The 288,358-nt window shown below is 40.3% G+C and overlaps 9 protein-coding genes and 1 pseudogene across 13 annotated transcripts in view; 6 read left to right on the top strand and 4 right to left on the bottom strand.

Moving 5' to 3' along the window:
• Positions 1-58,658: 58,658 nt before the first annotated feature.
• On the top strand, positions 58,659-84,635 carry CRACD (capping protein inhibiting regulator of actin dynamics; the record flags this gene model as incomplete). Its single annotated transcript, XM_084234088.1, has 8 exons — positions 58,659-58,793; positions 66,391-66,555; positions 68,998-69,066; positions 71,119-71,301; positions 71,926-74,686; positions 80,864-81,054; positions 82,090-82,252; positions 84,475-84,635. Exons 1-8 carry the CDS (start codon positions 58,674-58,676, stop codon positions 84,633-84,635), a joined length of 3,813 nt encoding a protein of 1,270 aa, XP_084090214.1. The 5' UTR covers positions 58,659-58,673.
• Positions 84,636-87,935: 3,300 nt separating this feature from the next.
• Positions 87,936-89,845, bottom strand: LOC311170628 (pleiotropic regulator 1-like; annotated as a pseudogene). Its single transcript has 3 exons — positions 89,798-89,845; positions 88,112-89,580; positions 87,936-88,004 (listed from the first exon to the last, which is right to left on the bottom strand). The product of its transcript is annotated as a pleiotropic regulator 1-like (transcript).
• A 246-nt stretch (positions 89,846-90,091) lies between these two features.
• On the bottom strand, positions 90,092-110,489 carry AASDH (aminoadipate-semialdehyde dehydrogenase; the record flags this gene model as incomplete). 2 transcript variants are annotated; one of them, XM_084234086.1, is made up of 14 exons in its annotated part: positions 90,092-90,481; positions 91,750-91,881; positions 92,363-92,485; positions 94,168-94,331; positions 96,377-97,157; positions 98,505-98,620; positions 99,272-99,464; positions 99,886-100,058; positions 100,809-100,915; positions 101,248-101,489; positions 102,891-103,083; positions 104,188-104,507; positions 108,993-109,113; positions 110,260-110,489. In XM_084234086.1, the coding sequence occupies 14 exons, from the start codon at positions 110,487-110,489 to the stop codon at positions 90,092-90,094; spliced, it is 3,285 nt and encodes a 1,094-aa protein (XP_084090212.1). The 2 variants fall into 2 exon arrangements, with proteins under 2 accessions (XP_084090212.1, XP_084090213.1); XM_084234087.1 differs by lacking the exons at positions 91,750-91,881; positions 92,363-92,485; positions 94,168-94,331 and having other exon boundaries at positions 90,459-90,481.
• A 7,025-nt stretch (positions 110,490-117,514) lies between these two features.
• Positions 117,515-149,900, bottom strand: PPAT (phosphoribosyl pyrophosphate amidotransferase; the record flags this gene model as incomplete). The annotated part of the gene is made up of 11 exons (XM_084233739.1): positions 117,515-117,711; positions 118,739-118,859; positions 119,847-120,068; positions 121,113-121,240; positions 121,921-122,072; positions 123,216-123,288; positions 124,695-124,840; positions 124,923-125,035; positions 127,106-127,312; positions 127,965-128,031; positions 149,773-149,900. 11 exons carry the CDS (start codon positions 149,898-149,900, stop codon positions 117,515-117,517), a joined length of 1,554 nt encoding a protein of 517 aa, XP_084089865.1.
• Positions 128,178-149,395, top strand: LOC311171213 (zinc finger and SCAN domain-containing protein 20-like; the record flags this gene model as incomplete). The annotated part of the gene is made up of 6 exons (XM_084233870.1): positions 128,178-128,205; positions 129,827-130,267; positions 136,412-136,846; positions 137,380-137,469; positions 147,069-147,205; positions 149,276-149,395. 6 exons carry the CDS (start codon positions 128,178-128,180, stop codon positions 149,393-149,395), a joined length of 1,251 nt encoding a protein of 416 aa, XP_084089996.1.
• Positions 149,901-150,694: 794 nt separating the features above from the next.
• PAICS (phosphoribosylaminoimidazole carboxylase and phosphoribosylaminoimidazolesuccinocarboxamide synthase) lies at positions 150,695-174,525 on the top strand (the record flags this gene model as incomplete). The annotated part of the gene is made up of 11 exons (XM_084233009.1): positions 150,695-150,710; positions 154,951-155,148; positions 160,603-160,781; positions 161,937-162,116; positions 162,217-162,330; positions 162,970-163,053; positions 164,486-164,666; positions 166,331-166,489; positions 169,915-170,073; positions 172,189-172,211; positions 174,391-174,525. 11 exons carry the CDS (start codon positions 150,695-150,697, stop codon positions 174,523-174,525), a joined length of 1,428 nt encoding a protein of 475 aa, XP_084089135.1.
• Positions 174,526-174,662: 137 nt separating this feature from the next.
• SRP72 (signal recognition particle 72) lies at positions 174,663-200,750 on the top strand (the record flags this gene model as incomplete). 2 transcript variants are annotated; one of them, XM_084233300.1, is made up of 19 exons in its annotated part: positions 174,663-174,771; positions 177,144-177,264; positions 179,167-179,290; positions 181,502-181,645; positions 181,725-181,836; positions 183,347-183,378; positions 184,643-184,767; positions 184,872-184,929; positions 186,162-186,293; positions 187,105-187,233; positions 187,946-188,018; positions 189,369-189,433; positions 190,762-190,857; positions 191,688-191,791; positions 191,927-192,004; positions 193,291-193,428; positions 196,072-196,109; positions 199,845-200,004; positions 200,573-200,750. In XM_084233300.1, 19 exons carry the CDS (start codon positions 174,663-174,665, stop codon positions 200,748-200,750), a joined length of 2,016 nt encoding a protein of 671 aa, XP_084089426.1. The 2 variants fall into 2 exon arrangements, with proteins under 2 accessions (XP_084089426.1, XP_084089427.1); XM_084233301.1 differs by lacking the exons at positions 184,643-184,767; positions 184,872-184,929.
• A 4,467-nt stretch (positions 200,751-205,217) lies between these two features.
• Positions 205,218-210,542, top strand: ARL9 (ARF like GTPase 9; the record flags this gene model as incomplete). The annotated part of the gene is made up of 4 exons (XM_084233008.1): positions 205,218-205,265; positions 207,802-207,964; positions 209,533-209,708; positions 210,327-210,542. The coding sequence occupies 4 exons, from the start codon at positions 205,218-205,220 to the stop codon at positions 210,540-210,542; spliced, it is 603 nt and encodes a 200-aa protein (XP_084089134.1).
• A 6,157-nt stretch (positions 210,543-216,699) lies between these two features.
• Positions 216,700-252,603, top strand: SPMAP2L (sperm microtubule associated protein 2 like; the record flags this gene model as incomplete). The annotated part of the gene is made up of 9 exons (XM_084233007.1): positions 216,700-217,237; positions 229,435-229,465; positions 235,192-235,257; positions 236,921-237,049; positions 241,570-241,707; positions 243,190-243,304; positions 247,845-247,976; positions 250,861-251,036; positions 252,300-252,603. The coding sequence occupies 9 exons, from the start codon at positions 216,700-216,702 to the stop codon at positions 252,412-252,414; spliced, it is 1,440 nt and encodes a 479-aa protein (XP_084089133.1). The 3' UTR covers positions 252,415-252,603.
• Positions 252,604-282,902: 30,299 nt separating this feature from the next.
• The window catches only part of HOPX (HOP homeobox), a gene marked incomplete at both ends in the record, with an annotated part of 9,317 nt that continues 3,861 nt past the window's right edge, over positions 282,903-288,358 (bottom strand). For both annotated transcript variants that reach the window (XM_084234026.1, XM_084234025.1), the window contains one exon: positions 282,903-282,980. In XM_084234026.1, coding sequence (XP_084090152.1) covers positions 282,903-282,980 — 78 coding nt within the window. The remainder of the gene's footprint in view (positions 282,981-288,358) is intronic.

Genomic DNA, 288,358 nt, shown 5'->3' with positions numbered 1-288,358 from the left:
AATTATTCTGAAGTGGAATATCTCTTGGATTTATTTTCTGTGGCAAGCTAAGCTACCTACCATCTCTTAATATTCAGAGATAGTCCCTCTGTTAACCTGAAGTTGATTGATGCCAGCATTGGCTGGTGGTTCTTGGAGACCCATTGCTCATCAGATGTATTCGTTTTGTAGAGGAGGCCACCAAGTACCACAGAATGGGTGGCTTAAACAACTGAAACTGATTATCCCACAGTTCTAGAAGCTAGAAGTGCAAATCAAGCTGTGAGAGGCAGTTGATAGAAGTGCAAATCAAGCTTTTGCCTCCTGAGGATTCTAAGAGACAATCTGTTTTATGCCTCTCCCCTAGCTTTCTGGAGCCTCAGGTGTTCCTTGGCATGTGCGTAATGTTCTGTACATTGTCTTGTCTCTGTCCAAATTTCCCTTTCTCATAAGGACACCAGTTGTGATGATTTGTTTCACTTGATGACTTCCGTGACGACCTGTCTCCTAACCAGCTCACATCATATGTACTGGGGGTTAGGACTCCAACATCACTCTTATAGGGGAATATTATTTGACCCCTAATAAATGTCTCCTTGAACATGCTGGCATTTTCTTATAATGACTACAAACAATTTATACCCTAAAAGTCTTTGGATAGTTTCAGGAAGACTCTCACAGGAATTATTTATCCTATGGTGAACAGGAATTATTTATCCTATGGTGATATTGTTCCTTTCGTTTATTTTTGGCTATAACAGAGAAATTAAATCTACCAGGATTTTCTTGATACTTTGCCAAGTAGGTTCAATGGAGCCTGGTCTGTCTGTTGACATTCATTGTCCTGAATACAGAGTACTGAAATCAAGATGTTGTGAAAGAATGGATAAGAGAAAGTCACCTAAGAGCTCTCAGATAGAGGAATTGAAGGTGAATTCACCTAACTGAAGATGAGTAACATTAGTCTCCCCAATAATACCCCCCACACATACACACACACACACACACACACACTTCTAGTCCCTGTTGCAAAAGGGAGGCCTAGAAATGGTTGGGTGTCAGAAAATACAAGTCTTAAGCCTCAGGCCATCCCCCTGGTCTAAACCTATTCCTGGAAGGAGATTAGGCAAATTGCTTTTTATTTTTGGTCTTTCCTCAGAATGGTAATTTTTTGAATAAAGACATCTTGATTGAATACTCCTTTGTATTTCTTTCTCCTCTTGGTCACCTTCTTTTTTCTCTGGCGTCCATTTCTCTCCGCTTCCCTACATCCTTTTCTTCTTACCTCATTTATTCCTCTCTCCTCTCTTCCATCTTTCTCTTGCCCCAGGCATCCCATATTCTTTGTACATTTAAATTTGAGTCTTGGGGTAAATTCTTGGAAGGGAAAAATCTTATAGTTGGACTTACCATACTTTATAAGGTAGAAATATTTAAACTTTCTTTTTGTTCCTCTTTGTGAAACTGAGACAGGCATTTTTGGTTAGTGCCAGGGAGCACCGCATCAAGATCCACCTCATGTCTTGGACCCTTAGGAAGTAATTCAAGATCCGAAATTAATTGTTGTAAAACTACATTCTTTGAGAGATTACTGTCTAATGCAAGGAAATCCATATTTTTAGCCAGAACTCATTCTTGGAAGCAACAGTGTAACACTCTTATTGTAAGGCAAACGAGATCATGTGAAATAAGTGTTCTGACTGTTCATGAACCTTTTCCTTATCTACTCAGACATTGTTCAGTGTCATCAGAAAATATAGTAAACATGTGAGTGGAGTCCTGAAAGCAAAATTTTGGGCCTTAGCACATAATCGTGAATGAACAAAATGGCCAATACGAAGTTATAAGTAGCCTTCTTATCCACATACAATCTTGTCCAAGAATATTGGACTTTCTACCAAGACTGGACTCTTGTAAGGACAGAAACCATGTCTTAATCATCTTTGAACTGAAGACTATGACTGACCTGCAAGAGGTATATTATAAATAAGTATGGTACATATGTAAATATTTGATGATTTGATGTAGTAAACTAGACCAGACTGCTATGGCTTGAATGTTTGTGTCTCTTCCCCACCTCCAAATTCATATAACGAAATGCTAATGCCCTATGTGATGGTATAGGAGGTGAAGCCTTGGAGAGGGATTAGATCATGAGGACAAAGCCTTCATGAACAGATTAATGCCTTTATAAGAGACTCTAGAGAGGACCCTTGCCCCTTCACTACGTGAAGGGTACAGTGTGAAGTCTGCAGCCCAAAGAGAAGTCCTCACCTGACCATGGGATTTCAGCCTTCAGAACTGTGAGGAATATATTCCCATTGTTAAGAAGCCACCTACCAAGTCTTGGAATAATTTGAGTCAGCACAATCTGTGAGATTGTGCTGAGTCTTGAAGGCTAGATGGAATTTGGTAAATGACAGGAAGAGGGACTTACTAGATGAAGGTATCAGTCTGAGCAAGTAACTAGTGTGTGTTCAAGAAAAGCAAACAAGAAACTTAGAAGGAACTAGAGAGCCCCACTGAGGCTGTGGAGCTTATCACATGAATGATAGGAACATCTGATGATATTTTATGTGGTTTACTAGAAAGTAAGTTGCAATGAAAGAATGATGGACTTAAAACCACAAGTTCAAGGTTCTTGTTTCAACCTTGCCACTTACTATGAGAACTTAGAGTCATCACTGCACAATCCTTGAACCAATTTGGCTTATCTGTCAGATAGCAACTACATATCAGAGACTCATGAGGGTAAAATGAGAAAATAGATGTGAAAAAATTTTCAGAAGCCCTCAAAAATATTCTCAGAAATTGCAGTGATATTATGCCAGCTCGATGAGTATGCTTACAGGTCTGAGCAAACTGAACTGCAGCAAGAGAAATGAGACATTAGAGGCCAGATTGTTTCAATATCATGAAGCTACACAGAAGAGAATTTGTACTACGCTGTGTGTGGATAACCAGCGGAGAAATACTCAACACAAAAAAAATCCACAAAAATGTGTCATTCAGCACATACCATGATGCTTGGTTCCTGATGCAAATGCCACCAGATCGTCATCATTATAAACATCAATTCTGAAAGTGCTTGTACGCCACCTTCTCACAAGGGAAGCTCTGTCTTTCATGAACTCAGGGATGAGGCACACACCAGAATTCGGAGCTCATTTTTTATCACTGTGGCTTCTCTTGATGTCTCTGCTCTGTGATTTGTTTTCTTTCTTTCTTTTTTTTTTTAATGTGTGTGTGTGTAGAAGAACTGGGGTGTAGACCAGAGGTACAGAGGGTGAGAGGATTCACCAAAGACAGAATAGGGATCAGAACTGGCAGATCTACTGAAATACACTGCTGAGGGGAGCAGTGGGTGAGAGGTCTGCTGAGCCATACGTGGGTCAGCTCCCTGGCTGGGGATCAAACTCAGGCCACAGCAGTGACAGCACTGAAACTTAACTTATAGGCCACCAGGGAGGCCCTGTGATTTCTTTTTTGAATATCTTACTCTGTCTCTCCAGAACTCAGTTACTTATAATATGGAAAAAAACAACTAAGAGGGTATAACTTTGAGCCATTACTACTTAGCAGTAAAAATATCTTTTGAAAAAGAAAAGAATATGCCCTTGTGTTTGCTCCCCTCTCTGTGGACTTAGTACTATTATTTCTTCGTGTCTTTTTATCTTCCCTTTAAAGTCTGAAAATAGGCTGCTTTCCTTCCTATCTGTTCACCACATTAATTGCTGTGGGCAGAAAGAACTTTCTTTAGTGAAGGTCTTCTTCCTGTGTTTGGTTTTAAACCCATTATATACCCCAGATTATTTAACTTCTTAATCTTCCTCTTATTGGTATTGAGAGATGTCCTTAGTATTACTCAGGTGGTTAGATATGGAGACTGAACTGATCCTTGGCTAATGTTATAAAGACATGCATATTTTTTGCATACATTAACCTTGTGTTGTAATCTGGCCTTTTCCAATTGAATAATGGGTGCATATCCACTGCTTGATTAAAAAAGATGTTCTGAGCACTGTGATCTCTGTGTGTTGGTATGTTGAAAATCAGACTTGAAAGCATTGATGTGTTGGAAAACACTTGACTTCTCATCAGAAGATATGGTTCTGCAGCTAATTCATTTAATGGCCTTGTTTTAGGTTGTTTCGGGGTTTCTGATAGAAAATAAAAGGATTGAATTGGATCAGTGGTTTTCATACAGCATCTCTTAAAGATTCTGGACACTTAGGACCTGACTGCTTTAGATGGCTAAGAGGTAGGACTCTGACTCCCAAGTATCTTGCAGGTGCTTCAAGTTTCTTGTTTCTATATACTAGGTTTCCATATAAAATTTCAAACAAAGTCTTCCAGAATTAAAAGTGTTTGAAAGCAAGTGAGCCAAATGAGTCTTAATATCTCTAGGGATTTTCTGTGAGCGTAAAACTCTGCAACAAGAAATAAGAACATGTATAAGCATGGGCTAGATGTGTAATATCGGATTCTGTATCAGTCATTCAATAGACATTCACCAAATTCTTTGCAAATGGCGCACAGACCTCTCCTGCTGCCCGCTGCTCCCCTCAGCAGTGTACTTCGTCAGTCTGCCTGCTCTGCTCTCCCCTCTGGCTCTGGTGAATTCTTTCATCCTCCCGCGCTTTTGACTGTACCCAGTGCTTGTATAAATAAATAAATAAATAAATAAATAAACAAACAAATAAATAAATAAATAAATAAAAAGTATATGAAATTGGTTGGTAGTCCTAGAAAATGCAGAAGAAAAAAAAAAAGAGCAGCCAACTCTTACACTTCTGATTTATTTTCCTTCTATGTTGTTCCTTCCTGTATACTGTGATATTTTATCATAGTTACACATAAACACACACAGTTTTATGTTTTGACTTTCCATTTAGAGCATAGATATTTCCATTAGGGCATAGATATTTTCCTAAGGGCAAAATCCAGTATATATTGTACAATTATATGTAATTGGCATATAGCATGGTGCCTGGACAATCATAGATGCTCAGAAAATATTAACTATCAAATTATTTATTAAATGAATACCATGACAATGTAAAAGTTCTGTTTCTACCCTTTCTGTGACACTAACACTCATTGCCTGTCTTCTATAGATGAATGTATGTTTACCATAGTATCCATCAACTCCACTCCTAAATGAATCCCCATCAGAAACACATACATATACACACCAAAAGCCAGGTTTAGAATGTGATAGGGACAGTAGTAATAACAGACCTAAACTAAAAATTACCCCGATGGCTCTCAATGTATGTTGAGAGATAAATGCAGGTACTCAAGTGCTCGATGAGTGAATGAATGGATGGTATGTGTGGGGACATCTGTGAATAGGGGGGCTGTGTGGGCTCCTGATGGTCATTCTGGCATTTTCTTTATGATAGTCTGCTAAGTGGATGCCTTCTTCCTGAGTTCTTTTTATAGAGGAGAAAACCACAAAGTCTTGTATTTTAAATTACATTAAGAATAATTCTGTAGGCCTCCCCAGTGGCGCAGCGGTTGAGTGCTGGGTTGTGAAGCTGCCTGCAGCCTCTGCAGCGCCGGTTCAATCCCCAGCTGCTCCCCGGCCACTGGAGGAGGGTCCCACATGGCGCGCAGACCTCTCCTGCCGCCCGCTGCTCCCCTCAGCAGTGTACTTCGGTCCTTCTGCCTGCTCTGCTCCCCGCTCTGGCTCTGGTGAATTCTCTCACCCTCCCGCGCTTCTGACTGTACCCAGTGCTTGCATGTATAAATAAATAAATAAATCTTTAAAAAAAAAAAAAAGAATAATTCTGTAGCAACTGCAGAAGAAATTGTATCTGAATAAGTAAAATATTTCCTATTTCGCTCATAACTAATCTTGTTGAACATCTTCTCATGTGCTTAATTACTATCTATATAGCTACTTTGGTTAAATGTTTAATTCTTTTTCCCATTTATTCATTGGGTGATTTGTTTTCTTATTAGTTGTGAGGTTTTTTTTAATATATATATATATATATACTTCCGACACAAGTTCTTTATCAGAAATGTGATTTGGGCATATTTTCTTCCAGTCTGTGACTTATTTTTTTCTTATAACAGCATCTTTTGAAGAACAATTTTTAATTTTGATGAAGTCCAGTTTATAAATGTTTTCTTTTATATATATTGATTGTGCTTTTGGTGTTGCATAATCCAAGTTCTCAAAGGTTTTCTTCTAGAAATTTTACAGTTTAGGTTTTATGGTAGGTCTATATTCCATTCTGAGCTCATTTTTGCATATGATATGTGATGTGGATCAAAGTTCTTATTTTGTACATGAATCAATGTTTTCTAGTAATATTTGTTGAAAAGACTAACGTTTATTTACTAAAATACCTTTATATCTTTGTCAAAAATCATTATCAGTAAATAGACTCTGTTCTGTTCATCTTTTTATCTTCTTATTTAACTTTTTGCCAGTACTGCAGCTTTATAAGGCTTGAAATCAGGCAGTGTTATTTCCATAGTTTTGTTTATCTTTTAAAAAACCATTTTGGCATTCCCATTAATTTTAAGACTCATTGATTTCAGCAAAAAAGTCCTGATGAGAATTTGTGGTTGTGTTGAATCCATAGGTCAATTTAGGAGAGAACTGGCAATAGTACTTTGTCTCCCAATCTGTAACTATGGTATATCTTTTAATTATTTAGGGCATCCTTAATTTCTGTTATCAATGTTCATAATTTTTCAATATACAGGTCTTTTATAACTTTGGTAAGATTTATCCTAAATTTATTGTATTTAACAAATAACACTGTTTTCATAATTTCAATTTGTAATTATCACATAGAAGTATAATTGATTTTTAATATTAATCTTGTATCCTGCAATCTTGCTAGAGTAATTTATTTACTAGTTCTAGTAACTTATTTGCAGATTCCATAAATCCTTATATTTTATTAAGATAATTCACATACCATAAAGTTCACTCTTTAAAAGTACACAATTCGGTGTTTTGTTTTTCAGTATACAGAGTTATGCAACTGTCACCACTGTCTAATTTTAGAACATTTTCATCATCCAAAAATCAAATTAATACCCATTAGCTATTAAGTCCCATTCTTCCCCTCTCCATAGCCCCTGGCAATCACTTTTTGTCTGTCCTGCTGATTTTTTTTTCCTTTTCCAGAATACCACATAAATAGGGTCATACAACATGTGGCCTTTTATTACTAGCTTGTTCACTTAACATAATGTTTTCAAGGTTCACCATGTTCTGGCATGAACAAATACTCATTCCTTTTTATGGCTGAATAAAATTGCATTGAATGGCTATAAATCCCATTTTGTTTATTTGCTCGTCAGTTGTTGGTCATTGCATTGTCTCTGCTTTTAAACTGTTATCCATAATGCTGCTGTGAACATCTGTGCACAGGCTATTATGTGGCGATTCCATCAATTCTAAATCAGTTTGTTATAATAAAAATATTATGCGTGTGTAGAAGGAAAATAGATGCAAGCTTAGAGAAGAAGCAATTATGGAGAGATAGGATTATCGCTAAAGATTTATAGCTGAAATGAGACTAGAAAAGGACCTTATAAGATGGGTCAGTTTATATAAATGCATGAATTTGGGAGGTGGGGGAGTGGGATTATTTTGGGTCACAGGAGACCATGAGAGAAAGAAGAATGAAGTCAAAATTCATGCCTGAAAGTGGTAAAAAGTAGACACTCTAAGCACATCAAAAGCAATGATGAAATGTCCTAAATGCCAAGCAGAAATGCATGGACATGATTAGTGAGGTCCTCAGAAGTACTACAGGTCTTTAATCCAATGAGAATCCAATAAGAATAAATGTTATGTCTTAGGAATATTTATCTCACAGCAATATCTACATTTTATTAAATGTGGAGAATTTGTGAGAAGAATACAGTTCTAAGAAACAATTGCAACATGTTCATAAGGTAACTAGTGAAAATGTAAAGAAAGAAATAAAGACAGCATAAGGACAGACAGACCAATAGGATAGAATAGTGGGCCCAGGAAGAAAACATTGCATATATAGTTAAGTGATTTTGAACAGGAGCACCAAGACCATTTAGTGGGGAAAGGGCAGTCTTTTTCAACAAATCATGCTGGGAAACTGTATACCCACTTGCAAATAAATGAAGATGGACTCTTACTTCCTACCATATATGAAAAGCAATTCAAAATGAATCAATAGCTTAAATATAAGAGCTAGGGAGAGTAATTTCATAATCTTGAATTTGGCAGTGATTTTCTTTTCTGGATATGATGCCAACAGCAGAGCAACAACAAAAAAAATAAATTAGACTTCATCAAAATTAAAACTTTTGTGTGCTAAAGGATACTACTGGGCCTCCCTGGCGGCACAAGGGGTTAAGCACAGCACTTTGAAGCAATCTGCAAAGTTTGATCCCCAGTCCCCAGCCAGGCCAGCCAGGGAGCAACCCACATGGTGCAGCAGATTTCTCCTGTCTCACCCGCTGCTCCCGTCAGCAGTGTATTTCAGTCAGTCTGCCTGTTCTGTTCCCCATTCTATCTCTGTGCATCCTCTCACCACTTGCACCTCTGGCCTGTACCCCACTTCTTATATGCATAAATAAATAAATAAATCTTTAAAATAAATAAAGGATACTACTGTATGAAAAGATGAGCAAAAGAAGGGGAGAAAATATTTTGCAAGACATATCTGATAAGGGATTGTTATCTAGACTATATACAGAACCCCTACAATTCCTCATCAACAACAGAACATGATTTTTAAAAATGGGTAAAAGACTTAGACATTTCTTAAAGAAGACATACAAATGGCCGATAAACACATGAAAAGATGCTCAACATCACTAGCCAGTGAAATGCAAATCAAAATCACAATGAGATACTACTGCATTCCCATAGGGTTACTATTATAAAAACAAAAACAAGCAAAATACAAGTAGGGACATAAACAGGCATTTGTATACCCACGTAGCAGTGTTAGTCACAGTGGCAACCCAGATGCCCATTGAGAGATGACTGGATTAACACAATATGGAATATACATACACAAAAGGGAGGAAATTCTGACACATGCTACAATGTGGAGGAACCTTGTAAACATTATGCTAAATGAAAGAAACCAGTCACAAAAGGACAAATCCATGATTTCACTTGCATGATATACTAAGAATAGTTAAATTCATAAAGAGAGAAAGTAGAATGGTAGTTGCCAGGACCTAGGAGCCTGGGGCAGGCTCTGTGAATGCACTGCCTCTGAACTGGACACTTGGAAGTAGTTAAAATGGCAAATTTTATGTTATGTATATTTTACTGCAATTGAAAAATATATAGTGCTTGTGCAATAAGCATTTGCTCAATGACTATATGGTTCAGTCAACAGGATATGATAGGGTGTAGGAAAGGTAGGGGCCAATGGGACCAGCAATAAGGTGTAAAATCCAGCACTATCATTGACAGGAATTGGAAAATGGTAGATATATTGAGTCATTTGTTTTCATATGACATAATTATACGTAACATAACCAAAGTGGGAAAGTTTTGGTTGAAAGTTAGAACTTAGGTAGAAGATTAAGACTGAAAATAGACATTACCATAGTAGATGGGGAGGATTATTGGGGCTTTGGTGGTGGGCATGATGTCATAACATACATTTATAGAGGTGTGAACCTGTACCCCTAAAACAGATGCAGTGTTGTAAACCAACATTACCTCAATAAGCATAAATTTAAGGAAGGAAAAATTACTATAGTACTACTAAAACCAAGAGGAATTGTGCTGATTTTTCCCTGACATAACAGGAAATTAAGCCATGCTGCTTTTTTGGTCCGCTCTGGAATCTTCTTCACAGGGTGAAGTCCTATTGTGTTTAAGGGCATGTTTTCAGCAATTCTTTAACATTTACATGGGTTCTTGAAAACCTACTAAGCAAACCAAGGTGTGAAAGCACATCTTGGAATAAAGTTACTTTTTGCAACATTGACTGGGATTTTTTCCCTATATATTTGTTATGAAAAATACAGACATTTTAAGCAAGGTGAGTTTTATAATAATTAAAATGTGTCCCTCTGTTTTCATTAGATAGATAAAATGGCAAGATTATGTGCTTGAAAAGATACAGTAGAAGTATGGGAAGAGACTGTAAAAGCTTATTCACGCCTATCTGACCAGATGTCATAAAGCAATAAATCTTGGGATTTGTCAAGTTAAGACTTTCATCAAAACCAGATAAGATGGCTAAAGCTGGGGTGACCTGAATTTGCATAAATCACTTAAAGGATTCTTCTGTTTAGGAACAATTAAATATTCTTGAACTTAGAAACTTGTATTTTGTGAGATGTTGATAGATTATTTGAAAGTTACTTTTACTTCTTTGAAGGAACAAGAAATAGATTAACATGTTTTGTAGTTGTACAGACTCATTAAATATCTGGTCACATCTCCATAGTCAAGCTAAGTTCTTTGAGGAATGAAATTGCTCTATTTTGAACAAAGGTATCAGATAAACCACTTGTAAAGAACTTACAGTAAAGAACTTACAATCACAGGAATATGGTCTCTCTGGACAGTGATAGCAAAATACTAATTGAAGGTCACATTTAAATTGCTCAGTGTAGAAAGGACAATTCTACCCAAATGAATCTATTTAACCACTCCCATGCCCACAAATACTGATCATTAACCATGTATTCAACTTCCAGAACAATGTCAAATGAATATTAAAATTAAATACATAAATTAAACAAAGGCCTATATATCACGAGTGAAAACATATAGATAAATCAAACAAATGAATGAACAAGTAAAACAAAAATAAAAATAAATCTTTAAACTGTAAGACCAGTTAGTGGTAACCAGAAGTGAAGGGGGGAGGGCAATTGGGTGAAAGGGGAAAATTAGGTGGTGAAGGATAGAATTGAACTTTTAGTGGTGAACTTAATGTAGTATATACAGATGTTGATTTTTAAAAATGCACACCTGAAACCTATGTAGTGTTATAATTCTGTTACGACAATAAAAGAAAAGAAGAAGGGAAGGCAGGAGGAAAGAAGGAAGGAAGACATTGTTAGTTTCGAACATTTAAAATTTAAACCTTTTGTGCTGCAAAATATACAGAAAAGATATTTGTAATATATGACAAGGGTTTATATTTGTAAATATGTAAAATGCATAACATTGAGACTATTTTCAATCAGAGAGAGAAGAGAGACAGAGAAAAGAGTTAAGGAAAGCATCTGATATTGGTGAGGGTGCAGGAAAATCTCACATATTGCTAGTGAGAACTGAATTGCCATAGCCCTTTGGAAAGTAATCTCTCAACGTTTATTAAAATTTAACCATTCAACAACCCAGCAATCCCACTCTTTGGAATTTATGTTGTAGAAATAAAAGATACTATGCACCAAAATATTTATTTTAGCATTGCTTGTAGTGTTGTAAAAGAAAAAGCTGTAACAAATGAATGTCCATTAATACTAGAAAAGATGAAATAAATTATGGTACAACTATTAAAAAGAATGAGGTAAATTCAAGTCTAGGACCTGGAGGTATATGCACAGATTAGTGACAGGGATACTGTCTGAGAAATGTGTGGTTAGTTTTTCCTTTGTTGTGCAATGTCATGCATGGGCCTAGGGTATGGCCCAGTGCACAGCAGGCTGTGTGGTGTGGCCTGTTAGGAACACTGTCTTTTCTGTGGCTCATCATCAACCACAACATCAGTAAGCAATTCATGCCTATAATATATCTATGCTACATAATGAAATGAAAAAGCAAATTACAGAATAATTTGCAGATATGATCCTTTTTGTTAAAATACATTAACAACCAGTATACTTTAATACCTTTGTATGATTAATTTACAGAAAATCAGTGATGAATATGATTAATCTATTTTTTCACACCTAAGGTCCATTGATTTGCACACAAAGACTTACAGAAAATTAGTAACAAAAATGGACATTAGGTGTGAAGAATTGGATTGATGATAGTATTTTTTTTAAGATTTTTTTATTTGTACAAGAACTGGGGTACAGGCCAGAGGCACGGGAGAGTGAGAGGACTCACCAGAGACAGAGCAGGAAGCAGAGCAGGCTGACGGAGAGAAATATACTGCTGAGGGAAGCAGCAGGCAAGACAGGAAAGGTCTGTCCCGCCATGTGGGTATCTCCCTGGCCGGCTGGGAATCGAACCCACGTTGTAGAGGCTACGGACAGCTTCACAGCACGGTGCTCAACCCGCTGCACCACCAGGGAGGCCCGATGATAATTTTTGATTCATGACTTACCACCTTGTCAGTAAATGCATCTTCGCATCATTTCTTTTGTGGCTTCCCAGTAATTGATTGTCTGAATATAAACTAATATGTTTAATCAGTTGCCTGTTGCTGAACATTTTAGATGGTTGCAAAATGTATAGTTTTGTAAATGATTCTATGTAGCCATTTTTGTGTACTTTCCAGTGTTTTTTTAGCATAATTTTCAAGAGCTGAAATTGCTAGGTTAACAATTTCATGCATGTATATAAACAGGCATATGTATATTGATAGATATAGAGTTATACAAATATATAAATATAGGTACCTTTTTTATTGTTATATACTATATATTATTATATTATTTATATTATCATATATTATTATATATACACATATATAATATATTATGACATATCATGTTGCATATATAATGTTCTAGTTATTTAGTATTGTATAACATACTACTGTCAGAACTCTCTACTTTTTTTTAACCTAGCAGTATATATACATTGTTCTAGTTATCTAGTGCTGCATTGCAAACTACCCCAAATCTTAGTACTTCAACAACAACTTTTACTTTTCTCATGAAAAGTCTAGACTGAGCACACTTACGATGACTTATTTATGTTCCATTTGGCTTTGACTCGGGAGGCTGTACTATGCTATTTCACTCATGTGTGTAGTTCCAGGGCTGGGAAGGGTCAAATAGCAGGGGGCTGGGACAACTGGGACCCCCTGGGTAGCTTTCTGCATCTACATGTGGTCTCTGGTATGTTGACTTCCAGGTAGCCAGGGCCCACAGCAGCTTAAGGCTTCAAAGGATTGTGTCCCTGTAGAGCTCCAGATAGAAGCAACGCTACCCTTTCTTACTCAGCCTTAGTGACCAAGCTGTGCGCACCACTGCTGTGACTGAACCAGCCCACCTGGTTGAGGAGGGCACGTGGACTCACACCCCCCAATAAAGGAGCATCAGTGTCACATTGTGGAAAGAGTGTGTGAGATGTGGGTGGTATTGCTGTGACCATTTTGGAAAATCCAATCATACATTTTCAGGACTTTTGCTACATACGGCAAAAAGCCACTCCAATTATGTGCTGTGATGAGAATGATTTCTCCTGAAACTCTTAAATAAGGATATTATTATTCTCTGACATCTTTGCCAGTCTGGCTGGCAAAAATGGTGTCAGATGGTGTCTTATTTTTTTAGTTTACTTTTCTGGTAACTACTGACATTTATTGGCGATTTTTGTTTCTTTTGTGAGCTGCTGGTTCACATCATTTGCAGAAATAATAAGAGGGTCGTAATATCTGAAATTTTGAGTTAGCATCTTAGATAACAACTAGTTCAAGCCTCTCCTTTTACTACTAGGGAAACCAAGTCACAAAAAGCCCCAATTTCAAGAATCTATAAATTCATTCAAAGTTTATGTCAGGTAATCCAGAGCCTCATAGTGCTAGTAAATGCTTTAAATAGTTATGGAGCAAGTGATTAAAAAAAATTTCCCAATTGGGACTGTAGTGAGTTGTTGAAACCTTGTGAAATGGAACCCTGGGCCTTCCCTATATATGTAATATCTCCTAGGAAAGGCTTCAGAACTATTCCACAGTACATTTCCAATGCAACAGTATGTGGGTAATGCTGGTTTTGCTTTCACATACTCAATGATTCAAATGCCGTGTAGGGTCCTGGATACACAGTGCCCACTAAGCAGACTGCCCTCATGGGGCTTCTCCTCCTCTGCTGCTGTGATGGAGATTAAACAAATAGCCACAAAAATAGATATAAAAATCACAAGTGGCAATGATTATCCTCAAGAAAAAGTGCAGGGTGCATGCAGCACAACATTGGGGTCTGTTTAAACATCACTGAGGAAGTATTGAGCAATAACAGGTAAGCTGAAACCTGAAAGTTGAGTAGAAGATAAGCAGGCAAGAGTTAGGGGAGGGTATTCACTGAGGAGGCCAAGAATTAAAGAAAGGAGGGAACTTACTGTGTTGGAGAAAATGAAAGGAAACTAGTGTGTCCTGAGGGGAGTGAGCCAAGATGAGGCGGGAGAGGCAGGCCAGGTCAGAGCAGGTGAGACATAATAGAGATCTTTGCTCTTATCTGACCTACTTTGTTAAATGATCCCTTGGGTAGCAAAAAAAGAAAGGGCTGGAAGTAGGTAAGCACATAAATGGGTTTTGGTTATCCAATGTCTTGGACAAAGGTGGTAATGGTGGGTAGGCAGGGATGTGACATATTTTAAGGTAGTCAGGGCCTCCTTCACGTTTCAGTACTGCCTGATTCCTCATGTGTCACAGGGGACAGCAGTGTTTTGCCTTTCTTGATAGTGTCCTCTTCTAAATGTGTCCCAAGCCCGTCATGGTGACTTCAGTGTGGTCACGTGGTACTGAGGCGGCCCAGGGTGAAGTGTGTTTTCCAGTTTGATGCTGCAGCAGGTGAGGAAAAGATGCTTCCTGACTCCTTTTTGGCTTCTCACTTCTCCCTGAAGCAGAGGAGAAATAGCACGAGGCAGACCTAGGATTTCTGAACAGAATAGAATTGAGTGGTTGGAAATGTGGTTGGGATGGGATGACATCTAGCTCCTTGTTTTTCAGAGAGAGACTGTGTTCCCCACAGTTATGCCAGAATTTCATATTTTCTCTGCTGCAATTCCCTGAGAAATTCTTTGCAAGAAAAGTTGCCTTACATGAGAAAAAATAGATAACAGTGTCATTAAGCTCATTTAATTGAATTGATTTGATGCACAAATGTGTATTGAGAAGCCACTGTGTACTAGGCAGATTTCTGCTTTCGTTGGAAGAATGATAGTGTCATCAAAATCACTTTTTCCCAAAGTTTAGCAGAAATGAGCCTAAAGTACCATCAAAATGCATTTCAGCAAGACTGAACCTGAGCAAATTCAGGTTATCTTTGCACCCTCCTTTCTCTTCCCCCTAAAAAGTGTCTAAATCTAGCAATAGGATGGATATTGTCAGGTTAGATGGACCTTGTGAAAAACAAGTTCATCTCACACCAGTGAGAATGGCCCATATTAAAAAAACTAGCAACAACAAATGTTGGCGAGGATGTGGATAAGAACTCTCTTGTACTGCTGGTGGGAGTGCAAACTGGTCCAACCACTATGGAAAGCTGTGTGGAGATTCCTCAACCTACTAAAGATACAGCTTCCATATATGATCCAGCAATTCCACTCCTAGGTATTTACCAAAAGGACACAGAAACATTAATTCCAAAGAGCACCTGCACCCCTATGTTTATAGCAGCACTGTTTACAATAGCTAAGCTTTGGAAACAGCCCAAATGCCCAAATATAGATGACTGGATCAAGAAAATGTGGTACATATACACCATGGAATATTACTCAGCATTCAAAAAAGATAAATACATGCAATTTGCAGCAACATGGATGGAGCTAAAAGGGATCATGTTCAGGGAAATAAGCCAGAAAGAAAAAGAAAAATACCGGATGGTCTCACTCATAACAGGACTCTAGAAAACCTAAATAAGGGACTAGGAAAAAGAATAACTATAAGAAAGAAAAAAATCAAAATCCACAAACAACTATGAACTAGAGACACACTTTGGGGGGGTGCGGTGGGGAAAGGAGGGATTGGAGTCAAAATCAGGGGGTTGCAATTGTATGGGGAATATAAAAATTAAAAAATAAATTAAAAAAAGAAAATAACAAGTTCAGCCACCATCGGTGAGTTAGCATTCAGCTTCAGGATGTCTTGGATTCAGCCCCTCCCACAAACCCCTATGTGTTAAGAACACCAGACCAAGATAAAAGGCTATCTTAGAATTATTCAAAACTTACAGACTTCTGGAATAGGAACACTTTAGAATGGACATCAGCTCTACTGATGTTTGTATGTAAAATAAATCAGGTAAAAGTCATGCCCTACAGAACTTTTCAAAGAGAATTAGGTTTCATATAGTTTAACTTCATTTTTTCCATTATCCATTCATCTAACAAAGCATATACTAAGTTCTCAGAATACAACTCTCAGGTATAATAGTCATTTATTAAATATGTATACCCTTCCTCATGCCAAGATATCTCAGTGACATCATTTCCCAACCTCAAGAAGTACGGAAGATTGACAAGGATGCAGGCAGTCAGTACCCCGATAGAGAAAGAACAAACATCTGTCATAGCAGGTGTTTGCTAGGGGGTCATCTAGCACAGACTGGAACTGGGAGAATAGGGCGCCCCCAGACACATTCCCTGGAAGAGTAAATACACTACACAAAAACCAACAACATCGTTTTGCTGAGCTCAGTATGTATTTTTTATGTTTTGCTTTATTTGCCTCTTTCCCTGATGAGTTGGTCCTAGGACACCACCAGAATTTCAAGAAGGGTGTAGTGGCTGAACTGAGTCACAGAGTTGTTCTTTCATATAGTCAACCACACTACTGATCTTTTTTTTTTTTTTTAATAGAGGCATGTTTTATTTTATTTATTTATTTGTTTGTTTGTTTTTGTTTTTTTGTTTATACATGCACTGGGTACAGTCAGAAGCGCGGGAGGGTGAGAGAATTCACCAGAGCCAGAGCGGGGAGCAGAGCAGGCAGAAGGACCGAAGTACACTGCTGAGGGGAGCAGCGGGCGGCAGGAGAGGTCTGCGCGCCATGTGGGACCCTCCTCCGGTGGCCGGGGAGCAGCCGGGGATCGAACCTGCGCTGCAGAGGCTGCGGGCAGCTTCGCAACCCAGCGCTCAACCGCTGTGCCACCGGGGAGGCCCCACACTCCTGATCTTTAAGGAGATTTTTAGGCTGTGTCTTCTGCTCCTTTAGTTCTTTCCTCTTTTACTTAGAAGCTTTTTCCTAAGTATAGGTATGTTTAGCTATGTTGTAGCCCCAAGAGTTAGCACAGCTGTGTTTAAACCCATCAGCACATCCATGATGGTTTGGGAGACATCCTTTCTAAATGCCAGCCTAGTGGGTGGACCTGCAGTATGCAGATGGAATGGATGAAAGCAGTGAAGTTTTCCAGTCGGCTGGTCAACCATTGTGACAGCTCATTATAGAACTTTTATGTCTTTCTGGGTCCTTTAACCCTGTCTTTTAACCAGGGTGGATTTCTGTCCATTGCAACCAAAGCATCGTCTCTAAAAGAGATACTCAAGACACAACTTTATACATCTTTTTATCTGACCAGCAGTGCAGTGGCTTAATTCCCCAAGGTGAATTTCTATTTCTGCAATTCCATTTTATACATTCTTATAGAAGTTTTCCATTTTTGAGCCACCAAGCGGATGACTGAATAAAGGTAACTGAGGTGAATTACCCTTTGATTCAACTGTTCCTGATTTCATCAAGGAGCTTTTATTTCCGGTTGCAAACCAGCATTTCTCGTACTCAGTAAGTAAATATATAACTAGCTACTGCTCTGGTCCTAGCATGGTTTATAGATGCTAAAGATGTGAAGATATTAAGACATGAACCTTGTCCTTTAGAAGTTCACAGTTTAATGGAGAGATTGACAAATAACCCAGGGATCACAATATAGTAAGTACTAGTAGGAGCAATACTGGGTGTTAATGAGACATGCAAGTGCAGCTCCTAGTCAGCCTTTGGAGAGCTCTGGGGTGTGGTAAAGAAAGCCTTCCTATAGTATCTGATACCTGCAGTGAGCCTTGCGGGATAGTAAAAGTTGGCCAGAGGAAGAAGCTGAAGAGAGTTTACCATGCACATAGCCAAGCATGAGCAAAAATAGAAAGAGTAACAGAGTCCAATTCTTTCATGCTAAATTATAAAGTTTTTATATAAAGTTTTGTTCCCTGAAGTTATTTTTCAGAAGAAAGAGACTGCCTTGTGTTTCAGATATTTAAGTGTTTTATTTATAGAACACTTCAATTATTTTATTTTGAACCACAAAGAATTGTTTAGGAAAGACACAATAGCCTGAAACTGCCTTTGTCACTGATGGTTTGTATGCTTACGGAGGTCATCTGACAAAGGAAGCAAAGAAATTCAATAAAGATTTAGTAAATGTTTGGGGGTGGGGTGGGAAATGACTTCACAATCACAAGTCTTGGATATCATTACAAATAAGCCTTTTAAAGATCGCTTTTAAATGAAATGCAATTAGTGGTTACTTTGTGCAGATGATGAGTATACACCCACAGGATGAACGGAAAAATAAAATGGATCGTATTTTAAGAAAATGGATTTTTGTGGCTTGAGATAAAATTTCCAGTGATAGCATCATGTACAAATGAGGAAAATATTTCCAGTTTCAAGATAGTAAAGCCATTTTCACTTCCTTCTCCTTTTGCAAATTCCCTAAATAAAGAGAACAAGAAACAGAAATGTAGACTTCATCTTTGATGATGCTAGGAGACGTATGTAACCCTGAGCTAGAATTTATGAAGACTGAAAAGCAGTGGAATAATATAAGAGATCAGGAAGGTCAAATATAAGTCCCACAGTACACGCATCCAAGGAACCTGTGAAAAACTCAGAAATAAAGGCCTCAGGGTCCAGGAGCCACTTGGGAGGCTAAGAATAGTGATTTATGAGACAGTTTGTTCCAGGATAGTTGCATCCTTGTTCCTCACCCCCTGCCACACAAATAGGTAAACAGCTTCCTTTACTCCCACAGAAACTCAGAAGTTTATTCTCTGGAGGAGGTAAACCTGAGGACCACAAGACTCTGAGCTATGAGCTATAGAGGAAATAGGAGCGAGGAGCTCTACCTTTGACAGTGAATACCTGCATGCCAGATAAGATCTACCTCTAGAGAGAATGAACCACCTTGGAGATACCAACATTTAAGAGTCCTTAATCTGGAAAGACTCCAGGGTCCCCTAGAATCTATTCTCTCCTCCATCCTTTTTTTTCCCAATAGAATGCCCTCAAGTATTGGCAAGAGACATGGCTGCCTGAAAAGAGACTACATTTCCCAGGCTCTCCTGCATCTGGGTATGACCACTAACTAAATTCTTATCAGTGGTGCTAGCTGTTTCTACTCACTCTTAAAAGAAAACTTCCTTTCCTTCCCCTTTCTCTTGCTCCTTTCTAGAGCAGGATGTGGATGTGGTGCTGGTGAGGCAGTCTCACTATGAGGACAAGGACAAGGCCCCACAGCACCCAGTGAACAGTGAAATAGAGTGGCATTATTCACTTGTCCAGCACCACCATTAATGATGGGATGTTAAAGAGAAATGGACTTCTGTACCTAGGGGCCTCTTTGTTGTAGCAACTTAGCCTATCATCTAACTAATACACTAAGAGTATAAAAAAAGAAGCCAACTGGCTTTTGTCCAAATGGTATAGAGAAACGTTCTAGTTCATATCATGTGGTAGCTTCAAATCAGCTTTTTAGTGCCTCATTATTAAATATGAATGAACAGTTAAGAATTGTTAGACATTTGATTAAAACATCCAGTGTGACAGATGGAACCAGAGTGAAGACAGGAAATGGGAACTCAAAGGAATCAGAAGCAGTGCAGGGAGCAGAAAAACTTCAAAGAAAACGTAGTTACATCCTCAGCGAGATAAGCACAAGATACTGCATACATGAAAAAAGAGCAGGATGAAGCCGTTCATCCAGAGAATAAAAAAGAACTCTTGGAAATTAATCTTTTAAGAAGCAGATAATTCATTAAAAGGGTTAGAAGGTGAAATTGCAGAAATTTCCCAGAAAAAGGATAGACGACAATAGGAAGAAAAAATAAGAAAAAAACTATTTCTTTAAGTCCCACATAACACTGCTATGAAATCCCAGAAGAGTGAGAAAAAAGAATAATAGTGAAGGGATTCTCAAACAAGTTGTATATTATTGATTTATAAATCATCAGTGTTGAATAATGCAGTATTTTTAGATTAATGCATTAGTTAATTAAATTAATGTGACCTCTTTTTCAGAACACATTTAACTCTACTTCAGCTGTGTCCCTAGATTATTAAAGATGCAAGCTGTCCCCAAGGTCTCACAAGACTTGAGTGCTAGAGGCAGTAGCCTAACTGGGAAAGTGCTGAGATTTAGATCACTTTATATTTGATGTGTTCTGGATACTTTAGAAGGTCCTGAAAGCAGTGTGAAAGAGAGAGTAGCCTAGTTCCTACCAAAATTCACACAGTGATGGTTTCCCCAAACTCGGAAGGGGGTTTTCATATTCTGGAGAAAATAGTGTTGACCTCATGATTCCCAAATTTCATATGTGAGTGCCGAAGCAGTGTATGATGTCATTTCCTGAAATAATTATAAATGTTATATGTTTAGGAAAGAATACGATGGGTTTAGTTTTAGACATAATAAGTTTGAGGCATCTATGATAAATCCAGGTAGAGGTCCAGTGTACAGTTATGAAAAATCAAAGTTGAAAAGCTTTTGACATTTATTTTTTTAATATTTTATTTTATATGATTCTTACATCATTTTTCATCTTTGCACAATGTATACATTTTCATTTTGTTTATATTCCCCATACAATTGCACCCCCTCCTTATTTTGACTCTAGTTCTTCCTCTCCCTGCCCCTCCCCCCACGTAGTGTATCTCTGGTTTATAGTTGTTTGTTGATTTTGATTATTACTTTGTATTGATTAGTCTTTTTCCTGGTCTCTTATTTAGGTTTTCTAAATTTCTGCTATGAGTGAGACCATCCAGCATTTTTCTTTTTCTTTCTGACTTATTTCGCTGAGCATGATCCCTTCTAGCTCCATCCATGTTGCTGCAAACTGCATGTGTTTATCTTTTTTGATTGCTGAGTAATATTCCATACTGAAACTTAGCTAATAAACATTTTGGTGTGGCTGAGTCCATTGCTAAAATTCTGAAATACTCTATACTCATTGGTTAGTGGTGCTTTCTCCCAAACTCCAAATGCATCTACTCTTTTTTATCCTAGTGGTTGTAGTCCTTTCTTGCTCTTCCCACCCTACCTCATAGTCCACCAACTGGAAGGTTAACACCTGGCCCAGACGTGGGCTTCCAGGACCCAGTCCCAACCCTCTGCTCTGGTCACTAATGTGTTTAATTTAGACCCTCTTGCATCTCATGAAACCCGAACGTATTTCCCACATATCCATGACTTGATCTGTTTCATGACCTTCCATAATCTGTTCTCAAAATCAGGCACCACTGCTCTCTCAGTTCCCTCTGATTCTGATGATCTGAACTACTCTCTGTTCCCTGACTCCCTGCATTTCCTCACCTTTGTTTTTTTGAGTTCATTACTCAAAAAGACTCCCCTGATCTTAGAGCATTCGGTTTTTTATTCATCCTTCCAGGCCAGATCATTTTTGTCTTCTACTAGAAGGTCTTCCTCATCTAGAAATGATGAATCCCTCCTTAAAACAGCTATCTCCTGCTCAGAGATCATACCACACTCAATCATATGTTATGGGCATCTTAGTGCTTTCTATAAATTCCTTCTCATAATTTGTTAAATGAGTGAGAATATGAATTTAAATTAAAAGACTCCTACCAGTTACTAATGATATGCAGTTGCTTGCAGTTTCAGTCGCTTCTCTAGAATGTCTATATAGAATAAGTGCAGATTTCTCCCAAATTTCCTGGGTCTAATCCCTATAATATTTCATGACAAAAAAAACAAAACAAAACAAAACAAAACAAAAAAAACAGAATAAAATGACGACAACCATGAACAACCAAATATGGAAATATTTGCTGATTTTCCTGAACTAAAACTTTTGTTACTTTCAGTTGTGTTTTGGTCATCTCTTTTTAGTGGAATATGATAATAGTAATTTTCCATTTTCTGTACTGCCTTTAACTTAATTAATCTTTTAGAAACACTAGAGTGGAGCTTTTCTTCCAAAGGATGTTGCACTGTTTGCTGCAGCAAATCAAGTCCTGTTGTGACACTGGAAGCAAAGGATGAGTCATTGCTTTGGCTGCAACCAAGTATTTCCTGAAGTCAGAGACAAGAACAGAATATCTAATGATGTCTTGCTACCCATAATCTCGCTCACTCACTCAGTCTCCTCTTGTCCTTCATCAAAGTGAAATAAAAATCAACTTCCAACATTTGGTTGAGGTAGCAAGTAATTTGCACTTAAGGTCATTGATATGGAGACACATTTATTTTCTTGGTATTTATCTAATTCCTCCTGCCCACTTCTTTGAAATAAGACTCAGGCAAAATGCAGGCTGTGATGTGTACCTGATGTGCTGCCTCTGTCTTGCATGTGCCCTGTGCAGACACCGTGGAGAGGCAGTTGGGCAGGAGGCACTGGCCAAGATCTGCAGGACACATAAGGCCAGTCCCAACCTGCCAGGCTGAGCATCCAGCCAGATTTCATTGCTCCACCGCACAGTTTTGAGCAAATGTTCATTTTTGTCAGACATTACAGAGGAAATCAAACTTCCTTGAGAGGCCATTTCTCTATCCTTAAACTAGAAAAAGCTGAAGTCTCTAATCTCTTCCTTCTTATATCCCTTCCTTTTTCATTGATAGCTGTTAATGAAAAGATTATCTGTCCTCACCTGAGGCCAGAGGTGAATGCAAGTGAAGGACAGAAATGTTGGGGTCACGGGGGAGAGCAGGACTCGGGGGACAGTTACCTGCCCCACACAGCATTTCATGGAGCAACTGTCAGGGCAGAACCCTGAGTTGGATACTCTATTGACCGTTTTCTCCCTACTGGAATTAGAACTGTGCCAAAAGCCAACCCAATTGGGGACATTTTTATTTATAACATATCAAATGCCCCGCTGAGCCCATCCAGTAGGCCTTGCACCCCTACATTGCAGTGTCTCTCACTGGGATAATTTGCCAGCTGGAGGATCTATATAGTTTGACTGGGTGACTTCACACTTCAGTCAGCCCAGGAGGTAAGTGTGTGGAATGTGAAAGAAGGACCTTTTGGACTTGCCCTCTGAAGTGGGGCAAAAGGAGAAAAAACAGGCAACCAATGTTACCTTTCCTTATCTCAGAGTACGACCTCCAGCCTCTTGCCTCTATGGCACTGTTTTTCTACACTCGTGTATCCCCTAGCACTGTTATTATTAGCAAAGTACCTAAATTCTAAACAAAAAATTAAGAGTGCATTCAGAGTTGGCCCTCCGAGCTCTCTGCCCTGGGTCCATCATCTGCTGTTGAGGTTGTGGGAAAATTAAGGTGAAAACCCACTGTGATGTGAGACCCTCTTGTACACCCTGTCCTCTCTCCCTCATGAGCAAAGAATGGGGGCCCAGGTGGATCAGTGCTTCGTCAAGCCCTTGTGTCTTCCTTGCTCGGTCTGTCCTATACGATGAAGCACTCTTCTTTTCTCACCTGGCTTTGTTTCCTACTGTTAATCCTACCTGACACCGTATCAGTCACTTTCTAGCTGTGTGATTTAGGGATTGTTAAGGGGCAGCTGACAGTAACTCAGCATCTGAAGAAAAGACCTTTTGACTTTCAGAGTTACCTGAAGGATCTCAACCCCTCTCCTTCCCCACAATGGGTGACTTCCATTTAATAACTGGAAAGAAAACCCTTCTGGAGAGTTCTATTGTGAAGCTGGTTGGAAGGGGATTTTGCATGAGATACTTCATATTTACAGCATTCCACAGTGTTTTGTCAGGATAAATCACATGGGAGGGTGGATTCTGTGAACTGAGGATCCCATATGATACTGTTAGAGTACAAACTGAAGGACACTCTGGGGACCCCAAACCTTGCGTGCTCTGAATAGATTCTGCCATCCACCACATAAAGACAAAGAATATTCTTATTGTATAAGATCTTTAAGAGAAAAGAACTTTTTTTTTAAGATTTATTTATTTATACGAGAGTTGGGGTACAGGCCAGAGGCACGGGAGGGTGAGAGGATTCACCAGAGACAGAGTGGGGAGCAGAACAGTGCATCTGCTGAAATACATTGCTGAGGGGACCAGCAGGCGAGACAGAAGAGGTCTGCCGCGCCATGTGGGTATCTCCCTAGCCAGCAGGGAATCGAACCCGTGCTGCAGAGGCTGCAGACGGCTTCACAGCACTGCGCTTAACGTGCTGTGCTACTGGGGAGGCCCTAGAAAAGAACTTTAATGAGAGAAGAGAAGAAAAGATTATAGTTTCCCAGTGAAACACCCAGTGTTACACATCCCCTTGTAGGTAAATGCCCAGCCAAACAGGGCCAGCCTGATATGAGTCTGCTGAGGCCCAAAAGCTCACAAGTCTAAGACACCTTCTGGTGGGGTCCCTTAGGAAAGAGGCAGGAGGGACCAGGCAAGTGTGGAAGGAAAGGAGCAAAACCAAAGCACAAGTCAAGATAGAGGCTGCCATTGTCAGCCTCCCCACTGGTCTCTCACACAGGTCTTTTCCAAATCCCCAAGCAAGTCCAAGGCTCAGAAGCAAGTGTGGCTGCTTCTTCACATGTCTTTGCTCCATGTGTTCTGCAAGTCTTCTCTCCAAGACTCTTCCCAAGCTTCTCCCCTTCGCTCATTTCCCCCTTTCTTAGGTGGGGCAGAGAATCTGGAAGCTCCCTTCCTATGGAGATTACACTGTCACAATACACCCCTTCAACCCCCTAAAAATAAATGAATAAAACATCACAGCAGGGCCAGAATGTGGAATTAATCTTCCAGCTGGCAGGGTTGTGGGATCCCATTAGAGAATTCCTCGCCTATCGTCCCGATACAGACTCTTCTTGCAGACAGACCGGGAACGTAATTTGTTCCCACTGGGCAGGAAGGCGCGTGTGGAGGGCAGCACACCGCAATTTGGTCTCACAGCTTCCTTCATGCAGGCTTTTAGAAAATATTTCTCGAAATAATTCCTCCTGAGTCAGCTCACTGACTTACTAGGAAAACTGTGGCTCATACATGAAAGACTCTGTTTTGAACTTTGGAAAATCAATCTGCTCACTTTTAGTGAGTTAGAATTATAACTCAGCAGGAAGTATTTCTTTATCAAGTGTTCTTTTGCTCCTACCACTACTGGGTAGGACACATAAGGGGTGCTAGAAAGCCAGGGCCAGGTACCCTGCCTTCATGGAGAGTATAGTCTGCTTGGAGAGATAACATGAATTGGTAAAAATTAAAATGCAATTGAGGTTCCACCATGCATTATTTTTTCCCTTTTAAAAAAAAATTTATTTATACAAGAACTGGGGTATAGGCAGATGTGTGGGAGGGTGAGAGGATGCACCAGAGACAGAGTGGGGAACAGAACAGGCAGACTGACTGAAATACACTGCTGAGGGGAGCAGCGGGCAAGACAGGAAAGATCTGCTGCCCCATGTGGGTTGCTCCCTAGCCTGGGATCGAACCCGCACTGCAGAGGCTGCGGACAGCTTCACAGCTCTGCGCTCAACCTCCTTGTGCCACCAGGGAGGCCCTCCCTTTTTTTTCTTAATTGAAGTACCATTGCTTTACATCCTTGCTAGTGTTTCAACAATACAGGATTCCCACCTCAGGTGTAGTCACCGTAGCACTGCCACCATGGAAGTGCCTATACTCCTCCACCAAAGTCCATTTGTGTTCTCTGACCCCTCCCCCTCCTCCTACTCCTCTGGATATCTCAGGTCAGCTTTCAGGAGTTGGTTTTAATGTTTGTCTTTGTCAGACCCTTTGTTTGGTTTCTCTGTATTCAATCAGTGGCACCATCCGGTATTTATCTTTCTCCTTCAGGCTTATTTCGCATAGTTTAATCCTTCCAGATCTATCCATGTTGCTGCAAATGACATGAGTTTATCTTTTATCCATGCATTATTAAGAGGCACTAACTTTAACTAAAACACCAGGCACACCTGCCTTGGCAGCTATCTTTCAGAGTCGACTGAAGCCTCCATCTCCACAATAGCCTTTTGGATCATGTTGGAGGGAGGAGGGTGTGTCTCTCAGAACATTCTGTTTGTCTTTTTCCCCAGAGCCTTGCACATGCCTGCAGAGTTTAGTACCTTTATTAGGAGATGGGTTGATTTCTAGTCCACCTAGAGAAAAAAGTCTGCCTTATCTTTGTTCTCTGATTTCATGTCGTATTTGTCTCTTATTGCTTGTATATCTGCTGCATTACAAAGATTACCTGCATGTGTGTGTGTGTCTAGGGTTGAAGACAACTTGACAGAGGGGTAGCACTATACAGAATACTCCCATATGCCAGTGAGATTTAATGTCTTCTGAGATTGGATAAGGACACCTTATTTACATTTTCAGTGTAAATCTGAATTACTGTGGAATATCTAAAGCTCCGGAGCTTTCTCATTTCATACTTCTAACATTCTTTTTGTTGCTTCTCTTCTTTTTTGTGTCCTAATTTGTTTCCATATTTGCAACCCACTCTTCTCCTTTTCCTTCTCCCCCCATCATCTCTTTTTTAATTTTTCACAGTAACTGGAATGTGCCACATAAAGGCCCAGACATACCCATTTGTGGAGTCAGTGAATTCCTTACTACAAGCTAGCACTATAGTAGTGGAAGGTTTAGCGCAGTAAAGAAAAAGAGAGCCAGGCTAAATTTCTCAAAGGGTGGGGGGGCAGAATTTCTTGCGCCCCCAGGAGGGAGTCACGGCCACCCCAAAGTGGGGGTCGGTGAAGTTGCTCACGTTGCCAGGGGGAGGCAGGCTTTTATAGGGTGTGGAGAGGTCAGGTGGGAAACTGGGTTTGCGCCGTGGGAAAAGATTTGTAGGGCTGGGAGAGGCTTATTGTCTGAATTTTCTAGGTGGTCTTCTGCATTCCTGCCCCCAGGTAGGCTTCCTGGTGGGCTTTTGCATTCAGGCCTCCCGCATCAACCTTTCAAATAGCTAATGTTTTTGAGTGTTTACTGTATCCTGGGCATTCTGCTAAATGCTTTTATTAGCAGTTTTTAATCATTAAATGTCAGTTCCAAATGTATTGTGATTGTCCCAATATTATGGACAAGAGAACAGAGATTATGAAACTTGCCCAAAGGCTCATAGCTTATCAGTAAATTAATTGAGACTCAAATTCCAGAGCTTCTAAGGCTCACATAAGAGTAAGCAATCAGTTGACTGGTATCATTAAGACCCTTTCAGAATGCAGCAAAATGATGGAGAGCATGGTATTTGCATTGAGACAGACTCAGCGCTGACAATTAACTGGCCTGTAACCCCAGGCAAATCTTTTCACCTCTCTGAGCCTCCATTTCCTCATCCATAAATGTGGAAAATAGTAACTTACAGAGGGGTTGCGAGATATTATGTATAAAACTTTAATCTTGGCATATAGCCAAATTTTAATAATACTAGTAGTATTATTTGTGGGAAAAATCATATTTGCCATCTCTGCTACCAGCTTCATTTTTTTTTTAAACTTTTTTTTTTTTAAGATTTATTTATTTATGCATACAAGAGCTGGGGTACAGGCCGAGTCTGGGAGGTAAGAGGATTCACCAGAGATAGAGTGGGAAACAGAACAGGCAGACTGACTGAAACACACTGCTGAAGGGAGCGGTGGGCGGGCGAGTCAGAAGAGGTCTGCTGCGCCATGTGGGTTGCTCACTGGCCAGCTGGGGATCCAATTCATGCTACAGAGGCTGTGGATTTGCCTCACAGTGTGGTGCCCAATCCCTTGTGCCACCAGGAAGGCCCTACCAGCTTCATTTAAATGCAAACATATTTTGGGCCTCCCCTGGTGGCGCAGACAGTTGAGCACTACGCTGTGAAGTTGTCCACAGGCTCTGCAGCACTGGTTCGATTCCGGCCGGCCAGCGAGGGTCCTGTCACGCCTGCTGCTCTCCTCAGTAGTGTATTTCATCTGCCTGTTCTGTTCCCCACTCTGTCTCTGGTGAATCCTCTCACCCTCCTGCGCATCTGGTCTGTACCCCGGTTCTTGTATAAAATAAATAAAAATAAAATCTTTAAAGATAAATAAATAAATGTAAACATATTTTGAACTGTCTCTGTGTCTGAGTAACCACAGGGAATTTATCATTAATGAAAGGGTGGTAAGAGTCCTTAAATCCTTTCATTTCTTCATCCTGTGAAGCTTTTGGAGGTTAGTTGAAAGTTCTAAAATTTCCCACATGATGTGTGAAGGAACATAATACAACACTTTCCCTTAGCTTCCGGAATGACTGCTTTCAGTCCTTTGCCTCATACCCTGGTACTTCACACATCCTTTGGATGCTTTTCTAGGGAAGGAATCCCTGAAACAGTAATGGAGAGACTTAGAGTTTTCCTCAACAGTCTGTCTCTGACCATTTTGGCTGGAGATCAGGCTCAGAGTTCAGAGAGCTGGTTTCCTTGCTGACTTATCATCTAATCTTGTCCTGCCAGCTTCATTTCTCTGGTCTCTGACACGGAAAGCAAGTGGTGACTTTACCGTCACTCCCAACTTCTCGAAATAATGTGAAGGGCACTTGAGAAATATCAAGTGATACGATTCAGCAGAAATGAATCCAGGGTGTGCAGATTTGATTTCCTGCATGACATTTTATATTGAACGAATTTCATATTGAAGTCAAATGTCCATAAAAGGTAAAGCATAATATCTTTTAGAAGTTATGACCTAAATTGTGAGTTTTAAATTGAGGCCCCAAACCAAGTTCAATAGCCATAGGGCTCAAGTTTAACAAAGCTTTCTTCCTTCTTTAATTAAGAAGTAGACATTTTGCTTAACTTTGAGAATAGGATTTTGGTACTTGAGAAATAAAATTATCAAAGCCAGGGTCTCCCTGGTGGCCTAGAGGTTAAGTCTCAGAGCTATCACCACTTTGGCCTGAGTTCAATCCCCAGCCAGGGAGCTAACCCAGAAATGGCCCAGCAGACCTTTCCTGTCTCACCCACTACTCCCCTTAGCAGCATGTTTCAGTCAATCCACCTGCTCTTCTCCCCACTCTGTCTCTGGTGAATCCTCTCACCCCCTATACTTCTGGCCTATACCGCAGCACTTCTACACAACAATAAATAAATAAAATCTTTAAAAACAGAACAAAATGATCAAAGCCAAAGTAGATATTTCAGCTGTATGCATGTCCACTCGGGCCCTGGCGGGGTCAGCCTATGTAGCCACTCTGACAGCGCCCAGCTTGCTTTGCACACAATGCTTTCTCGTCTTCATGTAGTCAAAGTGACTGCACATATACACTTGCTTGTGTCAATAAATAGTTGTCAATTCCTGCTTTAGTGCCTTATGGGAGAAGTGATTTTTCCAGATTAGTGTTTATCAAATATTTTTAGTAGACTTACCGTGAGAATTCTCTATCAGAACGTGTGTGTATAAAGTTGTGCATACTTGTACACATACATGTAAACTAGAAACAAAAATTTCTGGAGATAATACCATGCCGTAAGTATCCCAATCTCTTTTTCTACTTAGTTTAGAAAGGGCTTTTGGTTAAAAACCACTCAGTTGATTGCAGGGTTCACTAAACGGTCTGTCGCTCACTATTTGAAGGACACCGACCCTAGGTTTCCTGTTAGTCTGATATGCCCTTGAAGGAATTCTTAACACCCTTTTTCCAGCTCACCCCCAGTACACACACACCATCGTCACACCAAACTCTTTGTACCCTCAGCTAGAGAGAGCCATATCAACTGTTACTAGGGTATTTTCCACCTAATAAATCTCCAGCTTTTTCTGATAGAAGACCAAAAATTTTGAAAACTTTGAAAAATAACCTATTTTCCTCCTAAGTTTTGAGTGTTGACTGTCGTCGGGTACTCAAGAGTAACTATGATATGCCACTGTTAGATCAATGTTTTGCACACAGTGGGAGCGCAATAAATATTACTTGACTGGTCATAGTCCCAAATCCACTTGAATGCAAAGGAAACAGGACTCTTGCAGAGGTAGTGCTGACCTGTGCTAGCTTCTCTAGAGATGGGCTGAGCTTAGTGCATGGCATATAGAGTTGTAGGATTATTTGGGTGAGACAAAAGTCCAGGCAGGGCACATGTTTCTGAATGTACAAGATACCAAGAAAAATAGAAAGGCAATTGTAGGGGTAGCAAAATATGCATATATTGGAGAAGAGTTGGTCTGTCACTAAAACCATCACCATTTGTATTCTGGATGTGTAAGTCTGAAGCCCATCTGACCTTGACCTTCAGGATTTACAAGGAATCCTAGATAGCTGTTGTAATCGCTGATATCTTAGAAGTGTATCTGATGACAGGTGCCCATGTTTTGCCTATATTTGAGGCTCACACACTTGTCACTTTTCTCAGAAAACTTCACTGAGTCTCACCTCGGTCCAACCTGAAAGTGGGGTCACGGGGCATTGGGAACTCAGTGTCTAGGGCTGTCGCACTGTTTTCCATTAGCATTGCTGCATTTAAGAAACAAAATTCAAACCATGAATTTTTTTTTTTGACCTCTTGTCATCACCTTCAAATTTATTCTTATAGGATATATGGTGTGGGGTAGGTTTCAGTTACAGCTCAATATTCTTTATTTTTTAAATTTTTTAAAAATTAAAAAAAAATGTTTTTACATCATTGTTAATTTTTAAACAATATTGGCCCCCTCCTCAGGCGTAGTCCCCAAAGAATTTCCTTCACCAATGCACCCGTGCGCCATCACCACAGTCCCCTGTGTTCCTCCCTCCTTCCTTCTGATCCCACTCTCTCCTCCACCCCCTGCTAGCTGCCTCTGATTCATAATTGTCTGTCAGACCATGATTTTTATGGTTTGGGAGCAAACTTTCTGAGAGTAGACTTTATGAGGTTTCCTGATGTGGTCGTGGGGCTTCTAGGACACTCTGAGGACTTTGGACAGTGAATGTGTGGCAGACGTATGCATTTCAAAGATCCTTGTCACCACAGAACCTTGATGACCTCACAATACTGGTTCCCACCCATAAAAAGACAAAAGACAGTTTTGGCCCTCCCACCTCCTCTCCCATATCACACAAATCCTGTGGTTACTAGTCAGAGAGGTAATACCTCCAAGATACTGGTGGGAACTTAAATCAGTGACCCATAGAATTTCAGAAGTGGAAGTTATATGTTCCACCAATGTCTGGTGCACAAAAGTGATAGCAAAGTTCTACAAACAAGTGGCGGTTTTGTCTTTTTATTTCTCTCTAGAATAGGACAGTGCCAAAGGCCTCTATTAACGGCTGAGCTATTGTCCAGGAGTTAGTCTGGGAATGAGAAATCTGGTATGAGAGTGATTCTTCAAGACCTGCTTCATCCACGCTTAGTGCTCTCCAATGAGAACTGAGTAAGGAGCCTAAATAAACTTTTCAGTTCACAAGAAGAGGGTTCAGATCAAGGGAAAATAGTCTGACAGGTCTGCCTGACACAATCTAAAAATCCGAGACCAGGCTATAGAATTTCATTTGAAAATCTTTTGGAACAATGTATTTGTTCTATTCTCAGAAGTGACATAAGTGTAGCTCTCTACCCATAGCTGAGCACAAGGCACTAGGGGAGTTTTCCTTTCCTTGATCACCTGAACACTGATGTTTTCATTCCACTGCCACCTGTGTCTATTTCATCCACTAGTGGAGCAACAAGCACTTTGCCTGGTGGGTCTAAGACACAGTAGTGTCACTTTGACCTTGGTTCACTTCCCATCAGTCCCCTTGAGAATTTTTGCCCCATTTATGAAAAACGGTTGCCCACAGAGTAGAACCAGTGGCTTACATGTGTAGTACTGTCCTACACGTCCAAGAACTTTCACATACTCAGGCACAGTTTGAGAATATGACCCTGAAATCACTTTAATCCAGTGGGAACTAAAATCACATCTGCCCCAGGTTTTAAAGAAGTCAAATCATTGTGAAATCTGTAAATAATTATTTATGTTTTATGAGGTCAGCAATGATGACAGTTTTTCCTCATGACTTCCAGCTATCTTAACCACTGAGCTTGTTTACAGTTAGACCAGGTATAGCCACAAAAGTTACTCAGTGTCCTCTAATCAAGAAACCTCAGGAAGTATGAAAGTCTCCAGGGCTTGTTTCTGGTTTATCATCTGCTCTCAATTTAGTGAAGCTTCCAAGGTAAAGACAGTCTCATGTTGACAATTCAAGCCTGCAAGAATGCCAGACTGAACCACTGAATCTTAAACATCAGCCAGCTTGTTTTTTAAAAGAAATCAGTGACACGTGGTGATATCACAGAGGCTACAAACTTACGGGCATGTTTGGAGGTGTAGAGTGGAAAGCAGTCATTACTCTAGACATACAGGTGAGACACTTTCCTGCCAGAGGATGGGCAGTTAATCCCACTAAGATTTGGGGGCCTGTCACATGAGTACAATTTCTAGGGGCCCAGTGGGTTGGAGCATGTAGCCGTATGCCTTTAAGGTGAAAGATGGGCTGTTGAATCTGGCCTTTTCTACCACCAGAAGAGAGACACAGCACCTAGTGGGTCTCTTTGTATTTTGGAGGCCCCATTGGGGTCACCAATTCACCCAAACAAAAGAAGGTTCTGCAGCAAGTTCAGGCCCATACTGGTGAGCTGCTGTTTGGACCATGTGATCCAGCAGATCGAGGGGTGCTTGGGTTGTCAGTAGCAGATGGGAGTGTTGTCTGGAATGTCTGGCAGCCCCTCTAGGGGGTACTCCCTTAGGACTTTGGAGCAAATCCTTGCCAACCTCGGCAGATAACTTCTCTCCTTTGGAGAAACAGCTTTTGACTTGCTAATGGATGTTAGTAGAGACTGAATGCTTAACCATGGGCCACCCAGTTACCATATGACCTGAACTACCTACCATAAACTGGGTGTTGCCCAGCCCACTAAGCCATAAAGTTGGGTGTGCAAAGCAGCACTTCATTATCAAAAGGAAGTGCCATATATGAAATCAAGTGGGGCAGTCCCTGAATGTATAAGTAAGTTATGTGAAGAAGGTGCCCAAACACCATGGTCCCCACCTTTGCTGCACTTACTTTCTTGTTCCCATCCTCTACCTGTGGCCACATGCAGAGATTCCTAGGACTAGTTGACTGAGGAAGAGAAAATGTGGGCCAAACTGGAGGATGGTTTTGCACACTATTAAGGCACCACTCAATATCTGTCATGTATAGCCCCATTGCAGGATAGTCCTGAAGGAAGTGGGGAAGGGAAATCCTCCCCATGGGCAGACCTTCAATCGGTGCATCTGGTGGTTCATTTTGTTTGAAGGGAAAGGAGTGGCGCAAGTCTATAACAATTCACAGTTTATGGCCAGTGGTTTAATTGGATGGTCAAGGACTTGGAAGAAACATGATTGGGAAATTGGTGCCAAAGATCTGGGAAAGAGGTTTATGGATAGACCTCTCCAAAGTGGCAAAGGACTTTAAGATGTATGCCTCACGTGCATGCTCACCAAAGGTTGAGGATGATTTTAATAATCAGATAGATAGAATATGGCTCATTCTGACAACCTGACAACCCCTCCCCTAGCCACTTTATGGGTAGGAACAAACAGTCCTGGGACCTTCTCTGCCTGCAGTGCTGCTTTTTTTTTTTTAGATTTATTTATTTATGCATACAAGAACTGGGGTATAGGCCAGAGGTGCGGGGGGGTGGGGGTGAGAGGACCCACCAGAGACAGAGTGGGGAACAGAACAGGTGGATTGACTGAAATACACTGCTGAGGGGAGAAGCGGGTGAATCAGGAGAGGTCTGCTGCTGCATGTGGGTCACCTCCCTGGCTGGGGATCGAACTGGTGCTGCAGTAGCTGCAGATAGCTTCATAGTGCTGCATCTTAACCCTTTGTGCCACCAGGGAAGCCCCTGCCTGCAGTGCTTCTGACAAAACTATCATTCATGGACTTACAGAATGCCTTATCCACTGTAACTGTGTCTCACAGCATCACCTCTGATCAAGGAACTGGATAGGCCCATGCTTATGGAAGTCATTCGTCTTGTACTCTTCTCCCGACCCCCATCATACTGAAGCAGCTGGCTTGACAGAATGACGGAATGGTCTTTAAAAGACTCTGAAGGCTTCTACAGTGCCAGTTAGGTCCAACAGTTTGTGGAGTTGGGGTAGTGTCCTTCAGGTACAGTCTGTGCTCTAAGCCAGAATCCAAGCTGTTGTTTCTTCCACAGCCAGGCTACATGAGTACAGGAATCAAGGGGTGAAATAGAAGTAGCTCACTTGCTATTATTACCCCTGGTCATGCATCAGGTGAATGCTTGCTTGCTTTGACATGAGGTTCTGCTGATCCAAAGTTCTTCGTTCCAGTGGGAGGAATGCTCCCATCAGGAGATACAATAGTGATTCTGTTGAAATGATTGGTAATTGAGACTCTCCCCTGATCACTTTGGGGTCTTCATTGCCTCTCAGTCAACAGGCAAAGGAGGAGTTAACTGTATTGGCTGAAGTGACTGATCCTGATTACCAGGGGAAATTGGGCTGCTACCATACTATGGTGGTAAGGAAGAGTGTGTCTGGGATATAAGAGCTCCCTTAGAACCTCTTGTAGTCTCGGTGTCCTGTAGGGTAGTAGAAAATTACAACAAGTCAGTTCAAAACAGTTTATGGTCCAGGTTCCTCAGGAATGCAGCTTTGGGTCACCTCATCAGGCAGAGAACCACAGGCAGCTGAGGTCCTTGCTGAGGGCAAAAGGAATGTGCAGTAGGTGCAGGAGAAGATGATTTAAGACCAGTTATGACCAAGTGACCAGGAGGCAGTTGCAAAAAAAAAAAAAAGGACTCTAATAGTTATGTGCCCTTCTTCCTTATTTTGTTATGCATTTTTGTATGTATATATATATATGTAATCAATTTATAATCAATTTTTGTTGTTTTCTGTTTTATTTTTAATCATCTAACATAAGATGTGCTGATAATAGTTAATTTATATAGCAGTGTGTAAGTTACAGAAGAAATGGGCACATCACCCAAAGACTTTGTTTCCATCCACTCTGGGTAACAGTTTAGAGTATTTTCAGATATGCATGGGATATTTCTGTCATGTCAGTGGAAGTACGACTTTGTTATTGACTTTATTTGGGGGGGGTTACATATGGTTTGAGGGGATGTGAATGGGTGCCAAGAGGATAAAGGATGGCGTGTCAATGATCATTTTGATGTGTCACCATGGCAAGGTGACAGTCTCCAATATTTAATCAAAAATAAAGATTATTTAAGTGAGCTGTCATTGTGAAGGTATTTTGCAGTTGTAATACTAACATTCAGGGCCTCCCCTGGTGGTGCAGCGGTTGAGCGCTGGGCTGCGAAGCTGCCTGTAGCCTCTGCAGTGTCAGTTCAATCCCCGGCCACCAGGCGAGGGTCCCACATGGTGCGCAGACCTCTCCTGCTGCCCGCTGCTCCCCTCAGCAGTGTCAAGTCTGCCTGTTCCGTTCCCCGCTCTGGCTTTGGTGAATTCTCTCACCCTCCTGCGCTTCTTACTGTACCCAGTGCTTGTGTAAATAAATAAATAAATCTTTAAAAAACAAAAAAAGAAAAAGAAAACTAACATTCATAATCAGTTGACTTTGAGATAATCTGGGTGGATCTGATTCGGTATGTGGAAAAGTCTTAAAACAGGGCTGAGGCTTCCCTGAGTGAGGATATTCCACCTTTGAGCAGGTGCCTGCCCTTCCTGAGGACTTGCCTATGGGATTCAGACTTCTTAGCCAGCCCCCACCTAACATAAGCCAATTCCTTGCACTAAATCTCTTAGTGATCGTAACAGGTATACGGTGTACACATGTGCACACAGGCAAACATGCACACACACTTTTTACTGGTTCTCTCTCTCTAATTATATCTGACCCCGCAGCCTCTCAGCTGTGTCTGAACTTGTTTCATCTATCAGTGCTGCCAACCAGACCCTACACTGACCCTACATGTGTCAGTTGTTCAGTAACTGTGTGTTGGAGTGAATTCAACATGTTCAACCTTTGTGTACAGGTATCCCTTGTTGAGATTTTTGCTACAATACTAAACCTATAGGGCAAAGAAGCAGGCGATTTTCCCAGCCAGTATTTTCCACACAAAGTTAGCACCCTCTGAAACTCAAGTGGCAGAAACTGGCAGTGAAAAGAACCACCACCCACACACCACACATCTTCTAGTATGTGGGAGAAATGTGGCCAAACATTGAGGTTTCACATTAAAATCATATCTGCCTCTGCTACTATTTCTAAGTATTTTTTTTTTATTTCTCTTGTGAATTGTGAAGTTTATGTAAAAGGGGATTCGAAGGAAGACCAGTGGGGGTGGGAAATAGAAATTTTAAAATCAATGTGATAAAAGCCATTTTGCTCTGTTTACCTGGATTCTCAAGTGTGCTGGTCTTTGATTAACAACTTGGAGCTAATCCATAGATCACCTTCTGAGAAATGCCAGACTAAGACATCTGTGATGCTTAAAATGAACTCTATGATCAGAAATTCAGTTTCCCATTTGGAAGTGGACCATATAAATCCAACACAGAGAATTTGTCTGCTTTTATTATTTTATATTTACAAATGAAAATGTAAGAATTGCATCCTTATGACAAATGGAAAATAAATCTGATATGCTTGTCTTGCCCAGTGATTTTTAATTTTTAGAATCATCTATATAAACTAGCAATTATGATGCAGTCATCAAATGGTGTGTAATTATATCCATGAAATAATGGATAATGAGCACTTTTTTAAATGAAAAAAAAAATCCAAATCCCTAGAGTAGTTGTTGGCTGATGAAAATAAATTAATTCGGTACTTAAGGAATGAAAATTACTGTGATCCCTGAAGCAGTATATATGCACATGTAGGTTTTCCCATGTGAAATGTTACAACAGTAAAATACTGAAATATTAAGAAAATGTGGTTTCCACTCCCTTTTCTCTATAAATTCACTCTTAGACTTTATGATGGTAAATTTCCAAAGAAACTGGCAAACAGATAATTCATAGCTGGTAATAGATGGCAGGATTTGGGCCCAATACTTTGTCTCTGAGGCCCACACACTTACCCCCTGACTAGCTTTGTGACCTCAGCAGGTACAAAAATCAAATTTAGCAGTAGTTATGTTTCTGCCTTCTCCAACCACCCAACAAAAAGTAAATTTGCTTTGTAAATACAGCATCTTAAATACTGTAGTGTTGGAGAATACTTTGCTAAACTACAGTCCTTCTCTATGGTAGTTGTATTTTGGAAGAGTTCACATTAGCATTGCAGGAGTGCTTTTCCTACAGTGTTAAAATTGCTTTCATCCTTGAGGCTCCATCTGCACAGAAGTAGTCGCTATAACAGTTGGTGTTGTTTGTCAAGAAAGTGGCTTCTGGGGATGATCATGCACTTGATGGAGTTGATTCTGTAGAGGCAGACTGTTAATTCAGCCCCCCAGTCATAAATGGATCATAGAATGGTTCATTTGATGGATATTTTATAGACACAAGCTCAGGTTTTCATAATGGTTGTTGTGGCATAGAATTGCAAATGTTTCATAAAATGTAGGTACTTACTTTTTTTGGCGTGAGAGATCTTGTTCCACACTTTGAGAATAAAGTTGCCTAATTTAGGAGTGAATGCCTTCTCTGATTTACAAATTTTCATTTTCTGTTAATGTTGCTTAGTCACAGTTTGCTGTCTAAATGTGGGGTGGGATTTAATGTAGTTACTGAGTTTTTGCATAGAGTTAAGCCTAGAAAACTATTTAATTGCCACCATCAATAATAAGATTATCATAAACATTGTTGGAATTTTATTTAAAATTTACAGAGATTTCTGATAGGCAACATGTATATTAACTTTGAAAATGAGGGAGGGGAAATTACTTTTTGTAACTGAGATATCACCAAATACTTAGATTTTGGAGCAGACTTATAAGCTTTTATGTCCTGACTCTTCCTCCCAAGAGAGACTGGTTTTCTTAGGTCTTAGAATCCCTTTTATCTCATAGTAAGAGGACTTGGATAGAGTTCTGGTAGGTTTAACCGTTCTCTTAGCTTCCTTACAATCACTGAGACAGCTTTTCCCAACAATTTGCGGGGCGTGCCCTATCTGACTTCTGGACTTTGAGACATCTTCCAGAATGATGTGTGTGCTCATCTAGGTGTTTGCCCACATCACATGCAGCACAGAGGACTAGCATGCCGGGTTCACCAGCAATCCTCAAGTTCCCAGCAGGCCTGTTCAACAGACCCCTGACAGAGGCCATCCTGCATGAAGCCGACCACTTCTCAGAGCTAAAGCATCCACATCCTGGCACCTTCTTTGGCTCATCCTTGTGTTTGTATTCAGCTCCACCCAGGTTCTGTTTGTTTTCTGTCTTCTCCAACAATATGGCCAGTGCAGCAAATATGTAATGATGGCTGCCCAAAAGCTGGACACTGAAGTAATATAATGCAAAGGACCTCATCAGTCTTCTTCACTAGCCCAGTCTAACCTTAATTAAATACATAAGTTTGTTCAAACATTTTTTTCAAGAAACTAATTTAATTATAGTTATCTCCCTTGGCCCAGTTCAGCTGAACACCTCCACGTTCACCTGACTTCATACACATGATGATTTTCTTCCCCTTTCCATAAATTCAATCATCTGAACTTCTCTACTTAGCTTACAAAACTAGAACTGTGGGCCCAGGCTGCGGGTAATAATGCCATAACTGATATTTTTAGAATTTTGCTATGGTTACTAAAAAATTTCTGATTGGAGAATTTGGAGTTAGATATGGCTGCAGTGAGAAAAAGGCAACTGATATAAAAAGAAAATGAAAGAATTCTACTTCAGAAATAAGTGAAATTAACATAAACTCTCCTTTGACCGTTTACTATGTATGATGCCACCAATCGTAGGAAACAGGTGTCGTTTGTCATGCACATACTGTCAACACCAGACAGTCATAAAGTACTCACTTATTTCATCAGTCAGTGCCAGAGACCAATAATATGATAATGTAATGATCCCTGTGGCACCTTACAGAATTTTTTAAATTTAATTTTTTTTAAAGATTTATTTATTGATTTATTTATTTATTGATTTATTTATTTATTTATTTATTCATACAAGCACTGGGTACAGTCAGAAGCACAGGAGGGTGAGAGAATTCACCAGAGCCAGAGCAGGGAGCAGAGCAGGCAGAAGGACCGAAGTACACTGCTAAGGGGAGCAGCGGGCGGCAGGAGAGGTCTGCGCGCCATGTGGGACCCTCACCCGGCGGCCGGGGATCGAACCGGCGCTGCAGAGGCTGTGGGCAGCCTCGCAGCCCAGCACTCAACCGCTGCGCCACCGGGGAGGCCCTAAAATTTAATTTTTAATTGATTTGTTTTATGGACGGTCAGTTCTTTTAACTGTGTGTCTAATGTTCTTTGGCGATCTTCAAACACTAGTTATCATTTTGTTTAATTATCCAATGGAGGTTTTCCTCACTGGAACTAATAGTAGGTGTCATGCATATCTCCACTCTGTATTCACTCCTGAATAAATAACCGCTGAAAACATCCGAACATTCTGAAATCCAACCTTCCACTTTTTTTGTGCTTTCGCTGTATTTAAATGATAGGATCTCATTTGTTTTGCACTCTCCTTTTAAATAATGCAGAAGTGGAAGTAATTTAATCCTTTTGGGGGGGCTACATCCTTACTGACACAGTGCCTCCTGTGTGGGAGACATCTGAACTGTTACAGCTTTCCTTCCTTTTTAAATGTGATATATAATAAAAGGTGGTTTCGAGGACTGCCAAAGTTTGAAGGTCGGCTTGCACCCATACTAAGAATCCCAGACTGTCACCTTGTAGTTGGTGATTATTCTGTTTGCTGCTTCTCTGTATTATGCCAGTGCTTGGGGCAACATGGCTTAACGCACTTCTTCCTCACTTCACATTTTCTATGAACTCTCTGTAAGGCCAAAACTGAAGGTGACCACGGGAAATGAGTAGAATCATCTGAACATCATTGACATCCCTTTTATGCCCAGATCTCGATGCAGATTCCAGCCCACAGAGGTCTGGGGGCTGTGAGGCCGACTGGAGGCTCCTGCCTGTGTATTTGTGCAGTTTTTGCACACACTGTGAGTTTTCAGATTTCTTTGCTTGCAAAGCTCTTGATTCCAGCTTTGAAGATGTTTCCTGTGATAGACAAGTGATTTCATCCCTCTGTGCTTCCAGTTCCTCATCTATCAAATGGGGATTTAATAGTATCTGCCGTAGGGCTGTTGTGAGGATTACCTGGGTTAATATTTGTACAGTTCTTAGAACAGCTAAGAACTCTTAACTATGATGCATGGAAGAGTTAAATAATTAAAAAAAGAAGATTGAGAACTGGATAAGGAACTCTTTAAGTTTCTTAAAGAAAAGATCTGAGAAGATGATCCTTCTGGTTTGGGGTGATTTACACTTCCTTTTTGAGGTGGGGGTGGAGTGATGTCTGTGAAGCAGCAGAATGGAAGGGTATTACTTACCATGCATGTGGGAAATGCTGTCAGCCAACATAGAGCCTGACTGCATGAAGTAATATATAGAAAAATGTTCATAGCAACTCCTTGGGGACTCTTTATAATAGATTTTAAAAGGTAGCAAGAGAAAGAAACTGAACGTATATGGGCTCGAAGGGGCTGAGGGCACGCTTATGCCAAGACTTAGCAGTTACCATCTAACAAAGCCTGAAATGGAGTGATTCTCGAAGAGATTTTATATATCTATAAATATATATATATATGTGATATTGTGTGATACTGTCTGATCATATATATATATATTTATATATATATGGTTACTACTATAACATTATATATGTATGGTTACTACTATAATATATATAATATTATATATATAAAACAGATATAATCATGCACATATGTACACACATATAAACATATAAACACACATACACACACATGTATTTACATTTTTTAAATGTCTGTCTGACTTAACGTATTTTTCTCAGTTTCCTCTTTGGAAAGAGGCGTGTTCCATCTGCTTTGTTAAAGAAAGCAGGCCCCACCTTTGTGTGGCACATGCCAGGGGGTGCTGTGCTGGCCATCATGAAGCCCAGAACCCCCTTGGTATAATCCTCAGGTGTTTCTTGGGAGCTTGGGTGACAGAAGACATCTCAGGCCCTTGACTCATCTCCACCTGGCTGTGCGCAGACCAGGGCCAACCCTGGATTCCTGCCACAGGGCTTGGGCTTGGTGGCTGCACTTTGCCCCGGCTCCCTGTCAGAGGCAGCTCAGTTGTAATTTGCGCTTAGGCTCTGAGGTACAGCCCTGTCAAACTGCATTATCTTACAATCCACAGCCAAGAAGAAGGGAAGCAAATTCCAGCCTTTTAAGAAGTTGTTTGGCAAACGGAAAAAGAAAGACACTTCATTGTCCCAGGAGGCATCAGCAGGGAAGAATCATTCTCCCCAGAGTGTCAGCAATGGGAACTTCTCTTCAGACGAGGAGACGCAGGAGGACAATCTAAGGTAATATACTCACACTTTTTTTTCCAACTCTTGGGCAGAGTCCCAGGGTGGGGGGAGGGAGTTTCCAAATGAGGCAGGAGGGGAATCACAGATGTTCCATCTCTGGGGGGGGGTGGAAGGCTTGGGGTGCATTCTGTGTGGAGACGTCATCTCGGGAAGCTGGCAGATGAGTCTGACCTCACTTGGCAGGAAAGCACAGGGATCACCTGTCATTGGTGGTATTGACCTCCTAAACCAACAGGTTTCCTGTTAGCCCACATCCCATTACATGGCAAAGAGAACGGGTGGTCATAGGTTAGATTTTACACATGTCTTGAAGCTGCTGAGGCACAAAGGGTTATCCATCATACTCTTGCCCCCCACCTCTCTTTCCCCTTCTTACAATGCAGGCACTTCAAGATCTCAGGGAGCTAGAGTCAGAGATGATTAAACTCTGCTTCTGACAACTTAGAAGCCCCCTCTTCTGAGAAGCCCTCCCCTTAGCTTCATCTGTGTTCCCCTAACATAGGATACCCATCTCCAGCAAAGAACTTGTCTCTCTATGGAAAATAATGATTAGCTTGCCTGTCTATCTCACTTAATTGCCTGTTCCAGGACCAGGTTTTATTCAGTCTCATTATTAGGCCCCTGAAAATGTCTCCAATGAATGTCTGGCACCGCATAATCCACCCTAATACATGTTGAAGGACTGGAGGATGTAGTCTGTGGTATTCTCACTGTGTTTCCAGGATGAGGACGAAAACATCCACCTTGACATATGTCAGTCAGCAAGTTCTCATAGATACTGCTGTTTGGGCCCAAACTGTGCACCACTGAGACCAGGGAGTGCTGTGCAGTGTTGGCCACCTGTGCCCACCGACTGCAGTTGTTAGTCCTCATTGACACTGACTCCTTTCTACGGCAGACCTCTGTCTTCCACTGGCTTTCTTAAATCCCACTGGAATTTAACTGAAGGAAATGGTTTCCCCAAAAGGCAAGCAGAGCTAGCTCTGAACTCACCCAATTGTTGAAATGTCAGTCCTGTGATATTGTCCGGTATGACTCAGTCTTTATTTTCCTTCAGCTTCTTCACTTGTAAAATGTAATGCCATTTTGCCTCCCAATGTCAGAATGATGCACAGATACTATAGTCTGTCCAAGTAGCAGTTTGATGCAAAGTGAGGCCAAATCTGGAAGGTTTTCCTTTAGAAAGATTGTACTGTGGAAACACAGCCCCCTCTATCTACACAGGCATACCTCGTTTTATTCTGCTTGACAGATACTGTGTTTTTTACAAGACCTTCCACCAACAAAGTGGTTGCAAATCACAATAGGCTTACATGATGATTCATATTTTTTAACACTGAAGTATTTTTCAAATTATGAATATTTCTTAGATACAGTGTCGCTGCACATTTAATAGACTGCAATATAATGTAAACATAACTTTTATATGCATCAAGAATTAAAAAAAGTGTAACTCACTTTATTGTAATATTTGTTTGATTGCAGTGGTCTGGAACTAAACCTGCAATATTTCCAAGGTGTACCTATAAGTAGGTTAGTAGGTTATGGTTTTACCAAGTCCTTGGTTTCTATGTTGGCCTCTTAGAGGAACCTCTGTAAGAATGGAGCTCTCTTCTCATGTCAGTTCTATTCCATTTACCTCTTGGGGTTTTCCTTAGGGTTTTAAGTTTTACAAAAGTCTTGGAAAATTCTGTATTGGATCACACAGCACATTTCTGTAAAATATAGGTAATGCCACCCATTCTTGTTACTGAATCTTGTTGATAAACCTTCACTTATTAGATACATGTTATATTTTCACTATTTAACACATGTTTTTTATAGTAAAGGAAGTTATTATATACATGTTATGTTTTCACTATTTTTTTTAAAGATTTATCCATTTATGCATATAAGAGCTGGGGTACAGGCCAGAGATGCAGAGGTGGCAGGACTCACCAGAGACAGAGCGGGGAGCAGAACAGGCAGATTGACTGAAATACACTGCTGAGGGGAGCAGCGGGCCAGACAGGAGAGTTCTGCTTCGCCATGTGGGTTGCTCCCCAGCTGGCCAGGGATCAAACTCGTGCTGCAGAGGCTGCAGATTACTTCATAGTGTGGTGCTTAACCCTTTGTGCCACCAGGGAGGCCCTGTTTTCACTATTTAACACTTGTTTTTTATAGTAGAGGAAGCTGGAAGTATAACCTTAAGCTTGGGATAATGAGTTAAAAATATCCTAAATATTTTTAAAATTAAAAAATACAAGAAAATTAGATGTAATTTAAACTATGTATTCCCTTTCATATAAATTGACAATTGCAAAACAGTTCATCCTACAGAGTAATATTGCATCCTTTGCTTATAGTATTGCTGAAATTCTAACTATCCACCTTAGAGATGGAAAAATTGAAGATATTGTTTCCAACAATTCTACTTTCAGTTCATTTCTCAATTAATAGACACATTACTTTACATTGTATCATGATTCACAAAATTTCTGTGCCGTTTATTTGCTATCTCCAAAATGGATAGATCTCACAAAAAGCAAATCTCAGAATTCCATTACCATAATGTTAGGTAGAAGTTTTAGGAGGCAGGCTTCAGCCAATGTGAGGAAGAATTTTCTGATCATTAGAGCTGCCTAAAACATTGGAGGGGTAGGGATCTCTGGGTATGTGCCAGTAGACTTCAGAACTGGTGAGGGGGGAATTTGTGCATTGGTGGAAGTGAGGCGGGTGGTTTAGAGGGGCTGAACTTTAACATGCTGTTCAACTCCAAGAAGCTGTCATTCTAGAAGTGTCTCCATGGCCAAAAATAGTGCATTATTTATCTGCCCCTTCTGCCTGGAATTTCTCATTTCCTTTGAACTTTTAAATCATTGTGTTCTTTCCCTAGGTTAGAAACCTTTATTTTTCTTAGGCTGCTTTTAAATTATTCATATCTGTAGGAAAAGCAAAAGAGTGAAACATAATCAGTTTAATTAAATATAGCTAATACTGTGTTTCCTAAAGTGTGTTAAATAAATGTTAATTTAAACAGGGTGGGGGGTGGGCCTCCCCGGTGGCGCAGCGGTTGAGCTCTGGTGAATTCTCTCACCCTCCCGCGCTTCTGACTGTACCCAGTGCATGTATAAACAAATAAATAAATAAATAATAAACAGGGTGGGGGGGTATGGAGGGTCATCTTGGCAAATAGGTTTGGGAAATTCTGGGTTAAAACAAATTATATAGGATCCTTAGCATAGGACTGTTCAAAGCTTTTACTATGCTGATGTGCCCTGGGAATCTCCAGAGAGGGGAATGTACTATGGAATATTCCCAAGATTCTTTGACCCACATACCCTTTTTTTTCCCCCAGAGATTATCCAATGGCATATATTAAAGCTACCACTCATTTTGAACTTAACACAAAGTGATTTGTATAGGTCAACTCATGTAATATTTACCACAACTCTCTGAGATTGACATCGTTATCTCCATTTCAAAGATGAGAAAACTAATGCTAGAGAGTGACTTGCTCTGTATTGAACCATACAGTGTGCATCTGAACCATCCACTATTCTGCCTCAAGGAGGCTACAGCCTTACTTGGGAGCTGGTCATATGGCCCCGAGTTGTCCTGCTGGTCCTGGGTCACCAGGCTCAGATAGCTCGCAGCCTTCAGACATCTTGGCTAAGGCTCTGCTACTTACTAGGGTTCTAGCTGTCCTGCTTCAGTTTCTAACACCTAGCATTTACTACATCCTGAGCAACTACAGAGTTTTATACTAAGTGCCAGCCATAAACACAGTGAGAACTGAAGGACTCCAGGGAGTGTGAGCTCACTCTGGAACTAGAGCAGTCAAGAAAGGTCAGGTGTAAAGAGACTTTGAACTGGCTCCAAATACTGGGCAGGACTGGGAGTGCTGAGAGGCAAGGCACAGACATTTCAGATCAGGGATGACCTGAGCAGAGTCTTTCATTAACAATGAATGTGGGGGCCTCCCCGGTGGCGCAGTGGTTGAGCGCTGGGTTGAGAAGCTGCCCGCGGCCTCTGCAGCGCCGGTTCGATCCCCGGCTGCTCCCCGGCCACTGTAGGAGGGTCCCACATGGCGCGCAGACCTCTCCTGCCGCCCGCTGCTCCCCTCAGCAGTGTACTTCGGTCCTGCTGCCTGCTCTGCTCCCCGCTCTGGCTCTGGTGAATTCTCTCACCCTCCCACGCTTCTGACTGTACCCAGTGCATGTATAAGCAAAAACAAACAAACAAACAAATAAATAAATAAATAAACATGCCTCTATTAAAAAAAAAATACAAGATAAAAGAACTCTACAAAATAAAAAAAACAAAAAACAATGAATGTGGCAAGTAGAATAAGAGGGAACTTTCCAAATCACTCTGTGAGACCAGTATTACCCTAATAACAAAACCAGGCAAAGACATCACAAAAAAGTAAACTACAGGGCCTCCCCTGGTGGCGCAGCGGTTGAGTGCTGGGTTGCAAAGCTGCCCGCAGCCTCTGCAGCGCCGGTTCGATCCCCGGCCACCGGTCGAGGGTCCCACATGGCGCGCAGACCTCTCCTGCTGCCCGCTGCTCCCCTCAGCAGTGTACTTCGGTCCTTCTGCCTGCTCTGCTTCCCTCTGGCTCTGGTGAATTCTCTCACCCTTCTCACGTGCTTCTGACTATACCCAGTGCTTGTATAAATAAATAAATCTTTTTTAAAAAAAAGTAAACTACAGAACAATGTCCTTTATGAATATAAACATAAACATCCTCAATAAAATATTAGCAAATGAAGTCCTGTAGCAGAAAAAGAATTATCCGCTGTGACCAACTGAGATTTATCTCAAGAGTGCAAGGTTAGTGTAACATACAAAAAAAGCTAATCAATGGGATACAACAGTGTTATTGATAAATAAGCCTTTATTAGCAAATAAAGGACGAGACCCACATGATCTCAATAGAAGCAGAAAAAGCATTTGACCAAATACAAGACACCTTTTCATAATAAAAAGACTCAAATAGAATAGAAGGGAACCTCTTCAACTTGACAGGAGGCATCTACAGCTAATATACTTAGTGGTGAAAGAATGAACAAGATATTACTGATCTGCTCATACATTAGGATATAAGTAGGACAATAGGCAAGAAAAAGAAATCGATCTTGAAAGGAAGAAATAAAACTATTTATACATGTCATGATCTTACATCTAGAAAATCCTAAGAAATACACACCCACACTCACAGTGATTAGATAAATATACTAATAATACCTAATGGTTACCAGTAATAAACTTAAGTAATAGTAAAGGTTAAGCAAAGTTGCAGTATTTGTGCTGCAACAGTATTTGTACAAGATTGGAGTATTTGTACTTCTGTTGTATTTCTGTACACTAGCAATAAACAATCCAAAAATGAACTAAGGAAAACTATTCCACTTACAATAGCATCCAAAAGAATAAATAATTTAGGGATAAATTTTAACAAAAGAACAACGAAATTTGAACACTGAAGATGACAAATGTCATTGAAAGAAATCCAAGACGAGAAAAAAATAATCATGGCCTGGAAAGCTTAATATTGTTAAGATGGCAAAACAGATCTTCCTTGACTTCCAAAGGGTGATATTCTGAGAAATCCATTTTAAGTTGAAAATAATCATAAGTTGAAAATGCAATTAATATTCCTTAATGTACTGCACATCATAGCTTAGCCTAGCCTGCCTTGAATATGTTCAGAACATCCTTGTATCCTGGCATCCTTGTAAACAAGCTAGTTAAGGGCCAGACTCCTGCCAAGAGAAATCATGTATGTATGATGCTCATACATGCTAAGAACTGAGATAGCTTCCTGAAACTAGTGAAGGAAGATGATCCGAAAAGAAGGAAGTCAAAGTGAAAGTTACTCAGGTTCAGCTGAAGCGCCAGCTTCTCCACCAAGAGAAGCACACTTTGTGAGAAGCGATGGAAATGGCCCGAGCTGCTGTAGCCGGGTCCCTGTGAATTCCTGGCATGATGGTGTGAAAAGAAAAAAAAAGCCTATGGGTTGACCCCAAGCATACCCCCCTGTAAAAAACTAATATAAATCCAATTTTCTACTTTATACCCTAAAACTAATATAAATCCAATTTTCTACTATAAAAGGTATACCCTTTATACCCTTAGACACACACCAACATTAAAGGTTTTAAGGTAATTTGAATCTTGATCCAATAGTTCGCTTTGCAAATTGGGAAACTGAGGCACCAAGAAACCACAGTGATGTTAGTATTAGAGATGTGATTAGAATCCAAGTCAGGGCCTCCCCTGGTGGCGCAGGCAGTTGAGCGCTGGGCTGCGAAGCTGCCCGCAGCCTCTGCAGCGCTGGTTCAATCCCCGGCCGCTGGGTGAGGGTCCCGCATGGCGCTTGCAGACCTCTCCTGCCGCACGCTGCTCCCCTCAGCAGTGTCCTTCGGTCCTTGTGCCTGTTCTGCTCCCCGCTCTGGCTCTGGTGAATTCTCTCACCCTCCCGCGCTTCTGACTGTACCCAGTGCTTGAATAAATAAATAAACAAACAAACAAATAAATAAATAAATCTTTAAAAAAAAAAAAAAGAATCCAAGTCAGCTGATTTTGCACAGTCATTCTTTCTTCTGAAACTCCCCATCACCAATTTCGACTCCCTAACCTAATTTCTCTTCATCCCTCAATATTCTGCATAAATATGCCTTCTTGGGGTGTCAAGGTTTCTGTGACTCCTCACCCAAGACCAGGGTGTCTTTCTACCACTTGGTTGCTTTTCTCTCAGGTTCAGCCTGTAAGGCTTGTCTGTCATTCTTTTTCCAGCCTCAGCTCTGTGTCTGGCCATAAGAGGCATTCGATCATGATTTATTTTATGAATGAATACAGGTATTACTGCTCACTTTACCCTACTGACTCCTCCCACTGTACCAGTGTTTGCTTAATTCATTCTTCAGTTTCTCAAAGTGGCAAAGAGTATGCTGTCTCTCTGGCCCACTGGAAAAGGGAAGTTACATGGCTGGTGTAATGAGACAACATGTCACCAATGAAATTACAATTACACTTGGACCTCTGGTTACCTGTGAACCTTAGGTCGCTTGGCCTTGTTGCCTTCCAAAAGATGAAGCTGGACAAGACTTATTTTACCTGACTATTCATCCTCTGTCCATAGGACTGTGGGGTGTGCTGAAATTGAATAGAGTCTAGAGAAGTGGTAAGAAACCTGTGAAATAAATGGAAATTAGGAACTAACTTAGCAAGAGAATGAAACAAACTGGACTGAGTAAGTCTAGGGGGAAAGAAGATCGATGAATCAGTTACAGCAATTATTAGAAGCACAGCAGTGGGAGGGCAGCAAATCGGGAACCAGGGTCCTCTTGTGCTTTTTCACTCATGCATTGTGTGACCTTCACCAAGCCAGCCCCTTCATCTCTTATATGGATATGCCATCTCCAAGGATTATTATGAGGACAAAAAACATGCATGTGACATTACACTCTCTGCTATAAAATAGCACTTCACACACGCAGCGTAATATCGTTACTGAGATAAAGAGGATGTTGATAACACATTTTCTATTTCCAGAGCAAGACTGAATTGATTCAGATCTTTATGAAAAGATCTTTCTCCAGGTGGGGTAACTGAGGAGTCGAGTGGATGGGGTGGAAGCCAGTGGAGTCCTACTGGGCTTTAGAGGCAGGTTATGCAATTGGTTGTCTTATGTGATGTGGACGTAGGACTGAGCCTAGCGGGGAGAAAATAATCCTTTGAATTCCAGTTCTGAGAGTCTGTATTTTCAAATTCCAAGCTTTCCTCCTCTGCTTGAAATTTCTATGACTTATCCTTTTTCTGTTATAATTATTAGGTAATTTGATATTCCATAGCCTCTTGAACACTGTATATTTCTACAGAATAGCAAAGTCTGGGATGAGCTTCCAAAATGCTACGCAAAATATAATAATATAATCTGACTCCCATATATTCTAGCAACTCTTGTTGGTTTGATGAGGATAGTTAATTGCACTTTAGCATTTCATTTCAATGAGACTCACAGATCTGTTTAGGAAGAAAACTGCTGATCAATTGCAATTGCCCCTGTTGTCATGGAAACAAGCTGCAATGGGACTATAATTATATTTCCTTATTCCTGAAGTGAATCCCTAATCATTGCTATGGTAATTACCTAATATCTATGGTCTCAAATTACATGATGCTTGTCCAAAAAAGACAAAGGATAAGGAGTAGGAGGGCTGGCCCGAGACATGTGTTAACTGCAGCTGCAGAAAGCCTTCTTTTTTGCATGGGGAGAATTTCCCTCTATAGGCTCATGTGCCTAGGTTAGGTGATGTCAGTGGGTCTTAGAATGTGTCTAATGCTTACAGTAGTGACTAGAAGACTCTATCAGCTAGGATGATTTCAGCTGTCAAGAAAACACAACTAGTGTCTTCAACAGGAGTGGTATACATTATCTGATATACCTGAAAATGAGGAGAACTTTCCAGGTTCCAAAGTCTGTTAATGAGGCATCCCAGCAGGCTCATCAAGATGCAGTCTGATTCCTTTTTCCCTCATGCTCAAGGAGCAGACTCCTTGAGAAGAAGGCCCTTCTCCGGTTTGTCCCCTCATGACCCCAGGATGGCTGCCACAGTTCCTTCTGTCACATGCAGACGACTCCAGGAACAGAAAGGGGACCATCCTGTGTTGTGTTGTGTTTTGTGAATGAGAAGAACTTCCCCAGAATCCAGCCCAGCAAACTTCTCTCACTTTTCATTATTTTTTTCCCACCAGACCCTGCTGCAGGCATTCGTTCCTCTCAGCACAACTTAAAACAGAGTTGGTTGTTCTTGACTTTTTCCTTAGCATTAATGTATAGTGGATGAGGAATGGATTAGAATGACTACAGGATCTTCTTGGTTTGTTTTGCTTTTTTTCCTTGCCTTCTTTCTCTACTGAGACCACATAGTGTCCTGAGCTCCCAGCCACAGATCCCTCATGAACCTTCTATTTCATCTCCACCACTTGGGCAGATAAACATGGACGCAGGCACTGGACCAAGGCTTGGACACCTGGCAACATAAGCATTGTTTGTTTGTAGGCGGAAGCACAGGACAATCAAAACACCAGAGAACTGTACAAATAGTTGATAAGATGAGCTTGGTTGAAAAGGAGACTTAAGATGCAGACCCCTAAGAATGAGGTGGTTGTTTTTTTGTAATTTAACTTTTTGTATCCAGTTCCCCTTCCCTACAGCACCCAAATTTCTTTCAAGGAACTAGGTTGGCCTCACCACGTGTACCTCTAATAGAACCTATCACTGCTTCCTATGACAGAAGCAAAAAGGCCATACTTCAAAATTCCCTTCCCACTGCCGTCTGGCATGGGCACATGACCCAGTCTGACCAGTCAGTCTTTCTCTCCTAGGGCTGTGACTCAGCCACTGGGTCAAGGAGAGCAGCTGTAATGGGCTCTTTCTGCGGCACCATAGCTACTGTGGTTCCTGATGCCTAGATCTCTAACTCAGATCTTTTCCCAAACCTTGACTGTAGCTTCATTTGTCTTCAAGCCCCACTTACTCCACTAAATTTTCCTCTACTTGAGTGAGGCAGCGTTTATTTCTGTTGCTTGCAACTAAAAACTCTGACACAGAATGAAACCAGGATAACTTGGTGAGAGAAAGAAGGTTTGCAATAGAGACTCAATAGGAGAAAAGAAGGAAGACAAGGAACAGCAAGAGGAGGAGTGTGGTGGTAAGGAGAGGAGGAAATTGAGAAAAGGCAGGAAAACTGGAAGGGAATTCCTGACATTTGTCCAAAATCATGAGGAATTTTGCGGTGCAATGCTTGAAAGGCTGATCCTGGTGTCTGATTCACAGTACCGAGGGTTCCATCCACACCCTTGCCATGTCAGAGCACCATCAGGACTTATTAACTGGAGACCAGAGACTTCTAACAGGTTGAATCAGTTCTAAGAGATGGTGTATTTATTAGCACTGAGACAAACTTGGAGTGGAGTTGAGGGTCCTAGTCTACCCACATCTTTGGCACAAGTTATTATGAGTTTGGAAGGACAGGAGGAAGGAGATGCTGCTGTTTCTCCCTTACTCTACCTCCCTCTTTCATTTCCCAGAGTTAACAGGACTGGCTGTCAATATTTTACCCAAAAGCTCTAAGAGGCTACTTAAGAATAAATAATAGTACTCTGGGGCACACTTTGCCAGCACACAGACCAAAACATGGGGCTGTTTTAAGGGCCCATTTCTGCACTTAATGTTGTGAAAGATTTCAGTTGAAATCTGGATGAGTTACCCCAGTCTGTTGTAATGTATGAGATAGATTATTATGCTAAAAACCATGCTCAAAGCAGTATAAGAGTCCTATCGTCCCATTGAGTCTCTACCAAATATTATGATTAGTGACTGTTTCATTTGGGCATTGAAAGTAATGTCAAATTTCATAGTGAAATGAGGACCTATGTATGGCATACTCATTGGCTCTTTCAGTCATAGGTACACATACACGTATTTATACATTTGAAAAAAATCTTGATTAAAGTACCAATGTACACAGCTGCATCATCCTAAGTAACCAAAAGGCAGAAACAGCGCAGATGTCCATCAGCAAATTAATGAATAAGAAAAACATGGCATATGCATGCAAGGGAATATTATTCACCCTTAGGAAGGAATGAAATCCTGACACATGCCACAGTGTGGACATTATGCTAGCTGAGATAAGGCAGTGCAAAAGGACTAACAGTATATCATTCCACTTAGATGAGGTTCAAGAGTAGTCAAATTTATGTAAGTAAAAGGACAGATGGCTGCAAGGAGCTGCCAGTGGGGGGTTAGTTTTTGTATGGGTGTGGCTTTTCAGTTCAGGATAATGAAAAAGTCCTGGAGAGGACAGTGATGGTGGCCGCACAACACTGTGAATGTACTCAATGCACTGAACACACACAGTAAAAGTGGCAAAATTTATGAAATGTTTATTTTACCACAATAAAAAATTCTTAGTATTAGGTAAAAAAAAAAATGAATAGATGGCTGGTATCTGATTTGATGTGGTCATATTTGCTATTTAAGCTGTAAAACCGGTTCACCTTCTTTTATGTAAGATTTGCAGTTGCTAGTGAACTGGGACTTTCTTGCCTTGTCATGGTCCAGCAGCCGTTGCTCACACAGCTTCTTTGTCCCCAAAGAAATCCAAACATCTCTTTACACTGTGTTCAAATGGAAAGCTCAGGCAGCTGTGAGTCAGGAGCCTGAGTTCTGGTTTCAGTTCTTTTTTGACCATGTCTCTCTCTTCACTGTGCGGGGTCTCTGTTTCTTTGTCTGTAACAATTCAGTCTTGGGCCTTGGTGGTCACTGAGGGCCTTTGAGCAGAGCCTGCAACTGCGTGAGGAATGCAAATGCCATCCAGTACAGCTGATGCCGGATTAGTAGCTCTCCCTTTTGTTACTAATTCCCTTGCTGAGACCCCCTAGAGATCTGGAGCACATCAGTCCCCAATCCCAAGCACAGCCCCAAAGGGTGTGGGCAGGCAGAGTCCAATGCAGGCATGAACTGGCTCCTGGAACTCAGAATTCTCAGTCCGTCTCATTGAGTTCTACATTGCTTGGAAGGACGTCTGAATGTGAGCAGACAGATGATATTACCTAGTAAGCCTTTTTGCTCTGTAGCTTTCCCCTAACCTGGTTCTGACCTCACACTATTGTATAGGGCAGCCTGGGGGCAACAGTAACAATGAAGTAAGAAAGATGGGAGCTCTGTGGGAAGCATTGATGAGTTTGGTTTTATTCATGTTGAATCAGCAGCGACAGTGGGATAGCCAAGCAGGGGCCACCATGTAGCTGGAGACTTGTGGGTAGAAAAAGAGAGTGTAGTGTTAGAATCTGGCGCAGTTATTAGATGTGATTGTTAAAGCCAGAGGAGTTGCCTCCAATGGTTCTACCATCTAGGCCTTTGGAAGGATAACCACAGTGAAGGATTGAGGGGAAAAACAAAAAAGATGGTCTCTATGGGCTGATTAGAAGGCTCTGATTAGATGTTTGGAATCCATACCTCTCTGCAATAACAATAACATCAATGACAACAACAAAGCCATTACAGAAATATAAAAATGAGAGTTTCAACATCTCAGCTTTGCTCTTTTCTGACCATGGGGCCCCAGGAACTTCTGCTGCTTGGAACTCCTAGTCCAAATGGGCTATTTTCCCTTTTTTTTTTTTTTTTTAAGATTTATTTATTTATGCATACAAGAGCTGTGGTAAAGGCCAGAGTTGCTGGGAGTGAGAAGATCTACCAGAGACAGAGTGGGGAGCAGAATAGACAAACTGACTGAAATACACTGCTGAGGGGAGCCACAGGCGAGGCAGGAAATGTCTGCTGCACCATGTGGGTATCTCCCTGGCCAGCCAGGGAGCAAACAACTGCTGTGGAGGCTTCGGACAGCTTCACAGTGTGGTGCTTAATCCCTTACACCACCAGAGAGACCCGGGGCTATTTTTCTAGCCTGTGTAAGTCATGACTAGGATTCTTCTCTGAGCCTGTGGAAACTTCTTCAGAGACTAGTGTTCTAATGTTCCAAGTGTGCCTCTTCCTCTCCTTCTAGAGTTTGCTTTTATCACATGTGCTGTTGCATTCAACTTTAGATCTTGTTTAAATTAAAGTAACTGCTAAATGATTGTATTGACAGTCTTCCCATTAGAAGTTAAAAATCTGGAGGTGTTCAGAGGTCTCTGTGCATCTCTTCTCACAATCCAGAAGCGTCTGTGTGTTGTGTGTTCTTGGTATTGGCAGAGAAGGTTTCCACACAGCAATTCCTATTTCTTCCATTGGAGCAGAAGGAATGTGAGGGAAAGTTGCAGCCATGAGGCTCAGAGACCCCTCCCTCTTGCCTCCTTTGTGATAAATGGAGAGGGGAGGATCAGGCTGCTTTGCAATCAATTGTGGAACATCTTTAAATATCAAGAATAAATAGTCCAGATGAACTCTGCTAAGGTACAATTTGTGGTCAGTTGCCCTTCCACCTCCCAATCGAGTAATTCTAGTTCCCAGCTGCCTAAAACAATGATTCCACCATGATCTTTGTTCATTAGAACATAGTTTCAAGCTGAGATCTCCACACCAGGGCTATTCAGTTTCAATTCCAGCCCAGCCTCAAACTCTGAAACTTTGGGCAACTTTTTTTAACCACTCTTTGTTTCAGCTTCCCTTTCAAAGAAAAGGAAATAATCTACATTGTAGAGTTGTTTGGAGTGAGAATTGGTCAACCTGATTATCCAAGATTTTAAATTCACAAATTGCCACAGATTTATTATTCATTCTCCTTGTATAAACTGCATTACTTAGAAAAGACACATAGGTGGCTAAAATAGTAGCATTTCAGACAGACTTTTAGATAATTGTGATTAAATATATTTAAGAAAATAGCTGACGAGTTGGAGAATTTCACCTGACAAGTGGAGTCCAATAAGAAGAATTAAGCGGATATCCTAGATTGGAAAACTGCTACCAAAATTAAGAACTCAATAGATAGTTTTCACAGCAGATTGGACACAACTAAAGAGAGAAGTAATGAGCTGAAACTAGGTCAATAGGAAAATCCAGACTGAATCATACTGAGTAAAAAGAATGGCAGATGCCGAAAAAAGTGTAAAAGACATATGGCTCATGGTGAAAAGGTTTAACATTGGGGAATTAGAGGGGGATAGAGGGAAAATGGAGCAGAAGCAGTATTTGAAGAGGTATTGGCTGAGGATTTCCCAAGACTGATAAAGGATACCCAGTGACAGGTTTAATAGCTATTATATACTTCAGACTGGGTAAATTAGAAGAATTTCATATTGAGCCACAATAGAGCAAAACTGCTGAAAACCAAATGCAAAGAGACAATTCTTAAAATAAGCTGTAAATAAAACTGTCATTTTAAACATTTAAAACCCACCGTCAGCACTTCTATTCAACCTTGTGTGAAGAGCCTATATGGAAAATAGTCTGGCGATTCCTTAGAGAACTCAAAGAGAAAATACCATATGGTCCAGCAATAACACTCCCAGGTATACACCCAAGGAATATTAAAACACTCACAAGACTTCTGCACCCCTGTGTTTATAGCAGCATATTCACAGTGGCCAAGACATGGAATCAACCTAATATCCACTGACAGATGACTAGATGAAGAAATTGTGGAATATACTCAATGAAATACTACTCAGCTATTTAAAAAGAAGAAATAGTACCTTTTGGAACAAAATGAATGGATCTATGCGAGATGAAATAAGTCAAAAAATTACAGACACCCGCTGGTTTCACTCATTTGTGGAATATAAATAACAAAAGAAAGCAGAGGCTAGAAACAGATTCATACATAAACAGTTAATTTACAGCAAGTCACTCACTGTTTTCCAGCCTTAGTTCCCTCATTTATAAAATAGGCTGAATCATAGTGCCTACCATATAAGATTTAAGTATTATATATCAAAAGGATGTAGATATTATTGATATATTAAATAGGTTAGCACCTATACAAGGTATATAGCAGGTTCTTAATAAAATTTAGCTAGAATTAATATTGCCACTGTGACTGCTATCATTCCACTATTACTGCTGCTGCTGCTGCTGCTGCTACTACTACCACTACTATTACTACTACTGCTACTACTACTACTAATCCTTTTCTTGGTTTTTCAATATGATCACCTGTAAGTGGTGGATATTAAGTCCTGGTTGGCTACAAGAAACATTTAGGATAACACAGAAGAACAGGATTGTGTCAATTCTTAGTCTGCCTAGAAAAAAATTCGTAGGAGCAGGGAGATAAAGCTCACCTCTAAGTCAAGATTGATTTAGAAACTGGAATAGGACTTGTCCTACTGCTGATGTTATTATGTACACACAACTGTGAGACCTTAGAAACTAAGAATCTAAACTAGACTTGTGTGTATACATGTTTGTATTGAATATTTGAGAATATATAAGCCATTTATGAAAACACCATGTAGAAATGAAGTCAGCTACCTACCTTCTCCCATCTGAATCACAGCCGAATCACCTGAGAGAGAAGTTTAAACAAAATAGTAAAAGATTTGGTTATGTAATTTTGAGGGAAAAGTTGATTTCATAGCATCTGTGGGTGAACCTAGAAGTTCATTGTATAACATAGGTCGCACAGGCACTGAGGACAGGGAGATAATGATATGTTTCATTTCCCTTCATGGTTCCTAAAACAGTGTCACTCATTTCATAGAGCAGGTTGCCGCTACGCCATGTCTTGTAGTACTTAGCTGAAAGCTTACCCCTTACTCTGATGATGTAATATTTTCCGCCCTCCCATATCCTAGCCCACATGGCAGTCCATCCTGTCTTCCTCTTCCACTGACCCCATCCCTCCTCCACCCCACGTAGCTCGCGGGAAGGATTACTTGAAGATCTTCTGCCACTTTAAAGCAGTTCAGCTGCCTGGCCTGGGGTTGTATTAGCAGATCTGAATTCAGTTTCTTACTCCACTACTTCTATTTGGATGACTTTAGATAAGGTGATCTACCCCGAGAGTTTCATCTGTAGCAAGATGTTGGTGAAGGGATAGGAAGGTAATTTCTCACAGTTTTTTAATCCCAGTAAAGGGTGGTGATAGTAACAGTGACGGTGGTGGTGGTAAAGATGGTGCTTGCCTAAGATCATGCAACCAGGTGGCTGACATCCAAGGCTTGGGTTTTTTTTGGTTTTTTTTTTTTATAGAGGCATGTTTTATTTATTTGTTTGTTTGTTTTGTTTATACATGCACTGGGTACAGTCAGAAGCGCGGGAGCAGCGGGCGGCAGGAGAGGTCTGCACACCATGTGGGACCCTCCTCCGGTGGCCGGGGAGCAGCCGGGGATCGAACCAGCGCCACAGAGGCCGTCTGCAGCTTCGCAACCCAGCGCTCAACCGCTGCGCCACCGGGGAGGCCCCCAAGGCTTGTTTTTTAACTTAAGTCTTATACGTTGTCACCTGCCGCCCGTGATTTGGTAAATTACATGAGAGGATTTGGTGCTTAATGTTCCCAGTTACTTCTAGGTACTGGGGTCCGGCCACGGCATTTCTGTAGTTCAGTTCAGAGGCACCTGCTGGAGGGTCTTTCCCTCAGCTCTGCCTTTTCTCTCTTGCACTTTCTAGTGAAAGGGGCGGGAAGAAGAGGCTGTCTCTCACTCCTGGGAGGGCCTGCTTGCCTGGCCTGCTGGAAATGAGCCCGCCTGGCCTGTCTGATGGAGGGTGTGTGATTCTGCCTGCCCATGAGCAGCCTCCTTGGGAATCCCTTCCCTGAGATAAGTTAGCTTCCAAGATCAAGTAAGGAGCAGTTGGCTTCTGCTGCTTCCTCTCCCTGCAGTTCCCCCCTGCCTGTGCCTGCCAGCACCTCATGGCCAGGTGAAGTCTGCACTTCCTCCATGTCCACCCCCTTCAGCCGAAAGGCCATCATTGTTGAGTATCTGCCAACTCAAGCTGCTCGTGGGCATGAGACCCAGCAGATGCGCTGATACACATATCCCCCACTTCCTCTGAAGTCCTAAAGCATTTGTAGTTCCTATCAGCAGTTCTAATTCTCGTCACGTCTTTGTTTTAGAGGTATGTTTCTTTCTTCCAGGTCGATTGTAAGCTGAAAAACAGACAAAAACCTTTCCTGCTTATTTCTCTTCTCAACCTTCATGTTACTTAGAAAGTGTGATTGACAAGGCTTGTTGGGGTAAAACTGATAGTGAAAGTTCATCAGGAGAAAGGACTGGAATGTAGGCCAGAGGTACAGGAGGTGAAAGGATTTACCAGATACAGTGTGGGGAGCAGAGCAGGCAGATTTACTGAAATACACTGCTGAGGGGAGCAGCGGATGAGACAGGAGAGGTCGGCTGTGCCTTATGTGGGCTAGCTCCCTGGCTGGGGATCAAACTCAGGCCTCAGTGGTTATAACGCTGAGACTTAACCCTTAGGCCACCAGGGAAGCCCCCAGTTAAAATTTCTGCAGTGCCTCCTGTCCTGGGTTCTCAGTAGATGAATGTTGCTGAGTTCTCCCCGTGTGTGGCTCTGCACTGTTTTGATGGAGACCTGCTCCCTTATTCTTGTGGAACCTTCTCTCTATCCAGGTACTTGGTGGACCCTTTACTGGAAAGGACACGGTGCCAAAAACCCTTCTGAATGAGACAGGGGGTATGGGTGGAGTCCCCAAAATCAGGAAGAACAGGAAACTGAATTGGCAAAAGTAATTTTATCACCCTAATTAAATGAAGCACGTGATTTGCATTCCAGGTCCTTCAACTATTCTATGGGAACCCGTGCGTTTTCCCATGACAGTATTTTTATCCCTGATGGGGGAGCAGAAAGTGAGCAGACAGTTCAAGCAATGTCACAGGACAACATCCTGGGCAAAGTCAAAACTCTTCAGGTAAGACAGCTTGAGATGGCAAGGCCAGAGCCGCAGGAGGGGGCCCGGCTGTGGAGGGAAGAGGGAAAGTTCCTAATTTGGCCTTGAGCCTGGGAAGTCTGGGGGTGGCGCCCATGAGAATTCTTGCTTTTTGAAACCTGACTCAACTCCTTGGAAGCCTTCTGTCCACCTGCGAGAGGTGCCGTGTCACCACTGTACCCACCTGCATCACACCCTCTCTCCTTTACTCTCAGATTGTTCCTTCATTTCCAAGTGACCATCATGAGAACAAGTACCCAAGAGAAGCTGCAGGATTTGGGTGGGAGGAAAAAGCTCCTAAGTACTAAGCTTTGACTGTTAGCCCTGAAGGCAGACCTGTCTGTCAGGTGGGAGTCCTGTAGCACAGCATTCACTGTCTAGGTCTCCCTGCTTGGACCGTGAGTGGTGAGACTCTTTATTGCTCTGCTGTGTTTGTAAATCTGCTCCCCACCCCGGCCACCTTTTCTCCAAGGTAAAGCTCTTGAGCTTCCCTCCTCTTCACACTGAAGAATTGGGCAGTTTTCCTACATGAACTGACTCAGATGGTAACTCTAGTAATGAAAATATACTAAAAGAATTCTGCACTAAATGTGATTGAAATAACAGGGAGTCCAGGAGATGCAAGGGAAGCAAAGACCTGGGATCTGACTCTGGGAATTGATCACTCTGAGGAAATCCCTCAATTGAGAGAAGTGCTTCCGCAAGCACTGCTCAGAGGCAGAGAGCTTAGAGGAGATCCAGATTATGAATAGGGGACTCTGGTTTGCTGGTTTCCATCTGCCTGTAGGTCCACAACAATAAATGAATAAATGGATGGATGAATGAAGGAGCAAAAAAGGACAGCTGACTTGAGTAGCTACTGACACAGATGAGGCATTGTACTCAAAGACAGTTTTCTATTTTCTTGAAAGAGTCTTTTTTCTGCTGAACATTCTCTATGGTTGCTGAGTCTGTGTAGGGTCACCTATTCCCACATGCGCTCAGCTGAATATAGTATATGGCAAGTGGGGGAAACAGCCCACACCCCGGAACCATACCCAAACATGCCTAGATCTTACAGCTTTGCCCCTGCTTGAGGCCACAGGCCTGCGCTCGGGGCTCACCCAGGCACGGCCTTCACCTGCCAACATTTCCTAAGCAGCTTCCATTCGTGGGAACAGCTGACTGTGCTGTTAACACATTCTATAGACTCAGAAGAAAAAGCAAGGTGTCACGTCTCCTAGAATGGAGAAAGGGGAAGGGTGGTGATGCCATACAAACCTTTGACCCACCTCCTTCTTACCTTTCCTTCTTAAGGTCTTTTGATTTCTGAACTATTACTCCTGAGAAGTTCTGAAACCTTAGTTCATAATATCCCTTTGTCAAAGAGGAGTGACGTGCTGTGGATTTCATTCCACGAAGCAGCTGTATTTTACACAAGCTTTCAACAAGAGCTGGACAGATTTTCCAATTTGATAATGGTCTGTTGTCTATAACACCACACCAAGTGCCATTGGCCCCCCAGAGGTGGCTTTGGAGTTATAAAATATAGCAACTACTGCAGTATTGGAGACAGAGGAACTCAGTAAGAAATATGAGTACCTGCTAGTCCTATTCATAGTAGGCACGATTTTTAAAATCTGACCTCCTAATGAATGAAATGTTCAGTAACCAACTTTCCTGACACAGAGTTTGTGTTAACACAGGAATTGTGTGAGTCAAGCAGGAATAATGTGAGTATAACAGCCATCCCTTTTGAGTGTTCTGCTTTGAACAGTATCTACTCATGTAAGCTCTGCCTGTGGCATGGACTCGCAGGCTTATTGCGCTGCGGTTACAGATTTTAAAATGTAACGTAAAAGGCTGTGCTCTTCAAGGAGGGACATGGGGACCATTTTCATAGAAAATGTGATTTTTGGAGTGACATGAGAAATAACTGTATCACCCCCAAAAGACTGTGCTTTATTTTTCAGTCGACTAAGCAGTATGTTCCTGGTAAGTCGCTAGAAATAGTAGCTCACTTTATTAACTTGCATGAATGCTTCGCATTTTTCCATGACAACATTATGCTGGCATTGATGCTTAGTAAGCAGCATAAAAGACCGCCCCCTCGTAGGCTCCAGCATGGAATGAGGGTGTTTAGTTACATCAGAGGCATGTATGTTTTTGTATGTCTAAAATTGTCTTTGTGTATGTGTGTGTGTATTTATTAAAAAGAGAGGAAGGTGATAGATAACGCCTACTTAAGAGTAAATGTTCTGGCAAGCTAGCCATCATTATGAAGACATTCTTTTGAAATGAGATGTCTGCTGGAATGCTACTTAAGAAAAAAAGAAAAAGTCATTTTTCTCTTGCTTAAAAAACTTCTCAGTCCTTGGAAACCCGAGGAAGGGCGCGGGGCTCCACTGCGTTTGGAAAGGTCGCCCTCTAGTGCCCACACACAGTCATTTCCCCAGAACTAGAACTGTCTGTGGCACCCCCGCTCTTACTATCTCCCTACTGAGTATTGAATGACTGAAAAATAGCATTGAAAAGCCTCCACTTTTCTGAACAGAATGAAGCTACCGTCTGCCAAATTTTCCATGGCAAATAACTGAAACTTTAAAGGAAAAATTGCATTATTTTTTCCCTGAGTCTAAAAACTATACATGCGCAAATGAGAACAAATTTTCATTTACAGAAAATTTACAGGGACAGCGGTGGCCTCCTTGAGGACTCCTTACAGGCCAGTTAGTTGTTCCATGACTGGTGCCTGACATGAAAAGCCATGCCAGGCCTCCACCACCACCTGGCGACCTGACCTCAGGTGAAGTCATCTCACCCCTCTGAACCTCATTTTCCCCAGCTAAGCAATAAGGGGCCGTGTGTGATGGACAATCTGAAGGGCCGCCCTTCCTGTTCCTAAATGAGCCGTCTGTCCAGAAGGACTCTCTGTTCACCTGCCCTGGCCAGGGTGACTGTCAGGTCCGCGTTTTGTTGCATTTGGGCTGTAACGACCTTGGCGTTCTCATGGCTGTCCAGAGCACGGCTCAGGGAGGGTGCCTGTTTATTTGAGATCAGACCAGGCTATAAATGAGAAACCAACTTATGCTAAAATTCAGGAGTAGCACAAGCTAAGCCTGCAGGTAATTGTTAGAATCACACCTGACTTTGTTGGGAAATGCTTAGCCCATTAGCCCACGGGCTTTTTAGCTCAGGAGGGAAACTTCCATCTTTGGTAGTTACTCTCTGCTGCTGGGCTGTATTTCACTTAAAAAAATGCCCCAAGTCCTACAGTTGAGGCTTTGGCACCTCATGCAGCTGTCAAGGACACAGAACACCCACTCTTAGCCACCTCTTTCTAGAGCAGATGTCCCTCAATCTGTCTGCTTTGTTCTTTTGATTAAAAAAAAATCGTTTTAACAAAGGGAGTATCTGTGTTTCACTCAACAAGACAGCAATTTCATTTTTCCTCTGCTTTGTTCTTACAGACATGGTCTGAAGAATGCTGTGAAAAATCTGGGGAAATCTAAATACTGGCAGTAGGAGAGCTGCAGAATAATACCATGTGCTTGGAATTTCCACACTGTACGAAAGGCCGCCTACATAGGATATGCCTTCCCTCCCATCATTCTCCAGCATTCCATGTTGCAACGATGTGGCCCAGTTCAAATGAATAAAATCCAGTCCCTTTTAGCTGACATTCCAATCTCAACAGTAACTCCATTCACAGCCACAGCCACATGGGCTCTCGGTATAGATACAGCATTCCACACTCCCCAACACCCCCCAGCCCGAATCCTATTTGCAGTGTATACAAAAAGCCAATAGTATTAAAAGATAAAGTTAAAAAAGGTAAAGGGGTGAAAGTTTATGTCCCTGGAGACTTAAGGGCAAGCTCGTCTTAATTCTGGTTTCCAGTGGTTTCTTCTATCAAAATTTCTGTTATCACCATGCCTGCCTAATGGGCAGAATGAAAGTCACAAAAAAAGCTACATTTATCCTCGTATTCAATTCACGCGATACCTGAGATTGCTAAAGAGGTTCGAGTAGTTACCTTTTAATTGTCGATAAACTGCACAAATATTGAGACAGCCCAATCGCAAGGTCAGCAGAAGGAGTGTTTGGAGCAGGAAGGCAGGGAAAGGGAGAGCAGGTGCCTGGGGAACCTGAGGGTCAGCCACTGTGGCCCTGGACCCTAAATCCTGCCCTGGCCTTGTTCCGCTGTCTCTCCCTGACATCTGCAGGGTGTGTCCACAGGGGTATCCTTTGTCTGGACAGAGAGGTTGCAGCCCTATCCCTAAATGGTGCCATCATTTCCTTGGTATCCTGGGTGGGCCTTCTCCTCCAGCCTGCTTCCTCCTCCTAAGCTACCTTGCACCAGCCTCAGTTTATTTTCTCTAGAAAATTTATTTTCTCTATTAAAACCAGCGACACTGTGGACTCACACATTGGCATTCTCAAAGACAGTGCCACTGTTTCTTTTGCCAGGGTGAATATACCTGTGGCATCAGCCAACCCTTTGATGTGCACACACATTCTCCTTCCTGCCCACCCTCTCCTCCTCCCACTTATCTCACCCCTGTCCTTCCCCCTCCCCCCAGCTGTTGTACCTGCTGTCTGAGCTGCAGCCTCCCCAGGCCCTTTTACTCTTCCTCTCTGTGCCTTTCCTCTGTGCCCTGCACCTGTCTCTCCATTGAGCAGTTTTCTTTACTCTCTACATTTCCTTTAAAAAAAATTTGATTTAAAAAGCATCCATTTACCCTTCATTTACAAAACTATATAAAACTGGGACTATAGCTTCCCACCTCGACATGCGCCTTGCTCACCCTCCACCAAAGTCCCAGCCACTGCCCTACCACCTTCCCCCCTCGGCCCCCCTCACCCCCAGAGCCACCATATTTTGCACAGCATCTGAGAGCTATTTTTGTCATGTTTTTCAGTTTGTTTTCTTTGGTTATTTATACTCCACCACTGTCCACTGCATTTCTTAGCAGCCTTCTTCCCTTCCCCGGCTGTGTCCCAGGTGCTTGCTTTCCCCGTTCTTCCTGTTTATGCCCCACCCCCCCCATGTTCTCTTTCCTTTTCCACTCGTCGCCATGACAGCCATCCCATCTTTCAAATTGAATTTCAATCTAGATTTTGATGACATTTTGCCACATTCTTTTTTTGTCTCGTCAGCATTGGGGTGGACCACATTTTCTAAAAAGTGCCCTCATGAAGAACAATGTTAAACATTTTCTTTCTGTGTTGTGATGGCGACCAAAGTCCTAACTAAATGGCATTGAGTATTGAGCTTCTCCTTGGAGTTCATTGGAGAATTACTCACCATCACGAGCAGAAACACTCATCTCATCCATTCAGGGGTATTGGTAGGATGGCAGGCCCTGGCAGCAGGTGGTCTCGGTCAAGGGAGACTTCGAACAATTTCTAATTCTAGGTCCACACTCCGAGAGAAGGGAGAACTTGGTAAACCAAAGGCTGGGCTGGGAATCCAGAGGAAACTGCCAAGGCTCTCACTGGGACGCAGGAGCCATTCCTAGTCTTCTGCCAGGTTCTCATCCCTGTCCCTCGGGCAGCAGCGAGACGGGCCTGTGACTTTGCCGTGTCCTCTTGTCTAACGCCATCAGCTGTTCTAACCGTGCCTGCTTATTGATCTGCACAGCGTAGATACTAACTGCCGCTTCCTGCTAAACTTGTTTTTATCAGACACCTTTTTTTAGTCTTCTCCTCCCCGAAACCCTTTTCGGCTGCTCAAGCTGTACTTCACTGGCTGAACTTGGGCTTTGGATGTGTGCGCCTTCCTGTGGTGCCAGGGTTGCAGGCGCAGGCTGACACAGCAGCAGAGCCAATCAAAGTCCGTGTCTCTCTGTGCTCCTGACTTGGCATGCCAGGGGTGCCCGGACGCGGGGAGGGCGGCTGCGTGGGGAGCGGTCTTGGGCGCATCTCTCATGTCTCTGCCATCTCACCATCCACCTTGCAAGGCTGAGGGGGAACTGGGTGCCGGTGGGTGGATTTGGTGCTCTTGAGGCCAGAGGGAAAAAGAGCACTTCCCTTAAGGGATCCCTCTGCCGGGCACTTCAGCGAGCTATGAAAAATGCTGCACCATCTCTTTATTTCCGCCCCAACAAGAAGGAAATACAACATCCCATTTATGAGAACCCATGGAGAGCAATGAAAATAACCCTGAATGTGGTTTTATTATAGAAGCCCTGGATTCAAATTACTCCTTCGGGGCCACTCACTCCTCGCATAGGGTTGGCCCGCCGCTCCTTCCCCCGGACCTCTGGCTTTTTTTTTAGTAAAGTAAGAGGGTTTAGATGTATGATTGCTAAGGCTCTTTGCAGCTCTGTATGATTAAATATTAGCCAGATGAAAGATAGCTATCAGATCACGTGTTTTCTTTCTTTCTTTCTTTCTTTTGAGGCATAAAAGGAATATTAAAACTAAATATGGATTTGAACACCCCCCTCCCACGCTCCTCCCCTGGACAGTTGTGGTTGCCTGGAGCGGGGGAAGAGGCCTTACTACTAGCATAGCATGAAGTGTCCCCAGGCCCGGAGTGCAGCTGAACCTCCTTCCAGTGCTCCCCACAACAAAGAACAACCCCGCCGCAGTGCAGGCAGAGCCAAGGCCGAGAAACCCTGATTTAGTTAAAGGCAGTAACATGTTCAGTTCCATATTTGTCTGCATTTCCTTGCTGAATGTCATTCATTTTCTCTACCAGAGCCCATTAGATATTTGGCCCCTCCTTTAGCTGTTGTGTTTATGTATTTTCCTTCAGGGAATCTATTTCCTTTCTGATCTGGCCTTTCTCTTAATTCCAAATACTGTTTATCTTCCTAATTTTCACCCGGTTTTCCCCTCCCTTCTGCCTGGTGTTTGAAGGACCATCTGCTAGAATCAGTCCCCTCCTGGCTTTCCTCCTCCACCCTTCTCCGTCCCTTCCCCTGACTTCACAGTGCATAGTTGCTGCAGCAAGACCAGGAGAAAGTTCTAGAAACAGGACAAAGTGGTTCCTGTCCCTCCCATGATTTTGTATTCATCACAGAATGACTTGCTAGCCCTGGGGCTTTTTTCGCCTTGGCAGGGGTACCCGCTGACCAAAACGTGATGTTCACGCTGGGGATGGGTGAGGACAGCCGCTGAAGTATAAATATTCAAGGGGGATGTGTCGAAAGGGGCCGGAGGTGCCCTGGTTGCAGCAACTACAAGGGTCTTGGTTTCCCTGTGGTTCCTGCGTTTTATGTTAACGATTTTCTGTACAAATTTATACTTTTGAAAAGGCTTTTTATGGTTAGAGGACAGTCAAAAAAAATTTTGTCATAATCTGTTTCCCAACTTTTGGTTCAGAAATACAGTCTCTGTACCACAAGAAAATGTGGGCATCTTCCATGTAAGAGGTAACTGAGTGGAAAAGTTCAGAGCTCAGAGGTGGAAAAGAAAGAAAAAAAAACAAATTCGCTGATGAGGACCGCATCATGGGTTGCTGGCATGGTGTTTAATCTCGCAACCAGTTGTGTTCAGAATGCACCTCCGTGCCTGCCAGACACACCAGCCCCCTGCCTGTGGGTCTCGTGGGCTGCCTCACGGCTTTAGAAGGACTTTCTTTTCTCTCCAGCGACAGTTGGGCAAGAACATCAAGTTTGGGCAGCCACCACCCAATGCCATTCCCATGAAGAAGGCAGACAGTGGGGAGGTGAGCTTAGAAGAGGACCTGTTGCCCCCCAGTCCCATGGAAATTGTGACTCAGCAGGACATCGTCCTCTCAGACACGGAGAACAAGGTAAGTTTCCTCCAGGGAATAGCTCCTTTGCCAATCTAGGGGAGGGTGGGGGTGTCCAGACACCCTGGTTCTCAGCCAGGAATAAGGTGGGAGAAGCTTTTCCAATGAGTAGCCCAGAGCTGGTGGTAGGTTCCTTGGTCTTCCAGGGGGCCAACTTGGAGGAGGAGGAGAGAGAGGCGACCAGCCCTTGGCCCACGCTTTCCCCAGTGTCTTCCACTTACTCTCTGAGATGGAGATTGGTCCTCCCCTTCTGGGAAGCCTCCCCAGGCCTCATCTGTCCTACCCACTCTGTGTGCATCCTCAGTGCTTCTTACACACGTGTACCCCATCTGCCTCTGATTTCTCTCCATCTCTGAATGTTGAGTTCTATGAGGATAAACTCTTTCTCCCCAGGATTAACTAGAATGCTGAGTAACTACTTATTGAAATGCACTAATTTCAAGGGGAATGAGAAAAGAAAGAGGTGGGTGCTTAGTAAGACAGACTAGACCAGGCAGTCCAGGGGCAAGTCTGCTAAATGTAGAAGAAAGTCACATTGTTCCAGGACTATCCTGCCTAATTTTGGCCCTTTTGACCCCTGGAAAGGAACACTTTGCACACAGCCGGAGATAAGAGCCCTTCCAGCAGATCAGGGGGCCCACTTAGGCCCCTTACAGTGAAAGGGGCAAAGGTCCCGCTGTGACTCGAGGAAGGAGTTCTCTGCTTGAGGCGCTGAATCTTCCCATCTTTGTTAAATTATTATTTATACAAGAACTGGGGTACAGTCAGAGACGTGGGAGGGTGAGAGAATTCACCAGAGACAGAGCAGGGAGCAGAACAGGCAGATGGACCGAAGACACTGCTGAGGGGAGCAGCAGGCAAGACAGGAGAGGTCTGCGCGCCATGTGGGAATCTCCCTGGCTGGCCGGGAATTGAACCCGCGCTGCAGAGGCTGCGGACAGCTTCACAGCGCTGCACTCAACCCGCTGCGCCACCGGGGAGGCCCTGGATCTTCCCATCTTAATCCCCTCTCCATGTTCTGCCTACCGAAGCCTCTGAAATTATGCTGGGGTTAGTAAGATGGGCAGAAGCAGGCATCTTGTTATCAGTTAATATGCCCCAAGATCAGTAAGAAAGATAAATTATTTGCAGAGCCAAGTGAAGAAGGAATGTCAAGGCCAGTACCCCACTGTCTCCGGTCTGTGCCAGGGCCTGGGTCCGATGTTTCCTGGTGCCCATACCCATGGCTGGTGGGTGGTGGGGTAGGTGAGGCAGGGGTGGGACTGTCCCTCCTGCTCGGTCTAGAAATGCCCCCACAGATCTCTCGACAGCAGCAAAAGCCACAGCCTAGATGCAGGGACTTCCCGTAGATAAAGCTGTTCTTGATGGAAGGTCCTGTGGACTGGGTGAGAAGGCGGATCATTTGCTCCTGGGATGTCCTCCCAGCTGTGGGTAGGACAGAGATGAGCAAGATTAGACAAGGAGCATCCTCGTGTAGTTTGCATTCCAGTGAGAGGAGGTTGACAAATGAGTCAACAAGTAGATAAGTACAGTGATTTTACATGAAGAAGCGTGCTGCAGAGGGAGGCCGGAGGCTGCGGGCATCTTTGGATAGGGAGGTCAGGCCACCAGGAGCTGTCCTGGGGTGAAGGCAGTGGGAAGAGGGACCACTGAGCTTGTCTTGCAAGGGGCGCAGAAAGCAGGCCAGCACGGACACCGGGCCCTGATGGGGGGCAAGAGCAGGTCGCATGTGGTGTCACACTGATTGTGGGAAGGGGTGAATTCTGTCCTGAAGATAATAGGAAGCCTCCAAGAAATTTCAAGCAGGGTGGTGACAACCTGATTTGTAGTTCCTAAAGGCAGTTCTAAATGTGGCACAGAAAACAGAGGCAATCGCCCCGGCGTATCTTGTTGGCAGGGACAGTGAGACCCTGTTGTAAACACTGGCGATACAGGAGAGGAAGTACAGCAGCCGTCGGAAGGGAGCAGATGACCGGGTGTGGGCGTCGGGGCAGGCTGAGGTGACTTGGTCTGAATCTTTACTTTTCTCCTTTTGTCCCAGCCCGTGTGTTTTTGCTTCCGGTGTGGTAGGGCCACAGTGGCAGGGCTACATGTTCTACAGAAGAGCATTGAGAGTGCTGAGATTGGGGGTGGTGTGTGTGTAAGCAGCCCTGCTCCCCAGGGGGGGCTGTCGGCCAGCACCCCTCAGCCTCTCAGCTGCTTTGGGAAGCTCATCCAGGACCAAGGTTGGAGACTGCCGCCATGGAAGTGTGTTGAACTCGGGAACTTGTGCCCGAGGAGACCTTGTGGAGCCTGGACACCAGCAGAGTCCCTACCGTGACTCCACTGGGCTGCAGACACCGTGCGGGGAGGAGGGGCGGCCCTTCCAGGCACAGCCGGGTCTGCTTATCTGCCCAGAACTTCCTGTTCCCTGGTTTGACTTCACTGTCTCTACTGTTCCAGTCCAGTGATACGCCAAGTTCTCTGAGTCCTCCGAATCTGCCTGGAGCCACCAGTGAGATGGAGGAGAAGGTAATGTGATTTGAACCTACATACTTCGTACTTAGCCTCCTTCCTTGAGCTTCCATTTCTTCTTTCTCTCCCCTGCCCCTCCTGCTGCCTCATGTTTGTGTTCATAGATGCTGCCTTCACCCAGTACCTTAAATTTCTTTGCTTGCAACCAGTGCGAGGTGTTGAGTGGGCTGTTTCCATGGAGGACTCTACCTTTGGAGTCTTTTGACATTGATAGTTGTCCTAAATGTCTGACTTCAAGACACTGTCAAGCCATTGAAAGACATTCCAGAACGCTTGAGGGTGCCTAAGTCTGTAAAGGAGTTTCTGTTTACAGAGGCCAAAAGCGAACCAAAGCATTTATCTACTTTTACATGTTTTGTTTTTTGACTTTTCTGCATTCCTTTGCCACCTGGAGCTTCACATGCAGGCGTCTAGGGAGACTTTTAGGGACTCGGCTGCACCTCCTTTGTAGAAGCCAGTCTGCTCCCCTTGAGGGCTTTTCTCCTTCACAGGGGCCCAGAGGGGCCCTCCTGGGGGCGTGGCAGACAGTACAGTGAGCAGGGTATGTCCTGGAGTCTTCTGAAAGGGAGGAGTCGAGACAGAGCCACCACCCGAAGGGTGAAGAGGCTCAGCTGGAATAACTCGAAATGAAATGTTACATTTCAATCTCAGTTTCAACTGCTTATCTGTGTCTTCAATCTGTCTCATTTGGTTTGATCGCCTTTTACTCAGTCACCCATTAGGGGATGGAACTAAATGTTTAATTTCTCTCTTTTTCAACAGTAGTTCAGGATTTGACGCCTGTTACAAAGAGAACCATAAATAAATAAAAGCTAGCAGACCAACGGCTGCAATTCTTTTCCCTTATTTCCGTGCTGCTTGTCATAAATTAATATTTACCGAGCATTTAGCCGCCCTTGGAACTAGCTTGGCCCTTTATCTTTTGTGCATAAATATGGAAAGTAATTGCAAAAAGCAAACCCATCGGCTAAACCCCACTGACTCTGCACATACAGCGCACAAACAGATGAACTTATCTAACGCTGCCCTTGTGTCCCAGAGCAGCTGGCACAAGCAGATAGGGCCGCGAGCGCCCTCTGCCGCGCGTTGGCCTGTGTGACCAGGAGCCCTGGCCTCCGGGCTTGCCCGTAAATTCCCTGCTTTTTACCGGCTGACTCAGTACAGCCTCTGGGTTCTGGCTGAGCCATGGTCTTGCAGACCTATCTGAATCTGAACAATTTATCCACGTCTGTGCCTTTCATGTGATCGCATCTGCATTACAGAACTGCGAGCCATGCGCCAGCTCAGCCTTTGCAGAACTACCTTTCCCCAGCAGCACATTTCTGCCCTTCATTTTTTAATCCAGGCTTCCTCCTTTAGTTTCTCCACGCACTCAGTGCTCCGTGACTTTGGAGTGAGTGAGTTGAAACAGTTTTTACTGATTAGGAATTTCATGCCCTTGGCATGATGTTATATAATTACCGTTCCTTTATCCCTTCCACAAATATTTGTCAAATGAGGTTTGCTGCTTGGACAGATCAGGGACTGATACAAAGATTAAAAAGGACACATTCCTTGCCTCAGAGGGACTAAGGGGAGAGCTGAGGTATGCGGGCATGGTGTTGGAGGGAGGAGGAAGGCCCTTAGAGTTTTAGGGTTCTTAGCATAGAGATGAGCTAGTTCAGGGCTGAGCAAGCCACTACTTATTTCAGGTTTTGTGGCCCTTAGGTCACAACAAGGAGACTCCCCTTTGTTCTGCTTTTTCTTTGTAGCTCGTAAGCAGCCTAGAAGAATGGACATGGCTGTGTGCCAGTGAAACATTACTGATCAGAACAGGCTGCAGGCAGGATGTGACGCCCTGACTAGATTTTGTTGAACCCCCATGTGATTCAGAATAAAACTAGTCCCTGGAAGTTAAATGACCTTTACATAAACGTGTGTATCGTTGGCAGAACCAATAGTCAAATGTTCTGTCTTCAATTCCAAAGACAGTACTCCTTGCACTGTTCTGAGGCGTCCCCTCTGCCATCAGTGCTGCATTCTGACATCATATTTTCATCTTCACTCCAGGTTGCTCCAGCTAAACCATCTCGACCAAAAAGGCACTTCTCCTCTGCCGGCACCATAGAAAGTGTCAACCTAGATGCCATCCCCCTGGCCATTGCTCGCCTGGACAACAGCGCCGCCAAGCACAAGCTGTCCGTTAAGCCAAAAAACCAGAGGGTATCGAAGAGGCACAGGCGACTCATCGGGGTAGGTAAAGTCCATCCTGGCTGACCAGGAAGACGCCTTCCTTGCTGGGCACTCATCCAACCCCATGGGGTGGTCTCGGGATGGACCCATAGAAGGAACAGGCTCTCTCCCCATCGGGAACTGGGGTGTGTGGCAGGCATGACGGTCCAGGGCATGAGCCTCCTTGACTTTCCCTCTCCCTGTCTGGAGGGGTTGGACCTCAGAGAGAGAGTCTGCCCTTTGAGGGAGTCCAGACACTTTGCATTTGCTTTAGCTGAGCAGTACCCCGCTGTTCTCGCATGGCCTAGCCAAAGGCTCTTCAGTTTGATTAGGGTGAGCTGCTAAGTCATAAATTTCAGGAGACCTTGATGAGAGGTAGCTCGCATTTCTCCTCATCTCTCTAACGCTGGAGACTTGTTTTTCTACAGTTATTCACCCTTATTTAGAGAACGGAATTTGAGAATGATATACATCATCTAGAGAGTAAACATATAGATGATGTTTTTCCGTCTGCACCCACAATTTACTCCTGAGTTTCCCTGTCTCAGTACTTGTGAGATCAAGAGGGCCACCTCCATCGTGATTAGGGTAACGGTTGCATGTGCAAAAGGAAAAGACTCATCCTCTGCCCCTTCCCAACGCCAGGATCACCCAGACGAAGACGGTGGCCTTCTGCCTCAGCTGTCCCCGGGCCAGAATGGACACTCTGGGGAAGACAAGGCCAGCTGGCATGAGGAGGAACCGGAGCCCCTGGACTCGGAAGAGGAGAGGAGGCGCCAGGATGAGTACTGGCGAGAACTGGAGGCCAAGTGCAAGCGGCAAAAGGCCGAAGCAGCCGAGAAGAGACGCCTGGAAGAGCAGAGGCAGCAAGCCCTGGAGCGGAGGCTTTGGGAGGAGAACAGAAGGCAAGAGCTTTTGGAGGAGCAAGGGGAGGAAGAGGCGATGGAGGAGAAGCAGCACCCGCCGGCGGCAGACAAGAGGCAACATGGAGAGGAGAAGCAGAGACCGGAAGAGCCAAGTTGCCAAAGGCAAGAGCAGAGGGAGCCCGAGGAAGGGGAGCTTCTGGAAGCCAAGCAGAAGCCCCTGAAGGAAGAGGCCGAGCGACAGGAGCGGCCCCAAGAGCAGGAAGAGCTGGAGGCGTGGAGCAGGTGGGAGGCCGAGCAGCTGCGGCAGGAAGAGGAGAGAGAGTCGGAGGCACTTAGAAGACGGGAGGAGCCGGAGGAGCAGCGTCGGGGGGAGGAGGAGAGAAGGCTGGACGAGCTCAGGCAGCGGGAGGAGCTGGAAGAGCTGGGGCGGCGGGAGGAGGAAGAGAGAAGGATGAAGGAGCTCAGGAGGCAGGAGGAGGAGACTAAGAGAAGGGAAGAGCTGAGAAAGCAGGAGGAAATGGAGACCCAGGGGCGGCAGGACGCTGAGCAAGAGCGTCAGGACGCGGCGGCGCACAAGGACGAGAGGCAGCTGGAGCCGGACTCCAAAAGGGGCCCGAGGAGCCCACTTCCGAAAGATTTGGCAGAGAAACCTGAAGACCAGCACCTAACATCTGAAAAGCAGAGGCAAGACTCTGTGGAGCCAAGTCTTGGGGAGAAGCAGCACCCCGAGGCCGAACCCTTAGGAGAGCAGCAGGGAGCGCAGGGGGCTCTTCATGAGGATGATGGTTGTGAACGGCAGGGAAAGAGAGAAGCGGCTACTGTACAGCCTTCCCAGAAACAGGAGGCGCAAGTAGAAGTGATGGCGACTCCCGTGGAGACGAAAGAAGCTGCTGCCCCAGAAACAGACAGGAAAGGGGAAGAGCTCAGGTGGCAGGAGGTGGACGAGAGGCAGACCATGCCCCGGCCCTATACTTTCCAGGTGGCTTCTGGAGGGAAACAAATTCTCTTCCCCAAAGTCAATCTGAGCCCAGTGACCCCAGTGAAAGATGCAGGACTTGCCTCTGCTCCCCATGAACCAAAGGCCCCTAAAGCCAGCCCGGCCCCCCATGCCCTGTCCTCGTCCCTGAGCATCCCCCACACGGCTATTTTGGTCACGGGAGCTCAGCTCTGCAGTCCGGCTGTCAACCTGAGCCAGATCAAGGACACTGCATGCAAATCTCTCCTGGGCTTGTCAGAGGAAAAGAAGCAGGTGGATGTTCCAACTCTGGAGAACCCACCCCGAGTGCCCGCGGACCCCCGGCCAGGCAGCGGGAAGGCCAGGCCCCCCCAGGAGTCTCCAAGCAGTGCGGCTGCTCTAGCCGAGTGGGCATCCATCCGGTCCAGAATCCTGAAGAATGCAGAGAGTGACCAGCGTGGCGAGCGAGACCAGACTCAGCCCGGTGACGAGCACCCTCCCAGGGGCCGCTCCGATTCCCGCGGGAACCTCCGGAAGACCCCGCCAGTGAATGCGAAGTTCTCCATCATGCCCGCCTGGCAGAAGTTCTCTGATGGGGGCACGGAGACCTCCAAACAGAACCTAGAAGCAGAAAACCTTAGAAAAAGACCCGGGCTGGGACCCAGTGAAGAGGCAGCACCCCAGCTCCTGTCTGCTAGTGCTAACGTGCACCAGAAGGGTCCAGAGAAAGTGGGGGTGCACCAGGAGCCAACGGACACCACAGAAGGATGCAAATTTGCCAAAGACCTTCCATCTTTCCTCGTCCCAAGCCTCCCCTACCCTTCGCAGAAAGCAGGGGCCCATGCAGAGCCCGCGACCACTTCAGACAGTGAGACCCCCGGTGAAAAGCCAGACCCCATGATGCCAGGGGCAGAGGAAAAAGCCTCGCCATTTGGAATAAAATTGAGAAGGACCAATTACTCACTGCGCTTCCACTGTGACCAACAGACAGAGCAGAAGAAGAAGAAAAGGCATAGCAGCACAGGGGACAGTGCTGATGGGGGGCCCCCCACCCCTCGGAGCACAAATGCAGAGAAAGAAACAGAGGGCACAGCCCCTAAGCATGGCCCATCCCACCTGCCAGAGAGGAAGCTCACCCCGGCCTCCGGGAAGGACTCTGCTGAGAGCCCCTCCAGCCACTCCCCTGCCGCCGTCCAGCCCGGGCCTGCACCGGCCCACAGCCAGACCCTGGCTCCAGAGCCTGAAAAGGTGGCAAGCAAAACGCCTCTGGCACAGAAGCCAGCCCTGGCTCCCAAGCCCACCAGCCAGACCCCACCCCCCTCCCCAGTCTCCAAACTGAGCCGACCCTACTTGGTAGAGCTGCTGGCGCGCAGGGCAGGGAGGCCCAGCCCAGAGCCCAGCGAGCCCTGCAAGGAAGACCAGAGGGGCGGGGACCCCCAGCCACCCTCACCACCCCCCCCAGAGGAGAGGCAGGCCCCGAAGAGGGACGAGGAAGAGGTGGAGACCGAGAGGAAGCCCTCTGCACCAGCGCTGCCCGCGGCTCGACAGGAGAAGCCCTCCCAGGCGCCCGAGCCCGCGAGGAAAGGTGAGTAGCAGGACGTGGGGACGGGGCCTTCATCTTCCAGAGCCGTCCAGGTTGCAGCTAAGCCAGAAAAGCCCGCAGCGGAAAGCGGCCCGTGGAGCCGGTGCTGGGAGTCCTTCCCTTGGAAGTGGGTTTGTCGTGCCCCGGGAGCCCTCCTCGCGAGTCACAGCGAGGCTCTCGTGCATTCCTTGAAACTGGGTGCTGCTGGGTGTCTGCAGCTCATGCCCTTTAATGATATTTAGTTAGACAAGTATTAAGAAAGGTGCCAACCAGACTAATGTGCTTTTGGCTGACGGTGGAAATGGAAATATGGGCCTCAGGAACGAAGAGGTCACGAAGGGACGGAAAGACTGGAGTTTCCTAGGCCCGAGCCTGTGTCTCTCTGGGCAGTGGCTGGCACCCCAGTGGGAGGCTGGGGGCGTGCATGGCTCCCCGGGCATGAGCAGCCTCTGTAATGATAATTGTCTCCAACTTGTGCAGGGTGCTCCCCCGCCAGCCAGCCCTTGCCCTGAAGTCCTCCCATAAAGCAGCTGGAGGGGACCCTTCCTCTTAGCTGCCCCTGTGTTTCCTCATCCTGGATAGTTGGGACAGCGCAGGGACCTGGGTTGGCTTGGGCCTGAGAACCTTCATCTCATGCTTTCTCTGTTTTACCAAGAAGGAACTGTGTGGATTGTAGCCCAAGAAGATACATTTCTCAAAAGAAATTCTCCCCTGAGGTCTCTTTAGGGAGGCATTAGTTTCTCTTTTTTTCCATTGTTTAGGTTTGGGGTAATTTTTTTCTTGAGGAGCCTGGACTTGGTACTTTACTTAAAGAAAGTCCTAATTTGGACCTCCTTTAACAAGCCTCGCCTGGTTTTCTGGACTGACACATTGACCAGAATTTTCCAGAACATTTTCCTCTAATGGTTTCTCTTTGTCCTGCCAACAAGGGACCCATTTTCAGTTTGTTTGTTGTGATAAATGTTTTTATCTTAACTTTTTTATTAAAAAAAAAAAGAAAGAAAGAAAGCCCACCACTTATGGGACCGCCTCTACTCTTGCTCCCAAGTATTATGCTTGGTTTGGGGAAGATAACCTGATCTGAGTTCCAGAAGCTCATGAAGAATTGTCCTTCAGCTCCTTCTAAGAGCCTGTAGTTCTCTTGAACACATGTTCTAATGTTTTTCAAATCTTGATGTCTCAATGGCCCATCTCTCAGGCTGCAGGTCTTAAAGGTTGGGGTGCCAAATGTGGGGTCCCGACCTTCTACTCATCAGGGAGAAGCTAGGAGTTGAGAGTTCCTTCCTGGTTGTGTGTCACTGAGCTGAGGGTGGGGTTCATGGTGAGATGGGGTCTCAGTGTCTTTTTCTCATCCTCCTGATGTGTAGGAGTTGCTCAGCTAGTTTCTGGATTTCTTTCAGAGGGAACATTCTGAATGTAGCAGTAGATTGGGTCTGTCTATGGAAAGAGGGGTGTTTAGCTCCCTTGGTTGCCATCTTGAACCGAAACCCCCATTTTCAGTTTGGACCTTAGTTTTGTTGTTGTTAGCTTTCATGGTATCATCAAATCCCTCTCAGAGTCTGGCCTGCTCTGTCACTCGCTTATCTTCTCCCTGAAGAAATAATGTTCTATTGGGCCTCCCTGGTGGTGCAGCGGGTTAAGTGCAGTGCTGTGAAGCTGTCCACAGCCTCTGCAATATGAGTTCAATCCCTGGCCAGGAAGAATACCCACATGGCACAGCAGACCTCTCCTGACTCGCCCGCTGCTCCCTTCAGCAGTGTCCTTCAGTCAATATGCCTGTTCTGTTCCACACTCTATCTCTGGTGAATCCTCTCACCCCCACACCTCTGGCCTGTACCCCAGTTCTTGTATGCATAAATAAATAAATCTTAAAAAAAAAAAAGACCTACAAAAAAAAAAAGAAATAATGTTCTATTCTGCTTCTTTTTTTTTCTTTCCTTTCCACCCCCTCCCACCTCGTTCTGCTTCTTTTTCTTAGAGCGGTCCCTTTGATTATTATAACTTTATACCAAAAACAATTGCTGGTCCTGTTTTCCTTCCCAGTATGCAGATCTGGACTGTCAGATTTTGCTAATTGAATTTTTATTTGGTAGAAAAGAACCATGAAAGCCAAGATCACCTGCCTTGTGGGTGGTCGCTGCCTGAAGACCATCAGCTAGGGCTGACCAGACTGGTGTGACTTCTGTAGTTCGGTGAGCGTGTGGAGTAGCATCTCTCCTTTTAAGTAAACGTCTCTCATGAAATACACAAAGACCCCATCAGGATAAAAACATTAAGGCTAGACCGCCAATTTATTTGTTAATTGTGTAAATGTAGTAGCTTCACTAGCTAAGGGCCTCTGGATACACTTAGGGTGATATCCACTGAAGCAGCACACAGAAATCAGAGCTCGCCAGCTCTGCTGTTTTCTTATGCTTGCGTTATTAGCAGTCTATTAGACCTGTGGTTTGTTTGCAGAAATTGCTTTGTGCCTTTTGTCTATTTCATGAGAGATGTTTAGTTAAAAGGAAATATGATAGTCCATAAACTCACCTAATTGCAGAAGCTTACAATATGCTAAAAGCAAAATGGGTAGAGCCAGGACAAGATTGCTAGTTTTGCTAGTTCCTTCTCCCTGTCCCACCCCCCCCCCATCACCTCCTAACACTCCCAGCTGCTGTAGGGTGTCTTTAAACATCCCATTTGTTGTACATGGCCTCCGATATATGGGCTGAGTGAGGGTGTGAGTGCACTTGAGCGCTAAATGTTAGAAAAACTGGATTTTGTTTTTATATTTAGATTTAAAAATATATAAAAAGAAATTGGAATTTTTTCGTCCTTCATCCCTGATGAATTGCCTTGTGCATGCCCCCAGGCACAGCTCCTCTGAAGTGGTCTTTGGCGACCACTGCTCAGCGGGAACCATTATACAGGCCTAGCCACGGGAAGGGGTTACTCGGAATGAAAGTAGCAGCACTGATCCTATGTACCACCCTTAACACTTCCACTGCAGGCAGCCCCAGCTCTCATCTTGTTCTGGAATTTCCTCTTCCTTATGGCCTTTTGCCCAAGAACTGACCTTGGGGAGCAGTGATGAGCTCTGCAACGCCAGGAGTCCCTTGCTTCTCCCCCCAAAATCTTAAAGAAGGAACGTGAATGGGCTGTAGTTCTTCTGGTCATAGGGTAGAGAGAGAAAAGGTTTAAACAGTGTAGTAAAATATATTTTTAATCAGCTGTTTTGAATTCCTGGACTAAAAAGTTATATAGTTGACAAAGAACATCTTTGTCTTTCAAAACCTTGACTGAGTGCTTCATCAAGGGCTCCTTTTACATAATAGCTTTAAATGGAAATCATTTCGATCTTGGCAATTTTGTTTTTAAACATTTTACAGACAGGCATTACACAGCCCTTGAGTAAAAAACCAGAACTTATTAAGTTCTGGTTTTCCAGATATGTAATTAGAATATGTAATTCCAATATATGTAAACGCTTCACAGTTAAGCAGAATGCTGATGTAGTACATGATATTTTCTGGCTAACTAAAGCTTACTCAAAACCTTTTCTATTTCACCTTTTAAAAAAATACTTCTAAAATGTGTCAGTTTCCTTTTCTAATGTTAGATCATATTTGAATCTTTATTTGATGATTAGGGATATTGCAATGCTCAAGCTTATTATAAATTTGATTTCTCTTTGGTACAGCACTACCGGTATAGAAAATGACCCAGAATCTGCTGCATGTGTGTGTGTGCGCGTGTGTGCTTGGATTTCTTATTTGAACTTATTTTGGTCTTTCTCCTAAATGTAAGTTCAGTTGGCTGAATGCCATGAACTTTAGGGCAGGTTCTGGATTGTCAAAGTGTAAACTTCTGTTGGGTTCAAATGACCAAGATTGTAATGAGCCCTTCTTCAGGATAGTAAAGGACTCACATACCTGAATGGTGACCTCCAGATGTGCCTCATTTTTACTTGAGGGGCAGGAAGGGAATCATTGCCTCATAGACAGAAAAAGAACAACTCACTTTCGCAGGTGGTCACCTGCACCAAGCCCTGTTCTAATGTCTTTTCTAATCTTCATGCCTCCCCCCGAGCCATGTGGCTTTCTCCAGTTATGGATTAGAAGACTCAGGCTTAGAGAGATTAAGTAGTTTTCCTAAGGTCAAACCAGGTCTGCTCACTCCGGAGCTCAATTACTCAGCCTTGACACCATCCACCTGTGAGGTGTTGACTCGGTTGTGCGGATGATGCAGTCAAGCCCAGAGAAGCCCAGCAGGGAGTCAGGCTTGGCTCCTTTGGGAGCTGTGCACTCACTGCCCATGATGGCCAAGCGTGCTGGGCGCTGCGGGCCGAGTACAAGCAACCCTTGAGCAGCTGGTAGGGTCCTCTTATAAACCAATGACATCCGCTTACAGTACTGATACATACAGCACGGTGCTGTAAATATATTTTCTCTCCCTTAGGATTTTATTTTGAAGATTTATTTATTTATTTAAACAAGAACTGGGGTGCAGGCCAGATGCGTGGGAGGGTTAGAGGATTCCTCAGAGAGCGAGCGGGGAACAGAACAGGCAGACTGATGAAATACACTGTTGAGGGGACCAGCAGGCGAGACAGGAGAGGTCTGCTGCGTCATGTGAGACCCTCACCAGCAGGCCGGGATTGAAGCGGCGCTGCAGAGGCTGTGGACAGCTTCACAGTGCGGCGCTCAAGCGCCTGCGCCACCAGGGGAGGCCCCTCTCCCTGAGGATTTTAATACCACTTTCTTTTTAGCTTACTTTATTGTAAGAATACAGATCCTAATGCATATAGGTACAAATATGTTAATCAATAAGGCTTCTGGCCAACAGCAGGATATTATTGTTTGGGGAGTCAAGAGTTATACTTGGATTTTGGAGTGGGGAGTTGGCACCCTAACACCTGAGGTGAGTAGCTCAAGGGTCAGCTGTACTCATATTTATCCAGTGAGGGCATTGAACCAAACTCGAGGCTCCCTGCTGTGTTCTTAGAGCCCTGCCCTCAGCAGCCCCACTTGGTAAGCGATGCCCCTTTTCCTTGGGGGTTGAACATAGGCTGTTGTGGAGGGTCGGGTGGGGGTGGGGATGAAGTGCCATTAAAAAACTACATCCTAAAAACAACTTACAAAAAAAGAACAATGATGAATCAAATAACTTCCTGGGGCCCCTGTAAGTCTAAGCTTTTATGACACCAGGAATTTTTTTTTTTCTTACAAAGTAGAGTAGCTTCTTCTATTTAGAGGGACGAGAAACGCTCCTGTATTTCTGTTGATCAAAGATGTTACTTCCCACCAGGTGGACTCACTTAGGCTTCAGTGCAGCGCTTGGTGGGAAGGGATGGTTCACTCTCCCATAGGCTGATTAATAATCACAAATTTTAGGGGGTGAGAGACTGATAAGCCATTCGTTTCACAAAAGCAGATCTGCTTGATTTGTATTAATTCTGCCCACCATTCCAGTGTGTGTGGATGAGAGTGCGTGGGGTGGTTTCGGCACCACCAAACAAATCTCCAACCCCAGCTGGGTGTCCTACAATCCAGCTCAGTTCTGACACCGGCTACCTGCAGATAGCATCAGATCCCACCGGTTAAGGGCCCAGCCTCACAACACTGTCCCCACCTCAGGTGCCAATCCAAGTCGAGGTTGTCACCTGTGCTTCTGAGCTTAAATCAGAGGTTCCAAGACTCTCCTTGGGTTCAATTAATTTTCTAGAACAGCTCACAGAACTGAGGGAAACAGTTCACTTGCTAATTTGCTTATTGTGAAACAATAAAACTCAGGAATAGCTGGGTGGAAGAGATGCATGGGGAGAAGTATGGCAGGAGGGCAGCGCGCCATCACCATGGCAGACACACCATCTTCCCGAATCCCCACCTGGTTACCAACCTGGAATCTCTCTGAACCCTGTCCTGTGGGTGTTACGGAGCCTTCCTTATAGAGGCATGATTGATTAGATCATTGGCCTTTAGAACTGAATTCAGTCTCTGACCTCTCTGCCCTCCAGCTGGCCCCTGTAAGCAACCAGCGCCCATCCCTACATGCCTTCCTCTCACCTGGTTAACATAACAAAGGGCACCTCTAAGCTCTCCTCACTTAGGAAACGCCAAGGAACTCTGTTGGAACCAGGAACATAACCACCTAGCCAGTATAGTCCTTATTATAAATCACAAGTCTTTCCTCCTACAGAAAAGCCGGTGCTGCAGAGCAGGCACTCTTTAGACGGCTCCAAACTTGGGGAGAAAGTTGAAACTGCACAGCCATTGTGGATAACATTAGCACTGCAAAAGCAGAAGGGATTTCGGGAGCAGCAAGCAACTAGAGAAGAGAGAAAGCAAGCCAGGGAGGCCAAGCAGGCGGAAAAGTTCTCCAAAGAAAACGTGAGTATGATGGGGTTTGGGAGTTGGTTTGGAGTGCGGGGTCCTGCTCATAGCCTTTCTGTTTTAACTTGGTGTAGGGTAAAGAAAATGTCAGGCTTTTCTGCCCTTCCGCCATCAGGATAGATGATGGATCCTTGTCCTGAATGCATGCCTGATGGCGGGCACCTGGAATAGGGTGTGGGCATAGGTAGATGGGATTCAGCTGAGTTAAGACTGTGCTTTTAAGGGCGGCGTCACGGGGGGACGCCAGCAGCCCCAGCCAGCAGCAGCAGCAGTAGCAGCAGTAGAAGCCGAAGCGGAAAAGCAGCAGAAAGAACGCCAGAGAGCCCAGATAGAGTGAAGACTTGCTGGGGGCTGGGAGGCCTGCCAGCCTCCCAGCCCCCAGCCAGCTCCCCTACCTGCCATATGCCTGGTGAACCCCAAATAAAAAACCTGCAAAACTACTGAGGACTCTGACTCCTCCTTTACCCGGTCTGCATGGGATCAGAAAACCTGCACTGTGCCCAGTCCTGCCCTTACACTTGGCCTCCAGAGCTTGGCTCTCTTTTCAGTAACAAGGATTTAAAGAAAAAAAGAAAGGCAGGCTGGGTGGGAGTGGAGGAGAATACTGAGAAAAAAGCAAGGAAATAAAGAAATTGACCACCATTCAACCAAGCACTTCCGCATAAAGATTTGATTTGGTTTTCTTAGGCTCCGAGGTTAGCCTGATTTGGTAGAATCCACAGTGTAAATCAGTAGCAGTGATCCATGTACTCCACAGCTATGAGAATGTGAAAATGATTTTGAGCAGGGAGTTGGGAGGAACTGGGGAGTCTTGCTCTGTAGCCCTAAGTACATGATGGTTTGATGGGGCGTTCCTGGGAAAGGAGCCTCCCACCCTGGGACGTTGGCAGAGCTGCTCCGTGCAAGGGGCCAAAGCTGAGCACATTGCTCAGTGCAGCCCTGCAGCTCCTTTGGGAGCAGATCTTGGGGGCTGTGATATTTTCCATGTCCTTTCATCAAAAACATGCCTTTCCTACCCTCTCTGCCCTCCAGGTCGGTGTCAGCCCGCAGCCTGGAAGCAGCAGTGTCAGCAGAGCTGGTTCCCTGCACAAGTCCACTGCTCAGCCAGAGGAGAAGAAGCCTGAGACGGCAGTGGCCAGGCTCGAACGCAGAGAGCAACTGAAAAAAGCCAACACCCTTCCTACATCTGTGACAGGTAGAGAGCAGGTCCATTCCCATTGAACCGCAGCTACGGGCTGTTCTCAGAGCTTGCTTTATTTCCCCCAGTGAAAACAACCAGTCCAGCATTTCAGGCATTTCGAAGCCCAGACTGTCTTGCAACTGTCATACCCCTTGACACTGACAAAACACACCCGATGAGACCGCCAGGCGCTCACCCACCAGCAGTGATGTGATGCTTACCAACCAGCTCTTCAGGGGCGGAGAAACCTCTATTTGTAGCATTTGCCATTTTCTGTGGTGTAATACTCCTGCCGTGGCCAATTTCAAGCTACCAATGTGTGATCGATTGGCTGGCTAAATTCTTGAACATTTCATAAGTCATCTCCACCCTCACTAGGTGGCCCGACAAAATTAAGTTTCTTAACTTGCTGTAGTGAGGAAGACTACATATCCTAAGATCCTTCTAGACAAGGAAAGAGAGAAGATTATCAGGGGATTTGGGTGAAATGGTAAAGTTTAGGTAAAATTTAAGTGGAGCAGTGTTCTGAGACACTCAGGCAAAGCAGAGGTGCAGGGTGTACATATAAGGGTTGGAATTAAGCCTGAGCTGAAAAGTGGACTCAGGATCCTGTTTCCTTTGACCCTCCAAAGCTAAGCTAAATGTGTGGAAGCAGAATCTGAAAATCCTGTTGTGGAGCTCTGCACCTGGGCTGGAAATGCTCAGATGTTCCAGGCAGGAGTAGGATGGTCCATACTCACTGATGTGGTTCCAGAAAGTCTCTCACTGGCTATGACTTTAGAGAGCATGGATTTTTTTCAACTCCAAGTTCTTTTTTTTTTTTTTTTTAAGTTATTTATTTATTTATACAAGCACTGGGTACAGTCAGAAGTGGGAGGATGAGAGAATTCACCAGAGAAAGAGTGGGGAACAGAACAGGCAGACCGACGAAATACACTGCTGAGGGGAGCAGAGGGCTTGGCAGGAGAGGTCTGCGCACCATGTGGGACCCTCGCCGGCGGCCAGAGATCAAACCAATGCTGCAGAGGCTGCGGGCAGCTTCGCAGCCCAGTGCTCAAGCACTGTGCCACTGGGGAGGCCCTCTAAGTTCTTGATGTTTATTAGCATTGGCAGGTTTTAAATGTCTAAGAGGTATACATTAATTTTTTTTTTTTATGTTAAAAGGTAAGATGATCCAGTAACATTTCCAACTCTCCCAGTTGCAGATCACTTAGAGGATGGATGAATCTATAGAAACTTCCTCCCAGGGGTTAACAGAGCATCTGTTTCCCCACTAGGCACCCAGAGGACACCTAGCCCAGGCTTTTTTACCTGCTAGCTAAGGTCTAGAAATGTAGAAGACTCACTATTAAAACTATATTTACTGCTTGGTGAAGAGAAAAAAAAATTGTATTTGAAAAATACTTTGGAGTACTGGATAATTTAAGAATTTCCATGGGCATTACTTCATTTGCTGGTAGAAGGATAAATTAAGGGTTCTAAATGTATGGGTGTCAGAGAGAATTCTTTCAAAATAAAGTGAAAACTCCAAAGTCAAAGAGATTACACCACCTTTCTTTGCTCGATTTCTTGGAAGTACTGAGGAGTTAATGCAATTGAGAGTGGCTCCTGCTTAATAAAACAAAGCATTGTCCTAAAGTACTTGTGTTTTCAATCAATTTCCTGCATTTTGTGTGTAGGCCATCGCCATAGGCACTAACCATGACCTAAAAATAACATGGGAACTTTCATCTTCTGAAGCCTTGAAGGTCTGGTAAAAGTGGTAAGAGGCCAAGGAATTGCTTGATGGGAATGAAAGTAGAGAGAGCTGGCAGGATTGTGTCCTTCAGAGATGGAGTGACCCAGGGTACTCTTGGTGGAGGAGGTAATTTTTGACCTCACCACCAGCTTGATCAGCTCCAACTGCTGGTTTGATCTTTTTCTTCATGAATCTGACTGGTCATATGGCTGGAATCATCAAGTTCACCATGCCCTTCTTAATTCTGAATAGCTTGTGACTGGAAATCGGGCTTCTAGAAGTTCTGGGAAATTGTTGGTGACTGTACTGTGGTCACTAGAATTCTGTACTTGTAATTCTGTACATTGTAATAGCTACAATGTCATGGTTTTTTGTTTCTTTCTCACCAAAGATGCCAAGAGTTTCAGTGGGTTTTCCTTCCTGAAGCTCATACTTCTGATCAATCAAAACGTAGCTCTGACTTATCCCTTTCTCCTTTTTCTTCAAAAACTCGATCCAGTGGAGATCTCTGATTCAGGCTCCCCGGCGCCGCTGGTGAAAGAAGTCACAAAGAGGCTGTCCACCCCTGATGCCGCCCCCGTGTCAACAGAACCTGCCTGGTTGGCTTTGGCCAAAAGGAAAGCCAAGGCCTGGAGCGACTGTCCACAGATTATTAAGTAGAGAGTGACTCTTGTCCATTCCTATTGCCAGTTATTGGCTTCTGTCCTTTTTATTTATTTATTTTTTATATAAGGTAAAGAAACCAAGCTGGGGGGGCGGGGGGAAGCATGTTTTATAGGCTCTAAAATAATGTTTTAGTAACTGAACTGTTGGTGTTCCTTGTAAAGAGTGTATTTGCACAACCCTAGGTCCTGGTGCCTTGAGCTCCTAGTTCTAAAGAGAAAATTCTGTCTGAAGGACCATGTGAAGCAAACTCCAAACTAAGAAATCCTCGGGAGCCTGCGGTGTCCATTCCACAGCCTTCCCACTCATTTCCACCCCAAACACCACTTAGAACATGTACTTTTGCCAATCTTTGTAATGTTTCTTTCTTTTTAATTCTCTACTGCAATTTCTTTTATCCAAAACATTTATCCTGCCATATCTTTGGGGATTTCTACCCTTTTCTATAGTACTGGTGAAAGGATCAGATACAGATAGAAACAAGAATGGTCATCCTCTTGAATGCAGTGAATCACAAATAATAGCCTGACTCTGCCCATGTCTGGTTTCCATGAATTTTCCCCAACCTGAAACTGTAACACAGGGAGCAAATCCATTCACACTCATCAGACCATTGCTCTCCTTAGCACATGCTAAACATTCGGCCTGCTTGGCTCTAGGGAACATTTTAATTTAACATGGTAAAGAATTGAAGCTCCCAGTTCTCTTTCTGTCTCTGAGAATCCCCATCTGCTGCAGAGGTCTGGGCTCCTTGTCAGACCTGCTGCCTCAAATCCTGTGAGAACAGAGCTGGGAGTGTATATTCTGGCAAAAACTCTTCAGATAAATTCTGATATATCCCAGAGGTTCGGAACCTTGGGATACACTGCCTCTAGTGTGAGGTAGTTTCAAAAATTCTAAAGGAGAGCTTCATTTCACCCAAAGAAGCAAAAGTTGAGACAGCTGTAATATAACATGGTTTTACATTATATGTCATGTAGACATGTTGTAATGTATACTATAACATGTAAGAGGCTACTGACATTACATGTCTCTAAAAATTTCCTTAGGTCGTTAAGGAAAGTTCACAGGAAGCCAAGATTTGGAGCCTTTGTACTAAGGCTCTTCTGTAAGAAGTTTTTCTTTACCACAATCAAGTAATTCATATTTAATCAAGTAATTCATTTAGTGAAATGTTCAGTAGCATTTATAATTTAGAGCATTCACCTTGCTACCTTGAAAAAACATTTCAGAGTTTTAAGTGGCCTTGTTATATACACATGATAAAAAGAAGGGACTTGGCAATTTAAAAGCCTCATATAATAACTTTTATTTCCCTAACTTTGCTTTATATGAAACAGACATGCCAGCAAATGCACACATTGATGATACTAACATTGTATTTCATGGTGGTTAATATATTCTCATTGTCTTAGGTTCTGACTCCAAAATATAAGTATAAATCCTTTGCCCAGTGCAGGAGGAATTGCACCTTTTTTTTTTATCTCCTAGAAAAACACATTTTATTAGTATCCATCAGTTTTCCTTTATACTCATTCAATATGCAATGTGCTGTTATTCTATCATTGACCTTAAAGAATGACAGCATATAAAAAGCATTTTGTTTCTGGAAACAATGGTTCAGCCTCACAGAAGCAGCTGGCATGTATGATCAAGTGAATAGTAGTACTCTTGCAAGTTGGATTTATTAGTATATATACTGGACATTCAGACTGTTAAGAATCAATGTAATTTTAATTTTTTTCTATTGCTATGGGAGGCGATAAATATTCCACTGCACGTTTTCCACTGATGTCCATTTCTAAAACAAATATGTAGGCATTTGTTAGTTTCAATGATTTCCTCACTAATATAACACTTTAATGGCAACCTTTCAACCCAGAACTCTGGGATTATAGTGCTACAGTAATTCTTCTGAATTGACTTTTCTTTCATCCTATCAGCTTTGGATAATATCATAGTAATGGCAGAGAGCAGGCACCTAACAAAGAATGGTAGGTGAGTCAACTCTATTCTGGCTATCTACACCAAACCTGTAAAGGTAGGAGAAATACCTCAGTTAAAAAGTTTCTACTCAAAGTCTTTAAAAGAAGAGTATGCTGAGGAAAGTACAGTCATAGCACTTAAACTTCCAACAACTAAAAGAACATGTTTAATATTTCAAGTAACAGTTACTCCAACTTTGCACTAAATACCAATGAAGTGTTATTTTGCTTTAGTTGTGTGGCAGCCTTTCTTAACAGATATGAGGAAATTCTGTAAAACCATATTAAAAAATTCAAGGCTTTTTTTAATGAATGATTGCTATGTTAAATATACATGTTTTCTTTTTTAAAACAAACATACATTTCCCTGGCAAGGTTATAGATAATTAACCTCTGTTCATAGACTATATATAAGACTCGAGTTTTTTGTTTACTTTTTTAATTTTTCAAGTGCAATTGTTTCTTATATAACATTACTAATCACTATTAAATTATCATTTTAGCCAGTTATCAGCAAATTATAGTATGTATTCATTGTCTCTTCTTGTGACATTTAGTTTGCTTATTTTAAAGCAGAAACATTAGTTACAAGTGTCTTGCAATATTTTTACCAACAATAAAATTAAGTAGAGACTTAATGAACATACCTTAGTGTGATTTTAATATTATTTTGAGATTTGGGTTGTATAAAGTTTTAATGGAAAATGTCCATTATTGAAGGAAAAGATCTTTCAATAAAAAATACTCACAAGATCTTCAGTGCTGGTGGAATTTCCTTCTCAAGTTGAAGTTTTCACTAATTTCAATGACCATATACAAGAATGCTTTTGTTGGCCCTCCCTGGTGGCACAGGGGGTTAAGACACAACCTATGAAGCTATCTGCAGCCTCTGCAGCACAAGTTTGATCCCCGACCAGGGAGCTACCCACATGGCACAGCAGACCTCTCCTGACTTGCCCACTGCTCCCCTAAGCAGTGTATTTCAGTCAATCCGCCTGTTCTGTTCCCCACTCTGTCTCTGGCGAATCCTCTCACCACCCCCCACACCTCTGGCCTGTACCCCAGTTCTTATATGCATAAATAAATAAACTTTTAAAAAAGATTTTTTTTTTAAAAGAAAGCTTTTGTTGGGAAAGAAAAACAACTCCAAGGCATTTTCTATAATGCCTTTTTTCACTAGATGTTTTTTAAGAGAAAAATAATAAATAGTGTCAAATAAGATATTTATCTCAATCCTAAATTGGAAGTGAATGGTCTGCCTCTCAGACAATATGACTCTTGAACACTTATTTGGAGTGTGTGGGGTTGGAGTTTACTGTAAAATATGAAGCAGCAGTGCTTCCAGCATGTACATTTCTGATGGGATAACTTCAGTGTCAAGCTAAGAAAAAACAAACCAAAAAAACAGAACCACCATGAATACCCATTAAAATATCTTTCTTTTGACAATCTGTGGTTTCCAGCTGACAGAAGAGTATCTTTTGTTGCTATATCATCCTCTCTCTACAATTTAATGGTTTTATCAGCTTCAGCTGTTAGAAACCAACTTTCAGACTGATCAAAAGCACAAGTAAATAATCCTGATTCACTATGCAATGACCCAGGCTGCACAGCAGAATGAACTCTCTAGAAGTATAGTCAGTTCTCCAGTCTCAAAGATGCATAGCACCACTACCAGGTCTGGCTAGCACTATATCAGAGTTTATCGTTAATGTGTTAACAGCATTATGACCAGAAAGATTTTGAATAAAACGTCCATCAGAGAATTTCCACTGTTTTATGTTACCTGGAAATGTATAATGTCTTGTCTGTAAAACCATAGCCCTGACTGATTTCTTATCATTTGTTAATGTTTTTCCAGTCACCAAAAACAATAATCATATTGCAGCGTCCTAAATTCCAGTAATAATTTGTGGTTCTGCAGCTTCACACCTCACTGTAGCAACTGTGTTTATGTGTCCAGATAACATGTGTCCACGGGCTTTAGTTCTCACATTGCAGATCCATGCAGTTGAATCTCAACTACAGATTACCAGAACATGGATCGTTGGGTGTCCATCCAACCACACACTGCACTGAGACGTCTATGCCTTAGTGCCTTATAACTGTATATTCAACATCCCCGTGTTGGACTTGTCTTCTCCGCAGAACAGGTGTGGGCTCCTCGTGTTTACTATCACCCCACACTGTGCTAGTGTGCCCAGTTAATGACAATTTCAATTTACCAGTAACCAAGTCCCATCTTTATCGTTCTGTTGGCAGAGTCACTAACAAACCACTGATTTCCAGGTCCCACGGCAATGCGGGGTGATGCCCACTGACCACCCTGTGGAGTTTCCATGGTGGGTGCCACTGGGCTTTCAGCATGGTAGGGGTTTTTTAGTCATCAATGAAGAGCTTTGGCTTTGCCACCCTCCATAACAGCAGTCATCTCTGCAGGCTGTGAGCAGTGGGAAGCTTCAGGATGTCAGTATTTACTTTCAGCAGGTACACTATGATCTGCATCCACCCTGGCCTGATTAGCAGGTAATGCCATGCTAAGGACTGTGCAGCTAATTCACTTGGCATTTTTTAGATCATAGTATTTGCTGTCAAAGCCACCTCTGGTCTGGTGGCTATGAAGGTGCATCTCTCACCAGATATTCAACTTCTTGTCTTTGGCAGGATGCTGCTTATGACCATATGAATCCAAAGCATTCTGAGAGCCCTTCTCTTTAAAATGTCTTTTGAAGTAGGCATATATAACATGTATGTAATGAGTACAGCTTACTCATTATACAGCTTGATTGCCCTTTTTTTTTTTTTTGTGACTCTTCAAGCAAAGGCACAGGTTTTCGATTACCAACTGCAAACATGTCATGGGTCCACTTCAATGAGAACACAAGTGTGTGCACACAATGTTTCTGCACCTCCTCGACCACAATGCAGCCATGTATTCCATTGTTCGAGCAGGGAAGCTACCCTAAGCACCAGCACAGAAAATGCTGCCACAACTGTCCTTGAACACTTCTTAAGAGGCTGCTCAGGGCTCTCATGATCACAAATGTGGAGGCTGCGAGGCTTTCTTAAAGCTTAGACTCAGAAATGATAGTGTTATCACTAATATATTCTATCGATTAAACCAGATTTTTGCATGTATCTCAGTGTAAATGAGTGAATTGTGTACTACATCACAGAGTAACCTTTTAACCCACCTGTATATTCTGATCTTTTTTTCCTCATAGGCTTTTTCTTAAAAAAAAATTTGGTATATCTATAGTCTCATTAAAGGAAGTTGCCACTAAATTTGGTGTTTTGTTCTATAATTCCTTATAAAAGAATTTGCTGTTACTACAAGAAGTAAAATATGGCAGTTCTCCAAAAAGTATAATAAACTAGCTTTTTAAGCAAAATAGAATCTTTAATGTAAAAATGTTTTATACTGGTAAAGTATTTTCAAGAGTTACAGGAATTAAGGACTACATTTGATTATTTTTCATTGCTGCTCAATAAATCCAGACAGTAGATATAATTATTTCTACATCCAATAATAAGCATTGATTCCCAGACCACAGGAGAAGAAAAGACTTCTCCCGGAAGTTCATGTACACTTTTCAATTGTCCACGCTTAGATTCCAGGATCCATAGTTTTCCGTCAGTAGATGCTGCTGCCAGCAACATTTCGTTGCTAGAACTGTGGTTACGGAAAGCAAATGGCGTTGCATACACCCTTGAAGTTGTTTCAAATTTCCATTGGAGGTCACCTTTCATACTACAACAGTATATAAAGCAGTCATGGGAACCAAAAAATATTTCTTGCTCTGATGCTGAGATACATGGAGATGAAAAGATTGGTTCACTGGTAGAGAACTGCCAAACCTGAAGGGTGATGAGGCAAAAATAATTGATTCATTGAATTCTTTATTAAGGTTTTATCAAATTCTTGATAAAATGTAAGAGATGTAGGCTATTGAATGGCAGCTACAAATAGAAAAAATAATGGCTTTATCCAAAAAAGGACCACCTCAAATTAGACTACTGTTCCAATAGTTAAATCTGGGACACAATATATTGGAACATTCTTATTACATGAGTTATTGCTATGTAAAATATCATAAAGTAAAATTAATTTTACTTTCAAGAAAGCCTTTTAAGGAAGTTATTACTAGTATATTCAGAGACACCAAGTTCAAAGATAAAACTGTACTGAGTTTTCAAGGTACCTTATTAAAAACTGTATTTCTTTCTACTCTCCTAACATAACAAGAAGAAAGTAATTGGGCAGAAAGGAACAGTTTATGTACATTAATTTATATTAAAGTTTTACACAAAAAACTCTTGCGCTGTTATGTCTGCTCTGTGGATATATACTATTTGCTTATTTCAAAGTTATTATAGACAAACCTGTCAACAAATATTTTGAAGAAAAGACCTGAGTCTAAAGCAGTGTTTACAAATACACAGTAACAGCAGCATAATAAAAAGCAAACAAAGAAAAAAAAGTTTTCATATAAAAAGCAGGGGCTTCTTTAAATTCTCATAACCCCAATAGAAGTTTTAATAAAATTTGGCTAAAAACCTGTAAAGTTTTTTTTTTTTTCCATTAGGGGAGGAGGGTGGCAAAAATATAACAATATTAGAGCAGAACCTTTTAAACTCATTCAAAAAGTAAGAAAGGGCCTCCCCGGTGGCGCAGTGGTTGAGCGCTGGGTTGCGAAGCTGCCCGCGGCCTCTGCGGCGCCGGTTCGATCCCCGGCTGCTCCCCGGCCACCAGAGGAGGGTCCCACATGGCGCGCAGACCTCTCCTGCCGCCCGCTGCTCCCCTCAGCAGTGTACTTCGGTCCTTCTGCCTGCTCTGCTCCCCGCTCTGGCTCTGGTGAATTCTCTCACCCTCCCGCGCTTCTGACTGTACCCAGTGCATGTATAAACAAAACAAACAAACAAGCAGACAAATAAATAAATGGAACATGCCTCTATTTAAAAAAAAAAAAAAGAAGAATATTTGTTGAAAAAAAAAAAACAAAACAAAAACAAAAAGTAAGAAACCCAGGGCTTGACAAATATAATAGAACTAGCTTTTAACACAAAGAAATTTACCTGATTGTCACTTTGAGAAAAATACGTAAATTAGAACTAAAAATTTTTACCTGTTCTCCAAAGTGAGTAAAGCAGAGTAAATTTCCATCTACACAGCCAATACAAATATATTCCAGGCAACACCGTGGAGAAGAGAAGAGTGGTTTTCCACAGCAATGTTTCCAAATTCTATTCCCAGTGGCCTGTTAACCAACAAAAAACAATTGATGGCATTGAAATCATTCCACTAATCAATTACCTTTTATAAAGAAAATTGCTAAGTCTCCCAAAGGCAAAGCTATAAACACCAGAAAATGCTATAGTGTCTTGCTGACATTACAAATGAAGCTAGTACACATATATACAACAGCCATAAAATGAATCAGTGCTATTTATGAGAGCTAGGCTACACACTTGTAGTAAAACAAGGAAAGAAATAACTACCACATAAGGATCTATCCTTAGTATACCAAGTTCTTAATGTGATTGAGAAAATTCTGCCAAAGTTACAGCATGAAAGACATACATAAGAATTTAGATTTTTACATCTTTCTAGACTTGCTGCTAATCATCCTTAATGAGTTCTGGATGAGTGATATCTAATTGAAAACTTTAAGAATTCAAAGCAAAATAAAAAAATTAAAGAAAGTTGGTAATAAAATCAGTAAATATTATTTTATTTACAGGATTTACAGCCAATAAAAGTCCTCCTAGAGTAGCAAAATACAAATGATGAGGATTCAGGCTCAAACAAGGAGAAGAAAATATAGTTCCTTCACATTTTAACTTCCAAACACACTTCTTTTCCTGCAAATAAAAAAAAAAAAAAGCATTTTAATCATTTTTTTTTGCTGACGGTTATATCCACACATACCATGATACCCTTATGATGTTATGCCTAGTTAATGGAAGCTTTTATATTAAGTATAAAATTCATGCTCATAGAGAATGAATTTAGGGGCCTCCCTGGTGGCACAAGGGGTTAAGTCTCAGCACAATCAAGCTATCTGCAGCCATTGCAGCATGAGTTCAATCCCTGCTGGAAAGCTCACCCACATGGCATGGCAGACCTCTCCTGTCTTGCCCACTGCTCCCCTCGGCAGTGTATTTCAGTAGATCCACCTGTTCTGCTCCCCACTTTGTCTCTGGTGAATCCTCTCACTCCCCGCACCTCTGACCTACATCCCAGCTCTTGTATGCATAAATAAATTAAATAAATCTTTAAAAAAAAGAGAGAGAATCAATTTAGTAAAAGGAAGACAAAGGCTACCATCTAGAGATAGCCACTGTTAATGTTTTAGCATTTTCCCTTTTGATCCTTTTGGTACACAAACACAGTTTAATAGAGTTGTGATCATTCTGAATATACTTGGTATCTAATTTAGCTCATTTTATAAAACCTTTAAAATATAACTTTAATGCACAAAATTCCATATGAACATGAAATAATATATCACTGAAAAATTTTTGAAACTGATTTCTTGGTTATTATAAACAACTTGTAAACAAACATCTTGGTGCACATATTTGTTCATTCTTTTGACTATTTTGCTAAGACAGATTCTAAGAATTTAACTGAATTAAAGGCTATGAAATTGCTGCCTTTGGCCAAGTTGCTTTCCTCATTCATTATAATCTCCCACCACTCTCAGCAGCATTTAATGTTATCTTTCTGAAACCCTTTGTTTCTCTACTCATAGTTTTTCATTTTCATTCCTTTAATTATTAAAGGTATAAAAAAAATTAAATGCACTTACTAGTCATGGTTTTTTTTAGGTCCTGTGTATTTATTATTCCTTGTTTACTTTTCTATGAGGGTCTTTATATTCTTAATTTGATTTGCGCTCTATTTTCATTTATACCTGTGAAGTTTGTGAAGTTTTTTTTTTATAAAGTTTTTTTTTTAAAGATTTATTTTTTTTTTTATACAAGAGCTGGGGTACAGGCCAGAGACGCAGGAGGGTGAGCGGATTCACCAGAGACAGAGTGGGGAGCAGAACAGGCAGACGGAACAAAATACACTGCTGAGGGGAGCAGTGGGTGAGACAGGAGAGGTCTGCCTTGCCATGTGGGTTTCTCCATGGCCGGCCAGGAATCGAACCCGCACTGCAGAGGCTGCGAACAGCTTCCCAGTGTTGTGCTCAACCCGCTGTGTCATCGGGGAGGCCTTATATCTGTGAGTTTTAACTTATATGTTTAAATTTTCCCCCAACTTTTTTTAATTTTATAATTTTGAAATTTTTTTCATTTTTATGAATCAGGTCTTACTAATACTTTCCTCTGTGATTCTTTTCTATTGTTAAGCTCATTCCAAGTTCTAGGGAGTTAAAAATGTCTTAAGATATTAAGATTGCTAGTCAATCTTTTTTTTCCACAATGCTAAACTTGGGAGACAGTTGCTCTCCTAGTCAACTCTTTCATAAGCTGTCAAGTAACTCTTTCATGTTCCTTTATGGTTGTGACATGAGAGTGATGATGTGAGTCCTTACATAAATATCCAGAGCATATGCATGCTGGTCATGAGAACCGACATACAGGAGTCCAGTGGTCGGATCCATGGTTGCCGAGCTTTTGACAGCATTCTCAGTAGTAAACATCCAATATATTTCTCCACTATTACTTTTCAGAACATAAACTAACCCATTATAACAGCCTGTAGGGAAACAAAATATAAAAGATGAGATTTGGCTATGTCACTGGAAAATAATTCTCTAGCCTGTATCATGATAATGTGTATCTGATGCTCCTTAAGTATACTTGGCTGTATGTTTAGATCAGATTTAAATTTCAGCAATGTAAAGCAAAACCCAAACAGTAATCATTTACATAAAATACCTCTTCAGGACTTTACACAAGTTAATTACTTGTGGTATAAAATAAAAACATTTCCATTTTTATTCAAATTCTTGTGTGGAGGGCTGACTTTCAATAGATTGCAGTGAGGGAGCTGCTCTGTAGGAACAAACCTTAATCCAGAAGCAAATTGTCTCCAAATGGTTTAGCGCCAGATTCCCCACAAACTTGCAAACGTGTGCCTGATGAGTGAGGGGGCTGCTGCCTTTCTAGCCACACCCTGTTTTCTATGACAATTGGCTCTCCATACCCAATACTGCACTCTTTTTTTTTTTTAAAGTACCATGTGCTTCACTATTGAGCAAACAAGCACACTATAGTGGAGAGGCTCTGACAGACTTCAATTACATCTCTTCAAATTACCTAGCATTGCTGAGCCTCATATTCTTCTTCTGCAGAATGTGGACACATCTATTTCAGTGGTTATTGTGATAATACAATGTGGATAAATGCCCAGTGCATAGAAAGGTGGTCTAGAAATGTTAACATTAACAACAGCCAACATTTATCAAGCTTTTACTTTGTGAAGCATGCTATTCTACATGTTAACTCATGCAGTCCTCTCAGTAAAGTGTTATATCCACAATTTATAGATAACAAAAGTGAAGCACAACCATAAAGAGACTAAATTCCTATGGCACAACTACACAGGTAATCTGTGGCAGACCCAGGATCAGCTCTTAAGGAGTCAACTTCCAGAGCCTGTGCTAGAAACTATACCACACTGCCTTTCCTAAGTTGCTGCTACAGATAAGACGATAGGACAGGAATTCCTGACCTTGGTGTTATCAAATAATGTAGGTGGAAGTAGGGGTGGTGAAAATTTACAATAATGATGACTCAAGTTCCCTAGAGTGCAGGTAAATTAGAGGAAGTGGAATTTGGGGGTATTGGTCCACCACTCTGGATGGCTCTGCCTATGGCTATAACCATTGTTGCTTAATTGAGGTCCAATTCTAGAATACTTTGTACTTTTTTCTGGCAGTTATCACTCAGTAATATGAGAGTAGTCTTCTTAATCACAGCTAAGAGAAATGTCCTACATATTGAAGATGTCAAGATTCAAATGGGTAATGAAAAATTTCTTTCGGATCAGCTCAATTCTAAAGAAAACATAGAAGAAAATCTTTGTGACCATGGTTTAGGCAAAGATTTCCCAGATATGACAGCAAAAGCATGGCCAATTATAAAAGTGATAAACTGGAATTGAAATTAAAAACTTTTGGGCTTCCTTGGTGGCGCAAGGGATTAAGATGCAACCTATGAAGCCACTGAAGCACAAGTTCGATCCCCAGCCAGGGAGGTGACCCACATGGCACAGCACACCTCTCCTGACTCACCCACTGCTCCCCTCAGCAGTGTATTTCATTCAGTCTGCCTGTTCTATGCCCCACTCTGTCTCTGGTGAATCCTCTCAGCCCCCCACACCTCTGGCCTGTAACCCAGTTCTTGTATAAATAAAAAAAAATTAAAAATCTTTTTAAAAAAAGATTAAGAACTTCTCTTCAAAAGAAAATTATATAGTTAAGAGAATGAAAAACATGCCACACACTGGGAGAAAACACATAAAACACGTATCTGATAAAAAGAACTTTTACCCAGAGTACATAAAGAATTCCAAAAACTCAGTAAGAAGACAAACCTTAAAAAAATGGGCAAAAGGTCTGAACAAACCCATCTTAATTTACAAGGCAAATAAGTTCATAAAGATACTCAGTATTTCATCAACTAGGGAAATGCAAATTAAAACCACAATGAAATGCCACCCATAATTATTTGAATGGCTAAAATACCATTTTATCATATAGCAATTAAATGCTATAAACCTCAAATTCAGAAACTTACCCACTATGATAAAATTTCCACACTTAGATACACATGCTGAGGATTCAATTCGATCTCCCAAAATCTGTTCCCATTTCACCGTCCCAGAGTAAAGGTCGACTGCCGTCATTCGATGAGAATGGGAGCCAATGTACACAGTTGCAGATGACTTAGCAGCAGCTGGTATTATAATCAGAGGTGAAGCATCTACACATTTGCCTGTGTTGGACATCCACCTCACACGTAACTCCATTTTCTCATTTCCTTTCACAGGTATTCCCTTTTCAGAAATTTCTGCAACACAGGATGGGTCCTTTGTCTTCCCAAAAAGAGCTGAAGATTTTAAACTTTTCACATTTTGAATGTTAGTCTGTAAAATTACATCAGAATAGGCTGAAGGGCAATGTTCTAAAAAGCTAGTAGTATTCAGGGATAGTATCTGACTCCCTCTATTTACTGAACAAAAAGCATTTATCTTATCACAATTTAAAGGTATAACTGATTTCTGATGTGAAGATTTTCTACTGGTTTCCTCTTGATTGATGTCACAGAATTTTCTTTTAATAGCATAATTTTTGCTAACTATCAGGTCTTTATCTGGAAACACTGTTTGAACAATGTGATTATAAATTTCTAAAATGGAACTGCTAAGAATAATTTCCAGAAGCCCAGGTACTGATGTGCCAACAAGTTCTTCAATCTCATTAAGGAGCCGTACAGACTTCAAAGAATCTCCACCACTTTTTAAGAAGAAAGACTCATCAGGAAACTTCAAATGATCTTCTGAGAGATTCAGAATAGACTACAGAGAGAAGGGGAAAATCTGGTGAACTAAAGACCTACGACAAAAAGAATTCAACATTTATAGGTAATATAGAGAATAATACCTACAACAATAATATGAACATAATACACACCAATGTTTCTGACAATTAAAATAGGAGTATTTTTAAAAAATAGGATTATTTTATTTATTGTAAAGGAGACTATCACAAATTTACTCTAAAATTGCAAAACAGACTTCCCTTTAATAAGTTTTCTTACCCATAAAATAAGGAATGGAATTACAAAAACATCTCATTTACTAATAAGTGATATTTCTATAATATAGAAATAATATTTCTCTTCATTTCTTTGCATAAATTAAAATTATATTCTAAGAATCCAAAAATGAGGAGGACAAGGCTTTTATCAAGCCTTTATTTTCAGAAAAGACTATATAATTACACCCTCTTTTTAGTACCCTTGAGAGAACTTGACATTTTATCTAAGAAAAATTGAATTGACCTATAGTTATAGTAAAAATAAGTATTTCACAATAAATTATAAAAAATTATTTTATATATGTATGTACATGTGTGTATGTGTGTGTATATGTGTGTGTGTATATATATATAATTTATATAATTCCCTTATGTGGAAATACATGTTACTAAAAATTCTTATGCAATAATAATGTAGCCACAGACTGTAGTATAGCAAGATTTGGCTATTTTCCAGCTCTGATAACTATTGTTGCATACACAATGGAATACTACTCAGCTACTCTTGCTGTCTGTGACAACATGGGTGAAGCTGGAGGGGATTATACTAAGCAAAATAAGTCAGAAGGAGAAAGACAAATACTGGATGGTATCACTTATATGTGAAATTCAGAGAAACAAAACAAAGTATCAGATAAAGCCAAACTTTAAACAAATCCTAGAAATCTGATGGTAGAACTGAGGCTATCAGAGGGGGATGGGGTGGGGCAAGAAAGTGGAGCAGGGGTGTAATGGACTATGCTGGTGGACAGCGGGTGTTTGGTGGTGGTGTGGTGTAGCAATAACAACTAATCGGGGAGATCCTATACTTCCAAAACACAAAAAATCTACCTTAATAAAAGAGTGTTACAGTACTCCCCTCTTTTAGGGAAAAGTTGGGCCAAAATAGGCTTTGTCTGCTCATGCCTTTCATGACTACCTCACTAGCAATAAATTTCTTATGGAGAGTATAACCTCTGCTTACAGCAGAGAACCTAACTCTTGTTTTAACACAAAATGAATAAATGAAGCTATATTATTTAACATCTTGTAAGCAGTAACATCCTTATAATTCCCCAAAGTTATTAAATATCACTTTGTTGCTATCTTTATCTTAAGAGTTATACCTTCCACAAATGTTGTAATTTTTCCCATAGTTCATCTTTTCCATTGAGCTTTCTCTCAGACTTCAACTTTATGGAGTTTAAATAAATCTTGTTTAACTCAGAAACATCAACTTTGCCTTAATATAAAAAGAAATAATTTTAAAATTTTAGTTTAAACTTTTTATATCTTCATTAGTCATAAGCATATACATATTTTTCATTATAGATATTAGAAATCCAATAGAATAGTTTGTCATAGGTAAGCAGTTTTAAAGAAAGTAGTCCTGTGTGACCAAGAGTATGGTGGGTAACAGATAAGAGGAAAGGAGGAACTTATGTTTATCTCACTTAAAGAGCTACAGAAATGATACTATTAACTGAGCAATTACTGCATTTTAATTGCAGTAACTAAATATTTATTTAACTAAATATTAAATAAAGATGAAACGGGGCATACAATATAATATGGTGATTAAAAGCGTATGCTTTGAAGTCAAATAGTGCTAGACATAATTTTTACTTGACTACTAATCAAGTAGAAGATCTGGAAAATTACTAAACTTCTTTAAGCCTTACTTCCACATCTGTAAATAGGAATACAACACCATGTACTTACAAGACTTTCTGGAGATAAAATGAACTAATTATACAATGCATTTAACAGAGGGTCCACCACAATAAGCACTAGTATTACTAATAGTAATAAGGACGCAAGTGTCTTTTAAACTAGTTACGAGTACAATGAGTATCATTTAGCTCTGAAACATATCTGCTTCAAATCATTTTACCATGAGATGTAAATGGAAGAGACTCAATCGACACAAGCTCATCTGGGATTGCATGACTTGGAAGATGCTCCTGTAGTTCTTTAAAGATGTAATCCTTTACTAAATCATTTCTGGACACCATAAACAGAACTAATTTTTCCTGATTATACCATATAAGCGCACAAGACTCCACTTGCTGAAGTCCTTCAGCAGCCTATAAGAGAGATTATCCCAAATTACCAGTGAGGACGTTTAAAAACAAACTTCCTAAATGCTGAAACTTATGTTCGAAAATACACTCAAATTAAATTAAGGACTATGCTAGAGATTTGCAAAAAAAACTGTTTGCTACAGTTATTATTACCAGCACTCAAAGTTCTTAGTGTCTTTCAAAAAGAATAGCTTCTCAAGCAAAAAAACCAATTTATTTTCAAAGTTACCAAAATCCATTGTGTCACTTATTTAAAAAACTCTTTTATGTGAAAATTAAGGGATACATTGAATTATCCATACCTTTTAATGTAATTTATCATTAATTAAACAAATCTAGATTTAAATAGAAACCTGGCACAGAAAATTGGTGGTGGCTGCCTCTTATGTATATTAATAGAAATTTAATATTTAAGTAGTTCTACCTGTTGTACAAGTTCAAGGCTAAGACGTTTGCCATGGCGTTTGATCTGACTGTCCTTTCGTCCCAAGAAAAACATCTTTCCATCTTTCACTGTCACAAAGTCTCCTGTGGCTCGCATTGTGCCAAGTGGTACTGTCATTTCATCATCAAGAAAACATACTCTGTTTTTGCCACCTTCATGAGATATAGACACCAATGTAATGAAACTATATGGAAAACATATTAAAATCCACCAAATTAAGAACATCTCCAAAAGTTAAATTACTAAGTTTCAAGTTTTGAATATTTATATGAAGAGGAAGACACTTCTAAATGTCACCTGATTAGAGAGCAAAGAGATAAATTATTTCTAAGAATATATTTGTGATTAAAGGTGGCACAGCTGTTGAGCGCTGGGTTGCGAAGCTGCCCGCAGCCTCTGCAGCGCCGATTCGATCCCCGGCTGCTCCCCGGCCACCGGAGGAGGGTCCCACATGGCGCGCAGACCTCTCCTGCCGCCCGCTGCTCCCCTCAGCAGTGTACTTCGGTCCTTCTGCCTGCTCTGCTCCCCGCTCTGGCTCTGGTGAGTTCTCTCGCCCTCCCGCGCTTCTGACTGTGCCCAGTGCTTGTATGAATAAATAAATCTTTAAAAAAAAAAAAAAAAAAAAAAAAAAATTTTTATACTATGATTAAATAGAATTTTGTTTGTATATAAAGGCACAAGTTATAGTTTCCAAGTTACTTTTATAACTTCTCCTAGAGTACTAAACATTAATATCTGAAATAATTATGGTAACTTACTAAATGTTTCATAACTATGTAGATGAAGTTAAAAATATCACATGAAAGAATACTGGACATAAGAAAAATTGGGGAAAGAATATAATTAACATATCAGATTTTTTTCTTGAAAATAAAAATCCCAATCAACAAATATAAAACCACCTAAATATACTTGGCCATTGCCTTCTTGAATTGTGAAACCATTAGTATCTCTGACTTCAACTAATGTTCCAAGCAGTGGAAATCCCAGTTGTACAGGCATTTCACATCTATGAAAAACACAATAATCCAAACCAGATTAAAAAATTTACATTTGAATAGAGTATTTTCCAATGTATTTAAATCATATTGTAACAAATAAAGTCTGTGTTGTTATAAAGGTTATCATATATATTATTCATTTCTGTCTAGTCACAAAACCTTCTAGCAGAGTCTGTAACACCAATTACAATAAGAAAGGTTGTGAATTCCCAACTTGAAATTCTAGATAAAATAGTGTTTCTAAAATTATTACCCTGGTACTTATCAAAAACACCATTAGTGTTAAGATACTGGTAAAATACACGTTTGCTCTACCCTACTTAGTAAGTGAAACCCTTACTTCAAAGAAGAGTTAAGAATCTTCTCTGGAATCCTATAAAAAGTTGCCCAACTTGATACTTCTGTAATACCATAAACATTAAATATTTGAGTTTTATTGTCTTCTCCTCTCCAGCTTTTGAGAACAGTCAATGATGGAAATGCTTCACCACCAAGGGCTAATACTCGAAGAGAAGTATTGGTTGATAAAACAGTAGACTTTATAAGCTGAGCTCCAAATCTTCTAAGCAACGTAGGTGTTGCCTGTAGATACATTAAAAATAATTACTTTCCCTTACATTTTTAAAAAGGCAAACACCATAATGATTACTTTAAAACTTAACTTTGGGAGCCCACAGGAAAATTAAGTCTTGTCAAATGTCAAATTATATGTGGAAAATTACTAAGGCAGCATTATCTCCTTAATGTATCTAAGCTCTTTATGCAAAAATGTTATACTTTATTATGTAATTTAGACTAAAGATAAAAAGGAGAAAAATCTGTAATCAATTCATATCTTTTCCCCAGGATCTCTAGAAAAAGTATATAAAAGGATTAAAAATGTGCCTAAGCCAAACAACATGAAGATTATTTTTTTAATTTTTTAAAGATTTATTTATTTATGCATGAATATTTTTAAAAACAGCTTTATTTAAGTATAACTGACATACAATAAACTGTAAAATATAAACTTATATATATTTATGAAATATGTACCCTCCAGTGAAACTATTACTATAATGTAAACATCCTTCATCCCTGAAGTTACCTATGTCCAATCACAGTTCTTTCCTCCTACTGAACCCCTTCTGCAGACAATCACTAATCTACTTTCTGCCACTAATGTTCAGTTGACATTTCCTATAATTTTATAAAAACGAAATCATATACCATGTATTCTTTTTTGCCATGGCTTTTTAAAAAAAATATTTAAAATGGCAGGTTTATTAAAAAAAGGGAAGTAAAAGATGCTTGCACAGACACAAGCAGGCAGAAAGAGCTAACCCCTAAAAAGGACAGGTTTGTTAGAAGACATGCCTGCATAGCCACAGGCAGGCAGGAGAGCTGCTGCTGACCTGGCTCCTTGTACTCAACATAAATACTTTGTAATTATACTCCTTGCATGATTATACTCCTTTCATTTCTTATTTTCTTAGTCTATCCAGGCTGCTAAAACAAAATACCATAGATTGGGTAAGTTATAAATAATACAACAAATTTATTTCTCACAGTTGTTGGAGGCTAGAAGTCCAAGATCAGAGTGCCAGCATGTTTGGGATCTGGTTATCTTTTAGGTTACAGACTGCCAACTTCTTTCTATGGCTTCACAAAGTGGAAGGGGCAAAAGAGATGTACAGCGTCTCTTTCACCAGGGCATCAAATTCACTCAAAAGAGCTCTACTCTCATGACCTTTAAAAAGGTCCCACTTTCTAATACCAACCTATTGAGCATTAAGATTTTAACATGAATTTGGGACATACATTTAGACCACAGGACATTTTATTGATGAGTGTTATTCATCAGGATTCAGCCCTTGATAATCCAAATTAGACTATCATTAATTAGTCCACTGAAAAGAACCACTGGAATATAAAATATTCTTTAAAACACTGAAAATGATGAATAAGGAAAGACAAAACATTTCATTTGATCTTAAAATATACCTGCAAAATAGTCACTTTGTGATGGGAAAAGAGAACAGCAGCTAATTTTGATGGGAGCACTTTGACAGAAGTTGGTACAATAAGTAAAGAGGCACCACTTGATAGAGCAACAAACATTTCCACAACAGAAGGATCAAACGTCAGAGGTGATGCCAGAAACAAAATATCTTCTTGAGTGATCTCAAAAAGTTCCCTAGGCAAAACAGAAAGAACACAGAAGTGTCTAATATTTGGTAAACATGTACTGGAAAAAATTATTATATACATTAAATTTTTGATGTTAGCCAGATTTTATTCTTCTCCCTTAGATTAACCAAAATGGTACTATTATTTTAGAACTCTTCTTTATAAAAGTAAGGATTGACAATTGATTTGCATCTTCATTCCTTATGAAGGAAAATAAGTATTAAATAATTTTGTATGCTTTCTCCTGTTAATCTGTCTTATGTCAATCTAATTCTCAGGTCCATCCAAATGGACACTAAGAGAAGGAAAAAGTGTGCCTTCCCTTTAATGAGCTAGCTACTTCTTTTGTAGGCTCTCATATGTTTATGAACAAATTTTTTTTCTCCTCTTAATCTATACTTTGTCAGTTTAATTCCCAGGTTCCCAGATACTGAACCTAAGAGGATAGAGGAAGTCTTTACTTTCAAAAATAGTTATATTTTTATATTTGTAAAAAATTTACACCTATTTCTTCCTTTGATTTCCTAAGACTACTCCCTTCTGGGAGTAGTAGTACTGGTTCCTTCCTCCTCTATTTCCTTCTTTTTTCTCAAGTTAAGAATCTTTATAAAAATTTCTCATCTCAAGCCATAACAGCAAACCAAACTCCAAAATGTTAGAGAGGTGAACTGCAAGTGAATTACAGAAGAAATGCACATCTTTTTAAAGACTTTGTCATCTATTCGATTAAGTGGAAACTTCAACAGGGTATACCCGGCTTCTGCTGCCTCAGATCACATGGCTCCTGCCTCCCTTGGTTTCCTGAGCTCTCCCCTTAGCAAGAACTTAGCAAGCCAAGTTCTTTCTTTCATATCTGGTGCCTTTTCCAGGAATATGCTTTCTCCTTTCTATTAATAATTAAGATGCAAAGCTTCAAATCATATCATTTATTTGGCTCCAGGTCTGGGTCAAAGAGGTGAAGCCCTAGCCCACAAAAAACAAGTTCAAATATAGCTGAAACAATGACATAGCACTATTGGTTTAGGAACAAGAGTTATAAAGAAGAGTTTTTTTGTATTTCTTTTTTTCTCTTAAAACACAAGTTTTGAAGGTTTCTAATGTCAGAACTCACCGAAAATGCTGGATGTTTGGCACTATACATGCATGAGGGACTCTGACAATCTTAGGTACCCCCGTGGTGCCTGATGTATGCAGAACATAAGCCAAGCAATTCTTTTGCCTCACATCTAGGTGTTCTTCTGACTTTTCTTCATTGCTCTTTTCAGAACTTGTGCTGGTTGCTATTTTTTCTTTTTCATTTTTTTCTTTTCTGTCACTTAACATCAAGCTCACCTCATCATTTCTCCAGTTAAGTCTGAAGAGTACTAGATCATTATGTTCCACTGTAAACATATCACATATCAGTAATGTTCCATAGGAAGATTTGAATTTCTATGTTAGATGAGGAAAAAAGTTTATAATATTAATGTTAAAAGACATTCTTTTTTATACAGAAATATGACATCTCCATTTACTAATTCAAAATGGCTTTTTTGTGTGTGTACTTGCTATATATTCAGGAATAAAAAGATAAATAAGAAGCTCCCAACACAAAAACACTAGCCTTATTTTCAAACTCACTTTCAAAATAGAGATGTATAAAAACACATAACAGCAGTCAATGTGGTTAATGTGATAACGAAATATTCTTGAAATGTTAACAGGAACAAAAGAGGCTGAACTTAACTCTACCTGAAAAATCAGAAATTGACTGTTCATAAGTAATATTTGTATTATAAGTAGGTATTTTCCAAATAAGGAAGAGAGAGGTACTTGAGGAAAATAGCCAATATAGAGTATCTAACCTGACAAAGCTGGTGTTAACAGAGACCATTAAGCTACTAAGCATTGCAAGTTGCAGAATTAGGGGAGAGGTAAGTGAGTTGTGTTATGGATAGATGAGCTGCTAATCCTTAATAACTTCATGACTCATTACTAAGGGGTTGAGTTACCTTAACCTGTAAGTGATGAAATTCCATTAACTAGACTATACTGTGTCACGGACAGATTGATAAGAGTCATTTATTTAATAAACCTCTGTAACAATTCAAATATGCTGTACGGGTGTGAATTAGACTTTTATGACAGAACTGGACAGAACTGGACCAAAGGGTCTGTAAGCAAAGAAATGAACAAATATAAAATTTTCTGGGTATAGTATGAGCCTGAATTTCTGGCTCAGATTTGAGTGCATGGAGATAGATTAATACATACATTTGGAAGAAAAGATGTAAAATTCAGTTTGTACATGCTAAAAGTGAGAATCCTTTGAATATACCTTTTTAGGTTCACAAAAAGCAGCTTAATGAAACAAAACAAGTTTTTTACATTAAAGAAATCAATAAATGGGGTGGATGAATTGAGTCAAGGGTGTCAATTGTATGATGATGGATAGAAACTAGACTTTTAAGTGGTGACGATGATGTAGGATATACATATGTTGAATTATAATGCTGTACACCTGAAACATGTATTGTTATAAATCAGTGTTACTTCAATCAAAATTTATTAAAATACATTACATATTATACATATAACACATGTTATATAAAATGTGCATGTGTGTGTGTGTGTGTGCTTATGATGTTTTCTATTTGTTGTGTATGTATTAGGGGTAAGGTGTGATGTGGCTTGTAATATCAAAAAATTAAGGACCAACATATTCTTTTTTTTAAAAGATTTATTTATTTATGCATACAAGAACTGGGGTATAGGGCCTCCCTGGTGGCACAGCGGTTGAGCGCTGGGTTGCAAAGCTGCCCGCAGCCTCTGCAGCGCCGGTTCGATCCCTGGCTGCTCCCTGGCCACAGAGGAGGGTCCCACATGGCGTGCAGACCTCTCCTGCCGCCCGCTGCTCCCCTCAGCAGTGTGCTTCGGTCCTTCTGCCTGCTCTGCTCCCTGCTCTGACTCTGGTGAATTCTCTCACCCTCCCATGCATATGACTGTACCCAGTGCTTGTATAAATAAATAAAAATAAATCTTAAAAAAAAAAAAAAACTGGGGTATAAGCCAGAGGTGAGAGAGGTGAGAGGACTCACCAGAGACAGAATGGGGAACAGAACAGGGGAACAGATGTCTGAAAGACACCACTGAGGGGAGCAGCGGGTAAGACAGGAGAGGTCTGCCGTGCCATGTGGGTAGCTCTTTGGCTGGCTGGGGCTTGAACTAGTGCTGTAGTGGCTGGCAGTAGCTTGATAGTGTTGTCTTTAACACCTGCGCCACCAGGGAGGCCCTATATATTCTCTTTTTTTTTAAAGATTTATTTATTCATATAAGACCTGGGGTACAGGCCAGAGGTGCAGGGGTGAGAGGATTCACCACAGACAGAGTGGGGAACAGAACAGGCAGATTGTGAAGTACACTGCTGAGGGGAGCAGCAGGTGAGTCAGGAGAGGTCTGCTGCACCATGTGGGTAGCTCCCTGGCTGGGGATCAAACTTGTGCTGCAGTGTGCGGCTAGCTTCATAGGTTTCGTCTTAACCCCATGCACCACCAGGGAGGCCCAGGACCTATATATTCTTAAGACCTAGCTCAAAACCATCCTCTGTTAAAGTCCTCCTTTCTCTACTAGATTAGATTTACTTCACTTAGTACATTATCATACTATGTAAATCTTTTTTTAAAGATTTATTTATTTATGCATACAAGAACTGGGGTACAGGCCAGAGGTGTGGGGGCATGAGTGGATTCATCAGAGACAGCGTGGAGAACAGAATAGGCAGACTGACTGAAATACACTGCTTAGAGGAGCAGCGGGCAAGACAGGAGAGGTCTGCTGCGCCATGTGGGTAGCTCCCTGGCCGGGAATGAACTCATGCTGCAGTGGCTGCGGATAGCTTCATAGGTTGTGTCTTAACCCCTTGTGCTATCAGGGAGGGCCACACGATGTAAACCTTATAAGTTCCAGAGTACTAATCATTTTTCTGTGGCCACATTATGAGCAGTTGGAGGGCAAGAATCATGTTCTAGGCTTCTTTCACATATAAATGTCTTACCATACAACTAATCTCACCAGGATTTCTCAATTTCTACAGTACTGACATACTGGACCAAATCTTTGGAGGGAGCAGTATTGTGTCTTGTAGATTTTTAGCAACATCCCTGGCCTTAAACCACTTATTGCCAGTGTACCCCAATGCCTTTATGACAATAAAATATATCTCTATGCATGACTGAATGTTTCCTGTGAGGCAAATCACCCGCAGCTGAGAATCACTGCCCTTGTGGGTGCTGGCTGTACTGCAGATGCCCGATAAATATTCCGAAGTTAAGTGAGAGAAGAAACTGATACCATCATCAAAGTGATAGACCAGGAAGCCAGCTATTTTCTATGGAATACTGCTATATGATCAACTCCTTCCTAAAGTTATAAAGAAAACCTTGATATTGACAATTTTAACACTTGACCTCCTCTTTCATAAAACTTTCAGGAAGGTTGTTAAAATAAATGAATGTCACATCCCCATTTTAGCTTTGCTTACATCAACAACAAAGGAATAATCAATTTAAAGAGAATAGAAAACTCTGGCCAGGAACTAAAATGTTTATTTAGAAAACATTTATTAACCAAGTGAATACTTTGTCTCTTTCTGGAGGCCTTACTCTAATTTCCATGATTCCCTAGGAAGTCTTCTTAAGCTCTTAATACTTAGAATTGCTATAAAAAACAGATAAAGTTGCATATACATATAAACACAAAGGTGCAACACATTTAAGTTACCCTCAAATATAAATTGGTTCAGACAGGAAATGGGTAAAAACAAGCTAAACTGAATATACTTTCTACAATGTTTTTCCTTTCTTTTTGGTAAAACAATATTTTACAAATAAGAAAAAAATAGTAATAAAGAATGGGCTGCATCGTACTGAACATGTAATATCAATTCTTGCTCCTAAAGCATTTCTCAGCTAGATCTTTAGTTGGTAGACACTTATAAGTAAAAAAAGTAAATAAATAAATTTAGTTTTCCAGAAAACCGAAAAAAGCTCTGGTCTAAGTGTCCTAAGTGCCAATCTTGTTTCAAAATCTAAGCTTGAATCTAATCTTTAAATCTAATTCTTTATTATTACTGACCACTGTAAATTGCCATAGATAACAAAGAGAAAAACTTCAATTATTATAAAACTTCCCTAGTATAGGGACAACTTTGGAAAGAGTAAGGACATTTAAAACAATACACAATACCTTATTATAATGGCTATAGGTTCATGCCAAATAGCATAGCTTCTCAAACTCTGTGAATGGACAGTGCCTCCAGGCCACACGTGGCAAGGTCTGGAGCACAAGCTTTATCCCACATTGTGCCACAAAAAAAAAGTGGTTGTCACGACTGGTGGGCATGGAGGGTGCTATAGGCATCTTGTGGATGGAGACCAAGGATGCTGCTAAACATCCTATATATACAGAACACTCCTCAGAACAAATGATTACCCAGCTCATGATGCCTACAGTGCTGAGACTAAGAAACCCTGCTGAGGGCCTCCCCGGTGGCGCAGCGGTTGAGCGCTGGGTTGCGAAGCTGCCCCCAGCCTCTGCGGCACCGGTTCGATCCCCGGCTGCTCCCCGGCCACCAGAGGAGGGTCCCATATGGCCCGCAGACCTCTCCTGCCGCCCGCTGCTCCCCTCGGCAGTGTACTTCAGTCCTTCTGCCTGCTCTGCTCCCCGCTCTGGCTCTGGTGAATTCTCTCACCCTCCCGCGCTTCTGACTGTGCCCAGTGCTTGTATAAATAAATAAAAATAAATTTAAAAAAAAAAAAAAAAGAAACCCTGCTGAATTAGTAAATTTAGAAAATGAGAAACTCTGCTGCATTAGTAAATTTAGAAATTTACCTTTCAGTTGAAAGATAAATGTAACACACACACAATTTAAGTACTTACATGAATTTGCTGTTTTTCAACAAGGATATACTCTAAGTTACATTTTTTCATAAAATGAGTTGATAATGCTGGTGGTGAATCTGGATCAATAGGAGCATAAGCAGCAGGGACTTGGAGGATTCTAAAGAAACAAAGTACAAAGTCAGCATACAGTATCTGTTGACTATAATCTAACTTGAAGCACTTTTATTTTCTTATGTATTTCACTATTGGCTTTATCAAAAATTGCAAATGCTTTTGTTGACACACCTTTGGTTATGTTTATTTTGTTTTGATCTTAAGACAGTATCTCGGGGCTCCAGAACAGAAAGGTTTTGCCTAATCCACAATGGTAAGACACCCCACATAAACTTTTTAAATCCCAGATCCAGATATTTTTAGCTCAGAGGCCACAGGCAACTGGATGGTCCTCTGTTTCTTTATCTGTAAAATAAGACCTTAATGATATAGCCTAATTGGGTTGGTGTAAGGATTAAGTGAGCATAGAAGGAACCTGACTCTTAACACTGTTAATGTCACATTTATCTCCTATGCCTTTGGATCACTCAAACTCAAGACACACTAGGAGGGGAAGAGACCCACCCATAACTCTATCCCACATTGTGCCACAAAATCCTCCTGAAGAGCCATACCATCCTCCTGAAGGACATAACATATTCACAACACATATAATGAATCTAACACACATATAATGGGATGAATATAAATTTCTCTAATTCTTTAACAGCTCTTATTTTCCACAGAACCCTAACACAGAAATCACTATGTGAGGATAATATTCTAGAACTAAAATAATTGAACATTTTGCAAATATTTTTTGACTAGCATCTTCCTCTATTCGTATCTCAATTTTATAGACTTTATTCAAAGGTTTCATTTATTCGTTTATTGAATACTTAAGCACCTAAAACTTCAGTCTCAAAGGGGAAACCATAGGCATATTATTTCTGAAATACTTGTTTTCTTTGATCTAAAAACAGAAATTATAACTATTTTCCTTTAGCAGACAAAAGATGGCCTTTTGTTTTAGAGATATTTACATGTTCTACTATTAGTGAAAATCCAGTCTTCCTCAATTAGCTCAGATTAATTAATAATTATATATAATTATAAATATAAAATTATAAATATAAAAATTATAAATTATAAAAAATTATAAATATAAAATATGTAATTAATAATAATAAATAATTAATACATTCTGTATATTAAAGAATTGTCAATTAGTTTAGAGTAATGCCAAATTTTTAGTTCCAAAAAGTATTACCCTAAAATCCAAGAGGGTAAGTTTATTCCAGGATGGCAGTAGAGACCAATTTCCCGAATTCCTTGAAAATCACAGTGTAATAGTAGAAAATCTGATAATTCTGAAGCTATATTCACCACAGTCTTGTAGGTGTAGTAAACTGGAGCCTGGTTGTTACAGTTGTCAAAACATACAGCCGTTCTATTAGAGTAAATGGAGGCAGCCTGGTGCACCAATTCCTGAAGAGTCATTTCACTGAAGTTTAACTAAATATCAAAGAACTCTACCTATAATACAGGGATGTTAGGGGGACAGAGAGAGAAAGAAACTTCAGTATACTCCTTCAAAATCAAATTACATCAAAGATACATACTAAATAACTTCTTTATTTATGAACTATCCATGATATATTTGCAGAGCTTGAGGTTGAAAATTAATCTAATACATTAAACTAATACTGAATCAGAGCTGGAAAAAAGTTGGAAGTGTTATATACAGATTGGGATAAAACAGGTAAAACGAGAATTATGCCTCAAGTGACCATAATGAAAAAAATACATATGCAATATATATTTATATGAAATTAACCAATAAAACTAAATTTAAACTAGCGCGTGTATAATTTTTTCATTTTTTGTTCTTAATCAGATTGATTAAGTGGCTAAAATCCTGTATGATAACTTTGAAAAGACCAATGGAAATAAGTTTGCTTTTAAGAACTAAACTTTGATGAAAACAAAATCAAATTTGGTAGAAAAAAGGAAAACTCTACCTACATACATCAAATTTTAGCCCACTAAATATAAAGTGCTAATAACTTTATTATAATACTTTACAGAAGTCCTAGTAAAGTCACTTATATAATTGTTAACATGTAACTTCTTTATATTCTAGTTTACTTGATTTTTTAAGTCATTAAATTAATTTAAATTTAAACTCCAAATATAGTATTACAACTCTATAAAGCAATGTATCAATACAGTGTTCTCTTGGCTTTTTAATGCAGATGATAAAAAAAAAGTTCTGAGATAATATTTTATGGAAGAAATTTCAGAGATCACTGATAGCAAAAACCCAAACTAGTCTTTCCTTAAAGGCAATTTTCCACCCTTTGGAAATGCTATTTTCCAGATTTCAAAGCAAATAAGATTTATCAAGTAGCCTATGTTAATTACACAAGTTTCTAAAAAATTGTTCATACTTATTTGAACTGGTTTCCCTGATTCCAAATAAAATTAACTTTCATCCCCTGAGAAAAGAAAAGCATTCCTAAAAGAAGCAAAATAAAACAGTAACTGCTGAGACACATAAGGCTTGGAAATGCTATGATTTTGTGAGTTTAAAAATATAAGAACTCTAGTCGTCACAGTGTTTCTTTTTAGTAAGCACTTCAAATACTAGCTCTTTTTTTCTGATACACAAGATAAAAATGTTAAGCTTTTTTTATATACACAAATACACTTTGCAGAGCATAGCATACACCAAAATTGTTTTGCAGGATATGATGAGTGCAGAAGAGTACCCTTTCCCCATCATGAATAATGAATTGACTAATCTATAGGATGTATTATACGAAGGTATTTTAACAAAAATGTTGTCCATGTGCAAGAAATCCAGTTTTTAAATGCAAGACACATGCAGTGGAAGACAATATGTTATACCAAAATTATCTGACAAAGAGGCAAGATTATACAGTGAATTCTTGAAATTTTTATGACAAATTATAATAATCACTACACCTATCTTTACTATTGGTTTTCTACTTTTAATGCCAGTTTCCCAAGTAACTGTTAGAATTAAGATAAAATGTATTCTTGTCTAAAGTTTTTACTTTCACTACTTGAATCGTACATTGTCTCCAAAAGAGAGAATATCGTAGTTAGTGGATGACTAAACATTTCTAGGAACTTATAAGGGAAAATAAACAAAATCTGGCAAGAGATTTCATGAAATAGAATCATTCAGTTTAAGCACTGTCTACTTTATTTACAAATGTAGAAAACTGCTGATTATTAGGTCTTAAGAGTCAACAAATTTTATCGCTTTGGGGATTCTCCCTAGATTATTGACTATTTTACAGACGGGTAAATGATCAAAGACTTTATTTTCAGTATACACCGGCATAACTTACATTATGCAAATACGTTTAATAACAATGCACGTTAGAGCAAGAACTTCCAAAACAATTCTTCCAGTGGCTCCTCCAAAACCAAGGTAGCGGGTAGGCCGGGCGGTCTTATTTCCATCCCAATGAAAGAACAGAAGGTGGCAGGAGACTGTGCAGAGATCACACAGGTCAGTCTGGGCAACGGACCAACCCTCCAGACACCACCGACTCCAGCCCGAGGTCAGGCGGGGTGTATGAAATCGATCAAACCTGCGCGCAATCAGCTTCAGAGCCCCGCCGGACACGGCCTCCTGCTACGACTCACTCAAGTGGTCTGGAGGGTTGCAGGAGAGAAACCCAACCCATCGCGACCTTTTCTCAACAGCCCGGGTCGAAAGTAGCTGCCGGCCCCTAATCGTTTAGCCGTCGGGACCTAACGCGCTGAGTCCTCCGTGAAGCCTCCGCGGCGCCGTGCTGATGACGTCACACGAGCGACCAGAGCCGCCCCGGAAGCTCAGGCGCCAACCTGAGACTGGCGAGTTGCGTTTTCCCTGACTGTCTTTGGCGCAGATGCTAGTTCTGATCTCGCTAATTTGGGTAAGAATTTGAGAGCACTTTGGAAATGATGGGCTTGATGCCTTGCCCTTTTGTACCTGTCAGGAAATTCTGGGCAGGATACTTTATAATTCTGAGCCTGGGTCTTCTCGTTCACAGCGTGGGGATATAGATTACGTTAGGGTTGATGTGAACTTGAAATACTGGCGTTGACCTCATCTCTTCGACATTTTCTGAGAACCTGGCCTAGACTGGAGGAGACTGTCGCAAAGGCCCTGTGATAACTAGGCTCATATTTTAGTTAGTTAGGTAAAATATACACCGGAATAATGGGTTTCCAAGAATTAGTACGGTTGGCGATAATGCAAGTTATTACAAGTGCTAAGGGCAATAGTGACTTTTCTAAGCGGTAGTAAAAGAAATGATTGGGGTTGTGAGAAGGACTGAAAAGGCAGCCTAGCATCGACCATACGTGGAAAGTCACAGGATGCTTTCCTGTCCTTAGGTGTTGGTGACAATAAACTGCACCAGTAATTCAAACATGTTACTCCCACTTGCCTTTGAGATTTTCACCCAAGATGGATCACAGGCTAGTCAAACTATTTATATATATATATATATATATTTGGGGGAGGGGAGTCTTGGGTGTTCTTTTAAACATTATATCCAATTACACCTAATGGCTCCAGCACCAGTATATTGCCCTCAAGTCTGTGATGGTGTTAAAAAATGCAGAGGGTTCTGGTTCTAGTGAGGGGCCTATAATCTTCATTTTAAAATGCTATCCCCACTACGGTGTCATTAGGTTATCACATTTTAATGAAGCAAATTCAGTGATGAACGAAGAGTACAAGGTCTCCTTTGTGCAATCATTTCCCATTCTGTCATAATGTAGGGAGTTCAGCATTATGGTGGATCCTGTGAGAAATTCCAGAAAGGTTAAAAGCACTGGTTAACGCTATGCAAAAGTTCAGGTACAGAAGACATTTTCTGCAGGCAAACATAAATTTACCTTGCATACGTTAAAATATCTAAGGAGCATGCAATTTTTTCCTGAAAGGCTTAGATTTTCATTCTGACCTCTTAAAAAAAACAAAGGCAGTTTTCCTTAAAGTTGCTATGTTCTATTTGAAATTCAAAGAAAGGCATTTTAGAGATTCAAGTGTTGTGCCAGGCAAGATCTTGAGAGGCATTAATATTAATATGATGGAATGGATTGTCTACCTGTTAAAGCAGAGTTTGCTAATTCCAGGGGCAGGAGAAAGATAATGTCTAAAATTGTTATGTAAGAAATAGTACAGGGCTAATTATTTAAAACACAGAGATTACTAACAGAAAGACTTAAGCGTGAAGTCACTAGAATGAAGGAGAAGCCCACAACCTCTTTATTTTCTAACTTCTAAAGTACATGTATGTATTATTTTGATTATATTTTGTTTTCTAGCAGTGGGGCCCTGGTGTTTTTATTTTTTACAGCAGTTTTAAGTTCACAGCAAAACTGGGCACAAGATATGGAATTCCCATATACCTCCTGCTCCACCCTATTCAGTCTCCCCACTAACATCCCCCACCCAGGGTGGCACATTTGTTACAGCTAATGATACTACACTGACACATCATTATCACCCAAAGTCTATAGTTTACCTTTTTACCTGAGGGCTCATTCATGATTACACATTCTATGGATTTGGAAAAGATATAATGACATGTACCCACATTATGGCACCGTAAGGAGTAGCCACAGTGCTAAAAATCCTCTGTGCTATACCAACTTAACCCCTTCTTCTCCCTAAGTCCTGGCAACCAGTGATCGTTAGTTTTGCCTTTTTTATAATGTCAGAATTGGAAAGAGAATATGTAGCTTTTCAGATTAACTTCTTTGACTTAATAATACTGCATTTAAGTTCCCTGACAACCTTCCCATTCTTATTAGTGTTTCCACAGATCTTGCCACTATCATAGTGCTTATTTAGTACTGCATTTCCAATTATTTTACTTATTTGTCTTTTCTACTCAGTCAACACTGCCTGGTTCATAAAAGATGGCCTACTTATTGAAGTGTTTGGATCAGAGAGAGAGGATCTAAATCTGACCAAGCAGTGCCAAGTGAATGGATGTGACTGTCTCCGTATATCGTAATGCACTAACTAAAAAATCACTATTAAAAAAAGTATACACGTGGGCCTCCCCGGTTGATCAAGAGCTGGGTTGCAAAGCTGCCCACAGCCTCTGCAGTGCCGGTTCGATCCCCGGCTGCTCCCAGGCCACTGGAGGAGGGTCCCACATGGCGCGCAGACCTCTCCTGCCGCCCACTGCTCCCCTCAGCAGTGTACTTCGGTCCTTCTGCCTGCTCTGCTTCCCGCTCTGGCTCTGGTGAATTCTCTCACCCTCCCGCACTTCTGACTGTACCCAGTGCTTGTATAAATAAATAAATAAATCTTTAAAAAAAAAAAAAGGTATACACGCATTTAAACATACTTATTACTTATGTCACCACACATCACAATGAAGTCACAATAAGGTAGGCATAGCTTAGTTCATAATATTAATCCTGTGAAAATATTTTTCATCTTCTTTGCACTTTCAATAATTTTCTCATAAATTTAAAGCAGATACACATTTGAGATTGAATTGGTAAAACATTATAATTCAATTCAGACTTCAGAAATCTGGAAATGAAAGACCATGATGGAGAAACAGTAACAAATTTGTAGATTAACAAACAGTCACAGTATCATTTTCCTTTATTAAAGCATTTCAATAAAACAAAGTAGAATCCATGAAAAATAAAACACAAAAGTCAAATTAGAGATTTTGGTTTAGTACTTTCCCTGAGTCTCTTATTTGTAAAATCAAATGTAAGTAAGGCCCGATCAAAATTGACCCACAGGTCTTCCCTCCTCATGCTGCTATGAGGAATACACTTAAGAGGCTATACTTGCAAATGGTCCCAGGGGGTTATTCAAATGTCAATCTACTTGTGTCAACTTCCACAGGGTTATCTGAACTTCTGCTGCCTGCCGCACAGGGCCTTAAAGAGCTGTCAAGATTTAATCTTAACCTTCTATGATGTCACATGTGAGACTATATACCAGATGATGAGATTTCAGCTGTTAATAAATATTAAATTTCTAAATGGGTTTGGATGCTATATACATCAAATTATGGTAAAACAGAAACACTGTCATGTTTTAAAAACCTTACATAAACAGGGACGGATGGGGGCAAGTCATCTTAAAACTTCAAATCTTAGACGTTACAAGAAAAAAACTTCAAAAAAGCCTAATACATTAGATCCCAGTAAGATAAAGTAGAAAAAAGCAGTTAAGCTGTTGCTTGGAATTAGATGGGCATACTCACTCATTTCAAAAAGGTAGTTGTCTCCTTGAACTTTAAAACAAAATTGGCCCCTACAGTGTTTCCACTTGCTAATTTAATTTCAATGATATGTATTTATTTTTATATATATGCTTGCAAGTGATCAAGCACTTCATTTTAAAAAAGCATGTAATTAATCAAATTAAGAATAAAAGGCCTGTTAGAATCTAAAAACTGATTTTTTATTTCAAGTGACTAAGTTACTTCCTAGACTTACACAAAAGGGCACTAAGTAATATGTATCATACTTTCTAGATGAACATAGAAAATTCTTTTTGACAGACATGTTTTTACAACCATTCTTAGGGCATCTCAAAAAGAGATGGCAAAGGGCTGCCAAACTATGTCTCCATCTTAAGAGAATCTCAATTATTGACAGTCAACATCCCAAAAGCTAATAATCATGCACTATCTTAAAATTTTGGGGTAAAATGGTGGCCTTAACTACCAAATGTATGTGACAAATTCACTTAATTATTTAATAATGTAAGTATCCCATTATACATGTGGGGGAAGTGAGGCACAAAAAGGTTTTTTGTTTGTTTGTTTGTTTTTTGCCCAGGGTTAGATAGGAAGCCAAGGTCAGAACTATAATGAGAACTCCAGATGTCAAACACCTTTGAGGTATAATGGATTCAAGCTTTGCATGAAATGTTGTATTTAACTCACCTGTCCAGTTTGTACTACACAGTCTCATCTTTTGCACTCTTTAAAGCACGGACCTGGCAAGTACCATTAACCCATTTGCCTTCTCTGAACAAGTGAAAAAGGTTAGCCAATGCTTGTGTAAAAAAGAATATCAAATATTATTGTAATCTACGCAATTAGCAAGTTCAGTTATGAAAATATTCCATAACTGAATTTTAGAAACTCAAAAAATATTCTACAAAATTCTGAGAATTTTGTACCTGGCAATTCCCTCTATTCTTTGCATTACTGTTGATCTCAACCTAAAGATATATGATATCGTAACTGGCAGCCTCAAAGTACTAAACTACTAGATAAAACTGAAGATCCTCCAAGTTCCTAGATAATGCCAAAATATACATCTAGGATTTATTAAAGAAAGAATAGCACTTTGGTACTCTTCAGAAAAAAAAATTTCAAAAATTTATAAAGGTAAATTATACACACATGGCATTTTACACTGTACTAACGGAGTAATAAAAAATGAATAGGTGTAACAACTGTAACTTCTCCACCAGCTTTATCTTGAAACATCAAGAACCCCTCCAACTACCATTCCAGTTCCACAGGGTAGTTCCCAGTGAGACAAGCTGTACAATGACCATTGGTTTGAAAACATTCCAGACCATTCCCATTTTCTTGAATCATAATATTTTGCTTTTTCACTTTCTGTTTTTTTAATTTTATCTCTTGTTGTACAGATGAAACCAGTCCTTCTACTGACAGATATGCAACACTGTTTGCTCCTATAGGAGAAAAGGGGGAAAAACAAGAACTCATGAGACTTCCTTAGGGAAGGAAGATCTGGTTCAACAGATAATTACAAACATAAAAACTTAAGACAGGATAGAAATTTCTTCCTTAGTTTTTCTTTTAAAAGAAGGGGAAACATCAACATCAGGACCTTTTTTACTTTTTAAAGTCTTAACTAAGAATTTAGGGACAACATAATTTTAAATAGCAGTGAAAACTTCAAGCCTAGAATGGATTCAAAAGTCTCAGGAGTAATTTTCTTGATTAACAAAGATTTGAATTAAGGAAGATCTGAGTTAAAATTTAAGTTCAAGATCTTAAAATTTCCTAAGTCTATTTTTTTATCTACAAGCTAAGGAAAACACTGCCTAGCTCTAGAGTTTCTGTGATGTTATGATGATGATATAGGTATGTTCCTGGCAAAGAGTGCTCACAATATCCAATCCATCAGGATGATATTCAAAATATTTACCAGGTAAGTCATAAAAAGTCAAAAGCGACAATCACTAACTACCAAGGCACACTGGCTAAGTATCTATATGATGTATAGTTTACACCTCACCTGATTTTGAAAGTAAATGCCTTAACCAGGATAACCAAGATATCCAAGTCTCCTGACCTCATTACTACAGATAAGCCCACTTATGTTTTTTTATGTTTTAATCTGTACCCATATCCAAATTATTCTATTAGGATATGGGTAAATTACTTTAGTTTTTCTTGGGATCTGACTTTTGGGGTGACTTTAATTAATATGCTTGCAGTTCCCTCTCTCTGGAAAGCCTTTCTTCCTTTTTCTCTGATCTCACCTTGGCCTAGCTCTTGCTCACAGCACTTCCTTATAGTGTTTACACACAATAGACACTCTTTACTATTAAGACAGTGTTGAAAATCTGTTTAACATGTACATCTACTTTTAACAAATACTGTTTTAATTTTTCATTAAAACTATAAAGACTGACAAGCTTTGAATTGTCTGTTAAAGATCAAGATAAAGTTTACAAAAATTTTAATACCTACCTAGATATTCTGGAAGATGCTGAAATTCCGGTTTATTGGCAATAAGCTCTTCTTTTGTTGGTATGTTTATTCCCATAAAGCATGGATATCTAATTGGTGGTGAAGCTACTCGAACATGTACCTTTTGAAAGAAATCATTTCACATATTATTTTTGCAAACCCATAGGTCTAATTTTATATTTCTCTAAATATATTTGGCTTTATTCAAGAAATGTGACATGCAAATTATCATGACATCAGTTTTTAATGACTGCATTACTCATCATTCTTGGAGAACATACCCATGAAAAATGAAACATTCATTATTAAATACACATTCATTATTTTGACATTCACTGTAAGAACAACTATGCAAAATTCTGTCACTGAAGAAATGCAACATAAAATTACAGAATATTTGAATCATACTTAAGCAGCCCTGCTCTAGACTCTAGCATATTCTGAACAAAAATTTCAACATATCAGCCACTTGTAAGGGTTTGTTTGTTTTTTTTTAATAACAAAGTAGCCTGTTGTCTTCTCACATCGCCTATGATTTTTTTTCTATCATTTTCTGCCTTTGGTCAGTAACAATTACATAGCTATAACTGGTGTCCACATTTATTTTTTACCTTTCTTATAATAGCAAAGATCTTCCCATGTTACATAACCTTCATAACTGTAGTTTTTAATGGCTGCATTATATTTCATTGTACTGGTGTACACTTTACTATTCACCCACCAATATATAGTAATTTCTAGTTTTGTTTTTATTACATAATTTTCACAGAATTCTAAAGAGTGAGATTAGCACAATAATAAATAGCTGGAAAATGAATCATAATTAATACTAAAGATTTAAAGAGTGAAGTAATTATTTTGGGGTCTTATTTGCTTTTAATTAATTTCATAAAAATTTTAAATGTTTATATTGCTTTAATTTATGAAAGTACTTAAGTGTTTAACTGGCTGTTACATGTGTTCCAAGTTGCTATAGTTATTGCTAAACAAAGTTGATTTAACTTATGTTGAACCATCCATTCTGATTCCCTGCACTGAAATGCAACTTTTATGCCAGTATCGTATTGTTTATTACTGATCCTTTAGGATACATTTTAATATTACTTACCTCTTTTGCACCAGACTCTTTGAGCAATTTTATTATGGGTGAGATGGTATTGCCTCTCACAATTGAATCATCTACAAGAACAATTCTTTTGCCTTTAAAGTTGTCCGACAATACTCCAAATTTTTTTGCAACACCAAGTTGTCTTAACCTCATGTTGGGCTGAATGAAAGTTCTTCCTACATACCGGTTTTTACACAACACCTCCACATATGGAAGGCTACACTGATAGAAAAAATAAAAGGACAATGAGCAGCAATACACAGAGAACTCTTGGTTCCTATTTTCTCCAAGTCACATAGTTGCTATTCTGGACTCCCTATCATAATCTGGACTCCCTATCAAACATATCCTCAGTAATTTTCCTTCACTATTTTTGAAAATTTTTAAAATCATTTTTATATGAGGTAATATTGGAATACCTCCATCAGGTATTACCACCAACTCACCAATATTCTACCACCTCAGACCATTGTGCTTCTTACCCATTTTTTCTTTCCCTCTCTCTCCCCTTCTGTGTTAGTTCTGTAGTCAGCTATCAAGGTTAGTTTTTCAGCTTTCCTTCACTGAATTGTAGGGGTAAAAAGGTGAAAAGAAAAAAACAATTTCTTATGGTAAAACCTGTAATACTTCTCTTTTAAACAAACATTAGTTAGCTTGGAAGAGAACACTAAGCATATGATGGTATGACACAGAACAAGCCACTGTCAGAAAAACTTACATATTGGAAAATTGTCAGCAAGAAAGAATTAAAACCAGAAAGCTAAGGAGATGCTTTGAGGAACAGGAGTTCTCAAAATTCCTCTAAAATGTGTGCATATTACTTAAAAAACAAAAACAAACTAAAAGAGTAAACTTTCCAACATAGGGGCTGTTGGATACCTTATCCCAGGATCTCTATATCCATAAAAATGAAATTAAGCATAGTACTAAGAACATTATACAATGTGAACATAAATGGCTTTATTATCATCTACATTTAATAGGGGACAAATGTCCCACTGGCTTGTGGGGGTACCCCAAGAAGTAGATTTTAATTCTATACATATTCATGACATTATCTTTTTAAATGAAGAGATCAATCCTCTAGTCTTTGGGTCAATCTTCTGTGGGCTCAACTAAAATAGTCCCATTGAATTAAAAGTCTAAAAAATGTAATTCTGGTAGTCACCAATATTTCCTTTTCATTTAAAATAAGGGTCCCTATATAGGCAAGGATTTCTAATTCCAGGGACAGAACAATTCATTGCAGGATACGTAAGAAAATACCTTTGCTGCATAACCCAGAGCAGCAGGTGTAGCAGATTCTGGGACAGTGCTAACCATATCTGCATCCACAGGCGCCTCAATTGCCAGCTGCTGACCACAACGGTATCTTACAGTATAAACCATTTGGTCTGGAATATATAAAAAAAGATTATTTTAACATGATTATAACTTAATATACAGTATAATTCAATATGGTATCATTATTCTAAAAAAGTAACTTGTCAGAATTCTATAGATTAAGTATAGAAATAAAACCAAGACATACAAAAACACTAAAGTGGGAACATAAACTCGGGAATTCACTGTTAAAAAAAAATTGATCTTGGGGCCTCCCTGGTGGCACAAGAGGTTAAATCTCAGCACTATGAAGCTATCCATGGCCTCTGTGGCACGAGTTCAATCTCCAGCCCGGGAGCTACCCACATAGCACAGCAGACCTCTCCTGTTTCACCCGCTGCTCCCCTCAGCAGTGTATTTCAGTGGATCTGCCTGTTCTGCTCCCCACTCTGTCTCTCCCCACTCTGTGAATCCTCTCACCCCCCACACCTCTGGCCTGCACCCCAGCTCTTGTATGCATAAATAAATAAATCTTTAAAAAAATTGATCTTGATACACATTTGAAAATCATAAAAGAAAAACAAAGTCCAAGAGTCAGATGAAAAGGGAAAATAAAGATCCATTGACTTGAGGCTCAGTCCAATTACCCTCAATATACAACTATGTGCCTGCAAAGGCCAGATAAGCCAACCAAGAATGCTGTTTTAATAAGTAAGAGATTTATATCAATAGCTAAAGAAATCTAACTTACCTTCAAATATGCTATCTGGTCTTGCAAAATAAACATATTCAAAGATACAAAAAGCCATTGGGTTTCCTTCAGGTCTTGGTATAATATCAAGAGTTTGGACATTATATCTGGATATTTCCACAATTTCTCCAGGCAAGACTTCACGGTAATATCTTGGGGAACAATGTTGAAGAAAGAAAACTTTAAAAAAAAACAGTCCTTAAAGTTGATGATAATATCTATTATATGGTACACACATAAATACGCACCCTCCCTTATAGAGGAAAACAGTTTTGCTTAATATAAAGCCCAGAGATGGCCTAAAAAATAAATAAGTAAAATTCCTCCAATAGTAATTTCTTTGAATCTGTTAAGCTTAAATTCCAATTTAGAATAATAATAATAAAGAAGCTCTAAGTTTTATTGACTTTGAAAGACTAAAGGCTATAGAGAACATTCTTATCCTGACTTTTTTTTTTCAAATATAACACCACTCCTTGTTAAGGAGATTCTGCCCTTCTAAAATAAGCCCCATGGTATTTTAGAAAGCAAGATGTGGGCCTCCCTGGTGGCCTAGGGGTTAAGTCTCAGTGCTATCAATGCTATCATCTAAGTTCAATCCCTGGCCAAGGAATTAACCCACATGTGGCACAGCAGACCTCTCCTGTCCTGCCCGCTGTTCCCCCTAGTATGTATTTCAGTAAATCTTCCTGTTCTGCTCCCCATTCTGTCTCTGGTGAATCCTCTCACCCCCAGCACCTCTGGCCTACACCCCAGTTCTTCTACTAAATAAATAAATATTTTTTTTTAAAAAAGGATAGCAACATGCCAGTTTCAGAATTAGGAGGCATTACAGGAACATTAAAGTTAAAGTGGGGGCAATTGCTGTGCACAACGTACTTAACAAAATACATCTATAAATGTCTTCCTGTTGACAGAAGAAAATGTTCATGTAAAAAATCAAAAGATGGGCCTCCCTGGTGGCATGGCAGATTGAGCACAGTGCTGTAAAGCTATCCGCAGCCTCTGCAGCCTGGGTTCAATTTCTGGCCAGCCAGGGAGATACCCACATGGCATAGCAGAACTCTCCTGCCTCACCTGCTGCTTCCCTCAGCAATGTCTTTGGTCCGTCTGCCTGTTCTGCTTCCCACTCTGTCTCTGGTGAATCCTCTCACCCACCCACACCTCTGGCCTGTACCCCAGTTCTTGTATAAATAAAATAAATCTTTAAAACAACAACAACAAAAAAAAAAATCAAAAGAAAAATTTTTAATCAATGCTAAAAAAGTTAATATGCTGAGTGAGATAAAACTTACCTTGCACCAATAGATAAAAAGCTACACGATTCTGAAGACACCACCCATCCTTCAGTTTCTGAGGATTTTTTTTCTGTAAATCACAAGATGAACAATTCCATTAATGGATATGAGAAATTTAGGCTTCTACTTATTCCAAAGAACAACAAAACACCAAATAGATGAATTTAAAAATCCACAGAATATCTATTTCTATGATTTTATGAACACATGAATCCTTATTTGACTTACAGCAAAGATAAAATGAATGATCCTAAGATTCCATCAAATGTTACAATTTCATTTCAAATAAGGTAGTTGATAAATAAGTCCAAACAAAATCATTAAAACCACAATGCAGAGGGCCTACCCTGGTGGTGCAGCGGTTGAGCGTTGGGTTGCAAAGCTGCCAGCAGCCTCTGCAGCATCAGTTCAATCCCCGGCCACTGGCAAGGGTCCCACATGGTGAGACAGACCTCTCCTGTCTTGCCCAAACTGCTAAGCAGTGTGCTTCATCGTTCTGCCTGTTCTGCTCCCCGCTCTGGCTCTGGTGAATTCTCTCACCCTCCCACGCTTCTGACTGTACCCAGTGCTTGTATAAATAAATAAATAAATCTTTAAAAAAAACAAACCAAAAGAAAAAAAAAACCATACTGCAGAAATGAAAAGGTTGGACAAAGGATATGAATAGCTAATTCAAACAGGAATAAACAGGAGTGTCCGTTAAAAACATTAAAAGTGGCTCGTTCTGTAACAGGGTGGTCCCCAGGAAAGGGGGAGGTTCCAGGTTCTCTGCCCCACCCAAATGGAGGGTGGAGCTAACCAGGGAGAGAAGAAGCTGAAGAGGAGACTGAGGAAGGAAGGAAGCAGGATGGAGCCAGAAGGAGACCTGGAGGAGGCGCATGGAGCCTTGAGACACGTGAAGAAACTGCGCTTGTCTTTTGGTCATGGACTGGGTGACACAGATGTGGGTGAGACCCATGGGGAGGTGACTATGGCAGCTTTTATCTTGATTTTGATTTTGCTCTTTTCCTTCCAGGCTTGTCTGGTTGTTTCTGACCCTTTTCTGTGGGTCTCCACTGGAAGATGCTTTGGATTTGTGGCAGGCTTTGGGGCCTTGCTCTGGGCCAATCCCATTTGGATGGTGTTTTACCCACGAGGGGATGGGTAACTTTGGGTACTTGATTTAGAAACTAGATTCTTTGCCTTTCCTGTATTGTTTCCTAGTTGTATTAAAGTTCCTTCCCATTAAAGTCTCATATGTTTTGTGTTGATGCGGCGGATGGCAGAACCCATTTAGAATAGGCAGGTTTGTGGGGTTTGGGCTGCCCTTCTCCCTGCCCTGTAACAATTCTTAGAAACACAAGGAAATCTACTTTAAAATTTAAGAAGTAATTGTTTTCTTTTTTTACCTAGTCCCCCTATCTAAAAGAATTAGGGTGTGCAAGCAATATGATGGTGAACCAGAAGCATTATGAATTTCTTTCTGAAGCTCATTACCTTTAGCATTTATATCAGAAACAGGAATAAGTCGACCAATGCAAAGAGGACGATTTCCATAAGGATCTCGTACTGCATAAATAACATTTCTGTGCATTATAAGCAGGGAGTATGCTGTGGGGGCTTCGTTCATCAAGTTTTTAATCCTAGAATTAATGAAATAATTAAATCAATTTCAGCTATAAACACATTACTAGAGCAGCAAGCTTAGCCTCGTTTTACAATTACCTTGCTACCCAGTCTGGGGTATCATCTTCTTCCTGAGGAGGGGTATATGCCAGTAACTGAGTAATCATTTCACTATCAGAACTAGTTGACAGACCAATACCACGACGCAGGAGCTATTCAGAAGGGAAAAAAGTTTATTAGAAAAGAAGCTCCACTTCACCCCTCACCCAATACCCAACTACAACAGAATTCTGATATGGATGTTCAGCCATGAAAATTCTGCATTCTACTAATGATATGTGTGTATAATAATAAAAAGCCATGACTGGAAGCAGTGGGAAGTCTCTGGGAAGTCTCAGAGGGAAAAATGTGCCTTGGGAGGTATATAGAAGTTTTTGAAAACTGAAGTAATATAGATATGCAATGGAGAAGAGAGTGAGGAAGAAGGCACGAAAATTTGTGGTTCTTATTCTACTTTGATATTCCTGACATATAGAACACATTCCCTAAGAGTGGCAACCTATGCTACACTAACTATAATGGGGACTTTTAAGTCAGGTTTGTTGGTGGGAGTGATGGTAGCTACCATCTTTATTGATTATCACTGCACTGACCCAGTAGGAGAAAGGAATTGCACTGAACAATTAAATGTAGATATACCAAAAACCTAGTTGAATGCACTCTGATGATTACAAAGTTCTGGGGCAAGACTTATCAGGACAAGAGCATGACTACAGAAATGTACAGGCTGACCTTAAACTGATAATACAGGATAATTTCACTAGGCAGTTAAAAGTATAGGGATGAAGTTTAGCATCTGGCTTAGGCTTTATGCCTAGAAATAATGAGTTACGGATTATTTGGAATTGAATTCTTTTTTTTTTTTTTTTTTTTTTTTTTGTGGGACCCTCGTGGGCGGCCGGGGAACAAACCGGTGCTGCAGAGGCTGTGGGCAGCCTCACAGCCCAGCGCTCAACCGCTGCGCCACCAGGGGAGGCCCTGGAATTGAATTCTTAGTGGTTATCTCCAAGTGGTATCTTAGTAATTTTGATTTCCTATTTATACTTTTGGGATTATATGACTTAATCAAACATAGAAGGACAATGAGTGATTCCAGATATTTCCCACCCACCAGTTCCCCATTATTAGACTTTTCTAACTACTTATCCTATGGCAAAATGCCTGATTATAGAATGCCAGGGACATAACGGTGTGTGTATATGTGCGTATAACCATTTTATCATGAAATACCACCTGGTTTTTTATTTCTAAAGTTAGCCAATCAAGATTACTAGAATTTAATGAACTGAAAAAAAGTTGGTTTCAATTAATGAACAGCAAGAATGGAAAAATTAAGAAGCTATCAGGAATATAAAGACACCAAGTAACTTTTCTTTATCTTAAAGAAAGATGAAATAATGGTTGAAGGCATAGATATAAATTAACATGGAATGCTCCGAATAACATGATATGAACAAAAAGGAACATAGTAAATATAGTAAACTCTTTGCCCCTTTCCCAGGATCAATTTCCTGTAATTATTTCTAAATCACTTTTTAAATTTATTTGTCATCTTCAAGTTTATATTCTATTTTCTTATGCTCTGACAAAGGTAAAAGGACAGCAAGAATCTACAGACTTTGGGCCTCCCTGGTGGCGCAAGGGGTTAAGCACCGCACTATGAAGCAATCCGCAGCCTCTGCAGCACGAGTTCAATCCCCGGCCAGCCAGGGAACTACCCACATGGCGCAGCAGACCTCTCCTGTCTCGCCCGCCACTCCCCTCAGCAGTGTATTTCAGTCAGTCTGCCTGTTCTGTTCCCCACTCTGTCTCTGGTGAAGCCTCTCACCCCCACCTCACACCTCTGGCTTGTACCCCAGTTCTTGTATGCATAAATAAATAAACCTTAAAAAAAAAAAATCCACAGACTTTCATTTCTCTGTGCTAATAGCAACTGGAAATCATTTTTTCCAAATCTCTAAAGGAATGCATTACAATCACTTCAGAAGCATATAAAATACAAACTCAAGACACCCCCCTCTATCCCCACCAAATCTGACATGGTATCTTTCAATCTGCAACTGTAAGTAATTCAGGTAACTGGATAAAGTTGTTCTTTGAATTTAGATAGAAGGTGGCAACAATTAAAAAAATATCCTTTACCAAGATCCTAAACTGGTATTAAGGGTAACTTCTTTTCATTAATTTATCTTAATCACAAATAAAGTATTAAAAACACTTACCTTTTTCCTTAGTCGAGCAGCATTTACCAACTCGCCATTATGTGCCACAGCTATTTTCCCATGAAGTGTTTCAACAACAAAGGGCTGACAATTCTCTAATTCACAGTTTCCTGTAGTAGCGTACCTTGTGTGTCCAATTCCAAGATTTGAAACATACAATTTCTTCAAATTGTCTTCAGTAAAGACGTGATTTACAAGACCCATCCCCTTACAAAGTCAAAAATAAAAGCTCATCTCAGGAAAAAATAAGACTTGTAATGCCAACAAAACACTCCTAAATTAAAAGTCCCTGTTCAGACAATCCCAAATTAGACCACATAGTTTACATAGTATCTCTGTGCTTCAGAATTTCTAATCTCCGTAAGTAGAAAGGGGGGAAAGTGAGGGGAGAGTCTAACCTAACTGTAAGAATTGTGAATCACTGAGATTAAGGAAGATTCATAAAATAAAATTAACCATTATAAAGTGAATAATTCAGCAACATTTAATACATTAACAATATTGAAGCACTTGTTTTAGAAGATATTTTTCATTGAAACATTGAAGAACAGATGTACTAAGTAATAAAATTCACCAAATATAAACTAAATTACTTGTATTAAATTTAAAAAGTATGTCAAACTATTTAAATAAATAAATGATTTAAGTCAGCTAGCAAACTATCATCCGGAATAAAATTAATCCTAATAGGACAAATGCTAGAATATAAAGTTAGAAACAGCTGGTTCGAAGAACATAAGTTCTAAATGCAAATTATGTGTTCAAGTCTCTTTCCCCCACAAGCTGAATACTACCCACACATACAATTATCTGATTATTGGTATATTTATAAGTCAGCATTTTTCTATGCTCAAAATACCTTGTGAGTTTTGAATGTTGGCACTGAATTTCCATCACTGGTTACAATGCCAGCACTTTCCTGACCCCTGTGAATATAAAAAAGGTATCAACTGTTAAGTCTAACATTAAGTTTTGTAATGAACTTTATGAAACACACTTCTCTCAAAAGCAGCCATAAACTCAGGCTGACAACACATTAAATCAACTAGTACAAGCGGCGCGCCTACTCACAATGATGATTAACAAAAGCAGATTATATTGTGAGTTCTAAGAAAAGGCCGCATTGGCTTTCACTCATAATCCTGTAAAACAGTTACTATGATTACTATTTCCATTTTACAGAAAAGGACACTAAAGAAATGGAAGTTAAAAATCTTGCCCTTTACAGCTATAATCACTGTAAAAAATCTGCTGATGTACATGAAACTGTAACAGGGTGGTCCCCAGGAAAGGGGGAGATTCCAGGTTCCCTGCCCCACCCAAGGGAGGGTGGAGCTGAGCAGGAAGAGAAGCTGCAGAGGAGACTGAGGAAGGAAGGAAGCAGGATGGAGCCAGAAGGAGACCTGGAGGAGGCGCATGGAGCCTAAAGACACGTGAAGAAACTGCGCTTGTCTTTTGGTTGTGGACTGGGTGACATAGATGTGGGTGAGACCCGTGGGGAGGTGACAATGGCAGCTTTTATCTTGATTTTGATTTTGCTCTTTTCCTTCCAAGCTTGTCTGGTTGTTTCTGACCCTTTTGTGGCAGGCTTTGGGGCCTTGCTCTGGGCCAATCCCATTTGGATGGAGTTTTACCCACGAGGGGACAGGTAACTTTGGGTGCTTGATTTAGAAACGAGATTCTTTGCCTTTCCTGTATTGTTTCCTAGTTATATTAAAGTTCCTTCCCATTAAAGTCTCATGTTTTGTGTCGATGCGGCGGATGGCAGAACTCATTTAGAATAGGCAGGTTTTGGGGGGGTCTGGGGTGCACCTCTCCCTGTCCTGTAACAAAAATACCAATAAATAGTATCGTATCTCTGGGGCATGAGATTATAGGTGAGGCTTTGTCTCCTGTATCTTAATGATAAAAAATAAACGTGTACTCTTTCTATAATAAAAAAATAAATAAAATCATTATAATAAAATAAATGGTTCCAATTGCTGACAATTTTTAATAGTTCTCAAAAAACACTATAAACACTAAATATTTAATAATAAATTCATGTTCTAAAGAATATTTACAGGGTAGAAATCTATGTTACAATAATTAACACATTCATTCGGTAAAAGGGATCTTTTTCAAACTTACATAACTGTTTACACATTTTAATTGCAAGAAAAATTACATTAAATCTATCTGCAAAGTAAAAATATAAAAAATAAAATGGAAATTTTACTAAATTAGCAATGCTTTAAAATCTCTGAAAGTAAACAGGCCTAACACTATCCACCCTGTAATACTAAGTAATTCATGACTTTTGATTTATTTAGTGAAATGATGTGCTCTTTAAGTTAGCAGATGCTTGAGGACAAGTGATTCATATCAGATGAAAAAAATATTAAATTAACCCTAACCCTTAGGGCAGAAAGAACCTCTGCCAACGAGTTCCAAAACAATTTTTTAAAAGCAACGATGACCTGGCAAACCAGAATATATTATGTAAGAAAAGATACACACACACACACACACACACACACACAAATAATTTTCTTTCCTTTTTGTCGCAATGGTACTTTTTCTTTAAAGCTGAAATCAGAATAACGTTAAAGAATCATTTAGGTCCAAGCTTCTGTAATCACAAAATCTGCTCATTTGGCAGTTTCTCAAGTTACTCCCCTCAGGCAGCTTGAACCAGTTAAACTAGATCCTTTCAGCTCCTCTGAGCTTATTGACAACCAGCCTCTGGTTTCCTAGGAAAAAGAACCTTGGCTAGAAATAGTGAATCATTTCCAGGTCACTTTCAACATGGAGCAGGAAAGCAATGGACTGAAGTAGAGGTTAAAGCTTTGCTAAGTGTATGGGCAGAAAAAAATATACAAAAACAACTTTATGGAACACTGAGAAATAAAGGAATATTTATTTACATTGCTAAGAGGCTGCAAGCACTAGGAGTATATAGAGATTGGAAACAGTGCCGGGCAAAGTACAAAAATCTCAAATATGAATACCGAACAGTTAAATATGCCCACAATTCTGGAGACAGCTCTAAAACTATGAAGTTTTTCCATGATTTGGATGTGATCCTGCAGTATCAACCTGCTACACAAATAACAGAGGAAGATGCAAATGGCAGGTGCCTGGCAACGCTGAATCAAAGTACAGCCCCAGAGGCCACTGAAGGTAATAAGGAAAAGTACCATTCTTTTGTTTTTTCCTAACAAACTATAAGAGGTGGGTCTTCTGAGTCCATACAATAAATATAGCCTGAAATAACAAGGTCGAGAAAAATTACTGACCTGCTATGGTATTTTGCAGGAGGTAAAAAATTAATTTTGAGAGGTTAATTTAAATACCATCAGTTTTTAAATCTGTAAAATACAGGAGGAAAAAACACGACACTAACTGCTAGTGACATATGCTCCTTGAGCATATCTGATTTGTTTTTGCAAAATGGGTTGGGTTTAGAAAATAATTTTAGGTTTTAATTTATGAGTAATTGTGTGTATACACATACACACAAACACGCACACATCTCATTGTTGTTTTCCCACAGCTCTAAGGAAGACATAACTTTCTGCTGTATATCAATGTTCCCATTCTCCTAAATTTAAAATATCAAGAACTGAAACACATCCTTATTACTTGTTTGGAAGAACAGTTCCATTTAAATAAAGATGTAAAACAAAAAACAGATATAATAGATTAAATAATGTGGGTGTTTAAAAAAGATTCTTGACCTGCTCTATTGTAAAACCCAGCACTATTTACATAAAATCTGCCTGCAGTTTGCAGAAGTCAATGCATCACTAGGTAAAGTGAGTAAATCAATGGAAAATTTTCAAGTTAAGTCTTACAGATGCTATTTTTAAGAGCAGAGTACTCAATTCAAAACTCTTGTATCAGTGCAAAAAAAAAAAAATGAGGTACAGGCTTTCAGTGAAGTGTATACTCAGAAATGAGGGACCCATGACTAGATGTAACACCCAAGAGAAAATGGTGTTATAATAAAAGTACCAAATTAGAAAGGAGTTAATGACAGATTATAGATGAGTTCATATAGATTCTCTCAACTTTTCATTTAAACCTCAGTAAGATATTTAGTAAAGAAATCTACCCCCTTACACATTCCCTTCACATTTCTGATACTATAGCAAATTCTGAGAAAGGTTTACAGTCATTACCATACTGAATTGTATTATCTTGTTCAGTTAATCATGCGGTCACCTTTATCACTTACATGCTTTAAATGTTTGACATATCCTTGACCCTAGTTAGTAAGTCCTTTAAAAAAAATCTGACAAGTTTCATTTTCTCTCTGCTCCATTCCCATTACCACTATCAAGAACTTCATGTAATACTAAGATAACCTCTTAACTCCTATCTCCCTTTGCTTCCAGTCCCTGCCCATACATCTTCTACAATGTTACTAGTTGTTCATTAAATCTTTTAAATTATAAAACTACAAGCATATTTTATTTGCATTAAAATAATCTTTAAAGATTTATTTATTTATTTATACATACAAGCACTGGGTACAGTCAGAAGCGAGGGAGGGTGAGAGAATTCACCAGAGCCAGAGGCTTTAAATTATACCCAGAATTAATCAAAATTTAGGATTAATGTCACTTTTAAATGGTTCTATAATAGTGCATATAATAGTTTACTACAAATGTTGCAGAAATCAATAACTTTCACCCATATTTAACATTATTTCTTTAGAAATATCAGAAGTTCAATTATTAGTCAAGAGGGGAGTGTAGGGTAAGTGAAAAAGCATCAGGCTTTTCTGCCATTAGGATTGATGATGGATCCCTGCGGTCTGAATACATGCCTGATGGCGGGCACCGGAATAGGGTGTGGGCATGTGTAAGTGGGTACACCTGTGCTGAGAGACTGGGCTTATAAGGGCAGGGTCACGGGGACGCCAGAAGGAGAACTACAGGAGAAGCAGGAGAGCAGAGAAGCAGAGAGAATGCGAGAGAAGGCCGGAGAGCCCAGAAAAGAGCGAGGACTTAATGGCCCCCCTGCCTGCCGTGTACCTGGTAAAATCCCAATAAAAGCCTGCAAAAGCCACTGAGGGCTCCAGGACTCTCTCCTCCCCATCTGCTCTGGTTATAGAGAACTTGCACTGTGCCCATTCCTGCCCTTACAGGGGGTATGATCACTATTGCTAAAGTATTGCTAAACATACTGCTTTCCAAAAGAACTTCATAACAACAATGTCCCTTTTATAGAATTGTGTCATGAGAGAATATGGAATAGAATAGGAGGGGGAAGAGAATAAGTAATTTTACTAAATTATGGAGTATGCTAATTTAATAAATAACAGCTTTTAATGGACTATGCAATCAATAATTATTTACTTTACATTTGCTAATTATTAGTGATGTGGAACATCTGTGTATTTATGGACTTTTACAAATTAACTGTTCATGTCAATCAGGGTCTAGAAATTTCCATGACCTGTTCTGCCTTCCAATTTTTGCCTATTTTTATTTGATGCTCAGATCTCAAGTTTTAAATGTAATGGAACAGTTTCTGTTCTAAGGCTTAGAAAACCCTCCTTTCTGCAAGGCTGATTCACTTACAATATCTTCTGGTTTTCCTATGGCAGAACTAGCAGAATTTTTGCTGGTGTATGGGAGACTGAGGGAAGAAAATGAATGTGCCTTTTCTACTGCTGGGATCAACCAGCACAGGGATCCCGTGTTAGGCAACAGGTAGCCTCAGTAACCTGAGCAAAGAACCCAAATACACACGGTGTATAAGACTTCATGTTCTGGTAACTATAAACATCTTCAAACTTCAGAATACTTTGGACTAATGAAGCCATTTCACATTCCTTTAATCACCAAGTTTCCAGTCTGTTTCCCACCTCTTTATAAAAAATGCCCAAGAGCAATTATTTAAGAGCTTCCATTTACAGGTTATCTTCAGCTTCAGGCCCTTTTCTATGGACATGAAATTATGTGCTAAACCAGACAGTGGAATATCAAGCCCATCTTTCTTAACTGCCTTTACAAATCCCATTCAGGCATTAAACTCCTGAACATGTCAGCATCTTTGGCACCTTTCTCTAAAGACAATTCTTATGTAGCCCAAATTTTTACTTTCCACATTTCCATTCTTTTTTTTTTTTTTAATTTGACCATGAAATTTATTCTCCAAAGGGAAATGGGTTCTATATTCCATGCAATGACTCTGTAACCTCTGAAGGTCATGTTACAATTAATGCTGATTCAGGTTCCAATACTTATTCTCCATGTTGAGTTTGGGGGTCACCTTAATTTTTAATTATTTGTGTCTCCTTATTTCTTAGCTGGAATTCTCTAACTACTCTTTTTTAATGAATTATTTTATTTTACATAATTCTTACATCATTTTTCATTTTTGCATAATGTATCTCACTCATAGCAGGAATTTAGAAAACCTAAGTAAGGGACCAGGAAAAAGACTTAAAAAAAAAAACACATTTCCATTCTTAACTGCACGTTAGCCTCAAATGGTTATGGAACCTACTAAAAAATTTTTGGTGATTTTTACTTTGAGAGTTTTAAATTCATGTAATTATGTCATTTGAAGATAGTAGTTCTTATTTTTTTTTGTTCTCCTTTAAGATTGGGTTCTTTAATATAATCTTCAAGGTTACAAACAGCATTCCTTTTCCTATTTAATGGAAATGCCTCTAATTATAACGATGAATTATGATTTTAAAGGAATGTTTATGCCACTAAAATCATACCTAGCATTTGATGTAAAATATAATACTATTTCTGTTACTCAATAAAATTGGAAAAATAAATATTGAATTCAGAAAATTACAAAGAGCAATCAAAATGTACTTAATTTCTTTTCTATCAGTTTGCAATCTCATAACTAGGATTCAGCTTCATGTGCCACTGAATTTAAAATTCTTATGTTACGTTCCTTTGAACGATGTATTTTACTTTTTCCTCAATATCACCCTCATTTACTACTTTTAAAAGTAGTACTATGCCTCATTTTGTGAAAACCCTGTGTAAAATAACCCAAAATAATGAAGTACTTCATTTTTCAAGGCTGACATGGTTCTTTTAAATGAAATATTCCTTGGCCCATTTAAGTATAACTTAATTTCTGAAAAGGTAAGTATACATCAATCAAGTAATTACATAAGCTACATAAAAATGCTTACAATTTTACCTATAATGCCAAAAAACAAGATTTTCTGATCAATTCATTGCAGGTCTTCTCTTTTATATTGCTGGTATCATTAATCAAGTGTCTACTATGTTAAAGTACCTAAAATACAAATAAATACAGGCAGTTCATTAAAAAAAAATGTAGTTTAATTTGGGAACTAGCCACAATTACCTCTAGAAACTCAAAGTTAGCAAATATTTCTAGTAGAAATTCAAAATAAACCATGTCAATGGAATGTAAGAAATTAAATTTCTCTGTATTTAAGCTATATTATACTACTTTGTCACAAAATGTATGTATTACAAATCTATCCTTCATGAATAGTCAAATTCACCTCAAGGTACTAACATCATAAATTATGCTATCTAATATTTGTTTTCCTTAGAAATATATCTTTAAAAAAATAGAATTTATTTCTAAAGGAAATTCTGTTCTCCTTACAGGCAAAATGTCAGTTACATTAGAAGACAAGGAAGACATCTCAAGAAATCCCTTACTCTTGGTGCCTCATTTGAGACCTCTGGAATTAGGTATAGTTTGATGGGCCAAAAAATAATGAAACTGATCCAATTTGAAACTGGAAAATAAGATTGGTTTCTGATCTGAGAATGGTTTTTCATGGCAGAAACATTTAGGATTAATTTACATCTCACCAAACTATACTAAAAAAAATCATTTCTGAAACAAATGATTTCTTTAACAAGCTGTAAACTAGAATGTTTGCCTTCTACTTTTTAATCTTTGTTCTTTAATAAGAAATCTGATGTTCAAAATAACATAATAGGTGATAAATATTTAATGAACACATCACTTAGCATTCTGAGGGTCTAAGACAAAACAGAATTTTACATTTTACAGTAATATAAAATCCATAATGAGGTTAAGGACCATTTTATTCACCAATTAAAGTCAGAAATCCTACTTTTGCTTCTAAATTCTTAGTTTAATATATCACAAAATAGAAACAGCTCCCTACACCTCAGGAAAATGCTACAAAGTGTTTTTAATGACTTAAATTACAGGTCTACCATTTAATAAACACATGAAAACTGAGGGAAAAATATAACATCATTACCATAATTACCATAAAATGAGTCATAAAACTGTGCTAGAGACCTAAATGAAAGTACCATGCTATATTAAAGGATTTATAGCTAAGTGGAAAAATTCTGCCTAGGAACAGGCTTTATAAAATCTCAGACATATTTTTTTACTTTAAAAACATATACTTAAAATGGCATTAGGTCTTTGGGACATGTTTTATTTTCACAAGGAGTTAGAAGCACCAGTTCTTCGAACTATGCCTCTTCTAAGCCCTTTCCTCATGAGTAGACTCCTCTCTCAACTCTGACTGCACAGTAGAATCTCAATCTGGGGTAGGGAGGAGGGAGGCACTGGAGTAGTGGTTTATAAGTGTTCTGTAGGAGATTCTGGTGTGCAGTCAATGGAAACCATTAGATCAAAAAAGGTAAGCAGATAAATTGAAATCCATCTGTCCTATCACAAAAAAAAAATGTCTTTAATGGGCCATTTTCTTTTTCTTTTTTAAATTTATTTATTGTTATATAGGCACTGGGTACAGTCAGAAGCGCGGGAGGGTGAGAGAATTCCCCAGAGCCAGAGCGGGGAACAGAACACGCAGACTGATGAAATACACTGCTGCTGAGGGGAGCAGCACGCATGGCAGGAGAGGTCTGTCGCACCGTGTGGGGCCCTTGCGGGTGGCCGGGGATCGAACAGGTGCTGCAGAGGCTGCGGTCAGCTTCGCAGCCCAGTGCTCAACCACTGTGCCACCGGGGAGGCCCAATGGGCCATTTTCTTATGATATATTGCTCCCTGCAAGTATTACAACTTTCATTAAATATTGATATATACCCCCCTCATAATAAAGGAGTGGGTGAAAGAAAAGGAAATGACTGAAGAAAGATAATCTAAAAATCACAATTTTATTAAAACTTATCACTGTTACAAAAAAGGACTCAGGTTCTGTACCTCATTTCCCCATTAAAACAACTAAGCTACCATTTTGTTATTCCATCTCCTATGGAGAAAACTCCTTTTTTTTTTAACTAATGTTGCATCCAATCATTTCTTATCTGATCTGTACCCCTATCTATGTCTTTTCCTCCCCAGCTGATACAGGTAACTCTACTCCAACAGAAGAACAGCTTAATAACCCAACTTGTATTTCAACTGTAGCAAATGAAGGAGGAAAGCACTGGACAGTGCCGGAAGTCAGGGCTCTACTAGACGTCTGTTCTGATAACAGTATACAGGAACAACTAGAGGGAACAGTGAGAAATAAAGGGATATTTGAACAAATTGCTACCAAGCTTCAGAAATTTGGAATACACAGAGACTGGAAGCAATGCAGAACAAAGTACAAAAACTTAAAACATGAATACAAGATTGTACAAATGGCTCAAGACATACACATGACTAGGAGTATGAAATTTTTTGCTGAGTTGGATGCTATTTTGGGACACAAAAAATCAGAAAAATCACAAGAACAGGAACCCCAGGGTGGAGAACAAATCACAGAATGTGCCAATGTGAAAATGGAAGAGGACCAGACAGGTAGGAAGGTGAAGTCATCTTATCATGGTACACCATATAATCATACTATGAATACAGTCTAGTTAAATAGGTTTCGTTAAATACTATTCATCAAGCTAATTGCTCAATTTATCATGGAACAAATTTAATGTATATCTGATCTCCAGAACAAAGAGAATAGTACAAAGCTGTACAAATAGTGGAAATAAAATTGGATTACCAGAGTGAAACATAGCTCGAACAGCAGTGGCATGATTTTGTTCATACAGTAATTGTTGGAGATGCAGGTGAAGAGGAATCCACTGCTATATGTCAGAAGACCCAACTAGAAACTTAGAGCACCAGATAGCTAGTGACCTAAGCCTGAAGGATGTTTAATGTTGGGGAGATTAAGCTGGAGAGCAGACCACCACAGTATTTGGTATTAGGTTCACTCTAAAATGGTAAATAGTAATATATTAATGATATATTAATATAGTAAAAATAATATATTAATTTAAAACAGTTCTGAAAGTGAGTGAAAAACCATAATATATCTCATTATGTTCATACAGTTATTGCTGGACATGCAGCTAAAGATGACTTATTCAGTAATAAGTCAGAAGGCCTGAGAGAGACCAATATAAAACTAAGTCCTGGCACAGGTAAAATAGTAATAGAATAAGTTGTCATTATAAGATATTTTAAGACCATACATAAGAATGTTATAACTTTATGTGAATTACTGTTGGATAATAACTACACTTATAATATATAAAAATGGAAGGTATAAATTATTAATGAAGTTTATGTTCCCTATGGTTGCTGTTCTCAAATTGTAGCTATATAGCATAATCTGCAAATTTATTCAAAATGCAAATTTCTGGGGCACACCTGGAATCAGAAACTCTGGTCTAGCAATTGGTCAAGTCTTCCACGTGATTCTGATGCATGCTTAAGTTTGGAAACTGCTGCCCTATAACACAGGGTAAGTGGATGGAGCAAAATGAGTGCTTCCTATCTGATGGTTTGCCTTTTTTACACAAACTAAAATTGGGGGGCTGGAGTAGGGAGTGGAGAGAGACCACCAAGTCCCCAAGCAGAAGCCTGGCCACCAAAGACTTGAACTTAAGTCTTTCAGTCCAAAGTTTCATATAGCCTTGGAAAGTGAAAAAGATCAATCTTGATAAACAAACCAGGTAATCAAATCCCCATACTCATAACAAACTTCTTTCTGTGATTTACCAGCTACGACAGATCAAAGCTCAGTGGAAGAAAAGAAAAGCTGCTAGAAGTGTGACAGAAAAAAGGAGAGAATTAAGGAAACTAACTAGATAGGAACATGCAGCCTGACTAGGATTATGGTGACAAAGGTAAACAGAAACAAAGCTCTGGTGAGGTTTCTGAGGGTACCATAGCAAGGACCCATGTCATTAAGAGTTAAAATCAGATTACTGTACTAAAATCTGTTTAATAAGACAGGAAGATTTCCATGAAGAAAGTAAAGCAGTTTACTATTCATAAGATTTTAGCTTGTTAGTCCTCTGGAAAACTCATTTAAATAGAATACCTCAAGGTAAATTTTGACATGTAAAAGGAAGATTAAGTCAGAGGCAAACTAGTAGGTTTTCATTATAGAAACTATCATTTTATAAAAGTTTTCCAGAGGAATAACAAATTAAACAAACTAAAATAACAGTTTCTATAATGGAAACCTACCAATTTGCCTCTGACTTAATCTTTCTTTTACTTATCCAAAATTACTTTGAGGTATACCATTTAAATGAGTTTTCCAGAGGACTAACAAGCTAAACAAAAGTATAAACCAACAAGGTTCCTAACACTTAAATACACCTGAAAAAGTTTATATAGGCTTGGATTTAGGCAAAACTGCAATACATAACTCACTACTTAGAAAATGGTTGTACTAATAAGGTATAAAGATAGGGGCATAAATTTAGCTTCAGTGAAACATTTACATCAAATGCTCTTTAAAAATAAAAACACAATAAAGTAATGGATATGTTCACATAAAAATAGGTATGTTACCTCAATTTGATTTTACATATTTTACTGGTAAACTATTATAATTGCAGTTGCTATTGTTCTTTATTGTTAATATTGATGTTTGGTCATGAAACTGATGCCCCCAGAGTTATTCTTCTCTTAAATAAATGTACACTATAAGCCTCTTATTGCAAATAAAAATCCAGTTAGAGCTAGGACCCCCTGGATTCTTCATTAAATGAAGGTTTTGGTCTAGTACAGGTAATGGTATGGGTTCAGGCACCTGTATTTTAATAGATCATCAAGCATAACCAGGATTGAAAACCTGGGCTGTCATGTTTAGAGAATAAGACCAGCAGAGGGCTGAAGAGAGTAATACAACTCAACTTGATCCCAATTCAGGGGAGAAAAATTAGCTAATCCTAATACAGTATCACTTTTATAACGCATGACTAATGCAATATGAAAGAAGTTAGTCGCTGGCAGGAATCATAGTGCTTAGGCTACGATGATGACAATAAGTAAAAAGAAATGCCCCATAAAATTGAATAAATACTACTTTGGCTCTAAAATAATTTTTCTCCATGGTCTGAGGCACAGGCAAGAGAGAAGATAAAGATAAAAAGATCAGGATCATTTGCCTAAAGAGAAGTTTGTGTTTGACAATCTAGTCACTGGTGTCCTCTAATTAAGAGAAACAAACTTGATTGAATTTATCACCAAAATCAGTTACCATTTATGTGAGGCTTAATAAATACCGCAGTATCTGGTATTCCTGCAAGTCACCACTTTCTAGTACAGTCACAGATGGATCAGTTTTGTCCCAGTGGGGTGAAGACAGGCATACTCAACTAAACATAGTGCTTGCTATAGTAGTAAAATATGTCCTATAAGGGAGGTCACTCTTCAGCCTAACAACACAAATGAGAGACAACATTGGTCTTTTACCAAAATTAAAATTAGTAATATAACAGCCAGCAGGGGGGTACTAATGTATCTATTGTAATACTTCAAAAGATAGGCCAAACACTGTTTTTACCAATTAACTTATTTCTAAAATAGGCAAAAAATTTCAAAATAAATCTTAATTGAATATTTAAGTACTTCTGCATATTTAGTGTATAATTTGAATGATCTTAGCAGTAAAATTACTATCTAAACTAATGTACTTTATCATACAAAACTTTTAAAGTTTCAATACAAATAAAGATCAAATATAGATTGAATTGTTAAAATTTCAAGAAAACCAAATAGCAAAAGCTCAGACATTGGTAAGCTGTTAAACTGAAATAAGGCAACCTGTTGATTATAAAGTTGTGATTTTTCTAATTCTTTTTTTAAAAGATTTATTTTTATTTATACAAGAACTGGGGTACAGGCCAGAGGCAGAAGGGTGAGAGGATTCACCAGAGACAGAGTGGGGAGCAGAGCAGGCAGACAGACTGAAGACACTGCTGAGGGGAGCAGTGGGCGAGACAGGAGAGGTCTGCTGCGCCATGGTGGGAATTTCTCTGGCCGGCCAGGAATCAAACCTGTGCTGCTGAGGCTACCAACAGCTTCACAGCGCTGAGCTCAACCTGAGCTCAACCGCTGAGCCGCCTGGGAGGCCCTCTTTTTTTTTTTTTTTTTAAAGATTTATTTATTTATGTATACAAAAGCTGGGGTACAGGCCAGAGATTTGGGGGGTGAAAGGATTCACCAGAGAGAGTAGGGAACAGAACAGGCAGATTGACCAAAGTACACTGCCGAGGGGCACAGCGGGCAAGTCAGGAGAGGTCTACTGCGCCATGTGGGTTGCTCCCTGGCTGGCCCATGTGGGTTGCTCCCTGGCTGGCCGGAAATCGAACGTGCTGCAGAGGCTGCAGAGGCTGCAGATTGCTTCAAAGGTTGCATCTTAACCCTTGCGCCACCAGGGAGGCCCCTGATTTTTCTAATTCTTACTGCTTGTGTTTTAATAGGTCTTTCAAAAGCTATAACATAATAGCTTTTTTGTATTTGTCGCCAGTCCCTGGCACAGAGCTTTCAAATGTCTTTGGATTTTAAGTAATGGTGTCTTTTTTCTTTATTCTATGAGGTGACTCAAGGTCAGTCTGTAGATAGTTTCAGAGTTTGAGTTTTGAGTCACTTTGACCTCCAGGAGGGACCATGTGGTCCATGATTAAATTAATATAGCCACCTTGGGCTCAGAGGAACTTCCTGGTTGGTGAAGACATTGATGTGTTAAGAAAGTGACTCCCCTTGACTCCACATGGAGAGGGCATGGAAACTGCATCTAGGCCTCTCCTAAGCCTTCCCTGTGTCTCTTCATCTGGCTGTTCCTGTGTTCTACCTTCCATAATATAACTACAATCCTAAGTATAATACTTTCTTGAATTCCAGGAGTTAAATTCTAGCAAATTACCAAACCTGAGGTGGTGATGGCACTCCCTGAATTTGTAGCCTATAGCTGGAAGTGAGGCTGCCATCTAAGTAAGAGTAGTCTTGTGGGAGATTGTGCCTTTACAAGCTGTGGAACCTGATGCTAACTTTTCGTAGTTATCTTCAAAACTGAATTGCGGCATACACAGTTGGTGTGCAAATGTAACAGAAATTAAGTACTCCCCTTTCCTTAAAAGATACTATATTTAGGGATTTCCCGCAAATATGGTATCTCCTTTTCTAGGATAATTATTCACAATTTCTTTAATTGTTTCTACTTCCCAAAAGTAGGACATGTACATAAAATTGATGGTTCTAATCACTTAAATGTTAAAAATTCATATTCTGCTGAAATAAGATTTGAGCTCATACTTCACCTTGGACTTGTTCTCTTCAAAAAGTAGCCTAAGGAGGTAAGGGGAAGAATATCTGGGCAGCAAAAGAAGTGGTAGGTGTAGTTATGAAGGTGTAACCAGAAGAACTGTGAGTACATTAGAATCCTGACCTTGATGGTAGAGACATGAACCTACAGAGGTGATGAAACTATTATAGAACTTAATACACCTGTCCATGCATGCAAGCTCATGTGCCCACATATGCACATATTTATGAATACAACTATAACTGGGGTATGTGTGTTGGGGGGGAGGGTGTGTGATCTGAATCAGAGTAGTGAATTACATCAATGTCAATATCCTTGATTTTAATAATATATTATGGTTCTACAAATTGTACCATTAGAGCAAACTGGACAAAATATACAAGGGATCTCTCTTATTTCTTACATCTACAATTAGCTTGATTAAAATTTCAATAAAAAAGTAACCCTGGTGGCACACTGGGTTAAATCTCAGCATTATGAATAATTGGCAGCCACGAATCGATCCCTGGTCAGGGAGCTGACACACATGGCGCAGCAGATCTCTTCTGTCTCACCCACTGCTCCCCTCAGCAGTGCTCCCCACTCTGTCGCTAGTGAAGCCTCTCACTTCCCCGTACCTCTGCCCTATACCCCAGATCTTATACATAAAAATAAATAAAATAAATATATATATTTATAAAACAAAAGTAGCTTACTAGGTGGTCCTATTTGGCTTCTGAGCACAACCTATTATTTGAGGTTTTGATATTACTAAAAGCTAAACTTTATCCTTGTCTCACTGTGTAAGCATGTCATCAATAGAGAAGGTCTGGTCCTATCCTTATGTAAATCTCCACATACCTACTGATTCATAGGCCCCCTAACTGGTTACCTTTTGCCTCACTGGCCTATTAATATAAACCATTGTCTAGTTTTACTATTATTACAAGCAACTGCACAGACATAGAATTAAAAAAAAAATTACACTATATTGGAAAAGTACAGTTGGGATAAAAGTATACTATCACAGCATTGCTATACTTCAACACAACAATCCAACCTATGCCTGAGTAGCTTTCCCCAAATTACAAACAAGTAACTGTAAATACCCTGAACACACACACTGGTATACCAAAATAAATCTATGCTATATTTACCTAGCTCAGCACCATCAGTTTCCTAAAATATTTATCACCTGTCTGGTGTTAAAACCACTTAATCTTACCATCTTTTATTTATTTATTTTTTTAATAGAGGCATGCTTTATTTGTTTGCTGGTTTGTTTGTTTGTTTTGTTTTTTTATACATGCACTGGGTACAGTCAGAAGCGCGGGAGGGTGAGAGAATTCACCAGAGCCAGAGCGGGGAGCAGAGCAGGCAGAAGGACCGAAGTACACTGCTGAGGGGAGCAGCGGGCGGCAGGAGAGGTCTGCGCGCCATGTGGGACCCTCCTCCGGTGGCCGGGGAGCAGCCGGGGATCGAACCGGCGCCGCAGAGGCCGCGCGCAGTTTCGCAACTCAGCGCTCAACCGCTGCGCCACCGGGGAGGCCCCCATCTTTTATTTCTTTATGTGTATTGCAATAGGATTATACCTAGTCACAATGAGGATCAAATGAAAACATAGTCGTAAGAGCTTTTAGTGAGCATTAAAATATAACCATAAAAAGATGTTACCAAATTGGGTCCAAAGGTATTATTCTCTGAAATAGAGCATAATGCCTTATGACATTTTTAAAGGCAGAATATTTCCAAGATTTTAAAATTTGGTTAGAGATGGCACATGTTCTTGGCTTCAGGGTTAGTTTTGATGCTGGAGTCCAGTCTTACTAGTTTTCTTGCACAATTTTCAATGGAAAAAGTAAATTAGAAATTTATAAACAAATTTAAATTGCTATTCTTTCTTTTCTGAAAAAAGACAGAAGAAACCTCAAGTATGGTCTCCAAGGAGGCGGGCAGTCACCCAGCACTGGAAGGTATTATTGGGTCAGGTTACAGAGTCTAAAATTTTTGATATTAACTGTTAGGTGACATTTAAAGTATAATATATTCCAGTTTAGTTATAGGTTAGATTTCTAAGTTATAGGTTAGATTTCTAGTTATAGGTTAGATTTCTATAATGAATGCCTCATTATACCTAAGCCTATAAAGATGATAGAAGGGGAGAAAAGAAAATGTCTATTATTAAAATATTTGGGAAATGCCAAGACTTCCCATAGTCATAAATATCCAGAGATTACCTATTAATGAAAAGTAGCTAAATTGTTCTCACTATTAGAGATAAATAAGCCTTATTATTTTTAAAATATTTTCTTTGGGCCTCCTGGTGCTTACCACAGGCTGTGCTCTTTACACTGACTGTATAGATAGAGGAGGCAAAGTAATCCCACCCCATATACACCCCAGTCCAGGCCCCTTGCCTGGTCTGTATTGTGAATGGGGGAATATGTAATTGTAAAAATAAAAGTAAGTAAATAAATAAATAAAATATTTTCTTTGAATATGGAAATTTTGACCCTCATTCTGAAATGACCAATTCTCAGTGCTTTATGTTAATGCAGATTAAACAAATGATATTAAAACACAAGATTTGCCTGTAAGTTTGAATAACTGTAAATCCAATTGTTTTGTAGGTAATCATATTCCTTTAAAAGATGCTAAAAATCATTTACAGATTATAACAGTGAGTGACACAGAGGCTGGAAAACACTGGAGTGATGGTGAGGTCAGAGCACTTGCACACATATGGTCTGATGAAAAAATTAAGCAAATGCTTGAAGGAGCCACAAGAAACAAAGAAATATCTGAGGAAATTGCCAGAAGACTAATGCAATTTGGAATAGACAGAGATTGGAAACAATGTCGTGCCAAACACGAAAATTTAAAATACAAATACAGGGCTTTACAAAAGAAAAATGGCAACCCTCAAAGAAAAATGATTTTATGAGGAAGTTGGCTACATCCTAAGAAGACCAACTTTCAGAACTGCGAAATGGAAACATGGTAACCTTGGAACTTTAAAGTAAAAATCCTAGACTTTTCTCTTTTGTGTTTTAACTTAGCAAGGAATTCTTCAAAAATAAATGCCTAACACTATTGTATATTCAAAGACACACAAATACATTTAAGAAAAGTTTCATTTTCTTTCCAAACCTTGTACCAAAACATTCCTAACTCTTAAAACACATTCTTCATCTGCCCAACTGTGTAAATGATCTGATTACAGTGTACTTAAACGTCTGAAGTCTAATGTATTTTAGTGATGTCATATAATGATTCATTTTCCTATGTTCATTTGTTTTAAGAATTATATGATCGTGCCAAACCTCAAGAACTTTGAGCATCAAGAGAAAATCATATGAAGATGGTAAGAATGTGAGAAATGCCAAGTTTTTCCACATTGAGAAAATTTGTTCCTTTTTCCTGATAAGAGACGTCCTTGACAAATAGACTAAATATACTGTTTATAAACTGTGTGAGAACAGAAAATGCTGAGAAATATTTCTTGTAGTTCATTAGCCGTGGAAATAAAAGTAAATGCAAACTTTCCCAGAGCCAGAAATTTCTACACAACTATGCATTTCTCATGAGTCTTCAAATTATACTTTACACTATGATTGCTATCAAGGAACTGGGGTATTAAAGGAAAAAGCTCCCACAAACTATTATGTTTTGAATTTTTGTTTTCTCCAAAAATAGTTAGCAATGGTTGTGCTATTGTATTTCAGTAATTTTACAAATAAGTCAAACTCAGAAACCAATCTAACTATGTGAGCTGTAATTCCAAACTGATCATTACAGATAACTTGAAAAGTACCATATTATAGAACAGCATACAGAAGAAGAAAAACACAATTAAGAAGTAGTAGCACAGGATGGACAATCAGAAAACCTGGGTTCTAGCCTGTCTGAACATAGTAATTCAAACAGTAACTCTGTCATAATTCAGCTTTAGCATTTTACATACTTAAGACTTACTGAATTGTTTTAAAGAGCTCACATTTTATAACACATCCATGTAACTATTGCTCAAATCAAAATATGAAACATGAGCAGCATCCTAGAAGCCTTTCATTCATTAATTCTCCTCCTCATCCTAAAGTTACCACTATTCTGACCTTTATCACCAGATTAGATTTGGAATTATATCAGGATGTACTTTTTTGTTAGTATTTTTCAATGTCAAGCTTCTCTCTTTCAACAATGTTTATAAGATTCATCAGAACTTGCAGCAGGAGTTTGTTCTTTATTTTTGTAGAATATTTTACTATAGGAATATATCCCACTGCCTTTTTTATTCATTTCAAACTGTGAGACAGTCAATGTTTCCAGACTGTAGTTATAACAATGCTACTGTAAAAATTCTAGTGCATGTCTCCCAATAAATCTATGTATACATTTCTGTCCAGTATTTACAAGGGGAAAGGTGAGTACATATCCAGGCACTGTTCCAAACATTTTACATACATAAAATGTAATTCCTACCACAGTTCTCTGAAGTATTTACAAAGGGGGAAATGGAGGCACAGAGAAGTCAATCTTTTGAACACTGCTTCTCAGGGCAAGGATCACATTTGCCCTGTGTGGTATAGTATTCCTAATATCTATCACAGTGCCTTGCATATTCACAGAAGGAGCTCAGCAAAATAGTTTCTGAATAAAATATTAGAGAATAGCAAGAATTTACTCTTTCATCTCCCTTTCCCCCAACAGCCCTTTATCGCTTGAGTTCAAAATTTTATTTTCAATTTTTGGACATAAATTCTGAGTCTGATGAAATGCCCCAGTTTTGCCTTTTCTTAATAAACCTCTAGTGGCTAGACTATTGGAAAGGGAGGCTGCTAAAGGCTAATCCAACAGAAGTCATTCCCACCCCACTGAGTGTTTACACTGGACCTTAAATATGTTAGTCTAGCCCAACAGATAAGAAAAAAGACACAGAAGAAGGTAAACTTGCCCAAGGACAAACTGACATGACTGGAAAACTTGGGACTAGATTTCAAGTCTTACATTAAGGACCTGGTCCCAGAATAACACAGACGTAGTACTAAGGGACTCTTGCAGAGAAATTCTGCTTCAGACTAATGCAGAGTTCTAAATAATAGTTCTACATGCATTATCGAAAAACGCTTATGATTTAAAACGGAGACCCATTAAATTACAAAAGTAACTGAATTAAAAGTCTTTCAAAATCAAAAACTGAACAATTAATATGGACAGTTTTAAAAGAATTCACTTCCCCAACAAATGAGCTGTAAAACACTAAAGGCATGTGACACACTGGTCATGAAAACTAGGAAATGAAAATCAGAATAAAGTTATCCTGAGTGTTAATTTGGCACCTCAAAGCAGATTCTCTGACAACCTACTTCTTGTTCTCCTACTAAGTAAATGAAGATAGCTGGTAACTAATTCCGAGAGGTCTGAGTGCCTCTGTTTCTCACAGGGGCCTTTCTAATGATAATGTTGTATACTCTGTAGAACCAGTGACTTTATCTCCTAAGAAAACTGCTCATGAGATCATGGAAAACCTGAGTCCTCAAAGTATATCAGAACCAAAAGAGTCTACAGAAGATTTCTGCAAACAGGAGACTCCCTACATGACTAACCTTCATCAGGTAAATCTAACTTTTTATAGAGATGTAAAAATGTTTATCAATTGTGTAGTTCAATTCCTAACCCAGAGAATTCCTGAAGGGAAGGGCGTTTTCATCTCCTAACTGACCAAGAAAGGCCAACTAGTTGACTAATGGGAAAAATCTATGAAACCAACAATTCCTTTTATGGGATCTTCAAATATGTCCAGATCATTCTAGTCTCCATAAAATGTGACTGTGGTTTACAGACAAGGATTTTTAATCAAAAGGGGCTGTGTGTGTGGTTTGTCTAGAACTCTGCAGATGACTGAGCAGATGTTTTCAGGACCAAAAAAAAGCATTTGATTGTATGAATATGGCATGAACATACATACATATAGCCCACACTACAAGAGGACAAGTTAAACACTGAAAATATTAAAACTAAAATTCCTGATGAACAAGCAGAGTAATGAATAAATATGCAAACAGCCACAACAACTACTAAAAAGAAGTACTTCTAGATGAACCCATTGGGATTTACTGGTTTCGACAGTCCAGTAATCCATACTCCATTTGTTTTTATTTGAAATACACAATACTGTAACTTTGAGGCATTGTTATCCTAGACACTAAAATTTCTAGGTCAGATTATGCCTAAAACAAAAAGAACTAAATAGATGCATAAGTGATGGAAATCTCATCTTCTAGATTTCATATTTTAAGATAATGTATCTTAATAATGTATCTTTTCCAAGTAAGTTATTCCTAGTAAAAGGAATTTATAGGAGGTACAGCTTCTGCAATAGACCACTATTTGCCAGTGTATAGTATACATAACTAACTACAGTATTTTAAGCTGTGACAATCTATGCTCCTAGTTTTGCTATTCCTTGATTCAGTGTCATACAAAAATATTAGTTCTTATTCTTTGATCCCTATCTTCCAGTTTAGAGAACCAGAAATTGTATCTTCTAGACATAAAGGTGTTTCACTGTTCTTTCAATGAAAATCAGCTCCCTTGAAGAATGAGGTCTTCTAACTGAAATTGTGAACTGGATAAGACATAGGCAAGAAACAACTATCTCAATCATTCTCTCAATAAATAAGTCTATGCCTACACAATGAAAAGTTCAAATAGTTTTCCATTAGCATATCTACTCCTCAAAAGCTATAGAGTTTCTTGCCACTGTTGGTGAAATACTACATCAATTTCAAACATGAAAGTTTAAAAAAGGCAAGTTTGGCCAAAATGAGCAGCTTAACAGGATCAATTTAGTACTACTCTATTATTATATAAACCCATCTTTACTGCCCTTATCTAATCTCCTAGTTCTTTAACAGAAAAGCAAATGTAGAAATGTTTGCTAAGAAATGTAACTAAGAATCAAGTTGTATTATTAAAAAGAAAGAAAAACCAGCCCCCTTTCCTTCACACACCTTTTAAAACAGAGATTGGGGGTGAACATTCAGTTATTTTAGCTAACAAGTAAATAGAGTTAAAAATAAAAAAATCAAAGTCTATTCCTATATTTCCCACATACCACTAGACTTTCAGTTTCTACATACCTCTCCTTAGAATCCAAAATAACTCGGCTATTACCTATAAACTTATATTGCTTTGGAATACCATATAAATCTGTGTTTTTCCTCAGATTATGCATCTAAATCTATTTTTAAAAAATATCTTGATTATGGTCAGTTCACAATAAGCCAAAATTAGTTATTCAAGTTTAAAATATTTTTTGATTCATCCCAGATTCTATGATACACTCAGCATTGAGTGTACAAACAAGGAGTACACAAGATGAGAAACTCACACTGAAGTATTTGGAACTCTGAAAGGGTAACATGTTTGGTGAGGGCAAGTTCATCATTATGAGTGCATTTAAAATATTTGTCAGTTGTAGGATTCAATTCCTAACCCAGAGAAATGATAATTCACTAAAGGTAAAATGCTTTGTTGCAGTCATACTACTGATAAGGAACTTCACAATAACACTTGACTGTTCTAGAAGTTGTTGCTCTGGCATTGCCTGATGGAGATGGAACCTTTGTAATGCTTTCAGTGAAGTGATAATGTCAGGCCTAGGTTTATATTTCTTAACCAAGTGGAATTGTTCTTATCACTTCCAAACAGTTGGTAGTAGTCAGGTACTACTACAGATCCTGGACCAGCAGCCACCCCGCATCAGTTTATCTCAAGAGAACCCCTGGGCTTTGGTAAATTAAAACCAGCAACCAATCGGGGAGGATCTTCTCTACTCCGATAGCCAAGCGCATCCAACCTAAAAAACTGGAGAGACTCGTGAGGAGTGAACAGACCTTAGAAGGGGGAGATGCCCGAGTGAGCACAACGAGTTGGGTTGGGGGGGGGGGTCGAGGGGGCCCGGGAGGGAACATGCTAAATAAATCCCAGGACGCACGGAAGCTCCCGCGCACGCCTGGGTCACCTGGATGCTGCCCCAGGCGGCTTACCTTGGACTAGGTAGGACAGATCCGGCCTCACCGCCCTCAAGCGCGCACGTGATCTCCGATTCAGGCCGCGGGAACTGTTTGTACAGAGAAGCACACGCGCCGCCACCCCCACCCCTCACCCTGTTGCTCACCGGTGCTGCAGCCCCACGAGTCCCAGAGTGATCACATGCGGCACATCGAGCTGCGTGGGCCACTCTCCCGAGGCGATGCACCCGAACACGCCACATTCCTCTCGGATCCCCAACTCCTCCAGCTCCATGTCGTGCCGGAAACACGTGCAGGGACCTGAGGCAGCTGCAGGGGCCTCAGCACCAACCAGTTGCACGATCGGCCCTCACGCCTCAGAGGCTCGCGCCCGCGACAGCCGCTTCCTCCTGGGCCCCTCGACCCTCGCTACTGCGGCGGCGCGCGCTCACCCTAAGCGGGCGTGATTAGTTGCCCACCCCGCCAACCCCTCTACTTTCCCCGCCTCCTTCGGGGGCCGGCCTTGAGCGAGGGTATGGGGCGGAGCCCGCCCACCGGAGCATGCGGGCTGACAATCTTACTGCGCTTGAGCGTCCCGTTATATTCCAGCACCTGAGAGAGGGGTGATGAGGCCAGCGCGGTCAACGTCATTTCAGCGCCCACAGATGTGAACTTTATTTACCCCTCCCCGCCAGCTTTCCCCGGCCCGTCACTACTTGGTACCGTCCAACCTAAGACCCTCATTGGCCGCCCAGGAGGGGCGAGGCGGGACCACCAGTGCGCGCCTTTTTTGCTGTCGCCTGGAGATTACGTCTGGCGGGGGGCGTCACTGAGTCTGCGCGGAGGCGACGCTGCGCCTGCGCGGCGGGAATTCTGGGCGCCGCGGAGTGTTTTGCTGGGCCGGAGAGGCGGCGAGAGCGCGGCGGGGGTGGTGCTTGGTGCGGTACGGCGGCCTCTCTGGTGCGGCACGGCGGCCTCTCTGGTGCGGCGGCCTCGTCCTCCAACCCGAGAGCTTCTCTGACCACCCGTCTTTTCCAGGGTCCGGTCTCTCTGCCGAGCCCAGCCGCGGCGCCTGGCGCGCTTGGCCGCATGGCGGCTGCTGAGGGTGAGTAACGCGTCTCCGGGGCCCCCGCCCGGGCCTCCGGACGCTCTGCCGCCTTTCAACCCGCCCCCAAGGCGCGTGGAACTCGCGGGCCTGGCGTGGGTGCTGCGCGCGCTTCTTCCTGCCGGGGCGACCTCCCCGAGGCCCAGCTGCTAGGCCGCTGCTGAAGAGCACGTGGCCCCGGAGTGCAGTCCTGCCTCGGGAATGCTCTCCCCTGCTTCTTCGAACTTTCTCAAACACCCAGTTGTGCCCTCGGGTTGGGGAAAAGGAGCAAGGCAGTGGAAGCGGGTCATTAGAGAGGCGCCTGGGGATCGCATTTGGCAGTAGGTGTTGCAAAAGCAGTCTCCAGTACCCACTGTTAACTCTTCGCGTTAGGTCGATAATAACCTCCTGCTGCAGAACGTTAATAATTACATCTTCTGAAAGACTTGTTTTCTGCCGAGAGAGAGAGAGAGAGAGAGAGAGAGAGAGAGAGAGAGAGAGAGAGTGTGTGTGTGTGTGTGTGTGTGTGTGTGTGTGAGATGACTTTGGAGCGCTCCAGCCCCGGGGGAGGGGGGAGAGGGAGGGGGAGAAAGAGTTGGTTTTAAACTCATTTGATAGCATTTCTTATATTTACATAATCATCTTATCCTCAGGAATAATTGTGCTAATAAAATGTTTTACTTCACACAAATACAGTGAGCCAAATTACTTGTGTTGACTGGGTCTGACCATTCTCTTCCACACAGGAAAATTGAAGTTAGGTTTAAAAAAATTGTAGGGTAAACAAACAGATCCAGATAATAAGGAATAACAATTATATAACATCTAGGACTGAGATAAGAATTTTGCATCATACCTCTAAAGTGATAGTTTCTGAAATCTTTACCATTGTACTTCCTTTCATTTCCTGTATTCTTGGCAGGTTTATATCCCTAAAATGTTTCTGGATAACACTTCTTTGCCCGGACTTCTTTGCCCGGAGATCTTCTGTGTCAACCTTGGAGCTGATAATCCACCCTGAAGACACTTCATTCACATCATGCTTCTTTCCTACCATTAAATCCTAACTGATTTTTTTTTTAAGGTGAATCCTATCAATATCAGCCAGGTTAATTCACCAAGTTTTCTGTGTTTGTTATACTGTTTCTTCTAAAATACTTCTGTCTAATAGAAATATAATGTGAAACTATATGTAACTTTCCTTGTAGCCACATTTTTAAAGAAGTGAAAAGAAATAGGTGAAGTGAATTTTGATATATTTTTAAACCCAAGATGTACCAAGACTATAATTTTATCATGCAGTCAGTATAAAAATTATGAATGGCATCATTTTAAATATTGAAATCTAGTGTATAATGTACACACAAAATGTAACTCACATCTCAACTTGGAGTAGACATTTCAAGAGTGTCCAGTGGCTACTTTAATAGACAGCACAATCCTAGAATGGTCTTACCCTTTTCTAAAGTTCTATACTTTTAAAGGCTTTTTTATATTTCATTTCCATAAATTATTTTCAGCCTGCATCAGTCTCTTCAGAATTTATGGATTTGTAGCAAGCATAACTAGCCAATGAACTTAAGTCCACATTTCATTGCTCTTAACCAGCTCTTTAGACAATAAAAGCGAACTCACTCACCCAATATAATATAAACCCCCCTTCCTGATAAGATTTGAGTTTTCTCTCCTATAGCCTTGCTTGTCAGCTTAGAATAAATTCTCAAAACTTGTTATAATCAGCTCATTGGGTATGAGTTAGGCAGCACTTGTCTAAGTTGGTTGTTTCTTATGTTACTATTACCTGTTAATTCCTATCCTGTTCACCTATTAGATAGTAAATATTGATTTGGCTACACTGGGAGGGAGGGGTAGTAGACACTTTTCTTAGACTTTACTACCCATGGGACTTTTTAAACATTTTTAAAGATTTAGCTAACCTAGGCAATATCTTAACTACTCTCCTCTGTCTTTCATCTCCTCTCTTTCATCATCATATTCATTTCTTTTTTTTATTTTTAATTTTTTTTAATATATATAGTCATGTTTTATTTATTTGTTTGTTTGTTTTGTTTATACATGCACTGGGTACAGTCAGAAGCACTGGAGGGTGAGAGAATTCACCAGAGCCAGAGTGGGGTGCAGAGCAGGCAGAAGGACTGAAGTACACTGCTGAGGGGAGCAGCGGGTGGCAGGAGAGGTCTGCACGCCTTGTGGGGCCTTCCTCTGGTGGCCGAAGAGCAGCCGGGGATCGAACCAGCGCCGCAGAGGCTGCGAGCAGCTTCACAACCCAGCGCTCAACCGCTGCGCCACCAGGGAGGCCACATATTCATTTCTTAATGGAATGTTTTAATTATCTTAGGTCTTCTTATTCCTTAGAACAGAACTTTTTTTTGCGTGGATTACTGCAACAACATCCTAACTTGTCTCTCAACCTCCAGTTTTCTTCCACCCATCCACTCCTCATTCTCTATGCAGCATCCAGGATGATCTTTTTAATATTAAAAAAAACCATCATTTTACTAAAATGTTTAAAAGTTCATGATTGCTCTTAGGATAATGCATAAGCTCAATTGACAGGGCTTATGAGGCCTGAAGGGTGAGTAATATATTGGAAGGGGAGTAGTGAAGAACTTGTCAGAAGCCTGGGAAGGGGATGTGGAAGTTCAGGAAAGGAAGTTGGAGCTGTAGTAAAGGAATAGAGAAATCTGCATTCAGAGCACTAAGCTCTCTTGAAGGAGCTTTTAAAAACCTTTTCTGCAAGTTAGAATTTTCCATTAGGAGAATGGGGATTCATGTCTCAAAATTAGATGCCCTGCTGCAGCAACTATTAAACTGAATTGCAAGTAGTTTAATGGTTAGCTTCACTGGTTGTTGATCTGACCCATGCTGATTGGACCCATGCTGAACTCTTCTGCCATACACTTTTTCACCCTGTGGTCTTTATTCACTACCACTGCCTACCTGTTGTCATCTTCTGGCTAAATTTGGTCATTCCTCACATCTCAGACTAATTAATTACTTAGTTCTAGACTTAACTTTCTGATGCCAAGACTAGATTATATGGTCCTACTATGAACCTGGGATCCCATAGTTTATTTATTTCTCACCATGTCTTGTTTAATTTCTCCTCCTTTCGTACTTGAGACCCGGCACTAGGTCACATTTCCTGACATAGCCCCAGAACCTGGTAGATAAACACTTAGAAAATTCTAATATTGAGAATGAATCAGTGTTCTGAGAACATAAAGAGTGATTTCTACCCTTAGAAATTTTAAGTCTTTAGACTTCTATTTAGACTGCTGATCTTATCTAGAGTATACTTTTCTTTAGGTCTTAATGACCTGTATCAAGATTGGATTCTGTTGTCCTGAGTTTCCTACAACTCTTAGTGGAGAGAGGATTAGGGTGGAGGAATTGGAAGCAGGCTTAGGAAATGAGAGGTGCTTCCAAAGGGCTAACTTAAGTGGGTGGAGATGCCTCTTTCACAGCAGGTGTAAATCACTTGCAGGAAATCAAGAAACCAGGGCCTCCCTGGTGGCACAAGGGGTTAAGACACAACCTATGAAGCTATCCAACCTATGAAGGTATCTGCAGCCACTGCAGCACGAGTTCAATTCCCCAGCTGGCCAGGGAGGTGACCCACATGGAGCAGCAGACCTCTCCTGTCTTACCGGCTGCTCCCCTCAGAGTATTTCAGTCAATCCACCTGTTCTGTTCCCCACTCTGTCTCTGGTGAATCCTCTCACCACCACCCCCACTTCTGGCCTGTAACCCAGTTCTTGTATACATAAATCTTTAAAAAAGAAATCAAGAAACCAGTGTGGTGGTTGAAATTTCTCATTTTGCCTGTCACAGAAAACAAAAGTTGGAAAAATACAGCATTTTTTTCCTCCTGCAAGTTAATTGAATTATTCTGTTCTACCTTGTATATAACACAAACTGTGTTTAAAAAAAAAAAAACTGTACATTATGAAGCGTAGAATTGATATCAAAATACTTAGGACTTTGACTCTGCCATTTCCTCACTGCATGATCACCTTTTTGACACTTAGTTCTTAATCTCTATATAATTATCTACTTATAATTCTTCCCAAAGCTGTGTGAATTGAATGTGATAATGTGTGAGAAAATACTTTGTTTACTGTAAGGTTTTATATAGATAAATTTCTACTTAATCTCTGTGTTCACTGATTTATCATTGAAGATGATTCAGGAAATTTCGGTATTCCTGAAATCTGATGTTTCCATTTTATTTCCACAGTGCTGAATATTGGTAAAAAACTCTATGAGGGTAAGACAAAGGAAGTCTATGAATTGCTAGACAGCCCAGGAAAGGTTCTTCTGCAATCCAAGGACCAAATTACAGCAGGAAATGCAGCCAGAAAAAATCACCTGGAAGGAAAAGCTGCAATCTCAAATAAAATTACCAGTTGTATTTTTCAGCTGTTGCAAGAAGCAGGTAAGTGGCTTTCCACATATCTTCCTACGTATTCTCTTTCACACACAAATAATGGTCCTTTTCATGGCAGATGACATTAAGATTAATAATGTATTGATTATTAGTTTCATTTTTTTAGTTATTATAGGAAGCAGGCAAGTGGCTCCCACCCACCCTCCTGTTCTGTTTCACTCACACATACACTCTAATCTTTTTCATGGGGAGATGACTTTATTTAGATTAACAACATGCTATTTGAGTGTGTCTCACAAAATTAGCACTTACATTAAACCAGGAACTCTTCAACTTTACTGTAAAACTTGGGAGTTGGTAATAGTATTCAGTTTGTTAAAATATCTTTCCTGCAATTTCTTTCTCCTAGGAACGTTCCAACAAGCAAAGCCATTCTAGTATTAGGCAGCTTAAAATGATGAACTGAAATTTTCTCCCTGTAATTCAGCACAGTTACTCGTTGCTCTGGTTCTCAGAGATACTCATTTTGAATACCTGTTCAGCCTGAAAGCCAAGAAAAATATTTGAAGATCGCAGCCACACCTTCACTTCCTGCTGGTCCCTAAGTGAGGGATTTGAATTAGATAAAAAATCTCTGAAAAAGCATATAGTTTATCTCTAATAGAGAAATTTATTTGAAAGACAAAGGAAAGTTAAGATTTAAACATCCTGTGGAAGGCATTTGGAATAAAGGAAACGAAATTAAGATGGTGGTTTTTCAGAAAGAATTCAAGCGACAGCGGAGTGGGTGAGCTTTTCCTACAGTGGAAGAGGCATCATTGTGTTGAATCACTCAAGCTTTGTAGCCTCTGATTTCTGACTTGTAAATAAAAGGTTTTGATGTATTTTGATCCTTTTTTCCCCAGTTCTTGTTCCTATATTCCCAGCTATTTATTTCATTTCCAGTAAGTATTAATCTTTCTTAAATCCGAGGAGAAATTTTATAGTTTGTTTGCAGTTGAAATAGATGTGTCTGCCTTCCACAAAATAACAAGGTAATACAAGTTAAATTCATACTGCAAGGACAGAATAGCTTCTTCAGTTTTGCCTCCTCCAGGGAACCCTTCACCCAGGATATACCTCTAGGGTGAAACACAGGTTTATCAACTTAAATTGTCATATATACTAGAAACTCTTCTTTATACATTGAAATTGAGCATATTGCTGTAAATTTAAAGTACCTCCCACTTAAAATTCATAAGTAAAAGAATTTGAAATTTTATTTTAAAGCATCCTTGGTTGGTGTTTTCCACCAATGACTGAGCAGATGGCTAGTGAAAGCATCAGAGTAATTTTAGGTTCCTTTGGCAGTACAGATAAATGTCTGGTCCATTTTTTTTCCATTATAAGGCACGTTTTTACTTACTGGAAAAAAAATGTTTATTGGAGGATTGTGTTCCCCAGGATCACATAATTCATGAAAGCAAGTGTCCGTTTATTTTAATTTTTTTTAGAGTAGTATGGCGTATAATAACTGCATAGGTTTCAGGTGTAGTTTCTCACCTCAGCAGCTGTATGTATCACATAAATGTCTAGTCACCACCTGTTACCAGCAATAAATGTTACCAGCATAAATGTTACCTGTTACCAGCATAAATGTCTAGTCACCACCTGTTACCACCTCGATTGGTTCCACCCACCTATCTTCCTCTCTTTCTCTCTGGTAACCACCATTCTATCTTGAGAGTTTCAGGGTTGGTTTTTGTTTGTTCATTTGCTTTTTTATATTCTACAAGTGAACGTAATTATGCTGCATTTTTCTTTTTTATTTCTCATAGCATAATTGCTTCAGAGTATGCCCATGTTGTTGCAAATGACAAGATTTCACCCCCCTTTTTAAATAACAGTAGTATTCCATTGTGTATACCACATCTTTATTCAGTCATCTGCCATGAGCATTTGGGTTGTTTCCAAACCTTGGATATTGTTGATCGTGCCACAGTGAACATAGGGTGCATACATCTTTTTGAATTAGTTTTTCATGTTTTTCCCATAAATACCCAGAAGAGGAATTACTGGCAGGCTGTTCCATTTTTAACCTCCCAAGTTTAGTCTTTCTCATATACATTAAAAATTTTAATTTGTTTAATCCAATAAATTGTTAATGAAAAAGTTAGCATTTGTATACCCATACTAATTACACATAGCTAATTACACATGTAATGGAAAATTAGTAAAGACCCACGATTTTATTTATTCAGTACAGCATTACTGAGTGTACTTTCTTTGACTTAAGGACAAGTAAATTGGGGCCATCCAAGTTATCTGTTGTGAACTTTCCCAGGTTTGACTGAAGTTGGGTCTGAGGAAACTGGGAAAGTTATTTATCTTAAATGAAATATTCCAACACTTGTCTTTAAGTTACTGTATTTGGCACACTTAGCACAGCTAAAACTTAACTTGGTTCATAGGAAATCCTGAAAGATGTTTTCCAAGTTATATATGCTAAGAAAACTTAAGTTTTTAAAAATTCTTAAGCAGAATAGTTTTAGAGTACAGGTTAGGAGTTCTCTTAAGTCTTATTTGATTTTTACTGGGTAATGTCAACAGTTGAATAAATACTGTATAAATGCTAGATGACTACCAGTTGTCTACTTAAAACTACTTTCTTTATAATTAGGGTTACATGTTCTAAATTAAAATATTTCTAGTATAAATTAAGAAAGGAAGAGCACCAAAATAAAAATTGGTAAGTCAGGATTCTAGTTATTTCGCTGTCCTTTTTTTTTTTTTTTTTTAAGATTTATTTATTTATTTATACAAGCACTGGGTACAGTCAGAAGCGTGGGAGGGTGAGAGAATTCACCAGAGCCAGAGCTGGAGCAGAGCAGGCAGAAGGACCAAAGTACACTGCTGAGGGGAGCAGCGGGTGGCAGGAGAGGTCTGCGCGCCATGTGGGACCCTCACCTGCAGCCGGGGATCAAACCGGCGCTGCAGAGGCTGCAGGCAGGTTTGCAGCCCAGCGCGCAACTACTGAGCCACCAGGGAAGGCCCCATGGTCTCAATATTTTAAAATCAAATTTTAACCTTACAAGTCTTAATTCTCCATCAGAAATGCACTAATTACATTTTTTTAAAATAATTTTTTTTTTAATTTTTATTTTTTACACAAGCACTGGGTACAGTCAGAAGCATGGGAGGGTGAGAGAATTCACCAGATCCAGAGCGGGGAACAGAACAGGCAGACCGATGAAGAAGTACACTGCTGAGGGAAGCAGTGGAGGGCAGGAGAGGCCTGCGGGCCATGTGGGACCCTCACCGGTGGCAGGGGAGCAGCCGGGGATCAAACCGGCACTGCAGAGGCTGCGGGCAGCCTTGCAGCCCAGCGCTCAACCACTGCACCACCAGGGGAGGCCCTGTAATTACATTTAAATGTGATAGTAGTCCTATAAATCACTTTTTTTTTTAAAGATTTATTTATTTATGCATACAAGTACTGGGGTACAGGCCAGAGAGGATTCACCAGAGACAGAGTGGGGAACAGAACAGGCAGGCTGACTGAAATACTCTGCTGAGGGGAGCAGTGGGCGAGTCAGGAGAGGTATACTATGCCATGTGGGTAGTTCCCTGGCCGGGGATCAAACTCGTGCTGCATTGGCTGCACACAGCTTCATAGGTTATGTCTTAAACCCTTGCGCCACTAGGGAGGTCCTGTAAATCACTCTTATAGCTGATGAACAACGCATGGGAAGCTGGGTAGCCATAGAATGGCCCTATGGATAAGTGGACTGATTAGCTGTCACACATGGTAATCATAATTCACAGTATGTAAGTGACATTTACATTTTCCTAATACTTTGGTTAGAGTTTTGAATTTTACGTATGACTTAGACAAATGGTAGAATTTCTCTTATTGTATGCAGTCACCAAATTTGCTTTCATGATTAGTGTTAGAACCAATCATATCTGAACTGAATCTTTTTAGAAGCAATTTGTTTTTCCTCAGTAAAGGTCACTGCTCTTAAGTTGATTTTGTGCTTTTGGTTCCTTTAGATGTGAGGGTGGATTGTCTTCTAATTAAGGAAAGTGTATATCTAAACAATAGATTTAGATACTCCTCTGTTAAGTGTGGTACCAAATGAGCAAGTGTGACTGACTGACAGACCCCAAAATAGAAGAGCTCCTAAAGCCAGACACCTTAATTAAGGATTGATTTAAATTTCCTGCTTTCCCGTTAGGCAAGTCATCACTGAAGATTAAAATGATTATTTTACTTACATAAATTCTGTCCCAGAATTTCTGTTCATATGGCATACCACAATTTATTCTTTTCTTCTGTTTCAGTCTAACCTTACTGGTCAAACCCAGTGGGGATACAGAGAAAACAGTAGAAGTTAGGGAATTAGACAGTGGGTTTCGAGTCTAGAAACCATTACTTACTGGCAATATGACCTAATTGGTGAAATTATCTAACTTTGAGCCTCTTACAGTTTTTTAACCGCAAAATGTAAATAATTCCTACCTCAAAAATACATGGTTAAATGAGATAGCACAAAATACAAAGGGCATAGTGCGGGGTTTTTCCATAAATACAGATTTCGGTGATACTGTAGCATGTTTCAGAATTTTATTTCCATTTAGTAGTGAAAAATTGTAAATGCATATACTACATTTTGTATGTCCATTTGTTGATGTAGACTTGGGTTATTTCTCCCTTTTGGCTATTACGAATAATGCTACATAACATTGCTTTTAATTTTTTTGAATATGTCCCTAAAAGCTGAATTGCCTGATTATATTGTTCATGATACATTGTAACTGTTGCTGTTTTCTAAGGCACCACATAAAATAGCTCCCATCTCAAACATAACAAGTCAGCTCTTTAACCTAGGTTTCCACTAGCAATTTGAGTAAGAGACAAAGGAGAAGGACAGATGTTTTCTTTGCTTCTGGTTAGATTGGCACTATGTTCCTGCTGTTCCCTATTAGATGCTCTTTTTTAAGGGTTATTTGCTTTAAACACTTAGAGAAAAGGGCTATCCAAAATATAAGACTGTATCTCTGATAAGTATAAGTCCCATTTAATATGGGCCATAGAATATGAGAATCTTGCAAACAAATCTGATTTAGAGATTTTAGTGCTACTCACGTAAGTTATATGCCTAATACAAAGTAAGTGATGCATTGGCAGAGGAGGTACTCTGTTCAAGTAAGTAGTTTTTGAATGATTGAATGGTAAAGACAGTGGGACCCAGATATTCTAAACCAGTAATGTCTCTGCCATGGGATATTAAAATGAAATATTCCTTACTATAATAAGCAGGAGAAAACCATAGTGATAGTTTTGTTTGCCTGGTTAGGTCTTTTTAAATTTATTTTTGTAGTGATTTTAAGGGTAATGCACTTAAGTAGATAGGGTTGTTTTTGGCTTTTTTTGATATAGGGTAGAGTTTTATTGTGTCTCACTTAAGCCTTTTTAAATGCAATTGATTTTTTTTTTTTTTTTTACTTACCAATATATAGGTATCAAAACTGCTTTCACCAAAAAATATGGGGAGACGGCTTTTGTTGCACCTAAGTGTGAAATGATTCCAATCGAATGGGTTTGTAGAAGAATAGCAACTGGTTCTTTTCTCAAGAGAAATCCTGGTGTCAAGGAAGGATATAAATTTTACCCTCCTAAAGTAGAATTGTTTTTCAAGGTAATTATTCTATGCTTATGTGTCTTAATGCAACATGGCAACAAACTTGTAATTAAAAAAATCAAAAGATTTAAACATTGAAGTTGTTGGTGTCACACTTGTCATTGCAGATAAAGGTATCACCCTTCTGTTACTAATAATTTAATTTTTTTTTTTTAATTTAATCATACAAGAGCTGGGGTACAGGCCAGAGATGAGGGCGGGTTGAAAGGATTCACCAGAGACAGAGTGGGGAACAGGACAGGCAGACTGACTGAAATAACACTGCTGAGGGGAGCAGTGGACGAGACAGGAGAGGTCTGCTTCACCATGTGGGTTTTTCTCTGACGGGCCAGGGATGGAACTTGTGCTGCAGAGGCTGTGGATTGCTTCATAGTGCAATGCTTAACCCCTTGTGCTACCAGGGAGGCCCATAATTTAAAATTTTTTAAGAAAATCTATTCTTTTTGTGGACCAAGATGGTTAGCAAAGTGACAAATTAAATTAGTAGGAAGGAGGGAAAAGTAACAATACAAATTTCTTTAAAATTTGCAATTGAAGTGTTTATACTGAAGGCTAATATGAGGATTCTTCATAGTCTAGTATAAACATAACATGAGCAAAAACATACAATAAAGGTTATAGATATCAGTAATTACGAATTTGTGTTGGTTTTCTTTATTGAAACTGCTTTTCTCTTTGCATCTTTGTTAATGCTGTTAAGCATAGTTCTTGAGAAGCTGTATCAATATTGCATTTTTAATCTGTGAACTGTGGGGCTTAAAGCATTCTCGTTGTAGGGCCTCCCCTGGTGGTGCAGGCGCGGTGCTGTGAAGCTATCTGCAGCCTCTGCAGGGCCAGTTTGATCCCGGCTGGCTGGCGAGGCTCCCACATGGCGTGGACTGTGTTAAGGAAAAGTAAAAATCAACAAGCTTGTGTTTAGTTTATAGAAAGAGAAAATTCTTTGCTTTCTATACTATATTAATGTTACCTAAATATTTTTAAAATAGCTATTGAAAGAAATTAAAAATAATTGATGTGAGTTGAAAATATTTTAAACAAATACTAAATCTTTAGAGAAAATGAGTATTTCTAAAGACTGCTCAAGGAGAAATGGACTTTATCTGAAAAATTTTAGATTGAACTTAATTATACATTCCTATGCTTTATTCTAAGGATGATGCGAATAATGATCCACAGTGGTCTGAAGAACAGCTAATTGCTGCAAAGTTTTGCTTTGCTGGACTCGTAATAGGCCAAACTGAGGTGGACATCATGAGCCATGCTACACAGGCTATTTTTGAAATATTGGAGAAGTCCTGGTTGCCCCAGAACTGTACGCTGGTTGATATGAAGGTATAAATAAAAAGGAGATTGAAAGCAAATGTTATAACAGAGAAATGTCTTAAGTAGTGTAGTTTCAAATAACTTTTCCTGGGTGATACCCTGTTTCTAGATCGAATTTGGTGTTGATGTCACTACCAAAGAGATTGTTCTTGCTGATGTGATTGATAATGATTCCTGGAGACTCTGGCCATCAGGAGATCGAAGCCAGCAGAAAGACAAGCAGGTAGATAATGCTGCGGGATTTTTTTTTTTTTAACCTTCAAAATATGAGGATCCAATAGAAGAGAAAGAGAAGATGTGAAAGAAAAGCAATTATTTTCCTTATGAACTGAGTTGTTGATTGCTTTTATTTTTAAAAATAAATTCCTCACATTTCCTATATCCCGAAGAGAGAAATGGTAGCAATAATACTTTATATTTACAAAGCAGGTTCTCATTGTTTCAGCAGATTCTCAGAGACGTTTTTTTTTTCCCCCTAATTAAAAACTAAGACATCAAGAGGATAGGTGATCTTCACATTTATAAGAGTTAAGAAGTGAATTTGTGGGAGATGACCAGATCAGGAGGGAGCCCAGTGGACAATGGTGGTGGATACTTGGGGTACAGGCTTGCTGGTGGGTGTCGTGGTAATATGCATCTGAAGATGTGTGGTCCTAGACCTCTGACTCGTACAATGTTATCAATCAATGTCATGTCAAAAAAAAAAAAAGAATTTGTAGGCTCATACAGTTTCAGATCTGTCCCTTGCTGTGCACTCTTCACAATCTGTACCCAAAACTCAGAAACCAGATAATTTCAGATAGGAAAAAAAATTGCTGATAATAGGATACTTGTATTCTAAAATTTTAATTTTATCTTCTAGTCATATCGTGACCTCAAGGAAGTAACTCCTGAAGGGCTCCAGATGGTAAAGAGAAACTTTGAATGGGTGGCAGAAAGAGTAGAGGTAAACAACTTTATACTAAATCCATACTGTATTTTATATTTTTCTCTAAGAAAATCATGGTTAGAAAAGGGGAAAAAATGTGAGAGGGTGCAGTGCTTTTCATTTTTTTAATTTTAAACAAAGGAGTACCTTAATTCAGATCTACCAACTGAATTATTCTCACTGCATATTAGAACTCCTTGGTGTTACACTCACTAGTACACTCCTTCCAAATTCTGTTGGGGAAACTGAGTCGTCTCCTCATTGTCCCTGCTGGAGTAAGAAGCCTTGAATTTTCTGCTCACTTGTCATTGCACTCAGATTCCCTTTCGCATGGGTTTCATAAGCAGAGTTCAGAAATGGAACTCCAGGTGACATAATGTCTTTGTAGGATTTATGGTCTTGCTATAATTCCATGAAAGTTGAATGGGGTTAAGGTTATCTAAGAGTCATAACAACCTTTTAAAGCATCATGTATTTTGAATTCCAAGCAGTTAATAACAAAGATTTATAACGTGGTCTCCATATTTTGACTGTGCGTTAAAACCTCCACTAAACAGGATGTACTAAATTTTTTTTTTTAAGATTTATTTATTTATTTATACAAGCACTGGGTACAGTCAGAAGCGCGGGAGGGTGAGAGAATTCACCAGAGTCAGAGCAGAGACTAGAGCAGGCAGATTGATGAAGTACACTGCTGAGGGGAGCAGCGGGTGGCAGGAGAGGTCTGCGCACCATGTGGGACCCACCCTTGCCCGGTGCCCAGGGAGCAGCCGGGGATTGAACCGGCACTGCAGAGGCTGAGGGCAGTTTTGCAACCCAGCGCTCAACCGCTGCGCCACCGGGGAGGCCCTGTACTAAAAATCTTAAGATGAAATACTTTATTAGTTTCCCGAGTATTAATTTGAATGTTTAAATATCCTTGCTTTTTATGATAGTAAACAATTTGATTAAAAATATTATACTATGGGCCTCCCCGGTGGCGCAGTGGTTGAGTGCTGGGTTGCGATGTTGCCCACAGACTCTGGAGCACCGGTTCGATCCCTGGCCACCGGGCGAGGGTCCCACATGGCGCGCAGACCTCTCCTGTCGCCCGCTGCTCCCCTCAGCAGTGTACTTTGGTCCTTCTGCCTGCTCTGCTCCAGCTCTGGCTCTGGTGAATTCTCTCACCCTCCCGCACTTCTGACTGTACCCAGTGCTTGTATTAATAAATAAAAAAATCTTTAAAAAAAATTATACTAGGTGTAAATTATGAAAACTCATTAATATAGAGAGGTTATTGTGGAAAATAATCTGTGAGTTTGTCATCTCTAGCTGAAATTTTTCTCTTAGGAAATACCGATGTAATTTTACTGTAAACTACAGCTCTGTAAATTTAACTCTGCTTGGAGTGCTCATGCCTGTATTTATCCATTTTTGTTCTTTTGCATATCCATGTTTTTTTCTTTTCCAGTTGCTTCTGAAAGCAGAAAATCAGTGCAGGGTTGTAGTATTGATGGGCTCAACTTCTGACCTTGGTCACTGTGAAAAAATCAAGAAGTCTTGTGGAAATTTTGGTATTCCATGTGAGCTTCGGGTAACATCTGCCCATAAAGGACCAGATGAAACTCTGAGGATTAAAGCTGAGTATGAAGGTATTTAAGGAGTTTTCCTGATGCTGCCAAAAAATTGTGTGCTTAGATTAATAGTGATGAAAAAGAACTTTTACCACATTTCCAAGGAGAAAGAAAAGTAATATACTAGAATTTCATGATACTCATCTTCAAAGATTTTAAGGTGCTCTAAGAGCTTTAGAAGAATGGATCAGGGAAAAGGAGTTGAAAATACAAGCCCTGAAAAAAACAAAAACTATAATTAGTCTTGACCTAATAAGAAGGCCCTCAAGCATTGTTTTGTAGATGTGCTGAGGAAAACGGACCCACATCAGTTATGGGAGTCCTCAGGTTGAAACAGCAGGTCTTAGGTATCTTTAATGTCCAGCCTCTCCCAGGAGACATTGAAACATGAAATTAAGAAATAACTTCAGAATTTAGTATATAAAAGAAGAAAATGGGATAGTATTGATTATAAAAAATGGAGCCCTGGAAACACAATCAAAAGTTTCTTATCTGGAAAAATGTTGAGTGTTCTTCTAAAAATAATTGATACAGGAGCAATTTTTAAGGGGAGGGAGGTCTCAAACTCCTTTACTAAACTAATAAAATCTAGTAGTCCTTTTCCAGGAAAAAAAAAAAAGATAAAATTCTAGATTCTAGGTTAGGAACCTCTGCTATAATCTGAAACCAAGATTACCTAGAGAAACCAAGAATGAAATGTTTAAGAGGTCTGTTAGAAAATGCATTGCAAAAACTTAAACATTTGGATATATATTGTTGAATTTGTCTTCAACTCTCATTTCAAGAAAAGATCCTAAACCTACTAACAGGGTTCCCTATACCCTGCCAATTTAAAGTCAAGAGGACAGACACTAATTCAAGTGTTTCCATCCTTCATTTTGGCGAGCCTGAACAGTAGCAGAAGGAATCTTTGAGCCATTCACTCAATAACACCCCAGTACCCTTATTATATACTATAGATCTTGAAGATGGCCACAGCTGTGTTGGATACTTCGTGGGTTCCTATGAGTTGGCTACTACCTGGCCAACTGTGACCTATTTGCCATCTACAAATCACAGCAGAGCAGTCCTTGGCTGCCTAGGAAGTATAGCCCGCATCATGAGGCAGGCCTGGGAACTCCTAGGCCGCTGTTGACCTGATAATGTGACTATCTCCGTGATGGTCTCAGGATAACTCTGCCTGTGATACCATCAAATACTTTGCTGATACAAATGTCTCTTGATGTATGGTCACCATGTCTCCTCCTCTTTTCCTCATAAAACTTTATCCCCCATACCAGTTCCACCCTCCGGACTTTATTCCTCATACCATTGTCACAAGATCAGCTTTTAATAGCCTGTGTGCTTTCAATAAATGGCACAAGAACTTCTGCTCAAGTAGCAGAGTCTTCCCTTGGAACCTTGGAAACCTGCTCCACAATTGTTGAGTCCCTCATTGTGTTCCCGCTGCAAAGCAGCAACAAAGTTCCTGTCACAACACTACTTCATTACTTGACATACAATAAGTGGCCTAGTAAACCTTAAATTTTGACTATTTACGTACTGTTGCATCTTATTTTTGTTTTACCTCTTAGAGATTACCAATAAACCCAGTGAATGAAACACATGGGCCCTTTCTTAAAGAAACAAACCCTATCTTTAAATCTCTTGGATGTTCAGCATAATTATAAACTTGTCCACAGGGGATGGCATTCCTACTGTATTTGTGGCCGTGGCAGGCAGAAGTAATGGTTTAGGACCAGTGCTGTCTGGTAACACTGCATATCCAGTCATCAGCTGTCCTCCTCTCACTCCAGAGTGGGGAGCTCAAGATGTGTGGTCTTCACTTCGACTACCCAGTGGTAAGAGCTAATGAATTTTTAGGATGTGTATGTGTTTCAAATATGCATGATAGTAAAATAACATAATGAAATTTCATATACCCATTACCCAACTTCAGCAGTTAATATCTTATTCATCTCTCATCCTCTCCTGTTTATTTCTAAAGCAGAATTAATTACTGTGGTGGTTTTTTTTTTTTTTTTTAAAGATTTATTTATTTATGCATATAAGAGCTGGGGTACTGATTAGAGGTGGGGGGGGGGGTGAGGATTCACCAGAGACAGAGTGGGAAACAGAACAGGCAGATTGACTGAAATACACTGCTGAAGGGAGCAGCGGGAGAGACAGGAGAGGTCTGCTGCGCCATGTGGGTCAGCTCCCTGCTGCAGTGGCTGGGCGATAGCTTCATAGTGCTAAGACTTAACCCTTGTGCCAACAGGGAGGCCCCTACTGTGGTATTTCATATAGTATTTAAGTGTGCCTCTCTGAGTTAGTATTCAAGTTTTTCTAATTATCTCATTTGTTTTTATAGTTGGTTCAGTCTTTACATTGCATTTAGTTGATATATTTCTGAAGTTTCTTTTAACCCCTTCACTTTCATTTTTCCTATGAAATTTTCCACATTTTGGATTAGTTGATTACATTCCTGAATGTTGTTTCACATCCCCTATATTTTCTATATAGAGTAAAATTTGCAGTTAGATGTGGTGGCATTTTTTTCCCTCCAAGAATACGTCATTCTTGGTATTGAGGTTTTTTTTTTTAAGCAAATGTGATTATGTTATTTCTGTAAGAAAATAAAATTTGTGTTTTTAAAAATTAGGGCCCACAGTAGGTAACATACCATAAACTTCTGCCAAATGACTGAACAGAATCTCAAATAATTTGTGATAGGCTCATCAAGGTGATGATCTGTTCTGCAAGTCCTGAGAGTTTTGTTTCAGTAAGATTTGCTTTGCTTACTACTTAAATCCCAATTTGACCACAGTTGTGTACTTGTGAGTACGTAATAGTTACGTAACTGCTTGTGAGGTGTTCAGAGTTCTTATAAGTACTTCATTTCTCTGACTTCCTATATGAATTGCTTTTTTTCTAGCTGTCCTGGACTGCTTTTTTCTTAGGTTCTCTTTTTATTGTCATCTTGGACATTCATTTTGCCTTTCTCTAGATTTGGATATTTTGTTTCCTACGTCCCATGTCTTTCCCTTCATTTTGTTTATTTTTTATTTTGTCAGCATTGATAGTGAACATCCTAAGAACAGGGTATAGGGAATAAACATTTTGAGGCCTTGCGTATCTAAAACATTTTTTTGTAGCCACATACTTGATAATTTAGAAAGAGAACTTCAGGTTGAAAATTATTTTCTATCAGAATTTTGAGGACAATGACTCTTGTATTCTAGCTTCCAGGGTTATTGAGAACTCCAGTGCCTTTCCACTGTTCAGATTCTGTGTCACTTAGCATTTTGTTTCCTTCTGGAAATAAGGTTTTTTTGGTCTATCCATTGTTGCTAAATGTCACAAAGTTGTGTCTTGTTGCGTAAGAGCCCACCGGGCTCCCTGTGAGCTCTTTGAATCTGAAACTCCAAATTCTTTAGTTCTGGAAAATTTTTTTTTTTTTTAAGATATATTTATGTATGCATACAAGAGCTGAGGTACAGGCCAGAGGTGCGGGAGATGAGAGGATTCACTAGAGACAGCAGAGAACAGAACAGGCAGGCAGACTGAAATACACTGCTGAGGGGAGCAGTGGGTAAGACAGGAGAGGTCTGCTGCGCCATGTGGCTAGCTCCCTGACTAGGGATAGAACTCATGCTGCAGAGGCTGCGGATAGCTTCATATGTTCTTAAGTCAGTTCTCTTTTAGCTTATTTTCACCCCTCTCTTTAAAGGTATATGGTACCACTAATTCTTTTTCTGCACTCAGTTTGCCTTTCAGCTGCCCTTACCTCTTTGACATTGCTGTTGTCTCTCTGTGTTTTCTTTATTTCCTTTACTGTTGTTTGTATATGGTTTCAGAGCTACATCTTATGATTAATACATCTTTAACTTTAGATCATTTTAGACATCTGACTGTATCAGTTTCTCAAGTGAAAAATCTAGGTATAAATAAAGCTATAAACTCTTTTATGCCAGAGAAGTATTATCCATGAATATTAGAAAAAATGTAAATATAAGGAGTGAAATGAGACAGATGTTTCTCAAGTACCATCCAAGGACAGACAGGGAATCTGGAGAATTTTTACATTCTCATCACTAGAATTAAGAATAGTTAATCTTCTGAAGAACAGCTTTACAGTGGCCTGTGTAAAATCCTGAAAACTCCCATTTCTCTTTGTGTTATGGTATGCTCAACCTAATTTTTTGCTAATTAAGCTTTCCTGATATTAAAAAGGGAATCCTGAGAGTAGGCATACGTATTTTACATGCATGATGCATTCTACCTAGTATACTACTACTAGTAATAGTTGACATTCTTTGAGTACTTAGTATGTGCGAAGCACTGTTTCAGGCATTTTATCTGTGTTAACAACTCATATATCCTTGGCATAAGGTAGCAACAACTTTTCTTTTTTTCCCATTAAATATATTTATTTAAATATATATAACGTTGTTCATTTTTGTATAACGTTTGGTATCTACTAGTTTTCATTCCCACCTTACAGGTAAAGACACAAAAATTAACCTTAAGTAACTTGACTGATACTACATAGTCTGTTCTGGAACTGCATAAATTATTAATGCAAATCAGTAAATTGAAGTTTTGATTTGTAATTTCATTTGTTCTTATTCAGGATAGTAAGGGTCAAAAAGGCTAAAGAATTCTAAGAATATTGAGGTAATCGAGTTTTCAGATCTATAAGCTAGCTGGTCCTTCACTCTGTCACTAGAGCGAAACTGAGCAAATGTAGCTCACAAGGAAGTTACTTTCTTACTCTATTTTTAGATAGTATTGAACCTATAATCTGAAATTTCTTAAAATCCTTTGAATTTGACACTAATAAAAAAAGTACAAAAACAAAGAGTTGTTAGAAAATTATCAAAACAATTAACATACTTCAAGTTTACCTAAAACAGGTGACTTCTACCCACTTACCTAGTCATTGGCCCTTGTTTTACTTTTATAACCTTTCACCAAGGATTTTAAGGAATGGGGTATGTGAAAAGAACTTTGAAAAAGGTAAATGTTTTGCAATGAGAAGAGGGATAGATGATCTATATAAAATCATTGTTTACAACAGATAAATATTGCTTATCCTCTTATCAGTTTACCACCACAGCACAAGAGATATAAACTCATATAGATCCTGCTTTACATATGGATTATACAATAGCTTTTTACTGTCTTTGGCTAGTAGAACTTATCTCAGTATAAAATAGTTTGCTAAGTGTTATTTTCATTATTAACAACTCAACTTTCTGTCTTTTTCTTTCTAAACCAATAGGTCTTAGCAGTTCAACTGTACTTTCTCCAGAAGGATCAGCGCAATTTGCTGCTCATATATTTGGATTAAACAACCATTTGGTATGGGCCAAACTGCGAGCAAATATATTGAACACATGGATTTCCTTGAAGCAGGCTGACAAGAAAATTAGGGAGGGCAGTATATAAGAAGAAACATCATTGCATTTTTTTAGGAGAAAAACTGAATTCCTAGTAAACTGCAGGAAAAAAACAAGATGAAAAGATAGTTTTAAAAAATCAGAAAAAATAAAATTTGTTGTGAATAAATATTTCTCTAGTTTCATGGATAAATAGAATATATTTACGTGCTTATTAATATTTCTTAAGTAGTAAAATTACTATGAGGACGCTTTAAAATTAATAGCCTGTATAGACTATGTCATCATTATTGGGTAGTGACATTATCATTTCTTAAATACTAATAATGTGCTATCATAGAACAATGCAGAAATTTCAGGTTCTGCATTGTTAATCTGATTTAAAAGATCTCATTCTCAACTCAAATATGTGAAGTTGATTGTCCAAGGACAGTCTTGTTTGCAGCATAAACTCCTTTGAAAATAATGCTATAGACCCTCTTCCTAGGAAATTGCACACACAAAATTTACCAACAGATTCCATTGGTTTTGGGTTTCCTTGAATCCTGTCCATGGTCTGTAGGTTAAACCTATCAAGGGAACTTGTGTCCTCATTTGCCATTGTTGATATTCATTAGTTTACTAGGACTTCATCTTTACTCTCCATGAGCTCTTCTTAATCACCAGTACAGTGACTACAAGTAATTCTCTTTGTTGGATTGTAACCTCTGAGAGGAGAAAATAGAATTTTACACTTTATTTCACTCATGCTGCTGTATACCCTAATGTGCTATGCCTAGCAATCTGCTAGAGTTGGAAGAACTGTAAAAATCATGTACTGCTTCTGTTTTATGCAAAATCACAGAAGCAAGGAAAGGGTGCGGCAGGCTGCGCCTCCCATGCTGTCTCTTGACATGGTCCGGGCATTGGGGGAGACTCCTGAGAAGCTGGGAGTTCCTGTGCTCCCCCGAAGAGGGAAAGTTGTACTTCCCAGAAGAGGGGAGTTCTTGTACTTCCCAAAGAAGATCTAAACTAGGGAGTCTCCATGGCAATGCCTGCTAAAGCTCTCCTTTTTGGTCTTGGTTAATGCAGAAGTTAGTCATTAATTGGCATATGAAAACCCACTTGGACCTAGATGTTAATTGATTTGTTATTCTCACACTTGAATCAGTATCAAAGAAAGTAAATAATGCAAAAGGTATAGCTAGGAAAGAAATGTTCCGGCCCTGAGAACTATGGAGAACAAGCTGCCCTGAACCAACTGTGCTTGGAAGCCATAGCCTGACATGGCGGGGGTGGGGGGGGGGGGGTGGGGGGGGTGCATGTTTGCACCAGCAGTACATTTCCTGGTGTTTGCAAAAGGTCAATAGTTCGCAGGCCATGTGGGGTTAGGATTTTCTAGTTAGGAGTTAGACTTCAGTAGAACTTACATAGATTTGATGAGTTGTTTTAGACCACTTTGATGAGTTGTTTTAACCAAGTTAATTGAGTGCTAGGAGATAGAATGATTTTAGTAATTGAATATAGAATAGGAATTTTACACCCACTTAGTAACTGGGAAAGTTTAATTGTTGCCAAATGTCGTGCTGTCTTATATGACTGATCATGTTAGCAAATGAGCTGTACCTAGGAAACTAATTGTTCTTAAGGTTACCAGAGAATTGCCCTTTAGGTGTGAGACATAGGCATGTTCATGAGAAAATATGTATTGATTGTTTCTGTTCTGCCTCAATGCTTACACTGATGTAATCCCACCACTCGCCTTAAGGTATAAGTAAAGACCCGCTGAGACCCTCAGCAGGAGATACTTGCAGGAACTAATGTGTCTGTGTCTACCTCACTCCTACCTCGCTCCACTTCCCCTTCTTTTAAACTTTGGCTTCATAGTTTCTGAACAGTTTTTATCTGCTACTTCATTTCTATCTCTACTTAGCAAGAACTCTGTTTCTGTACAATAGATGAAAAATTGCAAAAATTGATTTAGACTGGTGGATACGACTGGTCATTATCAATTTTACAATTGGCTTTTTAGCAGAGTACATATATTCTCAGTTAAACAGTATAGTTAATGCTAGAGTAAATATCTGTTTGAAATTTTCAGTTGTGTTGTAAAAAGTAACTTACACTGCTTACCTTCTTTGCCCCTTTGGGTTTTTATATATTTTATGGGCTTATAGCTAAATGTAGAGGGAAAAAATGTGTAAGTGATACAGTATTTAAACTTTGTATCATAAAGGTGTGCTTAGAATTGCTGTTACTTTAATATCTACTGAAGTTTAAACAAGACCAGCCAAGTAAAAGACAAAGATAAGATGTGTAAAGCTTTATTCGTTCATCCATTGTTAGGTACATTTTGCCTGGTTTAATTCTAAACCATAAGAAGGCATTGAACAGACGAGATCCCTGTCCTCCAGCTTATATTTTATTGGGGATGACAAGCCATGAAAGATAGATTGGAGAAATTCGGGGAAGTTTTAAGTATATAAAGTATAATCAAAGTGAATTGACAGCGATGGGGATAACAGGACGGTTTTGGAGGGGAGCAGAGCAATGATGTGAAAGAGAAAGCCATGCAAAGATACGGGGAAACAGCTTTCCAAAGTAGGGATAGGAAGTAAAACAGCTTTGTCTTTTTAAGAGCCTACAAACATGCCAGTATTGCTGGAGCTCAGTGAGCAAGGGTACAAGTGGAAGGAGATGATGTTGATGCAGACAGAGGCTAGATCACTTAAGGCCTATAGGCTATGCTGACGCATGACAGGAAAAAGCATTAGAAAGTTTGGCAGGGCAGGAGGGCATGATATGTATTTAAGAGTTTACTGTTTTCTCTGGCTCTTCTGGATAAGAGAAGCAAGGATTGACTGAAAGTTTATTGTAATTCAATTGAGTGATGTGACCTTCAAGTTTTACTTTTGTGTTTCACTTTCCTTGTGTAATAGGACTAAGACTCTACACCTTGTAGGTTGTTGAGAATTAGATTTCCATGGGTCTGTCACTCTTGGAGCTTCAATTTCCTTTTGTTAGGCCTGCCTCTGGATAAAATTACAAGATAATGTGTATGGAAGCTTCTTAGAAACCAGAAATGGCTAAATCCATTAGTAAAAAATAAGTTTGCTATTTGCAGAACCCTAGAGATGCAACAGTGAACAAAATTGAATTTCTGCCCTTAATGAATCTTGGGAGTCTTCCTGGAGCCAACAATTAAAGCACTATATTGTCTTAATATGGAATAAAGGATAGGGTATTTGAACAAGTATGCATTGTGAGGGAAAAGGAGGAACTCTTTAACTCTTCACTCTATATGAACCCCTCTTTCATGAAATACTCTTCATAGAACTTATTATCACTCAGTATATTTGTTGATTGCTTATTCCAACTAGAAAACAAATTTCATGAGTACACTGGGATGTCTTAATTATATCCCTAGCAACTAGTATGCTTGACAGGCTCTAAATAAACATACTCTCACCAATGAACTCAGGTTAGGGAGAGAAATGAGCAAAAATTCAGTTAAAAAGTTGAGTAGCATGTACAAGAAAGTGCTTGCTCCCTAGCACACGCAGTAAACATAAATAATCCCTAGCCTCATGGAATGATCAATCTCTAGAGGGAAAGACCTTAAAAGTATGACCAGTGCTCGTAGCTCTGAGTGTTAACAGGGAATAGTGCCCAGACTGCAATGTCCAAGAAGTGACTTAATCTGAAAACAGGTGTATGGAAATACTGAAGGATGAAAAGTAAACTAGGTTGCTGGGCTAGAACGTTAGGGAAGTGGCAAGAGTTGGTGGGATCCTGACACGAACGAGTCCCACGTAGCCTTTCAATAAGATGTCCAGTCGTTCTCATTGAGTATATTACTCAACATGTATACTACTCAACAACTCGTCTGACATTTAAAGCCTTAATAAAAATATTAAACGCACCCCCTTGTATGTGTCACTTGAGTACTAAGCCAAAATGCACGCGTTATCTTTAAAAACGACATACCTATATTTACAGTTAAGGAAAACTAGAACGCCAATAAATTAAGCTGTTGACAAGCAGACTTAGAGTGAATCGCAGTACTACGACCTGAATCCGGGCATTCTCTCCCACACACAAAAAATTACCCTTCCAACCTAATTGACACTGCCTCTAAACTAGACTCCAAAGGACAACCGGGGTCTTTCTGCATGTTTATGCTCTGCGACTGGAGATGTTCTCTGAGGGAACCAGCACCAAGCACAGTATTCCTAATCTCCCTTTCGAGATATCTTTCAAATGCCTAGTCTATGAATTTCTCTCTAGCATCAGGAAATCATCTTTCCTCCCTTGCAATATAAAATGACACCCTACGATTCTTTCGTGCCCCCCCCCCATATTTTATTTATCTTTCGTAGACGGTCGCCGGGCTTCGCACTGGTGAACCCTTTCTCGACCTTTTGCGGGACTCCAACGCCTCCTTCCTCCAGACATACTTCGCGCAAGATGTAAAGAACGTCCACGCAAAGAGGGCGGGAGATCACGGTCTCTGACGCCGAGTCTGCAGCGGGGACGCTTCCGACTCCGCAACGCTTAGCAACCAGCAGCCGGCTTCCTCCTCCGCCGGGCCGCCTCCGAGATCCTCTTCCGGGGCAGAGGTCGCGCCGCCCCGCCCCTTCTCTCCTCCAAGATGGCGAGCGGCGGCAGCGGGGGGGTTTCGGTGCCTGCGCTCTGGAGTGAAGTGAACCGTTATGGCCAGAATGGAGACTTCACGCGCGCTCTCAAGACCATCAACAAGAGTAAGTGTCAGGTGGGGCCCGGGCGAGCGGGAGGATGCGGCCTCCTTGTGCGCGCGCGAGCGCCGCGGAGTAGGCGCCGGGAGGGGAGACCCCGCCGTCCGCGCCTCGGGCTGGAACGCCGGGCGGCCGTGGGGAGCTGCCGGGCTGCTCCTCCCGGCGGGCCCGGGCTTCCGAGGTGCTTAGAGCCACGTGTACGTCCCCTCTGCGCCCCGCTGGAAGCGGGGGGGGGGATTTAAAGAGACCGCATCCCCCGACGCCTTTTCCAATCTGTTTTCTTGAGTCCTGCGTTTTCACGCCTTTCGCAGGTATTCCACATTACCTGCTTTTCTCCTTACCTTTAGTGGAGTGGTCGAGTTTATGTTGTCGAGGGAGCTTGTTCTCTTGGGCCGAAGTCGGGCTGGGGGTGGGGGGGGCGGGTGGAGGAGGGAACCTGTCTGGGACACGTAAGTAAGAAGCTGGTGCTGACGACGAGGTGCACGGTGTGCAGATTCAGGGGAGAGGGAAGGGCTGATGTGCTGTCAGGCCTGTCATTCCCACAGATAGAATCTGTCCGGTGTCTTTAGACCAGAAAATGTGTGTGCAGAGCACTGTGAAATAAAGTAGCAAGACATGTTAGCTCCTAATATTTTTGAGTAAATTGCCTTCAGTGTAAGGCTCACTCACTACTTTCTTTCATCCTGTTCTGTATAAATCTAACCTGGCCATGCTTTTTAATGCACTTTGTCGTGCTCACGTCTTCACTGAAGATGCAGCCTGCGCCTGTTAGACTTGGAAATGTAATTGCCAGGACAAGGTTTGGCTTTTTAAAAGCAGTAATGACATACAATGTATGTCAGTAACATGCACGGCTCTTTAGCGAATACTCAACAACCTATTGCTAGGTTAGTGTGGAAAACAGTGATTGTACACAGTGCATTCAAACATTGAAGAAAATGCCTAGAAATTAGAATTATTTGATTTTTAAATGTGCTTTGAATTAACTTATAGCCTTTGCCTAGACCTGGAACATTGCAGTACTTTTTTAAAAAAAGATTGATTTATGTATGCATACAAGAGCTGGGGTACGGATTCACCAGACACAGAGTGGGGAACAGAACGGGCAGATCGATGGAAGTACACCACTGAGGGGAGCAGCTGGCGAGTCAGGAGAGGTCTGCTGTGCCTTGTGGGTTGCTCCCTGGCGTCAGGGAATTGATCTCGTATTGCAGAGGCTGTAGACAGCTCCACAGGCTGCGTCTTCACCCCTTGCCCCACCAGGGAGGCCCCCGTTGCAGTACTTTTCAGTAGTAATGTAATAAGTATTTTTCAGGAATTACTTTATCATTAGGGGCTGTCAGTTTATTCTCCAGTATGTATTTTCTTAGTTGAAATTCTTGGATTCTTATACAAAACCGGAATCCTGTAGTTGCCGAGGAGCAGAGCATGGGTAGGGATCCTGGTCATTTGGGCAGCATACAGCTGTTTAGCACTGGATTCTTCTTGTACTCTTTGGTAATCTTAAGGAAAAGGGAAATTTTTAATGGTTTTGGAAATAATTGCCATCAAGATAAATTGTGTTTATATGTTTTACAATATATGGGGTTTTTTCCCCAAAATATTCTCATTTAATCTTCATAATAAACTTGTAAAATAGGTAATGTTTTTATGCTCATTTTGCACATCAAAAAATTGAGATTTGGCAGTTAAAGGACTTAGCCAAGATCTCTCGGCGTTTGGTGGCAAACTTGTACCCAAACCTAAGTCATTTGCTTTCCAGTTCCCCAAGACATAAACTTCTTACTTTTCCTTGAGTACTTAAAACATGTACAGTATAGTGTGTGTCCCAATAGCAGGAGGAGGCAGCTTCTTTATTTCTCTTTGATACATGTATCTTGGGGGTATCTCATTAAAAATAACTCATAATTAGGGCCTCCTTGGTGGTGTAGTGGTTGAGTGCTGGGTTACGGAAGCTGCCCCCGCAGCCTCTGCAGCACCAGTTACATCCCTGGCCAAGGATCCCACATGACACGCAGACCTCTCCTGCCGCCTGCTGCTCCCCTCAGCAGTGTACTTCATCAGTCTGCCTGCTCTGCTCTCCGCTCTGACTCTGATGAATTCTCTCACCCTCCCGCGATTCTGACTGTACCCAGTGCTTGTATAAATAAATAAATAAATCTTTTAAAAAAAAAAAAACCTCATAATTATAACGCTCCTTATTGTCACTTAAGTTAAAAATGAAAACCAGTCATTTAAAAAAAAAAGTTTTGCTAATAATTGCTACTGCGATAAAATTGGAAAAATATGTAATTTCCTGAGGCAGGAGGTGAGAAATCTTACAAAAAAATGTGAAAGGGGAATGAATTGAAGAATTGTTTCCTGTAATTGTTTTCCAGTACTGCAGATAAACAAGGATGATGTAACTGCTCTGCACTGTAAGGTGGTATGCCTTATCCAGAATGGAAGTTTTAAGGAAGCCCTGAATGTCATCAATACTCACACCAAAGTGTTAGCCAAGTGAGTGATCCAGTTTTTGTATATTTATTAGAAACATGTTTACCATAGCTATAACCATTTCCATGGTTACTTCCCACCCCCACCTCCAATATTTAGTGATTTTTTTACCATTTTCTTTCCACCTTTTATTGCTTGCTAGTAACGTTTCCGAAACTTAGGGTGCTTTTTCTTTCTTTACCCCTTTTTTCCCTTTGAACCACTAAGATAAAGATAAACTGTGGAGGAACATGGTACAGAAAAGTTATAAGAATTTTTGGAGGACATAGGGAGAGCAACTTACCAGAAGTTTAATTTAAAAAAAAAAAAAAGAGAAGGCAGAACTTGTAGGTTAGCAATGAATACGTATATACTTTTGAAGTCTTTAAGTTGATAGAGGGCTCTAGGATGGTATGGTGGTCTGAATCTGACCTCTGCGTTTATACCTCCTTTGAGAATCTTTTAGGTGAGTGTGACGTTAGGCCAAGCTCTTTCAGTGTCAGAATTCTTTAGCATTTTTGCAGAATAGCAATTTTTTTGTTATTCTTTTTCATTTACTATCTTTAGCACTTTGTGAATGTGAATTTACTGCTGTAATTTGATTTTTTTTACAGTTATGCCTAAACCTTAAAAGAAATATGTATTGAAATGAAGTTTGTAGCATATTGATTCTTTAATGAGATGCTGATTTGTAGATGCAGAGCAGTATATAGTGTACTTCCTCTTATATAAGAAAAGAAAGATACAAAAACGTGTGTGTATTTACCTGTGTTTGAAAAACACTAGAGAAACTATTAATAAAAATAGTCACTTGCTGGAGTGAGGGTGGGAGGCACATAGGTTTGAATAGCACAATAAAACCTCTTAGTGTGTACCTTTGTGTTTTTTTCATTTGAGCCATATACATGTACTACAGATTGAAAACTAATTTTAAAATTTCATTTAAAATAAAAGAAACAAAGGGGACTCTGTACTAGTAGACATGTTCATGCTAAAATTCAGTATTTTGAATTTTAGATATTTTGTGAGGTAGGAATATTTTCAAATAATTTTTGTAAAGGCAAGTAAATAAGGGATATTGCCATTTCCTTTAATAAATATTTTTCCTTGTGGCTTATGTTTAAAACTTCAAATTTAAATTTCAGGTATCACAATTAGGTGAATGTTTAAGTCTGAATGTAAATTGTATTTGTGTATTCTTGTGTCTACTAGTTGCTTGGTTACAAGTACTATATTCTTTCATGATTTTTGGTCAACTTTTTTTGGTTAACCTTCAACAAGTTAAAAACGGCATTGTATGACTTGTTATTTGATTAGTAGATTTAAGAAATTTCTATGATAATTTGTTTAAAATCATGTTCAAGTATTCTTTGCATATAAGACATTCAGCTGATTCATGATTTCAGCCTACATGTTTTTTACAAAAGGCCAATAATTCTAGTAAGACTGTCCATGAAAGCATTTCATGCTATAGAGATTTTTTTTGTGAAGGAGTCAATTGATGTGGCAAACTTCATTGTCTTATTTTAAGAAATTGCCACAGCCACCTCACCCTTCAGCACCTGATACCCTGACCAGTCAGTAACTGTCAATGTGGAGGCAAGATCCTCCACCAGTGAAAAGGTCATAATTTGCTAAAGGCTCTAATGATGGTTAGCTTTTTTTAGCAATAAAATATTTTTTAATTAAGAAATGTTTATTGCTTTTTCAGACAATGCTATTGCACACTTAATGAATTACAGTATACTATAAATATAACTTTTATTTGCACAGGGAAACCAACAGATTTGTGTGACTTACTGTATTATTGCACTAAACCCACAATATCTCCAAGGTGTGCCAGTATAGCAAGTGCTTAGAGCAGTATCTGTCATATAGTGGGTGTTCTGCAGTGTTAGATAATCAAATTTGTTTTTCCTTTTTCAGTAATTCTCTTTCTTTTGAGAAGGCTTATTGTGAATACAGGCTGAACAGAATTGAAAATGCCTTGAAGACAATAGAAAGTGCCAACCAGCAGACAGGCAAACTAAAGGAACTTTATGGACAAGTGGTAATTATTGCTTTAAAATACCTGTTTACTTTGAAAATATGTAGCCCTATACATCTAAATCATAAACAATATTATAAACCAATGAAACGTAATAAAAATATTGTAATTTTCAAAAGAAAGAAAAGGAGGGGGAATTATCTGCCCACCCTCCCTAAAAGGGGAGATTTTCCTGTTTGATAGAGTAGGAAGAGGTCACATAATCAGGGGACTTCCCTAGGGTCACAGTGCAGATCAATCCCAGCACACTCAAAGCACAGCAATTCAAGCCAGGTTTAATGAAGAGAAGACGTAAAAATGTTTGGACATGGTATAGGGAGAAATCATAAGAGGCAGTGCAGAATCCTGTATCTGTGAAGGTGGAACTGTTAATATTTTAGAGCTGAAGCATAGCGAGAACCCGGAGATAGGACAAGATGTGTGCAAGGGGCTGTCTGAAAGGAGCTGAGAATTTTATGGAAAGACACAACCACCCCTTTGTGGTACCACAGGAGCAAAGTCAGGGAAACAGATAAGATGCCTCTGCTTCTTTTTTCTCCATCCATCTGATTTGTTGCCAGGACACTCTATCCTGCAAATTCAGCTGGAAACCAGACGTGAGAAAGTCCATATAGATCAGCCTCCTGGCACTGAGTAGGTTGGGTAAGGGTGAAAGGTGAATTGGGGCAGATGACTTCCTTCTTCATCAGTCTAAGAGGGGGTTGGGACTAGAGTTCCCTTCTCTTGAGTTTCCCTTTCAGTGTCCACATGCTTTTCCTCTACTACAGAAGGTCTCAGTTCACACCACAAAGTTTCAGCAAATTCTTTGCTATTTGATCTCATCAGAAAGCAAGAATTGGGTGGTTATGTCATTTATCAGTGGAGAATGATTATACCTATACAGATTTAACATGAACTTTGAAAAGTTGGGTGTATATGTAACAATTGAGTTCTCTGACTATTAAATATGAGAATTTTAAGGGGGAAAGAAAAACCTATTCACTATCATCCTGAGTGAGCATAACTGTGCCTTTAGCAGGAAGCAGGACTGAGGAAGCCCAGCCTATTTTGATACTCCACAAAGTTTACCACCTACCCAGTTCTTGACTTTTAACATACTTCCTGTCTTTTGTTCATCATACAGTTGCATATGAAACATTCTATGAACACATTATTTCCTCAGAGTAATTAGAAAATGAAAATGAAGAACAATCCTATTTAATTTATACTTTTTTAGTTTGACATGTGAAGGCTAGTGAACTGATATGCTTATTTAAAAAGTGTTGAACTTTATTTTTCTTAAGTTTTTAACGAGTATTTTATTTCAGATTTAAAATGAAGAAAGTCATGTTGGATAAGAAATTGGATTTCATTAAATCCCTGAAAATGCTTTTTCAAAAGGATTTGAGATATAACATTAAGACTAATATAAAGCAGGGCTATTAGTGATGAAAGGATAGAAATGTTACATTAGAAATAGCAAAAACCCTCTTCAAGATTTTTTGAATGTTGGTTTAGGACGAATAATGTATACATTGTCCCCAAGAGATAGTATTAGTTTAACAATATAAATGGATTGTAGGTCTGTAAAGAATTTTTCAGGTAAGATGGGTGAGTTAAGGGTAAATTCCAGAACTTAGAGACTGATGAAGGGCATCAGTCTTTGAGAACAACTTGAATGAAGTAAGCAGGTACTATGTTATGTATACTTGATATTGCTCTGTATGATAGTTGATTTCTAGAAAGATTACACTCTTTGAATAATTTGAAAATATTAAGTCCTTTTATTATCCTCTGACTTTGTTTCTGTACCTATTTACTGGGGCTTAGTAATCATTTTGTACTGTAGGAAAATATTTTCATTGTAATATGAAATATTTCGTAATATTTTCTTTGTAATAAGAAATATTGTCATATTTAGGTAACTTCTATTTCTGTAAAAAGGTTTTCTTTCACAACCCACTTAGCATCTAACCTCAAGAAGGATGTAAATAACAATGACTTTTCTAATTGAACCATGCCTGTAGATCTGCAGTGTAGTAGAGATTCATTGGAAGTAAGTTTTTGAAAGTATTAGTGACTTAAGAACTAAGTGAAAAACTATAAGGGAAGATAATTATCCATGTTGTGCTGACTTTGATTTCCTTAGTGGTTCCAAGAAAGTTTATATGGCGTTAGAGATCTAACACACTATATTTGTCTCCTCTGATTTCTTTTTTTAATATTTCTCTTCAGTTATACCGATTAGAACGCTATGATGAATGCTTAGCTGTGTATAGAGATCTTGTCCGAAACTCCCAAGATGATTATGATGAGGAGAGAAAAACAAATCTTTCAGCAGTTGTTGCAGCTCAAAGCAATTGGGAAAAAGTGGTTCCAGTGAGTATCCCTGTGTATGCACACAGCCATGAAATAATATTCCTGCTGAGTGTTTGACTGATACTTTGCTCTGTGACAGGAGAACTTGGGCCTTCAAGAAGGCACACATGAACTGTGTTACAATGCTGCGTGTGCACTGATAGGACAGGGCCAGCTGAACCAGGCAATGAAAATCCTACAAAAAGCTGAAGGTTGGAAGTTTGTTAAAATTATATGTAAATGTAATGTGCATGTAATTTTGCAAAGTATTCCCAAAATTGCATATCACTTTGATGTTTTTGAATGGAAATTATTGATGCATTGAGAATTTCTCAAGTTTCATTAGCTTTTCACATGTGTTTTTGAGCATATCTTTCATTTACTTCTAAGTGAGACTTCTTGTCCGTTTTCAACCAGACCTTAAAGTTTGGATTTTGTAGAGTAGGTTTTTGAACAAATTACTGAGTATAAAATGTACATTAAGTTAATTAATGTCAAATACTTATGGTAGTTCATGGCATGTAAGCGTTCAGTAAATATTAACATTATTCTTACTAAAATGTGCTCAACTACAGTAATAATGTGGTGTATCTGTGTGTGTGCATACATGCATGTACTACATTTATACATTGGTAACACTATTCAGGCACATTTTAACTGCATTATGTTTGTTTCAATATGGAGAAATATTTACATGCTTTGAAGTTTTTAATTAAGGAAAAAAATTATTAGAGAACTTATGTATGGTCTCAGCTTCTGAAATACTTAAGACTTTTCCTCTGTGTACATTTTCCCTGAAAGCTACAAAAATGATGTCATAGGGACTTCAATGAACAGATGGGTAGGGACAGAAGATGAAACCATCTGCTTTGCTCTTAAATGTTGAAAGTAAAAATAAGAGCAGAAGTTAGAACACCATGAAAAGAAAAATGTGTTTTAAATATTATAATTTCTTGATCATAGTATTAATATACATTGCAAATTTGAGTGCAAAAGTAGTATAGACTTTGCATATTAAAGACATTTGTAAAGCAGTGTAATAGGTTTTAAAATGTGCATACTCTTTGATCCAAGGATTTCCATTTTAGAAATTTTAAGCAAATAATTAGATAAATAAATACATTTATAAAAATAAAAATTGAGCATCATGAGTTTCTGTTCTTTGACTCAAAGAATAAAACTCACTTTATTCTTTACTCAATTTTTTCATAACCACAAGAGAGATTACCATTTGGTCATTAAAATAATATTTAAAGAATAATGTAGATTATTATTTAGTATAACATAAAGATACAGTTATTAAATGGGGAAAAGGAGGTTTCAAGATGCTGTATAGAATACCTCACTTTCACTTTAAATGCAACTGTGCATTTACATTGAAGGATAATAACTGAGATGATAATTGAGATTATTTCTGGGTGATTGTCTTTATTTTTATACTCCTATGATTAACATTTTGGAACCTGTAATCATTGTTTATATTTTTCAAATGTACCTTTAATTTTGTTTTAACAGAGATTACAAATGAAATAAAAATGCCAAAAAAGCTAGATTAATCAGAGATTAGTAATATTTTTGTAACATATTTGATGTGAAATACATTTGCTTATTTTTAAAATTATCTTTCAAATCTTCTGTCCAAGAATTTAGTTCTTATTTTTTGGAATGATAAAAGCAATAAGCTACCCAGCAATGTTAATTTCAAAACCTTTTCTCCTATAGATCTCTGTCGCCGTTCATTATCAGAAGATGCTGTAAGTATTCCAGTGTTACTAAACCTAAATGTTGTACCAATATAAATTTATAGGAGTTTTCAGTATAGTATTTCTTGGTTTTTTGGAGTAAATGAAGAATCATTAAATAGTAATCTCAGTGAAAACCCTCTTCAGTTATTTGAAGAAATATTGTAGTTTGAGAAATTAAAATATAAAAGTTTTTATATACCTTAACCATTATATTTTAAATTCATATAAATATAAATTTATTCTGTTTTAGATGCAGGACTCATGTCCTTTGAGTTCGGATCTATTCATAAAAATTCCATGCATAGTTCTTATATAATCCACACATAATCCAACATTCGTGATTACTAGTTTTGAGGTTTTTTTTAAATGCAAAATATCTTAAAGACAATTGTAAATCAGTTTCATTATAAGAATTTATAGATGTTAACTTTTTCACCAGTCTCTTACCATTTTCTGCCTCACAAGTAATTAGACAGTTTCTTTAGGAACTCACCATTATCAAATATTTTTGAGCATTCAACATAGCTTTCATTGAAACAAGTCTCTTTTCACACTCATAGTTCTTACTATAATATGTAATTAAGTTTTATTGTTTCCTTATCAAACACAACTGACATGATGGGATTGGAAACAAACACATCAGCATATGCTCACCAGGTGAGTGCAGGAGTTCAGGTTGTGGTAAAAGAGGCTGCTCTTCCTAGCCTTGAGCTTTGGTGCTTTGTGGGCATCAGTCAACCCTTCCAGAATAAATAGAGAAAAGGGATTAATCTGGAGTGTCAGTTAAGAGAGCTGCTGCTTTAATGATGCAGTTAGTTCAGTGACAGACTTTAGTTACAGGATCAACTCCAATTTTTGAAGTTCTTTGTGGAGTATTAGTTTGAACTGTAATCTTTGGATTAGAGTTCTGTTGCAATTAAGGAATGAAGCATTTTTAAAATGTGTTCTTTTGAGGTAATTATCCAGAATTAAAGTTAAACCTACATGTTAGATTAACTTTTTTCCTTTGCTTTCGGGTTTTAAAGAATATTAATGATCAATCAATGGCATTCCTGAACTTGTTGCCATGTTTTTACAGGATCCATCTTTGCCATTCTTATTTAAACTCTCTTATGGAGGCAATTGCTACATTTTAACTAATTGACTTTAAGGGAAAATTCCTGAAAATCATATTTCTTCTTTGGGATTGTGTATTTTTTGAACATTTGGGTCACTTGGTAAATCTGGATCAATTTGGAGAACCCACAGAAAAATAAAAGTTTCTTTTGTTTAGGATGGGACTGAGGAAGATCCACAGGCAGAACTTGCCATCATTCATGGGCAGATGGCTTATATTCTTCAGCTTCAGGGTTGTACTGAGGAGGCTTTGCAACTTTACAATCAGATAATAAAACTAAAGTAAGTGATTTATTAAATTGAAGTATCATTTAAATGGACTGAGGGTTTTTGTTTTTTTTTTTTTTAAATCTTGTTGTATTTTAACTATTGTTTATTGTCCTCAGGCCAACAGATGTGGGATTGCTAGCTGTAATTGCAAATAACATCATTACCATTAACAAGGTATGGAATATCCAAGACTTCCCTACACTTATATTTTACAGTGAAAGCAGGTTACTCCATTTTTTTTGCCCTAGGATAAGTGTTTCTTTCTATGCCAGAGTTCAGTTATAGCAAAATCACATTGAAGAGTATTGTTTAACTCCCAGTAGTGATGAGTGCAGGCTCTGGACTTTAAAATATTTCCCTTCTCCCAGTTTATAATAATAAGGACAGTCTCTATTTGTTATAAAAACAGTGTGAACCTTTAAACTTTAAATGTGTGCATGTTTTACAGGATTTTTTCATCTCTTGAATGTGAATTCAAGTTTTCCTTATGTGATATTCTTACCAGTGCTTTTTGTTTTGACTTTTATATGTTTTTTGTAAGGGGAAAAGGAATGTGAGTAAGGTTCTCTCTATTTTCTGTATCCCTTCCCCAAGCACCATATAAAATATTGCGAGCATGTGTATAGGCAGTCCTAACTTAAAGTGCTGTATTAATAAACCACCATTTGGAATGTTGTTTTAATGAAAAAACATTTCAAGTATAAATTTTGAAATCCAGTGAGGTAGAAAACAAGAAAAATCTAGCATTTGAGTTCTTATGATATTCGATGTTATTTTTCAAGGGGCATTTTATTTCATCCTCACAGTAATCTTTTTACATTTTAAGTACTACTTTTTAGGTAATACTTGTCTCCAATATATAGGAATTTAATCTGAGGCTAAAAGGTTAGAAGATTCACCAGAGATAGAGTGGAGAACAAACAGGCAGAACTACTGAAATATACTGCTAAGAGGAGGAGTGGGTGAGAGAGGAGAGGTCTTGTACCTTGTGGATTAGCTCCCTGACTGGAACTAGAACTCATGCCCCAGAGGCTGGCAATAGCTTGATAGTGCTGAGACTTTAACCCTTTTGCCACCAGGGAGGACCCTACTTTAACATTTTTGATATCCCTTGTGCTTTTCTTCAAAAAGATCAAAACAAGTAGTTGATAATGGGAAGATATCTTGTTTTCCTTCAAAGCTCCTCATTTATTAAGCTTTTTCATACTTAAGGTAGGAAGCAAAATATACAGATGATCTAAAAGAAGAAAAATACAGACACTGTAGATTTAAATTGTAAAGGCTTTCTTTCCTTCTGTGAACCAGGAATCCAAGACAGTTTTGTAAGCATCGTAGGCGTCCAAATCAGCGTTAAAGAATTAAAGTCTGAGGTCACTGTTAATGGTTGGTGAACTTTCCTTTTTCAGGACCAAAATGTCTTTGACTCCAAAAAGAAGGTGAAATTAACCAATGCAGAAGGAGTAGAGTTTAAACTTTCCAAGAAACAATTGCAAGCTATAGAATTTAACAAAGCTTTACTTGCTATGTACACAAACCAGGTAGGTTATAGACGTTTGATTCCCTGGCTAACCCTTTTGAAGTCTGCCATGGATAGATGTATCAGTCCAGCTTTTTATTTATTTATTTATTTTTTAGTTTATATTTTGTATTAAACCCATGTATTCTTCAGAATGTCATAGATTTTACTTATTAAATAAGTAGTTTACCCAGTTCTTTGCAGTTGGCTTTTAAGAGGGAGAAAACAGTGTTCACATGTTTAAATAAGATCTTTTTCTCATCTTATTTCTGATCTTACACTAAACAAATTAAGAATCATAAAGATGCCAGACATTTGATAGATAAAACATCCTTTTTGTTTTTGCATTTTAATTTGTATATAGTGATACCACGCTATGAATGTTGAAGTCATTTTTCTTAATTCATTCTAATGAAATTATAATTTCATAACTTGGAGAGAGGAGAGGTGTTCAGGTTTCAGTGGGAGAGTGAAAGTCAGTTATATTTTCATTATTTAGAACTGAGGCAAGGTATTCTCAGATACTTTACGTGAAATGACTATATGTTTTGTTGTTTTAAATTAAACACTGATGTTTGATGTATCTTTTTAACAAAATTCTGGAATTTAAACATCCAAATAAATGTTTGTAACTTGTCCTTTCTTAAATGTTTTTAGAATTTCTAGTTTAAATTCAGTACTTACAGGGAAAAGCAGTTTTTCATTTGCTGTTTTGTTTCAATTGATTTTCTTCTTCCTCTACTCATCTTTTTCTGTTTGGTCGTTTCATGTTTAACTTTATTAACCAGCTATTTTTTCGGGGTGGGGGGTGCATGGGAAATGCTTTCTTTTAGGCAGAACAGTGCCGCAAAATATCTGCCAGTTTACAGTCCCAAAGTCCTGAACATCTCCTGCCAGTGTTAATCCAGGCTGCCCAGCTCTGCCGTGAAAAGCAGCACACCAAAGCAATAGAGTTGCTTCAGGTAAGGGAATTACTTGGATTTTTAATGAGGAGAATCAGGTGGTTACAGCCTGTTGCATTGTTATAATAACATACATATTTGTAAATTTCATTGGAAAAATAATAGGTAATTACTAAATGTAGATAAATTCCAAAGGGTCATTTTAGTTAATTCTTGGGCTATAGTTTTGTTTTATATAAATTTGCATCAGTAAATATTGCTACAAATTATAAGGAAAGCATGATGTTAGATTTAAATAAAGTGAGTCCTAATCAAAATCCCAAACAATTACAGAGATACTAACTTGGTTTTATTAACCTATACCAGCTCTCAAATTATATGTGTGAGTTACCTGAGGGTAGACTCATTGAAAAAGTGGATTAAATTAGGACCATGCTGAGGGGATGGTTGCCTAGTGGAGAGTCTAAGTAAGGAAGCATTATTTATTTGAGTACCTTTCTTTAAAAAAAAAATTTTTTTTACAGAGTACTTTTAATATTTCTGTTAATGACTTCCTGGGAAATTGGCATTATTGTACTTAATTTCAGAATAATTTTAAAGCAAAATCAGTGTTAAGTAAGATTTTTCTTAAGTAAAATTTTGCTCTGAAACCAGAAGTTTAATATTTTAAAACAAGCTTTAAAATGTTATATAGCTGAGAAAAGTAATTGGAAAGTGTACAGCTAGTTGTGTAAATTAATTTGATCTTTCCCCCCCATTAAAAAAATTTTAGGAATTTTCAGATCAGCATCCAGAAAAAGCAGCTGAAATTAAACTGACCATGGCACAGCTGAAAATTTCCCAAGGTACTAATGATAATTCCATTATGATTAAAATGCCATTTTCATAAAAACATGTTTGGAATGATTCTGAAGTAACTGTGGACTTTGCGATTATAAACTTTTTTTGTATAGTGGTGAAGTATATTTATTACTATTTCAAACATGTAGCTAGATTTTGTGGGTTTCAACAGATTTAGTAGGGAGTTAGCCTTTAGTTATTCTTAAGTTATTAGAATGATTATCAATTTATACATTGAAAATCAATAGAAGCAAAGGCTTCCTCTGTTCCAAAGACAAATTAAATTTCCTGGCTATGTCATGCATTGAAATGCTTTTATTTGTCACTTAGTAGCATTTGCATGAAATAAGGGTAATTTTTTTATTACCCACATCTTTTGGGAAGAAGAGACAAGGGAATTTAATGAGAATTGATATTTTTGAATCTTATAGAAAATGCCATTGTTTTCATCTATGATTTTGAACTAATCTTGAGTGACTTGCAAGAACTGTGTTGCCCATATTTGGTAGCTGCTATCTAATGTAACTACTTGAAGTTTAAATTAGATGAAATTTAAAGTTGTGTTAGATAGTTCTGGTATAGACTCTGCATTCTCATTGAGAGTGATAATTGGTTTGGGAGGGGTTGAAAAAAGTCTTAGACATTATTATAGTTAAAATGTCATCAATAGAGGGAAGGAGAGTTGGGAAATAGTGAAAGAAAATGTCTAAAAAGCATCTGATTGGGGTAATGAGAAACCCAGTGGTTTTCTTGTTACCACATTTTCACTTTTGCTTACCTTCCTCCTTTGTTTCTTTTTTCCTTTTTCTATCTCCTTTTTCTTGTTCTTCTCTTTATTTTTTATACTTTCTTTATCTGGTTTTATTTGTTTTTGCAAGAAGTATTTATTGTGCTAAAATTACTCAGAAAGAACTGCTCATGGGTTTGTCTTGTTTTTAAAGCCTTTGGAAGATTTTAGTTATTTAAATTTGTAATCAGTGGGAAATCAGAATTTTAACACCATAGTGTAATTTTTCATTGCACTTATATCTATAGTAACATGTTTCAAGGACCTTAGGTAAATAGTCTCACCACAAAGATACAGTCTGAAAAAAGGGGGAGTTAAACTCAGTAGATTGAAAGATGGGAGACTGCTTTTCTGGTAGCAGCTCTGCCATTAACATTCTATGTGAGGTTAATGTTTCTTTGGCACTCGTTTTCCTTTCTGTCAAATGAATAAATAAAGTACATTACTCTCAACATTCTAAAGTTTAAGTATTCAGAGATCTAAAATATTTCTCTTAAACTTCTTATATTTGTTTTTTCGTAATATACTTTCTTCAATGTGTTGCTAATTTCACTTTTAATCTCTTAAGGTAATATTTCCAAAGCATGTCTAATATTGAGAAGCATAGAGGAGTTAAAGCATAAACCAGGCATGGTGAGTTTATAACTAAAATATTATAAGACTAAAAAAAGTAAGGAACCTACTAATCCATTGTTATGTTTGATGTTTCTTTGTGTCATTTTAATTTCTGCTTATTTCTTTATATATTCATAATGTAGGACTAGTAGTTAAAATAGTAACCATACTTTCTGGTATAACTTTAATTTCATTCTGTATTCTACTTTGCATTGGTTCCTTGTTTAGTCAAATATGCTAGACATTATTTCCACCTTACCACTGAGAGTCAACCTCACATAACCTAAGAATGGTACTAAATTATTTTATAATGTCTTCGGTGTGATTTCTTTGAGTTAAAAACAATTTAATGGTGGCCAACACATTTAGCTTGTAGTTCTCTGATTATTCAAGCATCACAAATGTAAATCACTAACATAGCTGTGAAAGCATCTGTTTCAAAACAGAGACTAATTTTACAGTGGTGCTATGTGCACTTGTTGAATGGGGGCTGTTTGATTCACGTCTGTTTCTCTAACAACTTATTCACAGTTGCACTCAATAAACATAGTGTTATGTTAGTGCTTTCCCTTTTGAAGATTCATATTTTAAAAACTGGAATATGATTATATTAGAATCAGATATAGAGCTAAAAATAAAATGTTTCTAATATTTGTTGTTTGACCTTCTGTTACCTTTCATGTAGATATTTGGATTAATTGGCATGAAAATGTTCAGATAGTCCCAGTTTACCCTATAAATATGAGTAGAACCTTTAATTCCTGATACTGGCTGTTTGTGGTTTCTCTCTTTTTTTTTTTTCTGACTAGTCTAGCTGTAGGTTTATTAGTTTTATTGATTTTTCTCAAAGATGCAGCTTTTTCCTTCTATTTCCTTTCTGTCCTAATCTCCTATTGCTCTTCCCCCCCTCACTCCATTCCAGCCACCTGGGCCTCCTTACTGTCCCTCCCACACACCAGGCTCAGACTCCATGTGACTCGTTGTGGGGCTTTAATCACAGTTCTGTATACCTCACTGAACATGCAGTTGAATGTCCTGGCGATGTCTCATACATAAACTGGTTTTGTCAGTGCTTAGTCTCAAATTTTATGCTTGCTTTCTTGTGAACTAGTTGTGAACTGGCACAGCATTTGAGGGAAGGTGTATTTTATACTTTTCTATTTGGAATACACTATTGTTCATGGTATTTCTAGTTTTTATGCTATAGAAACATACCAATGTTTAAGACTAATTAGGTACTGGCAAAGAGCCTAGCAACCTTTATTTGCTATTTTTTCATTTTCAAAAAGTTTATTTGGGAGAGAAAGTGGGGTTTTATTCATTAATATATACCTTTGACTCGTTAGGTATCTGCGTTAGTGACCATGTACAGCCACGAGGAAGATATTGATAGTGCCATTGAGGTCTTCACACAAGCTATCCAGTGGTATCAAAGCCATCAGGTAAATAAATAAACTTGGTATCAAAGCCATCAGGTAAATAAATAAACTGTTAGTGGGGTCATGTTTTTACATAAAAATAGACTGCAGTAGCTAACTAAAAACTTAAGAGCATTGAAACATTTCAATTCACTATTGAAAAGATGGAATGCTATTAGACTGCTACTCATTTTTTTAGTATGCCAGATCTAAAGTTGTCAGAAGTAAGAAATGGCTACAAATGAGAAAAAATAGCTCACTCATGTTTTTTAAAGCGTTCCTTTGTGTGTTTGTGAGTATAGTCTCAAGAAATAACAATATAATAATTCACAGTTGCATATAAGAGAACTCATCTTTAGTGGCTAAAGTGGGTGTAGTAATTGGTAAAACAGTAGTATTTGACATAATTATATATCTCCAGCTAATAAGAACATCTTCATGTTTTCCCAGTATGGGTCTTTGTATAGGCCATATCTAGCTTGTAAACATCTGTACTGTTAGTGTTATTTGTACAGGCAGGATACCAGTGTTCTGGGAAATATTGTGTTGACTTAATATTTGAGAACTGTGGTGAAATCTAAGATTTGATTATGGAGAATATTTCTAATTATAAGCAATCTAGAGATGGGTTGTGTTCCAAATTCATGAATTGGTAGTTACTTGTATTAGTTTGTCCACCCCGCCACCTGGTATATATGTGCATTTATTTGTTTTTGTTGTTTAACGCGTATAGTAAAACTTAAGATGAAGAATTTAATGAATAGGTCTGTTTTAAAGGTCTAGTGAATGTAACTTCAATGTCTTGCTAGATACTTAGCTTAAAACTTCTTTTGCTCTTTTTATTGAACCTGTAGCCCAAATCTCCTGCTCATTTGTCCTTGATAAGAGAAGCTGCAAACTTCAAACTCAAATATGGACGGAAGAAGGAGGCAATTAGTGACCTAGAACAGCTATGGAAGTAAGCTCTGAAAGGTGGGGGTGTAGAAATCCAAACTTTATAGCTGTTATTTGATATGAAGGCGTTCTTTTGCCTATTATGTTACTTTCCCCAGTTTCGTAAACTGTTTAGTAACTTTCTTGTTTCTTCTTTTAGACAAAATCCAAAAGATATTCATACCCTGGCTCAGCTTATTTCTGCTTATTCACTTGTAGATCCTGAGAAAGCAAAAGCGTATCCTTTTGATTGTTCCAGACTGCTATCATGTCATACACTAGATGTCTTCCAGTACTTGTTTTGACCAGGGACTTTCTGTTGTAAATTTTGACAAACAAAACCCTTATTTAAGTAGTCAAAGCAAAAAATGAGTATTTATTAATTAATGTGACTGAAAAATACAGTGGTAGGCTCAAGAAAAAGCATATTTTATTTGGGTAGTAGAACATGACTCTGAAATGTCATTTTGGTTGAACTGTCTTAGGTCACATGCCCATCTCAAGTAAATACTGACTATACCAAAATTCACTGCCCTGATCGACTGAGTTTGGATCATGTGATACTCCAATATGGGTGTGTTCCCAAACTGAGGTGGGGTGGTAGGAAAAGCAGTATGTCAAAATCTTTGTAATAAGCAAGACTGTTTTATAAACTGCTAGTAGTTTTTTTTTTTTTTTTTTTTTTTTAAATAGAGGCATGTTTTTTTATTTATTTTTCTTTGTTTGTTTTTTTTGTTTATACATGCACTGGGTACAGTCAGAAACGCGGGAGGGTGAGAGAATTCACCAGAGCCAGAGTAGGGAGCAGAGCAGGCAGAAGGACCGAAGCACACTGCTGAGGGGAGCAGCGGGCGGCAGGAGAGGTCTGCGCGCCATGTGGGACCCTCCTCCTGTGGCCGGGAAGCAGCCAGGGATCGAACCGGTGCCGCGGAGGTTGCGGGCAGCTTCGCAACCCAGCGCTCAACCGCTGCGCCACCGGGGAGGCCCCAGGTTTTTTTTTTTTTTTTTTTTTAAGATTATTTCTTTATTTATACAAGCACTGGGTACAGTCAGAAGCATGGGAGGGTGAGAGAATTCCCCAAAGCCAGAGCGGAGAATAGAACAGGCAGACTGACGAAATACACTGCTGAGGGGAGCTGCTGGCGGCAGGAGAGGTCTGCGTGCCATGTTGTACTCTCGCCTGACAGCCGGGGATTGAACCTGCGCTGCAGAGGCTGCAGGCAGCTTTGCAACCCAGCGCTCAACCGCTGCGCCACCAGGGAGGCCCTTAGTAGTTTTATAAACTGCTACCACATTAAAGTACATTAAGTTAGGAATTAGTTGATTAGATTCGTCCCTTCTCAAGTTCTTTCAGAATATATAATTAAAATTTGACTTTTTGACCTGCCTTGTTATTTTATGTGATGAACATTTTTTTGTTTTTGCAAAGGGCGTTAAAAATGTGTTTTTCTATTGGTATAGTTCTATTGGCAGACATATGTATATGTATGTTTATTGTGTTCCTGAACTCTCATTCAATCCCAGTCTTAGTAAACACTTGCCCTCGTCAGATAGTATGTCTCTAAAAGTAGATGTGGACGCTCTTGAAAATTCTCCTGGTGCTACATACATTCGGAAGAAGGGTGGAAAAGTTACTGGAGATAGTCAACCAAAGGAACAAGGGTAATGTTTTTCATTGCAACATTCACTAATACTCAAATTATATAGAGAAGAAGAAGCACATTCTCATAAAAATTTTGTGAATAAAATTTAAGCCCTCTTTTATTCTTTTCCCTTCTCTTTCTGTGCTCAGCTAGCTCTTACTTAGTCCTCATTTCCCTCTTCCTCCCCAGCCCAGAATTAGTTGTGTATTAATTGTGTATCCTTCCAGATCTCTTTTTCTATTTATTCACAGTAGAGTTACAAATATTTCCCTTAGATGGTTTGTTGTTTAGTTTTTACAGAAATGGTATTATATTGTACTTAATGTTTCTGACTTGCTTTCTTTCATTTAATAATTCTTGGAGATGTTTCCATATTCTTTTTTTTTTTTTTTTTAATTTATTCAAGTGCTGGGTACAGTCAGAAGCATGGGAGGGTGAGAGAATTCACCAGCGCCAGAGCAGGGAACAGAACAGGCAGACGGACGAAATACACTGCTGAGGGGAGCAGCAGGCGCGGCAGGAGAGGTCTGCGCGCCATGTGGGACCCTTGCGTGGCAGCTGGGGATCGAACTGGCGCTGCAGAGGCTGAGGGCAGCTTCGCAGCCCAGCGCTCAACTACTGTGCCACCAGGGGAGGCCCTCCATATTCTTAATATGAATATATTTCGTTCTTTTTATGCATAGTATTCCATAGGCTGGATGTGCCTTACCTTATTTACCTGTAATTTATTGATATACTTTTAGTAATTTTAACCTGAAGTTCACGTGAGGTTAATTTTGCTGACTTGGAGGAAAGGTTAGCCAGGTTCATTAACTTACAAGGAGTCAAATTAGGCTCTTTCCTTGTTTTCCTGTATTGCCAACTCAAATGCACAGTTAGCAGAGGCCTACTAATTAAGATTCTGTTTTTTATTCCAGATGAACAGAGTAACACCCAGTTTTGTAATTTTCATAATTTTACTGTTTCGTCCCTTTTATTTAATGCCTTTTGAAGTTGTTTTTTTTCCCCAACTTAAAAAAATCAGCAACAGTATATGATTGACTTCATTATAAATTCTTCATTGTGCTTTTATTATTATGAACTCTGATTTTTTGAAAAAGGCATTATCCACAATACAGGATTTTTAAACTTGAATAAGGAGTTGGAGCTGCAGAGATAATACATTGTTCCAAATTCCATTTCATCATACAATTCCAATTTCAGCCCTATCAGGAACCCGAAATGAAATAAACTCAAGCCAGATCTTATCAGAAGATGTTCAAATAATGCTTATTTAAGTATTTTGAGGGTTTTTTTTTTTCCTTTTCTAAAACAGGATTGGGTAATTGGTAAGAACAGTTTTTTTTTCCTAATCCCTTCATCTTTTTTCCCCCTTAAACAGTCATTAAGATGTACATTGACTTTTAAGTTTTTAAATTTCAGCATTAGTAGTTTTAATAGTGTAATTTAGCCTGATATTCAGCAGAGTATGTGTTATTAAGACCACTTATGTTAACTTTTGGGTGCAAAGGTTTAACTTCTTTTGAGTATTGCTATTGTTGACATAAAATAAATCAGTCTTTGTCCTCAAAAGAATTTAAAGTCTAGGAGAAGGAAGTATATTTAAACAATAATTTCAATAAAGGTTGCATATGTTATGATTGTGCAGGGTATATACCAGAGAGAATAGTCAGTCCTTAGGGGCAGTGGAGCTTAGGAGAGATTTCGTGGAGGAGGAGATTACATTGACTCTGAGAAGATGAGGATGGGGCGAGCAAAAGACAAAAAGTAAGAAATGGCAGAAAACTTTTGGGTAATTGCAGGTATAACTGTAGAGTGTGATTTGTTGGGAGACAATTTAGAAGACGATTGCATAGTCTGGGTGACTGATTGAAGCTCTAAGAAATTGGATGTTGCATTCCTCCTTCTTATGACCATCCTGAAAGAACCTTCACAATGAAATGCCTTAGTAAGGTGATGTTTTGGCAGAAATTGTTGCTGTGTCATCCTTCCAGTTCATTGTTTCATAGTCCCCTATAGAAGTGTATCACATGAATATTTATTGATTTTTTTAAAATGACTTTCTCTCTTCACTATAGCTATCAGAGTATTTATTTTTGAAATGTTTTGATTTATGCTCTTCCCAGTGCCTTTTTTAAAAAATTGGTCAATGTACTTAATATTTTCTTTTCCTTAAATTCAGTAAATGCATCAAGTTCAAAAGTTGAAAGATAAAAATTGCTGATTAAATTTCTGCTCTCCCTCCCAAGGAGAGAACTTATGTTACTTGTCTTGCATATCCTCCCTGAGATATTCTTTGCTTAGAATTTGCCTGTATTTGTTCTTCTGGCAAAGGATTAAATTATCTGTTCTCTAGTTTTGCCAAATATAAGTTAACTTACCACCGATTGTGCAAATTTCTTACCTTTATTTAGACACACTATGTGCCAGTGTTAATGGTATTTGCTTTCTGAAAATATTTGTCACCCCTCTTTTTTAAACTGCCTTCCAAAAACTAGTGTATGAAGTTGGATTAAACTTAATTTAATATCGTAATTATTTTATTAGCTTTGGTGAGCCAGCACCAAGACTTAAAACACCTTTATGATAAAGTTCCCAACTCACATTAATGCTCTAAGTATGTTCACATCATGATGGTAATGATTTTTTCTTCTCTTTGTAGACAGGGAGATTTAAAAAAGAAGAAGAAAAAAAAGAAGGGTAAGATTTCTTAAAATCTTTATGTTCCTTTCTATAAGTTAATAACTTGAGTTTAGTTCTACACGGGAACCTTAGGACATAAATACACTCCTCTTGCATACTTGAGCATTGACTTTTGATTTGACTATAGCTGCCATTTAATTTTATTATTTAAAAAGTGCAACTCTGGAGTTAGATTGCCTGAATTCAAATTGTTGCCGTGGTAAAGGTGCTCTTCATTGAGACTAAACAGGTCACTTAACTTACCTGCCTGAGTTTTCCATCTATAAAATGGAATATGATAACATATCTCACAGTAATGCGTGAGATACTACATATAAAGCTCTTTTAACAGTGCCTAGTGTACTAGTTCCTTATACATAAGGTGCTCTTGGAAGGGGTGATACAAGTATATAGAATTCCATAAGCTGATTTAAGAAATTTCACTTTTATAGTGATGTAGAGGAAGGTTAGCAGATCCAGTAGTTTGCATCTTTTTATTCTGCAGTACACAATATTGAACTCCATTAGAGTCACTGGGTGTTTGTTAGAAACATGTCATTACGTCCAATAGGGTATAGATGGACTTGTTTGGAATTAGCAAGTCTTTCCCATTAACCTGAATGGGTCAGCATAGGTCAGTGCCCAACCTTGGACCTTTAATCAGGGGAATGCCATACATTGATTTACCTCTAGAGTGTCTGGTTCATAGTTTTTTGTTGATTTTGATTTTCACTTTCTTACAGTTATTCATTTTCCTGGTCCCTTATTTAAGTTTTCTAGATTCCTGCTGAGTGAGACCATTCTTTTTCTTTCTGGCTTATTTCGCTGAGCATGATCCCTTCCAGCGCCATCCATGTTGCTGCAAATTGCATGTGTTTATCTTTTTTGAATGCTGAGTAATATTCCATGGTGTATATGTACCATATCTTCTTGATCCAGTCATCTATTTTTGGGCATTTGGGTTGTTTCCAAAGCTTAGCTATTGTAAACAGTGCTGCTATAAACATAGGGGTGCAGGGCCTCCCCAGTGGCGCAGCGGTTGAGCGCTGGGTTGCGAAGCTGCCCGCGGCCTCTGCGGCGCCGGTTCGATCCCCGGCTGCCTCCGGCCACCGGAGGAGGGTCCCACATGGCGCGCAGACCTCTCCTGCCGCCCGCTGCTCCCCTCAGCAGTGTACTTCGGTCCTTCTGCCTGCTCTGCTCCCCGCTCTGGCTCTGGTGAATTCTCTCACCCTCCCGCGCTTCTGACTGTACCCAGTGCATGTATAAACAAAAAAAAACAAAAAACAAACAAACCAGCAAACAAATAAATAAAGCATGCCTCTATAAAAAAAAAAAAAAAAAACATAGGGGTGCAGGTGCTCTTTGGAATTGATGTTTCTGTGTCCTTTGGGTAAATACCTAGGAGTGGAATTGCTGGATCATATGGAAGCTCTATGTCTAGTAGGTCAAGAAATCTCCATACAGCTCTCCATAGTGGTTGGACCAGTTTGCACTCCCACCAACAGTGCGGGAGAGTTCCTTTTTCTCCACATCCTTGCCAACATTTGTTGTTGCTAGTTTTTTTAATATGTGCCATTCTCACTGGTATAAGATGGTATCTCATGGTAGTTTTGATTTGCATTTCCCTGATTACAAGTGATGTTGAACATTTTTTCATATGCCTGTCGCTACATGCAAAAGAATGAAGCTTGACCACTACCTCACACCGTACACAAAAATCAACTCAAAATGAATTAAAGAACTAGACATAAGACCTGAAACCATAAAATACATAGAAGGAAATATAGGCGAAACACTACGTGATATGCACATCAAAGACATCTTTACAGACACATCACCCAAAGCAGTGATAGTGAAGGCAAAGATAAACAGCTGGGAATACATCAAATTAAAGAGCTTCTGCACAGCAAAAGAGACAATAACAAAAACAAAGAGAAACCCCATCGACTGGGAGAACATTTTTGCACACAACACTAATGATAAAGGACTGATCACAAAAATCTGCAAAGAGCTGATGAGACTCAACAACAACAAAGAAAATAATCCTGTCAAAAAATGGGCAGAAGAGCTAAAAAGAAACTTCTCTGAAGAGGAAATGCAAATGGCCAACAGGCATATGAAAAAATGTCCTATTCTTTCTTCTAATGTGTTTACTGCCACTTCACTAGTTTTGAGATAGTACAGAAACTAATGTTTGCGTTCAGTATATTACATTTAACCAGAGTTTTATTCTTCACTTTTGTTACAGTCTTTGAAAATTTTTAAAAACTCAGTTAAGTATTAGTGCCAGAGAACAACCTTTACCTGCTGAGTAAAGGTAGCAAAAATAAGCTCAATTTCACTTTGCTTTCTCTTTTTCTTGTGGTTTCCAGGTGAGCATATTCTAAAACTTAACAATTGATATATGCTCAGTCTAAAAACACAAGAAACAAAGACTTTCATCATTGTAGAATGACATAAAGAGTAGACAATGCCCTCCTCTAAATTCCTGCTCCCAGAGATAATTATTTAGCTTTTCTATACATAGAAACATACAGACTGTGTATTTATTCCTCAATCAATAAGTTTTTAAAAATCTCATACGAGGGCCTTCCTGGTGGCACAGCAGTTGAACGCTGGGTTGCGAAGCTGCCTGCAGCCTCAGCTGCACCAGTTCAATCCCCGGCTGCTCCCCGGCCACCGGAGGAGGGTCCCACATGGCGTGCAGACCTCTCCTGCCGCCCGCTGCTCCCCTCAGCAGTGTACTTCGGTCCTTCTGCCTGCTCTGCTCCCCGCTCTGGCTCTGGTGGATTCTCTCACCCTCCCGCGCTTCTGACTGTACCCAGGGCATGTACAAACAAACAAACAAATAAATAAATAAAAATACATGCCTCTAAAAAAAAAAAAATAAAATAAAAATCTCATACGAATATATCATTAGGATAATTTGTTTTAATCTTCTAATTTAGACTGTGTTGTGCAGACTTATTTTTAGTAGTGCAGACTTTTTTTCATATTATTAAATGTAACTGTACTTATTAACCCAGTTGTATATTTGCAAGTGTAGGTATACTATAATTTTTTGAGTTGTTTTTCTTATCGATAGACATTTAAGTTTGTTATATAAGGATATCACAAAGAATATTCTTTCAAACATAACTATGGATTTTCACAGGATAAATTTCTAGAAATATAAATTTTAACTAGTACTGCCAAATTAAACTGCTCTCTACTAAGGCTATGCCATTATATCCTTCTGCCAGAAATGTTTTGAGTTTCCTGTCACAAACACTAGGTATTACTGCTTTTCATATTTGTCAGTTTGATTGAATTTCTTTTCATTTTTAATTAGTAAGACTTTCATCTTTTCATGGGTAGTTACGTATTTCTCCTGACTTACCCTGATTACAGATATGCCCATTCTTTGTGAGATTTATCTGTTATTAAGAATTTGTTCTATATTGAGAATACTGATCTACTCTGTTACATAGTATGCAAATATTTTTTATTTTGATGTTTTTATTAAAAATGTATTTTTTACCAAATTAAAATTTTAAATGTTTTACATAGATATATATATGAAATCTTTTTCTTAATGGCTTCTGAATTTCATGTCATACTTAGAAATAAAGCGTTTTTTGCTGCTAGATTATACAGATGAAACTCTTAGATAAATTTCAGTTCTAATGTTTTTCATTCCCAGGCTTGGACACATTGTTTAGACTATCATGAAAACCTTATGGACAAACCTATCATTTCTTATTTGTTACACAGGAAAACTGCCTAAGAATTATGACCCCAAAGTGACTCCAGATCCAGAAAGATGGCTACCAATGCGAGAACGTTCTTACTACCGGGGAAGAAAGAAGGGTAAAAAGAAGGATCAGATTGGAAAGGGAACCCAGGGAGCAACTGCAGGCGCATCATCTGAGCTGTAAGTCATTGCTCCCCAAATGAAATCACTGAGAGCGTAGTATGATTCTTCTGAGATGGAGCAGGATCATTAGTCAGAAGTTTTTTTAATATATTTTAAGTATGAGAAGTATAGTCAGATATCTTTGATAAATAGCTTGCTGTGTGCTCATAAAGGAAAGAGAATGTACTTCTGGCTTGACTGTATTAAAAATACTAGGATTGTAGGATTGTATTGTAAATATTAGGATTCCAATACCTTCAAAAGTTAGCTATACTGAGTCATTTAAATCAATAGATAAACAGAAATAATCAGTAGCTAGAAAGAAGCATCTAAAATGTTATTAAATAAATTATTTCTACATGGTAGTATTATAAGTTATTTTAAGTATAAATGTTGGTATGTACCATGTGTTACTTTTTAATTATAAAGCAATAAAATTCTCATTCAAAAGAAAAATCATGGGGAGCTGGGAAACCCATCTAAAAGAGATTTTATGAGAGATCTTTAGGGCTAGAAAGTGAAATCCAGACTTTTATGTTGTTGGAATATATGAGTGACCAACACCTTCCTAATCTAATTACTTCAGGGATGCCAGTAAGACTGTGAGCAGCCCACCCACCTCTCCAAGACCTGGCAGCGCAGCAACAGCATCTGCATCTACAAGTAATATTATACCCCCAAGACACCAGAAACCTGCAGGGGCTCCAGCAACAAAAAAGAAACAGCAACAAAAAAAGAAGAAAGGTGGAAAAGGTGGCTGGTGAATAGAACATTCTTGTTGCAGGCTATTTTTAAATTAGTCTCAGTGACAACAGGAACATAATAAAGGTAACACAGAAAGAAGCACAGAGCTGCTCCCTCTCTCATCCCTACATTTTCATAAAACTATTTTCTTGTGCATCAAACAGGAAAACAACTTCCTCAAACTGTCTAGTCAGATGTACTTGTACCACCTAGCTTTGCACAGATGATGAGGACTCAAAATAATTGGCATTTACCCACCTTGCTATCTGTTGTGTCCTTTCTCTTTGTGTGTTGATCTGCTGGGTGGTTGTTGTTTTTTTTCCCAGTTTCACAAACAAGGCGTATTATATAAGGTTTCCTCAGATTTAAACAGAAACTACTTCTGTTTCAAATATATTCTAAAAACACTTGTTCCTGTCAAGTCCCACTTTAAATTATGTCTTAGGAGGCCTTGGGAGACAAAAAATGAAATCTTCTGAGCATTCCAAATATCTGCTTAGAAATGTCATGTGATTCAAAAAAGGGACCTTATTAATACACTACTGTTCTTTATTACATGAACAGCCACAAAAAAACTAAATGTCTTGATTAACTTGACCATAAATTCTCAGTCATGTGATACTACAATATATAATTTTTTATTACTATACATATATAAATTAGGACTCCTTTGTGGCCCCATATTATTTTCAGATTATGAAAACATTATGCTAATTTAGAACCATAAAAAATTCAAGCCAAATATATAAATATTGCAAATAGTAGATTCAAAGACCCAGCGTTCTGAGGGCAAATGAATTTGTTCTGTCTCATTCAGAAAGAGAGAATGGCTCCTATTGAGAGAGAGCATAAACATTGACTTCCTACATAGAGAGGAAATCAGTACCAGTATTAAAACTTAACTGTTTGGCCCAGTAAATAGATTCTGAAACTAATTAAAAGCATGACCATTATCCTTCTCAAGTGATGAAGTATTTTACAGTCAGTCTGTGGTGTCAGTATTGCTCTGGTCTTTTCTTTGCTTTCAGGCCACTTTCCCATTGAACAATCATGAGACAGACACACTGGGATTGCCCAGTTACTATTACTAGTTGCCCTTGTGAGTACTCATTTGATGCTGCCCAAGATAGCATTGAATTTAAACTTACGAGAATTTCCTTGTGATATTACTCTGTCCTTGTTAGTAAAGTGCTACTGTTTGACACAACATACTGAAACTCCTTCAAGAGTTTTTTAAAAGGCTTTTCTCCTTTACAACAGCAAGAAATGTGGTGCTGCCTCTCTCTAGCATAATCTGGTGGCACTGAAACAAGAGACCCTCATAAAATATAAATGATTTATTATGGTATAATACTTTTTGAGCTCTCAGAAAGAGTCTTTTGGTAAGAATCACATATTTATTCCTCCTGAATATATACCCAATTACAGGAGTAATCGTTAGTATATTTGTTATTGTGGAGTCCATTAGATTTCTGTGGTGAAAGATAATCATTTTTTTTTTAAGATAGCTACAGAATTGTGAGAATTATCCATCTTTGAAGATTTTGACCCAAGGCAAGACAGTGACATTTACAGTTCTCTATTTAGTCATTGCAATTGCCATTGTTACTACCAGTCATTACTAAGCAACAGAAACCTCAGTTCAAATAAATAACTGTAAAATGAAGTTGTAAACATTACATTTACTTTCTAGTAGTTATTTCTTCTTTGGGATGGGTCTTTAACAATGACATACATACTTTGTGTGTATATATATGTATGTGATACATTTATAAAAAGCCCAATTGGATACATCCATTCACTCTGGCACCTTTTAAAATAAAAATATTGTTGTGATTATGGAGTAAGGTGTTTCAGTCTTGGCATTTTATGGAGGACTTCCTGGTTACTAGTATATGTAAGAATAGTTTAAGGTGAGTTTCTAAAATTGTCTCCTGACTCCCTTCAAAGCCACAAAACTAATGGGATTGAGACAACCCGGTTTTTCGCGTCACTGAAAATTCATGTTGATGTGTGAATATGAACGAATTGATAAATGAATTGAGGAGCAAGCCTTTTTTTTTTAAGTTATTAAGCATAGTGTTTTCAACTTTGAAACCATGAGCCTTAAGCTGTTGCATCATCCGAATCTTCCAGAACCTCCATTTAGTATTACAAGTTTGTTTTGCAACTTAGGTTCACGAAGGAAAATCAGTTTGTTGCATTGAGGTAACTTTGTTAGATTGTGAAATATACTAGCACTCAGTTTAACAAAATAAAAAGAATCATCCATCTACTTTTCAACCAGTTGAAGAAGCCTTATGGCTCCTTTGCAAAGCCCCCGAGGGTGCCTAATTACTTACTAGGTCTTTGGGGGCAACTATTTTGTTTGAACCGGTATTACAGGTAGCCCTGATGCTGGCTGACTGGCCTCCAGGGAATTTTTAATTTTTTTAAGAGAAGTACAACCGGAATTTAAAATTAACGAGCCATTCACATTACTCGGGTTTTCCCTTAAGCATTTTGATGTGGCCGCCACACTCCTGCGGAGTTTAGTCAGGGTGAAGGTTTGGAGATAGGCTTGTGGCTTCACTTTCTACACTGGCGATTGTGGCTGGGAGAAGGCGGACTCTGCGCCTTAAGCGTCCCCAGGTCCGAGACACGTGCGTGGGGCGGGCTCGGGGTGCCGCGAGGTTGATCTGACGCCGTGATTCGGGCGGGCGTGAAGGCCCTTCTGGGACACTGCCCAGCCAGAGGCGATGGCGCCGCTGCGCCTCCCGAGCAAGTGGCCCTGGGGGCCCTTTCTCCGCGGGTCTCTCCCTACCACACCCGCCGGCTTTTCCAGCTCCGGCGACCCAAGCTCTCCCTTCCTCTAGCACCCCTGGGCTCCCCACTCCACTCCACTCCATCGCGCCGCGTCGCCAGATGTAGCGACTCCGCGCGGCTCTGTCCGAGCTGGCCCGCGAGCGCAAGGCGGCGGCGCGTGTGTGGCCCGCGCTGCGTGGACCTACGTCCCCGCCGCCCCGCCCGCGCCCCGCGGCGCCACACCTGCACACCTGCACACCTGCCGGGACCCGGCGGCGGCACCAGCGCGCGGGCGCGCGGGCGGCGGGGAGAGCGCGGGGCGGGGAGATGGATAGGGGGCGGCTGAACAGGAGGGAGAAGGGGAAGGAGCCGGAGAAAGTTCGGGAAAAGGGAAAGGATGAGAAAAAGAACGAGGCGGAGAAGGAGAAACTGAAGGGAAAGGAAAAAGAGAAAGGAAAAGAGGAGAAAAGTAAGAAAAAAGAGTATAAAGAGGAAAAGAGCAACGAGCGAGAGACAAAAAAAGAGAAGGAACAATTTCAGGGCAAAGAAGAGGAGAAGCAACAGAACATCTTGACGAAGCCCCTGCTGGAGCCGCCGGTAAGACCCGGGGCCGGACCCCGCGGCCGTTACGGGCGTTCAGACCCCCGCGCCGGCTGTCACGTCGGAGGGCGGGGGAATCGGGGTGCGTTTTCGGGCTTTTCCTCTGTGGAAGGAAGGGGCGCGCCAAGCCCCTTCCCCTGACCCACTCCCCGCTGCCCCTGAGCGAGCCTGACCTGCGGCCCAGCCCCCCTCAGTCCAGGGCCGAGGGAGGAGGGAGCCATGCTGGTCCCCCCGGTCGCCGGGACACCCCCTCTGACCCCACCTCCGTCCCGGGCTCGGCTCGCTCGCACCCCAGCGACAGCGCGGAAACCTCCCCCAGCTCCTGCCCGCAGCTCCCGATCTGGGCCTTTCGGTTGAGCACGTTCTTCGTGGCAAGGGGCGGGGTTCCAGAACTGTCTGGGGCCGGCTGAACCTTTCCTGGGAGCGCTGTGGTTACCGTTCCCATTGTTTGCAGACCACCGGGCGCCCAGAAGGACCGGTCACAACATTTTCACACCGTCTCTCAGACACCACACGTTGCAGTTACAAAAAGAGAAGTAACCAGATTCTACTACTAGGAGGCTTTTAGTCAACTCCTAGAGGCAGAGCGTTGCCAGGGCCCGAGGAAAGCGGGGGCGGGGGGGGGGGGTTGTTGGTGTGTTAGGACTCGTGTCCCTTTCACAGGTGACACTTGTTATGAGATGTGGTGGTGGTGATGGTCGCACAACATAGAAATGTATTTCATGCCATTGCACTGTACAGTTAAAATGGTGAAGATGGTAAATTGTGTGTATTTACCACAATTTTAAAATCGAGGGGGTGGGAATAAACATTGCTTGGATCGAGTTAATGGGCTCTGTGTTCCTGGAATTCTTGAACTCAGAACTGCTTTCTGGTTCTAACAATGAGAATTATTACCAGATCTGATCTCTGGTAAAATACAGACTTCGCAGATCCACATGTAAGTTAAAGGAATACTTTTGACAAGGAACACTGTTGATCAGAATCATGTTTCATGCCAGAGGTCCTGATTTACAATCATCTTAAGAGATGATAAGCATAAGTTAAAATATATAAGAAAGCATGTATTTTAGATGAAAAAGTAAGCAAAATGTAAAGAATCAATGACTGCAGAATTTCTGGATTGGATGGACTTTAAGGACAGCAACACGGTTTGAAAGGGAGTAGGGACCCATTTTTTGCTTAAATATTTATAGGATCTAAGACGCCATTATTTTAGATATACTAGGGGGGAAAATGCTGCCAACCAAAATATGACATATAAATATTTTGCATGGACTACAAAATATTCATTTCAGATATGTTAAAATATGAAAAAATGCATGTTGTAATCGATGAACTGGATGGGGGCATACAAAGTAGGGACAGTGGTGAAGATATGAGGGGTACACAACACCCTGCAGCCCTTTGTTGGTGCCCCCTTGCTTTAAAGTAAGCAATTTAAAACCAATGAATGAAGTCTATATCAAGTGCCCCCTTCCTTACATGCAAACTCTCAGAATGACATGAAATTAAAATACAGATGGGAGGGAATGGGGTAGGAGGTGGGGCTGCAGATAGGAAACTTCTGTGGGAATACAATTGCTTTACGAGCCATCAAGAATTCAATCCAAGGGCCTCCCCGGTGGCGCAGCGGTTGAGCGCTGGGTTGCGAAGCTGCCCACAGACTCTACAGCGCCGGTTCGATCCCCGGCTGCTCCCTGGCCACCGCAGGAGGGTCCCACATGGCGCGCAGACCTCTGCTGCCCGCTGCTCCCCTCAGCAGTGTACTTAGCCCTTCTGCCTGCTCTGCTCCCCGCTCTGGCTCTGGTGAATTCTCTCACCCTCCTGCACTTCTGACTGTACCCAGTGCTTGTATAAAAAAAAATAATGAATAAATAAATCTTAAAAAAAAAAAGAATTCAATCCAAAAACAATTGTACTTTTTCTAATTCTGTTATTCACCACACAGATTTTATAAATCATATGGTCTACACAAGTCTGTGTATTTGAGCAGAGCTTAAAACTTCTTACTTTCACAAAGACCTTTTTAAAAAAATAAAAGGTGGGACATACATTCTAATTCTATTTAAGATCATTTTTTGGTGTGATTAAACAGAAATGTGTAAGATTATTGTCATTTCTAAACCCTTGCCATTATGACTAGTGTTTTGGGTGCATAAGAAACTTCTAGGAGGCTATTTGGGAAATAGAATTGAATACCTGTGAGCACGCTGGCTGCATTGTTGCTCACTTATTACTGTTTATATTAAAACTTTGCACCCTAGAAACCATCCTTCTGAGCATGGGGGACTTTTTCTTTCTGTCTTCACACCAACATGCTTTTGTCCCGCAATCATTGGTCATAAACATGTCTAAGACTCACTTGTTCATGGGATACTTCCTTCTGAAGTATACAACTAATCTAACAGATTTTAACATCAGGCTTAAAAATGAACGCTCTTTTGTAATTGGAGCTGGTTTAACAGTTTTTATCACCTTAAACTTTTCATTTGATCATGATATTTATATTAAAAAGTATGAGAGGAAACTTCCCTAAAATCTTTTAGACTAGTGGTCCAATTTGGAAGACACGACAGATTAATAATATGGTTTAATTAGAGGTTACGGTTTAATTGAGTGATACAGTCAATACCTGAATCCTGGAGGTTCCAAGACCCCAAACAGCAAAAGGAATTTTGGTGCAATCCCCAATGAACATGAACCCACGAAACAAAGTGAAATCTGAAGGGCCTCCCCGGTGGTGCAGTGGTTGAGCGCTGGGTTGCGAAGCTGCCTGCGGCCTCTGCGGCGCCGGTTCGATCCCCAGCTGCTTCCCGGCCACCGGAGGAGGGTCCCGCATGGCGCGCAGACCTCTCCTGCCGCCCGCTGCTCCCCTCAGCAGTGTACTTCGGTCCTTCTGCCTGCTCTGCTCCCCGCTCTGGCTCTGGTGAATTCTCTCACCCTCCCGCGCTTCTGACTGTACCCAGTGCATGTATAAACAAAGAAAGAAAGAAAGAAAGAAAACATGCCTCTATAAAAAAAAAAAAAGTGAAATCTGAAAATTGTTGCTCTGACCTGTGGCACCTCCCATAAATCCTGATATCTCAACATAAAGTATATATTCCATAGAAAAACCAGGAATGGAGAAGGGGGGTTGTATGATTAACTTCACATAATTAATGACTAATTATAAATACAAACCAATTGGTAAAGTTTGTTCCAAGTCTATTAAATGTTTTATAAAATTGTGTAGTGTGGTTTATAATTCCACAAATGTGGGCCTCCCCTGGTGGCGCAGCAGTTGAGCGCTGGGCTGCAAAGCTGCCCGCAGCCTCTGCAGCACCAGGTTCGATCCCCGGCCATCCCCCCACCCCCCCACCCCCCAACCTCGTGAGGGTCCCACAAGGAACGCAGACCTCTCCTGCCTTGCCTGCTGCTCCCCTCAGCAGTGTATTTGGGTCCTTCTGCCTGTTCTGCTCCCCGCTCTGGCTCTGGTGAATTCTCTCACCCTCCCGCGCTTCTGACTGTACCCAGTGCTTGTATAAATAAATAAATCTTTAATATATATAATATATATTATATATAATTATATATATATAATTCCACAAATGTTAATGGCTCCCACCACTGGTAGACACACTGCCAGGAGTCAGGAAAACAAAGCCTCCATAACCTAGGTTTATTGATTTGTCTTTTATTTCACAGGGTAAAGATAAGCAGATCCTAGTGTTGGGTCTGGATGGAGCAGGAAAGACCAGTGTCCTCCACTCACTAGCTTTAAACAAAGTCCAGCACAGCGTGGCACCCACCCAAGGTTTCAATGAAGTGTGCATCCACACCGAAGACAGCCAGATGAAGTTCCTGGAGAGTAAGCCTCTGTCTCATTAGTTATGGGATAGTTGAATTTTGCTTTGCCAGACAGAACGTTAACAGCAGACAGAATGTTAACTTTCCTAGGCCAAGCATAATGTTAATAGCACTGGTTCCGAGTATAAAGTAACACTGGGTCAACTTTTCCTAGTCTGAGAACAGAGAACACATGTGGAGTTCAGTACTGGTGTGCACTGGGCGGGTAAATCTCATTTTGCTCTTTTTTTCTTCTCCTTTTTGCGGTGGTGATAAAAGTAAGTTGAGAGGAAGGTTTTGGCACCCCCTCTTACATCAGCTTCCCTCCTCTCATACTGTCTCAAATAGGCATGAAATTAAAGTGAATAGTGTGTGCTTCCTTCTCTTAAAGACAATTGTAGTAAGCCCCGCTTCCTTTTATAACCAAATGATGGCCCAGAAGCCCTTCCTCCATAATAATTCTGGAGTCACCGTCTCTAAACACTGCTTTTCCCAGAGTTGTGTCTGTTCACACTCTCCTTGCATGGTTTCAACTATCCTCTTGGCATTAAATACCATCTTTATTCTGCTGACTTTCAGATGTATCTATCCAACCCAAATGTATCTAAATGTCACCTGACATGTCAGACCTAACATGATCAAAACAAAGTGCTTGGTCTACCTCCACATCTGTTTCTTTGGTCAGTAAATGGCTCCTCATTCATTAATTCATTCAAGACAGGAAACACGGAGTCACCCTAGATTCCTCCTTTTGTATCCGCATCTGGAGTGTACAAGTAAGGCTCTGAATTTTTCTACATCTAGAACATCTCTCACAATCATCGATGACATCCTTTCCCACTTCCCCTCTGTAAGTCAGACCCTCCATCATCTCTTAGATTACTGCAGTCACTTTTTCATTTTTTCTTTCATCCAGCTATGAAAAATATGTTAGCACAAATATTACTAACTTAAAACTCAGTAGCAATCTCATACTTGAAATAAAACCTGAAGTCTTTGTCTTAGCGTATGCGACCCTTTATCAACTGCCTCTTTAACCTTCTCATTTTACTCCAGCCCGTCTGCTCTTCTTTCTCTTTTTAAAGGTTCTTCTTGGGGGTGCTTCCCCTCAAAAATAGTTTCTACTGCCCTTTCCTAGTCCTTCACTTGATGCTTAACTCCCAAACTTCAAGTATTTGCTTGAAGTCATTTCTTCTAAGTATGTTCGAGTCATTTCTTCTAAGTATGTTCCCCCATTTTCTATTTGCTTCCTCTGTAAGGTTTTTAACATTCAGTTTTTTTTTTTTCATTATGATCAGTCTTCCCCACTAGACATCAAATTTCACAGGGACGGTGACCATACTCAGTTTCTTTAATTCAGTGTGCACACTCAGTGCCCGGATATACTTGCAGGTGGTAAGAAAATCTTCCAGGCTACCTGCCCCAATCCATTCTTTCCCCCAAAGAAAAGAAAAATAAAAACAACATATGAGCTGAAACTGGAGTGGAAGTTATGACAGACAAGCAAACAGAAAAGTGTTATTATCTTCCTGCTCCCTGAGTTGATGCTTCATGGTTTTGTGTGTCTTTTTTCTCTGTTATTCGCTGTAGTTGGTGGTAGTGAACCTTTTCGTCCCTATTGGGAGATGTACCTGTCCAGGGGATTGCTACTGATCTTTGTGGTGGATTCAGCAGATCACAACAGATTACCTGAAGCCAAAAAACACCTTCATCAACTAATCGAAACAAATCCAATCCTTCCTCTGGTTGTGTTTGCAAACAAACAGGTAAAAATCTGCAAATGTAAATTGTGCTCACTAGTTTTATTAAGACTAAAAATGCCTACTTTAATAGCTAGATATTCAACAGCATGCCATATAATCAATTCAATGTGTAGTTATTAGATCTACTGGTTATGAATTCCTTGAGGAGTAGAATCCCAAAAATTTGATCAGTAGAAATAATTGTCACCCAAAAAACCCACACACTGTCAAATGCTATCATCAGTAAAATACTTTATGGACAAAAACCAATTATGAATCAAATTTTTGTTGTTAAAGATAAACTAAAAGTAATTGACTATTGAAAATAGCTTTGGGGAAAATAAAAAGGAAACAAATGATAAAATTAAAAGCAGATACACTACACTGTTTAGAAAATTGATTAAGGTGTTATATTGACTTAACTTCTTTCCAGAAAATATTTTTTTGATGGTGACTCAGAGAATGCTCATATAATACTGATGAAAATCTTCCTATTCAAACAACCACTAGGATTTTAATCATGTGGTCACTTTTACTCAATTGGAGGTGGGGTCATTGAACGCAACAAATGAGAATAAAAATATTCAAAAGGATCATAAAATAACTCAGTTCTTTTCTCTTCTTTTTCCATTTCGGGTGAAGGATCTTGAAACTGCCTATCACATTACAGATATCCATGAGGCTTTGGCATTATCTGAGGTGGGAAATGACAGGAAGATGTTCCTGTTTGGAACCCAAGTGACTGAGAACGGCTCAGAGATACCCTCCACCATGCAAGATGCCAAAGACCTGATTGCACATTTGGCTGCGGATATACAGCGTGCAGCGCCACGCGCACTGTGCGGGCTGGCCAGCTAAGCGTCACCAACATGGGGGTGTGCAGGACCAGGCTTGGAAACAATGGTTTCCACTTTCAAATAAAAAATAAGCCATTTTCCATTTTTTCAATGTACCACATATACACAAACATAATGTTAACTGGTTAAGAGCATCTTTTATTTAGGTTTTGAACTGTAAAAAAAAAAAATTGGTAACATTGGTAAAACAATGTATTTAGGGGTTTTTAGTCAACAAAGATAAAGTGAACATTAGCATGCATTTGCCCCATCAATGTAGTTTTTCAATAAGAAAAACTGAGATTTACATTAAAATATTTTAATAAATGCCTTTTCAAGTAAAAACCCAGGTGTCTATCCTTCAGATGGATCCATTTAACTCTGTAGGGAAAGAAAAATTGGATAGGACAGTCAGAAAAGCAAACACTATCAAACTGACATAGAAATACAAATGAACAGCATTCAGAAAGATTCAGCAAAGTCTTCTCTTTTAGGAGCTGGTTAGACATGGAATATGGTGGGGATTTGTTTTTCAAATTCTTGACATTTTGCTCTTTTTATGTGCTTTTATGTACAGTGTCACTTCACTGTGCTTCGTGTGATGGCACTTCAAAGATAGTGCATTTTTTACAAATTGAAGGTTTGTGTCAATTCCGTGTTCACCAAGTTTGTTGGCACCATTTTCCCAACAACATGTGCTCATTTCATGCCTCTCAGCAACGTGTTGGTAATTCTCAGCTTTTAGAACTTTTTCATTAGTATTATATCTGTGATAGTGACCTATGATCGGTGATTTTTGGTGTCATTACTGCAATTGCTCTTGAGTGCCCATATAAGTCAGTGAATTTGATAAATGTTTGTTTTTTAGTGGCTCTTCTGATCAGCCACTCCGCCATTTCTCTCCCTTTCCTCAGGCCTCCTTATGCCCTAAGACCCAACCATACTGTAATTAGGCCAATTCATAACCCTACAGGGGCCTTTTAAATGTTTAGGTGAAATAGTCTCACATCTCTCACTTTAAATCAAAAGCTAGAAGGGGCCTCCCTGGTGGCTCAAGGCAGCACTATGAAGCTGTCTGCAGCCACTGCAGCATGAGTTTGATCCCCGGCCAGGAAGCTAACCCACGTGGTGCAGCAGACCTCTCCTGTCTTGCCTGCTGCTCCCCTCAGCAGTGTATTTCAGTCAATCTTCCTGTTCCGTTCCCTATTCTGTCTCTGATGAATCCTCTCACCCCCAGACACACACACCTCTGGCCTGTACCCTAGTTCTTATATGCAAAAATAAACAAATCTTTTTTTTTAAAAAAAAAGAAAGCTATAATTGACTACGCTTAGTAAGGAAGGCATGGTGAAGGTGGAGATAGGCTGAAAGCTAAACCATTCGAGCCAGTTAACCAAGTTGTGTTGCAAAGGAAAAGTTCTTGAAGGAGTTACAAGTGCTACTCCAGTGAACACATGAATGACAAGAAAGGGAAGCGGCCTTGCTGCTGAGGTGGAGACAGTTTTAGTGGCCTGGATAGAAGAGCAAACCAGCCACCACGGTGTCTTAAGTCAAAGCCTGATCCAGAACAAGGCCCTAACTCTCTTCAATTCTGTGAATGCTGAGAGATCAGGAAGTCTGTGAGACTGGATCACACAGTGATTCAGGATTTCAACCTCTGTTCCCAAGGATTTCCATGAACTGGGCCCTGGGCAAATTACTGAACCATTTTGTGACCTTCTTACGTATCACTCTGGAAAATGACTCCATCAAATGCAGTCTACTTCCAGCCCTAAACTTTGCCTCTATGTGGTATCTCATGTTTTCTAGCATGGTCAGAGGCATTCATAATTTCTTGATGCCTCTTTCAGAGGTGTGCCAGAAGCTTTCAGATAGGGCATGATATCTCTTTTCTTCCTTGCTGAGCCTTATTTTTATCACCACCTGATTTTGGATTTTAGATTCTGCATTTTGACAACTAGCGTTTGGCTAGAGTTTTCCCTTCAGTGAACAATTATCGAGTGCCAAACATGGTGGTCATTGCTTGATGCTGGGAATGATTGAAACCGGGACTTGATGTGCTCTCTGGCTTGCAAGGGACATGCAAGTCGCAGGAGTTCCAAAGGAAATGGCATACAGCCAAGATGGGATGGCATGTCATCAAAAAAGCTGGCTGGCTAGCTGTCTTCCTATCAGGACTCAGGGGGTAGCGAGATTTACCTTGGAAAATTTAGCGCAATCTGGCCTCTCTTGCCAACCTTCCAGGCTCAGCAACTATAGACTTAGCACTCTTAGAGCGCCCATCTCTTTTCATTTACTCGTTTAGTCAACATCTTCATGCCAGGAAATTTGTCAGAACTCTTAGTTAAAAATGACGGAAATTCAACTTCACTTGTGTGTGAAAGAAAATTCAATTTGGGGGGTTCACTATACTGAAAATCTGGTTTATCCAAGATAATAAGGCTGTCTTTCCATCTCTTGATACTGATAACTTGTGCTTGGCTTAATTCTCAGATCGCCTCTGCAAGGGCCTGCCTCCCAAGATTCACATAGCTCATGACCCCAAAGTAAAGTGGACCCTCTGTTTGTTTATTATTGAGTCAACACTGGTTTCCATTGTTATTGGTATTTTGAAGTACAGGATCCCCCCTCTTCAGGTGTAGTTACTGTAGCGTACCCACCACCAAAAGCACTCAGAATCCACTACTATAGTCCACTGTGCTTTCTCCCCAATTTTTTCTCACCCCTGCCCCTCCCATTCTCATAGCTTCAGTTCTATAGCTTTTAAGGGTTAGTTTTTCAGCTTGTCTTTATCTGATCTTTCATTTGTTTTCTCTATATTCCACATATAAGTGGCACCATTCAGTATTTTTCTTTCTCCATACAACATTTCACTTAGCATAATGCCCTCCAGCTCCATTCATGTTGTCCCAAAGGGCATCAGTTTATCTTTTTTGATTGCTCAGTAACATTCCATTATGTATATAAACCATATCTTCTTGATCCACTCCTCTGTTTTTCGGCATTTAGTTTACTTCCATAGCTTGCCTATAGTAAATGGTGTTGCAATGAACATGGGAGTACAAGTTTCCTTTCAAATCAGTATTTTGTATTCTTTGGGTAGATAACTAAGAGTGGAATTATTGGGCCATAAGAGAGATCCATTTTTAATCTTTGAGTAACTTCCATACTCTTTTCCATTGTACCCTCTCTTTTAAAGCTGATAACAGGAACTGGAGGGGATTATGCTAAGTGAAATAAGTCAAGGAGAAAAGGCAAATACTGGATGATGTCACTCATATGTGGAATATAAAGAAACAAGGCAAGGGAAATGACCAAATTAAACCAAAACAAACCTTAGAAATTTGACTGCAGAACTGAAGTTACTAGAGGGGTAGGAAGGTTGCGCATGGGAACTAAGGGGAAAGGAAGCCCAATAGCTTAAAGATTATGAGTGTTTTGATGGTGGCTGTGGTGTGGTGACACACAACTGAGGAGGTGTGACTATATTCCCCCATATACAGTGTTGTAAATCAACATCACCTCAATATAAAAATATAAATAACAAAGCCATCCAGTAGATCTCATTGTTGTAGGACAGGGAGAGGGGCAGCCCAAACCCCGCAAACCTGCCTATTCTACATGGGTTCTGCCATCCGCCGCATCAACACAAAACATAGGAGACTTTAATGGGAAGGAACTTTAATAAAACTAGGAAACAATACAGGTAAGGCAAAGAGTCTAGTTTCTAAATGAAGCACCCAAAGTTACCCGTCCCCTTGTGGGTAAAAGTCCATCCATATGGGATCGGCCCAGAACAAGGCCCCAAAGCCTGCTACAAGTCTAAAGCATCTTCCAGTGGGGACCCACAGCAAAGGGTCACAAACAACCGGACAAGTCCGGAAGGAAAAGAGCAAAATCAACATCAAGATAAAAGCTGCCATGGTCACCTCCCCACGGGTCTCACCCACATCTGTGTCACCCAGTCCACGACCAAAAGACAAGCGCAGTTTCTTTACGTGTCTCTAGGCTCCACGCGCCTCCTCCAGGTCTCCTGGCTCCATCCTGCTTCCTTCCTTAGTCCCTTCTTCAGCTTCTCCTCTTCCTGCTCAGCTCCACCCTCCCTTGGGTGGGGCAGGGAACCTCCCCCTTTCCTGGGGACCACCCTGTTACATCATGAGTTGTGGGTCTGCTACTCCTAGGCAGCCTATTTGGCTGCCATTTTGACACCTAAACAAGGTCAAAATGGCCCGGCCAGTTAGGAACAGGAGCCCAACCCTTCAGCCCTTCAAATCAAACAAGAGCATAAAGCTGGACCACACTGGGAAGGTTGTGCATCAAGAGGTATGTCCGGAATGCCCTGGGTGGGGGGCGGGGTGGGGGGCTGAGGACCCATGCATAACATGTACCTCAAAAGGTATGTCTGGAATGCCCAGGGGGCTGAGGACCGATGGATAACACATACTCCCAACTTATACATCACGAGGTATGACTGGGAAGGCCTGGGGGGGCTGAGGACTAATGTATGACAAGGGACCCCAGAAGCTGATCAGTGGACCGCCTTATTGATAAGATTAGAACCATGGCTGGGGATTAGGGTGTATCATCAAGTAGATAAGAAGTGCCTGGAGGGCAGACTCACAATCCCTGATCTTCTACACCCTTCCCCTTTCTTTAATCTCCTTTCAACCAATTACCTGTGTCAACAAAAAGGGCCAGGATCTTGCTCTTCAGCAGCATCTTGCATTTTGCAGCCTACTCCACGGCTCCCATTTGTCAGTGCAGTGTTGTCCCACACAACAGTGGTTGGGTACTGGATGACTCTATTGGGGTCACATAGTTATTACTGAACCAACCCTTGTAGTCATATTACCCAGTCCTGGCATGGGGAGCAGGATTAGCCCCCTTAAACTATGGAATGGGTTCTAATATAAGAACAGGGATGGGATGCTAGGTAGGAAAGCAACAGAAAAGACAGATTCCCACAGTCACTCACGGTGCTGAGCACTGAGAATACACGAGGACAGACAATATCTCTTGTCATTAAGGAACTTGCTTCTAGCTGGGGAGGCACATACAATGCACACGTGTGTACACGAATACATTGTCCTCAGAAGTTGTGCTGTTCACAAGATAATTGTAGGATCTATAGATACGATTCTTAGCTCTCTTCATTAGCCATAGTGCCCTGTAATAAGAAGCCCAGTTGTAGCAGAAAGTACTTTTAATCCACCAGTATTTCTTTGTGACTGTGTGTAGAACATCATATGCAGATAAAGTCAAAAACAAACAAACAAACAAACAACGGAGATTTTTTTGACTATTAAGTGAGGACCAAAAGTCAGGCTGGGTGGCGCCTCCTCCCACAACATTCATTCCTATTGCTGGGCATTTGCTACTGGAACTAATAGAAGTCAATCCTAGTGAAGGAGGGGCTCCGAATAGTGTGGATCTCGGCATCCCTCCCAGCACGATTAAGAGAAAAAGACTAGGGCCTCCCCTGGTGGCGCAGGCGGTTGAGCGCGGTGCTGTGACGCTGTCCACAGCCTCTGCAGCGCGGGTTCGATTCCCGGCCTCTCAGGGAGATACCCACATGGCGCAGCAGACCTCTCCTGTCTGCTTGCTGCTCCCCTCAGCAGTGTATTTCATCAGTCTGCCTGTTCTGTTCCCGCTGTGTCTCTGGTGAATCCGCTCACCCTCCCGCACATCTGGCCTGTACCCCAGTTCTTGATTAAATACATAATAAAAAAAAAATCTAAAAAAAGAGAATGACAAAGACCTAGGGTGCCAAGGACCCTCTGAACCCTCACGGAGACCTGGCTCTTCGATATGGCGGGCGCTATAACTAGACTGGAAGCCGGTTGTTCTCCCCCAGGGTCCCCGTAACCGAGGGCACGCGAGCGTCCTCGCCCTCCACACAGGTCAGGAGTCCGGCACTTTCCCGGCCGCCGCGCCTCTGGCTTCGCGCCACCGGAGCTGGGGCGCTGAGGGCCCGTGCGGCCGCGCGTCCCCTTGGCAACCCGAGAACATGCGGCTGGAGGGAGGTTAAGGGGTGTTGGGGTCCTCCGGTGGCCGCGGGGTCCGGCCCAGCGGTCTGGGGCGGGGCAGCGAGCGCCCCCCGCCCACCGCGCAGAGCGCGCGCAGCTCCCCGCAGCCCGCAGAGACGCCGGCGCCGCGCGCCCGGGAGCGTCCAGGCACCGATGGAGAGCCAGGAGTTTTCGGCTTCGTCCGCAGTGTCCGAGGAGCGTGACACCGCGGCAGAGCAAGGCGGTTACTCTAAAAGCGTCCAGGAGTCCCTAGTACACAGGATCCTCGAAGCAGACAAGCTGGAGGAGTGTGAGGAGCTCGAAGAACCCGAGTCGGACCAGCAAGATGAGTTCCCAGAGCCGGACGAGTCCCGCGCGTCCCAGGAGCCCAGTGGGTCCCAGGACTACCCTGAGTCCTGCAGACCCGATGAGTCCCAGGACTACTCTGAGTCCCAAGAGCTCAGCGCACCCCAGCACTCCAGCGAGCACAACGAGGCCCTCGATCTCGATCTCCGTGCTCCCTTTGAGCCTCTTGCGCCCAGCAAGCCCAGCTGCCTCCCTGACGAGCCCCGCAAGCCCCGCAGGCCCCATGCTCGCTCCCGCCGGCCCCCCAAGACCCTAGAAGTCCAGTTGCAACCCGGCGCCACTGCGGAGGTCGCCACATCTGTGATGACCAGCTTTCCGCCACGGATTCCACTAGCTTCCCTGAGCGGTAGGTGTTGGGGCCCCTCCAAGGCACTGAGACTCCCTGACCCATCTAGAACTGCCCGGGGCGGGGGGGGGGGGGGGGGGGTTGTAGGTGAAGGCTTGCACGCAAAACTTCACCCATGTTTTAAAGGAAGCTGACCGTGTCAATACTGCTGCTTTGCAGTCCTGTCATTGGACCGCAAGGGACTGTCATGGGAAATCCACCAGATGACCTCCTAGTTGTCCTTGACTATCCATTGCCGCTTCTTTTTGAAGCCCTTTAGTCATTGCATTCCTCTGGACTGCCACTCTGATGATTAAGTCTCCTATAGCACTGAAGATTTTATCATTATTATCTTACTTTGCAACTAAAAAGAGGGGTCCCTGAAGGGAGGGTGGTTTTGTCAGTGTTTGGCACGTGGTAGCCCTTAATACTTGCTATTACACTGCTAAAGCTATAACAAAAGCACTCATGGAGGAGCTTTCAGAGCATACTGCTGAGCACTCACTGTTGTGCTGGGTCCTCACAAAGTTCACAGGTAACAGGGCTGACAGGACTTTTATATAAACCTTTGCTCTGACCACACCAGCTTTCTTATGACCTCACATTGATGACCCAACCCAAAACAGCGCTTGGTCCACATTGGGCTCTTAACCCGTGGCTGACCACTTTTTAAACTTTCTGTTCTCCCTAACGCCTCTTCATCAGCTTCCATTCTAGAAAGGTCTATCATTTCAGTTATTCTTTTGCAACATCTTCCACCACCCATTGCCTTTTTGGCTATTCATCATACTTTTCCTGGAAAAACCCCAATGTTGCTTGAACCCACTCACCCACCTGCCCACATCCGAGCGGCTGGTTCTTTTTGAACAAAATTACCCAATCATATTGACCACTTTTATTTCCGTTTCAGAGCTACGAATCCCAATAGGACATTCAACACTGTCTAGCAAGGCCGCTTTTTTTTTTCCTCCTGCTAAGTTAATTCTCTCAATTTCTGAGATGACTAAATGCCTTCTCTACCGTCCTCCAAACTTCACACCTGAGGCCTCCAAACAGCTGAACACTATCTCATATTTTATTGGGAAAATAGAAACAGTCAGTCATGGACTCCCATATTTTCTTTCTGCTATTCTATTGCCTTGTGCAAATTTGTACCCATGGATTCTTGTTCATATTTCAGGGAAGAATAAGTACCTCCTCTATGAAAAACAGAATCCTCTACTTGTGCTTTGTATCTCACTATTGTTCTGAAGAACTTTGTTCTTGAAGTTATATCCTCCCTCTCCCACATCAGCCGTTTCCCCATCCTAATGAAACCTGCCCCAGTATGAGACACATATACTCTCGAATCTTCCATCTTGAAATAATCTTTGAGCCCGTATCGTCTTCAGATCCCTCTTCTCCAAACATGCACCACAATATTTCTGTTCTTCACTGAAGATTTGTCTATAAAGTGTTGTCTGGACTCAGGAATAACTCCATTTTCACCCTATCATTCCCTCCTTAACCCACATACTTAAGCCTTTTTCCCCTTTATTCCACTGAAGCCCGGTTTATTGTCTTTCTGTCACCAACCTTGTCTTCATGTCTGCAGATTTCATTATCCAAATGGATGATCCACTTGGCTTCTCAGTTCTTTGACCTCACTTGTCATGATCCTGTTCTTCACCCTAGCTTAGGTACTCACTACCCTAACCTTTGATAACATCAATTGCTGTACCATTTACAGACTTTTTAAAGCACTCTAATCTCTAAGCACTCACTCCTTGCACCCCCTCTTCTCAAAGCTTCAGCTTCAAAGGGACACTCATCTACTGATGCTGCTAACTTTTCCTTACCTATCACCATCTATGTCCTTCTGTCTCTCTACTCATCGCATAGTCCATGACCACTAATGGAATCATTCCCTTGAAGATTTTCTTAGCTCTCTTGCCTATCTCTCCTTCATTCATGCTTATTTAAATCCCATTCTTGCTTGCACTTGAAAAACATGTAATGATCAGAGACAGGCAACTGTGCTAATTGATCTCAAACTTCGAGCAGGTTCTCAAGTGCTGCTTGACCATCATACTATATTTCCCAATTCATTTTCTAACATGGAATCTGCTAGCACCTGTACATGTATACAGTAGCTTTTCCCCCGTTAATAATGTACTGTCCTTGTTACTCTCAACCTGTATATTGGATATCATCCATCTAACTTTAAGTTCCTTGCTCATATAATTAGCTTCCCTCTCCTGCATCGTTGTGCTCTCCACTGGTCAATCTCATTAGCACATGAACAAGTAGCAATATCTTTAAAAACAAGACTCCTCCCTTATTGTTATTTGTCCCTCTGGATACTGCTCTTGTTTCTTTTCTCTTTAGAGAAAAATTCCTCAAAATAGTTATCTTTAAGTGATTGCTTCCACCGCCCTCTCTCCCCATTCTCTTCATAGTTCTCAGTTAAGCTTTCATCTCTTCTGCTTAGCTAAGTTGCTCTTGTAGGTCACACTGATCTGTCTTGCCAGAGTCAGTGGTTAATTCATCCTTATCTCATGCCTTTAACACATTCACTTCCTCTTTCTTAGAAGTTTTCTTTACTTGACTTCACCTACCACTGCCTCCATGGTCATCCTACTTCACTGATCCTGACTTGGATTCCGTTCCTGGATCCTCCTTCTCTTTCCAGCCTCTAGATTGAAGTGACTGATGACTCAGTTCATTCAAGTTCTTTTAGAACTTTCTTTGTTCCCTGGGTGATGTCATCAGTTCCATGTCTTTTATTGTATGCTGGTAACTTTCCAGACTAGCCTCAAAGTCTCCCTTGAAATCTGGAGTTTTATACCATTACCTATTTAATATTCCTAATCGAATAGCTAGTAGGCATGTAAACAATGTCCATAAGTGAACCCTACATCCATACCCAAACTTGCTCTCCCCCCATTTCAACCAATGGCACCACCATTCATCCAGGAGTTCAGGGCCAAAAGCCTTAGAATCATTCTTGACACCTGTTTTTCTTTTACACCCTGCCTCCAAGCCATTAGCAAACCTTGACTCTGAAATGCATCAGATTTCAGATGACCATGACCATTTCTTTTTCTTTTCTTTTCTTTTTTTTTTTTAAAGATTTATTTATTTATTTATTTATACAAGCACTGGGTACAGTCAGAAGCGTGGGAGGGTGAGAGAATTCACCAGAGCCAGAGCGGGGAGCAGAGCAGGCAGAAGGACCGAAGTACACTGCTGAGGGGAGCAACGGGCGGCAGGAGAGGTCTGCGCGCCATGTGGGACCCTCGCCGGCGGCCAGGGATCGAACCTGTGTTGCAGAGGCTGCAGGCAGCTTCGCAGCCCAGTGCTCAACCGCTGCGCCACCAGGGGAGGCCCGACCATGACCATTTCTTAACAACTAAGCCTTCAACCTCATAGGAAACCACTGTCATCTCTTGTTAGGTCCACTGCAATAGCTTCCAGCTTGGCTCTTGCTTCTACTCATGCTCTACTGCCGCTCCTGTTCATTGTTCATATAGTAGTCACAGGGATCATAAAAAGTATTTGCAGTGTTCCTGCTCTCAGCTCTCCAGAGGAGACTCTCATCCCACGTAGTTTGTAATCTAAAGTCCTCTGCAGGCCTACAAAGCCCTGCATGCGCTGCCCCCGCCTGCGTCCCCCATCGCTCTCCCCACTTGCTCTGCTCTCCAGCCTCATGGACCTCCTTGGCCCTCCCACTTTAAGATTATTTCACTTGCATGTGGCTCTGCTGGGACACCGTCAAATACTTGTTCTTTCTTTATGACAGTGTACCTATCACTCTGTCAGGAACACGCTTTGGCCCCATCATTTCCTTAAGTCTGTATCTATTTGTTTATTATTTATATTAAGCTCCCAGAGGGCGGAAACTTTTTCTTTTCCACTGTTTCATCCTCAGTGCCTCAAGCAATGCCTGGAACAAGTCAGGATTTAGCAGTTATTGTTGGATGAAAGAGCTTTTCCCTTAGCCTCTGCTACCAATTGCAATGGTGCCTTCTCTATATTAGGATTGTTAAGGAGGTAAAATGTCTGACAGCCTGTAAAGCCTTCAGAACAAATTATGGTACTTGATAAGTGCTCTGTAGACATTACCAGTAGCAGCAGTAGGTTTGCTCTCTTACCAACATTTAATACAAATGGCCACTCCCATTTTGAAACGTCACTCCTTCTCTTGCCCTTTGTGACATCACAGTCTCCCAGGTTAATATCTCATTTGCTGAGCCCTCTCTTTTCCCTGACCTCTGAAGTGCTCCAGCTGACCCTTTTTCCTTTTGTACATTTTCCCCCCTACACAGTCCTACCTAAAATTGTGGCTTTCAATAGTCTCTCCATGCTGCCACCTGCTAACTTGATTATTCCAATTCCACTTGCTCTTGAGTTCCCACACTTATATATTAGATACCCACTGGATCTCTCCATTTTGATCAATCACAGGCATCTCAAATGTAGTATACTTTAAAACAGAGGTCCGTTTTAAATCAATCTTGTTATTCTCAATATATTCTCAATATCCTCAATCTTGTTATTCTCTTAGTCTTCCCAAAATAATATAAAAATATTACAAGGACATATTTCTTGCCGACCCTCCCCTCCTCTCCCCTTTGACAGGTCAGCACTCTTATTAGTTATTAGTTTTATTAGTTTCCATGTATCTTTTTTTAAAGATTTATTTATTTATGCATACAAGAACTGGAATACAGGCCAGAGGTATGGGGGGGGGGGTGAGAGGATTCACTAGAGACAGAGTGGGGAGCAGAACAGGTGAATCTATTAAATACACTGCTGAGGGGAGCAGCGGGTAAGACAGGAAAGGTCTATTGCTCCATGTCGGTCACCCTCCTGGCTGGGGATTGAACTCATGCTTCAGTGGCTGTGGATAGCTTCATAGGTTGTGTCTTAATCCCTGCGCCACCAGCGAGGCCCCAGTTTCCATGTATCTTTATAGAAATACAAGAAAATATTGTACAAGCTTGTGCTTGTGTATGTGTTCCCCCTTTCTTACTCAGAGGGTAATATACACTGTATTATTATTCTCTTTTTACTTGACAGTGTAATTCTCCTTATAAACACACATTTTCTCATGTTAAAAAAAAAATAAAACAGCCTCCTCATGCCCTATTACTCCCATGTGCCGCTACTAATGTAATACCTCTTGGTGAAAAGGAACATGGAAAATAGATTTGAAAGTAGAGGAAAAATGCCACAAAAATACAGATTTAGGGGTGTAAGAGAAGGCACCCCTTAATAGTTAGTTTGGGGACTTGATCTTTTTTCCCTCTAGTTTGACGTAATAGAAGTCCCAGGAGGTGGGTTGTTAGTGGTTTTGTCATTGTTTTTTAGCCAGAAGGGAAGACTTGTCATCTTCCTACTTTTGCCTTCTCACCCTCAAGCATATCCCTCTTCCCATCTTTCATCTCTTGCTCAAGTGACCCTGAGGGCTAAGGCAGTGGGGAGCACAGACCAGGGGGCTGTGCAAGAACGAACAATAGCACCAGATCATGTCGCTTAACTTAGGTCATAGGATAGCCAGTATTTGTTTACACAGTCAAGCCCATATGGAACTGGGTGGCTTTAAGACGAGTCTTCAAACAATAGTATGCCTAAAACAAGCGTGGATTTTCCTTCAGAGAGCTCTGAAAAGTAACGTATGTCTTACTGAATATCTTAACGGGAACATCCCATCTAATACAGAGCAAAACCTGCTGAAATGTTCACGAGGCATTTCTCTTCTCAAAGCTCCGTCACCTTGGGAGTAACACTTACTCCCAATAACACAGTTCCTGTTTCTCTCAAGCTCCAGCTTGCCTCTCTTCCCCCTTCTCCCATGGCTCCTAGATGTGTTCCGAGAGGTGCTCCTGGCCTTTTCTTCAAAGCAGCGATACCCCATTTAGTACAACCAAGGACTAGTGCTGACTAGCTCAAATGTGGACTCCTTAAGAATTCAGGACAGAGGAGGAGGTGGGGAATAGTTTGCTTTGCCATTTCGTCCTTTATTATGTTGCTAACTGCTTACTTTCCTTCCGTGTGCAGTGGAAACAGCAGTTTAGGGGTTCTCCTTTCACCCTCCGGCACAAATAGCTTTTTAATTGTGCTTTCTCCCAGCAGATGGCAGCCTTCTCCAGCAGATGGCTTCGAGCACAGGCGGCTCATCTCATTTGTTGTCTTGAGAAGACAACTTGGGCAAGGTGGTTTGTGCGATAGAGACTAAGAAACAGACATTGACGGGGAATCGTACAGCCATAATGGTCTGATTAGCTCTAAGAGGGAGATGCTACCAATCACCTTGCGCAAACTTATTCAGGGGTTTCTTCCCATTGGCATTAGCATAAAAGCCAGTCTTCTCAGGCCCCCTTGGTGGCACAAGGGGTTAAGCATCAGCTCTATGAAGCAGTCCACAGCTACTGCAGCATGAGTTAGATCCCCAGCCAGGGAGCAACCCACATGGCACAGCAGACCTCTCCTGTCTTGCCCGCTGCTCCCCTTAGCAGTGTGTTTCAATCAGTCCGCCTGTTCTGTTCCCCACTCTGTCTCTGGTGAATCCTCTCACCCCCCACACCTCTGGCCTGCACCCCAGCTCTTGTATGCATAAATAAATAAATCCTGGAAAAAAAAAAAAGTCCAGTCTTCTCCAGGGCTCTTCACCCTCTGGCCCTAGTAGAGGTCTTGCCTCCATCTGTCCTGCTGTGCCTTTCCCTGATTCTCTTTCAGGGTCTTTATTCTGAAATGGTGATTCTCTTTCATTCCCCCTTTTTTCTCAGGTCATCATGTATCTGGCAGCTGCTTTCCTTTTACTTCCACAGTTAAATGTCATTTTCTCTGACGCTTTCCTGACTACTCAAACTAGGTGTCCCCTTCCTCAGGCCTAGCCAGCCACATCGTGCTAATTTTATTTTCTTCCTAGCAATTAGCCATCATCTTAAATTATACAATTGTTGTCTATCCATCTAAAAGGCAAGTTGCATGAGGGCAAGATGGAGACTTTATCTTGACCCTTTCTGGTCTAATGCTTGGAATAGATTAATTTATGAAATAGTTCACTCATATGGATATTCCTGAACATTTTCTAGATTTACTCAATAGTTATTGAGCTCACTGCACCTTATGTTTATTGAATGTTCTATATTTAATATCTGATCTTTAAAACAACTTTATGAAGTACAGATGAAGAAACTGAGGCACAGAGGACTTAAGTGACTTGCTCAAAGTGACATACACAGTAACAGAGCAGAGACTGAACCCAGGATGTAGGCCTTACAACCTGTTCCACGTCCCCTCCACACTGGTCTTCCTGTGCTATGTGCTGTGGGGACACCAAGGGAGTGGAAGTGACATAACAAAGGGAAAGAGCTCAGCGCAGTGCTTCTAACATCGAAAGTGCTCAATAAATATTACACTGTTTAGTAAATAGTACATAGTATGCTTGTTGGAGTTGGGAAAATAAGCCAACCGTTTTCCTCCACTATAGGAAAGTAGAATGTTCCTACCTGATATCATTTGATAGGCTTTTTTTGGATCTGGAAACCCTCAAAAGTTTTCCACATTAGTTAATGGTAACAGCACTTCCAAACCCAAACATAACTTACCAAGTCATACCAACTAGGAAAGTTCTAATTTTTGATGGTGAGGAAAACCTGTATGCAGCTAGTAGATATTTGTACACTATATCCTCTGAGGAGGACAAATATAAAGCATAGGCGTTTAAAAACTAAAGGAAATGATAATATAGACATAAATATAGCACAGTCTATAATTAGAGCGCAGCTGAGAGGTGTGGGCGTTGGGTACAACCACAACCGGACCCTCTACGTACATTTATCAATGAGCGCTCATACTTGTATGACTCCGCAACGTATTTTTTGTCTCCAGTTTATAAATGAGGAATATGAGACACAGTCTTTTGAAGGCATGTGGTTGTGGAACCAGCATTCAAGTCTATGTCACTTTGATCCAATTCTGTGAAATATTGCAGTGACTAGATAGGTGGGTTTCAACCTGGCCTTAAATAGGAGGAAGGAAGTACTGAAGTTACTGTCTAAGAAAGGAGAAGTTGGAAAATATTTGGTGACAGGGAGTGACACTGGAATGGTATTCCAGGAAGATCTGCCAGTAAAGATGGGCTGGCTGTGTGCAATCCTGTCCTCACCCCAAAGAAATATGAATGTTGGAAGCCAGCTCTGCTTCAGAGTTTTGGCTCCAACTATGTACAGGGTTTCAATTTGAGTACATCCTTATTAGAAGAAGCAGCTTGATGCTATTGGAAAAAGCACTAAATTAGGAAATAGTAGATTTGGGATTTATTTTAGATTCTGTTATAGTGGTGTGTGTATTTCCTTTGTAGTAAAATAAGATGACTAAGGCTGTGTTTAAATGCACAGGTTAACTTCACATAACAAGATACTGCCAGATTAAAATTGCAATATAACCTCGAATGCAAGAAAAAATTTTAAAATTCTGGCCAATTTGAAAATATAAAATTTTAGGGATAAAGATATAATAGATAAATGTTTATTTATAATTGTGTTAATTTAGTTGTATAGAGAAAATTAAAATGATATTAATGTATATGATCTAATTTAGTTCTTATTTCTAATGGCATTTTATGAAAAAGCTTCATTTAATTTTTTCACATGCATATTTGTCATCATTAGAGTCACTTTGAGTAATTTGATGTTTTCAGGGCATATGATTTTTATTTCTAAGTTATTTGAGATACAAAATAGCTTCTTTTATTCTAGAGGTTTTCAAACATACACATAATAGAGAGTGTTATAATGAACCCCCATGTACCCATCACCTAGTTTCAATAATTATCATTTTGCTACTTTTGTTTCATCTAGGCATTCCAACTCTAAACACACACACACACACACACTTTGGGGGCACTCAGTAGCACAAATTGAGCACTATATTTGGGCACTATACAAATTGTTGTATGTGTATTATTTAACTTACAAACAGCCTTAAGAAAAATAAATAAAACTGAGGGACAGAGAACTTAGGTAACCAAGTTCCAAGGCTAGAGTCAGGATTTAGTTCCAGGCAGTCTGATTGCTAAGCCAGTGTTTTTAGCTAGCAAACAATATTTTAGTAGTTTCTAAACTTGCCTACTTAAAAAACACTGATACCCGTGGCCCACCCCTAGAGATTGTGATTTAATTGTTCAGTGGCCTGGAACCTGGAATTTTAAGACAATCCCCAGGTGATTTTTATGTGCAGACACGTGTGAAAACCACTGTAACACTAACACTGATTTGCTGGGGACATTAGCTAATAACAACGGCCACCTGAGAGCCATTCCCTTTATCAAATCAGTGAGATGACGTCAAAAGTGTTTCTAAACTAAAGAGCAAAAGCTATATATCTTTGGGTGACATTATAGTATGAAATGGCAATAGAAAACAGCATTATTCATCTATATGATCAAAATTTGTAGTCTTTTAGGATTGATTCAGGGTTACACTGACACTGACTCTCTGAGGTAGAAATAACAATCGGCAACCAAGTTTGGTCATACACGAAAAGTCCACAGAAGGGCTTTAACTTTTCATGGGTGACAGCAGGACTGGACACAAGAGGCATTTTCATAGATCTCCCTTTTTTTTTTTCCTGAGATCTGAGTCAGTGTAGTGTGGATCTCATAGAATTAAAGAGCTGCTTAAGCCGCCATTCTGGCTATGCAGTTTAGCCTTATCAGTACAAAGTCTATTAGGCCCAACCAATTAATTAACTAATGGCCCTGCAGAATTGCCTCTTAAATAAGAGCAGGATGCTTAATCTCCTGTGACAATGAGTGTATGTCACAAGGCATGACCAGGAACACTTGGGGAGCCGTTGACCGATATGTAACTTTGCGTCCAGAGGACATCAGCAGAATGCCTTGTTAATAAGATAGGTACCAGAAACAAAGGTCGGAAAGTCTGATTCCGGTCTTCAAACTTTGGACCATAAAACTGGACTGTAGGGCCTCCCCGGTGGTGCAGCTGTTGAGCACTGGGTTGCAAAGCTGCCCGCAGCCTCTGCAGCGCCGGTTCGAACCCCGGATGCTTCCCGGCCACAGGAGGAGGGTCCCACATGGCGCGCAGACCTCTCCTGCCGCCCGCTGCTCCCCTCAGCAGTGTACTTCGGTCCTTCTGTCTGCTCTGCTCCCCGCTCTGGCTCTGGTGAATTCTCTCGCCCTCCCGCGCTTCCGACTGTACCCAGTGCTTGTATAAATAAACAAACAAACAAATAAATAAATCGTTAAAAAAAAAACTAGGCTGTAAATCTGATTCGGATTTGCAGACTCCTCTCCCCTAAAGTGCAGATAACCGTGACATACATTCCTTCTAAACTTTTTTCTCCTTGTCCTCCTGCTCTGAGTAATTGACTCTGTATAATCACTCTCTCAATAAAAAGGCCAGGTTCTGCCCTCTCCGCAGCATCCTGCCAAAACAGTTTGCTCCACGACTCTTGATTCTGTCAGGTGTGGTGTTGCCTGATGCAACAGTGTAGCCTTTTAAAAGCAGTGTAATAGAAGATGTTGGATTTCAAAACTTCCATTTACTTTTTTCTTTTTTTAAGTACATAGGCTATCTCCTACTAGACCGTAAATGTCTCAAGAGAGACAACATCTTCCTCGGATTTTTGTTCTCTCATCCCTGGTACCATATTGTACCAAAAGTTGGCTGCTTTATTTCTTCCAGTGCACAATCAGTGAAGCTGCTGATTGCTGAAATTGCTTCTAATCATTCTAACTACTGTTTATCTACTACTATCTGTGTCTACAATCTGCAGGGTGCTTTACATATATGTCATTGATCTTTACACAAACCTGCCTATTAGCCTCCTTTCTAAGAAGGGAAAACTATGTCTCAGAGAAGTTACGTAATTTTCCCAGTATTGTATAGGTGAATAAGTAACAAAGCTAGGGTTTGAGCCATATCTGTCTGGTGCCAGAATGCTCCCGCTTTCATTTACCCAAAACACTCCAAAGGGTAGAAAATGTTATTTCAGAACTCTCAGATGTGATTAAAAACTCTTAAGAAGAGATTATCTGGAACGATCTGTCATTATGAGGTCTATTATAATTGTTTTTTGGATAACTTGGTCTGGATGATCTCCTGTAATTTTCCCACATTAAAAAAAAAAAAAAAAAGAGAACCTCCCCGTGGCGCAGTGGGTTGAGTGCAGAGCTGTGAGGCAGCACTGGATCGATTCCCAGCCAGCCAGGGAGATAGCCACATGGTGTGGCAGACCTCTCCTGTCTTGCCCACTGCTTCCCTCAGCAGTGTTTTTGGTCTGTCTGCCTGTTCTGCTCCCTGCTCTGTCTCTGGTGAATTCTCTCACCCTCCTGCACTCTGACCTGTGCTCCAGTTCTTGTATAAATAAAATAAATCTTTTTTTTTTTTTAATAGAGGCATGCTTTTATTTATTTATTTGTTTGTTTGTTTTGTTTATACATGCATTGGGTACAGTCAGAAGCACGGGAGGGTGGGAGAATTCACCAGAGCCAGAGCGGGGAGCAGAACAGGCAGAAGGACCGAAGTACACTGCTGAGGGGAGCAGCGGGCGGCAGGAGAGGTCCGCGCGCCATGTGGGACCCTCCTCCGGTGGCCGGGGAGCAGCCGGGGATCGAACCGGCGCTGCAGAGGCCGCGGGCAGCTTCGCAACCCAGCGCTCAACCGCTGCGCCACAGGGGAGGCCCTAAACATGCTTTTTTTTTATTTGCTTAGTCATTTCTTCTGTTCTGGACATTCCAGGTATACATGGTTTTTCATTATAAAAGACACTGCAGGAGGTCTGCCTCGCCATATGGGAATCTCCCTGGCTGGCTGGGAATTGAACCAGCGCTGCAGAAGCTGTGAACAGCTCTCTAGAGTTGCGCTCAACCTGCTGCGCCACCAGGGAGGCCCACACTCAGAAATTTTGTTTCAAACTGTTTAATCTATTTTTATTTGTCCTCCATATCTTTGGCCAATCTTCAACTGATTGAAGTCCAGTGAATAAGTAGATATTCCCTTTATTTTGCTCTAATTCAATTTTTAGAATTTAACTCATTGATTTATCTGTGATTTATTTGGGTACGTGATTGGCCATATTTGATGGGACATCCCTAAATAGTGATTTTTGGTATTTCTTCTCTCTGATTTGTCTTATTTTCATCTTTATCATATTTTTTATTCTTATTGAAACTAATGTTTGCTTTTACTTTTTTTTTTTTTTCCCAGATTCTGACCCTTGTGAATTTGTAAGGAAAAGGTAAGGCTATAGATATAGAGGTATTTTCTAAAGTTTTTAGGCCAGCCTAACTGTTTGGGGTGGATTCAGTGTGAGGCATTAAAAGTGAAAGTGTGTTTGTTTTTTAACTTTTTTTTAATGAATGTTTTAAAGATTTATTTATTTATGATAATAAGAACTGGGGTAAAGGCCAGAGGTGCGGGGGCGGGGTGGTGAGAGGATTCACCAGAGACAGAGTGGGGGAACAGAACAGGCAGACTGACTGAAATACACTGCTGAGGGGAGCAGTGGGCGAGTCAGGAGAGGTCTGCTGTGCCATGTGGGTAGCTCCCTGGCAGGGGATTGAACTCGCGCTGTGGAGGCTGCGAACAGCTTCACAGTGCTGTGGTCAACCCCTTGCACCTCCAGGGAGGCCCCATGTTTTGGGGGTTTCAAGAAGCCTGCTTTTCTTTTGTCATAATTGCCCTCCTTCCCTTTCCTCACTCCCTCCCTTTCTTCCTCTCTTTTTAGGAAGGTGTAATGTCCATTCTTAGACAGGTCTTTTTTTTTTTTTTTTTTTTTTTTGGTGGGAAAAAGAAAGGAGAGAGAAAGTAATTCAGAAATAGCTGGGGAAGACAGGTGTACAAAAACTCTCCTTCCATTCACTCATTGTCTCTTTTTGCTAAAGACCAGTTTTGTTGCATATTAGGTCTGAACCTTTAATTGATTCAGGATTCTGCTTTGACAATCTCATGCCATAGATTTTGTGAAATGTTAATGTATCACAAGCCCCTTGCCTTTAATTTAAGTACGGTAGTTAATGAAATTTCAATGAAGTGCTCCCCAGGGCGGGGAAGAAAAAGTGTGTGTATACTTACAATACACAAAGTAAATGCCTCCTGAAAATAGATACCTGCTCTTGGTTTGGTTAAGAGGTAATTAGAAGAGCTAACAATTGAATTATTAAAGAAAAATACCAAGAGTTCCTAAGTGGTGCATCTAGATGAAAAGAGGTAAATAACTCCAGATTTTGTTTTTGTCCACCCTTTCAATACGTGGACTAAAACCATTCATATTTGTTGTTACATTTATTGTTATTATTTAGACTCATTTTACAATTTCTGTTTTTATGTTTCCTAGTTGTTTTTCCCCTTCCTCTTTAAGACAGTAAATATGGCTACATTATTTTATGTAGTACTTTGCAGCTGAGTAAATGTTTTTTTCTTCCTGAGTAGGTAGAGCAGAAAAAAATCAACTAGATTTTACTAAGAGTAAAATGAAATTCAGGGAAAGTATGTTGCTTTCCTGAGTTTGTGTGGTGGCTGAGTGGTAGAGCTGGTAGAACTAACATTTACTATTGCCCCGCAGCCACTTAAAATGCCACAAATTACTTCGAATAAATGAATGCTGAGTGAGAAAACTGCCCTATGGCTAAATAGCAAAATAATTTATACCCACTGTTTATACCTTAAGAAAGGTTGGGAAAAGAATGGGGTTTTAGGGCCTCCACGGTGGCTCAGTGGTTGAGCGCTGGCTTGCGAAGCTGCCCACAGCCTCTGCAGCGCCGGTTCAATCCCCGGCCGCCGTGTGAGGGTCCCACATGGCGCGCAGACCTCTCCTGCCGCCCGCTGCTCCCCTCAGCAGTGTATATCGTCAGTCTGCCTGCTCTGCTCTCCGCTCTGGCTCTGATGAATTCTCTCACCCTCCCTGCGCCTCTGACTGTACCCAGTGCTTGTATAATTAAATAAATAAATCTTTAAAAAAAAAAAAGTTTAAAAAAAAAAGAATGGGGTTTTAAAATGCTGTTGTTATGGTTATATTACTGCTTGCTTGTGTTTGTTTGGTTAATTTGGTTTGATTCTGTGAGGAAACTGCTATCTCCATTATCCATCTCTGTTCCCATCCTCTACAAGATTCTTGGTTAAAAAATGTGCTATGTCTGATTATTAGGGAAGAAAATATTTTTTGAAAATAAGCAGCGTAGTTAAATAAAAGAGCCTGAAAGACAATTATTTGGATTTTCCCATCAATTACATATCTGAAATCACTTCCATAATGGTTGTTATATAAATGTATATTTACTGCTCTACACCCAGGGTAAGGATTTCAGAAACATTCTCAGCTCTTGGCCAACTATAGGAGACTAATTATCAATGAAGACATGGAACAGTAATGTAATCCTCATTAAAAAAAAAAAATCTGCCATCACAAGTTCAAATCCTTCAGCCACGTTCTTTTGTTTCTGTACAGGATCAAGACTGACATTGTGAGGTAATGCAATGCCAGAGAGAGAAGGGAAGCTTGTGTTAAGATGAGGACTTGTAGGTTGTAGATGTAGCTATGGTGACAGAATGCACAAGAAGTGAATGAGAAAGAGAGGGAGTAGATCTCCACACAGAATTAGCAAATGTTAATGAGATTATTTCCAATTGACTTGACAATCAAATTTAAGTATCTATAGGAGTAAGCCAGGAAACATTAATACTCTTATATAAAAGGATACATGAAAAACATGAGTTAGTTGGTGAGGAAAATGTAGAGAGGGAAATCTTGGCTTCGATGTGATGATGGAATAGAAAAGCTAACCTGCTAGAAACGATTAATGTGTAATTAGATGTTTTGTCTGCAGCTATGGTTTTCTCTCTCCTCCACCCACTCAGCCTCCTGGAAAGTTGGCTCTGGCTGTCTCAGCAGGGGTGATGTGATACCTGCATGGCAAAGCCATTCTCTGGTTGAATAAGGATGTAGGTTTTATTTCTGGAAATGAACACTATTATCATTGTTCTAGATATGAACAGGCATGGCTTGGAGTTGCATCATATTACATAACAGATCCCAAACATTTCGCCATCAAAGAATCTTTATTATCTCTACCCACCACAATAATCTCATGTTTTGAATTTTTTTTTTTTTTTTTTGGTGGGACCCTCGCCTGCGGCGGGGGAATGAACTGTCACAGCAGAGGCTGTGGGCAGCCTCGCAGCCCAGCGCTCAACTGCTGCGCCACCAGGGGAGGCCCTTGAAAAAAAAATTTTTTTTTAAAGATTTATTTATTTATTTATTTATACAAGCACTGGGCACAGTCAGAAGTGCAGGAGGGTGAAAGAATTCACCAGAGCCAGAGCGGGGAGCAGAGCAGGCAGGCGGACGGACGAAGTACACTGCTGAGGGGAGCAGCGGGCAGCAGGAGAGGTCTGCGCGCCATGCGGGACCCTCCTCTGGTGGCCAGGGAGCAGCCGGGGATCGAACCGGTGCTGTAGAGGCTGCGGGCAGCTTCGCAAGCCAGCGCTCAACCGCTGAGCCACTGGGGAGGCCTGAAAAAATTTTTTTTTATTATTCACAAAACACACAACATTTGTTAAGTCTTTTGGAAACTAAGCACATATATAAGTATTAATCAGAGTCTCCTAGCAGTATGAACTGACATATAGAGAAGCAAATCTGGCATTTTGGGTAGCCTCTACAACCTGATTATGGGTAGTGTAGGATTCCATTTGACTTTTCGAAATATTCTACAGGTTGTGGACTCCCATTATTATCTTCATAGATTCCCTAAGTATTTGGAAACTTCAGATTGGGAATCTTTGAATTAAGGTGCAAAATCTTGACAAAATGCAGACAGGTGGGTGGAAATAGGAAAAGGGGGAGTTATTCCAGAATCTGAGATGTTGGGGGAGGAAGGGTAGAGATGAGGTACCATTCTTGCCACCTTATTTTAGCACTCAAGTTACTTGAGTGCTAAAAAATCATAAATGTATCACTACCTGGTTTGCTGAGAGTTCTACAGTTTTCCCTTATGGAGTGCTTAAGCTAAGTTTATACTTAAAACAATTCAATACAAATTTTAGTTAAATTCTATCAGCATTTAGTGAATATTTACTATACATTTACTTGCAGTGTATCATGCTAGGTGAGAAAGGAAAAAGGAATTAGCATTTACTGAGTGCCACTCCACAGTTAGAATGTGCTAGGCACACCTTGCTGTGAAATGGTTATAGTTATTTTCATTTCTAGATGTGGATAATTACACTGGTTACCTTTCAAACACATAGGCATTCTCTGTCCTGGGTCTCTGCACTTGCCATTACCACTGGAATGGGATAATTCTTCCCTGAAAAATCTGGGTTTTACCTTGAAAAATCCTTCCCTGAAAAATCTAGTGGTTGGCCAAATATAACCTGATCTGTAATGTGGCCTTTGATATCCTGCTTAAAATTACTACCTTCTCCCCATTACATGCGCCACATTCTCCTTTTATTTCATTTATTGCCTTTCCACCCCAATTCGAAGAGAAAAATATCTATTTCATTTGACAGTATACTCGCAGGCCTAGAATATTACTTGGTATATAGTACATACTCAAATATTTGTTGGACAGATGAACTAAAGCCCAGTGAATTCAGTAACTTGTCCAGGTATAAGAAAATGACACTTCACCTAAAAATTATAAAATCCAGATCTCCATTGTTGGTACTGGGATAATAATCTCTTACATGAGAAGAGTTGTTGGACCGCGTATTCCATGCCCCTGAGACTAATTGCTGCCACTACCAAACTGGTCCCAGGTGTAGGGTAAATGATTGTCAGGCTTTTCTGCCCTCCTGCCATTAGGATTGATGATGGATCCCTGCGGTCCTGAATGCATGCCTGATGGCGGCACGTGGATTGGGGTGTGGGCATATGTAGATGGGATTCACCTGGGCTGAGATGGGCCTATAAAGACGGCGGCACTGGGAAGGAGAACAAGAGAAGCAGAGGCCACGAGAGAACGCCAGAGCGCCAGGAAGAGTGAAGATTTGCCGGGGCCTAGGAGGCCTGCCAACCTCCCGGCCACCCGGGCACCCCTTCCTGCTGGTACCTGGTAAACTCAGTAAAAGCCTGAAAAAGCCACTGAGGGATCCAGGACTCTCCTCCTTCACTGGTCTGCTCGGGTCATAGAGATCCTGCTCTATGCCATCCCACCACTGCACAGGGAAACTGTCCACAGTTATTAATATTGTTGCCTGCTTTGTATGCATGGAATCCTTAAAGTTTCAGGACTGTACAGCACAGGTAAGGCTATGAGAGGCAAGTAAGTCATCAATAAAGGTTGAGGGGCAATGCAAGTGATTTAAACACAATGTAACATGGAAATAAATAATCTGATTGAAGAATTTTAGCTTGATCTTCAGGTGGTTCAGTTTTGTAAATGTGCAATATTGGGAGTTCCTATTAATCCTCTTTCTGAAAAGGGCTCATGATGCATCAGCCACCATTTAGGAAGGTTATGTCTGGGTTTTCACATGCTGTGTCAGGCTGAATCCTACCTGACACCAAGGCCAGGGCTTATTCTAACATTAATAGTACTCTATTGAAGAACTCCTGTAAGTGTTAGGCAGAACAGTATGTCTAAAATTTTTTTGTAAAATGTCTTCAGAATCCAGTGCTATCAAGACTTTGGTAAATGGAGGATTTTTTTCCATTAACTAATGTGTGTTTTACCCTGGGTATTCTGGAGAGAATGTGCTCTGGTTTGTTTTTTTAATTTGTTTTTGTTTTTGCATATCCATTGTCTTTGTTTTGTTATATAATATTAATGATTCTAGGAGTGAAAACTTGGGGCTCACAATATATATGAATACTTTGAGCTTTTTGGCACTCTTTAAATCACATCAAATAAGGCATTGCTTTTATTCACCCCTCAGATGGGAAATGTTTGAGTAAGAGTCATCTACTGTAATCACATTTATTTAGCATTCTTTTTGAATTAATCAGTTGGTATTTGTTAGGTTTTTTTCTAGGAAGAGAATTCAAGATCTTTCTAGGCCTAAAAAAGATTGGGGAGTCCCAGAGAGGTAAGGCAATATTTTATTGTCTTATTTGTGATGATTGTGTTCCTTACATTAAATAGGTAAGTATCACTCTTATCTGCCTATTAACCCAACATAAGATGTATCTAGTTTTTTGCTTGATGGATCCACTGAGTCAATTTTATCACCTCACACATGGAGGCTGACTCTAGGTCAGTGGTTCTTAAATTTGTCTACACATTGGAATCACCTGGGGCCTGTTTGCACTCACCAGCTTACAGGCACCAAAACTGGAATTTGTGTCAATATCTGTTGCCCACAAAGTCCATTGCTTACATAATATGATACTGACATTTCAGAAAGCTCAGTGAGTTTGATGGAATAGAGAACTAAAGTCAGGAAGATTGATTTAGAGCTATTACAATGATGCAGGAGAGAAACACTCAAGGTTTCTTTTAAGGCAGAGACCTTTAGAGCTAAAAGAACAGTTTGAGTAAAGATAGTAAAGACTTAGTGATCAATGAAATAAAAAAATCTGGAGGAGAGGAGTCAAGTAGGATTTTTTGGTGTTTGTTTTTTGAAATAAGGTGGGAAATGCTTCTAGGACTGTGAAAGGAAATATTAGCAGGGTAGGCTTGGGCGGATACTGCATTTGTCATGTGGCATGCTTGTGAGACCTAGTATTTGGAAATACAGATTTAGAATTTCAGAAAATACTTGAGAATACTTGGAGATACTGTTTTGAAATTATCCGTATTTCTAACAGGTTCATTTTTTGGGTCACCATGTATGATACAGTAGTACAGAAGTCTTATTTTAATTTCTACAAGTTGTTCATCCATTACCGATGCCTGGAAATTGTAAAATTCTGTGATTGAGTTCTTGAAGTAAAGTAAAATCAGCCTGTCAAAAGCCTTTTTTTTTTTTTTTTTAAAGATTTATTTATTTGGGCCACCCCTGGTGGTGCAGGCGATTGAAAGCAGCGCTGTGAAGCTGTCCGTAGCCTCTGCTGAACCGGTTCCATCCCGGCCCTCCGGCGAGGGTCCCACAAATGGGGGTGGTGGTGAGAGGATTCACCCGAGACAGAGTGTGGAACAGAACAGGCAGGCTGACTGAAACACACTGCTGAGGGGAGCAGCTGGCAAGTCAGGAGAGGTCTACTTTGCCATGTGGGTTTCTCTCTGGCCAGCCGGGGATTGGGGATTGGATTTAGTGCTGCAGTGGCTGTGGATTGCTTCATAGTGTGATGCTTAACCCCTTGCGCCACCAGGGACGCCAAAAAGCCATTTTTTAAATGTCCATGAGCAGTGAATTTCTGACCATTTAATTTTTCTGGTTTTTAACAGAAAACACTTTTTTTCCTCAGTGCTGCTAATAATTCATTGTTTCTGTTAGGGCCTTAAGTGAGATAATAATTTTTTAAAAGAACATGCTCTGTGTTTGTCATCACTGAACTATTAATATGTAAAGATTCTGCTACACTATATCTAATGAAACATCATCTTATTTGTCATGTTCTGCATTCTAATGTAATACCATATTGTTGATGGTAAAATAATGAGTATTTTGTTATACTTTAAGTTATTATTTGTTGTACTGTTTTAATTATTTGTAAAACATTTACAAATGTTTTACATTTGTTTTTTGTTTGTTTGTTTTGTTTCTTTTCCTCTCCACCAAACAACCTGTGCCTCTCATCTGCCACCAGAAAATTGTTTTGGGGTAATCAAGATCCTATTGTCCCTGTTTCCCGGAGTGCTTTGAGGGCTCAGCTAACCAAAAGACTTGACAACCTTGCCCAACCCAAGGAAGTCTCCTACCGATATGTACCCAACAGGTTAGTGTTTGTAGTTATCAGGTTTCTTAATCAGGAGTCTCTCAGGAAAAGCGCAGGTGGTGATACTCACTGCTATACTAATGAGGAGGACGCTTTAAGGAAAATGAATACAGAACACATCCTTTTAGTCCAAAACTTTCCCATCTGTTGTCTAATTTATGCAGGTAGCTGTTTCCAATCTGATACATTTGTCCATCTTTTCTAGATCAGGTTTTAATGTCTAACTCTTGCAGGCTGGCATTTTATCTTGTAATGTGTTGACTGGCCAGGATTTTTCTTTTTTTAAAAAAGTGAGGGTAGGGCCTCCTGTGGTGGCACAGTGGTTGAGCGCTGGGCTGAGAAGCTGCCCACAGCCTCTACAGCGCCAGTTCGTTTCCCCGGCCACCAGCGAGGGTCCCACATGGCACGCAGACTTCTCCTGCTGCCCGCTGCTCCCCTCAGCAGTGTACTTCGTCAGTCTGCCTGTTCAGCTCTCCCTGCTCTGGCTCTGGTGAATTCTCTCACCCTCCCGCACTTCTGACTGTACCCAGTGCTTGTATAAATAAATAAATCTTTAAAAAGAAAAAAAAGGTGTGGGTATTCAAGACTTCGTCTATAGTAATGAAAACATCCCTTTAGGTAGCTTTCAGGAATTCTACAGAACAAACCATTACTTTTTCAAGTTAAGTCCTTTGGTTTTAGCATGGAAAAAATTTTAGAAATTAAAGAGATAAAGAACCATCTGTTTAGACTCTTTCAGAAGACTAGTCACTCCCTTCTCCTCTTAGTTCTCCCTGTCTTGCCATTGGAAAATTCCTTAATGATGCCTGAAAGATTCTATAATTAATACTTTAATAGTATACAAATATGTATGTAGATAATATATAATTGACTCAAGTTTGGAGAACACACCTCTAAAAAGCTAAAATCAGGGATTTTACCAGACAGAAACCACAGAGAACAACATATACACACTAAAGATTCCCTTTGTTTAAAAACAAAAGATATATATGTGTACACACACACATATTTTTCCTGGTATAATCATAGGAAGTCATTATAGTTAATTTAAAAAGAGAAACTAGGAATATGGAAGAGTTGGTTTTTATTTTTCTCCCTTTCAGTGTCCCAAGGAAATACAGTCTCTCCTTTTCTGAATTCTAAGAGAATAGACTTCTTACATGTCACTTTATTCTGTCTTGTGTGAATTACCAATAATAGATGACAAACTCCTTAAAAGCAATCATTACATATTGTTTGTTTTAGCTCCTGCAACAACTATCACAATGTATTTTCAAAATTAAATTTAATGGCAGCCTGGTCACCAAACATGCCAGTCTCCTTCATGTATTTTCTAGAAAGAAGATGAAATGAATAATGTACAACTGGGATTCTTTTGTTCAGACAAATAAAGTAATTTAGGAATTCAAAAAGTTGTCAAATTCAGATTTTTGAATAAAATTTTAAAAACAAATATATTGTTATAGAGCAACCCCAATATTAAACGGGTTCCTGACTGTGGGTCCTCACCCGCGCGCTTTAAAGGGACTTATGAATACTCTACTACAGACACACACAAAAAGGTTAATAAAAAGTTTATTTTCAAGAGGAAAGGAAATAAGGAAAATGTACAACTCAGGGAGAAAATAGGGAAATAAAGTCTTTAATGCGTCCTACCCGATCCGACGACCTGGAAACCCAAAGTCACTCTCAGAGCTGGCCGGAAGCTGCGAGCTGGTGGAGAGCCAAAATGGGGTCCCCCAAAGCCCACGTGTCTGCCTTTTATATCCACCTGGCTGCTTAACCTCACCCTCAGGTCCCAGCCACCTTCCCTTTGGTGGTGATGGGATTTGGAGTTCCCAGTGTCTTTGGCTTTGGCCTGGAGTGGGGGTGGAGTCCACAAAGCCTATATGGAATTTGCTTTGGGACATCCTTTTCCCCCTAACAATATGAATGTTTGTAACCTATAAATATCACTCTGAAAAGTGTATCCATTTTAATTAATAACAGGTTAAAAAAGTTTTGTTTCAAACATGAAGTTGGTGGTTTTGGAGCACATTGCACTGGGAACCCAAGAAATGTGAATAAGGAGAGAGGGCAGCACCAAAAGAATGGAAGTAAAGTCCATACAAGAGAACAGACTCACCCATGGGAGGCATTTAGGCCAGAAAAAGAAAGGAGCTAAGGATGGGACACTGGGGCACATGGACAAAAAAGAAGTTACAAGGGATGTTGAGGGTTAGGTGAGGAAGAGAGGAGGGAAGTTCTAAAATCCCCTTGAAATTCATCCATGGTATGTGTCCAGCATATTTTCATACTGCCAGATTTTTAAAATTATCCTGAATCCTCTGCTGTATAACAATGATATTTTTTAAAAAAGACAAAAGTCTCCTGTAGGTCTATAACTCAGAAAAAACAATTATTTACATTTTGTCATATTTTCTTCTAATCACTTTTCTGTGTCTATGTACATATTTTTATATGTAACCTACTTAACTTTTCTGTGATAATAAACATATAATTTGCATAGTACATTTTTATGTATTACAAATTCTAAACTTTTTAAAAGAAAGATCATTTATTGAGTAGGTAGTTCTGTTATTAGACACTGTTGTGAATGAACTTATTTGTATATGAAAATTGTCATGAATTTTTAATTATTCCCATGGGTTTGATAACCAGAGGTAATTACTGCATCTAAATGTAAGAAGGTTGTTAAGGCTTTGGACCTACCCTGCCAGTTGCTTTTATGCATGTTTAATGACCAGGCTTTCTTCTGGGTTGGCTTTTTGAGGGAAGACTGTGGAGGGCTGGGCAGGCAGTGAGGGAAATTAAGGGAACAGAAAAGGTGAAGACACTATTTGTTATCTGAAATTTAGTTTCCAAAGTAATTGAAGCAGCCATTTCTATCTCTTTCAATATGCAACTTTAGTCAAAAGTCAGCAAACTTTTGCTAGAAAGAGCCAGATAGATACACTTATTTAATCTTTGTAACTGCCTTAAAATATATTATTTTCTACATATTTTCTGGGGCACTTATATACGCCTCTGTGTTGGCAGCAAAAGGCATAAGTAATATGGTCAGCACATATATTCATGACTTTTGAGGTTTGCCACACACGAGAGAATGTTGAATAAATGAGTTCTATTACTTGTGTCCTCCCATTTTCCTTTTTTGTATCTTTCACCTACTTCTTGGGCTTCTTCCACTTCCTTGCTCTTCAAGTGCATTTTGCCTTGTGCTCCTCAATCACTTCTTGCTCCCATCCTTATGGTCCTCCTTACTGGGGCTAATCTCTCTGAAGTGCCCCATTATTCAAAGTCACCTCTTCCTCCTATATCTCTAGTTCCTAAACCAAACCACCATTTCCTGCAAAAAGCTAATCCCCAGTAAGTGCTGGTGGGTCCCTGCCTGCTTGAACTTGCCTGGGTGGGTGCGTGGGTGGGCTGGCTGTCAGATAGTGGAGCTTGGACTGGGAGGTCTCGAGTGCCCTAAAGCACATGTATGGTGGGTGGCATGGACAAGCATCAAGGCCAGGTGGTTGTAAACAAAGGAGAAACAGCTTAAATGCAAACCAATACTTAGATTAGCAACCAGCAGCCAGTGCCTGGGCAGATGAACACAGATCCACATCCGTGAACATGCTTAAGGAGCAGAGGTCTTTTGGGAAATAATAAAAGCAGAAGTGGGACAGTAATTCGAGTTAACTCCAGTTCTGAAGTAGTCAACCTCACTTTATTTTTCACTGATGATGTGTTCTGATTAAGGAAGGGTGGAGGGACAGGAGTGATAAGAACAGTATTATTTATTCTACATAAAATCTCAGTTAACAAAAACCAGTATTAAATAACCTACATATCGTGATCAAGCAGAATTTATTCCTTAACACAGAGTATGGATGGAATTCATCCTATTAACTAAAAGCATAGTAAAACTATTTAAAATTATTATATAGTGCCAGAGAAAGTCCTGTTTTTTTTTTTAAAGATTTATTTATTTATACAAGAACTGGGGTACAGACCAGATGCGCAGGAAGGTGAGAGGATTCACCAGAGACAGAGTGGGGAGCAGAACAGGCAGACTGACGAAATACACTACTGAGGGGAGCAGCGGGCAAGACAGAAGAGATCTGCCATGCCATGTGGGACCCTCGCCGGCTAGGCCATCAGGGATTGAACTCACAGGCTGCGGACAGCTTCACAGCGCTGTGCTCAACCGCCTTTGCCACCAGGGGAGGCCCGAAAGTACTCAGTTTCAAAAAGCAACACATTTCTCTTTTCATCAACTTATTTTCTGTTCTATTTAGAAGATGCAATGTAATTATTATAGAAAATTATCTATTTTGAAATAGGATATTAGAAGCCTCTTAAAAACTTGATGGCTGTTAACATTTCTGATTTCTTCCCATGTGGAAAATAGCTGAGCAATAAAGGGCTAACCATTCTACCTGCTCCCTCTGCCTGGGGACTCAATGCTGGAAATTACTAAGATCATTTGAATTTATGCTTATTTCATTCCTCTTACTTTCTACAACTTTCAGGGCTGAATATTACTATGGCTGTGGTAGAGAATCTGTCATCTGGGAGATCCCTTCTCCAGCACTGCTCAGTCGACCTTCTAAAAGGATCCAGGAACTGGCACAGCCCAACAGATTCAAGATAAACTATAAAATAAATAGGTAGAGTTCCTTGACAATCTCCATGAGTCCTAATTTAATTTGATTAAGTATTACATCATTCTTACTTTAGTGTGTACAGTTTCACAAACTAAAAAGTTAACTTGCAGTTGAAGAATCAAAGTAAAAAATCAAATATTGACAGCACTTATAATCAAAAGCATATCATCAGTATATTTGATTTTGGGCAAAGCTAAAATTCACCGTAAACTTACCATTCTTAGATAATTAAAAGGAAATGTGAGAATGTAGCATTGCAGGTTTTTGAAATCTGTGGAATTTGTGTTTTCTTATGCCTTTGCGGGTTTTTTTCCCAAATGCTCCTCCTTTTGCTTAGAATGCTGAATTACTTCTTATCTTTAAAAGACAGCTTAAGTGATACCTTTTACATGGGAGCTAATGTAATGTGGTTGTTGGGAAAATTATAGGTTGTATTAATGAACTATATTCAGTGTACAATTACAAGGAGGTGATCACTACTTTAGTCAGGACCCATTAGGAGTGTGTGTGTATAAAATATACATTATATATATATAATAAATCTGAGACTATTTAGAAGGATATGAATGACATGTTAAGGTTTTGTAAATTGTTATATGAAAAACAATGAAAAGAAGTGACATATTAGCTTAGAGAAGAGACCAAAAAGCAGTGACAGCTGCTTTCAAATGTTTAAAGGGTCAACATCTGAAAGAGGAAGAGGAGGTGGAAAGTAAATTACTTTATCTTCATCTTAGAACTCGAAGAATTTACAGAGCAGCAGATGTCAACTAGGTGTAGGGAAGTCTTTCTGACCAGCTATCCAGTAAGGGAAAGGCTTATCTGGACAGTCAACTATTATCTCCAGCCCACCCCCTGAAGGTGTTCAAGCACAAGCTGGAGGGGTGACTGTACATATTCGGTCTATGTGTTTGATAGGTTTCTGAGAATGAAATAGGTGGGGAGTGGTCTCTGAAAAATGGCCAAGTTGCTGGCAACTAAGACCAGCATGTTCTCCAACTGCATTATAGGAGAGACTGGCTATCACAGAAGGCTCCTTAGTAGTAGAATTTTTTTCACAGGGATTTACTATGAGAATTTGGTAGGAAGTGAAATGTTTTTAAAACTGCAGGTCTCAACCCATCACTGAGTCATGAAATCAAACTAGTTTTTAAAAATAAAATTCAAGAAATCAGAATGCTTTGCTTAGGCAAAGCATTGTTTCAGATACAAACATACACAGATTTACATACTCAATCACAATATAAAATGTATTTCTGACTATGGATCATGATTTAAAAAATTAAGAAACATTATTCTGGTAAACAAAACAACATGATGGGAAAGGAAGTTCCTAAGAGAGAAATTATCTACCTACATACCTGCCTACCTTCTATATATGTAATTATATAAATTGTGTTTATATATACATAATTGATTGGAGATTGTTTATAGAATGAAAAATACAGTTATTATAATGCTATTTTATGTTCCATTTGCTTGTAGGTCCTTGAGTAATTGCTTACCAAAAAGTTCTTTACAAATAGCTGATCCTTCTCCCCGGATATTACGACTCTCATTAGCTAAAGAGATAGATCCAAACTATGTGCCTCCAAAAAATGTAAGTGGGTCCATATGAGAGAAACAGTTTCTGATTGACTTTGTAACATGTAACTTGTTTGTAACTCCCCTGATAACTACCTGTGTGTTTTTCTTCTCTTCTTATTTATTTTCCCTTCTCATCAAATAAACTGTTCCATCTACCCTATGCCTAATGTATCAGTCAGGATTTGATCAGAGAAGCAGAACCAGTAGGAGTGACGTAGAATTAGATCTTAAGCAATTATGGAAGCTGAGGGAGCAGTTTATGGAAGGCTATTATGGCAGCCAGAACTTGTGTCTGATGACAGATTAAAGGCAATGAGAGATGGAAGGGGTAGGTCAGCAGTTCCCTGCAGATAATTTTTTAGGGGAAGCCATTACAGATTTTCCAGGCAAGGAGTTAACTTTCTCAGGCGGGGAGAAAAGATTGCTTTAATGATAAGGAAAGTTTACCTTCATTAGAATCTGCCCATATGTCCCCATTCTAATTTTCAAGGTTCCATTACTTCCCAACCATTGCCCTAACTTTAACATAGGAAATCATTTAACTTTGAATATCCAATCTGTGCTGTAACTCAAAGAATTTGACGTTAAGTTTGATTTTTTATAATTTTTAGCTCTGTCATCATACAAGATAGGATTTCTTTTAGGTTAAGTCTAGTAAATGCTTTTTATGCCCTTAACTACACTCTAAGATGGAAATAAAAGACTGAGCTGATCATTTCTTTCCTCCAGACACTTAAAATCTCCAATCAACCCAACTGTTCATTTTTATTGCCCTAAAGTGTTCTCTGGCAGCAACTTGCTTTGTCACCCAGAATCTTACAAAATTAGATGTTATTCATTCTACAACATAATAATTTTATTTAAAAATATCTCATTAATAAAAACACTTCTCTGATAATAAATTCAAATTATTCCCCACATTTATTTATCATATGTGTTTTTGGTAAATTTATCTTATTCATGGCTTTATTTTTCTACTAGTTTTTGTACTTATACTGATTCATCAGTTATTTCCACATTAGCAATATTAATTCTTTGTTATGTACATTGCAAATATTTTCCCCAGCTTGTAATTTAAACATTTTGAGTCCTAATTTATATAAAATGCATAACTCTTAAGGGTAAACTTATTAAAGTTTAATAAGATGTTAGCAAATGTATATACCCATTTAATAATAATCACCCCAATCAAGATTCAAAACATTATTCCAAAAAATTTTCTTAACTCTTTCTGGTCAGTTCCCTCTCTACTCCCTTTTATAGAGTCAACTAATTTTAGGTCCGTATCGCCACAGATTACTATCTCAAGCCCTCCTCTGTGGTTGGCCCTGCTCTTGAAGTTCTGGCCCTACCTCCCCGCTGAGGGCCACTGCGTCTTTTCCCTTCACACCAAGCTTAGCACCTGCCTTGCTTTGTTCTCTCAATCATGAAGATACAGGAAGAACTACTTTTTTTGTTCGTCATATGTTCTCTGGTTTATGCTTGCCTTTTACTGTTCTCCAGTGCCTTTGAAGAGTTGGTGTTGGTTGCGTTATTAATAGTTTGTTCAGTATCCATAACTGTCCTCAACAAGAGGATTAGTTCAATACAAGCTGTTCTGCTATCCCTGGGAGCAGAACGCCCTAACTTGCCTTTTAATTTTGTTCTTGCTACTTTGGAATCATTTGAGGTGTTAAAACTTTAGCATTTCAAATGTTAGTAAAATCTACTAAACTTTTTCCTTTGAATTTTTTCCCATTGCTTTATGTTTGGAAAATCCTTTCCCAAGAAGAAATTAGAAATGACCTCCAGTGTGTCCTTGTACTGGCTGGTGGTGCCCATGTCTTCCCAACTTCATAGTTAGTGACATCACCTTGGTAGTTTGAAACTGGCCATGGTGGGAATTTTTATGCCACTGAAACAGATAAGCACTACAAATAGCTCCTTTTTTTCTCTATGAAGAGCTAGTTATTCAACATTTACCAGCATAGCACTGGCAACTCTATCTTCTTGTAGTATTTTTATGATTCCTTTTTTATTTTTAAAGTAGTTAATTCCTCACTCCATTTGAAGAATGCTTTTATATAAAATATGGACTAAAAATCTTCCTTTCCATTGCCAAAGATTCCCTGGTGTTCTAGAGGCTAGGGTTCAGAGTTCTCTCTCCATTGCCCCATCCCTTTTTTGTTCACTGCCATCCTTATTACATACCACCATGTTATTTACAATAGGACAACATTTTCCAAAACTGGTCCACATTCCCCAGGCCCCCCACAAATAATCTGCAAGTTCAAAATCCTGTATGAATAAAAGTTTCATTCAATGTGCATAATAAACCAATAAATTTTTAGGCATGAATTTTTAGAGTATGAAAAGGTCATCGGCATAGTTTCAGGTTGTACATTACAACTAACATTAAAGAAACTACCATTTGTTAAATTTTATTGTAGTATCAAAAAAGAATATCTGTAATTGTTGTAAAGATATTAAAATATGCTTATCTTTTTGTACTACGTATCTCTGTGAGACTGGATTTTCTTCATATACCTCAACAAAAACAATAATATTCTATTAAGCCAGATAGTAAAGAGATTTTGAAAATGTAAAATCAATCTTCTCACAATTTTTTCTTGTTATGGGAAATGTAGTTATGTATCATGAGTTATTTACATTAATAATCATGAATTTGTTATTGTTTTTAGATGAAATAATACATTTTTTAAAATTCGTCAGTATTAGGAATTCTCAGTCACTTTTCAGAGTGTAAAGAGGTGCTAGACCAAAAAACTGAGCAGAGCTGTCTTAGATCATGTTTCTGAATCCTCTCTCTAGCTACATTGACTTATTCTTGTGCAATTATCATATTACTTAAATTATTATAACATTAAAAATGCTTTAGAATGGGGTAGACTATATACATACTTCTTTCATATTTTGGGGGCATATTTCTTATTGTCCTTTCCAGTTTCCTGTGTCCCTACTTCAATCTTGCTCACACATGCTGAAAAGGTTAATTTCCAGCTCTATCATGCCTCTTCTCTGGCAAAAATACTTGACAGTCTTTTGCTGGATAGGCTGACCGCCTCTCACACCGAACCTAGTTTCAAATGCATTTACATATCCGATGTCCCTGCACACCAGAGACAGTCTGCTCCCTGCTTTGTTGATTCCACGTTCAGACTTTTCCCCGTCTTCCTTCCTACATCCTCCCTATTTTTCCTTGTCCCTCTGCTTGTCAGAAATCTGATTCTTCCTTCAAGGCCAATCTAATGTCTCATAAAGGGGATAAAGAAAATCCTTCTTGTACTTTTCCACTCTTCTTCCAATCTCTCAATACTTTATTCTCTTTTATAGTTATCAAATAACCTTAATTACTTACCCATAGGTCTGTTTCTTCTAGCTGACAGTTTCTTTGAAGAAAAGGACTGTTTCCTTATTTTTTTGTTGTGTTTTCATAATATAAATGCTTAAGTGTTATTTGTCTAATGAATTAACAAATACTTGTTTATTTCCCTTTCAACTGTAAGCCTTACTTGAAAGCAATGGTTGTCATGTATTTCTTTAATTTTCCTCAACACCTAGCAAGAGACAAAGCTTCATTCACCAAAATGGTTAAAATGTTTAATTAGTACTTCATGGTGTTATAGAGAGACATATGACCTTTGGTTGGAATTCCAGCCATCTACTGCTTGCTAATTATGTAAATTTAAACAAATGATTGAATTTCCCAGTACCTTGGTTTCTCCATTAGTGAAATAGAAATAAAAAGGATACCCCAGATGAGGAATAAATTAATTAATGTATGTAAAACACTGTCAGTGTTAGTATCATCATTTGTTTTAAATAATACGGAAGGGGATTTGGACTATACCTTGTCTATTATTTTTCCACCCACAGTTAAAACCCTATTTTATTTGCAATTTTCAATTATATTTCCCCTCAACCTATTGTAAGTTTTGAGTTTGGATACAGTAATTTAAATAGAAGACCATGCAATCTGAACACATCCCCACAATTAAGATAGTGTGAACTACCTTGGGGAATTAGGACCCATTGTCTATGGACATAAATGGTTCTGTCTCTCGTTTTCTTGGTTTGTTTTTCTTATCTCTTCCAGTTAGATGAGAGTCATTTCAGTTCACTTTTAGCACAGTGATTTATGATAATGTAAGTTCCAGTTTCCAAAGAGAAAAATAGTTAAGATCAAAGCAGCCTCTCCCTCCCTTCCCGTGTTCACAAGTGGTAGGGCTAAGCCAGCCTTCACTCTCGGCTGAGTTTATTGCTCCATAAATCTGCATCACCATTTATCTCTTGGCCAATGTGTGACATTGCCATTTCCTCCTCATCTTTGGTTTAATAGTTATGAAAAACTGGGTAGAAGTCCATACAAGCTAGTTTGAAAAGGGTGGAAATTGATCCTTTCAACTATAATCATGGGTTGCTCCATGATCCTCATCCTTTCTGTTGAGTTTGCTGAGGAGTCTGGTTCAAAGTCAGACCATACTTTGTGACTTTGATTTAAACACAGCTTGTTATTTGATATTTATAGGTACTATTTTTGTTTTCTCCCTTAGATTGACACCAAGATATCATTTTCTACCCTAAATGCTATTGCAACTCCAAGAACTGTAGACCTTGCCCATCCGAGGATCAAGATAGAGGGTCTGTGCTATGAAAGAGGAAAAAGTGAAAGGCCCATCCGACCTGTAAGCCAGCACTGCCCTGCACTCCTTCAGTTCACTTTCTGGTTGTTCCTCAGTGGTTGTTTTGCCTCTTTGGGGCATAAGTCAAAGTCATTGGAAAAGAGAACCTTGAAAGAGTGGTCTGTGGCTGGAAGAAAGACCTAACTCCAATTTTTTGCAGAGGGATGGGAGTAGAGAGTGAAGAGCATGGGCTTTGGAATCATTGAAAAACTGGATTCAAATTCCAGCCTCCCAACTACTAGCTCTATGAAGCTGTGACAACTTTTCTGAGCCTTATTAATTCAACAGGCATTAGAATGCCTACTGTGTGCCATCCACCATGCCCAGTGAACTAATGAGAGGGCTCCATGCTAGTGAAAGGTGACAAAATATAAGTAAACAGATAAGATAATGTCAGGTAATGATAAGTGCTACGAGGAAAATAACATAGAAAATGAATGGCTATGCATAGGGATGTGGAATTAGCTGCTTTGCACATAGTAGTCAAGGAAGGCCTCTCTGAGGAAGGGATATTTGAGCTGAAACCTGAATGATGAGAGTCATCTGAGTGAAAAGCTGAGAAGTGAGGGTCTAATCGAGAGGAGATGAAGGCCTTAGTCCTAAAGTTGGGATGGCCTTGAAGTTGGGTGGAGCAAAATCAAGATAATACTTCCTATTGGAGAACTGTTGTGACTTATACTTACAGATAAGGCAGGGGCTGGCTCAACAGAGAGCCTGCCATGTTCACTCCCTAGATTGTAGTGGCAATGAGGTGCCCATTAACAGTTGAGTTTTCAGTATATATTTAATGATCATGTTGACTAGGAGGTTGGACCACTTTCACCCCACTCTGGGAACCTGAAAATTTGATATGGAATTCCATTCTTTGATATGGAATTCAAAGGATGAATTCAAAGGGAGAATAGTAGCTATATTTCATTCTTCCTACTTCACCAATAGAGCAGCATAATAGAAAGTCAACCTAGGATGTATGTGTTTCAGAGAAAAACCAAATGGAATTGATCCCTTAATCAGTCAGCATATATTTATTTAGTGCCATTATGTACCAAAGCCTAATCTAGCTTATGGAAAACAAGTGTTTCTTGTTTTAAATCCTTTTAATAGAGGCATGCTTTATTTATTTATTTGTTTTGTTTATACATGCACTGGGTACAGTCAGAAGCGCAGGAGGGTGAGAGGATTCACCGAGCCAGAGCGGGGAGCAGAGCAGGCAGAAGGACCGAAGTACACTGCTGAGGGGAGCAGCGGGTGGCAGGAGAGGTCTGGCGCCATGTGGGACGCTCCTCCTGTGGCCAGGGAGCAGCTGGGGATCGAACCGGCGTCGCAGAGGCCGCAGGCAGCTTCGCAACCCAGCGCTCAACTGCTGCACCACCGGAGAGGCCCAAGTGTTTCTTGTTTTAAAGCAGTTTGTATTCTAGGGCCTCCCCTGGTGGCGCAGTGGTTGAGTGTTGGGCTGCATCGGTTTGTTCCCCGGCCACTGGGAAAGGTCCCACAAAAAAAAAAAAAAAAAAAGCTGTTTGTATTCTAATGAGAAGAAGCAGACAATAGCATGTAAATGAAACAGATGAGCTAACTTGGCTATTGGTCGGTGCTTTATGAGGAAGATTGAATAAATACTGTAGGAGATGGTAGTTAGAAAGGCAGATTTGTAGACTAGTCCAACCCCTAAGGAAAAAAGTTTGGAAGTGTCTCAAAATACTGACAGTAGATCTACCATATGATCCAGCAATTATACTCCTAGATATTTACCCAAAACATGCAAAAACACTAATTTGAAGGAATATTTACACTCCTGTGTTCATTGCAACTATTTACAATAGCCAAGTTATAGAAAAAATCCGAGTGCCCAAGGAAAGAGGTGTAGATTAGCTAAATGTGGAATACTACTCAGCCATCACAAAGATGAACCCTTGCCATATGTGATGACATGGATGGAACTAGAGGGGATAATGCTAAGGGAAAGAAGTCAGAAGAAGAAAGACAAATACTAGATGGTTTCACTCATATATTTGGAATACAGAGAAACAAAACAAAAGGATTAGATAAAATCAAACCAATAACAAACCCTAGAAAAATGACTGTAGAATCAAAGCTGCAAGAGGAGGAGCGGTAAAACCACAATGGTGGAAAGGGGGCACAATGGACTATGGTAGAGGACTATGGGAGTCTTAATGGTGGGTGTGCTGTGAGGACAGGCATCTGAGGAGGTGGGATCCTGTGCCTCTGAATCACATACTGTGTTGTAAACCAATATCTCAAAAAAAAAAAAAAAAAAGAGGGAGATTTATCTTGAATGGTCAGGGAAGCACTTCTTCAAGATGTGATAGTTAAGTCTAGAGATCTGAGTGATGAAGAGGCAGCCATACCAAGATGCAGGAAAGAGTATTTCAAGCAGAGGAACCAGCAAATGCAAAGGTTCTGGAATGGAGAGAGCTGCGCCAGCGGGGCCTGGTGATGCTAGAACCATAGAGACCAAGGTGGGACGGGAAGAGGAGGAACATGAGATCAGGAGTGGGATAGTAACTGGGCCATGTAGAGACTTCCAGGTCACAGTAAGGAGCCTAAATGATATTTAAACAAATTAGGAAGCCATTTCAGAGTGGCATGATCTGACTTCAACTTAGAAAATGTTTATCTCATTGAATTATTCTGATGATTAAATGGGAATGATGCACGTAAATCACATAGAGCTCTCATTCTTTGCTTATTTGCTCCCTTGTTAAGTGCCACTGAAGGCTGGGCAGTACAGGGGTGAGAATGAAGGCAGGAAGACCAGCAAGGAGTGTTCTTACTACAAAAGTAGTAAGAAAAGAAATGGGAATGCAGTTATAAAGATAGAGAAATGTGAAATTTGGATATATTTTTGTGTCCTTTGTTTTTGCTTTAGATATCCCGTGCTGCCTTGCTAGCTAAACCTAGCCCTCGAACAGTAACTCTAGCTCAGGCCAAACCTCTTCATCAAGATTTTTTACCTGCCCGTGACCCCTGCTGGCAGGTATCTCCTGCTGCTCTGCATTCCAAAGTATCTCCCAGGGTTCAAGAACTTGCTAGTGGAAGTAGAAGGTATGCCAATTAAGGTTAAAATGGGGTGGGAAAGGTTGGGATTGCTAGGGAGAGGGGAAAGTTGACCTAACAAGGTCAGTTTAAAGAATTGTAGCAATACAAGAAATATTCAGAAAATCTCACTCACTTGTTATATGTCTTACTGCAAGTCTATGATCTTCTTACCATAATGACAAGGCTACATACAGTTAGAATTAGTAGACTAGCTTTTAATTGAAATATAGATCTTGGAGATAACTCCATAAGTTTGGACATGGGACTATATCTAACAGATGTTGTTAAGTGAAACAAGTTGCACACCAAAGCCCATAATATGGTGCAGTTGGTAAGAAAAAAATACATACCTGCCATGTATGTTCTTGCATATGCCTATAATATCTCAGAAGAGTGTACAAGAAGCTAATAACACGTTACTTTTGTTGGCCTAGAGAACAGGGATGGGAGGAAGAGTTGCTTTTCACTAAACAGGCTTTCGTAATTTTCAGTGTTTTGGTATCATATACATGTATGATCTGTTTCAAATACATAAGAAAATACACTCAACAGGGAAATTGCCTGTAATTCCTGTTTATTTATTTATTTATTTTTAGAAGACCTCTTAACTTGCCTGAATCCCAATTCATTGTGTTACCCTCAAGGGATAATACCTGTGCCTATTTTAAGCATCATCAGGGGACACTGAAAAAGGGTAGCAGTCTTGAACTCAGGGCACATGAACTATGTTACTTCTTATGTAATGAAATATTTTTTTTAATTTATAATGTGTTTTTTAATAAAATTAAGTTCAGCATCAAAGGAAAGAAAACTGATTCTTTGTTCATTAACTAATGGAAAAGGAAGAGTTAGATCAGGTGCTCAATCTGTATTCCAGTGGCAAAGTTATAATTTGGTGATAAAATGCCGACGGAGGAAAATTTTAAAAATTTGATTTCTTTAAGTCCACCAGAGGATTAACTGGCTTATTTTAATATTGCCAAATTATTGAGAAATTTCCAGAATTTACTTAGTGTGGAAAGAAGAATCTCTTTGGAATCTCATAGGTACAAAATCTGGATTTGACCACAGATCATTCTTTAAACTTCTCCAAGCCTTCATTTCCTTATCTGTATAGCAGAGATTGTGATGCCTATTTCCTAGGGTGCTAATGAAAATCAAAACTGGGCAATAGCACGGTGCCTGCCACACAGCAGATGCTTGAGAAATGTTAGTTTCCTTTCCTGTTCATCTTATTTCAAATTGATTTCCTTTTTTCTCCCATTTCAGGACTCCTGTGCATATTGTATATTATGATCCAGAAGTCTTTAAAGTCAAGCCAGCTGCTTTGAAAGCACAGTGTTCTCCAAGGATCCTCGAGTTGGCAGAACCTATTACTCGTTAATACAGACGGCTGTATCAATCAAGCTCTAATTATGTATCTAAAACACCAGTTAGATAGTTTAGTGACTTGCTCTGGTACAGTCAGTTTCCATCCCTGCCCCACAGCCTGCCCCCCGAAATATGTGTAACCTGCAGGAACACACTGTGGCCATCAAGTGCTGCTGTTACCTATAATCATGTCTTTAGCAGGTTGGGGGACTCCAGCTTGCCATAAAAGAGAAATGATAGTCTACCTTGTTTTCCTTACTATCCCCTGATAGTAATACCATTACATCTTGGCTCTCTCATTGCTATGATCGATTTGAAGAGACACCTCCTGATATTTGCCAGTGTTGCTTTTCTTTGCTCAGTGACATTTGTGTTTCCAGTAGCTGATCTCACCTCTTCTCCAATAAGGCCTGAGAACGGATGGTGTTCCTTGTGCTGCTTTGCCAGTCTTCCCTCGTTGCCAGGACATAACTGAATGAAACCCTTTTGGTTTGGAAAAGGAAATGTTTTTATAATCTATGGGTGAAACTTAGGGAGCAGGTCATCTTAGATGATCATGGCTCCACCAAGCTCTATACCTTCATTCATACTCAATGTCATTTATCAACAATGACAGAAAAAATCATGGTGTTTGGAATGCATAATTCCTTGTCAATTCATTAATATTTATTTTATTCTTTCCATGGATCAGTATTTTACCAATGAAATGAGCTTTTTTGACTTATCTAGATTACGTGAAAATGAACTTATTTGAAAGTCAGTTTTACAGATGAATGGGTTCAATCTCGAAAGGCTTTGTATTAAGGCGATAGCCAAATGTCATGTAGAGGCAATACCATGTAGTAGTTTTGACTTTGAGGTTTTCAATTAGGCAAACTTAGATTTATATCTTCCATGGATCAAATTTACCAGTTATGTGATTAGAAGAAATTTCCTAACTCCCTGTGCCTCAGTTTCTTTATGGGCTAGGTGGGCTTTTGCTGAACTCTTGTAAAAATTAAATGATAAAATTATGTAATGTGGTATGAGTTGGAAAAAAGTTGCTTAAAAATACACCTGCTTTAGCCTTTCATGGGAGGGATGACATGTTTCTTATATGACTCATATTAATGAATGTTTATTGCATGTCTTTGTTTTTCCAGGCACTGTGCTGGGCACTGAGATAACATGGTGAACAAGCAGATACGAGTTCTGCTCTTGTGAACTATTTAGTCAGTTGAGAGAAGATGGATGTAATTAAAACAATCAACAGTGTAAAATTACAGCAATAGCAAGTGCTATGAAGGAGACATGTATGGAACTGTGGGGTAACAGAATAGAGTACTTTGACTTCCTTGGCAAGGTAGAGAGAGGTTTCTTTAATGATAGGATAATTAGGCTGGAATCTAAAAATTGAGTAGGGTTGAACTAACCAAAGAGGGAACAGGAAGGCAATGTAGGTAGTGAGAACATATACTCGGTGGACATTGGTTGATTTGGGGACCAGCCTGCATCCATTCCTCCTCTTCTTCCTGGTGAGAACTCCAAATTTGGTTTGGGGTATTCTTTTCATTGTTTAAAGTTTTGTTGGGACTTTTATTCAAGGCATCCTAGCCAAGGGACAGGTATGGTATACCTGCCAAATCCACTACATTTTCCTCTGGACTTTGGATTTTAAGTAGAATCACTCAGGCAGTGGGTATAGTTGGAGCTGATATTTCCCAATAGAAGTGCCTTAATTAGACTTCATTTTGTTCTATTGCCTGGTCCCCAGAGCTGCCTTGGCCCCTATCCTGGCTTTTCACCTATTTCTTTCATTCAGGAGCTGCCACAGTCTTCCAGCAAATCCTTGGTGTAGTTTGCATGGTGCACAAGAAGTCAGCATGATGGGAGCTATGCAGGGCTCTGGAGGCCACAGTAAGATTTTAGTCTTTATACTAAAACCAATGGGAGTTGTTGATATAATTTAAGCATCATTTAAGATGCTATAATTGGGGCTACCTTTTGAAAAATTTAGTAAGTTGAAGAGGGAGAAGTAGAGGTTGGCAGATAAAGTTAGGAGGCTATTTAGCAGATCAAAGGAAAGATGAAAATAGTTTGGTGGTGCCATGCTGGAGAGGGAAAGAAGCGGTAGACTTGACAAATAACCAAGGAAGTGAATTTTTTGGTGATGGTATGAATTGGGGTAGGAGAAAAGGAAGCATTAGGGCAATTCCTGGATTTGTAGCTTATGAAACAAGACCTCTAGTGAGACTCTGATGATATGTGTGAATGTACATGCCTGTAACAATACATAGACTCTCTCAATCCCTGCAGCAACCAGAATGGGCAGTATCTGGTCAGTGGTCCTTATTGGGGTCCATTTTTTGCTTCCACTTTCAACTCAGGGTCAGCCAGAGAAAGTCAGATATCCTCCCTAAATATAAGTTATCCTGCTTCTAGCTAGCCCCTCAACAACTTCCCCCTGCCAACAGCCTCTAATCAGAGCATGCCTGAAGCTCTCCCTCTCTGCTCCACCATGAAGGTGTCCACTCCTCTGTCTTTGCATCTCTGCCAAATGCAAGCGATGACTTCCTTGCCACAGCAAGCTCTGGATAAACAGCCTGAGTGTATTCTCTCTGTTTCTACAATAGTAAGCCCTTCAGTGATTCAGAGAGCTGACAGAAGACCTGACGAGGAGAGTGAAGAAGCCTGTGTTTCAGAGCCTCTCATAGCCTCCTCCTTCCAGAGGGTTTGATTCCTCAGGACCTGTCTGAGGAGGCCCTGGCCTGTGGCCACGCTTGGCAACAGAGACATGGGCAGTAAAGAGAGGGAGCCTGAAGATACACGTTCTTTCATGGTCTGTGTTGATTTTTCCTTTCCATCAAGGAGGGGCTGGCAGATGGGAACACTTCCCTCCCATGCAGCATGCATCTACCTGCCTGGCTGTTCCCGCTGCCAAGGTGTGGTCTGCTTAGAACTTCCAGGATGTTGGGCATCCTGGGCTGGATTGCAAGGCAGGGTAGGCTCAGGGCTGGGGACAGGAAATGGTTGCTTTGGTGGGCAGGGGAACAGAACCAAAACAGGGGTCCTCAGTGTGATTGGGGAGCAAAGTTACCCAGGGAATCAAGGGACACAATGGTAGGGGCCGGCAGCTGCTCTGAGGAAAGTGCAGGCTGGCTATGGCTCAGGTGGTGGACATCAAAGGAGCATGATAACAGACTCCTGGTAACTCACCTCCCTTTGTGTGATGCTCTAAGTGGACAGGAATGCCCTGGGGCTAAGGCAATTTGAAAGCATCCTAGTCCTGGCATCTACATTTTTTGTGCAAACTTGCTGGGAGGAGCACAAGAAGAAACATCTAGATAATTTGGTCATCTCAGCATTTTCTAAGAAGTGTTCAGAAAAGTGGAAGACCACATCTGCCAAAGAGAAAGGAAAGTCTAAAGACACAGCAGAGGCCACTTTGCAGTCTGTTATAAAAGAGAACTGACAATTCACATCGCCCCAGAGGGGAAACCAATTCAAGGGCCCCCGTGCACCCAAGATCCGTCCTTTGGCTTTTTCTAGTTTTATTCTGGGTATTGTCCCCAGATGAGAGAACATCCTGGCTGATCCATTGGTGATGTTGCAAAGGAACTGGGAGATGTGAAGTAGCACTGCTGAGGATGACAAGCAGCCTTAGGAGGAGAAGGCCGCTCCGCTGTGGGAAAAGAACCACACAGCTGTCTGCCAAGTGAAATGTAAGCCTGATGCGGACAAAGTGGGAGTTGTCAAAGCTGAAAAATGCAGTAAAAAGAAGGAACAGGAGAAAGATGAAGAAGATGATGAATAAGTTGGTTCTAGCAGGGGTTCTCTCACATATAAAGTATTTAATGCCCCCTGTACACTTGTTTTAAAGAAAAAAACTGAAATGTAAGCCTTTGTAAGTTTTGTTTGTAAACCCTACACTTTTTTTGTACAGTTTTGAGTATATCTTTAGACAGCCCTGTCCTGTTGGTATTTTTAATAGCCACTAATCTTACCTGGTACAGTAGGGAAGGTTGTAAATTGACATGGAAATTTAAAACAGGTTCTTATTAGTACACAGCACAAGTTAGTTATAAATGGATGGGGTTTTTTTCCTGTTCAGTTGTCTCTAATACAGCTTATATGAAGTAATTGTTCTGTTAACCGAATCCTACTCTGTAATTGCAAAAGGAAAAGAAGGCAAAGTCTTCTTTTGCCTTAAGATTTGTGACAAGATTAGCGATGATGTGCAGCTTGTGCTTGGACATGGAAATAGATCTATGAAATAAAATAAAAATTGTACACACATTTCTTATAGTTGTAGAAAAAAATATAAGCTCTCGACTGACAAAGATGGGGGCTTAATTTAAATATAGGTAACAATGCTTATATTTATTGGATCCTCATTTTCTCCAAAGTCATTGTATGACTAATAAAAATAAATTGTCAGGTTTGGGAGGACTTGGGAGGGAATGATGAATTGGTGGAGCACAGGGGATTCTCTGGGCAATGAAATTATTCTACATGGTATTATAATTGTGTTATGGGTCATTATAAATTTGTCAAACCTCATAGAATGTACAATATAAAAAAGGACCCTTAGGGTAAACTATGGACTTTAGTTATAATGATATATTAATATTGGCTCATTCATTATAACAATTGTACCACACTAAAGCAAGATATTTGTAAGATAGGGAGGGAAAGCAAGATAGGGAAAATTGGGCATGGGGTGGGGTGGGGAATTGTGCTTTTCACTCAATTTTTCTGAAAATCCAAAACTGCTAAGAAAAGTAAAGTCTATTTATTCTTTTATTAAAGTATAAAAGCAAATGGGTAGAAGAGAAAATTGTTGCCTGACACATTCCCTAAGAATGTTCTTGGGGAAAACTTGAGTCATCCAATGCAAATCAGGTCACCACCTGCTTTCCATTGTTTGTTTTGCATTAAAGTGTGTTGTTTATTTTGCAAGGGCATAATGATTAAGAACAAAATGAGGGCAAAAAAAATATCTTGTACACCTATTGCCAAAATAAACTTTCTCATTTGGTTGACTATCATGAACATTGAATCAATCTACTCAGGGGAATACCTGTATAGAAAAAGTTCCAAATCTCCCTCTGTTTAATAAGTAAACATTGTATCTTAGCAATTCTCACTATAGGATTCATCCAGTTGACAAACATATGAAAGTGTTTTAGTGCTTTATTGTTAGTATCTTGGTGATCAACAATCACACTTTTAACTGCATCAGAACACATACTTTGGGAGCCCAGAGGCTCAGGAGGCTAAGCTTAGCGTGAGGAAGGCAAGGACCTGGTTTTGGAGTCATGGGTAGGTATAGGTGCAGGGTTGGCGGTAGGGTGAGTAGTAGGGAGGGACTCCCTGAAGTGGGGGTGGGATTGTGATACTCTCACCAGAAAATATGCACGCAGATCTTAGGCAGAGTAACTTTCTGTTTGCAATGGAAATTTGATAATCTAGGAGAATTCAAACTTGCTCTCCACCATCCAAGCTCAAACTCCTCTACCCTGAGGCCGTTGCCATCCTGTCCCTGGTGCCACTTACCACCTTCTCCATTTTGAATCATGGGCATAAATTCAGGCCTCCAGAACCGCCTTTATTCTCTATCACTCAGCTTGCTTCCTCATGGAGCCTTATTCCACCAAGTCTGTGAAAACACAGCTTACATCTATCTGGGGTTCCAGGTGCCTCCTTAGTGCACAATGTTGAGCATTGGGGCTTGCAGGTGGGTGGGGAGAATCCTCTGGAACTTGGTCCATGTGGGTTACTGCTAAGACTTGTCATCCCCCTCTTTATGCTCCCTCCAGCTCCTACAGCTTTCTGCTGCTTTTCTGCCACGCCTGCTTGCAGGCATCTGTTTTAGATCTGCCTGGGTCTTTATCTGCCTAGACACAGCCATTTTCTCTCCAGGGTTTTCTTTCCTTGGTAGTGACCATATAGGCAAAACTCTTTCTGTTCCAGGAGCTCACTCCCTCTCATTTTCTTTCCTCCTAACTCCCACCTGTAGAAAGCATTCCATTCAGGGGATGACACAAATTCTCTTTCTTTAATTCCCTTATAATGCCCCACCCCTAGGATTTCCTAAGGACTTAAGCTTCTGGAACAAACAGAAAAAATACTTTCCAACTATTTCTTCTTTCTCCCTTGCTACATCCGTCCCTTAAGGCAATGAGGCCATAGCCTGCTGGGATGGAAGGAAGGGAAAGGAGATCTGCAAAGAAAAAGGGAAGGAACTCATGTCTTACATTAGTACGTGGTCATATGTATTATTTACATAGAGGCCTAATCACACATAGTATATATTTTTTTTCTTTTTTTTATTTAAAGATTTGTTTATTTATTTATACAAGCACTGGGTACAGTCAGAAGCGTGGGAGGGTGAGAGAATTCACCAGAGCCAGAGCGGGGAGCAGAACAGGCAGAAGGACCGAAGTACACTGCTGAGGGGAGCAGCGGGCGGCAGGAGAGGTCTGCGTGCCATCACACATAGTATATTTTAAGGGAGCTAATAGCACAGGTTGGTTTCTTTTGCCCTCTTCGGTAAGAAGTGAGAAGATGTGTCCCCTGATGCTCTCTGGTTTTTCTCCCTTAAGCTTCACCAGCTTTGGAGAAACTTCTGGAGCTATCCTATGGGGACAAGATGAGCACATGCCTGCTACTAAATCATTGAACTTCCTTTCCCAGTCATCCCAGCTATGACATGTTTGCTCACGTTTGGAGATGTTGGTACTGCTACACACAGTTCTCCAGAATGAAACTTTTTCATTGAATGGAAAAGTTTTGGTCCCAACCATTAGAAGGTGCTGAATATAAAGGATCAGATTACCATGGCAAGAGAAGAGAAAGGGGCAGAAACTTTAATACATGAAGGTTTTTACTCGAAATGTCAGTGTTTGTCCAAAATTCTCATATCCCCTACCTCTTTAAGCTCAATATGTAAATGTGCTCATTGATGATGCTCCCAGGTCATCTTAGTGGTTACTCAGCAGAGTGCAAACCCTAAAAGAATGAAACTCAGGGCAAGTAACATGGAAGGGTCTTTTCATGGAAGAAGGTGTGGGAAAGGGAAGGAAAAGGCTCCATGGGAGACTGGGATGGGAAATGGAATATGAAGGGATCTTAGCAACCAGCCTGAAAGTGTGTGTTTTTGTCTAGGACAGGCAGGCCCAGTGTCTATGAATAAGGGGATTGTATGACCCATCAGCTTTCTTTTCTTAGTTGTCCAATGAGGCTGTCTTCACTTTCCACTGCACTTGGCCAGGAGCCTGCAGCAGCATCCCTGAGTGGGCTAGAGTCCAGGGCCCTGGCTCAGTGGCTCACCATCAGGAGGCGCCCCAGTGACAGGGAAGGAAGACGAAGCTTTTTGCTTCAACCACCCAATCTTCCACTGCTCCTCTCCTGCTCTGATCGTCCAGAGCTGGAGGTCCTCTCTCTAGTGCTCCCCCACTCACATGGGCTTAATCTTGTCAAAGGACATTAACTATGTTATTCTAAACCTGCCAATTCTCTAATATTTCCTGTCTAAAGAGAGGTCCGTTCATCATCTCAGACTCACAGCTCAGCCACAACAAGCCTTCTTTCTGTTGCTTCCTGGGAGTGGAGAATGGAGTGGTGAGAGTCAGCCCCTGCTTCTCTCCAATTCACTTTTTTTTAAAAAATATTGACTTATGCAGACAAACAAGAGCTGGGGTACAAGCCAGAGGTACGGGAGGTGAGAGGATTCACCAGAGACAGAGTGGGGAGTAGAACAAGCAGACTGACTGAAATACACGGCTGAGGGGAGCAGCGGGAGAGACAGGAGAGGTCTATGGTGCCATGTGGGTTGCTCCCTGGCTGCCAGGGATCAAACTCGTGCTGCAGAGGTGTATTGCATCATAGTGCTGTGCCTAACCGCTGCACCACCAAGGAGTCCTTCTCCAGTTCACTTTTAAGTGACTCTGAGCTGTGCGCTGACCTCAAATGTGACAACCACTCTGCCTCATGTCAGACAAGGGGCTGAGTTTATACACTGTTGGCTTTGTACCTTTTAGGAACATTGTAAGAACACATAGATCCTTGTTAATACCCCATTTGAGCTTCTGCTTGATCCTTACCCTGAATTCAGTTCTGAAGGTGTAAACAGACTGGGAGCGACTGTACTGTATAAGGCAGGAGTACATGGCCCTACAGCTGAAAGTCTGAGGCTGGATGCTGATGATCTGCTCAACGGGAGCGGGCTTAAAGCCTCATTCATCCCTGCACCCCAGTGCCCCCTCTGCACCTGCCATCTTAGAGTCACTCAGGCCATGTTTACTGCACTGAAATGAAACTGCATTTAATCCACAGTGGAATTTCAGGCTACCAACCCAAGCTTCTTAATAACTCCAAACGAGTCCCCGGCTCAAAAAATACAGACATTAATTTTATTAATTGATCCACAAGAGTCTGAGTCTCTCTTTTCTTTTTTTTTTAAAGATTATTTATTTATGCATCCAAGAACTGGGGTATAGGCCAGAGGTGCGGGGGAGCTGAGAAGATTCGCCAGAGAATGGAGTCCAGGGATCGAACTCTTGTTGAAGTGAATGGCGATAGCTTGATAGCGCTGAGACTTTAACCCCTGCGCCACCAGGGAGGACCCTCTCTTTCTTTTCTAACTGACCTCTACTCTGTGCCTCTGTTCCCGCCCACCCCCACCCCAGGCACTAAGGAGTGCAGAGTGCAAAGGAGCAGAACAGACAGGGAGAGACTGCTTCTTATTGTCTGAACAGACATTCATGTGCTTTTATGGAATAAGTATTTTGTACTAAGACTGGACAATACAGCAGCTTCCTTATGAGAGAAGATGAAAGGAATGAGAGCTTTGGCCAGGGCAAGAATACCAAAGGTTCTCTCTTTCTTCCAGCCAACTGCTTAGTTCCCCGGAGCAAAACAACCCCTCTCTCTAGGATTTGTGTTGGACCTGACTCCCCAGAGAGTGTAGGGCAAGTGCCTTGATTATTATCCTTGTCTAGACTCAGCTAAATCTATAAACAGGACCTCTTAGGTTGGGGCCATTGTTTTGGAAATTTCTTGGCTCTGGACACGGGCTATGACATTTATTAAGTGTAGTATCTCAAACTCTTGGTAAGGATTTCACTCATTAACCCCACAGCTCCCAATTGTTGGTGCAAATGGAAACACCTCACTGAAATGGAATTGAATTATCTAACCCTGCAAAAGATTCCAAATGGCTACTATTTGACCTTGTTGTATATATCTGGCAAAACTGTTTTCTCAAGCCCAAATAAGATACATTTGGACTTGAGCAAGAGATTTAAAATCAAGACTATCTTGGAGGCAAGACACTTTATGTATATTGCAATGTTATTTGGATAACAAGATCATCTTACTAACCTTGTTTTGCCTAGACAGCTATTATAATAATTTGTATTCTGTAGCCCCATTCAATTTAAAGTTAGCACCAGCAGCTGTGGGTAAGGGGAAGGAAGGAAAAGAAGAAAAAAATAGGTTCAGATGTTCTAACAGGTATGCCAGAAGTACAGGTGGTACTAATATAAAATTAGTTATGTATAGTATATTATTTTTACTATGTATACTATATATTAATATATTAAATATAGTAAATGTGTGTATTAAACATGTATTAAATATATTAATATATAGTAAAGTTTTTATATGTCTATGCTTAGAAATTCCTTTAGTAACTGAAATGACTGTGCTGTGATGCCTCAGATTAGGTGAATTCCAGTCAATTCACCTTTCTAAAGGCAAGAATGTTTTGCTGTCATGTCAGACTTTTAGTTTAGCTAACTATGGACCTTGTTTTGACTTTACAAAAAGCCATTATGTGAGTGATCTAGACTGTGTAACAAACTACTTAAAAAAAAAAAGACCCAGTGGCATAAAATAATAAGGATTAATTGTTTCAGTTTCTGTGGGGTCAGAATCTGAGCCAAGCTTAGTCAGGTACTTGAACTCCTTTCTGACTATCAGCTAGAAGTTTCCCTCAGTTCTTTGGGATGTGAGTCTCTCTTCAGGGCAGCTCATGACATGGCAACAGATGCCCTCAGACTGAGCAAAAGAGAGCCTGGCAGAGGTGATAGTCCTTTTTGTAACCTAGTTGTAGAACTGACATCCAATCACATTTGTCATAGAGTCAATTCCCTCAAGGGGAGGAGATTCCACAAGAGCTTGCATTCAGGTAGTAGGGATACTGGGTCCATCTTTGGTGCTGCCTACACAGCTAAAGAGAGAAGACTGATCATTTTATTTACTGTCAAAATTTACTATGACTTAGGTATGACAACCAAACACAAAAGCAAAGGAAAAAATGGATAATTTGGAATTTATTAAAATTTCAGACTTGTGTGGATCAAACACTCTTAAGAAAGTAACAAGACAAGCCACAGGCTGGGAGACAATATTTTCAACTATATGTGTGATAGGCCCTAGAATCTAGAATATATAAAGTGCTCTTACAACTAAATAATAAAAGATAAACCAATTTTAAAATAGGCAAAGAATGTCAATAGATATTACTCTAAAGAAGTACTACAAATGATCAATAAGTATATGAAGAGATGCTCAACACTATAAGTCATTAGAAAAAAGTCAAGACCACCATCAGTGCTTCATATACACTATGTTAAAGTAAATAATAAGTGTTAGCAGGAATAAGGAAAAATTAGAATCCTCATATACTGCTGGTATGAAATGGTGCAGCCACTGTCAAATAATGTCAGTTCCTCAAAAAGTTGAATATAGATTATCAGATAACCTGCTAATGCCAATCCTAAGTGTATACCCAAGAAAACAAAGACAGTATGTTCACAAGAAAACTTGTATGCAAATGATCATAGCCACATTACTTATAGAAGTCAAAAAGTACAATCAACACACATGTCCATCAATTCATGAATGGGAGAACAAAACATGGTATATCCATATGATGGAATACCATTCAGTCATGAAAAGGAATGAAGTAATGATACATGATACAACAAAGATGAACCTTGAAAACATTGTGCTAAGTGGAAAAAGCCTGATGCAAAAGGCAGCATGTTGTAAAATTCCATTTAATTAAAATGTCTACTATAAGTGCATCCATCAAGTCAGAAAATAGTCTAATGATTGCCAGGAGCTTAGGGGTTGAGGAATAGAGACTGACTACTATTAGGTATAAACTGTCTTTCCAGGTTAATGGAAATATTCTAAAATTATATAGTGGTACACAACTCTGTGAATATGGTAAAAACCACCACTTTAAATGGTGAATTTTATACTGTGAGTTATAACTCAATTAAAAAAATGATCTCTTCTTCAATTACTATAACCAAACAGCAATTTATTGAACATTTGATAGTCTGCTAAGCACCCTGATGGATTAATGTTCTGGAACCTAGATCAGTGGTTTTCAACCTCAGTTCCATTAAAATCATGTGAGAGCTTTTAAAAATCTTGAGACCATACCACACCCCAGACAAATTAAATTGGAATCTCTGGGGTGCCATCCAGGCCTCAGTGGTTTTAAAAACTGCATGTCATTTCAATGTGTGGCCAAGACTGGGAACTACTGGCCTGGAGCATCTTGACTTGCCAGCGGGATGGGTTCACTTAAGAAGTCACGGTCCTCCTGCCCTGTCTATTTTCTTTCCATTATGAACCATCAGCAAAGAAAGGTCAGGTTCTCTAGGACAGACTCCTCTTCCAAGTCTAGATGGCTTCTTCATTCCTCCTAATTCACTGCTATTTTCCTCCCTGTGAGTGACTCAGAATGTTCCTCAGGCATATTTTATGCGTTACAGTTTTTTTTCTCATTTGGATTAGGTCGCTATGATTCAACTAATAGCAGATGATCATTTGTTCCACTTTGGATAAAAGATAGATCCTACCTTAATGGGTTGGCATGTTTACCCTGAAAAACTTGGGTCTTATCATCTGTAATGTTCTGAGCGAAAACGGAATATTCAGGAGCTAAAAATGTGAAAATGTTCATGCTTTGTCTTTTGTGCTTGTCATCTAACTGTGATTCTCTAGTTTACGTTAACTGTCTTTAATCTTGGCCTTCCAGAGCCTTAGTGGTTGATGTTCTAAATCCTCTGTTGCTAACAGTTTACCAAGTCACCACATTCACTCTGGCAAACTCTCTGGCTGGTACCCAAATCACAGAGGTCCTAATTAAATCCACCAACCATCACACTAACTTTTTTTTTGTTATTATTGTTACTATTCATCCCCTGCAGCTAAAATCCATTTGTGAAAAAGACAGAAATTGGTGGGAAAAAGTAGAACTTAGAAGACTTAAAAGAACCATAAAGGATTAGCAACAGTTACTTTAGGCTATAGCTAGGCCAACCTGCGAGTTCCAGCTGGTCTTTCATCCTGGTGTCGGCGATGGGAGTAAACACACAGGACCTGGCGCCATTCATAGTAACAACGAAGAGAAAACTCTAGACGGGCAACTGAGCAGACTGGCAGCTGCAGAAAATTTCTGGTAAGTAAGCACACAAAATATTGTTAGAGGCCTGTGGAGTGGCGGAAACTCAAACAAAGGGTAGAAGAGACTTGTGGCTCTGTTTCATGTGAGGAGTGAATATAACCACCTTTCTAGAATGAAGCAAACAAGGATGCAAAGATCTTAAATGTATACTCAATGAATTTTTACATATATACACCTATAAAATCATGACCAATTGAATAGTTAGAGCATTTCCATCATCCATAAAATTCTCTCATGTCCCTTTCAGGTCAATGGTCCCTTCCCCTCACCCAGAAGTAGCCCTGTCCTTATTTTCACTTCACAAATTAGATTTGCCTCTTCTTGAACTTCATATGAATGGAATTATACATGTGTATGACTTTTTTTGCATGACATAATTTTTTTGAGGTTCATTCAGATCATTATATATATTAATAGCTTGCTCTTTTATTATTGTTGTGTGGTATTTCATGATATACAAGTGCCATAATGTTTATCCTTCTGCTAATGGACATTGGCAGACTTAGTCATGGTGTATAATCCTGTTAATGCATTGTTGGATTCAGTCCTATTGAGGATTTTTTGCTTCTGTATTTTTTGGGGCTGTTGATCTATAGTTTTCTTTTTTTGTGTTGTTTTTGTCTGGTTTTGATATTATAATAATGTTGGTCTCATAAAATGTTTTAAGTGTTCCTTCTTTTTCAATTCTTGGGAAAAGTTTGAGGCAAATAGGGATTTGTTCATTTTTGAAGGTTTGGTAGAATTTATTTGAGGCCATCTGGTCCTAGACTTTTGTTTTTGGGTAGAGTTTTGATGACAGTTTCAGTTTCCTTCCTTTTCCAGGATTTCTATTTTTTCCCTAAGCAGTCTCAGATGATTATATAATTCTAAAGTTTGTCCATCTCTTCTAGGTTATTAAACTTGTTAGCATCTATATGTTCATTATAGTCTCTACCTTCTGAATTTCTGCAGCATTGCTTGTAGTTTCTTCCTTTTCATTTTGATTTTTTAAAAAATTTTTTTAAAGATTTTATTTATTCATTTATATGAGCACTGGATACAGTCAGAAGCACGGGAGGGTGAGAGAATTCACCAGAGACAGAGCGGGGATCAGAACAGGCAGACTGACGAAGTACACTGCTGAGGGGAGCAGCGGGCGGCAGGAGAGGTCTGTGCACCATGTGGGACCCTCACTGGCGACTAGGGATCAAACCGGTGCTGCAGAGGCTGCGGGCAGCTTCGCAGCCCAGTGCTCAACCGCTGCGCCACCAGGGGAGGCCCCTGTTTTTTTTTTTTTAATTTGAGGTTTCTTCCTTATTTTTTTAGTGAGCCTAGCTAGAGATTTGTCTATTTTATTTTTCAAAGAACTAGTTTTTGCCTTAATCTTTCAGACTTTTTTTTTAACATTGTCCTTTTGTTATAGGACAGGGAGAGGGGCAGCCCATGTCCCATCTGGGGTGCCAAATCTGTTATAGGACAGGGAGGGGGCAGCCCAAACCCCGCAAACCTGCCTATTCTAAATGGGTTCTGCCATCCGCCGCATCAACACAAAACATATGAGACTTTAATGGGAAGGAACTTTAATACAATTAGGAAACAATACAGGAAAGGCAAAGAATCTAGTTTCTAAATCAAGCACCCAAAGTTACCCATCCCCTCGTGGGTAAAACGCCATCCATATGGGATTGGCCCAGAACAAGCCCCCAAAGCCTGCCACAAGTCTAAAGCATCTTCCAGTGGGGACCCACAGAAAAGGGTCAGAAACAACCAGACAAGCCCGGAAGGAAAAGAGCAAAATCAACATCAAGATAAAAGCTGCCATTGTCACCTCCCCATGGGTGTCACCCACATCTGTGTCACCCAGTCCACGACCAAAAGACAAGCGTAGTTTCTTCACATGTCTCTAGGATCCATGCGCCTCCTCCAGGTCTCCTTCTGGCTCCATCCTGCTTCCTTTCTTTCTCAGTCTCTTTTGCAGCTTCTCCTCTCCCTGCTTAGCTCCACCCTCCCTTGGGTGGGGCAGGGAACCTCCCCCTTTCCTGGGGACCACCCTGTTACACTTTCTGACCTTTAATTGTCTTTTTAAGTGTCATTTTAAACACAAAAACTGAGGGATCTCTTCTACCATTCACTTCATTCTGCAGGGTTCTTCTTTCCAACAATACAGGTTATTCCTTATTGCCAAGGAGGACAATTACCTCCAACTCCTTTTAAAGGGGTTTATTGTCAGTTTCAATGTTGAGCTACGAAGAGATATAAAAAGTAACCAACATGGCATTACAAAGTTAATGCTATTTTGGCACATAATAGGTATTTGACCCAGGTTGAAAAAAATATGTTTATTTAATTAAAAACATATTAAGTATTAAGGGCTTACTGCACAACAAGCATTAGGTCAAAAATACCATGGTGAATAAAATTAGAGAACCTTCTATTTTCAAGAAGAGTTCATTCTAATAGGGAGCCCTATTAGTCAGGATGGGGAAACTGCCTTAACAAAACATACAAATGAACACCTAATTCTCAGTGACTGCGCATAATAAAAAAATGCACCCCCGCAGTCCTTTCCACTTCTTTGATAAGAAACTTCCAATTTTCTTCAGCCATCAAGCAACAGTAGATTCTAGGAAATGGACTGTAATTAGGCTAAGGCAACCATGGTAATCCAATTCACCTTTCATTCATCCATTCATTCTTCAAGCAAATTCATCATTTAATGAGCTCCTGCTATGTGCTAATCTATTCCAAGGACTGCTTCTCTTTGCCAAATATAGTCATGCGGTGGGCAAGTGTCCCAGCTCCAGACAATGAGGGGTAAGGGGAAGACTTCTGGAGGCTTTCTGGGAAAAGGCTTTTCCTCCTTGATAAAATAAAATGAGAGCTGTCTGAGGAGAAAGCCAGGGTTTGTCTTTCTGCTTTTGGATAATGACATGTGGGATGTGATGCCTTGAACCTTCTGACCATGGGCAGACAGAGAAGAGAATCTCAGGGACAATGATCCCAGTGAGGGCTAGTCAGGCTGCTGAATTAGCTAAACCTACTTTGGTTCTATGACAAAAATCAAAAGCTTGAGAAGCCACTTTTTACTAGAGAGTCAGCCATTTGTAGCCAAAAGTGTCATAACAAATAGGTATGACTTTGTGGCTACTGTTTATTTGGGATTAGAATGGGTGAATATTTTAATAAATGGTGAAAAATCTGAAATTTTTCATTTTTTCCCAGCTCTGAAGTTTGATTATAGAGGAATTTCTATTTCAGGCATTTGTGTGGATAAAAATTATTTTCCATGATCTTATTTTTTTTTAAAGATTTATTTATTTATACATTGGGTACAGTCAGAAGCACGGGAGGGTGAGAGAATTCACCAGAGCCAGAGCGGGGAACAGAACAGGCAGATTGATGAAGCACACTGCTGAGGGGAGCAGCGGGCCCAGCAGGAGAGGTCTGCGCACCAGGTGGGACCCTCGGCCGGCCCGGGCAGCTTCGTAACCCAGCACTCAACCACTGCGTCACCTGGGAGGCCCTCATCATCTTATTGACTCCTCTTTTGGCAACTGCAGAACTTCCATTGGAAGGTGACATGTTTGAAAGCAAAGACACATTTTCTTCAAGGTCCTCTACCTGTGTGCCCCTGGGGGAACACTTCCAAATCAGGGTGCTTTTTGTAAATATTTTGTAAATATAGAAGAGGGCGCCTCCCTGGTAGTGCAAGGGGTTAAGACACAGCACTATGAAGCAACTTCACCCACTGCAGCACAAGTTTGATCCCTGGCCAGGGAGCTAACCCACATGGCACGACAGACCTCTCCTGTCTCTCCCGCTGCTCCCCTCAGCAGTGTATTTCAGTCAATCAGCCTGTTTTGCTCCCCACTCTGTCTATGGTGAATCCTCTCCCCCCCTCCCCCACATCTCTGGCCTGCACCCCAGCTCTTATATACATGAATAAATAAAATCTTTAAAAAAAAATAGATGTAGAAGAGGCAGCTCCTCATTTGAAGACTCCTCTCTCTCTGCCTCTCTCTCTTTCCCCCACATCCCCCAACTCCTCATGGGATCAGTTGGGCTATGAGCTATACTATTTGTGGTCTGTGAAATTCTTGGAGTCTCCTTGAACCTTGTTCAAACAGACACCTGGCAAATTCCACATATGAATTCAGAGCTTCCTGGCTGAAGTCAGTGGAACTCTAGCTAAGGAATTAAGTTGGTAAGCCAGTGATACTTGAAATGAATAATGGGAATATTTGGGGATAAGCTTCAATTTTGGAATAAGTTATCAAATTACTTTTTGCTAGAATAATTTTGGCATAGAATCACAAAATGTAAGATGTCACTTGGCTTCTCAACATGAAGAAGACACCAATAAAGAGAGTGTCTTTCCCATGCACTGTGAGATTTGGGTGCCAATGAATGTTTGCTCTGAATGTTCCATTGTTGATCTAAAAGATCATTATCATACTTTTGGGACTTTCATGTCTTGCCAGTTCTTATGCCACTGTTTTCTCTAATAGTTATAATTTAAGAGAGAAGTATTGTATTAGGGCATTGACAGGAACTACATGGCAGAGGTAGTGAGAAAAAGTTAATGAAAGAATTCTACAAAGATGTGGGGAGTATTAGGGAATGCCAACAATGGGTAGTAAAGCCTTGAGATTAATGAGAGTTATTGCTTCAGGCTTAGAATAGATCAAGGGGAAAGAGGGGTTACTGGAAGTCAGAGATACCTGCAGATATGGAGAAGGCCTCCTGACAGAAGCTTTTGTTAGGGGGGAAAAGGATGTCCCAAAGCTAATTCCATATAGGCTTTGTGGACTCCACCCCCACCCCAGGCCAAAGCCAAAGACACTGGGAACTCCAAATCCCATCACCACCAAAGGGAAGGTGGCTGGGACCTGAGGGTGGGGTTAAGCAGCCAGGTGGATATAAAAGGCAGACACGTGGGCTTTGGAGGGTCCCTCCAGGTCGTCGGATCGGGTAGGACGCATTAAAGACTTTATTTCCCTATTTTCTCCCTGAGTTGTACATTTTCCTTATTTCCTTTCCTCTTGTAAATAAACCTTTTATTAATCTTTTGTGTGTGTCTGTAGTAGAGTATTCATAAGTCCCTTTAAAGCGCGTGGGTGAGGACCCACAGCCAGGAACCCGTTCAATATTGGGGTTGCTCTATAACACTTTGACTTGCCTCACAGAACGTAGTCATTGTCAAACCATGACTCGGGATGGACACAGACAGGGGAAAATACCCTGACATACTCTGCTAGTATCCTCAGCCTCCTGCTGTGACTATCTGGTTGGCTAAACCCAACTAGAAGTCAGAGGGCAAAAGGGAATGTGTAAATGACACCCTCCTTGGCCACAGAGTAGGTAAGGATGGATAGAGGATCTGGGAGAGGAACTAGATCTATCCGTTTGGGTGCCTTTGTTTTTCTCATCAGTATCAGTAACCTGAGAACTAATTAGTAGATAGGCAGTTGCTGGGTCTATTCGTTAACAGCTGTATGCCGTCATTGCTTAGGTTATAGGCTAGACTCTGTAATAAGAGATCCCTGAACACTGTGCCTTAACCAAGATAGAAGTTTATTTGTCTATTAGGTGTCTTCCTGTGTAGAAATCCAGCGCTGGTGTGATGGTTTGATGGTTTTGAGTGTTTAGGGTAAGGTGAAAAGCATCAGGCTTTTCTGCCCTCCCGCCATTAGGACTGATGATGGATCCCTGCGGTCCTGAATGCATGCCTGACGGCGGGCACCTGGAGTAAGGTGTGGGCATGCGTAAGTGGGTACACCTGGGCTAAGGCCGGGCTTATAAGGGTGGCGTTACGGGGATGCCAGCAGAAGCAGAACCACGAGAGAAGCAGAGGGAATGTGAGAGAAGGCTGGAGAGCCCAGACAGAGTGAAGACTTGCCCCCAGGGCCGGGAGGCCTGCCAGCCTCCCGGCTCCCCAGAACCCTTGCCTGCCGTGTACCTTGGTAAATCCCAATAAAAGCCTGAAACCCACCAAGGGCTCCAGGACTCCTCCTTTACTCCGTCTGCTCGGATCATAGAAAATCTACACTGTGCCCATTCCTGCCCCCTACTGAGTGCTTTGGTAGATATTAACTCTGCTGAGAAAGAATTTTCAGTCTCCTCCCTCTGAAAATAAGGGAGGGTTATATTTCTCCATTCCTCTGAGTTTAAGACACAGTCACACGACTTGCTTTGGTCAACGACTTGTGAGTGTGAGGTGTGTCACAGAAGCATTCAGTTGGCAATTCAAGGCTCTCTCGTTCTCATTTTTCCTTTGTTAAAATTTGCAGAAGCACTGTTGATATGAAGGATAGCCGTTCTGAAAAACTTCCCAGAGCTGCAACAGATTTGTGGCAATGAGAAATAGAGCATTGGAGATTGGAAGCTGATTAACACAACTAAAACTGTTATATCCTGTCCAGTACAGAAACCTGGGTTCCGTTTTGTTGCCCTCCGAACCCTAAGGTTTGCTGTCATCTACATGATGGAAGACAGCTCATTACCACAGTCACATCTGAGCTTGTGGGAAGTAAGAAGACAAAATAAGTGAATCCACATAACTCTTTTTAGAGGCATGACCCTGAAATATCATGCATCTCTTCCTTAGCAACTCCCAGTTCTTTAGTTACCTATCAAGGCATAACGAATTACCCCAAAGCTTAGAAGATTAAAATGGCCAACATTTATTATAGGACATCATTGCAGGAACAGCTTAGCTGGTAGTTATGGCTCAAGGGCTGCAGTTATTTGAAGACTCAACCAGGGCTGGGTGATGCACTTGCAAGCTCACTCACATGACTGGTGGCAGATGTCTGTCCTCACTGACTGCTGTCCAAAAGTCTCTGTTACTTGTCACATGGGCCTCTCAATGGGGACACTTAACATGGCAGGTGGCTTCCATCAGAGCAAGTAATGATAGAGATTTAGAGTATCTTTTAGAACCTAATCTGAGAAGTGACATACCCATTATTTCTCCTTTTTCCTTTGGTCACACAGCCCAACCTGGTACCTGCTGCAGTGTGGGCAGGGACTATGCAAAGTTACAGATACCAGGAGGCAGAGAGCGTCGGAGGCATCTTGGAGGCTGGCTAACACACCTAACATAAGAGAGGTAAGAAAATTTAGTATTTAGCTAGACAGCCAAGTCCTCAGATAAAACTGCATGAAGGAGAGAAGGGTTCAGAGGCAACCTGAATCTTCTGCCTCAACTGTCCCCTCTGGCCACATCAGTATATATGTGAACTCTCTTTCTCGTATATCAGTATATATTTTGTATCCTGAAAAGATGCTGTGCTTTTGGATTCTAACTCTTATGCCCCTGAGATTTCTTAACTTTAGGGTCATTATCCCCAGAAACTTTTCTTCTTCAGTCTCAGACATTGCCAAGTTCCCATACAAAAAGTTTTCAAAAAAAGGAATGGTGAGAGGGAGCTCCCATCTGGAAGAGAGAAAAAGAAAATCCTTCTGTATTGCTAATCTGGAATTCTAAAGTGAGTCATATGAACTATGAGTCAGTTTGTCATTGCTTTTAGTGGGATGATTTACATAGCTGAGATTCAAACTCAATGTTTCTGAGTTTTTCTGGGTTAAGGTGACAAACTCGTGTAAGAAACCACATTGAGATTTATTTCTAGCAGAGCACATCCAGTACAGCAGTGCTCAAAAACTTGTAATAGTAAAACTATGATGAAGAGGAGGGTGGAGGTTTTAGAAACCTTCGTTTCTTCATGCCTATAATTGTTTGTATAGCACACAACTTCATAGCTCAACTTATAAAACTGAAAAATCTTGTTCTCTTACCTTGCCAGTATAAACAGTGGCTGGTGTCCCAATCCTTGCTGGACTTATGTCCACTTTTTAGTGCCATCATGGGAAAAGAATGTGAAATTTCACATATTTTTTTATTACCATTACTATTGCCAGATATTTTGGCATTGAGTTTGAACAGGGATACTGTTAAAATAGTTGGCCTGAAGTTGTTACATGAGCCTTTAGTGAGGAGCAAAGAATATGCAACGGAGCAAAGAAAGCTTGTTCAATAAATGGTGCTGGGAAAACTGGGTCATTACAGGCAAAAGAATGAAGCTTGACTACTACCTCACACCATGCACAAAAACCAACTCAAAATGGATTGAAGAACTCAACATAAGACCTGAAACCATAAAATATATAGAAGGAAATATAGGCGAAACATTACATGACATACACCTCAGTAACATCTTTAAAGACTCATCTTTAAAGACTACCTAAAGCAGTAGCAGTAATAGTGAAGGCAAAAATAAAACAGCTGGCAATACATCAAATTAAAGAGCTTCTGTACAGCAAGAGACAGTAACCAAAACAGAGACAACCCACCGACTGGGAGAAAATTTTTGCACACAACACTAATGATAAAGGGCTGATCACAAAAATATACAAAGAGCTGATGAGACTCAACAAAAACAAAGTAAATGATCCAGTCAAAAAATGGGCAGAAGAGCTAAAAAGGAACTTCTCAAAAGAGGAAATTCAAATGGCCAACAGGCATATGTGAAAATGTTCAGCATCACTTGCAATCAGGGAAATGCAAATCAAAACTACAATGAGATACCATCTTACACCAGTGAGAATGGTATATATTAAAAAAACTAGCAACAACAAATGTTGGCGAGGACGTGGAGAAAAAGGAACTCTCCTGCACTGCTGGTGGGAGTGCAAACTGGTCCAACCACTATGGAAAGCTGTGTGGAGATTCCTCAACCTGCTAAAGATGGAGCTTCCATATGATCCAGCAATTCCACCCCTAGGTATTTACCCAATGGACACAGAAACATTAATTCCAAAGGGCACCTGCATGCCTATGTTTATAGCAGCACTATTCACAATAGCTAAGCTATGGAAACAACTCAAATGCCCAAAAATAGATGACTGGATCAAGATGTGGTACGTATACACAATGGAACATTACTCAGCAATCAAAAAAGATAAACTCATGCAATTTGCAGCAACATGGATGGAGCTGGAAGGGATCATGCTCAGTGAAATAAGCCAGAAAGAAAAAGAAAAATACTGGATGATCTCACTCATAGCAGTAATTTAGAAAACCTAAATAAGGGACCAGGAAAAAGACTAATTATAATAAAGTAAAAATCAAAATCAACAAGCAACTATAAACCAGAGACATACTATGGGGTTGGAGGGGGTAGGAGGGATTAAGGTCAAAATAAGGGGAGTGGGAATTGTATGGGGACTATAACAAAGATGAAAATACATATATTTTGCAAAAATGAAAAATGACGTAAAAATATATAAAATAAAAAAATAAGACAAAACAAGAGAAAAAAATAAATGACTCTTTAACAAGTAAAAAAAAAAAAAAGCCTTTAGTGGACAGTGGAATATGCAGCACAAGAATTCTATGGCATGGGGAGAGACATTAGCAAAATGTCTCCAAGAAGATGACAAACCTAGATCTACTGTACCTTTGCACTTTGTTCAGAAAAATAGGTAACCTCAATGTCCAAATATTATCTACTTGTTGGTCATCTTTTCCTTTAATAAGCAAAAATATTTTTTAAATTTATTTCTGCATATAAGAACTGGGGTACAGGCCAAAGGTGTGGGGGGTGAGAGGATTCACCAGAGACAGAGTGGGGAGCAGAACAGGCAGATCGACTTAAATACACTGCTGAGGGGAGCAGCGGGCAAGACAGGTGAGGTCTGCTGCACCATGTGGGTTGCTCCCTCGCTGGCCGGGGATGGAACTCATGCTGCAATGGCTGGAGATCACTTGATAGCACTATGTATTTAACCGTTGAGCCACCAGGGAGACCCAGCAAAAAAAAAAAAAAAAAAAAAAATTATCAAGTCCTCATTGACTGAATAAAGGCTTGTACTCTGCCCAATTATTTTCAATATTTCTTGGGTGCTGTTATCCCTTTGCAAGAGAAAACCAGACAGAAAGTGTTAGGGGGAAATGATGTCCTGAGCTAATCCCATACAGGCTTTGTGGACCCCACCCCCACTCCAGACTAAAGCCATCAGGACATTAGGAAAGACAAATCCCATCACCACCAAAGGGAGGGTGGCTGGGACCTGAGGGTGGAGTTGGGCAGCCAGGTTGGGTATAAAAACCAAACACGTGGGCCTTGGGCTCTCTCTGGCTCACGATCGCTCACCTCCTGGCTTCACCGCTCCTGGCTGGCGGCCAACTCTCAGAGCGCCATTTTGGGATTCCTGATCGGCGGATTGGATAGGATTCATTGAAAACTTTGTCTCCCACTTTTCTCCCAGAGCTGTACATTTCCTCATTTCCCCTTCCCTTGTAAATAAACCTTTTATTAACCTTTCGCGTGTGCCTGCAGTAGAGCATTGATAAGTCCTTTTAAGCGCGCGGGTGAGGACCCACAGTCAGGCACCCCGTTTTGTATCAGGGTTGCTCTACAACAAAAGGAATATTTTCACAGTCCACTTTCGTGCCACAGACTTGGAGTAAGCAGCTCCATCCCCATCCCCCAAGCATCACCAGTGCATGGTCATTTTATGTAGGAGAGCTTTCCTGAAGGTTGAGAATAGCAAAGAGAAATTGCAGCATAGCAACAGCAGGCCCCGTGCTGAACAGCTGATTTAAAAAGGAATATTTGACACTTTTAAGTCCCAGAGCCAACTCTACCAGCCTTCTGGATCAGCTGACCTGTGCCTGGAGGCTGCTCTCCCTCACCAGAGTGGTGTTCTCCATTTTCCCTCTATGTGCGGGGGATTCCAAGTATCCTCCTACCTCAGTTTCCAAGGGACGAAATCCTAAATTCTGCACTTTTTGTGCATTCTTACTGAGTTCTTACTTTCCCCCTCCTTATATCTGTGTTTCACAGTCAAGAAAAACTTATCAAGATGTTTTCCTAAAAAGATAAGTATTGGATGGTATTGATGTGGTTTTTGGAGTCTGTGGGTTTGGAGTGCAGGGTCCTTGGGTTCACTCTGGAAAGGTTTCACCATACCTCCCATTTCAGCAGCTCGTGGTGAATTTCCTGGCGAGTTTCTCCACGAGACAGAGACATTAGTTATATTTAAAGGGCAGGTTTATTAGGGAAGGGATAAAACAGTTAAAGACACTTGCATAGACTCACGTGGGCAGGAAGAGCCGCCCCAGAAGGGACAGGTTTGCTAAGAGAGGACTGCATGGTTGCAGGCGGGAGGCCTTGACAGGTCACGGGCAGGCAGGAAGGCTGCTGCCCTGCAGAGGGAGAGAGTTGGTGAAAAGGGGTACCTGCATAGTCAGGTGGGCAGTGGGATTGCTGCCCCGAGCCTGTGCATCAACTGCACTGCATAGTCCTTTTCTCTTTGGGAGGGGTCACTCCTCCGTGGAGTGGCCTTTTTGTTGCTGATTTTGGATAACTAGGCAAAACTAGAAAGGCATCAGAGATTCCAGGGTGGGTCCAATTTCCATATCTTTCCCCTCAGGCTTGTGCTCCACTCCCTATAGCATCTGACCCTGCTTGGGTCTCTTGCCTTGTGATAAGGCTCTGGTGCCTAAGGGCCATGACCTCTACAGCTGGATTATGTTATTCCCCTCCAACCCCACCTCCTTGTATGAGTCAGGTTCTGGTCTTGGGGCACTTTCTTTCCAATCTTTCTACTCTTGACCTCCACCAGTATCACTTATACCTAGAGACACTGAATATAGAGACACCGAACAAAGGATCAGAAAAGACAGACTGTGCAATCTGACCATAGATCTGAGGCATACAGCAGGGGAGGGGTGGAGGAGGGAACAAAACAGGGAAGAGAAGAGCACAAGGGACTATCTTGATGGGTTGCTGTGGTGGAGGGGGGGGAACTACAGGGACTATACCTGAGGGGAGAAATCAAATACTATCCAAAAATTAACTAAGATAAAAGAAAATTCATTCTCTCTCTCTCTCTCTCCCTCTCTCTCTCTCTCTCTCTCTCTCTCTCTCTCTCATGCTTCCCTAAACAAAAGAACAAATGTTCTTAGGAAGAATCATTCCATCCTGTAATACTGTGATTTAGAATAAGCAATACATATTTGATGTTTGTCCTGCTCCTGGCATATAGCTCCTGAAACCCTGGTAATGTCCTAAGTGATAAGTGCTTTCAAGAACATCTTTTGTTCTAATAGTTGGTCTTTTGTTCTCAAATAGATTCAGTTCCTAAAGTTGCTCTGCACTGATAAAGGTGAATGGAATGTCTTGTTATTCATAACAAGTCCTTTCAAGCATACCTGAGTTTATGTTAATGAGGTCACCTTTTGAAAGCCCCTAGATAAAAACAGGACAGGACCTGGTTGCCATGAGAACCAACCCTGTGATTACAGGGTTAGAACTTCTAGCCCCATTCCCATCAGCCCTACCTCCAGGGAGGGGAGAAGGACTGGGCTTTAACCCTGAATGGCCAATGATTTAATCTATTATGTCTACATGAGGAAGCCTCCAGAAAAATCCCTAAAGTACAGGGTTTGATGAACATGTGTGGGGTGTGGGTGCTGGGAGGGTGGCGGCATGCCCAGAGAGACCCCAGGAGCTGTGGTCCCCTTCTTTCACATCTCGCCCTATGCACCTCTTCCAGCTGGACGTTCCTGAGTTATCTTCTTTATAATAAACTGGTCACCTAATAAGTAAACTGTTATCCTGAGTTCTGTGAGCTGTTCTAGCAAATTAATCCAACCTGAAGAGAGGTTCATGGGAACCTCTGATAAAAACATCAAAAACGTGCCTCCCCTCAGTATGGTATAACATGATATTAAGGGTAATAAATGGGTGCCTCTGGGTGATGGGATCATGGGTAATTTATGGTTTTTGTTGGCTTTATTATATGTTTCATTTTTTATGTCTGTTTCTACAATTAACACATGAAACTGTTTGAGGCAAGAAAGGAGAAGAGTAGAGCCTCCTGCCCCTGTGCTTTTTACCAAGGGACACAAGACCTTTCCCCAAAGACCACCCCCTCCCCAAATCTTCATCCTAAGCCTTGTTGATTTTTTTCCTGCTTCTGGTATAAAGCTTCTAAAACCCAGGTCATTTCCTAATGATGCCGGAATTGTCAGGCCTAGTCTCCCAGCCGGGATCGGATTCCAGGCTGCAGGGCAGCGCTGAGCCCCAGCCGCTAGACCCCCACGGGTTGGCGTCTCACGAAGTCGCAGCAGGAACTTCGCAGACGCTCAGGCAAGTAAGCGAGAAGAAGCAGGTTTGTTTAAAAGAAAAAGTTTATTGAGGAGAAAAAGAGCAGAAATAAAGTGGGACTCCCAGGCCAGGGAACCAGGCCTGGGAGGGGCAAGGAAGCCAAAGTGGAGTCGTGTCTTAGGGAATATAGACCTTTTTCCCTCATTATTCTAAAGCTGCCCCAGTCTCTTTGTGATTGGTTAGTTCTCGGCTGTCTCACTTAATTTGCTACTGAGTAGGGGGATCTTCACGTTCCTTATCTAACAGCTTTCTCTTTCCCCATTTGTTGCATCTTTAAATTTATGGCCCAGTCTTCTGGATGGACATCCCTGCATTGAAGTTAAACAGCTGCCCTTCTAATGTGACCATAAATTAAACCACTCTCCATTTCTCCAATCTCCGCCTCCCTTTACCACCTGAAGGAAACCAGGACCAGCGTTAACAATGTTGTCCTTGGTCCTGGCATGTTTGTTTTTCCTAATGGAATGGGTTACTTTCCCTTGCTTGTCCTTATCTCTGAAGCCTCCCTAAATTTTTCAGAGGTCCCCTCCTGCACTATCCCTAAAACTGCCTAATAACCCTAGCTTGCCCTGTCTCACTAAGTCATCAGAATAATGGGAACCTTTTTTTGTTTTAATATTTGGTCTTTTGTTCTCAAATTGTTCCTGTCCCTGAAATTGCTCAGGAATGATAAAGGGGTTGAAAGGAATGAAAGGGGTTACCTCACCACCACTGTTCCACGCAGGATGGAGAAGGGGGTATTTCGTTGTTTCCAGGCTCTACAACCTCACTAGAGAAAGGTGGCAACAGAGAAAAGGGGTGGTGATAATTAGCAGCCTGAGAAAGCAGTTCCCAGCACTTACAACAGCAGAACTAGGCCACCATGTCCTCGTTCATGCAGAGTTTTCTCAGTTTGGGGAGGGTATTATCACTTTTGCGTGTGACCCTGGGTGTCAGAAAAGACTTCTGATAATAAAACCTAGAGTTCTGGACACTCACTAACACTTCCATTGAGCATCAGAATGAATCTAGTCCTGTTCTCACAGGCTCTCTGTGGCAGTAGTAATTATTATTACTATTTATGAAGTGCGTTTTTTTTAAGAGTATTGCTATCCTTGTATTACAGTTGAAAAAGTAAACCTAAGGTTAGTGTAGTGGGAACAAATTCACAATGAAGAGGACAACCCCTGGGCCTCCCCTGGTGGTGCAGGTGGTTGAGCGCAGTGCTGTGAAGCTGTCCGCAGCCTCTGCAGTTCTGGTTCGATCCTGGCTGACTGCGAGGATCACACGTGGCGCAGCAGACCTCTCCTGTCTTGCCTCAGCAGTGTATTTCGTCAGTCTGTCTGTTCTGTTCCCAGCTCTGTCTCTGGTGAATCCTCTCACCCTCCCACACATCTGGCCTGTACCCTGGTTCTTATATAAATAAATAAATAAATATTAAAAAAAAAAAAAGAAAGAAAAGGACACCCACTCTTTCCTTGATGCTTTCGAATCAGCTTGGGGACGTTCAAGATTTGTTGGCGCGACCTGGAAGGGCTGAGCCCTGCCTTGCCTCAGTCCTCTGATGGCCAGTGCGGCTTCAGGCTGGTCCAGCCAGAGTGAGGGGCGGCATTCTGCCCCTGACATCCTGAGCAAGGGAAGTGCTGGGGAGGGGACAGGGCCGAGAGGCCATTTTGGGAGTCTTTAAAAGGGAGCAATTTCCATGGGCTCACTCTTATTGTCCTTACAGCCGCTGTGGACCATAACGGTCCCGCCAGCTGGTCAGGCAGCAGACATTTCCCACTTCTCCAGGGGAGTGACCTCAGGAGGACCAGGCCTCTGCTGCACCCTCCCACCCTGTGGGGGTGGCAGGACTTGGTAAGACTTTGCCACAGGCTGCCAAGGACCCTGGCTCTAGATGTAGCAGACCTTGCTGCCCCTGCTGGCTCCTATAGTTGTAGCTCCATCTCACACAGTGGGTTGGTACCTGGACCTCCTCACTCTCCCTCTACCCAACTAGTTCTTCCTCTCCCTCTCCCCTGTTGGCTAAAATAAATCTTTTTTTTTTTTTTTCTTTTGCTGTACCAAAACCCCTTTTGTTTGCATAGGTGGTGAGTGGCCTTACCTGAATGGTGAGGAAAGTTCTGACCTGGTGACAGTTATAGAACCTTTGCCTGGTAACAGATTCAGACCCACCAGGAATCCATTGTTACAGCCAAATAAGGCATTGCTGCTGGAAGTGTACAAGACATAATACTGCCTTACGAGAGATGTTGAAGATGGCTTCATTCACAACGGCCTAGCAGAATTGGCAAAGCTGCCAAAGGCTTAGACAAGTACCAAGCTCATCTTTGTGTACCTGCATCCAGCTGTGGTGAACCTTGTATGTCATGTTGGTGGAGGCCCTTAATGCTGAGCAAATCAGTCTGCTTGACCTCACTAATGACCTAAAGTTGATGGCAACAAGAAACTAGGAAAGTGAGCAGGCCCCTGTAATACAGAGGGAAAACCTTGTGAAGTGGTTGGCTGCAGTTGTATAAAGTTAAGGACTATGTTAAAGTATCTCAGGCCAAGGATGTCATTGAGGAGTGCTTCAGAAACAAGAAATGAATGACTAAAACAATTTGATGCTTGTTAAAAAAATCATTCAATCAAAGAACACTCAATCCCAATTCCCTCCTAACATGTGCCATTAAAGACTTTTGACTCTTGGACCTGATAAACACATGATCTTTTAAAACCACAAATGATGCTTCTCAACCCCAAGCTAAAGGCATACTCTCTGCCCACCTGATTAACTCTTCTTGTTCTAGATGGATTGTTCTTGAGTCATGTCTCTGGTATGCTGGGAGGACTTCTGGCCTACATCTTAGAGCTGGTGTGGCAACTCTTTCATTGCCCGATATGGACAAATCCTGAGCTCTGTGTTTGCTTAGTTCACAGTCATATTAGCAGCATGTTTTTTTCCCCCCTGTTGGTTAACCATATCAATGAAAGCACAGAAATGTCAAGAATGCTCTTTCTAAGCAGATATTTATGATGTGCATGCATACCTGCCTTGTCCCCATCTTCTTTCTTTCCTGAAAGTGATGTCAGCATCCAGCCCTGGTTGCTGCTGAATGCTCAGACTGCCACTGATTAGGCTGCAGGGGAACATGCCAGTTGAGGCTATTCTGCTCAGTTCTGAGTTCACTGTGTATTGTTTACAGAAGAAATGTTTTAAGGTAGAGGAAAAGGAAGCTTGCCAAGGATGTTTAATAGCATTCCCTCCCAGAATAAATGTAAATATTTGTATTCTGAATAACTGTTAGTGATTCTTATCTGGGACTCTTTATTTTAAAGAACTGAAAGGACTATGCTATGTAGGTAAGCGTTCAGAAGCACATACCACTGTTATTCCAGGCTATGTTGGCAGATGCGGCTAGCAGCCTTTCCACTGTCCATCCCCTGCCCCTTCTTTCTTACCAAGGGATCCTAATTTTACTCAAGGCATAGTCTTCCCAATTAAAAATATCCACTTCCTGGTTCCCTTGCAGGTAGGAATGGCCATGTAACCCAACTCTGGGGTTGGGGTGTAGGTGGAAGTTTTTAGGTCAGTCCTCTAGGAATCCTTTTTTAATGAGAAAATCTTAGCTAGCATTTGCCCTTTGCTTTTTCTTTTTTCTTGAAATGTAGATCAATGCCCAACCCTCCAACTTGCACCCACAATCACAAGTGCCCCTTGCTAAAGAAGCAGCAAGATAGAATGACCAAAGGTTCCTGACAACATCAGGGAGCCACCAAGTTGCTGATGTCATATGTAAAAGCAATCCATCAATGACACAAACAAATGAAAAGTCATTTGGTTAACCCACTATAATCAAGTTACTGTTCCATGCAATCAAAACTGATGGATGATTAAAACATTTAATGTACTTTGCTAGAAAATGGAGGCAAATTGATGGTTTGTCCTTTAGAACAGTGCTGCTCAAACTCTGATATGCATATGCATGACATGGGGACTGTATTGAAAAGGCAGGTTCTGATTCGGTATGCCTGGGTTGGAGTCTGAGCTTCTTCATTACTTGCAAGTTTGCGGTTAATACCCTTGATGTCAGTCCTGGACCACACTTTGAGTAGCAAGAATTTAGAAAATAATAGTTTTATTGGTCACTCTGCTTCTTTTTGGAGCTATTCTGTTTTTCTATTCAGTTAAAAACTCTGCAAAGGACTCAGAGCATTTTGAACAAAAAGTTAAGATTTTATTTGGAATATCATTTTAGAGACAAAAAGCAGCTCATATTGTTTAGCAAAATAAATTTAACAAATGCATTTAAATAAGGTAAATTCAAGACATTTATATATTTCTTTTTTAGTTGCTTGCTTTTCTTCCAGTTGGAGTTTTGCCTTTTAGCCTAACTGAATACTTTTTAAATTAAAACAGCTTTAATTGAGAAATTGCTTTAATTGAGAAATTGCTTTATAAAATCTGAATGACTCAAATATCCCTCTGTATTCCCACTTAACCTCAACAAAAACAACTTAGGAAATAGATACAGCAGGAAATGTTTCTCCCTCTTGGTCATGTTATCTTTACCATGTAACCTGCCTACTCTGAAATGGATAGTGAAAGTAAATTTGCTAGTAGGAGGTGATGGTGAAAAGCAAATTTAGATGGTTTTCAAGCCATCCATCATCATGAACTGAAAAGAAATGCAAGCCATACCACTTTCCTAGCCAGAAGCTACACATAGCTTCCTATTGTTATTTTTTTCTAGTCATATACATTTAAAAAAATATAACATTATGTTAAATAGCAGGACAGCTGACATTGGAACAGATAACACTGCACTGAAAAATCGAAATGGCTTGGTTGAGCCAAGCAGAGAAATAGCAGATGCTTTTCCTGTAGGGAAGCCGCCAATGTCCACCACCTCCTTAGTCCGTAACAGATCTGCATTCCGATGGTAGGCCTTCCGACCTCCGCCACTGGGCCAGGCGTTGCTTAAACCATTTCTGGAGGAGGAAAATGTACAAAATTACCTGTCACATACTGAGAAATTGATATACCTATTCTCTTTCTAACAGGTAGACTCGTGGGCCACCTGTAAGGAAGAGAGCAAGGAATGTGTCCATGGGGATGGTTCTCCTCATTATGGCACTTTTTCTGCCCCCGGATCTTCGTGAATACTTTTTCTTAAGCTTGGAATGTTCTATCTTCATTCTTTATCTGATGATCTCCCTCTCATCTTAGGTATCAGCTTAAAACAACCTTATCAATGAAGCCTTCCCTGACCACTTCATCTAGAGTAGGTGTTCACAGAACCTATGTCACAGAACCTTTAAAATAAACTGTAATTACTTATTTCTGTATTCACTTTTTTTTAATCTACATTAGATGGATCTAAAATATAAGATCCATGAAAGTAGAGACTATTCATCATATCATCACTATATCCTTGCCCCTCGCATAAATGCTTAACAGAGATTGATAAGTGTTTGTTGAATGAATAAAAGAAATGAAAGCACCTTCTAGATGCCCCATATATGTCTCTAAAGCTACTATATTTCATCAGTGTGTGCTGACCTCACCTTGATCATGGATAGAGCTTAGTATGTATTGAATAAAATGGATAACTGAGCACTGGACAATTTCAGACTACAAGTTGGGGACCCATGGAGTAGATTAGTTGATCTTTCCTACTCTGGGGCTGCTGAGCAGTGAGAAAATACACAGTAGGTTTATAGTTTACTCAGAATCATCAAGCTCACAAAAAAACATGGGTCGAGGGAAGGCCTCAAATGGAATGCTTCTAGTCATGGTACCATGTGAAGGCTAAGACATAATAAAGGTAGTTGCTTTCTTTATTATGGCTATGGCAAGAAGTGGTATGGGGGGAAGACTCTGCAAAGAGAAGATAAAGGGACAAATGTTGGGGAAAAAGCTAAAGTATGGACCTGGTTGGCCAGAGGAAACAGGGATATTTAAAAACAACTTTGAACATTAATTCCAAAGGACACCTGCACCCCTGTGTTTATAGCAACACTATTTACAATAGCTAAGCTATGGAAACAACCCAAATACCCAAAAATAGATGACTGGATCAAGAAGATGTGGCACATATACACAATGGAATATTACTCAGCAATCAAAAAAGATAAACTCATACAATTTGCAGCAACATGGATGGAGCTAGAAGGGATCATGCTCAGCGAAGTAAGTCAGAAAGAAAAAGAAGAATACCAGATGGTCTCACTCATAGCAGGAATTTAGAAAACCTAAATAAGGGACCAGGAAAAAGACTAATTAATACAAAGTAAAAATCAAAATCAACAAGAAACTGTAAACCAGAGACACACTACGGGGGTGGAGGGGTGAGGAAAGATTAGGGTCAAAATAAGGGGGGGGTGCAATTGTATGGGGAATATAACCAAAATGAAAATGCATACATTGTGCAAAAAGGAAAAATGATGTAAGAATTATATAAAATATTTTAAAAAATTTAAAAAATAAACAAAAACAACTTTGAAGAGGGGCTAGTGAGGACATAGAAGCATCAAACATTGATCCACATGGGAAGGGCTGAGTTAAAGAATCTGGGAAGTCAGGACTCCCAAACTGTATTCTTTGAACATCTTGGTATAGATTGAGAATGATGATATTGTTGTGTCGCACTGGTAGGAGCAGTCGTCACTTGGGTAGGTGACCAGTGGGTTCTGTAGTCCTGGGCCTGCCAACAGGAAACTCTGCTATAACCATTGGTTATAAGAACTTGAGAAAGTCCCTAAAAGTAAAGCCCCAATCTGTAATCTGTAAATGAAGAGATAAGCTCAGGGGGTCTCTATTATCCCTCATGGGTTTTCCAAAATTCAACTATTCTAGGAGTAAGCAGATGAGGGACAGTAAGGAAACAGAAAGAGCACAGCGGTGGGACACACAACCAGGGATGTGCTGATGGAGATGGGGTGGTGAGAAATGTCTACAGGACTCCGACTTCATATGGCAGACCCTGTCCAGATTTGGATTTAACTACAGAAATAAAAGGGTGGTCTCAAAGGTCACGCTGGGGAAGAATGCATCTCTGCTAAGATCTGGGGAGCTGAAAGGCACCTTACACATAAGCCCCAAAACAGAAGAATAGGTGAGACTCAGAGAGGAAGGAATGCTTGTAAGGATCAAAGCCCCCAGACTGTTTCAGGCTTTGCCACAAAGCTAAGCTGACTAGACAGCAGGGACCACATATACAACTCGCCCTAACTGTTACAAGGGTTTACACACTGCACTGCCTGACACAGCTGTCAAGATCAGTTGACTTATATACCTTTGTACTGTGGGGTGGCAGAAGAGAAAAGTAATCCAAGGCCAGGTGCAGGGTAGGGTAAGTGATTATCAGACTTTTCCGCCCTCCCACCATTGGCATTGATGATGGATCCCTGCGGTCCTACCTGCATGCCTGATGGCGAGCATCTGGCGTAGGGTATGGGCATACCTGGGCTGAGACTGGGCTTGTAAGGGTGGTGTCACAGGGACACCAGCAGAAGGAACCAAGAGAGAGTAGCAGAACAAGAGCGCAGAGCAGTGAACGAAAAAGAGTAACAGAACGAGAACGCCAGAGAGCCCAGAAAGAGTGAAGATTCATTCCCCAGGGGCTGGGAGGCCTACCAGCCTCCAGGCCCCTGGACCCCCTGCCTGCCATGTACTTGGTAAAAGCTCAATAAAAGCCTAAAAAGCCACCAAGGGCTCCAGGACTCTTCTTCACCTGTCTGCTCAGATCTTAGAGATACTGCCCTGTGCCTTCCTGCCACTACAGGCAGAGACTATGGTTAGGGAGTCTTCTCTTTGGTGGTTAGACTCCGGGTGCTCTCTTTTACACCTGGTGATTCCTAACTTTACCAAGAAAGAACTCATGGTTTTGGTAGCTTTAACTGAATTTCTAGTGTGTTTTCTTCATTAATCCGTGTATGGATTTAGTTAACTTTGGGATCTGGTATGAGAGCTGCACAGCTCCAGTTTTATTAATGAGGCAGCTCTGTGGGGGGTTTCAAGGCTACAAGGTCTGACTCATTAGGATTTCCAGTTACTAGAACTGAATAAATGGCAGAGTTTTATAGGCTGACTAATTAAAACTTGGAGGAAGAAAGACTCATTTTCCATCAGGATTCATTTAAGACAAAATGATTGAACTGGCCTCATTCAGGAGAGCCACCCACATGTTTACAGTAGTAACGAAGCAGAATATAAATGCATAGTTACCAAAAATATCTTCAGCAAGAACCACATTTGTGAATTGGTGAGTTGGCATCCAAATGATTAACAAATTGAGTCCTAGCAAGGGGCTAGGTCAAGGTTAAAGAAAAGTTCAATGATTTTCTGAACTTGTATATTTTAAATCAAGTTGGCAGATGATAATTTCGCAAACCAGTGGCTCTCTAACAAATACCATTATGCACCTTGCTTGCTTTTATTTCCTCTAGAGCTGAATCTTATCCTGTGTCACTCACATCAATCCTAATTTTCCACCTGGCTTTATCCTTCTCTTCTGTTTCAGTCATCCCCTGGGAAAGACATTCATCCCTCACTTGCTTGTAAATGAATACCCTCATTACCCTCTCCTGCTGATGGAGATTTATTTACTCCGAGTGAACAGATGATAATTAGACACGGTGATGGGGGGTGGGGGGGAAGCAAAATAACATTGTTCCTGCCCTATTCTCTAGTAACTAACATTTCATTCTTTTCAGGAGGGAGAACTTTAGAAGTCTTTTTTCCAATGGTAAGACAACCAACAACTCAAGCCACTGAGTTCTGGGAATAATCCCAGGACATCAACAGGATATAAAAATACTGGAAACCTCTCTAAGAACCAATGCCAGCTACACTGGGCTTGAATTTGTGATAACAGAAAATGCCAGATCATCTCAACCTCCCAAAGGGCTGATGAAAAAAATTTCCCAGCCCCTTCTAGCGTTGGCTTCAAAATAATACAAGACACAAGGACTGGGATTCTGTATGGTTTATCTGACTTAAATCTGTTAGCTATCTAATTACCGTCATGAGAAAAACCTATTCTAGGATCCCAGCAAAAACCTCTTCCCATAAGAGTACTCTGCACCTCACGCCAGCGTCCTACAGGTGGCGCTCCTCCAAGCAGAGCGCATTCCCTGCAGGGGGACTGTAGGTCACCAAACCCCCCAATCAGAGAAAGCTTCAACTATTTAGTCTTGCTCCTGCCAAAGTAACAGCAGTATGAATCAGCCCGAGTTCATTCACAAGAGCATCTCATGCTTATTTTTCTTCTACTAAAGTATTACTTGTTCTAGAAAAATGATTATGAGTTCAGTTCTGGAGGGAGATGAGGTTAGGGATGAAGGACCAGGCATATGAAATGACTATTATTTTGGCTTCAGTGACCCTTCCTTGTGAAAGGAGCAAGACTAATAAAGGGTAGATGCAAAAGTCCTGATACCAGACAGAGCTTGTACGTAGGCCCAGTAGACTCTGGCCTCCGCAGAGTTATTTAAGGATGTCACAAGGCCAGCTACAAATCAAAATAATTTCATTAATGCCTATGAGTTCAATATTGGCCATTATCTCTCCAGAACACACTTCTGAAAATGTAAATGCTGTCTGAGAAGATGAAAGAAGAAACCATTCTCTCCTGCCAGTGGACACTGGGGTGGAAAGGATTGAGAAGAGTTTGGGGTAGAAGGGATGGCATGTGAAACGATGGAACCAATCCAGTGGAGGCTGGCAGGTTTCAGATAGCTCAGCTACCTGGGAAGACTCTTTCCCTATACTTGCTAAAATTTGCCTCTCCGAGCTCTGGGGTCTCAGATGCTCCCCTGCAAGGTCAGGCAGCGTCCAGCCAGGCGGTGGCAGACTTAGGGAGGAAGAAGGTGTTGGCCCTATGGCAGGAAAAGGAAGTCAGAGGCCTTGCTATGAGGCTGACTCACCCCCACACCCACTCATTTTGGGACTGGTTATACTGTTTGTTCTCTTGAGGATGACAGAAGAGAAGAATTGGGAGAAAGAGTGTCTGAGCGAGTCAAATGCACCTGCTGTGAACTGTCTGAATTGGTTGACCTCAATCACAGAAACAAGCAGGTGTCCTTTCTTCTTGCCTATCAGCTGATATCATTCAAGTATCTAAAATAAGGTGAATCTCAAGAACAGATAGAATATAACCTGGGATGACATCATTTAATGCATGGTTTGTTTGTTTGTTTTCAGGAAAAAATAAATCAAAGTTCAAGCCTTCTCTCCCACTCCAGCTAGTTGTTTCCATTCTTATTCTATGAAGACAACCTAGCAAGGTGGCTAAGAGCATAGATTGTGGGACTGGAGGCCAAGGTTCAAATCCTAGCTCTGCTACTTTCCAGTTGTGATTCAGGCA

The sequence above is a fragment of the Talpa europaea genome (genome assembly GCF_964194135.1).
Source record: "Talpa europaea genome assembly, chromosome: 5".
NCBI lineage: Eukaryota > Metazoa > Chordata > Mammalia > Eulipotyphla > Talpidae > Talpa > Talpa europaea.
The sequence above is the reverse complement of the archived record's forward strand: the minus strand, read 5'-3'. Positions and strand labels throughout refer to the sequence as shown.